Source organism: Bufo bufo, chromosome 6 (genome assembly GCF_905171765.1).
Source record: "Bufo bufo chromosome 6, aBufBuf1.1, whole genome shotgun sequence".
NCBI lineage: Eukaryota > Metazoa > Chordata > Amphibia > Anura > Bufonidae > Bufo > Bufo bufo.
In genome coordinates, this window is record NC_053394.1 from 352471412 (window position 1) to 352759769 (window position 288358).

At 44.7% G+C, this 288358-nt stretch overlaps 1 protein-coding gene, 1 long non-coding RNA gene and 1 other non-coding gene across 7 annotated transcripts; 2 read left to right on the forward strand and 1 right to left on the reverse strand.

The window, feature by feature from the left end:
- The first annotated feature begins 28023 nt into the window (after positions 1-28023).
- On the forward strand, positions 28024-233326 carry SEPTIN9 (septin 9). Of its 5 annotated transcripts, XM_040438735.1 has the most exons (12): positions 28024-28163; positions 77170-77229; positions 136945-137553; positions 208414-208611; positions 214037-214165; positions 214393-214474; positions 216305-216442; positions 222358-222475; positions 223907-224002; positions 226222-226318; positions 229189-229240; positions 232082-233326. In XM_040438735.1, the coding sequence occupies exons 1-12, from the start codon at positions 28142-28144 to the stop codon at positions 232212-232214; spliced, it is 1734 nt and encodes a 577-aa protein (XP_040294669.1). In that variant the 5' UTR covers positions 28024-28141; the 3' UTR covers positions 232215-233326. The 5 variants fall into 5 exon arrangements, with proteins under 5 accessions (XP_040294669.1, XP_040294671.1, XP_040294670.1 ...); XM_040438737.1 differs by lacking the exons at positions 28024-28163; positions 77170-77229 and adding an exon at positions 94450-94743; XM_040438736.1 differs by lacking the exons at positions 28024-28163; positions 77170-77229 and adding an exon at positions 120011-120334.
- Positions 95579-107034, reverse strand: LOC121005908. Its single transcript, XR_005779978.1, has 2 exons — positions 106818-107034; positions 95579-96011 (listed from the first exon to the last, which is right to left on the reverse strand). It is a non-coding gene; the product is annotated as an uncharacterized LOC121005908 (long non-coding RNA).
- On the forward strand, positions 226763-226868 carry LOC121006684. Its single transcript, XR_005780367.1, has one exon. It is a non-coding gene; the product is annotated as a small nucleolar RNA SNORA64/SNORA10 family (small nucleolar RNA).
- Positions 233327-288358: the final 55032 nt, after the last annotated feature.

The window sequence follows — 288358 nt, forward strand, 5'->3', positions numbered from 1 at the left end:
TGGCACATGATTGGGGGGGTCTGTTATTACTGGCACATGATTGGGGGGGTCTGTTATTACTGGCACATGATTGGGGGGGTCTGTTATTACTGGCACATGATTGGGGGGGTCTGTTATTACTGTCACATGATGGGGGGGTCTGTTATTACTGGCACATGATTGGGGGGGGTCTGTTATTACTGGCACATGATTGGGGGGGTCTGTTATTACTGGCACATGATTGGGGGGGGTCTGTTATTACTGGCTGATGAGAGGCGCCCCGGGGGGCTGATGAGAGGCACTGGGGGCTGCTATGAGGCATGGGGCTCTTATCTGAGGTCTGATTGGGGGTCATTCATATTGGGGTCTGAGCTGAGGTGTGATCTGAGGTGTTATTAATATTGGGGATCTTATTGGGGCTGTTAGCTGAGGTCTGATTAACATTGGGGGTCTGATTGGTGGTCTGACCTGAGGTGTAATGAAAAATATTTTTTTCTTATTGTGCCCACTTCCAGCCCGGAGCCCAGCTGCCCAGAGCACTGATCCGGAGCAGCTTGGAGAAAAAGGCCTCACAGTCTCCCACACTCCTTCTGCCCGGCCAAGCCAGCCAGCACCCCTGAGTCTTCAGAACTGTAAATGTGTGTGGGGGGGGGGGGGGGGTTCACACACACACACACACACACACACACTTAAAATTTAACGATATAAACAACTCGCAGTTTACTGAATAAGAATATACCCGGCGAGCAAAGCTGTCCCCCCCAGATTTTTGGCGGTTCCTACACCCATGGCTCTGCCAGCAGCACAAACAGTAAGTCAGCATTGGGAGGGAGGTAAAGCAGGAGCAGCAGCAGGTACAGTCCTTGGGGGAAGGCCAGGTAATCACTTGCCATCAAATTTTGGTATTCTGTTCCAGCCACCAGCAGAATTCCAGAATCGCCAGATCCAGCATATGCCAAACACTGCTGTCACCTGCCAGATCCCATTTACAATGATGGGGTCATTCAAGATTGTTTTGCCCTTTGTTTTACCAGAATCTGCAACGGAGGCTTCTGCTCTCTGCAGTAGATGTGCACGTACCCTAAGGGGTGCTATGGGTCACTCAGAAGGGGGCCCAATTTAGATTCTTGCCATGGGGCCCAGTGATTTCTATGTACGCCCCTGGCCGACACTAAGCCTCCGCGCACACCTGTTGCAGCCCCCCCTACCCCCGGGGGACCACCAAACCCCCTGCATATCCCCCATGCTGGCAATGGTGACCCCCCCTGCTGCCCACCCAGCAAGCAAACCCACCAAACCACCCAATAACTGCCCCAAGCCCCTACCTAAATCCGCCGGGGGGCCCCCAACCCCCCCTCCAGGACATGACAGAAAAGGTAACAAAGTTCCCCAATTCATCTCACCTGGCTGCCTTGGTGTTGTGACCCCATCAGCCGCAGATCCAGACTCCAGCCGATCCATCCTATGAGCCGTCCCAGAAGATCCTGGCGAAGAACCATCAGTTGTCAGTCCCCCAGCATCCACCATGCCAGAGACGTTGAAAAAGTTGCTCCCAGAAGCCTGCATAGGAGGGGAGGTGGAGCCAGCTCCCTGCTGCTCCGAGGGGGGTAAGAGCCTGCTGCCTCCTGACACATGGCCCACAGCAGCCCTGTTCTGGCTGCCATCTTGAGACTGCAGAGGGGCCTCCTCCCCACCTACACGATGAGGGGAGCCTGCCATCGCTGGTCCTGCCCCAATGCTGCGCACTGTAGAAGGTAGGGGTGACTGGGCCCGGCCACTCCGTGAGTCCCGCCTGCCTGGTGGATTCCTTCCACGCCGAGGCGCATGGGAAGGAGCCTGGCCCGCCGCCTTCTGGTGAGAAGGATCCCATGAGGGGCTCCTGATATGGAGCTGAACTCTGGGGGGATGATCGGGACTAAGGCTCGCTGCGGATGGGCCCGCCGTGGATGGCGTGAACATGGCTGGTGAGGCTGGGGACTCAGCCGCCCACCGCAAGAGTCCTTGAAGTTGCTCCTGCACCCACCCTGCGCCGCTGACATCTGCAGCTGCCCACAGCTCACTCAGGAGAGCCTCCAGCTGAGTCATGGATCCTGGTGAATGGAAGCTTCTCTGAGGTACCTAAAATGGCCCCATCCGCTTCCTGCTCTCGCCTTTTAACCTCACATGACCCGCCCCCCTAACTTAAACTAGCCAACCCCGGGTCTGGGTCTCCCTGAACAAAACACCCGTCATGCTGGCATCCCCTAAGGCCCTGTCCCCGGTCCGGCCTCTTCTTTTGAAGTATAATTCAACTGAATTGCTGCCAGATTCGATTCGATCTGAATACATTTGGGAAACCTTTCAAGCTCTTTAACACCAAGATAGTATTAGTAATGACAAAGTGACAGCAACATATATAACTACAGGAAAATAGATGGTAGCCGGTGGTGACATTGCACAGTAGGATTTTATTCTTAATTGGTAAATTGTCTAAAAATTATTCATTTCCGGTGGCAAATAATTTATTCTATGTCTTCTGATCTGTAAAACGGTGGCTCCCATTTTCAGCAATTTGTGTGGGATGATTTTATAAAAGTTTCGGATTTGCTGAATGTTGGATTTTTTGGGAGAAATTTGTAACGAATTCCATTCATGTAGAGACGATTTGTTCATGTCTAGTGGGTTTGCCAAATTCGATTCCTTCATCAAATTATGTTAAATAAAGTAAGAATACCTAAAGACTAGGATGAGGAACTCAAAAAATGAGACAGCCATCAAGCTAAGCTGCTGACAGAAAGATGATTCGAGGGCCTATATTCAACCTGTTCTGTGTCCACACCCCTGAAATTGTAAAGATACAATGACAATAATTATCATGTTTAAGTGTTTGCTTCAGGGTGACTTCTCTTCTAGAAGGAAGATTTATGTGACAGAGGAATCCTACCTAGAATTAGTTGTACCAGAAGATCAAAAACAGAAACATACCGTATGCAATGTATTCTACTAAAAAAAAGTACAATGCATACTTCCTCCAGGTAAATGATTTTCTCTGAGCTGTGTCAATGGCCCAGGAAGGAAAAGTCTATCCTTTCCTGGGCTATGTATGTATGGTGGTAGAGCACTGGTGATGCAAAGGATTTAAAAGCAAGAAGTCAAGACTAGCAGCAGGTAGCAGGGGGTGATTTGTCCACTCTTAGATGCCAATCAGAAGAGTGCAAAAATTTCTGCAAGCAGTCAGCTGGGAGACTGCTAATTGCTGTGGATAAAGTTTGTATTTCGCTAAATGCATTGGCTCATCAAAGTTGGAGGTGTGATTTATTTCTTGTATAGGAGTTCTGTCCATATAGATCACTTGCAATGCAGGCACATCATATAACCTTTAAAGAGCATCTATCAGCAGAATCAGCCCTAGTAAACCGGGCATTTCGCACGATAGGGTTGATCCGGCTGAGTAAAAGGACACCTTTTTTATGTTTTGCAGAAGCACTGTTGCCAAGTGATATTATTTTTCTTTTTATCAAAATGAGCTTATTGGAGCACCAAGGGGCAGACTGAACCCCTCAGAGCACCAGATCTTCAATGCTCTGCTCCTTCTGCCACTCCCCCTTTCCCGTTGATTGACAAGGCAAGGTATCTGGTCTGGGCCTGTAAATTAGCATCTGCACAGCTGCTTGCAGGATCAGCGCACACATGCAAAATATCGGCTTCGGCTGCCTAAGCAGCACCGATGCCTACTGCGCATGTATAAATGACTTCATCAGCCACCTAAATGTGGAAACATCAGCTTCACAAGAAGAGGGTCATCTGGAGCTGTGGGTAGTATGACGTAAGTATTTCCCACATTATAATCTTCTACGCAGCTCCGGACGTCATCAGCGATTCAGTGAAGCATACGAAGGGTGTAATTTTACTTGGCGTCATGCCTGGTTTAATAGGTTTGCTGAAAGAGCCAGCCTACATGAATTTGAAATGAGTTTCCCCAGGACACATTAGACCTTTCTTTTGTGATATTAGATGATAATATAATATTAAAAATATATATATCTCAAAGAAAAAACTGTAAAAATGATAGAATAAATATATATTTTTCCTTTATCAATTTTTTTCCCAACTGTTACAAAAGAATTCAAAACAAAAGATTTCTAAAAGCCTTACAGTATGTTTGTAAAATAAAAAAAAATGAATACTACTTGTGTCATTAGTATAATGGTTCAGCTCACGGCAAGACCTAAAATGAGTGCAGCACATTATAGATTTTGACAGGCAATTTTTTTATTGATGGTTTTATGGCACCGTCCTGCCAGTACAAATGTTCAGTGCCAAAACATTATAAACTCCTTCAAAGTAACTAGTTTTTTTTTCTTTTTTATGTTGGCCCACTTCCTTAGGTATTTGGGGAGATATGTGTACATATGTATATACAGTATGTATATTTTAGGTACACAAAGTCTGCTGTACTACTGCTAAAACGAATAACTATATGTAACGCCTGTATGTAAAGACAGACACAGATAGTGAGCCCATAACCTAGAATGCAGCCTGCGTTCCCAATCTACTTTCAGTACAAGCCCTAAGTAGCAAGGCCACAACTGGTCAACAGCTCCCGCTCTACTTACGCACAGAGGCCTAGAAACACCAAGAGACAAAACAAGACAAAAACAGGGTCGTACGTAAATGGGACAGAAAGAGACAGGCTATGCAGTTCCAAATGAGCGAGAGAGAGAGTGGTCAGAAGGCAAGCTAGGGTCAGAGGCACAAGCAATCCAAAAAGCACACACAGGAACCAGGAACACAGCTAGTGAGTCAGAGACTATCTCTGGCACTGTTGTATGGCCAGTAAGGGGTTTAAATAGAGCACTGAGTCCCAGGATCAGAACCCGATACGTTCATGACTCGGCGCTCCATAATAGTGAATAAAATAAACGTAGGCACTCCTTGAGATTTGTTTGAAGAATTGTACAGATTTTTATTTGGTTTTCATATGCAAGGCAACTTTATCGTGTACATGTGAAATTTCGGTCCTACTTGGACCTTTTTCAAACATTAGTTGCCATGGGAAGAAAGAAGAGTATAGTGATTTGAGAAAGGTGAATTCTCACCATGTGGTCTCAATTCTTTAAACAATTCTCAAGGAGTGCCTACGTTTTTTTTTTATTCACTGTCTTCTACGGGGTTGGGACTCGACAACTAGAGCACCAGATTAACGAGTGCCACATTCTACTAAAAGTATTTCGGTGCTCCATTAGTCAGAAACACTAGCACACAGGAATAGAGCAGCTGAGCAATCAGCCCCCTACTAATCTCCTCCTGCCCAAGCCCAATGTGGGGAGAAACCAAGCATTGCATCCTGTTGCTAAGGAGGTTGTTGCATCACTGGGGGGGCGTGACTTAGCAGCGCATCTCTCTCGGCACTGCCGCACCAAAGCCGGGGAGATCAAGCCCCTGGAGCCCGGACAGGTGAGTTTGTGACACTATAGCCATATCTTTTTATTTTATTTTCACTTTTGAAATAAAAAATAGGGGAATTAACCCCTTTCTGTCACAGTTAGGACATAAAGGAGTAAATTCTCAATGACACAAGGATCACATTTATAGCCAGCACAGTTTCTCTCACACCAAGACGATCTTAGCAGAGAGAGGCTGTGCTGGCTATAAACTTATCATATTTGTTACTCTTCATGTTATCTGGAGAATCACAAGGATTAGCAAGTTTTCCAAACTGAATTTGTTTTGCATTTCTAGAAAAGATGGCCGGACCACTGTACTAAATAAGAACTTTTATCTTGTGTCCACGGCCATAGACCCTAAAGTGAAATTTCCCAGTGGGCCAATGTCCAGGGGCCACCAGGGCCTTTCTCACAGACGCCACACAGGTACATAATGATCCGATGCACTCAACATTAATTCATGTAGCATCAGGTTCTTATTGACCTGGCCAGCAACTGAAGGTTCTCTACTGAATTCAACTGTATCGCCATCCTCAGGATGTTGATACACTTGAATACTGCAGCGAGAGTGGTGGAACTTTGTGCTGCACTGTGGTATTTGGCTCTGCAGGGGTGGTGTTTTGTGCTGCATACAGTATTGCTGGCCCGGCCTACTTGTGTTGCGCGGACTGCAGTCAATTTGGACTCGTCTACAACATAGGGTCCCTTTTAGGTTTCCACTTTAAGTTCCTAGTCTGTCCCTGCTTGTGTCACTCCTATTTCTTCATAGATTGTAAGCTCTTGTGAGTAGGGCCCTCACTCCTCTTGTTTGCATTGCTGAATGTCTGTTTTTCATTCTATGTACATGTCCCTTTCCGAATCAAAGTGGTATTCCCATCTGAGACAATAGGGGTATATCGCTAGGATATGCCCCCATTATCTGATAGGTGCAGGTCCCACCACTGGGACTCGCACCTATATCGAGAACGGAGCGGGCAAAGTGATGGTTGGAGGACTGTGGTCCGGCCACCAACAAGCGCTTTTCCCATAGAAGTGAATGGGAGAGTATTACCGGCCACGACTCCCATTCACTTCTATGGGCCTGACAGAAATAGCCCAGCCAGCGCTCGGCTATTTTCGGCGGCCCCATAGAAATTAATGAAGGGTGGCTGCACATGCGCAGTGCGCCCTCCACCACTTTCGCGGCTCCATTTAGGGGATAGGTGCGGGTGCCAGCAGTGGAACCCGCACCTATCAGACAATGGGGGCATATCCTAGCGATATGTCCCCATTGTCTCAGATGAGACAACCCCTTTAAGAGCTGCAGAATCTGTTGGTGCTATATATATAATACATTTAATAATAAGATTATTATTACAAACCGGATTCCAAAAAAGTTGGGACACTAAACAAATTGTGAATAAAAACTGAATGCAATGATGTGAAGATGGCAAATGTCAATATTTTATTTGTAATAGAACGTAGATGACAGATCAAACGTTTAATCCGAGTAAATGTATAATTTTAAAGGAAAAATACGTTGATTCCAATTTTCACGGTGTCAACAAATCCCCAAAAAGTTGGGACAAGTAGCAATAAGAGGCTGGAAAAAGTAAATTTGAGCATAACGAAGAGCTGGAAGACAAATTAACACTAATTAGGTCAATTGGCAACTGTCACGGAACCATGAACCAGACGTACAACAAGAGATAAGTGAAAATAGGAAGGCTTTATTGAAAATAAAGCTGTAAAGCAAAAGTCCAAACGAATGGTGAAACCGAAGCAGAGTCTTTGAGAGGCCAGAGATCAGGAACCAGAAGGGTAGTCAGACGAAGCCAGGATCAGGAACCAGCAGGGTAGTCAGACGAAGCCAGGATCAGGAACCAGCAGGGTAGTCAGACGAAACCAGGATCAGGAACCAGAAGCAGCAGCAGTCTAAGAAGCATGTGAACACAGGAGGACCAAGCAAGGAACTGAAGCCACAGACCTCCTATGTATATGAGCTAGGCATCCAGCTCCTCCCAGTGGGAAGGAGGAGCCGCAGGGTGGAAGGCTACAAGAAACCCAGAAACCAAGATGGCCGCCAGCACATGTCAAACGAAGGAGAACAGCAAGAAGGTAAGACCATGACAGTACCTCCCCCTCAAGGGCCCCTCCTCCGCGGAGCAAAAAACGGTTTCTGAGGGAAGCGTGCGTGGAAGGCTCGGAGCAAGGCAGGAGCATGGACATCTGCGGAGGGAACCCAGGAACGCTCCTCTTGACCATAACCACGCCAATGGACCAAAAACTGCACCCGACCGCGGACCAGGCGTGAGTCCAGGATATTGCTCACCTCATACTCCTCATGATTGCCCACTCGGACCGGACGAGGCCGAGGAAGTGAAACGATTACACACCAGTGGCTTCAACAGGGAGACATGAAACACGTTAGAGATCCGCATGCCAGAAGGAAGCGCAAGGGCATAGGCTACCGGGTTTACCCTGCGAAGCACTCGGAAGGGACCAACAAAGCGAGGCGCCAGCTTGGGAGTGGGCACTCGAAGGTTGAGGTTGCGGGTGGACAACCATACACGGTCTCCGACCTGGTAGGAAGGAGCAGGCGCTTGTCTGCGATCAGCCTGGAGTCTCTGGCGCTGCGCAGAGACCTCAAGGGACTTCTGGATCTGTACCCAAGAAGCACGTAGGACGGAAGGTGATCCTCCACCGCCGGAATATCCTGGGGAGAGAATACCTCCGGTAACACGGCAGGTTGGAACCCATAATTGGCCATGAAGGGAGACGTCCCAGAGAACACCGCCGTGTTCCTGGCAAACTCAGCCCAAGGCAGGAGGTAAACCCAATTGTCTTGGTGATCGGAGACATAGCAACGAAGAAATTGCTCCAAGGCCTGATTGGATCGTTCTGCGGCCCCATTGGACTGAGGGTGGTAGGCCGAGGAGAAGGAGAGATGAATCCCCAACTGGGAGCAAAAGGCGCGCCAGAACCTGGACACAAACTGACTCCCCCGATCCGACACAATCTCCTTGGGCAAACCGTGCAACCGGAAGACCTCCCTGGCAAAAATCGTGGCCAACTCTTGTGCAGAGGGTAACTTCTTGAGAGGAACACAGTGGCACATTTTGGAAAACCGATCCACAATCATGAGAATGACCGTATGGCCTCGGGATGCAGGGAGGTCCACAATGAAATCCATCCCCAGGTGTGACCATGGGCGCTCCCCGGTGGCTATGGGTTGCAGAAGGCCCAACGGAAGGTGCCGAGGGGACTTACTCTGGGCACAAACGGAGCATGCCGCTACATATGCGGCAATGTCGGAACGTAGGGAAGGCCACCAGAACAGACGTGAAACAGCCCAGGACAGCTGATTCTTTCCAGGATGCCCCGCGGTCTTGGAGTTATGGTAGGTTCGCAACAACCGAGTGCGCAACTCCTCAGGCACAAAACATCTGCCGTTGGGTCTCCCAGAGGGAGCACCAGATTGAGCCGCCAAAATCTGCTCACCCAGGGGAGAGGTCAGGCTGGTGCGAATGGCGGCCAGGATCTGATTCGGAGGTATGACCGAAGTCGGAATCGACTCCTCCCTGGACAGCTCGGAGTACTGCCGTGATAGGGCATCCGCCCTGATGTTCTTGGAACCGGGTAGGTAGGAGACCACGTAATTAAAACGTGACAAGAACAGAGCCCATCTGGCCTGACGTGGTGTCAATCTCTTGGCCTCAGAAAGGTAGGTCAGATTCTTATGGTCCGTCAGGATGAGAACCGGAACCACCGAACCCTCGAGCAAGTGCCTCCATTCTTTAAGGGCCTGCACGATGGCCAATAACTCCCTGTCACCAATCTGATAGTTGCACTCCGCGGAAGACAGTTTCCGGGAGTAAAACCCACAAGGAAGCAGAGGACCCTCTGGTGTTCTACGCTGAGACAGAAGGGCGCCTACTCCCGTCTCAGACGCGTCCACCTCGAGGACAAAGGGCAACCCAGGGTTGGGATGCGACAGAATCGGAGCCGACACAAAAGCGGACTTTAGGGCCTCAAAAGCTCGGATGGCCTCGAGCGGCCAGATCTGGGAATTACTGCCCTTCCTGGTCAGATCCGTGAGAGGCTTGGCTAGCATGGAAAAGTCCCTGATGAACTTCCGATAATAATTGGCGAAGCCCAAAAAGCGCTGCAGGGAACGAAGACCACTGGGCTGGGGCCACTGTAAGACAGCCGAAACCTTCTCAGGATCCATGGAGAACCCCTCAGCGGAAATGATGTAACCTAAGAAGGTTACCTGGGATCGGTGAAATTCGCATTTCTCAAGCTTACCGAACAGCTTGTTCTCTCGTAACCGTTGCAACACTCGTCTGACATCCAGAATGTGGGCCTCCATGGATTCAGAATATACCAAGATGTCATCCAAATAGACCACCACACACTGCTGCAACAGGTCACGGAAAACATCGTTGATGAATTCCTGAAAGACTGCGGGCGCATTGCACAACCCAAAGGGCATAACCAAGGATTCATAATGACCGGTCCTGGTGTTAAACGCGGTCTTCCACTCATCGCCCGCCTTGATCCTTACCAGGTTATATGCCGCCCTCAGGTCGAGTTTGGTAAAGACCGTGGCCCCTTTAAGGCGATCGAACAGCTCGGAAATCAAGGGTATCGGGTAAGCGTTCTTGATCGTGATGCGATTGAGACCCCTGTAATCGATGCAAGGCCTCAACTCACCGCCCTTCTTTTTCACAAAGAAAAATCCAGCCCCTGCCGGGGACGAGGATTTGCGAATGTGTCCGCGTGAAAGCGCCTCCCTCACGTACTCCTCCATGGCCTCATTCTCCGCTACCGACAGTGGATAGACTTTGCCACGAGGAGGAACGGCACCAGGTTGTAACTCTATGGCACAATCGTGTGGGCGGTGCGGAGGTAGGGCAACCGCGCGCACCTTATCGAATACATCCCGGTACTCCTCGTATTCAGGAGGCAACAGAGAGTCCGAGGAAGTACACAGCAACTTGACAGACCCATGGATGCAACTAGCCCCACACTGCGGTGACCACGAGAGGATCTCGGCCGATCTCCAATCGAAAGTCGGATTATGCTTCTGGAGCCAGGGGTACCCCAAGACCACCGAGTAGTGTGGAGACGAAATAACCTGGAGACAGACCGACTCTCTGTGAACGGCACCAATGGCTATCCCCACTGGAAGGGTCTCATGAGTCACGTGTGACGACAGAAGGGGTCTGCCGTCTATCGCCTCGAGAGCCAGTGGGGAACCTCGAGCCTGCAGAGGAATGGAATTGGCGGCAGCGAACACACTATCAATGAACAAACCACCAGCACCAGAGTCCACCAACGCCTGGGTCGTCACCGAGCCCCCGACCCAGGAAAGGACAACAGTGATCAGTGGTTTGTCAACACGGGAAACCGGGGACGAGGAGACTCCACCCAAGATCTGCCCCCGACAGGATCTCAGGTACGAGCGTTTCCCGGACGGTTCGGACATGTCAACCGAAAATGCCCACCGAGACCACAGTACATGCATCGACCCTCGCGTCTCCGGAGTACCCTCTCCCCCTCGGACAGGCGAGCAAACCCCAGCTGCATGGGTTCACCCCCAGACAAGTCATCCCCAGGAGGCGTGGGAGGAGAGGGAGGCACGGGTGGGACAGCAAACGTAGGCGCCAATCTGTTAGAAGACCTCCGCAGGCTCTCCTTAAAGGAAGGTCTCTCCCTGAGTCTGGTGTCAATCAAAATCATGAAAGAAATAAGAGACTCGAGCTCCACTGGTAGGTCCTTAGCTGCAACCTCATCCTTCAAGGCATCCGAGAGACCATGAGAGAAAGCAGCGACCAGAGCCTCATTATTCCAGCCCACCTCTGCTGCCAGGGTACGAAACTCAATGGCGTATTCAGCTACGGATCGTGGACCCTGTCTGATGGACATAAGGAGCTTCGCAGCAGAGGCAGCACGAGCCGGCACATCGAATACCTTCCAAAGAGAAGCAACAAAACCGGAAAACTCGGCAACCACCGGATTGTTGTTCTCCCATAAAGGGCTGGCCCAGGCCAAGGCCTTGTCCGAGAGCAGCGAGATCAAGAAGCCCACCTTTGATCTCTCAGTAGGAAAGGCATGTGGCAGCAACTCGAAATAAATGCCCACCTGGTTCAGGAAACCTCGGCACTGAGTTGGCTCTCCCCCAAAGCGCTGTGGAAGAGGGGCAGAACCGGTCATACCCCGAAGCACCGCAGGCGCAACAACAGGTGTCGGGGTAGACTCTGGCGCAACAACCGGAGCGGCAGTAGGAGCGACAACCGACCCATCGGCAACGGGAGCGAAATGAGCCGTGCGTTCAAGCAGGGTTTGCAACGCCACAGCGAACCGACCCAACAGGTGATCCTGCTGATCAAGTCTGGCAACCAGCATGGGTAGCGAGGATGGCCCTGTACCGTCAGAACTCATGGCTTGGTCCTAATGTCACGGAACCATGAACCAGACGTACAACAAGAGATAAGTGAAAATAAGAAGGCTTTATTGAAAATAAAGCTGTAAAGCAAAAGTCCAAACGAATGGTGAAACCGAAGCAGAGTCTTTGAGAGGCCAGAGATCAGGAACCAGAAGGGTAGTCAGACGAAGCCAGGATCAGGAACCAGCAGGGTAGTCAGACGAAGCCAGGATCAGGAACCAGCAGGGTAGTCAGACGAAACCAGGATCAGGAACCAGAAGCAGCAGCAGTCTAAGAAGCATGTGAACACAGGAGGACCAAGCAAGGAACTGAAGCCACAGACCTCCTATGTATATGAGCTAGGCATCCAGCTCCTCCCAGTGGGAAGGAGGAGCCGCAGGGTGGAAGGCTACAAGAAACCCAGAAACCAAGATGGCCGCCAGCACATGTCAAACGAAGGAGAACAGCAAGAAGGTAAGACCATGACAGCAACATGATTGGGTATAAAAAGAGCTTCTCAGAGTGGCAGTGTCTCTCAGAAGCCAAGATGGGTAGAGGATCACCAATTCCCACAATGTTGCGCAGAAAGATAGTGGAGCAATATCAGAAAGGTGTTACCCAGCGAAAAATTGCAAAGACTTTGCATCTATCATCATCAACTGTGCATAATATCATCCGAAGATTCAGAGAATCTGGAACAATCTCTGTGCGTAAGGGTCAAGGCCGTAAAACCATACTGGATGCCCGGGCCCTTAAACGACACTGCACCACAAACAGGAATGCTACTGTAAAGGAAATCACAGAATGGGCTCAGGAATACTTCCAGAAACCATTGTCAGTGAACACAATCCACCGTGCCATCCGCCGTTGCCAGCTGAAACTCTACAGTGCAAAGAAGAAGCCATTTCTAAGCAAGATCCACAAGCTCAGGCATTTTCACTGGGCCAGGGATCATTTAAAATGGAGTGTGGCAAAATGGAAGACTGTTCTGTGGTCAGACGAGTCACGATTCAAAGTTCTTTTTGGAAATCTGGGACGCCATGTCATCCGGACCAAAGAGGACAAGGACAACCCAAGTTGTTATCAACGCTCATTTCAGAAGCCTGCATCTCTGATGGTATGTGGTTGCATGAGTGCGTGTGGCATGGGCAGCTTGCATGTCTGGAAAGGCACCATCAATGCAGAAAAATATATTCAGGTTCTAGAACAACATATGCTCCCATCCAGACGTCATCTCTTTCAGGGAAGACCCTGCATTTTTCAACAAGATAATGCCAGACCACATTCTGCATCAATCACAACATCATGGCTGCGTAGGAGAAGGATCCGGGTACTGAAATGGCCAGTCTGCAGTCCAGATCTTTCACCTATAGAGAACATTTGGCGCATCATAAAGAGGAAGGTGCAACAAAGAAGGCCCAAGACGATTGAACAGTTAGAGGCCTGTATTAGACAAGAATGGGAGAGCATTCCTATTTCTAAACTTGAGAAACTGGTCCCCTCGGTCCCCAGACGTCTGTTGAGTGTTGTAAGAAGAAGGGGAGATGCCACACAGCGGTGAAAATGGCCTTGTCCCAACTTTTTGGGGATTTGTTGACACCATGAAATTCTGATTCAACATATTTTTCCCTTAAAATGGTACATTTTCTCAGTTTAAACTTTTGTTCCGTGATTTATGTTCTATTCTGAATAAAATATTAGAAGTTGGCACCTCCACATTATTGCATTCAGTTTTTATTCACGATTTGTATAGTGTCCCAACTTTTTGGGAATCCGGTTTGTATTATTATTATTATTAACTATTACTTATAGCAAACCCTGTGCTATAAGTTTTACATCTATTACTATGAAAGCAGAAGGACACATGCTTTGTTTTGTTTTTTTATGGGGGTCATGCTACTCAGAGGGGATTTCATATATTCCTACACTATATATGATGTATCATTACCTAGAATGGTGCACTAATCCTTAACCATGCATGTTTCTGGAATAAATCATTTTGCGTTACGGGACATGTCGGTAATATCATTTCATCACGAAGCACTGTGACATTTGTGTACATATCAGGGATGGAAGCAGGATTTAAGAGGTCAAGGTCAACATTAAGAAGTAGTGATCCAGACAAGATGCCTCCTTCAAGGAGTTGGACAGCATTTTGGACATTTTTAACTGGTGGCAGCACTATAGTGTACCCAGACTCTCTGTTCTGGATCCATGGCTTCCTTCAATAATTTTCCAGACAGATGGGGTTACGTGTGTTGCTGAGGCCAATGACTAGGTGGCACATGATGCAGCAGTGAAGTGTCACTTGGGCCACATCACCATTAAGGCCAGTCATAGACCACAGCAGAGCATGTCCTGAAGTTTACAGGCCAGGGAGCGAGAACAGAGCAGATGGAAGCAAGTGAATAGGATTTTTTGCAACAGGTATAATGCTGTGCTGTTAACAGTTAAGAACGTCCACAGGGCCGAAAACCCCTTTAATTAGTGTCGGACTGGGGTACTTAGGGCCCACCAGTGTTACTGATTCTAGGGGCCCACCTTAGGGCTCCTGCACACAAACTAATTTGTTTTCCATGTCTGTACCGTTCACTTCACTTCAATGGGGCCGGGGAAAAAAAATGACTCTGTGTGCATTCCGTGTCTGTATGTCCGCATGGCCGTTCTGCAAAATGATAGAACATGTCCTATTGTCCACATTACAGACAAGAATACTGTGATTACAGACAAGAATAGGACTACAGACAAGAATAGGACTGTTCTATTAGAGGCCGGCTGTTCTATTCCGCATAATGTGGAATGCACATAGCCGGTATCCATGTTTTGCGGATCCGCAATTTGTAGACTGCAAAACATCCAACGTGTTCATGAGCAATTACAGTGATATTAAAGATGAAGTATGATGGCAGACATTCACAGCAAAATGCAGAAACATACATGTGGCAGAATTTACACATATATGGATGTCCTGCACTTAAGTCAGTCAGAAACAAGACACATGCAGCGCACAGCAATCACTCACTGGACAGATGTGGGACACAAGAGCTTATACATGGGTCACATGCCACCCAGGCATATATCACATACTGCACATACACCACTGATACATAGAACATATATAGCACACACCAATCACACATAAACACGCAATGCACACACCAAGACATTTATGCCTAACCCTTTTAAGTGTAGCACACTTAAAGGGGTTGTCCGGGATTGGGGACATTGTCGTAATAGTACTAGAGTGACATACATATTTCACACATGCATATCCTACCTGCGCCACATATTTCTGAAGCCCCGTTTTGATACTGCAAATTATTGGCCGGAAATTACTATTTTTGTAAAATCAGTGACATACCAGGTCCCTTGCAGGTGAGCGAAGCCTCTTCTTCCGATTCGCAGGGAGCCCGGTGATGTCAGCGTCAGTCTAAGTAATTATGCATAGCGCACGGGGGGGAAGGGGCGGTAACTAAGCTTGCAGACATTGTGCTAAGCCACGCCCCTCCAGTCTGGTGACATCACTGGGCATGGATCTTTCTAATGGGGGAGGAATATGTGCGGCAGGAGGATGAATATGTATGAGGGGGGCGGATAGATGGAGGAGTGGACGATGTGCGTCAGGAGGCAGAATATGTATGAGGGGGGCGGATAGATGGAGAAGTGGACGATGTGCGGCAGGAGGCAGAATATGTATGAGGGGGGCGGGTGCAGGGACGAGTTGAAAGACAGTAGAAACCAGGATATGCCGCGCTGCGCTGTGACCCACAGTGCAGTACGGCAGGAAGTCATCGCACAAATAAACATCAATGTCAACAATCTGTGGGGGACCGTACGAGCCATGCAGCAGTGTAAAAAATACCGAAAAACATTGTGGGATCCTTGACTCGGCTAGTAATAGTGAGTAAACTATTTTTGAAAAAATAATTTTGATCCCGGACAACCCCTTTAAAAAGGGTTAAAGGGATTGTCTCACTTCAGCAATTGGCATTTATCATGTAGAGAAAGTTAATACAAGGCACTTACTAATGTATTATGATTGTCCATATTGATTATTTTCCATCACATTATACACAGCATGTATCCGTGGTTATTACCACCGTGTAATCCAGTAGCGGTGGCCGTGCTTGCACATTATAGATAAAGGTGTTGGCCTATGAGCATTTCCAGCCTTTCCCTATAGTGTGTAAGCATGGCCACCACTGCTGGATTACACGGTGGTAATAACCACGGATACGTGCTGTGTATAATGTGATGGAAAGGAGGCAATATGGACAATTACAATACATTAGTAAGTGGCTTGTATTAACTGCATGATAAATGCCATTGAGTGAGACAAACCCTTTAAGCATAAATGTCTAGCAAGAAATTTACCAAATTATAACCTCCTCATATTGTACATAATCTACAGTATATTTAAAAGGGTTGTCCTACCATAATGACCTATTGCCTATCTACAGGATAGGTGATAAATATCAGATTGCTGGGGTCTGACTGCTGGAACACCCACTGATCATGAAAAAAGGGGTCCTGAGACAATCAATTACATTACGACCAATCTATGTACACAAGGGTCGTAAGACCACGTTCCCTTGATCATGGAGGTCTCAGCAGTCAGACCCCCATTAATCAGACACTTATGACCTGTCGTGTCATAGCTGTTGGACCTTTTCACATTCCCTATCCTTAAAGGTTTTCTATGGGTGTTAAAAAAAAAAAAATTTACATTTCAAAATCTGGCCCAAAATATGTGTCAAACTAAAAAAGAAATGCTCGCCTGTTAAAGGACCTGTGTCCACTTTTCTAGTTATCCTGTATCCACAGTATCGGGGATAACTAAGTGATCCATGAGGGTCTGAAAGCTGGACCCCCACTGATCCACCTTCTTGATTGAGTGGCAGGTTGAGTATATGCCCTGCCTCTCCATCCATTCTCTATGGGGTCACTGGAGATGGCAGAGAACAGCGCTGGCTATTTCCAGTGGTCCCAAAGAGAATAAATGAAGCAGCAGGGCGTATGTGTGGCCTTCCACACCATCAATAAGGGGGAACAGGAACCATTCCTGGGATCAGTGGGGGTCGCAGAATCGGACCCCACAAATCATATAGTTATGTCCTATGGTGTGGAGAGGATAACTTGAAAACCTAGACAACCCCTTTAAATCCTCCACCACTCCACCACCAGTATCTCTTTACATGGCAGCAGTGATGCCTGTTAATACGGAATATCATCACTACCGCCATGTAAACCATACGTGTCAATACTGGAGAATGTGACGCACTGTGCAGAATTTTTCAGTCATAAGTCCAACCCCCTTTGGAGGTCATAATATTTAATAAAGCCCAAGAAAAGGTGCTAGAGGAGCAACGTGAGCAAAGGGCACAAACGGAGGGTCATAACTGAAACAGAGGCATTAGGGTCAAGTGATGTAGGGAAGTAGTGGGGATCCTGGAGCAGGGGTAACTGGAGAAGAGGCAATATTAGCAGTGAATTTCGGGCATCTGGAGCTGGGGCAATTATGGGGGTGTACCTAAAGGAGAGGCATTGGGGAGACCTAGGACAGAGTCCCCCCAATGCTACTCTGGACTCTGCAGATCCCCTATTTCCCCATTACAGTCTCCTACAGCTCACTACTGTCACACACCTGAGAAATCAGCCCAGCACCACAGAGGAGTCCTTCTCTTCAGCAGCCACAATTTTCTGACAGCAGGGAGGGCAGGAGGATGGCCAGACATGTTCACTCCTCCTTCACTGCCAGCAGCCCGGGAAGTTTAGAAGATACTGCAGGGCCTCCTGTACAATTTACACCAGTAGGAGGCTGCATCACTATGCGATACTGCCACCTAGTGGTTACAATAATTATCTCTCCTGAGAAACAAGATAAATAATTACTCCTCCGTCTTATCTCCGGGCGCAGGAGACTGGGAGCTTACCGAGTAATCCCCTGCCTCCCCGGTGGGCCAGTCCGAGCCTGCCTTTAATGATTCTTAGAGAATAACCAGGCTCCTCATGTATCCAATCTTCTTTATCCAGTCTATATGGTGTGTCCAAAATATTGTAGTTGGCACAAAATGCTGGGGTCAAGTAATTTATCTGACCTCTTAAACTGGTGGGGTCTATGTTTTGAACTAAAACAATGGTATTCCTATTGACGTGCATTTCTGTAAATGCAAGAGTTAAGGGTCAGTAGGCCATGTCTTTACTAAACATTAACCTGGCCTTCAAGATATAAGGAAGTGTGTGCAAAGCAAATAATTCACAGTCACTTATATGACCATCACTGGTTGATATATCAGGTCACAAAACAGGAACAAAACTGATGGAAGAGATAGATTTAGGATGAATGAAAGAAAGAAAGAAAATAGATAGAAGAGGCATAAATATCTAGATGGTTAGATAGTGTGGGGTTTTGCTCTGGTAGATAGGGTAAGCGGGCGCAGTACAAAGGCAAAATACAAGTTCTTAACTCAAAACGTCAGTGTTTATTCACAGTTGAGGCAATTGCCCAAAACAGCACATAACTTTGCAGTCTTGGTGTTAATTCACACACAGTGGAAAGTTCATATCACACAAGTCACCTTGCTGGCAGTTCTGCCTTCAGTAGTCCACAGCAGGCTTTAGGGGGCCTGTTTCACAAGCGTGCGGCTCTCAGCCCTCCAGCACGGCACAAAGCCTTAGATCCCAAAAACAGAGACATCTCTGCTGAGCCCAGCTGCCTATTTAAGGACAGCCAGGTGCTGCCAAAACCCGAATAGGCACTTAAACTCCGGTCCAGTATTTGACCTCACCTGGCTGGAAGCCAGCCCAGCCACACATGCTGGGAGGAAAATACCTGCCTTGCCAGACACAACCCCTCACTGTGTCACAATAGATAAAAAGATATGAAGTACATAGAGAGATATATAGATAGATAGATATGACATACATAAAAATATAGATAGATAGATAGATAGATAGATAGATAGTGTTGATCGAGCACCATAGTGCTCGGGTCGAACACATCGGGATGCTCGGGTGCTCTACCGAGCATCCGAGTATAATGGAAGTCAATGGGAGAACCTGAGCATTAAAGCAGGCACCCCCTGCTCTGAAGAGGGGAGGGTGCCTGGTTCATAGGAAAAGGTCAGAAATTGATGGAAACACAAAATTATCTCTGCAAGCAAAAAAAGCACAATAACTAGTGTGGCAAGCGCCCGACTGTATAGGGAGGGTGCTCAGGGACTGATGGTCCTCCCCCTTTTCCCCTTAGGGGTGTTTAGGGAGCTGGCCCCGTCTCAGTAATGGTTAAGTAGGTTGCAGATTAGGGTCATTAAGGGTTAATTCACTGGGGATCCTCCTTAGACAGGATGGGGGTGGTGCAGGAAATCCTGAAGGTCACATATACCTCCTCTCTGTTCTGGCCACTTCCTCTTGCAAGTGGAAGCAGATTGGCCCTCCCTCCCTTTGTGGTTATTCTTGGGAGGCGGATCAAGGTGCACGGTTATGATCAGTTATGGATACTTGGTTATTCTGTTTTGTTTTTTCTATTCTTAAGAGCCCCCACTGGGAGTCCAGCGGTTTTGGATATCGCTCCAATGATTACGGCTTTTGAGGGCTGTGAATTCTGGTCGAGTTTATGAAGTCACAGCTGGCGGCATTTGAGTACAACGGAGATATGGTGGTAGCAGATGGCGTAACTGCCCGCTGGGAGTCCAGCGGTTGGCAGACCGCTCTGATGATTACGGTTTAACTTGCCCGCTGGGAGTCCAGCCTTTGGCATACCGCTCCGATATTATGGTTTATTAAGGTTTGCCGCTTTAATAAAGAAGCTGTGGCCGGTCACCACCCAGCAATAAAATGATACAGTTGTCGGTGTCTTTTGTTATGGGTCAAGATTGGGTAAAGGGGCCAAGGGTGAGTTAAAGGTGGTACCCCCTCCCCTGTTTCCTTGGATACCAGTAGTCTTGATCGAGCACCAAAGTGCTCGGGTGCTTGAGTAGAACGCCTCGGGTCAATGGGAAAACCCAAGCATTAAACCTGGCACCCCCTGCTCTGAAAGAGGGGAGGGTGTCTGGTTCACATGAAAAGGTCAGAAATTGATGGAAATACTACTGAAATGGTTTGAGAACAGCATGGGGAGGATGTCTGGATGCATCTTGGACTCCTAGGTCGCTGCTGGGAATGATGTTGTCCGAGTAGTACGCCACTTTTACAGACTGACAATAATACGCACAAATTGTTCGGAAACATTCTTTCCTGTATATCTACTTGTATATAAAGTGCAAGTGCTGCCAAAAAGTACAAGGAAGAGACACTCCAATACAACCTGTACACTCACCTAAAGAATTTTTAGGAACACCTGTTCTATTTCTCATTAATGCAATTATCTAGTCAACCAATCACATGGATGGCAGTTGCTTCAATGCATTTAGGGGGGTGGTCCTGGTCAAGACAATCTCCTGAACTCCAAACTGAATGTCAGAATGGGAAAGAAAGGTGATTTAAGCAATTTTGAGCGTGGCATGGTTGTTGGTGCCAGACGGGCCGGTCTGAGTATTTCACAATCTGCTTAGTTACTGGGATTTTCACGCACAACCATTTCTAGGGTTTACAAAGAATGGTGTGAAAAGGGAAAAACATCTAGTATGCGGCAGTCCTGTGGGCAAAAATGCCTTGTGAATGGTAGAGGTCAGAGGAGAATGGGCCGACTGATTCAAGCTGATAGAAGAGCAACGTTGACTGAAATAACCACTCGTTACAACCGAGGTATGCAGCAAAGCATTTGTGAAGCCACAACACGCACAACCTTGAGGCGGATGGGCTACAACAGCAGAAGACCCCACCGGGTACCACTCATCTCCACTACAAATAGGAAAAAGAGGCTACAATTTGCACGAGCTCACCAAAATTAGACTGTTGAAGACTGGAAAAATGTTGCCTGGTCTGATGAGTCTCGATTTCTGTTGAGACATTCAAATGGTAGAGTCCGAATTTGGCGTAAACAGAATGAGAACATGTATCCATCCTCTGATGGCTACTTCCAGCAGGATAATGCACCATGTCACAAAGCTCGAATCATTTCAAATTGGTTTCTTGAACATGACAATGAGTTCACTGTGCTAAAATGGTCCCCACAGTCACCAGATCTCAACCCAATAGAGCATCTTTGGGATGTGGTGGAACGGGAGCTTCGTGCCCTGGATGTGCATCCCTCAAATCTCCATCAACTGCAAGATGCTATCCTATCAATATGGACCAATATTTCTAAAGAATGCTATCAGCACCTTGTTGAATCAATGCCACGTAGAATTAAGGCAGTTCTGAAGGCAAAAGGGGGTCCAACACCGTATTAGTATGGTGTTCCTAATAATTCTTTAGGTGAGTGTATATCACATAAAGAAGGGCCTCATTCACATTATGGTACAATTGTTCAGGTAGTGGGACTCCTACACTCATAAAGCCTATGCATTAAGTGAAAGTGCTGCCAAAAATTACAAGGAATCGGCACTACAATACACCCTTTGTTGCACATAAAGGAGGGCATCATACACAGCCTTGGAAAATTATGATTGATGGCCTGCTGGTGACCCTCAAAAACATTTGGAGCAAGGACCTACTGATCTGACCATCTAAAACATTATGGGAGAGGGCCTGCTGCCTCTTTGGTGACAAGAGATAACCTTGGCCCAATCGCACGTTCCCGTGACTGCGACGATCCATTCGGATGTCTGCCCTATCAACTTTCAATGTTATTTTCAGCGCCAACCACGATGACCACGGGTAACGGGGAATCAGAATTTAATTCTGTAGAGGGAGAGGGAGCCTGAGAAAGAGGCTACAGCTAACACTTCCAAGCAAGGCAGCATGCGCACAAATTACCTATTAGGTATAATTAGGTGAGGGCCTGCAGATAGGCTGACCCTCTAAAAGATTGTAGGTGAGGGCCTGCAGGTGAGCTGACCCTGTAAAAGATTGTAGGTGAGGGCCAGCTGGTGAGCTGACCCTCTAAAAAATTATATGCGAGGGCCTGCAGGTGATCTGACCCTCTAAAAAATTATATGCGAGGGCCTGCTACTGAGCTGATCTTCTGAAACATTATGGTTAAGGGCCTGCTGCTGAACTGACCATTTAAAAAATTATGGGAGAGTGCCTGCTGCTTAGGTGACCATTGAAAAAATTTACAGTGTTCAAGGCAGGCCGGGTCGACTGAATACTTCAGCTAGGAATAATGGAATAGGACTCTGGTTCTATTTTGTAGGTTTTCGGAACTGGGGCCATGATTAAGAGGGACGGCCGGGGGCATCCGTATTGAGCTTCTAGAGGTGAAATTCTTGGACCGGCGCAAGACGAACCAAAACTAAAGTATTTGCCAAGAATGTTTTCATTAATCAAAAACGAAAGTCGGAAGGTTCGAAGACGATCAAATACTGTCATAGTTCCGACCATAAACGATGACACCGTCTACGGAAAATGTACACTGTATGTCACAGATAAATTTTGGAAGCGCACACATTGCACTGCAGATGTGGGGCTGGTAATGTCACTGTCCGCAGCAGACACCGTCTACGGAAAAAGTACACTGGATGTCAGATAATTTTTGGATGCGCACACTTTACACTAGAGATGTGACGCAGCTAAAGTCACTGTCCGTAGCGGACACCGTATACGGAAAAAGTACACTGGATGTCAGATATTTTTTGGATGCGCACACTTTACACAGGAGATGTGGAGCGGGTAATTTAACTGTCCACAGCGGGCACCATCTATGGAAAAAGTACACTAGATGTCACTGATATTTTAGGGATGCGCTAGGAGATGTGGCGCGGATATTTTAACTGTCCGCAGCGGCCTATTAGATGCTATTTAGCCATGATGTGCTAAAAATATATATTGCTGCTGTCACACACAATAGACCTTAAAAGGAATTCTGGGTCTCTGAAAAGTTTTTCTAATGAAAATCTTCCAATAACCCTCCCTACACTGTCTATCTCTTCCTATGCACAGCTCTCCCTAGAGCTGAGCATAGGAAGGGAAAGACAGTGTAGGGAGGGTTATTGGAAGATTTTTATTACAAAAACTTTTCAGAGACCCAAAAGTCCTTTTAAGGACTATTGTGTGTGATAGCAGCAATATATGTTTGTAGCGCAACCTGCGATAAATTGCTCAGTCTTTAAGACTGAGCCGAACACGCGTCATCGGGTGCTTCATAGCACCCGATGACGCGTTCCGGCCAGCCAATCCTGTAATGCCAGTAGCCAACATGGCTACGGCATTACAGTGCGTGCCAGTACCTCCCTGCACGTTTATTGGCTGTGTAGCATTGCGCTGAGTACCGCCATGTGCCGAGCATCGAGATGCTCGAGCCGAACAGGTGTTCAGCCGAGCATCCTCGATCATTACTAATAGATAGATAGATAGATATACACTCACCTAAAGAATTATTAGGAACACCATACTAATACGGTGTTGGACCCCCTTTTGCCTTCAGAACTGCCTTAATTCTACGTGGCATTGATTCAACAAGGTGCTGATAGCATTCTTTAGAAATGTTGGCCCATATTGATAGGATAGCATCTTGCAGTTGATGGAGATTTGAGGGATGCACATCCAGGGCACGAAGCTCCCGTTCCACCACATCCCAATGATGCTCTATTGGGTTGAGATCTGGTGACTGTGGGGGCCATTTTAGTACAGTGAACTCATTGTCATGTTCAAGAAACCAATTTGAAATGATTCGAGCTTTGTGACATGGTGCATTATCCTGCTGGAAGTAGCCATCAGAGGATGGATACATGTTCTCATTCTGTTTACGCTAAATTCGGACTCTACCATTTGAATGTCTCAACAGAAATCGAGACTCATCAGACCAGGCAACATTTTTCCAGTCTTCAACAGTCCAATTTTGGTGAGCTTGTGCAAATTGTAGCCTCTTTTTACTATTTTTAGTGGAGATGAGTGGTACCCAGTGGGGTCTTCTGCTGTTGTAGCCCATCCGCCTCAAGGTTGTGCGTGTTGTGGCTTCACAAATGCTTTGCTGCATACCTCGGTTGTAACGAGTGGTTATTTCAGTCAACGTTGCTCTTCTATCAGCTTGAATCAGTCGGCCCATTCTCCTCTGACCTCTAGCATCCACAAGGCATTTTTGCCCACAGGACTGCCGCATACTGGATGTTTTTCCCTTTTCACACCATTCTTTGTAAACCCTAGAAATGGTTGTGCGTGAAAATCCCAGTAACTGAGCAGATTGTGAAATACTCAGACCGGCCCGTCTGGCACCAACAACCATGCCACGCTCAAAATTGCTTAAATCACCTTTCTTTCCCATTCTGACATTCAGTTTGGAGTTCAGGAGATTGTCTTGACCAGGACCACCCCCCTAAATGCATTGAAGCAATTGCCATGTGATTGGTTGACTAGATAATTGCATTAATAAGAAATAGAACAGGTGTTCCTAATAATTCTTTAGGTGAGTGTAGATGTGACATAGATTGATCGATGGATAGATAAGATAGATAGATAGATAGATAGATAGATAGATAGATAGATAGATAGATAGATAGATAGATAGATAGATAGATAGATAGATAGATAGATGAGATAGATATTAGAGCCACAGCCTGGCAGTCAGTGCCCACAAATAAATCATTCGGGGGTCCTATGGGGCTAATGAATAATTACAATGGGAACTTTGCAGCTTCCCTGTGATCTGCCTTGTGTATGAAAAGTGTAATCTCTTCTCAGGTGATAAATCACAGTAAACCAGGTGGGTTAAGGTTTTCTTGTAGAACATTCCTGGCTCTATCCCCTGTCAGAATAAAGGGAAGGTATTGATGTTATATGTCTGCGGAGTTAATGGCAAGGGATTTCTCTTCATCTTACATGACTGGCGGTCCTGAATGTGCATGTTTAGCTGATGTCACCCCCTCCCCTTTACTCTGCTGAAATTGGATATGTTTACCCTCACAAATGCCTGGAAAGGAAAAAAAAAGTTCCCTTTTTGACAGAGAGCAGCACTTTGTACTGATAGAGATTACCTAGCTTGGACTATCCCCAGCCAGCCGTACCATTGCTGGTAACGTGGGGGTGTCATGGGGTAGCTGTTATGCCCAAAGAAATATCTATGACATATGGAAAGAAGAGACCATGCTGACTCTACAGCAACAATGATAACGTAATAGCCGCTACCAGTGTATAAACTCATAATAGTGACTCATGAAGGGCTGGGCCAAGAGGAGAATAACAAGGACGTTTTATATAAAAGCTAGTGGGGGAGATACATCAAACTGGTGTAAAGTAGAACTAGGTTAGTTGCCCATAGCAACCAATCAGGTTCCAGCTTTTATTTTTCACAGCCCCTTTGTAAAATGAAAGGTGGAATTTGATTGGTTGCTATGGGCAACTAAACCAGTTCTACTTTACACCAGATTTATAAATCTCCCCCAGTGACTTAGAAGATATTCCAAAACTGAGACCCCTAAAGTCTAGTGAGTTCATATTTCTATAAATCGGTTTATAAGTGATTGGAAAAAACTGGGTGAAAGAGTTAAAAAAAACATTATTTAACTAAGAATCAGAACCAGAACCAGAATTTGGCGCTATTAGGATTGTTTTGTTCTCTCTCCTGAAGTGGGTTTGGGTGGCTTTTGGGGCGGGATCAATTTTTTATTTTTTGTCATGTCTATGGTTATTTGAATTGTAAATGTCCTAATAAAGATTTATTAAAAAAAGATAATAATAATAAATCGGCTTATCTATGATGATTAGTAGGGACAGGTTCATAGGGACAATATGTGGCACAATACCCGCACCATTCCAAACTGTGCCCACACCGTGGGCGCCTTCAGCATCTTATTTACCTGCGCAATTATGTTTTGAGACTTGTCGTTTTAGTTATTGCACTGGAAGCTAGGACGTGTGCAGTGGAATGGGTAATGGCGGATAAATAGACAATGTATGAGCAGGCAGGGTTGTCATTCAGGAGCTGAGTGGCTTTAGTAAATATGAGGCGTTTTTCTGCCCTTTTGCGTTTTTAGAGGCGTTGTTTGCATTAAAAAACGCCAGCTCCAGATGGAAGCTGAAGGTCTACTGGAAATATGAAACACAGGATACATAAGCGCAATTGCTTCGCTCCTGGTGTTTTTGTTCATTAGGGTACTTCTACACTAGTGGCAGGACGGATCCGACAGGCTGTTCACCCTGTCAGATCCATCCTGCCGCTATTTTGCCATGCCGCCGGACCGCTGCTCTGTCCCCATTATAATGGGGATGGGGGCAGAGCTCCGGTGCAGCACGGCAGTTTGCGGTGAGAGGCCGCCGGACTAAAAAGTCGGACATGCAGTACTTTTAGTCCGGCGGCCTTTCGCCGTGCACTGCCATGCTGCGCCGAAGCTCCGCCCCGCCCCCATTATAGTCAATGGGGACAGAGCAGCGGTCCGGCGGCACGGCGAAATAGCGGCAGGACGGATCCGACAGGGTGAACAGCCTGTCGGATCCGTCCTGCCGCTAGTGTAAAAGTAGCCTTAGGTGGCGTTTTCTGTCTTTCTGCCTTTTTTTTTTTTTTAAACGCAGCATGCTGGAGCTCTTGGTATTTTTTGCAGCCATCTCTATAGGAGAAAAACACCATAAAGAAAGCACTTGTGGTAAGACACACTGGCCCTGAGTTATCAAACTGGTGCAAAGTAAAACTGGCTTAGTTGCCGGTTGCAACCAATTAGATTCTTCCTTTCATTTTCCAAAGGAGCTGTGAAAAATGAAAGGAGGAATCTGATTAGTTGCTATCGGCAACTAGGCCAATTTTCCTCTGCACCAGTTTTGATTAAAAACCCGCCAAAAAAATATGTGGCAAAAACTGTGGATGGCAGTAAAAACAACAAACACTTGCGCTTATCTGCCGTTTACCAATATAAATGCCAGGGACCAATCCGTGTGTGTAGGGACTAGAGATGAGCGAAGTTTTAAAAAAATTTGATTCGGCTGGTTCGTCAAATTTTACAGAAAAATTTGCTTGGTGAGGAATGACTTTGTCACGAAGTGCATTTATTTCTCAGTAGTGGGTGCAATGACAGGGCACGGCGATTGCGCCGCTCCCCCAGTCATTGTACCCCTCAGATGCCGCGTTGATACATGATGATCGGGTGTAAAATAATAAATAAATAAAAATTAATCATACTAACCTCCATTTGCTCGCAACGGGCCGGCTGTCGCCATCTTGATTGAAGATCTAGCACAAAATCTTGCGCGGCCCATGATGACGTCATCACATCAGCTGGCATGGTAAAGCTATACGTCACCTCGCACAGGATTTCGTGTGAGATCTTCGATCAAGATGGCGGCAGCCAACCTGTCGCGAGCAAATGGATGAAGCAAGTATGATTTTTTTACATTTTTTACTAGGGAAATAAATCCGCTACCATGAAGCACGAGGAAATTTGGCTTTGCGGCGAATCGAATTTTCACTAGTGGAGACCCTAAAGACAGCTAAATTTGTTGCCACTGAGTCATCCTGGCGAGTCATTATTTCCGCTGTAAAATCTGCCTATATGGCGTGGATTTTCTACGGATTTTCCATGATATTCACAGCCTAAAAAAATCCTCACCACAGTTCATGCTGCGTTTTGTTTTGTTTTTGCAGATTATATTTTTTTTTGTATAATTTCATCAGCTTTGCTGTGGATTCACTAAGAGCTGCTGCCTCTCCATTGAAATGAATGGTTTTGGGGGCGGGTGGTTCAATAACAACCAAGCGTTGGAAAGGGGGCTGAATTTTTTTTTAAGGGGTAAAGGAGCTGAAAGATTAAAAAGTGGAATCCTAAGCTGACAAACAAATGTACACGAAGCTCATGACGTGACCTACAATCCTTGGTATTCCTGATATTTTGTGAATGTCACAGCAATGTCCTTGACCCCCGTAAACGTAATATCGTATTATATGAATGTTCGGAGGATGTGAACAGCAGCTGCCAATGACAAGACAAACACTCTCACAATAAGAGAACATAGGAGCCATTGTTTGCAAATCCTCATTCTGACTCAGGTTTTTCAGTCTCTCAGGGGTTAACGCTGTGAACACTTGCAAGTTGGCGGGGAAAGGGTTAAAAAAAAGTGAGGTCAGGCTGGAGGTGCCAGCAGTACCCTGCGTCTCTGAGCGCATTGGTGCATTCCATAACTGTGCACAAGTTCACTAAAAGGTGTGTTCCTCTGGAAGAAATGGGAGTGTACTGATTGTGTATCCGTGTAAGTGTGTGCTCCCCTTCTCTGCCCTCCCCAGTCTGCATTTGTCTCTCCTGGGAGGTCAGAATTCCCTGAGGATCTTAGCCTGGGAAGCTGCGAAGGAAGCCTTGGGGTTACCATGAGGAAGTCCTCTACCACCGGTAAGGGAACCCCCATTTTTTCTGCTTGTTTACTGCCCCCTTCCTCCTTCAAAAATGTAAAAGTTCCATTGGGACATGTATTAGAAGAGGGACATAGAGTCTACCAGAGAAGAAGGAGAAGCAGATGCCAACCCTCGCGTGAAACGCCTGGCACGAAAAGCCGCAGGATGAGGTGGAAGAAAGAGAATCCAGGGAAAACACATACTGTCCCAGCACTGCCATTTATACTGGTGTGACAGCTCTGAGGGTTGTAAATATGGGTCATAATGGAAGCAGAAGGGAACTTTGACCCACAGTAAGACATTTCAGCAGCGCCAGTTGTCAGACATACACTAGAGAGAGAAAAAGAAGGGAATCGGGGGCATCAGCTGTCAGACAGACTCTAGAGAGAGAAAAAGAAGGGAATCGGGGGTGTCAGTTGTCAGACATACACTAGAGAGAGAAAAAGAAGGGAATCGGGGGCATCAGCTGTCAGACAGACTCTAGAGAGAGAAAAAGAAGGGAATCGGGGGTGTCAGTTGTCAGACATACACTAGAGAGAGAAAAAGAGGGGAATCGGGGGTGTCAGTTGTCAGACATACACTAGAGAGAGAAAAAGAGGGGAATCAGGGGCATCAGTTGTCAGACAGACACTAGAGAGAGAAAAAGAATGGAATCGGGGGTGTCAGTTGTCAGACATACACTAGAGAGAGAAAAAGAGGGGAATCGGGGGTGTCAGTTGTCAGACATGCTGTAGAGAGAGAAAAAGAGGGGAATCAGGGGCATCAGTTGTCAGACAGACTCTAGAGAGAGAAAAAGAAGGGAATCGGGGGTGTCAGTTGTCAGACATACACTAGAGAGAGAAAAAGAGGGGAATCGGGGGTGTCAGTTGTCAGACATGCTGTAGAGAGAGAAAAAGAGGGGAATCAGGGGCATCAGTTGTCAGACAGACTCTAGAGAGAGAAAAAGAGGGGAACCGGCGGCGTCAGTTGTCAGACATACACTAGAGAGAAAAGAGGGGAATCGGGGGTGTCAGTTGTCAGACATGCTATAGAGAGAGAAAAAGAGGGGAATTGGTAGTGTCAGTTGTCAGACATGCTCTAGAGAGAGAAAAAGAGGGGAATCGGGGGTGTCAGTTGTCAGACATGCTGTAGAGAGAGAAAAAGAGGGGAATTGGTAGTGTCCGTTGTCAGACATGCTGTAGAGAGAGAAAAAGAGGGGAATCGGGGGTGTCAGTTGTCAAACATGCTCTAGAGAGAGAAAAAGAGGGGAATCGGGGGTGTCAGTTGTCAGACATGCTCTAGAGAGCAAAAAAGAGGAGAATCGGGGGTGTTAGTTGTCAGACATGCTCTAGAGAGAGAAAAAGAGGGGAATAGGGGGTGTCAGTAGTCAGACATGCTGTAGAAAGAGAAAAGAGGGGAATCAGTGGTGTCAGTTGTCAGACAGGCTCTAGAGAGAGAAAAAGAGGGAAATTGAGGGTATCAGTTGTCAGACAGGCTCTAGAGAGAGAAATAGAGGAGAACTAGCGGCATCAGTAGTCAGATATGCTATAGAGAGAGAAAAAGAGGGGAATCAGTGGTATCAGTTGACAGACATGCTCTCGACAGAGAAGGAAGAGGAATTGGTGGCATCAGTTATCAGGCATGCGCCAAAGAAAAGAAGAGGGGAATTAGGGTGTCAGTTGTCAGACATGCTCTAGAGAGGGAAGAAGAGGGGAATCGGGGTCTCAGGTGTCAGACATGCTCTAAAGAGGGAAGAAAGGAGGAATCAGGGTCTCAGGTGTCAGACATGCTCTAGAGAGAGAAAAAGATGGGAATATCAGCTGAGTCTGTAGGATGAAGAAGACATCTCAATGTCCTACATATACATGCAATCGTCTTTGACGCCTGCAGACAACTTTAACATTTTCTGGCATTACAAAGTGGTTATAAGTTCATGATATAACGCGTTTAGCGCCATTATTTCTTTATGCTCTAGTCTGTCAATGGACTTATGCATCCAGCAAAGCTCTTGTATGTGTTCTTACAGGCCCCATATGGTGCCATAAGGTCTGTACTATGGAGACAGACATATCGAGGGGGGGCTATTAGGTGACTTGCACCAGTTTTATGGCGTAAAAAAGGTTCTTAATATAGGTAGTTGAGAGGGTTACGGACAGAAATGGAGTAACGTATAGCGCCAATCTGCGCCAGCTTATAACTGTGGCATAGCTTTGTATTCCTGGCACATGGATCCCAGATGATGCGAGTATGCACGCTGCTGCAATATTCATTTCTATGGGACTGCTGGAAATAGACAAGCGCCATAGAGAATGAATCAAGCAGCACTGCACATGCTCGAACAGCAGCGCTATTCATTTTAGGGGGCACCACTGGGTATGGGCCCCCATTCTCATGATTGGTGAGGGGTTCCAGCAGTCAGACCCCCACTGATCTATTAGTTATTTCCTATCTTGTATATGGGGGATTCCCTTTAAAGTGCACATTGAAACCCCAATGAAACTATATAATAGTCAATGGACTTATCCTGAGTTATGACCTGCACTAGAAATGTGTTCACAGTTCTGCAGGCTTCAGAGCAGAACTCTCCAAGCATTCTTGGCTAGTTTAATGCCTGCACAGAGCTTGCTGTGGGATGTATCATCTGTAAATCAGACAATATACTGTACACTCACATGATGTAGGACAAGCTAACTGCTATACTTCATTATAGATGTTCAGCTTAAATGTTATTGGTATGTTGGATACCATTCCTGTTGACTGTTTCCAATAATTAAAAAAAACTGCAGAATTGTGAATGCAGCTCTGGGTAATAATACATTCAATAACTTGGAATCAGTACAAGGAAGGTAATGTAATGTATTTACAAAGTTTCACAATTATTTAATAAAATGTAAATGTGGGGTACCATGGTATACATTCACTTTTAGGAGAAGCTCCATCTTTCCATAATAATGGCTTCCTAATTGCTATAATAATTACCCTTTTAATTGTATTTTTTTTATTAAAGGGGTTATTCAGCCTCTTGTAATCGATGACCTACCCTCAGAATAGGCCATTACTAGCTGATCAGCTGAGATCCAACACCCCGCACCCCCGCTGATGAGCTGTTCTGCATAGCTTTGACACTGTAAGTCGGCACCAGAGCTACAGAGCACAACACTGTAGTGGACAGCGCTCGTCACTGCAGTGCTGCTCCTATTCATTTCAATTACTCTGCTCAACACGCTGCTGTCCCCTTAAGGGACTTGAACATGTGATCGTTAGATTGCTTCTCCCACAGACTGTAATGAATTACTATTGCAGTCTATGGGAGATTGAATTTGTTAGCCTCGAACCTTCCTAAGGATCGAGGCTACCACTGTAAACAAATGACCTCCTCGATCTTGGCACAGGGGAGACATTTGGATCTTGGGAGCGAAGCGCTCCCAGGTAAAAGCCTCTCAGATGCCATGGGCACAATTTACCAGGGCATCTGAAGGGTTAAATGTCTGTGATCGGCATTATCATTAACATTCGCTTATGGTGTCTGCTGTGTAAAGCAGGAGGCATCCGGTGGCTATCTTTAAAGACCCGACATGCACAGTGCATGTCAGGAAAGGGTTAAAAGATTAAAAAGACAAGAATGAGTTTTTTTCTAGAAGTGTTGCCTGAGTGGAACTGAAATTCCACAGTCCATCGACAAGAGAGGCACTACTGCTGGAAAAAACTGCAGCTGATGGAAAAAACAGACCAAGACTCCTGTCTACCTGTTCTGTCAGTGCTGGTGGACCCAGTCTGTCCATGTATTAGGCTACTTTCACACCTGCGTTCGGTGCGGATCCGTCTTGTATCTGCACAGACGGATCCGCACCGATAATGCAAACGCTTGTTCAGAACGGATCCGTTTGCATTATTCATAAAAAAAAAGTCTAAGTCAAAACGTTTTCAATTGCACCATATTGTGTCAGTGAAAACAGATCCGTCCCCATTGACTTAGGCTACTTTCACACTAGCGTTCGGGGCTCCGCTTGTGAGCTCCGTTTGAAGGGGCTCACAAGCGGCCCCGAACGCATCCGTACTGCCCCAATGCATTCTGAGTGGATGCGGATCCGCTCAGAATGCATCAGTCTGGCAGCGTTCAGCCTCCGCTCCGCTCAGCAGACGGACACCCGAACCGGTGTCCGCCTGGCCATGCGGAGGCAAACGGATCCGTCCAGACTTACAATGTAAGTCAATGGGGACGGATCCGTTTGAAGATGACACAATATGGCTCAATTTTCAAACGGATCCGTCCCCATTGACTTTCAATGTAAAGTCTGGACGGATCCGTCTGAACTACTTTCACACTTGGAATTTTTTCTAAACTATAATGCAGACGGATCCGTTCTGAACAGATCCAAACGTCTGCATTATAGGAGAGGATCTGTCTGTGCAGACACCAGACGGACCCGCTCGGAACGCAAGTGTGAAAGTAGCCTTAGATTGTAAGTCAGGACGGATTTGTTTGGCTCTGCATCGTCAGGCGGACACCAAAACGCTGCAAGCAGCATTTTGGTGTCCACCTCAAAAGCGGAACGGAGACCAAACACAGCCAAACTGATGCATTCTAAACGGATCCTTATCCATTCAAAATGAACTGATCCGTTTTGGGCCGCTGGTGAGAGCCCTGAAACGGATCTCACAAGTGGACCCAGAAACGCCAGTGTGAAAGTAGCCTTACAAGGGCAACCAGGAGCACACCTAGCCTTTCCGCTGCCTGAGGTGAAAACTGAAACAGCACCCCCCACCACCACCACCAATGCCAATTTCTTAACCTAACCTGTTCCCCTCTTGCACCTACCTGGTGCTGCCTGAGGCCATTGCTTCACCTGGCCTCATTGGTGGTGCACCCCTGAGGGTAACATGTGGCCAACCCTGACCCAGTTGCCAAAAATTGTTTAGAAGCCAACTACCCCGCCAATCCTTCTCGGCACACAGGGAATGCCCGCTTATTGCTGTGGCCAGTGACTGACGACTGACTGAGCAGGCATTTCTTGCATGTCAAAAAGCACCAGGACGCAGAAAGTAGCCAGGGACCCAGGAAGCATCAGAATGAGGTGAGGGGTTTTGTACATCATTTTGTGCTGGTTTAAAAAAAAAATTTATCAGCTGGACAATCCCATATTACTGCTCTTATTACTGCTTCCAGGCCAACTTGTTCATGACTTTCATCTCTACAAAGACACTCACTGCTATTGAGTACTCAACATTAATTTCAATGGGAACTGCGTAATGTGTTATTTCCCCTGTGGTGGAATCCTACACTGTCTGCTAGGTTCCCCCATAAATTACACCTGAGTGGTGGGACTCCCTGTAATCAGCTTATTTTCAGGAATGCTTTAAAAAGCATAAATTGTCCAAAATGGACAACTCTTTTAAACTATTGACCTTACTCCCCATTCTTCAGCAGTCCTCAGGACTACAGGCAACATCGGAGTTGCCAACCTAATTGTTTTGGTTGGTGTTCAAAATTGACTGATGTTGATCTAATTGTATAATATTAATACACATTGTAAAGGATTCTTTAGAAGAGGAGTGACTCCAAAAATGATGGTTTATTTATGGTCTCTGCACAGAACAAATTTGGATCGGATAAAGCAGGGCTGATCTCATGAGAACTAAAAATACATTTTCACAGGTTCCACAGTTACTGGGAGAAATATCTAAATTTAAACTTTCTGGAAGATATGACTGATCTAGAATCTTGGTGATTTCAGGGCCTTCAAGCTAGATAGTGATCCACAGATTGGACTGATAGAATGAAAGCTTTTGGGCTATGTGTATTGTGTATGAAGATTTTTTCTTTGAGTCCATAGATACTATAATTGAACATTTTAAAGCTGAACCTGGACATCCCTCCATTTTCACCCCGGCAGCCCCCCTGACTTGAGCACCGGAGCAGTTCATGCTCCGATGCTCTCCTTTGCCCTGCGCTAAATCGCGCAGGGCAAAGGCATTTTTTTGGAGATCCGGTGACGTATTGGGGCTCTCCATGGGGCTGGCAGGAAGCCCGGTGACGTCACTGGCACTGATGGGTGGGATTTAGTGCTGCCCTAGCCAGTAAAACGGCTAGGGCAGCGCTAAAGCCTGCCCATCAGAGCCGGTGACGTCACCGAACACACTGCCGGGCGGAAGTTTCCACCCGGCAGTGTGTTATTCTAACTAAAAGAGCCCGTGCCCTGCGTGATTTAGCGCAGGGGGAGGGAGCGCATCGGAGCATGAGATGCTCCGATGCTAGCCTCAGGGGGGCTGCCTGGGTGAAAATAAGGGTATGTACGGGTTCAGCTCTGAACCCGGACAACCCCTTTAAAAAACTTACAGAATAAAGTTCTCCTACAGTCAGAATAGTTGGCTTGTTGGGTGGAAGCATGTTCTGCTGCTTAAATGAAATATAGCCAAGTTTCTTAAGAACTCATGTATACCCATACATCTCCAAAGCCATCCCCCAAGCTGTGCAATCATCGCCGTTATCCTTCCACTAAGATGTCAGGCAAGAGCCAGCACGCTGCGATGACACAATGTAGAAGAAGAAAGGCTTTTCTTGCACACCCTGAAGCGACTCCACCTCTGTGTCAGGAACGTGCCAGACCTGACAAAACTCAGTGACCCTAAGAACAATGAGGAAGCTGAACCAGTTCTTATGGACTCCCCTCACAACTCATGGGTGGTGGTGTACAGTGTTCATTTTAGGAAGTAGCGGTGGGATCAGAAGATAAATCACTGCACAAAGTCATCTCAGTTATGCTGTTTTTCTGCGCTCGGTTTGGTATCAAGGCTAATGTTAACCTATTCCCACATGTGTACTTTCCCGTATCATGGTGCAGTCATTGCAGCTATTCTTCCTGTAGCTCATCTTTCATGAAGGCTAGGTAATATGGGTGATTTTTTAGGTAGGACTGAAAATATGTGCTTATCTGGTTTGGCACTGTACATAACACGTCAGAAGTGCAGCTATTGCCATGACTGGAAACAAGTGTTATAAACTAAGGGCAAGGTCTATGGGATCAATGTGAAGATAAGAAAAAAACTTCAGGACATTGGACCTGTTGGAAAATTTGAAGGATTGATTGATCCACTGTTCCATCTAACCTTGTATGGGTGGCCATATACTAATGTGTGAGGGTTTCACCTCAGGTTTATGTTCTGATGAACCTTGACGTAGTTCCTGCTGCCATAGCCTACACAAGCGCAATAAAAATTGGAAACACATTATTTTGTAATCGACGTCCCACGCCTAAAATATGTTTCGAAATGAAGTCTGTGTTGTAAGCTTCTAAATCTACTTTTACTAATAAGTGGTAAGGAAAATGAGGAAAGCTTGTGTACCTCATGTTGCTTAGCGGGCCACACTTGAAAGGATCTGTATTAGGCTACTTTCACATCTGCAGCATGGATTCCGGAAGGCTGTTCCGGAAGAGAAAAGCCCGCCTGAATGCCCTATTAACTAAAATGGGGTCTGGTGGAGATCCAGCCGCAATCCGGCAAATATGCCAAGAATTGGCCAGACAGAAACTGCTGTACACCGGTCTGTGTCCGGCCGATTCCCTACATTCTCTGCTGGAACTGGTGGTCGGATCACAGTGCCGCAAATATGAAAGTAGCCTAACAGAGGTATTTCCACTCGAAGAATTGATTCTCACGGAGGCACTAATGCAACAACCAAGACGGGAGGAGTAGAGGATAAAAGTAGAAGTGAAGATGGGAGTTGTAGTAGTCAAACAGGCTGCTCTCCCCACGCTCCCTAAAGACGTGGAATCAGATGATGATGCAAATGGTATTGCAGTGCGGTACAATGATGACATCAGGTCTTACTGCTACAAGTCCACTGTACTTTACTGGGGTGATTCAATGGATGGTTCACACAGGCAATGTACACATTGAACTTTCAAGTACATTTTATTAAAACTTTATAGGAAATGGTCAAGATTTTTTATTTTTAATGTACTTTTTAAAAAACTTTTTCATGTAAAGTAGGCTCCTGACTTTCAGGTGGCTATTCACGCTATAGAATCCCTATACCCATACAGCGCTGTGTATGGGATTAAGGACTCTCTCCCTGCAGCCCTACTGTCAGCGTTGTAAAGATAGGAGCTCCATAGCACAGGGCTGCTCCTGTCTGTACCAGCACTGCTTGCTTAAAGAGGACCTTTTAACCAGCTTTTTCATGATATGCTGCTCTGTTGCTCCGCTGTGCCCATCGTTCTGTTTAGGCGCCCTGTATGCTAATTAATAGCATCGGAACAGGGAGAAGGAGACATCAGCTTTTCTCAGTGGGCGTCTCTTCTTCCTTGCTGTGGCGCTGTCCAATCACAGCACGGCAATTGAGAAAAAACAACTCACCTTCTCCCCGGCTGTGACGCGCTCCGCTGTGATTGGACAGCTCACAGCCAGATAGAAGAGATGCCCACTGAGAAAAGCTGATGTCTCCTCCTCCCTGTTCCGATGCTATTAATTAGCATACAGGGCGCCTAAACAGAACAAGGGGCAGAGCGGCGCTACGGAGGAGCACATCATGAAATAAAATAGCGATATGACATCTAGGGAACATGGGCTACAGTGTGAGGTATCGCTTTTATAAAGTAAAAACTGGTGAAAGTGCTATGTGAGTCTTTAGCAGAGCAGCCAAGCAGCAGGAGTGATGCCTTTATATCAGCTCCTGCTCTGCGCTTGCTTCATTCTGAAGGTAAAGCAGAAGAAAATGAATTCTTAGCCAGGGAGACACCATCCCTGTGAGATTTCAACTAACCTCTGAAGGAGAGAAGAACAGACATTTTACAAAAGTTTGAGATCCAATTAAAAGAGACAGTGCTTGGACTACGTCAGTAAAGTTAACGCATGCATACTGCAGAAGACTTTACTGCATGTGGTTTGGGTTGTATTGCTTCTGGCACCCGTCATACAACTGAGACGAACTGGCCATCCATTCAAGAACTGCAGCCCGCAGTTGGACATTGGAGAAAGGTTTGGAAAGATTGCTTGTATCTATAGAGGGAGACTCAGGGAGAACCATCATAGTAGCCATCCCCTATACAAGGTCCTTGGGAAGTCCACCCTGTGAGATATCTAAGAACTGTGCCTACTACCAGTGTTTGTACTGTGCCACTCATCATCTGTTGTTATCTGTTATAACTATGCCAGCCTGGTCATTGGTTCCCTGCAACCACTGGCACCTACTCTGACCTCCTCTGACCCCCAGCCACCATAAGGCAGGAGACCACAAAATCCAGGGAATGTCCCAAGGAGAAGGGTTGTGCTCCTCCATGCTCGCATGCCCAGGCTTGGAGAGCTCTAGAACAGGGAATAGCCACTGTGAGGACTGTGACTGCCAACGCCTCCCCTGCAGGCCAGTGAACCACTCAATGAGAGGCATAGCAGGCCATAGCAGATATCAGACATTTTTGTATGACTTTACATAAGAAGATAAGACGAACTATATTCAGGGTAGTACAGTCTTGCACATGATAGGTGAAGGATTAGGCTTATAAACAGTAATGGGTGTTGCAGGACCCTAGATGCGTGTCCCAACACTATTAGTTACTTCACTTTCACTCTTACCTTTAAAGATCTTTTCTCATACTCCACCTCTGTCCTTGCTTTCTTAAGATACAGTACTCCAACCATTTTGCCAGAAGTAGGTGATGAGTGACGGAAAGGGGGTGACACATGGGTCACATTCCACAATTGTCAGCACGCAAGGATGCCGCTACAGTCCAGACAGGGTGACCTTATCACCTATGTGTGACCTGTACATTGCATTCACCTGACTGTGAATTTTCTCCTACATGGTCTGATATTTGGGTTGGAAACGGAGCAAAAGATGACAATGACATTTCTCTTATTCAACAGAGATTACCGGGGAATGCATCGACCTCACCTTGTGTGGGAAGACACATGCAAAACTATGTCTTTTAACAAAACGATTATAAGCCATAATAAGGTTCTTAAGCCCTATTAGCAGGTGGTGTGAGAGCAGGAAAATATCACTGCAATTTACAACATGTGAATTCATCACAGAAGGAAAGCCTTGAGTACCCAGTAATAGGGCACCACAATGCAACCTGAACATCCAAGTAAAGACATTTATGTCTCCTGCCTGCAACTTTTGGGCAATTTTGGACCTTCATCAGTTTGTGTCTTATTTCTAATTCATTTATGATTGCTTAAAGGGGTTGTGCAAGAATGGGACCTCACCTGCAAATGAAAGATGACTACCTGCTTCCTGTCACCGTCTTCCCGCTCCTTCTCCCACAGGCCATCGATTTCAAAATCTGGTTTGACATTGCCGCTTCCAATTACTGGATGCGGCAATGTCCGGCCAGTGTCCTTCATGACAAATGGTCACATGATGCAAGGGGAGCCGGACACCGGCGCGGCCTGCGATTGGCTGCGATGATGTCAAACTGGATGTTGACATCAATAGAGCCCCGCAGAGAAGTCCAGGCCTGCAGAAAAAGGAGCGGGGAGCCAGCAACAGAAAGCAGGTGAGTCATCATCTGCCCTCCCCTGCCCCCCCTCCATTCTTGCACAACCCCTTTAAATGAAAATTTAATAATACATTGTTAAAAGCATTTCCTTTGGGCCTCCTGCACGTGACATTACTGATCTATGTCAAACAGATAAGCCTACAATGAACCTTAGTATGGACCTCATCTAACATTATACAGGGTCAATGATGCACTTCGCAATGATGAGCGTACAGACCCTTTAGGCAGTTGTTGCCTGTTTAGATAACCCATTTTCATACACCCTATTAGGGAGTTCAGAGTCAATAGAGGGGTTCTATGTTGGACAGAGTAAAAAGCAGTTACAAAAACATCTCTCGCTCTGGAAGACCTTTCCTGTGCTGCAGCACAGAAAATCCATTCATTTGAATCAGCACCACCAATGAGGCCAGGGGAGGCGATCGCCTCTGGCAGCACCAGGTAGAGGCAAGAAAGGGACAGACGAAGGGCCATGGGCTTAGGTTAAGAAATTGGGGAGGGGGGGGCGTCGTTTCAGTTTTCGCCTCAGGCAGCAGAAAGGCTAGGTGCACCCCTGGTGGCGCTGCAGGAAAACTGAACGCTAAGGTTTTTCCATAAATTAGATCTGATCACTGGAGGTCCAAGGAGAGGGACATATGATCAGCTGATTGTCAAGGGACCCTTCTAAGAAGTAGGGATTGTCCAAAGCGGAGAACCACTTTAAGAGCAGGAGTGCAGCCCTGCAAATCTGTATCTACCCTGCAAACCTGTATTGAGGTTTGGGATTCTACAGTCTGTGATTGGGACATGAACAATGTGATATAGTCTACAGGTGAGGTGACAGAGAAGTTGCAGGGAATTCACTTTGCTGCTCTGCTGTATGATTAGATAATTCACATATCTCAAAGAATAGACTGCAATCATATTAATATTAACAATAAAGAGGACCTGTCACCTCTCCTGACATGTCTGTTTAAGTAATCATTTGAATCCCCCATATAATAACCATTTTTAAGAATTGTGCAATAAAGTCCAACTAGGTATTTCAAATTGGGGGGGTGACCCTGACCAGTCTGACACTATCCAACCAGTGCTGCAGTGTGCATGGAAACACCCCCAACTGGTAACACCCATCAGGACCTTCATCACGAACTGCTGGCAATCCATTCAGAACTTCTAGCAGGAATAATAAAGGAATGGCACAATATAGAGTCATGATCCAGAATTGTCATTTCATGGGGAATGAAGTCGGATGTCCGAATCCAAACGTCCGTTCCATGCTTTCCGCAAAATTATGTCTTATTCTTTTCTGCATTACGGACCAGGATAGGAGTGTTCTATTAGGGGCAGAATTCACACGGCCGGTATCAATGTTTTGTGGATCCGCAATTTGCAGGCCGCAAAACAGCCAACGGTCGTGTGCATGATCCCTTAAAGGGGTTGTCCGGGTTCAGAGCTGAACCCGGACATACCCATAAATTCACCCAGGCAGCCCTCCTGATGTTAGCATTGGAGCATATCATGCTCCGATGCTCTCCTTTGCCCTGCGCTGGCTCGCACAGGGAAAGGGCTCTTTTATTTACAACAACACACTGCTGGGCGGACGCTTCCGCCCAGCAGTGTGTTCGGTGACATCACCGACTCTAATGGGTGGGCTTTAGTGCTGCCCTAGCCGTTTTACAGGATTGGGCAGCACTAAAGCCTGCCCATCAGTGCTGGTGATGTCACCGGGCTCACTGCTGGGCGGAAGCCTCCACCTGGCAGCCCCATGGAGAGCCTGGTACATCACCGGAACTCCAAAAAATGCCTCTGTCTTGCACGATTTAGCGCAGGGCAAAGGAGAGCATCGGAACATGAACTGCTCTGATGCTTAAGTCGGGGGGCTGCGTGGGTGAAAATGGGGATATGTCCAGGTTCAGAGCTTTAACCCCCTTAAACGTATACCTAGCCTGTCTTTTAGTTTATATGTTATAATATGTGAAGGTCCTTTAGGGTACTAGCTTTGTACTTGATCTACATAATAAAGGCTCATGCACGCGAACGTATTTTCTTTCCATGTCTGTTCTGTTTTTTTTGCGGACTGTATGCGGAACCATTCATTTCAATGGGTCCCCAAAAAAAGCGGAAATTACTCTGTGTGCATTCCGTTTCCGTATGTCTGTATGTCCGTTCGTATTATTGTCTGCATTACGTACAAGCATAGCACAGTTCTTTAGAGGCTAACTGTTCCGTTCCGCAAAATACGGAATGCACATGAACGGCATCCATATTTTTTGCGGATCTGTTTTTTGAGGACCCCAAAATACATACGGTCGTGTGCATAAGCCCTAACTTGCCTTTATTATTTGAGACTGCGGTTAGTTTTCTCCAGCCCCTGTGGACAGCCATGACATATATCTAGATGGGGATTGTTACATGTCATGTGCATATTTACAAGCTTATTGTGTGGTAAATGACTGCTGTAGCTTGCATATACTGTACATGTTAGATTTAATGGTTTGCTGCTTACCAGGGCTATATATTGTGCCCATATTTGGCTATTATATTGGAGAAGGTGTCTATCGGCTGGGGTCTGTTTTGAATGCCCCCTCGTGCCTGGGCGTCTTTGTTTAGCACAGATCAGCTGTTGTACCTGGTTCTGGTTGAGATCTGTTTAATGGTTAAACTGTTGTCTGTCAGATCAATGTACTATGCTGCCCTCTGACAGCAAAAGTTTTACGATCGTCCTATGAGTAACACATTAGTTCAAACTTTCACTCACATTCATTTCTTTTTTGCTGCTTTATGTGAGAAATGTAAAGTTTCTATTCATTTTAATAAAACGATTATTAGAATAAAAAAAAAGTTTAATATTTTCGGCAAAAAGTTAAAACGAAGGGGCACATTTATTAAGATCGGCGTTTTACAAGCCGGTCTTAATAAAACCCCATAGCTGGCGGAGGATCCACCGATAGTATGAAGAGGCGCCGGCCTCTCTATAACTTCGGCGCACCCAGTGCCAGTTGTAAATGTATGACAGCTTCCGAGCTGTCTTAAATTTAGACCATTTTCTACGCCCCGTCCCCTTACCCACCCATGCCATGCCCACAATTTTAGACCTGACGTGAGCGGGGAAAAGTCGGAGATAGGATAGTTGTGCCACCATCTGCGCCTGGAATACGCCTAATATACGCGTTTTTCAGTTTAATAAATGACCCCCTAAATGACAATAACTAGGCTGAACATGTTCACACACTGGATCACTCCACCTGATGTCTCCTTCCTGTAATATATAAGGGAAGGCCACATGGATCAGCCTCGTGCAGCCGAGAATCATGTAGCTCCATGTGGCCTTATCCTAACTACATTTTCAAATATACCATTATATAATAATGTGTACAGTCAATCCCGGACTGGTAATCTGCCTTACTAGGCAGATTCCGGGTGGGCCAGTCTGTCATTAGGCTGCCTGAAAATGCACTGATAATGCAAGTCCTGCAGTATCAATACAGTTCAGAGGTTAGAAGGGCCCAAGGACCTGTCTGTGACATCATCATAGGTCCATCACCCCCTGAGAGTACAGAGCTGAATTCTCCCTCCACCTCCTGTGTCACTGATCTTTCCAGTCTGCCAGAGAAGTAAGGAACTGTATTGGGGACAATGTTACTGCCAGTGGGGGAGAAGTAGTTAGGGGGACAATGTAAATGCCAGTAAAGGGAGTGGTTATGGGGAGAATGGTACTGCCAGTGGGGAAGGGCTAGTAAGGGGGACAATGTTCCAGTGGAGGGAGGGTTGGTCAGGAGGACAATACTGCTGCCAGTAGGTGGGGGGGGTCAGGGGACAATGCTGCTTTGTAATCCCAATTCACCCTGCATAAGGTGCTCACGCTGTACACAGAAACTATTACATCTGTTCCTATAGAGCTAAAAGACTCCATGGGGACAGGGACAGATTAGACAAGGTTCTGAGAAGTCAGTTGACCTATTAGTATGTTTTTGGAATGTGGCATGCCATGGGTAAAGCCATATAAGTTCACTGCAGCATTAGTTTACATGAGCTGACAGGGGCGTAAACAGCTCCATAGGGACTGACACATTAAAGAGGTTGCCCAGCCATAGTATTTTTTTAATAATTGCAATGCTATAAAATAACTATAGAAGTAATACCTTACTAACTCCTGCTGCTCCCATGTCAGCCCTTCCCAGGTCCCCCATCACCCTCTGTTCTTGCAGCTCAGGCAATAATGTGTTGACTGAACATGTGACTGTTGTAGCCAATGACTGGCCACAGCACTGACCTCAATGGTGATTGAGTGTGATTGGCTACAGCGGTTATGTCTTGTCAACACATCACCAACGGAGCTGGATGAACAGAGATAGTGGGGAGATGATTTTGTTGGGAATTTACGTTTTTGAGAAATTCAACTTTTTTTTGTTTAGAGTTGATTTGTTCATCACCTCTAGTATCATATGCACAGACATATTCCATTTGCAGGTTTTTATTTTTATTTCTATGGGTACATATGTAGGTAATACCAATTACCTTCTTTTTTTAAAAATCATAGAATACACAAGGGACAGCTCTGAAGATAGTCATTACCACCTTAACAATGAGATTGGCAAGCTTACTGTACACAGTGGTAGGACAAGTTATTTCACCACCCAAGGCAAAGTTGGCAGAATGTTCTTGCCATCAGTATGTGAGTCAACTTGCCATTGAAAATATTAAATTTCACTTTATATATAAAGGGAATTTGTCACCAGTCTTATTTTGCCCTATCTAATGGCGACATAAACTGGTGACAGAGACCCTGATTTAAGCACAGTGCAAAACTGCTGTATTTTGCGGTATAATGCATACAGGTTTTGCTTTGCGTACAGACTGTCGGAAACCTCTATAATAAATGAGGTTAGACTGAAAAATCCATAGATATTCAATGCCACAAATGTAACAAATGGCATGCAAAATTTAGTAAATTTGTTGTAAAAAACAATTGCAGCCCATAACACACTCCAAAAATGAGAGCAAAAGGCCTTAGATAGTCTATCTATACCATACCTGCAGATTTATCACAGTGGCTCTGGATGGGGAACAGGGATAAACACTTTTGTCTAACACTATGCCAAAGTAAGGTTGGCTTACTTTGAGACAAAAGTTCATGCCAGAATTGTGGTGCAATTTTGGAGCAAAATATCACATTTTAGGCCATTCCCCCTTTCTCAACAAGCCATGCCTCTCTACTTTCTTTTTCAGACTCTCTACGTTCAAACTTATGCTCCAAACTGTGCCAAATGTTGCCAGTTTTTGGAGCAATTTATGCCAAAGTCTAGGTGCACTCACATTAATTACTACATGTGAGCCATTGTTGCATCTTAAACCACGCCTCCCTCCTTCTACATCTGTAACACCCCAGAGGTGCATTACCACTTCTGCACCCCGCTACTGTCTCCTATGGGTAATCTAATGTAATCTATGTATTTATTTCCAGGTTCTATACACTGTGCATTTATTATAATGTTATGTAACTGTTCACATGTAATGTGCTTGGTTCACCAATAGGTGTCAGCAAGCATGGCAGAGCTACATTTACAGAGAATGGAGCTTTCTATTCCATTCTAACACCACCACAACCCCCCTGTGGTGTGGTGGGCGTGTCCAACTTGCTGCAGGAAGGGTGGAGTTCTAGTTAGGAGAGAGTGTAAGTTAGGGGAAGGCAGCAGGGGCACGTCCCTGTTGGATGAGCCCTGTCCAGGCCAGCTGGAGCATCTTCAGCTCCACTGGATGTGGAGGCAGAAGCTTGAAGCCTCAGTAAACAGGAGTAAAGTTTTTCCTGGACAAATCTAGAGACAGACCAGATTACAAAGCAAAGTACAGCATAAAGAAGAGCCAGAGCCAGAGCCAGAGAGCAACAGACATAGCAAAGAGGAGTTTGCCTGCCACAGCTTATGCCAAAGCCTGCTGGAAACCAAGACAAAGCCTGTAAATCGTTTGGAGGAACGTTTATGCAAAGTAAAGCTGTTATCAACTTTGTCACAAGGTCTGGACTCAATTTATTTCATCATCCCCTTCAGCAACTACCCCCCTTTGTCTGCTTCAGAGCCAACGCCTGGGGTTCCAGCATATCCAGGTAGAAGCACGGTGACTCGTGGAAAACACTTAAAGGGACATTTAGGCCACCCTGCACCACTCTGGCATTCCTACACCTGGATACCATCCACAGTATCACTAAAAGGGGCCCTGTGCCCTTGTTGCTTCACTGCAACTGGTGTAATGAAAAATAAGTAAACATCTCTTTCCTTAAAGGGACCCCAGCGCGTCCCCGGCCTCTATTGCATTTGGCGTCACAAACAGGATAAAAACAAGATAAATTTGTGTGCCCATGGATCATAATGCCTACAGAATTGACCAAATACCTTTGAAAACGACTTTCATACATTTGTGCGCCGGCATCCAAAGCGTTAATCCGCCATTTTTACCAGTAATGGCGCATCAACTCATTGCCCAAGTAGAGCGGGAAAGGAAAGGAACGCCCCTATCAAAAGTGGGAAAGTCTAGCCCTGCCCACAGGGAGTGATATCACAGTGAAGAGAGAGAAAGTGGAGACTCCTTCTCAAAAGCTCCTCCCCCTTCACAGTTGGTGTTAGTGAGAGAGAAGGCAAGATGGCGGTGCCGAAACCTAACTGGCACGAGATGAGCTGTGGCGACGACCTACCTGAACTGCGAGAAGTGGTGGAGGAGATATGGTATCGCAGCTCGTGAGGAGACCCGAGAAGGGGTCCGCAGCATTCCCCGTGCCGGTTGGCGCGGCAGAGGTGGCAGGAGCAACCACTCAGTCGCCCAGGAAGCGAGGTACGTTTGAATGCCTCAATCCCATAGTGCCTAAGGAGGTGATGGTCCACGCTAGAAACATGTGGGAATATAAGCGGGCAATAGAGGACTGGGCCATCCGAGTATGGGATAGACCGCAGCCTCGAGATCCTATTCTGGAGTGGAGAACGGGCTCTGTCATATGGTTCTCGATCCAGCAAGGCAGTGGTTTCCTCATGGAGGATAGAACTGGCCGGGAGTTCTTTATGGGGCGGCGCTCCGTCAAACGCCACTACCTTCCTCAGGCAAGGCACAGTCTCTACCAAGGGTATAGAGTGGAATACATTCCCATGGAGTCCCTCCAGGGGCACTTTGCGACCGGAGGTGATCCTGCTGGAAAAGACACTGGTGCCCCTAAATAAGCTGGAGACGTGGCCAGAGGACCCAAATGCTGCCATGAGGATACACTGTCTGCAAGAGTCGGCAGATGGTGTGCTCCGCTTCCGAGAACGACCTCAGCCACAGCCGGAGCCGCTCATTCCAGGGTTGCCTGCACCACCAGTATCTCAAATGGGCTGTGTGTCCACATCCATCGGTTCTTTTAAACCAAAAGTGGTTTATCAACTTCCCTGGAAGATGGCCACGGCCCAGGATTCGCCACCACACGAGGAGGACTATCTTCTAGCGCCCATGTAGCCGGAGGTGCTGGATCCTTTTGGGATAACGGGAGCATCCGCTCCTGTGCGACGGAAGTTGTGGCCCAGATGAGGAGTGTGACCACCCAGTTAGTACCGTGTTCCACCAAAAGGAGGCAGTGGCGCTCCACTACACAAGCCAGAATGGATTACCAAAGGCAGGACAAACCTTTGATTAGTTTCAGCAGCAGCTCTAGAAGCGAGGAGGATTTGAGGTCCTTCCTCTACAGAGCCTTACCCTCTTCATTTAAAAGAACAAGGACTTATGGGAGCCACTTCGTGGACTGGACCTGAAGGGTGAGGAAATGTTGGCGTTTTATTTGTTTTCATGTTCTTGTTTGCCTTCATGCTAGTAAGGATTCCCCCCAGCTACCAAAAATGTCACCAAGTTGCGCACATTTGCCCCAAAATCCCTTTTTTCCCCCTTTTTAGGTTATTTGGGAGCCCCCTTTTACCAAAAAGGTTCTCATTACCTGTGCTGCTATTCTTATACCCATGTGGATTACAAATGACTTTGCTATCTCATGTGGATTACAAATATTATCTTATTTGGATTACAAATAATGACATTACTTTATTTTCTCTGGATTACAAACGACTCTTTTGCACTTTTGTTCCCGTTCGGTGCACTTTACCTACAAGCATTGAAGAAATTGACTCAAATGCGATTTTATTGCAATGTGATTTTATTCCACCATTTAAATGCCTTATCTATTTTGCACTGTGATTTGCACTAATCTTTTTGTTTCAGTAATGTTTTAAGTATTTTGACAATTGTCTGGACTATCTTATACATGTACAACAATGTGATTATTTGCACTTTTTGTATGGACTTTGGACTTTATACCATTAGCCAGCTAGTCAGCACCTTACTTCATTTCTTACATGGACTGCCTCTGAGGACGTTCGGTACGTCACAAGCAAGTCTTACATCGTTATTGCTCATATGGACTGCCTCTGAGGACATTAAATACTAATGGTTCTTACTTTGCCTCTGTTAGCTAGCTAGGTATTGTACCGTATTGTATTGCTACACAGGGGGCACCAAGTGGTGAATTACAAGCAGATCGTCAAGGGTAACTCGCTACTATCATGTGTCCAGAGAGATTGGAGAGCACCGCCTCATCCTCCTAGTGTATATGTTTTAAGGCCTTGTGCTTGGCCAAGGTTATGTATTTTTAGGTCTTGTGTGTCGCCAAGCCAAGAAATATGTGTGTAGCTACCTGGTCAGTCATCAAGGTGACGAAGCGTAAAGCATAACTAAGCCTTGGTGCTAGTAAGGGAATACAGGATGAAGCCACCCTTCTGTTTGCGGGCCTATCATGACATGTGGAGGGATTAGAGTATATGACACCCCCACGCTCCATATACGACTATGGCCACGTCGTGGAGAATTGAGCGCTTAGTGCAGTATATTTAATTGGTTGGTTCACTGTGAGAGGGAAAACCGTGGATATACACCCTACTCAGGCAAAAACCCATACGTAGCCATCTTATATGTCAGTCTATGTACAGGGAGTGCAGAATTATTAGGCAAGTTGTAATTTGAGGATTAATTTTATTATTGAACAACAACCATGTTCTCAATGAACCCAAAAAACTCATTAATATCAAAGCTGAATATTTTTGGAAGTAGTTTTTAGTTTGTTTTTAGTTTTAGCTATTTTAGGGGGATATCTGTGTGTGCAGGTGACTATTACTGTGCATAATTATTAGGCAACTTAACAAAAAACAAATATATACCCATTTCAATTATTTATTTTTACCAGTGAAACCAATATAACATCTCAACATTCACAAATATACATTTCTGACATTCAAAAACAAAACAAAAACAAATCAGTGACCAATATAGCCACCTTTCTTTGCAAGGACACTCAAAAGCCGGCCATCCATGGATTCTGTCAGTGTTTTGATCTGTTCACCATCAACATTGCGTGCAGCAGCAACCACAGCCTCCCAGACACTGTTCAGAGATGTGTACTGTTTTCCCTCCTTTAAATCTCACATTTGATGATGGACCACAGGTTCTCAATGGGGTTCAGATCAGGTGAACAAGGAGGCCATGTCATTAGATTTTCTTCTTTTATACCCTTTCTTGCCAGCCACGCTGTGGAGTACTTGGACGCGTGTGATGGAGCATTGTCCTACATGAAAATCATGTTTTTCTTGAAGGATGCAGACTTCTTCCTGTACCACTGCTTGAAGAAGGTGTCTTCCAGAAACTGGCAGTAGGACTGGGAGTTGAGCTTGACTCCATCCTCAACCCGAAAAGGCCCCACAAGCTCATCTTTGATGATACCAGCCCAAACCAGTACTCCACCTCCACCTTGCTGGCGTCTGAGTCGGACTGGAGCTCTCTGCCCTTTACCAATCCAGCCACGGGCCCATCCATCTGGCCCATCATGACTCACTCTCATTTCATCAGTCCATAAAACCTTAGAAAAATCAGTCTTGAGATATTTCTTGGCCCAGTCTTGACGTTTCAGCTTGTGTGTCTTGTTCAGTGGTGGTCGTCTTTCAGCCTTTCTTACCTTGGCCATGTCTCTGAGTATTGCACACCTTGTGCTTTTGGGCACTCCAGTGATGTTGCAGCTCTGAAATATGGCCAAACTGGTGGCAAGTGGCATCTTGGCAGCTGCACGCTTGACTTTTCTCAGTTCATGGGCAGTTATTTTGTGCCTTGGTTTTTCCACACGCTTCTTGCGACCCTGTTGACTATTTTGAATGAAACGCTTGATTGTTCGATGATCACGCTTCAGAAGCTTTTCAATTTTAAGAGTGCTGCATCCCTCTGCAAGATATCTCACTATTTTTGACTTTTCTGAGCCTGTCAAGTCCTTCTTTTGACCCATTTTGCCAAAGGAAAGGAAGTTGCCTAATAATTATGCACACCTAATATAGGGTGTTGATGTCATTAGACCACACCCCTTCTCATTACAGAGATGCACATCACCTAATATGCTTAATTGGTAGTAGGCTTTCGAGCCTATACAGCTTGGAGTAAGACAACATGCATAAAGAGGATGATGTGGTCAAAATACTCATTTGCCTAATAATTCTGCACGCAGTGTATGTATTCTCATGCAGCACTTAAAATTTTCCCTGGGAACCTTAGAGCACATATATATATATATATATATATATATATACACACCCTAAGCACAAGCCAAGGGCGGCTTGACTTTTAAGTAAGTAAGGGTGTATGTATGCATTACCACTTCTGCACCCTGCTACTGTCTCTTATGGTTAACCTAATGTCATCTATTTATTTATTTCCAGGTTCTATACACTGTGCATTTATTATAATGTTATGTAACTGTTCACATGTAATGTGCCTGGTTCACCAGTAGGTGTCAGCAAGCATGGCAGAGCTACATTTACAGAGAATGGAGCTTTCTATTCCATTCTAACACCACCACAACCCCCTGTGGTGTGGTGGGCGTGTTCCACTTGCTGCAGGAAGGGTGGAGTTCTAGTTAGGAGAGAGTCTAGCTTACCCCCTGTTATGGGAAGGCAGCAGGGGCATGTCCCTGTTGGACGAGCTCTGTCCAGCCCAGCTGGAGCACCTTTAGCTCCGGTGGACGTGAAGGCAGAAGCTTGAAGCCTCAGAAACCAGGAGTAAAGTTTTTCCTGGACAAATCTAGAGACAGACCAGATTACAGAGCAAAGTACAGCATAAAGAAGAAGCTGAGTTCTATAGCCAGCCTGTTAGCACAGCAGAGCCAGAGAGCAACAGACATAGCAGAGAGGAGTTTGCCTGCCACAGTTAATGCCAAAGCCTGCTGGAAACCAAGACAAAGCCCGTTTGGAGGAATGTTTATGCAAAGTAAAGCTGTTATCAACTTTGTCACAAGGTCTGGACTCAATTTATTTCATCATCCCCTTCATCAACTATCCCCCTTGGTCTGCTTCAGAGCCAACACCTAGGGTTACAGCGTATCCATGTAGGAGCACCGTGACACTTGCACAACACTTAAAGGGACATTTAGGCCACCCTACACCACTCTGGCATTCCTACACCTGGGTACCATCCACAGTATCACTAAAAGGGGCCCTGTGCCCTTGTTGCTTCACTGCAACTGGCTTAATGAAAAACAAGAAAACATCTCTTTCCTTAAAGGGACCCCAGCGTGTTCCCCGGCCTCTGTTGCATATCCTGCCCCTTTTTCACAAAGAAACAAGCTATTGCCACATTTGATCTGTTAGCCCAGCGGTTCTTGCCGACGCTGCTGCCCCTACCCGCGAGCACGGGACCCGGGCTCCCTCTTTCCCTCCTGCTGCCATGCGCCGTGCTGACAAGCGCGGGCAGCAGGTAGCTTAAATGTTGTATCTGTGCTCCGTGCTAGAGCTTACTTCCTGCTTGAGTCCTGTACTGCTTCTTAGGGCTTGCATGGGCGTGTCTCTCCTCCCTTGTGAGGCAGCACGTACACGCCCTCTGTCTCCCCAGCCTATGGCTGGATTGCAGGAAGTATTTAAAGGTGCCTCCTGCCCCACGAATGCGCCTGAGCAACTCTTGGTCACTTAGCTTGTCTAGTTCCTAGTGTGAAGGTATTTTTGGAGTTTCTGCTTTTCTGTGTACCGGACCCTGCTTGTGGGTTTATCAGATTTTGCTTGTTTGCCGTCTGCTTCTGACCTTGGATTTCGTTTACGGACTTGCTTGATCGCTACCTGCCCTGACTTTGGACTTCCTGACCATGTACTTTCCCTGTGTGCTTGCACCAGTATTGCTGACAACCTGGTCAGCTTCCACTGACTTAGGGACTGCTCTGGAGTGGCACCTGGCAAATACCCTAACAGCCCAAACCTATTCTCACCATCAGAGGCTCTAGTGAAGACCAGGTAGTTGCTTAGTCATGCCCCTCCATAATATAGCCAGTCAGTGGCGCAGTGTGTCCACACCCGTTTGCATAACATGATTCATAAATCAGTCTAGAATCAAATGGAGCCAACCAAATTGTTCCAAGTGTTAAGACAAAATTTAGGTGCCATCCCATTAGTATATGTGGGCCAAGGTGTCTACAAGGGTGCTGACACATGTTGAAGCTTTTTAATGTAGTTTTTTAAGCCAAAATCTAGGGGATCATAGAACTAGAGAAAGTATTACGGACAGATTTGACCTTGAAAAAACTGAACACGTGGCCATAACCTAACAAGCATTTAAAGGGCTTCTGTCACCCCACTAAACTGTTTTTTTTTTTTTTGTTACTTATAATCCCTATACTGCGATTTATGCATACATACTGTAATTAATTATTTTGGTTCAGCAGATTCTGTAAAAACGTACTTTTAAAATATTCAAATTACCTTGCTACCAGCAAGTAGGGTGGCTACTTGCTGGTAGCAGCCGCATCCTCCTATCCTAAAGACGCCCCCTCCGCATGTTGATTGACAGGGCCAGCGGACGGGATCTTTCTCTGCTGGCCCTGTTTGCATTCAAAATCTGGCGCCTGCGCCGTACCTGTCTTCAGTCGGCGCAGGCACACTGAGAGGAGGACGCTCGCTCGGCCGCTCCTTCCTCAATGCGCCTGCGCCGGGTGTAGATGTGACGTCATCGGCGCAGGCGCATTGAGGATGGAGCGGCCGAAGGAGCGTCCGCCTCTCAGTGCGCCTGCGCCGACTGAATACCGTTACGGCGCGAGATATTGATAGCAGACAGGACCAGCCAGAGGACGATCCCGTCCACTGGCCCTGTCAATCAACATGCGAGGGGGCGTCTTTAGGATAGGAGGATGCGGCTGCTACCAGCAAGTAGCCGCCCTACTTGCTGGTAGCAAGGTAATTTGCATATTTTAAAAGTACGTTTTTAACAGAATCTGCTGAACCAAAATGATTAATTACAGTATGCATGCATAAATCGCAGTATAGGGATTATAAGTAACCAACAAAAAAAAAAAAACAGTTTAGTGGGGTGACAGAAGCCCTTTAAACAACTGAAAAGATTATGTAAATGAAAGAATCATTATAAAGATATATATTGCAGTTTGGCAGTGGTCCCCTCTAATACTCTGGGATAATGCCCAAATGTGCAAACATACTCTATTTATATCTGTAAAGAATAAATCAAGGCAACTGGACTTACTGTAGATTTCTTGAAAACGTTTCACTCGTTCTTCCAATGAGCTTTCTCAATTCTGAGAATTCCCAGAGAATTCTTATACAGTCACTCAGAATTGAGAAAGCTCGTTGGAAGAACGAGTGAAACGTTTTAAAGAAATCTACAGTAAGTCCAGTTGCCTTGATTTATTCTTTACAGATATACCATGACCTGGATAAATGAGAACCTTCACAGACATACTCTATTTATAGCTTTTTTTTGCTGAAATGATAGGTTTTCTCCATTGTGCTTGGGAAAACTTACTATTAATTTGTTAAAGGTCAGTTATAGATTGGCTAGGCTCATTATGGTCAGGTACTATGGCGTAAATTTATTAAGATCAGCACTTTGTGAAGTGCCCCAGAGGATCACTGCAAGTATTAGTGTAATGCTAAAGAGTTAAATGTTGTGATTTGCTGTTAAAGCACTTATTCCATTATGCACTGTGTATTCCACATAGTTATGGAGACAGAGCTCGTTAAGAGCTCATTTGCATCCCTTCCCTCCCAGAACTCCAGAGGAGCATGTATGGCCTATAAGTCTCCTCACACTGATTAAGGTGCTCTCTCCCTAAGGAGAGTTAGTTCCCCCCTGTTCCACATAGTTATGTATGGGCAACACACAGTTAAGAGGCAGCTTTTAGGGCAGTTGCCTGGGTGATGAGCTAGTCCTTTCCCCTGGTTAGTAAGTATGTAGAGAAAGGAGGTATAGTGTGTCTGAGCATGTCTGTAGTGTGTCTGAGCGTGAGTAGTGTGTCTGTGCTCCTGTACGCTAGGCCTAGTCTAAGGAACATTAATCCTTGAGACTGAAAGCTGCCAGGAAAATCAACTGAACTTAGAGAATACTGCTAAGAGTTAAAGCATGAAATCCATACAGGTTGTAGATAATCAAGATAATGCCTGTTACAGACAGTAAGGTACTGTACGTTTCTGGCACTAAAGCTTTGCTGTTTGTATAGAGAGTTAATCGCCTCCTGCACCCAACACACTGGACTGGATATCCAGATCTAAGACCTCCACCAGATTGGGAATTGCAGAAAGAGCTGATGAGAGTTGATTTTTTCATGTCTGTTGTTGCTTGAGAAAATTGCAAAGGGTATCTAGAGAGGCTCAGGAAGGATTACTGCCATAATTACCATTACCAGGGGCGTAGCAATAGGGGGTGCAGAGGTAGCAGTCGCTACCAGGCCCAGGAGCCTGAGGTGGCCCAAAGACCCTTGTGCCTCATAAAAAGATACCAGTATTATAGAAAGTGCATGCTGGTCAAGTTTAACCTCTGGCTGGAGGGAAGGGGTTAGGTCAAGAAATTGCCATGGGGGGGGGAGCTGCCCCGGGAAGGATGAAGGCTATGTGCTTCCCTGCCCCTGGCCACAAAGCATTCAGGGCCCATGAGCCTTTAGCTACGCCCCTGACCATTACCCATACATAATTATTGGGAAAAGCCTACTATGTAAAATAGCCCAGAACTCTGCCTATTGCTGCTATGTGTAGAATTGACTCCACCATCTATTCATCCGCTCTTACATCTGCCCTCCTGCCTTGCACCTATCTACTTATTATTAAGGGTACCCCATCCAACACCAGGCGAGAGCCCCTAAGAGTCCAAAGAGCATTAGAGTTAGGACTACTACTATCAGTGCCACAATTACCATTCCATTCCTCCCAGCTCTCCCCCTGCAGCAGGGCCGGTTTTAGACAAAGTGTGGCCCTGGGCAAAATTTTAAGTGGGGCCCCAAAAGAAATATTGCACAAACAACACATTCACACATAGCCTGCCTGCACTGATTGCAGATTACACATGGTTTTTCCACACAGATTCTCGGGCAGAGAAATACAGTACCAGCAAGGTGTATGAGATTATCTTTAGGATAGGTCATCAATATCAGATCGTATGGCGTCCTTCTCCCGGGACACCTGACGATCAACTGTTGGGAGGCCAGTGATGTCACTGTATATCAGTCACATGGCCTAGTTGCAGTTCAGTCCCATTCAAGTGAAAAGAGATGAGCTGCAATGCCAAGCATCGCTGCTGTCTAATGTACTGCGCTGTGCTTGGTAAACTATAAAGAGACCGCAGTGCTCACCGGAGCTCTTGTGAGCGCAGTGGCCTCTTCAAACAGCTGATCAGCAGGGGTGTCAGGAGTCGGATCCCCACTGATCTGATACTGATGACCTATCCTGAGGATAGACAATCCATATCAAATTCCCAGGTAAACCTTTTTACTGAAAAAAAACAAGAAGCAGGTTGGAAAGACAAACAATCATAGCCTTTAAAGTGAAACTCTCCTTTAAAAACACTTTCTACATGTCATAGTGACCACATATCTCTTATATCCAGGGACATCTCCTGTCATGTGGGTAGACCTTCTCTTTCCTCTTCTCCTCCGTTTGACCAAGACCGCCATGACAAATTCTTTCAGCCACATCTCGTCTCTACAGAGTTAGGCCCCTTTCACACGGGCGAGATTTCCGCGCGGATGCGATGCGTGAGGTGAACGCATTGCACCCGCACTGAATCTGGACCCATTCATTTCTATGGGGCTGTGCACATGAGCGGTGATTTTCACGCATCACTTGTGCGTTGCGCGAAAATCGCAACATGCTCCTCTTTGTGCAATTTTCACGTAACGCAGGCCTCATAGAAATGAATGGGGTTGCGTGAAAATCGCAAGCATCCGCAAGCAAGTGCGGATGCGGTGAGATTTTCACGCACGGTTGCTAGGTGACGATCGGGATGGGGACCCGATCATTATTATTTTCCCTTAGACAATGGTTATAAGGGAAAATAATAGCATTCTGAATACAGAATGCATAGTACAATAGGGCTGGAGGGGTTAAAAAAAAAATAAAAAAAATTTAACTCACCTTAATCCACTTGTTCGCGCAGCCGGCATCTCTCCTGTCTTCTTTTGTGAGGAATAGGACCTTTGATGACGTCACTACGTTCATCACATGGTCCGTCACATGATCCATCATGATCCAGGGTTCTCTCAACTCGGGCCTAGTTGTGACAACCTCCTTCCACCCACACCCCACCGACTTTTTGGAAAAATTGGGACTTGCGTCCAAAATTTGCATATTTTCTATGCCAGAAAACAAGTGTATCAGCTTGATAAATCTCCTCCCATGGTTTCTCACTATAGTGTCATCTTAAATTTCTAAGTATTTCAGGATTTAAAATTAACCTGTTCTTAGTGCTGTTGTGTCTCTCCAGCAGGAATGCATTGCAGACCTATTGATCATAGAGGTCTCAAGGGTCAAACTCCCACATTGGATAAACCACCAAATTATAACCTAGAAAAACCCTTTGATTACCCTATCTTTTTTTTTCTTCTCTGTTTCTATGTATATGCAGTGTATTGTCCAAAAAAATTAATCAGATTCCCACCAGAAAATATGTAGCCTACACTAACAGATATGCATATTGTATGGGCTGTTCTTCCTTGTATTGAGAAAGAAGATGATTAGGAAAAGGTTTACAAGAAAGAAAATATGACATGAGTCATGCGAACAAGGAAGACAACGAGCAATATTAACAAAATGAAATCACACTCGGAGTAGCTGTGCTAAGGCTACTTTCACACTTGCATTTTTAATTCCGGTATTCAGATCCAGCAGAGGATCACAATAAGGGAATAAAACGGATCTGTTTTTATTTTGCACATCAGGATGCATCCGTTCCGTTAGGATTCGGTTGTGTGAAATCAAAACCGAAAACACACATACATTGGCTCCTGAAAAACGGATCCGTCACCATTGACTTACATTGTTTTCAGTGACAGATCCGTTTTTTGTTTTTTTTCAGTTTTTATGACTGGACACAAAACCGCAGCTTACAGCAGTTTTGTGTCCAATCACAAAATGGAATGCTGACGGAACGGAAGACATCCTGAACTGATCTTCAGGACTAAGCGGAACGTTTTTTTCCGGTATTGAGATCCTCTGCCTGACCTCAATACCGGAAAACAACGGCACAAGTGTGAAAATAGCCTAACATTAGCCCTCAAAGACTTTCATGTACACATTTTTGCTATTCTGGGTTCAGATACAAGGGAAGAAAGTCATAACTTCTAGGCTCCAATGCCAAAATCTGGAACAGGGCCCCTACCTGGGGTATTTATAATACTGGTGGTTTCATTGGTGGCAGAGGAATCTGCTCATGAGCCCAATGCAAAATCTGTAGGGTCACCACCTACCATATACATTTATAACACTGGTATCTTCTTATGTGACAAAACGATCTTTGGGCCTTTTCAGGCATCAAGGTCCGAAGCCACTGTTACACCCCTGCATAAGGGAAGAAAAGTGAAGAAAACATGTTTAGAAAGGAAACAGTTGCACGTCACCCACATTGCATTTTGATCCACTGACAAACCTTAAAAAAAGGGAGACAACAGAACTGCTACAAGGCCCAGGGGGGAGGGGGGCTCAAGCGAACGCCATGTAACTGCCACTAGGGTGAGCTCAATACAAAGAGATAATTTCAGCTTCCATTCCAGGAAATGGTAATTGTATAAACTCCTGTGCACTGAGATTTCCCTAGTGGTGGCTTCGGCCAGCCAGCTTTGTAATAGTTGGGAAGCAGGAGATTTATCAATGTATTTTTACCATTGACTGGTATAAATACGTTGAGAAATATGGTGTTAAAAAGGAGCGTAATATATTTATGAAGCACCTACTCCACTTTTGCTAATATAGAAGCTTGATAAAGTGGGTGAAGTGGAGAATGACTTTTTTATTACAATTTTTGTAAATAAAAAAAATTTCCCATAAAAAAAAAGAATAAAAATTTGTCAGAAATCTGGGGAATTTCGTATTGGGAAACTGGATGAGGCTTGAGGCCAATACTAAGACTTGCTATGGGATCCTATGAGGTCTGTATTTTCAACAGAGATTTACTAGAATTTAGGCTTTATGCTTGGAATTACTTCTCCTGATAAAATATACTGGATCTGGGACAGTTGGGAGCTTGAATAATGTGACCTGCGGCTGGTGGGTCCGGTCCTGGTGCCTGGTATTATAAGTCAGTCCCTTTCACTTAGATTACCGGGGTCTCTCTCATCATACAGCTGACCAACAGGAGTGCTGAGACTTAAACCTCCGCCAATACACAATTGATAGACAATAGCTATGACTCTGGAGAGAAGTCACCATATAAATGTTTTACATTCTTCCAGGGATAAAAGTGTTCAGTGTATTTATCCTTCGTGTATTATTAACTACATGTACTGTAGGTAAGTGTCTGTGTGGATTGTCTTGGTGCTTACACAGAAGCTATGTATCCACAGTGCTTGTATACTGTAAAGAACATATTTAATATTTAACTGTAGTGATGGACGAACATCAGCCGGGACGTTTCGCAAACGCGTTATTAAATGTTCGCGAACCGCGTGTTCGCGGCGGGCCCCATTCACTTTAATGGTAGGCGAACCTGAAAAACCTTCAGGTCATATTTGCAACCACCAAATACTTACTAGAAGTGCACAAATAGTCCCACAACATGGACAGTGACATACAAGAGGGGGATCCATGGCAAAAATTCCCACAAAAAATATGTATTTTAATCAGGGGCCATTTTTATGCGTCTTAAAGGGAAATTCTCAAAAATTTGCCCTGCTGGAGCCTAGAAATTTTTTATTTTAGGCCACAGGAGTACGGGCCCCAAAAATTATGCATTCACCTGACAGAAAAGAACAAGTGATTATGTGGCTGGAGGTATATTAGGCGGTCAGTGGATAACAATTTTACTGTAGGCCAGTACAGGCCCCAAAAATTAGGCACTCACCTGACAGAAAAGAACAAGTGATTATGTGGCTGGAGGTATATTAGGCGGTCAGTGGATAACAATTTTACTGCAGGTCAGTGGAGTACAGGCCCCAAACATTAGGCACTCACCGGACAGAAAAGAACAAGTGATTGTGTGGCTGGAGGTATATTAGGTGGTCAGTGGATAACAATTTTACTGCAGGCTAATGGAGTACAGGCCCCAAAAATTATGCATTCACTAGACAGAAAAGAACAAGTGATTATGTGGCTGGAGGTAAATTTGACGGTCAGTGGATAACAATTTTACTGCAAGCCGTGGACTACAGGCCCCAAACATTAGGCATTCACCGGACAGAAAAGAACAAGTGATTATGTGGCTGGAGGTATATTAGGCGGTCAGTGGATAACAATATTCCTGCAGGCCAGTGGAGTACAGGCCCCAAACATTATGCATTCACCTGATAGAAAAGAACAAGTGAATATGTGGCTGGAGGTATATTAGACGGTCAGTGGATAACAATTTTACTGTAGGCCACTGGAGTACAGGCCCCAAACATTAGGCATTCACCTGACAGAAAAGAACTTGTGATGATGTGGCTGGAGGTACAATAGGCGTTCACTGGATAAAATTTTTACTGTAGGCCACTGGAGTAGAGGCCCCAAAAATTAGGCATTCACCTGACGGAAAAGGCCTTTTATGCTGCTGTATATACATAAGACAAGGACCATTCTTTGTTCTGGGTTGTGGCAGATATGTGTGGGTTGGCATGAGGAAATTCAATTACACGTGGTCATCACAGGTGTTGAATTCCTCCGAGATCCATGCCTCGTTCATTTTTAGAAATGTGAGGTAGTCCACACTGTCGTGAGCTAGGCGAGTGCGCTTATCGGTCATGATTACCCCTGCTGCGCTGAACGTCCTTTCGGACAGGACACTCGATGAGGGGCAAGCCAGGAGTTCCATGGAAAATTGTGCCAGCTCTGGCCACAGATCAAGCCTGCACACCCAGTAGTCTAGGGGTTCCTCGCTTCTTAGAGCGTCCACATCGGCCGTTAAACCGATGTAGTTGGACACCTGTCAGTCTAGACGTTCCCTGAGGCTGGATCCAGAGGGCGGCTCTCGATGGGTTGGTTGCAAGAATGATCTCATATCCGAAGTGACCAACACATCTTCAAACCGCCCTCTTCTTGCAGGCGCGGTAGGATTGGTACCCAAACCTGTTTCGCTGTGGGTGGAAATTCCTCTGCCAGCGCCCGCAATAGCAAAATGCAGCATCTCTCGCAGCAAGGCCTGGAAATGCTGCATTCTGCCAACCCTCTGTGATGCTGGTAACATGTCCGCCATTTTGTGTTTGTACCAAGGGTCTAAGTACGTTGCCACCCAGCACTGGTCTTTGCCCTTTATGCTTTATATACGGGGGTCTCTCTTCAAACACTGGAGCATTAAGGCCCCCATTTGCACTAAATTGGAAGCGGTGGAGCGCCCTGGTTCCTGCTCATGTAGTCCTCGGTCTCCTCCCCCCAGCCACGGACAACACCAGGGATTCCCGAAAAGTTTAAAGTCCCCCTCAAAGCCTGCTCTTCTTGCTCCTCCTCCACCCAGGAACCATCCTCCTCTGACTCCTCTTCAAACTCCTGCTGACTTGTCTCAGATTGAGTAGCCCCCCCATGGTATTCATTCAGCATTGCAACTTCCTCATCTTCCGAGCTGCTCCTCGACGGCTTGATCAACGACACGACGCAATGCACGCTTCAGAAAGAAGGCGTAAGGTATGATGTCACTGGCTGTGACTGATCAGTTTGGTGATTTCATCAAATGGCCGCAGAAGTCTGCATGTGTCGCGCATGAGCAGCCACTGGCTCGGCGAAAAGAAACCAAGCTCCCCAGAACCTGTCCTGCTTCATAGTTTGTACAGGTAGTCGTTAACGGCACGTTGCTGCTGGAGTAGCCTATCAAGCATATACAAGGTGGAGTTCTAGCGTGTCGGGCTATTACAAATCAGACGTCTGACGGGCAGGTGGTGTCGCTGCTGAACGTCAGCAAGGCGAGCCATGCCCGTGTAAGATCTTCTAAAATGACCAGAGATTTTCCTGGCCTTCCGAAAGATGTCCTGGACCCCTGGGTATTTGGCAACGAATCGCTGCACGACTAAGTTCAGGATGTGTGATATGCACGGCAAGTGTGTAATTTTGCCCTGTTTCAGCGCTCTCAGCAGATTGGCACCGTTGTCACACACCACTTTACCAACTGTCAAATTGAGAGGGGTTAGCCACTGATCAGCCTGTGACTGTAGAGCTGAAAGCAGTGCAGGATCGGTGTGGCTCTTGGCTTCCAGGCACAACAGCCGCAGCACAGCATGGCAACGTCTCATCTGGCATGTCGAATAGGTTCTGAGGAACTTGGGGGGTGCAGCGGAAGAGGCAGTAGCAGTGGAAAAGGAGGAATCAGCCGAGGAGGAGACGGAGGATGGAGTAGTAGAAGAAGAGGCAGGCCTGCATGTAATCCTTGGCGGTAACATCAAATCCACATGGTTGCCACGGGTTACATGCTTGACGGCCGTCAGAAGGTTCACCCAGTGGGCAGTAAAAGTTATGTACCTACCCTCCCAGTGTTTGCTAGACCACGTGTCTGTGGTCAGATGTATCTTGGCACCGACACTATGTGCCAGAGATATATTCAATTGCCGCTGAACGCGGCCATATAGCTCTGGTATGCCCTTCTGGAGAAATATTTCCTTCCGGGGACCTTCCATTGTGGTGTGCCAATGGCCACAGATTTTCTAAAGGCCGTTGGGCAAGAGGGTTAGCCAGCGTCATCAACTTTTTCCACTCAAACATTTGGGCCACGGAAGCCTGCCTTCTGCCAGATGAACGTGATGACGGCATGGTGGAAGGTGGAGTGGAGGACAAATGGGAGGATAGAGGAGAAGGAGAAGAGGCAGGACGTGGAGCAGCGGGAGTGTGGCTTTGTGGGTTCTGACGGCGTTGCTCCCACTGGACTCGGTGATAGGAGGCCAGGTGCCTTCTTAAGGTGGTCGTCCCTAGATGAGTGTTGGGCTTACCGTGACTTATGCGTTGACAGCACAGGCTGCAGATTGCAATACTATTGTCAGCAGCTTGTTAAAAAAAAGCCCACACTGCGGAGCCATGTGCCGTCGTCCTGGAAGTGCAAGATGTGATCGTGCATGCTGGATGGCTCGCTCCAGATACATTTGCAGTCTGCTTTTTTGCCTCCTGTGCACTGCGAGTTCTGCCTGCTTCTCCTCCTTCTCCTCCCTATCTGCTGCTTTGTCTCTCCCACTGAACTCCCCTCCTCTTCCGCTCTTGTGGGCGCCCACGTGACGTCCATCTACACGTCATCATCGTCAGCTTCACTACCACTGACATTAGAGATCTCGGAGTAGGCAGCAACAGCGGGGACCACCCTCCTTGGGCTGATCTGGGTACTGTCGTCAGACCGCTGGGTGGCAGCCGTTGCTACCTCTTCTTCCTCATCCGATGACAAGAATGGCTGCGCATTGGTAATGTCTGGAAATGGATGGGAAAATAATTCCTCTGACTCGAGTGGAGGGGCTATGGTGGTGGTGGTGGTAATGTCTTTGGCGATGCACACAGCAGAGAGTGAGGAGGGTGCAGATATACAGAGGATGAGGAGGGTGAAGAAGCGGAAGGCTGAGTGAGCCACTCAACCAACTCTGGTGACGTAATCGCACGCACCTTCTCCAACTTCCCACTTAGGCTCCGGCCTGGTTCACCTGCCCGACCCCTATCACCCCTGTGGAACGGCCTGCCTCTTCCTTTGCCTGTCATTTTTTAAATAACCCTGTGCCAAAGTCCCTAGAGAAGAGCAGTATTTGTGGAAGCAGGTATATCGCAGGCCTCAATCAGTATTTTGTGGAAGTAGGTATATCAAACCCCTTAATCAGTATTTTGTGGAAGCAGGTATATCGCACCCCTCAATCAGTATTTTGTGGAAGCAGGTACATAGAACCCCTTAATCAGTATTTTGTGGAAGCAGGTATATCGCACCCCTCAATCAGTATTTTGTGGAAGCAGGTACATAGAACCCCTTAATCAGTATTTTGTGGAAGCAGGTATATCGCACCCCTCAATCAGTATTTTGTGGAAGCAGGTACATAGAACCCCTTAATCAGTATTTTGTGGAAGCAGGTATATCGCACCCCTCAATCAGTATTTTGAGGAAGCAGGTATATCGCACACCTCAATCACATTTTTTGTGGAAGCACGTATATAGAACCCCTTAATCAGTATTTTGAAGAAGCAGGTATATCCCACTACTTAATAAGTATTTTGTGGAAACAGGTATATAGAACCCCGGAATCAATATTTGGTGGAAGCAGATATATCACACCCCTCAATTAGTATTTTGTGGAAGCTGGTGTATCGCAGGCCTCAATCAATATTTGGCGGAAGCAGGAATATCACACCCCTCAATTAGTATTTTGTGGAAGCAGGTATATCGCACACCTCAATCAGTATTTTGTGGAAGTCGGTGTATCGCAGGCCTCAATCAATATTTGGTGGAAGCAGGTATATCACACCCTTTAATCAGTATTTTGTGTAAGCCGGTGTATTGCAGGCCTCAATAAATATTAGGTGGAAGCAGGTATATCGCACCTTTCAATCAGTTTTTTGTGGAAGTAGGTATATCGCACCCCTCTATCAGTATTTTGTGGAAACAGGTACATAGAACCCCTGAATCAATATTTGGTGGAAGCAGGTATATCGCACCCCTCAATCAGTATTTTGTGGAAGCCAATTTATTGCAGGCCTCAATCAATATTTGGTGGAAGCAGGTATATCGCACCCCTCAATCAGTATTTTGTGGAAACCGGTATATAGAACCCCTGAATCAATATTTGGTGGAAGCAGGTATATCGCGCCCCTCAATCAGTATTTTGTGAAAGCCGGTGTATCGCAGGCCTCAATCATTATTTGGTGGAAGCAGATGTATCGCACCCCTCAATCAGTATTTTGTGGAAGCAGGTATATTGCACCCCTCAATCAGTATTTTGTGGAAGCAGGTATATGGAACCCTTTAATCAGTATTTTGTAGAAGCAGGAATATTGCACCCCTCAATCAGTATTTTGTGGAAGCAGGTATATCAAACCCCTTAATCAGTATTTTGTGGAAGCAGGTATATCGCACCCCTCAAGCAGTTTTTTTGGGGCAACAGGTATATCACACCCGTTGCAAATAGTTGTTCCAATAACGCTTGTCCCTCTATATACCTGCGGTATCGCGGCAGAACGCACACAACTGCTGCACAATACAAATGCACTATAATATACTTTCTATGTTAGAAAGTATATTATAAAAATATCACACCCCTCAGTATATCACTCCTGTTGATAGCACACCTATACCAGTCCTTAAAAGGACTTTTGTGGCCCTATTAGCTAGCGTTTGGTGTCCCTAACAGTCTCACTACACTGGCAAAACACAGAATGTAAAATGGCTGCCAGATCGGGTTCTGTTATAGGGTGGGGGTGTGTCCATGTGCTGAAATGTCTCAATTGGCTGTCCTGTCCCACCTGATAGATTCGTCATGGGTCAAAGTTCAATATATGGCGCATGCGAACATCGCCATATGTTTGCATGTTCGGCGAGTCGCGAACCAGCAAAGTTCGCCGTGAAACGACCGCCGGGAAAACCGCAAGGCCATCTCTATTTAACAGGCTGCACCATCAACTGGCCATTCGTTCTCAGGGGCAGTCATTTAGGGTGCCGCACTTGCAGCTGTAATGTGCCAGGTGGCTCAGCATGCAGCTTTATCTGTTTTGAGCAATTTTTGGCTGCTCAGTTTTTACAGTTGATACATATGGCTCACCAATCTTTTATCATTTTAACACTTTAAAATGGGCTTTGAGGACACTTTGCTAAAATTTGGAAAACTCCTTTAAGGGGTTGTCCATCTTTGAAACACTTTTTGGTAGCCGTTACTCCTCAACGGACTGTGGAAGAAAGCATATTTACCTGCTCCCAGGAGCTCATTTCCAACACCTTCGGTCCCCTCTTGTCTACTTCTGGATTAGGCGTAAGGTCACATGTGCTGCTGTAGCCAAGGAGTCCCTCAAGTGGCGCATGACCCAGGGATTAACCAATTGGGGTGTAAATCATTACTGCAGAAAGTGATTTGCTGGAGCGGCACACGTGACCCCTGTCCACCCCAGAGGTGGACAAGCGGGGACTGAAGTGCAGTGAACCAAAGGTGTTAGAAGTAAGAGATGGGGGGCAGGTAAGTATGCTTCTTCCAAAAAATTTGGACAACCGATGTAAGTGACGACAAGAGTGTCCGAAAGCGCAATCTCATGGGTGTTTAGACAACTCTACAAAAGATGCCTCTCCTTTAAGACACTGAAGAGGAACTAACTCCATGTATGTGATGTTCAAGTGTTTACATACTTTTAACCATATATCTGTGACCACCAGGTAACTGTACCTACCTGTAAGAGCTTCACATGTCTCCGTACAGTGTATGCTTCTACCTTTTACGTTAACTTGAGACTAGAAAGAGTAAGCATTTCTATTTGTGTTGTACTGCCTACTTATTCGCAGGTCTCAGCCTGCAGCTGATGTTAAAATCAATATTTGAGGCATATACTGGGCTTACATTCCAAAAATGTATGAATAAACACAGTTTTTTTTTAAAGAGGGTGTGTGAGAGGTGCCAGTGTAATAATAACACACTAATATCAAGGGTTTCTCCGCAATCAGTAAATATGCAGAGTTATAGCCTTTAGGGATGTTTCAAATAAATTACATTACTAAGTAACTATTACAACACGATTCAACAAAAGTATCCTAATAGTAAAAAATCTTCTGCTTTTCAGTGTTTTTAGCTGTAGATGGGTCATCTATTGCAACGTAGGCATTCCCCTTAACAATGACCATACCTCTTGGGTTGGGCAAAGGATGGATAAAGTCTTAGGGCCCCTTTACATGGCCAATGGTTGGGTGGACGCGTTTGTTCCGGGCAACTGGTCCAAGTCGATTGATCTCATCTCACATGTGGACATTAAAATCATCAGCATTGGTTGTCAGCAGCACATCGCCTCTGTGTTAAAGGGGTTCTCCGGGATTTTTACACTGATGGCCTATTTTCAGAATAGGTCATCAATATGAGATCAGTGGAGGTCCGAATCCCAGCACACGGGCTAGTCAGCTCACAAGTGAGTGAGTGAGTGCCGTAGTCTCCTCGCAGCTCAGGACAGCGCCGTACTGTGTATAGTGGTTTTTGGTATCGCAGTTCAGCCCCATTCACTTGAATGGGACTGAGCTGTGTCTAGTTTAAATGACCGATGAATGTGATGTCACTGGCCTAGGAAGAGGCCTAGAGCAGCGCTAAAGGCCGCCCATTAGTGCAGGTGACATCACCGGGCTCACTGCTAGGCGGAAACCTCTGCCTAGCTTTACCAATGGAGAGCCCAATACTTCACCGAATCTCCAAAAAAAAGCCTTTGCCCTGTGCAATTTAGCACAGGGCAAAGGACAGCATCGGAGCACGAAATTCTCCGATGCTCATCTCTGAGGGTCTGACTGGGTGAAAACGGGGATACGTCTGGGTTCAGCTCTGAACCCGAACAACCCCTTTCAGTTCTGGGAAATACATTTTTACACATTCCAGTAAACACGGAGGCAAATAGATATTCCTGCCCTGTATGATGCTACATACAAGAGGACTAAACTAGTGCTGACATATAGTTATCCTAGTGGAAGATATGACCCCTCACAGCCTGGTCTAATTAACTAGTCTGCATAGTTGGGCCTCCAGGTGGCAGTGTGTGTGTCACTGGAACCTCTCAAGTAAGAGTATATATTATTATTATTATTATTAACAGTAGTAGTAGTTTTATTACCACCACATACTGCTGAGGTTTGTATATTTTATATAGATGTGAAAGAAATACTACTAGTATTGGATTCTGTATACTGCCTGATGAAGGAGCCTCTGTGCTCTGAAAGCTTGTAAACATCCTTTTTTTCCCTTATAACATGGTTATAAGGGAAAATAATAGCATTCTGAATACAGAATGCATAGTAGGTGATCAATTGAGGGTTAAAAAAAAATAAAAAAATTAACTCACCTTCTCTTGTTCGCGTAGCTCCCGGTCTATTCTTTACTTCTCAAAAGATGAACTATCGGCTAGGACCTGTGGTGACGTCAGATCACATGCTCCAATCACATGGTCCATCACCACGGTGATGTACCATGTGATTGGAGCATGTGATCTGACGTCACCAAAGGTCCTTTAGCCGATAGTTCATCTTTTGAGAAGTAAAGAATAGACCGGGAGCTACGCGAACAAGAGGAGAAGGTGAGTTAATTTTTTAATTTTTTTTTAACCCTCAATTGATCCCCTACTATGCATTCTGTATTCAGAATGCTATTATTTTCCCTTATAACCATGTTATAAGGGAAAATAATACAGTGAATAGACTGTCACCTAGCAACCATGCGTGAAAATCGCACCGCATCCGCACTTGCTTGCGGATGCTTGCGATTTTCACGCAAACCCATTCACTTCTATGGGGCCTGCGTTGCGTGAAAAACGCACAAAGAGGAGCATGCTGCGATTTTCACGCAACGCACAAGTGATGCGTGAAAATCACCGCTCGTGTGCACAGCCCCATAGAAATGAATGGGTCAGTATTTAGTGCGGGTGCAATGCGTTCACCTCCCGCATCGCATCCGCGCGGAATACTCGCTCGTGTGAAAGGGGCCTTAGGCTATTTGAACTGAAGCATCATTAATTAGGAGCAGGTGCACCATCATAAAACTTGGTCAGAGCCTTGCCTCACACAGTGCTTTTCCTTCACAGACAGGGGGCAGCACTTTGACAAATATACACTCCTTTCCTACATTGTCCCATTTGCAATGTAGGAAAGTGGGTATTACTCCGGCAGCAAAAAAGGTGAAAGCGCTTACACCACAAATTTAGAACTATTTTTACTCACTTTTTTGGAGGACTTTCTTTCCTTTCTGTGGGTGGGTAGAAGTACATAAAGCACTTATGCAATGTGCCGCCACCCAGGGCTGATCGCGTCCCAGATTTTTAGGAATGCTTAGTGGTGTGGTGCAGCCTTAAAGAGGACCTTTCACCAGAATAATACATCTAAACTAACTATACACCCATGTAGAGCGGCGCCCAGGGATTCCCCTGCACTTACTGTTATCCCCGGGCGCCGCTCCGTTCTCCTGGTATAGCCTCCGGTATCTTCATAGTTAGGCTCCACCCAGGGGAACCTCCAGGCGTCTCTTTCTCCTATGCTGTAGCGCTGGCCAATCGCAGTGCTCAGCTCATAGCCTGAGAGTTTTTTTTTTCTCTCAGGCTATGACCTGAGCGCTGCGATTGGCCAGAAATACTGCGGTCGCTAATCCTGTCTACCAGAGGTAAACCCCACAGCTGCCACCTGCTGGTGAACCAGCCATATAACATGTACATAACTGTTTCATAGCAATATTATGAATACACAGTGCAAAAGGAACTTCCTAGAAAATAGCCCCTCACTTATAGTCCCAGAGGTACGGATAGTATATAGTGCTATTGTCTAGAAAGAGATATAGCTATATGTTTCTATAAATTGACAATGAATGAATGGTGTCTGGAGTACTTCACTGTGAGATCACTACACCCTGGCACTGAAGGGAGCAGGGAAGCTATGGAGCATGTTAGTCCATCACTGAATGCAGGAGAAGGTGGACCAGAAGGAGAATCAGCAGGGGGTGCTACCAGAGAAGAAAAAATGTAATGTACATAGAAAACTGAACAATATTTTTATTGCATATACATTGCAGTAACATTTCATTTGAAATACACTATTCAATGTGGTGCAGACGTTGTCTATGGGAAATGATTTGCCCTGCAACGTGTGCAGCTTCAAGAGGTCACCACATGCTAACATAGTTGGGTGTCATATAGAGAACCAAACCTATGATCGGGACCACCTACTGCCATAGGATCAGCCGTTGTCCTTAAAAACCACCGCTCATCAGAGCTCGGTGGATACACTAAGTCATTTCTATCACTGCTCCCATAACAGTATGTGAATAGCTTGCAGAAAGAGTGACTCAAACTCATTTCACAATTTTCCAGCCAATGTCTCGCTGTTGACTTTGTACAAAGCCGAGCATAGACCACGATCACAGGAGCAATGTAGTATAGCGGTGTTTATTATTATTCTTTACCTGGAGCCCGGAAAGTCCCGACTGACTGCCTACAAATTGCATATGTATTATGTGTGATTTTTTATTTTACTTTTTCATTACACTGATTGTGTGGATACCATAGCGGGCAGGCAGACTAAACAGTAAGCAGATTGAATTATTTGGGTACAGCTCACAATTTGTGCAGTTGGGAAGAGGTCTAAACACCTTACACAGGGAGGGGAAGGGGCACCCGCAAGCCTGTCTTTGCCAGGTTATCTAAATATAGGGCTAGGGCAGTAAAACTAGACCCGGGTGCAGGGAAGCCTTGGGCCCCTTGCAGACGAGCGTGTGTGTGTGGATTAGATCCGGATGCATTGCGAATGCGCTCAGTGAAAAATGCGCAATTTCGCAAAGTCATTCAGTTTTGTCTACGATCGCGTTTAGTTGTTCAGTTTTCATAGCGCGTGTGCAATGCGACTTAATGCTTTTTCCACGCGCGTGATAAAAAACTGAATGCTTACAAACAACATCCCTTAGCAACCATCAGTGAAAAACGGATCGCATACGCACTTTCTTGCGGATGCGATGCGATTTTCACGCTGCCCCATTCACTTTTATGGGGCCAGCGTTGCGTGAAAATCGCAGAATATAGAACATGCTGCGATTTTCATGCAACGCACAAGTGATGCGTGAAAACCAACGCTCGTGTACACAGCCCCATTGAAATGAATGGCTCCGGATTCCGTGCGGGCGCTATGCGTTCGCATCACGCATTGCACCCGATCGAAAAACTGGCTCGTGTAAAAGGGGCCTTGCTCCAACTCTGGCTTATATAACCAGTTCTTAATATATTATCAATACATTGGTCCCTAAAAGGGGTATTCTGAGCAGTGGCATTTATGACACTGTGTGCTGTCTGCATCCGTAAGTCCGCTCCGCAAAAATAAATAGAACGTGTCCTATTCTTGTCCGTTTTGCTGACTAGAATGGGCATTTTCAACAGAGAGCGGGACATGAGGACCTAATGGGGTTGCCTGATTTTAAAAAAAACTATGCGTTTAGAATCAGCTCCAGATCTAAACTTGCAGGACTTTTACAGCTCTAAAAAGGAGCCTGTCCAGTTGTCTGCGCCCGATGCCTTTACTATGGAGGTGAACTTCAAGATGTTGGCTGACTTCTTATTGCCAACTAGCAGAACTATTATTCTTTATTCCCAACTCGGCAAGTGCTCCTGCTTTCCTGCATACGCGCTGCTCCACGCCATCTTGTTGGTCCTGAATGACATTCCCATTCATTTCTATGTCACTGTATCTGGCCACAATCTCCTGCACATTTGCTGTGTGTTCCCGCACCAACATATGTGCCGTACATCAGTGAAGACATTGTCCACTGCTGGCAGACTGCTGCCCAGGCGCTCATGAACAGACTGCTGCCCAGGCGCTCATTATAGCTAAATTCTTATCAGTTTGATAAGGATTTAACTTCGATGCGTGTTTATGAGCTGTCGGGATTTGATAGATAAGGGATACAGATCCAGCGATCGGCTCCCTGACAGATTCACACGACCATATAATTTTATTCGCGTCCGTTACGCATCCGTTACGCATTTTGCAGAATAGATGCGGATCCATTCATTCCTATGGGTGAATAAAATGTGCGGACAACATTCAGCATCCGTGTTTTTCCGCATTTCTCGTCCGCAAAAATATGAAGCTTGTACTACTATTGTCCGCACAGGTCGGTCCGCAGCCCCATTCAAGTCAATGGGTACAACAGTGGGACCCGCACCTGTCAGACACCTAGCAATATGCCCCCATTGTCTCAGATGAGAATACCCCTTTAACTAGGCAGATTTGCCTTCCATGAGTTTGGAATAGCTGGATGGATCACAACCCCTTAGTAAACTGCTTGTGTGGCCATGTTGTGGCCAGAGATGAAACGAAAAAATGGTGGCATACTGAACACTTTTAACAATGTGACAGAAGAAGCCGGCTTTATGGCTTGTACTAGGGATGTTTGCTTTTCGGCATGGTCACAAGAGAAAGACCATGTACAATTTGTTTGTTTTTTTCTTTTGTGCTTTTCATTTTCTCAAACCTCTATCACATTCCTGTATTACACGGCATCTTGAAACAGTAATGAAATATATTTATTGCAGATATTCTACCATGTAAGAAACTTACACTTCCAGTTGGGATGTTATAAATAAAATGGTCAGCAGAGGGCATCAGAGCACCATCTCTATAGTTGTTTCCAGTTGGTCCAGTTGGTAGCTGAGGCATGGAAAACTACTGCTGAAAGGGCTTTTTCTATAACATAGTGCATGTAATAAGCAGATCTTGTTAGGAGAACATTATATTTTATTTGACGTATACTTTAGATAAAGGTAATCTTGGTTCAGGACTTGAGTGTTAGCTTTCTCCTTGCTAACATTCTCCTACTTGTAACACAACGTAAATTGTATTCCCTGCAGGAGAGCAGAATTCTGCATTGTACTGTTTCTCTGTTATTCCTCCTAAAAATGTATGAATTAATGGACAGCTGGGTGTTACTAGTTGGGAATGGGTCCCTGCTCACCCTGATGCTGTCCAATTCCAGTTGACAGTATCAGACAGTGTAGGCAGAAGGAACAGTAACACATGTTACCCCCCCCCCCCCCCCATAAATTTCTAGGAGTATTAACAGAGGAACGTCACAATGCAGAAAAAGAAAAGATGCTCCAGAATTCTTGCTTCATGGGGAATTCAGACACATTGGTAGGTCTTCCTGTATGAGCTGTTGTATGACTGTTTCAGGCTCTGTTGGTCAGGACTAGCATTGAGCAAATCAAAGTTTGATCCGAATTTCAGGATAAATTAGATTCGCCACAAAGTAGGATTTCCTTGTGCTTCGTGGTAGCGAATCAACTTCACCTGAAATCAAAAAACAAAAAAAATCATACTGCTCCATTTGCTCGCGACGGGCCGGCCGCTGTCATCTTGCTTGAAGATCTCAGCCGAAATCCCGTGAATGGTGACATATGACGTCACCACGCCATCGTGATGATGTTATCTTGGTCCGCTCGAAATCAAGCAAGATGACAGTGGTCTCGGCCCATAGCGAGCAAATGGAGCAGTATGATTTTTTTTATCTTTTTTTTACACCGTGTTATGTATATCAGATGCCGCCATCATAAATGATCGCGGCATCTGAGGGGTACAATGACGGGGAGGAGCAAAACGCTGCTCCCTGTCATTGCAATCACTACTTACAAAGATATGTGCTTCGTGGCATAGTAATTCGTCACAAAGCAATTTTTTGGGTAAAATTAGGCGAAGACGGAGAGCCTTTAATATAACTGCCTATTCTTGTCCGCAAAGCGCGGACAAGAATAGGACAGGTTATTTTTTTTTGCGGGGCCACGGAACGGAGCAATGGATGCGGACAGCACACGGAGTGCTGTTCACAGCTTTTGCGGCCCCATTGATGTGAATGGGTCCGCATGCACTGTATTATTTTCCCTTATAACATGGTTATAAGGGAAAATAATAGCATTCCTAATACAGAATGCTTAGTAAAATGTTGATTAAGGGGTTAAAAAATAAAAAAAAATAACTCACCTTATCCACTTGATCGCGCAGCCGGCATCGCCTTCTTTTTTCTTCTTTCAGGACCTACAAAAGGACCTTTGATGACATAATCATCAAAGGTCCTTTTGCAGGTCCTGAAAGAAGAAGAAAGAAGACGATGCCAGCTGCGTGATCAAGTGGATAAGGTGAGTTGTTTTTTTTAACCCCTCAATTTTACTATGCATTCTGTATTAAGAATGCTATTATTTTGCCTTATAACCATGTTATAAGGGAAAATAATACAGTGAATTTACTTGAATGGGGTCTGGGGTTGCTGATCACTATCATCTCCTAGCAACCATGCGTGAAATCGCACCGAATCCGCATCTATGGGGCCTGCATTGCGTGAAAAACGCACAATATAGAGCATGCTGCAATTTTCACACAACGCACAGGTGATGCGTGAAAATCACCGCTCATCTGCTCAGCCCCATTGAAGTGAATAGGTCCGGATTCAGTGCGGGTGCAATGAGTTCATCTCACGCATTGCACCCGCGCGGGAAAACTCGCCCATGTGAAAGGGGCCTTAACACTTTTATTTTTCTATCAACTGAGCTCCATGAAGCCTTGTGTTTGGACGAGTTGGAGTTTCCAGTGGTACCAATTTTTTGGTACCTATACAGGTTTTTGATGTTTTTTTTATTCATTTTGAGGGAAAGATTGATGAAAAAAACAGCACTTCTGGCAATTTTCAGATTTCTTTTAATTTTCATTTTTTCACTGTGCTGTTTATATACCATAATAACTTTATTTTCTGGGTCCATACAATTGCTGCATTTTTAAAGGGTCACTAAACTGTCAAAAAACTTTTGATATGTCATAGAGAAATATCAAAAGTTTCGATCAGTGGGGGTCTGTGCGCTGAGACCCCCACCGATCTCTACATCGAGGGGACAGAAGCTTGAGCCTATTGCGATGCACGAGCCCGGCTGCATAGAATATAGGGCCGTCTCAATTCTGCCCTCTGCAGTGAGGAGAGCGCGATATGCTCTTGATTCTCTCCCCTCATTCTAGAGATCGTGGGGTCTCCATGCCTAGACCCCCACTGATCTAAACTTTTTATATGCCTCTGTAACATATCAAAATTTTTTTGAAAAGTCAGTAACCGTTTTTTGTAAAAAAAAAAATATGCTTTTGTGTTGTCGCATTGATGGTGACTAAGGAGTTAAATAACAATTCCTTGATATCATCTTATTCTTGGATTAGACCCTAGTAGCTGCGGTAGCTTTCAGATAATAAAAAACAGGGTTGTGGGGAATTCTGAATAGACTAGACTTCCTTGCAGCCCTGTTAATAGACTATAAGGTGAAGCCTAGGACAGCTTGTAGTATATTATCCGACTGTAGACTACAGACTGCCATAAAACAGCCCTAGATTTCTGATAGCTTCATATGGAAAATTGTCCTCCATCGCCTGTTATGAACTATTCTTACAATGACAGGAGATTGTATAGGAGCATCATAAATTGCCAGCATGTGGTACTCTACCTACATATCGGCTGGGAAGATTACTATGTCATTATCACAATTTTTATAATGCTTATTTAAAGGGCATCTGTCAGCTCTTGTGGGTGGTCCTCCTTTATGCACTAAGGAGGGAATTTATCATTTGCCGTCTTTTCAATGTCATTTTTAAGGGGCATCTGTCAGCAGATTTGTACCTAGGACACTGGCTGACCTGTTACATGTACACTTGGCAGCTGAAGACATCTGTGTTGGTCCCATGTTCATATGTGCCCGCATTGCTGAGAAAAATTTTGTTTTTATATGCAAATGAACACCTAGAGGCTCTGATCTCTCTGCAACTGCTGCTCCCTCTCCACTTTTATTGACAGGACCAGGCGTGATGGCGTTTTCACTGCCTGACCCTGTCAATCAAGGAGCTGTAGTTGCAGAGAGAGCAGAGCCTCTAGGTGTAACGGTAGCCTAGAGGCTCATTTGCATATATTAAAAGTTAATTTTTCTCAGCAGTGCAGCACATATGAACATGAGACCAACACAGATGCCTTCAGCTGCCAAGTGCACATGTAACGGGTCAGCCAGTTTCTTAGGTACAAATCTGCCAACAGATGCCATTTAAGACCTAAGGGCCCCTTTACACTGGGAATCAATGTTCATAGGAACACTGAATCCCAATAATTGCTGAGTGTAAAGTTGTCACCATTCACCTGACAAGTGAGCTTATTTGTCAGTGATCACATCCTTCATGCGTCACCTAAAATCACTGTTTGTCAGCAACTGCCGACAATGCAACAGCCAAGTAAAAGAGCAATTTTGCAATTTGGCAGGGCAACTGTTATACGTATGAGTGGTGTGACAAAGTGAGAGGTTTTGTCTGGGAAAACAGGTATTTTCCTCCCAGCATGTGCTGCTGGGCTGATTTACAGCCAGGTGAGGTCAAATACCGGATCGGATTTTAAGTGCCGTTCCGGGTTTAACAGCACCTGGCTGTCCTTAAATAGGCAGCTGGACTCAGAAGTGAGGTCTCTGTGTTGGGATCTGGGAGCCTTGTGTCTGGATGAAGGCTTGCTACCTGTTTGGCGTGAAAACAGGTTGGTGCTGCTATGGTTATGAACTCTTTGAGGCAGAATTGCCACGTGGTGTGAACTACCACCAACACCGCAAGGTGACTTTTTGCTTGTTTATGACTGCTTGTTTTGTCACTTGCCTAAAGTGTGAATAAAACACTGAACTGTTTGATCCAAAGAACTTGTTGTTGCCTCTATACTGCATCCGCTAATCCTGTCTACCAGAGCGAATCCCCACAGTGGTGAAATGTGAAGTGTTGGTAGGTTATCAGTTTTTAAGTGCAGCCTCAAGTAGGTTACAATAGCTGTGTAACAATGTTACTATTATATGAAAAGGCCATTGTGTAATCTCAATTGATGGCTCTCAAATACAATACATGTAGTCACAGATTGTCCTTCCATAAAAGCTACGACTCCTAAAATGTATCTGTCGATAGGAAGCTTTTAGTGGAAACAAAGAATCCAGTCCATAGTACATGCTCTACAACAGGGATCAGCAACCTCCGGCACTGTGCTGAAACTACAACTCCCAGAATCCTCCATTCATTACAAGACCAGCCGAGTAGGTGTGCATGCTGAGAGTTGTAGTTTCACAGCAGCTGGACTGCCGAAGGTTGCTGATCTCTGCTCTACACTATAAATTCCACAGACTGGATAACAATGAAGTGAATCTTCACCTTATCATCATGTACAGATTATAGGTTTATAATACTCGGGGCTGATGCACAGCTCCAAATCCACTGCATAGACATAGGGGGGATTTGTTAAAGGTGATACACCATACGGTATATAGAAAAGTCACACATTTTTGCAGAAGCCCCGGTTTGCACAAAAACGTGTCACTAATTGCCTCTTTACAACCCACTGGCTACCTGAAAGGAAAGGGGTGTTATGCAGCCTGGCAGATTTAAGAAGACGTAATCTAGATGCTGGTGTACATTTAAGTTTCTAGCATGCGGACCTGCCAAGAGGCACCAAAATGACGTGTGCCTCTTAATAACTTTGGTGTATGTCACATCAACGCAAATTAGATCAAAAATGGCATTAGAAATACCACTCATGATAAATTCCAACCATGGTTTTAAAAATACAACACTGTAGCTACCTGCAGCCACCACAAGAGGGAGCTCGGAAGCTTACTGCATACTGGTTTATTATTATTAAGGTCCCTGTATAACAGTATGCATTAAGCCCCCAATGCTCTAGTGGCAGCTGCAGGCAGACAGAACACTGTATTTTAAAACCTATGTCTATGAGGCAGATTTGGAGCCTCGCCAGGTGTTTCTCCACTTATTGAAATGAGTAGAGATTTACTGTAAGAACATAATGAAAGCTCTCAGTATTTTCAAAACTCCCATTCATTAAAATGGATAGAGAACACATCCGGCACGTCCTGATCTCCTACGTCAGCTAGGACTAAAATCTTATTTTTGGGGTTGGTCGGGGAGCAGGGGTGAAACACTGAGGTCCTCCTTGTCCACACAATTAATTTGTTAGGATTTTTTTTTAAATTCTATTTATGAAGGGATTTCATTCTATTTATAAGGGATTTTCCAGTCTATTTATATTAATGGCCTATCCTCAGGTTAAGTGACCCGTATCTGAACGGCGGGCATCTGACACCCCGCAGCCCCATCGAGCTCCTGCACCAGAATTGTACAGCTCCGTCCACTACGTAGTGGACAAAGCTGGCTACTGTAGAGTTGCTCTTCATTGGGAACAGCGCTGAATTAAAGGGGCTGTCCGGACTTTTACTATTGATGACCTATCCTCAGATCATCAATAGACCGCACGTGCTGTCTCCCTTCTCTCTTCCTGTCCACTGTCTTTGCCATAGACAGCAGCGGTGAACAGGAAGAGATAAGGGAGACGGCACATGCGCAATGCACTCGCTATCTCCTCATACAGCTGTTCGTGGGGGTGTTGGGTGTCGGACCGCCGCCAATCTGATATTGATGCCCTATCCTGAGGATAGGTCATCAATAGTAAAAGCCCGGACAACCCCTTTAACCAGTTCAATCCACTATTCACAATGGACGGAACTATATAGTTCCAGCAGCAACTTCAGGCAGCAGAGCTACTGCAGAACAACTGACTGGCGGGGATTTTAGGGTGTCGGAACCCCTACTGATTAAATATAGATGGCCTATCCTGATGGTAGGTCATCAGTATAAAAGGACCAGAAAACCACTTTAAGGGAAAGTGGTGTTACAATAAAATATTTTTGTCAAATCGATTGTGACTCAGATTTTTCAGGCTTCTGTAAGTCTAATGAAAGCTTGGTGACAATATCTTCAGGAGCCGTAAGGGTGGCCTTTGCCGATAACCATCTTTTCATAAGCAATTGACTTCAAATTTGTAGACATCTTTCCAGTGTATGGAGGGTGAGTATGGTCTTACACATACATATGCTGATGGACTTCTGTGGGGCACAAGTGCACGTTCTCCAGAAATAGTGCTACGCTCGTCACTGCGTTGTGTCTAGTACTGTAGCCCATCCTCATTCAAGTGAATGGAGATAAGCTACAATACCAGGGGCAGCCTATGGGCAAGAGTGGTTCTGTTTCTGAAGGGGGGGGGGGAAGCAGAATTGTTTTCTAATCCCAGACATCCCCTTTAATTTTCATGATATATAAATACCATATTTTTATATAAGTAGGCTAATCTAGAAATCACATTTATAGAATTGTAATTTCTGCCAAAATATTTTCTGCTTTCAGTTGTGAACTCTTCCAGCATTTAAAAATAAAACAGTCACCATTTCTGAAAGCAGCGTCGGCCAAGTTTTCGCATGAAGACATTCACATGTGTTGGCGTCACATGCCAATAGTTCAAACGTTATTAAAAATTATGTTTTATTAATATTTTATAACCCGTTCAACCTCACTGTATTCTAGGTGTCACAAGGACGACCAGTGGGCGACTACGGAAACTCAGCAGTGATGTGATCAGCCCAAGTAAGTGTCTGCTTGGTTTTTGCATTTAAAATCACAGTAGAAGCTGTAGAACAGGAGGTTCTTAGAGTTCTTGTTAGAGTGACCAAATTATAAATGTAGTCCTGCTGAAAAGCAAACGTGCCAATCAAGGGTACTTCTACTTGTGTTTTTGTCTCCTTTTATGTTCCTAAGATGGCCATGAACATCCGAAGTCGATTCACATAAAACTTTGTTCTAATACTGTACGGAGCAGGAGCTCCATACAGTATTAGAATGTATTGTCTACGATGAGCCGAAGTTATTGCTTCGCGAAGTCTTGCGAGACTTCGTGCAATAACTTCATAAATTAATTTGTACTAAAAAAACATTTCCCGAACTCGGGTTTGATGTGCTTAGGCACCAGAGGCAACTCCTGAATATGGACAAGTTAGACAAGTTATCTCTACTGAACTTTCTCTACACCTCTCTGGCCCTGTCCAGTCCAGATCCTTCTCCAGGACGAGCTTGAGTGACAGCTCCATACATGAGCTTCCTCTCCCGAGCCCTAGCTAGGCTAGACTACATTGGAATGTTCTAAACCTTCTCCCTTATGGGGAGGGGAAACAGCTCCACATGGTGGTGGATGCTACAGCCTACTAAACACCATGTGCACACTCCAGCAACTCTAGAGAATGACTCTGCACATACAGCTGAGGGGGTAATTGACTGTCCTGCAGTTATCATCTCTGATTTCCACATACTGTATGCTTAGATTGGTGAAATGTTCATGTTTTATACCATAAGAACATGTCTACTCCGGGTGAACCTGGCATGGGGCATGTTAAAAACCCAGTCAACCTAGTGCTTTTTCCCAAAAGTAGCTACGAGGTGACAGCTACACTTGCTGCCTCTGACAGCAAAACATGCTACTCTGTCTGGTTAAAAACAATAAAGGAAGCTTGAAAGACTCCTGACAAACCCATTATAAGTTAACAGGTTCCAAAAAGGATTCTGTCAAAATGGAGGCCATCGAACCAGTGTGAACATAGCTTAAAACAAAGTCCCTTACCTAAAGTTATTTAACTGGGATCTCCAGGTAATGAAAAAAATACATAAAAAAGTCTAAATAAATAAATTCAGAAATGATGTTTAATTAGCTACGTATGATCATTTTACTTAGGGGTTAATCACTGCTGCAAATTAAAATTTCTGTCCTCTCTACTGACCATCAGAAACCTGTCCTAGTTCCATTCCTATTCAGGCTGACACCAGACCTGAGCATGTTTGATGTGCCCATTCAGGATTTTGGAAATATGAACTGCGGCTGCGGCATCAGCCACTGATTGTGGAACAGTAGAAGATGATGCCACAGCGTGCACAAACATCCTGTCAGACTGACTGTGCACAATATGCATGCTCAGCTTTGGTGCCATTCAGCCTGAATAAGAATGATGTGCAGCATTACTGCAGTGCGCCAGCCCGAAGAGGAGGCATGAGTGGCGCAGAGGGTGGTGGTGGTAGTGCTCATGGGCCCTAAGGTCCTCCCCAGCACTCGTCGGCCGAGCACACAGTGGAGGGAGAGGAGCACTCCTTCCTCTCTTCGGGGCACACCCTAGTTATGGTGGTGGTTCAGGGTGCCTTTAGTGCTGGTGATGAGTTGTGGGGTGCAAGGCAGGAGATTGGGGTGAGTGGCAGAGGAGGCTATGACCAGGCTGGCTTGTCGAACAAGCAAACATAGCTTTACTGAAGAAACTCATCAGCTGATATGCTCACGTGTTGGCAAGAGTAAGTACAGCCTGTACATGTTGCAGAAAACAGCTTCCCAAGTCTGTATGTAGGATAAGTAGAAGAGGTGGAATTAAGGGCCCTCTGAGTCCCTTTCCAGATAAACAATGCAATCTTTCCAATCTGGCAAAAGGAGTGAAAATTCCCTCTCTCTTTTTATCGATAATTCTGCAATGCCCAACTGCGCGGTGCAGTCCTTTAACAGATGGCTCTTGGCTATGGAAGGATGTCTGAAGCCACTAACCCAATCCAAATTGCAGTAAAGTCTATAGCCTGACATGTGCGTTACCTCTAGTGCCTTCTTATCCACACTCTTCCTTGAAATAGCCACTCTACCTTCCATTAGATTCCGTTCTCCTCTCCCCTTCGAGGCTGGCTCTTATTACGGTCCCTTTTCCTGGCTGTTCTTGGCTCACAGGGCTGGTGTATCTGTCTGCTGCTTCTTCTCTCTCACACACACACACACACACACACACACACACACTGCACAAAGCCCCCAGATAAGAAAATAGGGTTGAACTAGCCCACACCTAGCAACCAAACCTAGGGCTGGAAAATTAACCCCTTATCCCCATATACAGCCTTTGGGAGTTACAGTGCACCATAGTGAGATGATACCACTTTAGCAGTGAACTACTGGCTCACTGCCTTATGCCCCACTCCCCCATTTATAGGTGTTGAGCAGCACAGTTACATTGTAGGACAGACTTAAATACGGATGGCTGCCATTTTCATTTACAGCCGTGATTAGTGAAAATGAGCATCAGTCATTCATAGAAGGTATTTATGAATTTCTTTATATTGACATATATTTTTTTAATTTTCTAGAAAACCCCTTTAAGATACATATACCAATCTTAGGCCTCAAGCAGACACCCATGATATAGGGCTGTACTACTTCCAAGTTGTATATGTGGTTCATACTTGTGAACTGACCCTTACTGTACCGCCATATGCTTCCAATTTAATACCGAGACGTGTATAGATGTTTCTTATTGAATTTGCCAGAAATAAGGGGCATGCTCTATCGGATGCCCTATGTACATCTCATCACTGTTACAGGAGAGGGACCTTTGGTCACCTTTTCAGAGAAAGCATGACTGATCTTCCATGTCTTATGTCTGCAATGCTTTCTTTACCTCCTGATACAGCTCACGTTTTAGGGGATGTGTAAACTGTGGATCCTTCAATTGAACATCATCACATGATATTTTTTAAACAATCTTTGTATTTTCATCAGGATCGAAAGATTGATTTTACAAGCCAGTTTCACTTCACGCTCATCATGTCCATGTCCCCATAGACCCACTTTGCCTGACCGAAGTACAATATTACTATTGATGGCTTAACGGAAAAACAGTCTATTCATGACGAAAGTTCATTTACCATTGTAAGACACTGCAAGCATGTCCATAGGAGAACTTCATTTATGGAGCCAGACCTATGGCATGTACAGTAGGGGGCTTGTGGCAGAATTTCACATTTCACGCCAATAGTGATTATACAATACAAATTGGTTCTTGTTGCAACCAGCAATGCTGCCAAATGTAGTGGTATCTGCACATTGTCTACAGCTGGGAAGACTTATGAGAGGTCTACCCTACCATGTGCCTTAAGTGACAACTTAAATATGGTTGTTGCAGTTGACATCATTGCCCTTGCCTCCATTTATTTTGGGATCCCCCCCTACTCCTAATACAGTATGTGCTACAGTAACATAGCAGCATATTTAATTAATACCATGTGAATGGCAAATGTGGTGGACGAAAGTAGGAGAGCGCCTCCCCTCCCCCTGCAGTTCTACAATATGTTGGCTACACAAATGGTAGAGCAGTCATTCAGATCAATCGTCACATGATCAGGTTCTCTGCCAACTGGACGGCAGAGTTTTCCTCGCTTGCATCCTGTTTGGCTGAAGATAATAATCATTCGCCAACAGGATCATTCAGCTGTCCAGATTTTCTGTTTCTCCTGATTAAATGGAAATTGATAGAATTGAGACGTTGCTAAGAAGGACTATGATATTGTCCAGCAAAGATTCATTTGTGCAAAAAGATGAAAGCTCCGAATCAAAATTAACAAGATTTTCCGTGAGCATATGCAGCGAGCCTCTGAGGAGTTGGTGGAGAGGATGGGAGTGATTGTGGCCCTGATGAGAGGTTGTGTCACGATGTACTTGCTCAGGCCGTCCCTCCCTGGGATTAGGAGCAGTGAAAAGGTGATGTGAAGGAATCAGGCAGACATAGGTGTACATCAAACCTCTTTCTTTGCTAAGTGCAAAGGATAACCTGTACATACAGCAATAGTAGGTACAAGGTGCAGATGATGGAAGTACGGTGGCTAGTTAGATGGCAATTGATGGCACTCCAGAGTATGCTAGCTGACGAAGTCTCTCTCTTCTGATTCCTCTTCACTACATCTATAGATTGGCACCTGTGGCTGTAGGAATCCACTATGTAATGCAGACTTTCAGGTCTGCCTGAATTGAGCTCTGGTGACGGGTGTCTTAACTCGTTGTCCCTCACCTTTCCAGTGAGGTAGAGGTAGAATGAACCTAAGAAGGGGATGGAAAGGTGCAACCAGCATAACTTGGAATTTTCTGGATGAAAGGCGAAGACCTGTATTTAACTTAAGGAAGTGAGGTGGACTAAATATGGCCAGCAATACCAAACACGCAACAGGGCTAAAGTTTTTACCCTCAAACCATGACATAGAAAAATATAACAGTAGTATTACAACCCAAACAATTTGCAGTTACCATGTCTGGGGTATTGCACATAATATTGATGGCCTATCCTCAGGAAAGGTTATTACTCTCAGATCAATGGTGGTCTGGCACCCGGCTGATCAGCTGGTTGGAAGGACCTGAAGCTTCCACACAGCATACTAAACACAGATGGGGATTAGATGGGGATGCCAAGAGTCGAATCCTCAGCGATCAGATATTGATGACCTATCCTGAGGATAGATCATCAATATTAAACTTTTGGGAAACCCCTTAAACATTAAGCCAAAACACACGCAGCTCTATAATCCTTCCCCCCATGCCAACTTGGGGGCGGGGGGGGTTAGTCATGTGACGTAATACTGGATTGGAATGAGGAACTAAATTAAGTTATTCCACAATTAATGTAAAAAATCACAATCAAACATCATATAATACATGCCAATCTCTTTTTAACATAGCTAGAACCAATCCTGCACCTCACATGGATCCAGAGCTCCCACATTCATTGCTCCAATTATTCTTTTAGATTTATTTCAAGTTGGCACCTCAGGGGGCATATCCTTTCTTCTACTGCTTTTTCCCTTTAACTGTCACTCTAAGATACAGCTGTTGGCCACTGAAGAATGGAACTGAGCATGTGCGTCCACCTTAGGGTGGGTTCACACTAGCGTTATGGAGTCCGTTATGGCTTTCCGTTATACCAGGGTTATAACGGAACATAACGGAATCCATAAGACGGAAGGGCGGATCCGTTTTGCTGCCCATAGACTTGCATTATGACGGAATGCAAAATGGACGCCTTTAAAAGGCATTCCGTTTGCTCTCCATCCTAATAGAAGTCTATGGGAATCAAAACGGATCCGTCTGGGTCCCGTTATGCAAGACGGAAAACAAAGTCCTGTCGACAGGACTTTGTTTTCCGTCTTGCATAACGGGACCCAGACGGATCCGTTATGTTTTCCCATAGACTTCTACTAGGACGGAGCAAAACGGAATGCCTCTTAAAGGCTTCCGTTTTGCATTCCATCCTATGGATTCCGTTATGTTCCGTTATAACCCTGTTATAACGGAAAGCCATAACGGACTCCATAACGCTAGTGTGAACCCACCCTTAGTAAGGTGGACAGAGAAATAAGGAAAAGAACAAACAGCAGGCAGATCTGTTCAGATACATTTTATTGACTAACTCAGAGGCAATGCTAACTTTTTAGTTGTGCCCCCTTTTAGGCCTACCCGCGTACCTGGCTCCAGGCACAAGTCAGCCAGTGTAGGGTCCGGGGTTAGGCATGCTTCCCCGATTCGTTCTCAGGTAGCCACGACCACAATTACAAAAATATCTAGATTCAAATGCTGGTTTGAAAAATGTAGATGATTATTCATAGGACAACCCCTTTAAATCATCACTATATTGACTAGTAAGAGAATTATCTATACCACCAAATGGAGGGGTACAGACAATGAAATTGGGTCTGTAAAACACACACAAAATAACTTTCTTTCATGGTTTTTGTAGCCAAGTAACATAGGAGACAGCTGCGCAGGGCAACAGCTGTCTCCTGCAAAAGGTGCAGGACGAAGAAATGGTTCATATTCTCTGTAGACCAAGCTAGAAATTCACTGCAATGTAAATGATTCCATGAGCATGTATCTCAGAGAAATACTATTTGTGGAGTTTGGACAGTGGATCCAATAATCAAGAATCCGCAGGTGAGAGTGTGATGCTGGATTAACAGACCTGCTAAATGGTTATAACTCCACCCCTGAGGTACCATGTAGTGCAGCTACCAGACTCAGAGTGGACATGCTGTTGCTGTAGCGTCCATGGATCGGTCTGATTCATAGTGCTTATAGAAGTGATGGGTCAGTGCTGAGATCAGGCCTGTATTTTGTTTTGCCTACTGTGTCCATGCTGCCCTACCAAAGTGGTTCGTATGGGGTCAGAGGTTGGGAATAATTACTAGGCCCTTATCTTCACATTATTTTGCTGCCCCTCTAGTTTTATGTATGGACGCTACGCCTGCGCTTTTTCTGTTGCTTATTCAGTACTGAAAGTAAAAAAAAAAAAAAACTCAGGACTTTTGGGGATTATTTGTCACAAATCTGGGATTATTAGTTATCAACAGAAATTTTACTAAACAGATTTCTTCCCTCATAACATTTTTTTAATTGTTACAAGGGTTTTTTGTTACTTAGATATTCTCAGGATAATTCATCAATATCATATTGGAGGGGGGTCAGCACCCAGCATTTCCACCATTCATCTATTTTGGCAGCCGACAGCCACCGGAGCTGAAAGCAGAAGATATTGACACTCGATAAGAAACTGTATCCGTAGCATGTCAATTTAGGCTAGGGTAGGCATGTTGCATGGCCAGAGGTCGCAATGTGGCACTGCCTGCATCACAACGGATGTGTAGTTTCTGGTTCTGAAGCTCAGCGCCAAGTCACTTGAATGGGAGCTGAGCTGCAGTACCTGGCACAGCCACTAAACAATATACAGCGCTGTCTTCTTCCAGTTCAGTAGACTGTATTGTTTTCCGCTACCACGAGCAGCTGATCAGTGGGGGAACCAGGGGTCGGCCTCCCCCTAATCTGATATTGATAAGTTATTTTGAGGTTAGGTCATCAATATCTAATTCCCAGAAAACCCCTGGGTTTCCAGGATTTTGAAAAAAAAATTACAAACTAAATTCAGGGAATGTGGTAAAATTCTAATAGAACATATATAAACATGGAAAATCTCATCGCTGGTCAGTGGGAATGAACTAGGAGAATCCAGCCTCCCTGCGTCCACCACCCCAACAACCCTTATCGTAATCCTAATTTCATCAGAACAAGATTGATGAGATTTACCATGCTGAGTATACGTTATTTTCGTATTTTACATTTTTTTATTTTACTTGTATGTTTTGCTTTTTTTTTTGTTAAATCCTGGACAACCCTTTAAATATGGGTTGTGTGGAGGTCAACGTTAATATCTGTGCAGCTATCCTCAGCAATGTCTGGCTCCTACAAGAAAAGGCTGATCTTCAGATCTCTTGCACTAAACACATGGCAGAAGACGATTTTTGGAAAAGGAGACAGACACTCTTCTAAATATAGATTACAGTGACTCCTATTTTAAACCGATATGGCCGCAGATCCGGGATAATTCTCTGCAGGTGTCACAACAAAGGGCGATTGCAAGACTTTTATTTTTTTCTCTCTTGCATTTGTCAGGCAGCGTCGAATGGTTTCCACCGCACTTGACCCCTGCTGCTGCAAAGTTCCTGCAGCACAATCCAAAAATAATGTGCTGCATTCGAGGGGTTAAATAGCAAGCACCCAATGTAATCCCTGCATTCTGGCCAAGGATTTAGCAATGGAACAGTATAATTGCTAACAGGTACAGCAGGATCCCTCACTGTAACAATGTATTACACATTGGCAGACTGCAGTGATTTGGGCTGGGGGTGGGGGGGGGGTGTCATGTGGATCTCCATACATGCACAAATACACGCTACACGTATGTGTGATCAGGCTTCAGAAGGAGCTAAGGCGATATTCGGATGATAGTGTGCTGGGGTTTTAAATAATTCTTGGATGATGCAGCGGTCATGGCTTTGCTGAGCTGGCGACAGGACTGAAAGAGTGAAAGAGAAGAGGGAGAGATGGGGAGGGGTGAGCGGAGCGATATTAACATTGAAAGGAATGAGGACTGGAGAGTTGGGAGAGAAACAATAAGGAGAGAAAGGGAGAAAGTTTGATGGAAAGACTGAAAAAGGGACTGCTAATAATACATTGGAAAGTAAAGTAAAAATGGAAATTAAAGGGGTTGTCAAGGGTTTTTCAAGTGATGGCCGACCCTCACTATCTGGTCAGATTGGGTCCGACAAGTCGGTATCACATTTGGTAAGGCGTGCGACGCAGAGGAAGGGAGACGGGGTGCCCTAACACAAGGGAGAGGAAGGAGTGGGGACCCCTAACTCACCTAGCACTGGCACCTGGCTACCCTGACGTCCCTAGACGGGTTGCTCACCCGTATGCTGATCACGTGCCTCGTCCCTGGCTTACCCTGAAAGAAGCCCCAGGTAGTAGGAAGGGCGGTGGGAGCACTAGTCCTCACCACTGACACCTAGGGTAACAACAGGGAGTGGAAAAACAACACAAACACCACATATAATCCCCGAAGGGATACCACAAACAGTAGGAAACAGACTGGAGAGAACCGAAGATCCAACCGCACTGGTTCCAACAGCTCCAGCAGGCTCCACAGCAACACCACCTGAGGTCAGAATAGATAACCTGGAAGGAAGGTCTATATCTGGCAACAAGGGAAGTAGGAAGAGAGAATATATAGTGGCTGGGCGTGGCAGACAAAAAACATCTGAAACCAAAACTACCGATACCTAAATAGGACAAAAAGGATCACAAACCAAACCTGGACCGGAATGCATTCCCACAACTAGGTCATAGAGCGACCCCTAGAAATCGGGCGAGTAGCCACCCGCTACGACCTTCTGACCCCAAGCACCACAGGGTCAGTGATAGGTCGTGACAGTCGGTGTAGGAACTAAACAGCGCCGTCCACTGTGTAGTGGATGGAGCTGGTTACTGCAGCATTCACTACACTGGGAGCAGCTCTGCAATAGGCAGCTCCATCCATAGCGGGTGGAGCTGTATCGTTCCACAACTGACTTCTGGCGCTTCTGCAGAACAGCTGATCAGCCAATCAGATAGCAAGTATAGGCCATTAGTGATGAGCGAAGTTCATGTTTTGATGTTCGAGGTAGCCGTTTGGGTTTTCTGGCAATTCCAATTCATAAAGGAATTGCCAGAAAACCAAAACGCCAAACTCAAACTTCAGTTTGGGTGGAAAATCCCCAGCGTATTATAGCAGCAGCAAAGTGATATTTCTCGAAGAAATTTGCAGCAGATATTGACGTGACAATTTAGGCTAGGGTTAGGCATGTTGCATGGCCAAAGATCGCAATGTGGCGCTGCCTGCATCGCAACGAATGAAGGTGAGTAGGGGTGCATTGCAAACCTCAAGTTGAGGTGTCTGCAACAGGACAGTCTCAAGGAATCCAGCAACTTGCACATCGCTATGTGACCCCATCCGCTTTCATTAGTTGCGATGCAGGCACTACTACACTGCGATCTTTGGCCGTGAGACATCGGCTAAACTCATTGTGTTGCCTTAGCTTTAAAGGGGTTATCCTATAAATAATGTAAAAAATTTAAATCATACATAATCTAGTAATGCGTAATGTGGACAATAATAGGACAGGTTCTATATTTTTTGGCGGAACAGACATACGGAGTAACTTCCGTTTTTTTATTTTTTTATAGACCCATTGAAATAAATGGTTCTGATTCTGAATGTGGTCCGCAAAAAACGGAACGGACACGGAAATAAAATACGTTTGTGTGCATGAGCCTTTAGGGTCCATTCACACGTCCGTAGTGTATTGTGGATCCGACACCGGGCCAGGACCCCCATAGAACTGCAATTGCGGACACGAATAGGACATGTTCTATTTTTTTCGGGAGCTGCGGACCGGAAGATCGGGGCCGCGCTCCGGAAATGCGGAGAGCACATAGTGTGCTCTCCGCATCCATTCCGTCCCCATAGAGAATGAATAGGTCCGCACCCGTTCCACACAATTGCGGAACGGATGTGGACCACACTTGCGGACGTGTGAATGGAGCCTTATACTGTATTCCCTATGAACCGTGAAGTCTATGCACACAGGAAGCCATAAAAGATGCCATTTGTCAGCATGTAGTCACAGCGCCAGAAATCTCACCCCATAGCACCAATGGAGATCCCCTTTAAATACAATAGAACAGATGTCATGCAGTAACAAATATAGAGTAAAAAAAACATACATTATGGTTGGAGAAAAGTAGAAAGGGAGATAAATGCAAGCCAGGCATAGCATTAAGATATTCCAGGCATCTTTAGGGTGACAGGGTAACAGCTGGGCGCAGGCATACATCCAGTCACAGGTAAACCGGCAGCTGGAGGGCGAGGAGGAGGGGGCACAGTTTAATCTGAGGAGAGAGGGGTGATGAAAAGGTAATACATTCTGTACCATGAATATTAAATTGAGAAGAAATAAGAGAGGGGCGAGGTGATGAAAGAGGGTAACTCCGGTCTTGACCTTGATGTGGAATGCATGGGGTGAAGCTGAGACGTGCCAGGAAGAAACAAATATTCTAAATCTATAGGTTTTAACCCCTTGGTTTGAAACAGTCCACTAGGAAAAAAAAGCTGCGTTTTTGTGTGCGGCACGGGAAACTGAACAAGCCGGATCAGGCACCAAAATCATGTAAGTCAATGGGGTCGGATGCGGTTTCTTCAGTTTCAATATACTTCAACGGGATCCTTTCTGAATGGATGCAGCCGGTTGTATTAGGGCTCATGCAGCGGTCCGTGTGTATTTTGCGGTCCGCTAAACACGGATCTGCAAAAAAAAAAACAGATGACGTTCGTGTGCATTCCGTATTTTGTGGAACAGAACAGCTGGCCCCTAATAGAACAGTCCATTTCTTGTCCGTAATGCGGACAATAATAGGACATGTTCTATTTTTATTTTTATTTTTTTTGCGGAACGGACATACGGAAACGGAATGCACATGGAGTAACTTCTGGTTGTTTGTTTTTTGCGGACCCATTGAAATGAATGGTTGCGCATAAGGCCCGCAAAAGTAAAAAACTGAATGGGCACGAAAAGAAAATACGTTGGTTTGCATGAGCCCTTATTCAAACAAAGGCGTTTGGCTGTGGCATGAGATCCCATGCCGGATCTAAAAAAAACGGACAGCAAAAACCATGCCGGAACCACAGCACCATTCTCTTTGTAGTGGCCGTGTTGGGTTACTGCAGCTTAGCCTATTCCCTTGAATGTTCTAGCCTTGATGCTAAACATAAAAACTTGGCCACGTCTTACCAGAGTCTTACCTTGGCTTGTTCCTGGGTTCAATCAGCATGAAAGAAAATAGTCTAAATCGGCCTGTTCTGCCATCTACAGTCTCTAGTGTATGGCAAATTGAAATTGTTTTCCATATCCATGGTTATTCACAGGAAATTGTCCATCCAGCCCAACAGCTTGCAGGAAATGTCTGCTGGTCCAGTGACTCACATCTACGCGGCGTTCTTCAAGAAACGGTTGACAGCAGTTTTCTTGGCATTTGAAGCAGATTTCATTTTGGATAATGCTCTACATAGAATTTATCTTCTTTTGTGGCCTTCCAGCCGTCTATTTATAACTAAACGAAACTGACTTCTCAATGTTTTTTTTTTTTATCGATTGAGATACCGCACTTCTAGGGAAATTCACAATTAGTACATACACTAAAATCTGCAACGTTTTCTAAGGCTTTTGGGACCCTGACTTAGAACAGATGCACTTTAAAAAAGATTCTTTTGTATTGTCCACCACTTTTTTCCACTGATTTTTCATATGTAGTTTTTGGATTTAAAGGGGATGGCCCTTCTCAGACATTGATCGCAAAGATCAATCAATGTCAAAGGGGTTATCCCATGAGTAATGTTAAAAATAAAAATCAGACATCATATAGGACATGATCTTCCAATTCAGTGCTCCAACTGCTCTACTAGATTTATTTTAAGCTTTCAGCTCAGGGGGCATGCACTTTCTCAGAAGGCATGTCCTTTCTGCTGCAGCTGGTGGCAGTTGAAGGACAGAACTGAGCATGTGTGTCAACCTCAGTGAGCTGGACAGAGAATTTAGAAAAAGGGCAAACAGCAGGTGGCGCTATACAGATAGATTTCAGTGAATAACTGAGTGGCTATACAAAATTTTTATTTACATGCAATTTCAAAAGTATTCAGATCCAGGTGCTGGTTGAAAAAAATTTAGAATGTTTTTTAGGACAACCCCTTTAATAATTATTTAAAGGTTAAAAAAGTCAGTTTATTTTTAGTTACATGGAGTAAGAGATGAAAAGCGCAGCCTCCCCTTTCACCCCCTTGCTGATTGCCCAAGTCATTGGTGTTTTTCATAGCACAATGAAGGGTATTTATAAAAATTCTGCTGCTGAACATCAGTCAGCAAAAAAAAAAAAGTTATGCAAAATTTGTCAAGCGAAGCTATTGAACGATGACTAAAAAGTTAATTTTCACAAAGAGGATGTCACCAGGCATCTGACAGGCACATGTCTATAGACTGCTGAGGGCAAGGGTGGAAAAGGGACTAGTATACAAGGAATTAGTCAGCAAGGCAATAACTGAGGAGTAAACATGGATCAAACCTCAACTATACGTAATGATGGCTCGTTGGATAGTACTGCTACATGGAAGTCTCTGAAGGATCTCCACCCTTAGAGATAAGGTTTATATTCTTTCCATGAACATTAAATTATCTAGAGCAGTCTTTCTGAACCTTTTCATGCCAACACCCCCTAGTGACAAGAAGTTCCAACTGGGTACCCCCAAGTACGCTATCAGTGATGAATGGTAACAAAATAAGACTGTTCTCACACTGCTGTGTTCCAAGCCTCTGCCATTCTTCAGATTCGACGGAAAGAATAGCTCAAAATGACATCCATTGATATTGGGTCCAAATGTGATGTCTATTTTTTTTATTACATTCCACACTACCAAACATGCAGGAGAAAACACCATGACATACCTATTACATGCAGTGGCATTTCTTCTTATGAAGATGTTCACTTTCTTCTTCTCCATTTGGCCCAGACCAACATGATGACTTTTTCCAGTCATGTCTCATTTCAACAGAATATGCCACACAGACATCTTAGGTTCCTTATTTTTTTGTCATCCACCCCACCTTTACAACACAAGCTCCCCACACTGGTGCCCCCATACTGTCATCCTGTTGCCACTCCCAATATTGTGAAAACCCCAATGTTACCAAATGCCATACTGCAGAAACAGTCCTCTTGTGTCACATACATGATGCCCCCTTCAAAACTTATTGCTACACAGTGCCTTCAAAAAAAACTCTGCCCAGCATATAGTGCCACAAACATAGTGACCCCCAAAATGTAATTGTGCCAAGCTGATAGTATGCCAGGTAATAGTGATAATAATACAGTGACAGTAATAGGGCTGCCAAAAGTCCCACCAATAGTAATAATTCTCTCCCAGAGACCTCTCACTAGTAACAGTGCTCCCTAAAATGACCAATCATGCCCCCAGGGTTCCTCAGCACTGATAATTCCCTCTATAGTGCCACATTAGTAAACGTGGCCATACGCATTAGATATAAAATGGTTGATGGTTGAATATCAGGTGAACTTTCCTTTCACAGACGCAGCCATACACACCTTAGTCCATATTGGCCGTTACAGTTGTCTAAACTGCCCATACACATTCAATGCAAGCGGGCGATGAACAAAAGTTCTTTTTGGGAACGTCCTTTGAAAGAAAGATCTTTCGTCCGACTATTGGATGAAAATAATAAACACAGCCAGCTTCCTTTCAAACGATAATGGCCTATAATCGGTCAGCTAAAACTATTGTTCTTTGTTGAATTTCAACCAAAGAAGTTTCATTTTAGTTGAAATCACCCACAACCGTAGACTAATGTGTATGGTCACCTAAATAAAGCCCACCATAATGCCCCCCCAGTAGTAATTATTTCCCAATATAGCGTCTTCAGTAGTAGTAAAGCCCATCATGATGCCCTAGTAATAAACCACCCTAGTGCTCCCTAGTAGCAATAATGCCCACCATAATGCCCCCCTCCCGGTAGTAATAATTCCCCCATGTAGTGCCTTCAGTAAATGGGGTGAAATTGGGAAAGAAACCCGCAATTCCGCAACAGTTTTATGGATTTTGATTTTACGGTGTTTCCTATACAGTAAAACTGACCAGTTATTTTCATTCTCCAGGTCAGTACGATTATGGTGATACCACATATGTATAGTTTTTCTTGTGTTTTTATACTGAAACAAAAAAATGAAAACCTTGAAAAAAATAAAAATTTCTTTCTGACCCCTGTCACTTTTTTGTACGTATGTGTATGGAGCTGTGTGAGGGCTCATTTTCTGCAGGGTGATCTGGACCTTTCACTGATACCATATTGGGATATGTACAACTTTTGATCACTTTTTATTTCATATGCCCATGATGTGTATTTTTATTTTATTTTTTATGTTTTTTTTATTTTCATTTTGGGGAAAGGGGGTGATTTGAACTACACCGTAGTCCTATGGATCCCTGCCACACGAGCGGGCGCCATCTTTAAAGTCACGGCCAGCAACGTACATGTACAACAGCACTGGTCGGGAAGGAGATAAAGCTGGCTGGTGTAAAGAAAAAATGGCTTAGTTGCCCATAGCAACCAATCACATTCCACCTTTAAGTTTTCAGAGCTCCTTCGAAAAAATGAAAGGTTAAATCTGATTGGTTGCTATGGGCAACTAAGCCAGTTTTCCTTTACACCAGTTTGATAACTGACCTCAAGATGTTTATCAGCAAAACGTGGCAATTTGGGCAGGAGCAGTTTATCATCTGAAGTGTATGGAGGCCTCCCAACTCTCCCCCCATGGCAAATGTTGGGGGACATACTGTAAGGATCAAGTTGTTGGATTTCAATATGTGGGTTCCTTTATTTCAGCCTCTGTCTCCCCTGTTCCCATTTAGAACACATGCATGCTCAGCCGATCTGAGCATGCACGTATGTTGGAGGGTTAAGGGTAGACAACCCTCAGTAAAGGAGTGCAAAAATAAAATGTTACCTCTTAGGCCCCTTGCAGACGAGCGATACGGATGACGATGCGATTTCGCAAGCAAGTTCATTCAGTTTTGCCTGCGATTGCGTTCAGTTGTTCAGTTTTTATCGCACGGGTGCAATGCGCAATGATGTCTTTTTCACGCGCGTGATAAAAAAACGGAAGGTTTACAAACAACATCTCTTAGCAACCATCCGTGAAAAACACATCACATCCACACCTGCTTGCAGATGCGATTTTCATGCAGCCCTATTCACTACTATGGGTCCAGTGTTGCGTAAAAAACGCAGAATATAGAACCTGCTGCGATTTTCACGCGACGCACAAGTGATGCGTGAAACAAAAAGGCTCATGTACACAGACCCGTTGAAATGAATGGGTCAGGATTCAGTGCAGGCGCAATGCGTTCACGTCATGCATTGCATCAGCGCTGAATACTCGCTCGTGTGAAAGGGGCCTTGGGTAGATCAATAGATAGATACTAGATTAGATAGACAGAAAGACAGACAGATGATGTAAAAGAAAAAAAGGACTACAAGTCAGCGGGCTGCTACATGCTTGCCTTTTTTCTAGACAACTTATCCCAAAATCACAGACGGCCAACAGACAGGACAGATTGGAAAACCATAATAAATATTATAAGTAATACCTGTCTATAGCTTAAAGGGAACCTGTCACCGGGATTTTGTGTATAGAGCTGAGGACATGGGCTGCTAGATGGCCACTAGCACATCCGCAATACCCAGTCCCCATAGCTCTGTGTGCTTTTATTGTGTAAAAAAACCGATTTGCTACATATGCAAATTAACCTGAGATGAGTCAGAGCTTGAAAATATGACTCTTCTCTGGTCTCACTAGTAAGATATGACTCTTTTATGTTAATTTGCATATGTATCACATCGATTTTTTTACACAATAAAAGCACACAGAGCTATGGGGACTGGGTATTGCTGATGTGCTAGCGGCCATCTAGCAACCCATGTCCTCAGCTCTATACCCAAAATCCCGGTGACAGGTTCCCTTTAATAAACTGATAAACCTCACAACCAGCATTTACTGTGAGCTGTAAAATGATGATAATTACCACCAAAATAATCTAGTCGGGAACCAACAGCCTCAAAAAAAATCACAAACACGTCTAGTTTTTTTTCACAAACACAGGAAAAAATTCACCTAATTGACAACACAGATAGATAGATAGATAGATAGATAGATAGATAATATATAGATAGATAATAGATAGATAATACAGAGCTAGATAGATAGATAGATAGATAGATAGATAGATAGATAGATAGATAGATAGATAGATAGATAGATAGATAGATAGATAGATAGATAGATAGATAATAGATAGATAATAGATAGATAGATAGATAGATAGATAGATAGATAGATAGATAGAAAGATAATAGATAGATAATACAGAGATAGATAGATAATACAGAGATAGATAGATAGATAGATAGATAGATAGATAGATAGATAGATAGATAGATAGATAGATAGATGATAGATAGATAGATAGATAGATAGATAGATAGATAGAAAGATAATAGATAGATAATACAGAGATAGATAGATAATACAGAGATAGATAGATAGATAGATAGATAGATAGATAGATAGATAGATAGATAGATAGATAGATAGATAGATATATAGATAGATAGATAGATAGATAGATAGATAGATAGATAGATAGACAGACAGATGATAGATATTACATAGATAGATAGATAGATAGATAGATAGATAGATAGATAGATAATACAGAGCTAGATAGATAATACAGATATATATATAGATAGATAGATAGACAGACAGACAGATGATAGATATTAGATAGATAGATAGATAGATAGATAGATAGATAGATAGATAGATAGATAGATAGATCTAGAAGGCAGAGCTTAAAATAGAAAAAAAGAGAAGTGAGGAAATGAATGGTTAAAGATAAAGTAGGAAGGAGGAGGCTGGAAATAGAGAAGTGGCAGAAAGTGCAGCTCTGACAGAATGAAAACGTAGAAAGAAACCAGACAGAAAAAAAGTGTGAGAGGAAGACAAAGGAAAAGCTGGAAAGAAGACGGACAAGGAGGGAGGAGATAACCGGAGACATCAGTGTAACCGCTGAAGAGAGAGCATTAGAGGGTGAATGGCAAAAGTAGAAGGAGGGAGAGAAAGAGGAGAAAAGTGAGAGGCAGGGAGCAGTACAGGAGGCTGGAGGAGTGGAAAAGGGAGGACGGAGAGAAACACCGCCTCCCAAACAGGGGCAGAGAGGCCGGGCCGCAGAAGGACTGATGCTGGGGGAGTGATGGACAAGGAGCGCATTTCAGGTAGGGAATATTACTCCAAACTTTATTCTGCATTTATGTTTTACTAGTTGAACCCCAGTTCTGTGTGTAACCCAACAAGACCTGATGGGAAGGACAGTCTCCTTAGGACACAATGAAAGGACAATGTCCTCAGTCAGTTTAACCCTTTTGGTGCCAGTAGAGATTTGGAGTAATCTAAACTTTCCAATGTGAAAACAGAGAAATTGAAGTATATATATTTATCTTCAGAATCTGTATCTGCTGTTAGATTGTGGGCTTTCTCTTTGATGTCTCAGAGTTTGAATGGACACCAGGGCAAAAGCATATCTCCCCACTTTTCGGCTTTCTTCTAGTCACTGTCAAACTACTGTTATTCATCTCAAGGAAACAGAAAATTCCTTATCAATGGTAAAGACGTTGTCTGGAGTGGTGATCAGCCCTCCCTCCTCGTTCTTCATTTTCTACAAAGTTTCTTCCTCTTCTTGCGGCACCTCCTAACTTCCTCATGGCTTCTGGTAATTGGGATACGAGGGAGGAGTGACTTTAAGACCCTAGGTGAACCCACTCACTATTCCTTCACGTTTTTCTTTAGGGCTTCATTTTCATTGAGTGACCACCCGATAAAGAAACGTTGGAAATCTGCTTGCTTTGCCAGCCACAACTTGGCATTGCAACTGAACATGCTACAGAGTATAGGCGTGCTGAGTAGGACTTAGACTTTGTGTCCTACAAAGCTTCTTCTGTTCCAAAGCTGACCAGCTAACCTACTCCCGACTGCAGCAACAAGGCTTTTTTTTTTCCTCCACAACCAAGTGTGTTCCTTTTTTACTTGTTGATGTGGGTTCAGGGCGTTCAATTTTGTTCTGTACACACAGGCACTGTCACAAGTAACTTTCCAGTGGTTAAAGGTTTTTTTTTTTTGGAAGGGGAGGTCCAGATTGTGTCTGCCACGTGAGCAGATAATACCGAGAATCTTAAACGGTGTGGAAGGATGGACCCTGTCACGATCTGCATCATCTCTGTGTCATCGTCTGGACGTTTGTTCTCGTGCGGGACTTTGTCATTTTTTGGGGTTAGTCACTTGTCGAGGTAAAGATCAATGAGGAAAGTTGAGAGCAGGAAGGAAGGAGATGTCATTGAATGGGCCTCAAAAGAACAATGCAGGAAGGCTGGACAGCACTGAGGAACATTTGTATTGATACGTATGGTAGTCGTCGCCATCGAGGTGTTAAACAGTTAATTCTATAGCGCGTAGAACTTATTCAGTTCCATACGACAAGAAGGAAGGTCTGGGGGGAAAAAAAGAAAATCAGAAATCAGCATGTGCAGAGCAAGCCATCACCAGGAGGATGTGGTCACCGAGGATTGCTGTCAGCACATTACTCATAGACAGGCAGAAGGCGGGGGCTCACCACGTACAGCTCAGCTATGTCACCGGCCTAGTGTCTGACATTCCCAGACCAGCCAACAGGGAACTCATTTCTGTAGTAGTTAGTATGAGGAGAGGCCACCATGACGTGTCAGTGACCTATGGCAATGTTTGCACCCTGCTAAATTACTTAAGCTCCCTTATGTCCATTACACCGAGACACGTGCCTCATCCACATCTTTTAACCTAGCAGAATCCATCTTGCTGAAGCCACAGGTGGTTCCCATGGTTAGACCAGCATACGTTGTACTACAGATAGCAAGGCATTCGAGTGGGCTGTCAGCCAGTCCCTTCCCACAACGAAGGGCCATGGTTTTGAAGTACGGTACCCCGTCAATTTTTTCAGAGCTGGAAAGTAAAAAAAAAAAGCTTTGACTGACCCTTTACTTTGTCATATGTTTACTTCCTTGCTCGTTTCTGGTAGCGTTATATTGCTTATTTCATTGGTATGTCAAGAAACCATGGGACCACCAATGCTTATGGTTTTCGAGATAAGCATTGGTGATCCCTCAAATTGTCTAATGTGCCTGCGGGTTACCTCCAGTGATTGTCCGCATTGATATATGAAGGCACTGATAACAGATGGAGTAGCAGCCTGTACAGTTGAACTGGGACCTAGTATGTGAGGGTGGCCACTAGCGTCTTTAAAGGAACCAACAGCTTTTAGACTGAAGGTATCAGACGGACCTCAAGGCAGGCTGTAGGCCCGTTGCGCAGGGCAGGCCTTAGATGATTGGTGCATTTGCAGTACTCCAGACCTGAGGGTATCTGCAAATGCTTTTATAGTAAATAGTTTGTATTATTATGCTATGTATTGTATTTGGCCGTATCTTCCAGTAAGTAGTGGATGGCAATGGTTGGCAAGGAACAGGCTAACCACCCTGTTCCTGGTAGGAGTAGGCTGGTCCTGCATCCTGCCAGGAGAGGGAGTTCCTGTAGAGACAGAGAGAGGAGAGGAAGCACACTGCAGAGCTCTGCGATTCTCCAGAGAACAACCAAAACTCACACTCAAGTAAATCCTTGAGAGGAATCAGACAGCAGAGGGATCAGCTGACACCTGCTGGAAGGCGAGGGACTACAGCTAAAAACCCATCACCAAAACCACCACTAGGCCAGTTAAAGCTAACGTCTGGACCTGGCAGTGTAGATCTATACTTAAAAGCGTTACATATCAGCCATCTAACCTGCCTCCATAGTCCTTATTGGTGCCAGAAACTACACTCGGGATCCACTGCTATTGAATGCACCTGAAGTTATTCTCTGCACTTCATAAAGCAGACAGTTATCTGTTCACTTCTAGCCTCATTCTTCAAACTACATTTCCACTGTCCGGATCCTGAGGGAGGAACGGCCTGAGGGAGTGCACTGTGACACAACACTTCATCAGGGCCACTACCACTCCTGTCCTGTACTGCCGCACCTGCAGAGCTTGCTGCACATTCATTACTTATCACATATGACGTCCAAATAAAGGACGTCTGTCAGCAGATTTGTACCTATGACACTGGCTGACCTGTTGCATGTGCCCTTGACAGCTGAAGACATCTGTGTTGGTCCCATGTTCATATGTGCCCGCATTGCTGAGAAAAATGAACTTTTAATATATGCAAATGAGCCCCTAGGAGCAACGGGGGTGTTGCCGTTACACCTAGAGGCTCTGCTCTCTCTGCAACTACCGCGCTCTCTGTACTTTGATTGACAGGGCCAGGAATGATGACATTTACACTGCCTGGTGCCGCCAATCAAAGCGCAGAGGGCGCAGCAGTTGCAGAGAGGGCAGAGCCTCTAGGTGTAATAACAACACCCCCCTTGCTCCTAGAGGCTCATTTGCATATAATAAAACATCATTTTTCTCAGCAATGCGGGCACATATGAACATGGGATGAACCTGCATTGTGTGGTCACCAATTATGGGCTCAGGAACAGTAGTGCCCCATTCCGCGATGACAGGTTTGGTGTCCTATGCAGCTGCACAGTTTGCACACCCCTAAGGTTGACCGACCTGTTAGATGTCATACTTGTGGATTTTGTGAGAGACATAAGATATACTTTTGGAGAGCAAAAGTCCCATCTTCTGTTTTGCGCTTGTTTGTGCTCCCCCTGTACAGGTTCCATGGTTTAATATGAACTACATGGGGTTTTGGTCAAGTCATTTCATATGACTTAATAAACTAAAAAAGTATAACTTACAGAAAGCTGGGGGTGCACTTTTAGGAAATTTTAGATTGTCTGCATGGTAATGATTATAAGTCGTATTGACAAGATTACTTGAAGAATAGGAGGCGACCGTGGCCCTCAATGAAGGCTGAATGAAGTCTATGTGCTCTTGTGTATGAATGGGTCTTTGTCACCACCGAAATACAGACTTTCTCACCTGGATGTCACTAACTAACGCTAGAAATTCTGGCAGAGAACAAGCGAGATGTCTGCACGTGTGGCTGTAGTGCAAGTCTACATGTGATGAGTCCATGGACTGTGTCTAGTTACTGCTCAGGCCCATGCAGAAATGATACTACAAATATAGGCCCTTGAGTTATAAACCTAAAGTATGAGTTCTCGGTTATCGCCTTTTCCTTCTTAAAGCAGTGTTCCATGAGTTTAATATAAATATCTGATTAGTAGGGGTCAAACATGGAGCAACCTTGTCAATCAGCTGCTTGAAGAGGTTGCGGTGCTCTGGTGAGCTCTGCGACCTACTTACAGGAACCAAGCAGAGTGACCTACATTGCATAGTCATAGTGGTGGTACTAGGTCTAATTATCCATTCACATAGGCATATAACCAATGAACGTGACGTCAGATGATCAGAGGGGGTGCCAGGAGTTGGACCCCAACCTATCCTATATTGATGACCTATCCTGTGGAAACGCCATCAATATTAAACTCCTGGAAAAGCCCTTTAATTGACACCAAGAGTTGTAAGTGTGTCAGTACACGGTGTGGCCACGGTATACATATGTGATGTACCACTAATTGCCAACCACAACTGTGTTATTCTTCCAAATAGTCCACACCGTGCACGGCCACCCTTAGACTACTGATTGGAAAATTTACCTAGTTAAAAGGGTTGTCTCACTTCAGAAAATGGCATTTATCATGTAGAGGAAGTTAATACAAGGGACTTACTAATGTATTGTGATTGTCCATATTGCTTCTTTTGCTGGCTGGATTCATTTTTCCATCACATTATACACTTCTCGTTTCCATGGTAATGACCACCCTGAAATCCAGCATCGGTGGCCGTACTTGCGCACTATAGGAAAAAGAGCCGGCCTATGTGTGCTCCTATGGTTCTGGCCATCAGAGAGTCCAGCACTTTTTTCTATAATGTGCAACCACGACCACCACTGCTGAATAGTAGAAGTGTATAATGTGATGGAAAAATGGATCAAGCTAGCAAAGGAAGCAATATGGACAATCACAATACATTAGTAAGTGCCTTGTATTAACTTTCTCTACATAATAAATGCCATTTGCTGAAGTGAGACAATCCCTTTAAAGGGTTTGTCCGGGCTTTTACTATTGATGACCTATCCTCAGGATAGGTCATCAATATCAGACCGCTGCTGTCTATGGTCTTTGCCATAAACAGCAGCAGCGGTGAACAGGAAGATAGAAGGGAGACGGCACGTGCACAGCTGATCGGCAGGGGTGATGGGTGTCGGACCCCCACTCAGGGGCGGACTGGGAACTTAAAGTGGCCCTGGAAAAAATACTAAAAGTGACCCTGTTTTGTAGTTGGGTCCAAATTGATGGAAGGCAAGGCCAGCAATACTATATTGTGGCACATTATACCACCCCAACAGAGCCAAATACCACAGTCCATCACAAAATACATCCCCAAAAACTTCCCCTGTAAGGTCTATGGCCAATCCGCCCCTGACCCCTCTGATCTGATATTGATGACTAGGGAAGTTGATTCGCATAAAACTTCATTTCAATACTGTACAGAGCGAGCGCTCCGTACTATATTAGAATGTATTGGCTCCGATGATCTGAAGTTATTACTTTGCGAAGTCTCGCGAGATTTCGCATAATAACTTCAGAAATAGATTTATACTGTGAAAAACCATTTCCCGAACTCAGGTTCAGTTCCAAGTGGTACCTTGGAACCAAACCCGAGTTCGGGAAATGTTTTTTTACAGTATAAATCTATTTCTGAAGTTATTTCTGAAGTAATAACTTCGTCTCATCGGAGCCAATGCATTCTAATACTGTACGGAGTGCTCGCTCCGTACAGTATTAAAACAAAGTTTTATACGAATCGACTTCGGATGTTTCATTCGATTCGATTCGCTCATCCCTATTGATGACCTACCCTGAGGATAGTTCATCAATAGTAAAAGCCCGGGAAACCCCTTTAAGCAGCAGTATGTAGCAGGAAATGTTTCCTTGCATGATTAGGACATAAGATATCACTAAGAAACTGCCAAATAGAAATTTTAGCAATGTTACCAAGAACAGCAATTTAGGAGTATTTCAGTTTTGGGTATTTTTGGATTAGTTAGTGATTATACGCAGAGGAACTTAAAAAATGCAACACAGCAAAGACAAAAGCTTCTTGTACTTCATCTACATGTACATTTCCATTAAACATGACTGGCCAACATAAATTATATCAACTTTCAGAATAAAATGTATCAGGATTGTATCTGATCAGTCTGCAGCCGAAGACAACAATTAGGGTGGTCCCCTCTGTATTTCTCATTCAAAAGACAAAAAAAAGGTGTTTGTGTAAAGGCCCTTTTACAGTATGTCGGCCCTAATGCTCATTCCTGATAACTGCCCAGTGTAAATGTGCCAAACGAGCTCCTTCATCAGGTGTTCGGCACATAAAATCGTCATTTGTTGTGACCATATCGCTCTGTTTAAATAGGGATCTGCTGCTGCAAACAATCAGTCTGTATGGGAATAAATGATCACACTAACGATCATTTATCCCCCATAGCCCTAAATGATCAGGCAGTGACTGAGAGTGAATGGTTCCTTTCCGATAACTGTTTGTAAAAGAGCCTTAAAAGGGTTGCGTACCTTTAGGGGTACCCCCCCCAAGGGTACACAAAGAGAGAAGCCTACTTATCTGTTCCCGGTGCTGGTTCCCCGCTCCTTCTCTCCCTGGCCTCAGCTCCTCCATTGAGCTCCCAGGATGTAAACTTCTGTTTTTACACCTCTGCAGCCAATTGCTGGCACCAGCAGGAACCTCCTCCCTTGCATCACGTGACCCTTCACTTGTCCCTGCCAACCCCTCCTTCCCCACATGTAAGGTGCACAACTGCTTTAACGAGTCACTGAATTTTTATAAAACCTTTTAGATGTCATAGAAACTTAAAAAAAGTTTTGATTGGTGGGGGTCTGAGCGCTGAGGCAGATAACGAGAGCGAGGAGAGAGAAGTGCTCACATGGTGCGCTCTCTCTCCTCGTTGCAGGGGACGGAATAGAGGCAGGCTCATAGACTTTCTATTGAGTCCATCATGCTTCCTCCTCTGTAGTGAGGACAGTGTGCTACATGACCGCTTCTCCCTCCTCGCTCTAACAATTGTTCTTTTTTAGCCTTCATATAGTATATGTTGGCATTTAGGATACTTTGATCTGCGTATTTGTGGCATATTTGATGGGGCACTGTTACTCAAAAGCAATATGTAAAAAATCTGCCATGTGCAGTATATATATATTATGGTTGACTAAGTGGATGTGGTTGTTCCTATATTTGATTTAGGGCTCTTTCACACTTGCGTTGTTGTGTTCCGGCATAGAGTTCCGTCGTCGGGGCTCTATGCCGGAAGAATCCTGATCAGGATTATCCCCATGCATTCTGAATGGAGAGAAATCCGTTCAGGATGCATCAGGATGTCTTCAGTTCCGGAACGTTTTTTGGCCGGAGAAAATACCGCAGCATGCTGCGCTTTTTGCTCCGGTCAAAAATCCTGAACACTTGCCGCAAGGCCGGATCCGAAATTAATGCCCATTGAAAGGCATTTATCCGGATCCGGCCTTAAGCTAAACGTCGTTTTGGCGCATTACCGGATCCGATGTTTAGCTTTTTCTGAATGGTTACCATGGCTGCCAGGACGCTAAAGTCCTGTTTGCCATGGTAAAGTGTAGTGGGGAGCGGGGGAGCAGTATACTTACCGTCCGTGCGGCTCCCGGGGCGCTTCAGAGTGACGTCAGGGCGGCCCACGCGCATGGATGACGTGATCGCATGGACGGTAAGTATACTGCTCCCCCGCTCCCCACTACTACTATGGCAACCAGGACTTTAATAGCGTCCTGGCTGCCATAGTAACACTGAACGCATTTTGAAGACGGATCCGTCTTCAAATGCTTTCAGTTCACTTGCGGTGTTACGGATCCGGCGGGCACTTCCGGCAAATGGAGTACACGACGGATCCGGACAACGCAAGTGTGAAAGAGGCCTTAGCATGTTGGTGAGTATGTACCTCATGGCTTTATGCAGTAGTTTGTAACTATTTGTATTGATACTATCATTCATGAGCTGTTGTCACACCTGATGCTGTTTATGCGCTTTTTTATTGTTGTCATTGAACATCCAACTACATCCCAGGACTGTAGTACTGATGGGCTAGCCTTAGGACAGCCAGTTGATATCAGATCCATGGTGTTTGGGGTCCCCTTTAAATGTGTACTTACCCTTAGTTTAAAGTATTTAATACTTTTTGGTATTCACAGTATAATTCTATATATTTTTATATAGCTACACATTTTTCTATTGATCCAAATTTTTATTTTAAAAAAGCTACTATACAAATAGGCTTAATTTGAAATATGGGGCTGTTTTGTATTTACAGCCCTTACGCAGACTTATGTATCTCCATGGTTACTCCATGACTGCATGAACCCGGTGTATCCTGCTGCCATACACCTTTCTATCTTGATAACCTACTGAATATAGATAAACAAGAATTAGCGGACAGAGAGAAGGGAGTGATTGCAGGGTCAGACTACACATTGTTTGTTTGTAGTATGTAACCATAGAAACCATATGTATGGACCCAGAGTGCCATTACACCCCGCTACTGTCTTCTATGGGCTAACACAGTGTCATCTTATGCATTTATTTCAGTCCACTACAATGTGCATTGCTATTTCTATGGAACTGTTAATGTCCATGTAATGTACCTGGTTCACCAGAAGGTGGCAGCAAGCATGGCAGAGCTACATTTGCAGACAATGGAACCTTCTATCCATTCTAATTTTCCCCCTAAGGAGGGGAGGGTTCTAATTAGAGGTCAGTGTAGAGTACCCTCTGCTAGGGGAAGGAAGCAGGTCCACGTCCCTGCTGGACGTGTTCTGCCTAAGCCAGCTAGAGCACCTTCAGCTCTGCTGGATATTGAGCCTGTGAAGCCAGGAGGAGAAAGTTTTCCCTGGACAAATCTAGAGTCAGACTAAAGAGAGAAGTTGCAGCGGACAGCTAACGCAAAGTTATTCAGTCAGCCTGCCAGCACAGCAGAGCCAGAGAGCAACAGATGTAGCAGTTTGTTTGCCTGCCAGAGTTAATACTAACGCCTGCTGGGAACCAAGACAAAGCCTAAAACTGTTAGAGAAATGTTTATTTAAGTAAAGCTGTTATTGAACTTCATCACAAGGTCTGGACTCAATTTATTTCTTCAAATCCCTCGATTATTCTCCCTATTTGCTCTGCTTCGGACGACAACGCCTGGGTTCCAGCATATCCAGGTAGGAGCACCGTGACATGTGCACCAACATTAAGGGACATTTAGGCCCCCAACACCACTCTGGCATACCTGGGTACCACAACGTCACTAAAAGGGGCCCCGTGACCTTATTGCTTTACTGCAACTGGCGTCACAAAAAACATTTGCTTTAAGGGACCCATGGCCGTTGTCGTGCGTCGCACATAGATCTGTATGACAGCTGTAGACAGAAAATGACACTGTTTTTGTTGTTCATTTTGCGTTTAGATGCAAAAAATTGGTTGCACTGGTGACATAGCCTAAGAGCGTTTCTCCGCTTTATTTTCCATGGATATTCAGAAAGATCTGCGATTAGATTTATTACCGTAATTGCTCCCACAAGGAAACCAGAGCAAGGCAGACAGACAGCAAGCACGGGGGCACTGAGCTCTCCAATTAGATCAGTTGCCTATCATTTGCTTCTTCACTTCCTGGTGGAATGACGCAGAACAAATCATTCAAATGTTTTTCAATTATACTTGATCATATCTGGTTTACTCTACTTTATTAGATAACGCTAAACTGGAAGGAGAATTAAAGAGAGCTCCAGCTCGCTGCCTAACACACAAACCCATCTAATGCTGCTTATTCACCAACCGATCTGTACAGCAGCTGAATGAGAACTGGCTGCAATACCAGACACAGCCCCTGAATCAAAGTGGCGCTGTTGCTGAAGAAAATAGACATTTCGAGGGACATTTATCAAATCAGTTATGTCATTTTTGTGGCTTAAAAAAATTGCAAGTCATGGCAACTACACTGTTTTCTGTGACATTTCGTAGAATTTTTGGTGCTTTTCGACACTTTTCAAAGTGGTCTGTATTTAAAGGGGTCGTCAGGGTTCAGAGCTGAACCCGGACATATCCCCTTCTTCCCCCACGCTGTCCCTCTGGCATTTCATGCTTCAATACTCTCCCTTGCGCTGGATCGCGCAGGGCAATGTTTTTTTGTTTACATTTTTACACTGCTAGGTGGAGGCTTCTGCCTAGCAGTGATCCCGGTGACGACACAGGCACTGATGGGCGGGTTTTAGTGCTGCCCTATCCGTTTTACAGGCTAGAGCAGCACTAAAGCCCACCTATTAGTGGCGGTGACATCACCGAGCTCACTGCTAGACGGAAGCCTCCACCTAGCTTACCCATGGAGAGCCCGGTATGTCACCGGTTCTCCAGAAAATGCTCCGATGCTCATGTCAGGTGGGTTGAGTGGGGGAAGAAGGGGATCTGTCCAGGTTCATTTTCTATGTGTGACTTTTTCTAAAGTCGTAAAAAAAAGTCGCAGGCTACACCAGGCAACTGCCTTGGTGTACTTTTACTCATATAGGTGTAAACCACATTACACTCACTCACTATGGGGTTCAGGGTAAGAGGGGGCCCAGTCTTAATTAGGATTATCTCCTCTTCTACTGGGGGTGAAAACTTGGTCAGGACTCTACCCTCTAAAGGAACAACTTTTAGCAAATGAGGCAGTGGGAAAATGGCCCAAGGGTCACTGAAAAGGGTTTTGGCAGAGACCCTTCTGTCCTGTGTGGGGACCTGGTTTGATCCTTACTTATCTATGTACGCCACTACGGGTGCACCAGTTCAGAAATTTGGTGCAGGCACACAAACCAAAGGCAGGCATAAAACTCATACAAAAAAAACTGCAAATGATAAATGTTCTCATGCATTACATCCTTTAAACCAATTTGATTTGCCACCCACCCAGGGCAACCAGTAATGCAGGAGGGTTACTGTTTTTTTTAGGAGAAGGGAGGGATGCACTGCACTGGGAAGTTGTTGAGTACTTTATACTCTATGACCTCTCTGATACTTTCCCATAATAGTACATGTGCAGCGTGTCCTACAGTGCTGTAAGTCTCTCTCTCTCCTGCTTGCCTCTGGCCCACCAGAGGTTGGCAGGCCTCCACGTCCGCCATCAGCACAGTATAAGCTTATTAATTTCAGAAAATAATGGCTGGAGAACAAGCTTCAACTATTTTACGTCCAATGAAAAAATAGTCTTAAAGAGGTATTCCCATCTTCTAATCTTAAAGGGGTTGTCTCCCTTCAGCAAGTGGCATTTATCATGTCGAGAAAGTGAATACCAGGCATTTAGTGTCTAGATTCATTTTTTCCATTACATTATACACTGCTTGTTTCCATGGTTACGACCACCCTGTGGTGGTCGTGCTTGCACACTATAGGAAAAAAGCGCCAGCTTGTCTGGTGGCTGGAGCCGTGGGAGCGCACATAGACTGGTGTTTTTTCCTATAGTGTGCAAGCACGACCACCGCTGATGGATTGCAGGGTGGTCATAACCATGGTAGCGCAGCACTACCATGCGGTCCCTGAGAGATTTGCCAACTCTTCCGGGAGTTTTTTTTCTGGAGCCTTTTAGACTTTCTGGGAGAGCTGACAAATATGACCTCATGTCCCTACTTCAGTTGCCAGAAGAATAAGCATCAGAGGTTGGGAGATGTAGTGTTAGATTTATAGGCCTATTATTGAGTGTGATAGATCTCTGTATTTACTCAGCACTAGTAATATATGTCCATGGAAACACGGACTGCAATATATTAAACAACCAGCAGGTGGGAGTGTTGTACTCATCCCTGCAGTGAGGATGAGGTAATTGTTGGAGTAAATAGAATTTAGGTCATTTTAATGACAATTTGTCTTTAATGTCCAGCGTTCAATCACCATAAATGAAGAGCCATTTCTGCCACATGATCCTTAGTATTATCATGAATTTTTAATAGGAGGAGAGTGGTCCAGTTCATACTTACCCAGTGTTATTTCTCCTTTGAGGCTATATAAAGCAGTAAAGGCGTGATTCACATTTAGAATATTTCTGCAGGTCATTGTTCTGCAAACTGCATTCATTTTTACATTCCATTCAGGAGACATCAGAGCTGTGATCGGCATACACAAGTCCGCAGCCTCTTAATTGGAGAAATCAAGTTACGTCTTTACCTGAATGGATTTTCATTGGTGTCATTCAGATTAGAGGTGCGCAGACTTGTCAGGTTGGATTTATGATATTGTAGATTATTTAGCTGCGCAGATCATAACCTGTAACGTCACCAGTCACATTCCGAAATCCCGTGCGCCCAGAGGTGTCCTTGAACAGCGTACAATGCAGGGCATCCGCATCGGCTCCCATAATACGAAGAAAAGATGTGCATTTTCCAGAGACATAGAGACGGAAATACCTTAGCCAGCAGCTGGTAAAATCTTCAGTGTCTTCCTGAATGCAGAGACAGCCTGCTTACAGTTATGTCGTATCCTCCTAGCCCCCAATAAGCAGCCGGAGGGGATCTATTATTTGTTCATTTTCGGAATCCCTGTGCCAGTAATTTGTAGACATAATCACTTTTTTTCACATTATCGCCTATTTGTTAGGGAGAGATGGGATCACCACGATCATGAAAACATGGGTCCTGTTTGACCAGAGCAGCAGTCGAGCATGCCCACTACTGCTTGAATCATATTCTGAGAGACTGCCGGATATAGTCGAGTGCTGTCCTCTAGAACAGTGGTCCCCAACCTTTTTTGCACCAAGCACCAGTTTCATGCAAGACCATTTTCCCAGGGATCGGGTGGGGGGGGGGGGGGGGGGGGGGGGCTTTAGGGGGTGGGCCGGGCTTAGTTTTTTTTTTTCTGTTACGGGCTGACCACATAGGAAATTTTATTAATTAATAGTTTGGACTTTTCAGACGTGGTGATATGTAATATGTTTATTTATTTATTGTTTATATATTTTATATGTAAAATTGGAAAATGGGGTGATTTATACTTAATATTTTGGTGGGTTTTTTTGCTTTATTTTTTATTTTTATTTAATAACCATTTCCCCCCTTAGGGGCTAGAACCTGGGATCTTTTCTTCCCTTGTCCTATTCACCCTAATAGAGCTAGAATAGGATTTCGCACTCTCCCTACTGCCCTGTGCATAGTACACACAGCAGCAGGGAGATTACCATGGCAGCCAGGGCTTCAGTAGCATCCTGGCTGCCATGGTAACCGATCGGAGCCCTGGGATTACACTGCTGGGGCTCCGATCAGAAGCTGCCACTGCCACCAATGAGGAGGAGGGGAGAGGGGACCCTGTGGCCACTGCCACCAATGTTTTTAATACTGGGGGGGGGGGGGGCGCACTGCGCCACCAATGATAATTAACCTTTAATACAGATACAGGAGGCGGGTGCGGCAGAATCACATAGCCGTCACCCGACCTCTGACAGGGAGCTGCGATCAGCGGCAGTTAACCCCTCAGGTGCCGCACCCGCCTCCTGTATCTGTAAGAGGACCTTTCATGGGTCCGGACTTTATTAACTAAGTAGCAGGACATGTAAAGCGGCGCCCAGGGATCTCCCTGCACTTACAATTATTCCTGGGCGCAGCTCCGTTCGCCCGCTGTGGCCCCTGTTACCGTCTCCCCCGCTGTATGCTAATTACTACTATGGGAACACCAGGGAAGAGACATCAGCTTCTCTCCCAACCGCCGTTTTGAAGCGCCGCCCAGCTCATCAATATTCACTTCGCTGGGCGGCTTCTGCTGTCCCCGACGTTCCGAGATCCAGGCGCATGCCCAATAGAAAGCTATGGGCATCGGACTCACTTTCAGCTTCTGCGCATGCGCCCGGCACCCATAGCTTTCTATTGGGCATGCGCCGACTCTCGGAACGTCGGGGACAGCAGAAGCCGCCCAGCGAAGTGAATATTGATGAGCTGGGCGGCGTTTCAAAACGGCGGTTGGGGGGAGGCTGGCTGGGCAGAAATGAAGCTGAAACGCCGCCCCTTGGGCAGAAAGACGAGCGATTACATCAGGTTATAAAACATCAGTTTGCAGTATTCATAAGGTGGACAGGGGTTAGACTTATATGTTTTTAATACTCATTGGAAGACCTGTGCATTCATATATACAGCTAATTATGCTTAGTGGGCCTGTCAGTGTCCCTTTAAGGCCTTGTGCTATGTAGAGTAAGAATATAAGAACAACCTCTCACTTTTTCTGCAAACTCAAGATCCCGCCTAACTAAACTGACCTAAGTGTGGAGCTAAACATTCCCCACATCAACCTCCTCTAGGGGCTGTATTAGGGACCCATAGAAGAACCATACTGAGTATTAAATAACACGGCAAACATTACAGAACAAAACCTAAAACCCCCACCGATCTGATGTTTATGACCTGATGATAGGTCATCAATATTGGAAACCCCATTTAAAGGGAGCAGCTCTGCAGTAACCAGCTCCAGCCATTACACACAGAGCTGTGGAGTTCTGGCACCTATTTTCAGAACCTCAGCTACTCCCAAACAGCTGATCAGTAGAGGTGCAGGGTGTTGGACCCCGCCGATCTGATGTTAATAAAGATAGGCCATCAATATTAAAAACCTAATAATTGGTCATGATTTCCTGTTCTGTACAGGTAACTTTCAGTAGCTATTATCTTTATCACTACAGGGAGAATTACAATTACTTGTAACACCTCTGTATAGATAACACAGGATCTAACTTTCTCAATAGGTGATATCACAGCTTATCTGCTCCCTCCTGACCTCTGCACAAGTCACAGAACATGCCTTTAAAACTCTCCTATAGAAGTCAATGGGGTCCCATCCTGGCCATTGTGTCTGTTGCCCCTGTAGTTTTCTCAAAGGACAGGAAGTCTTAACATATTTTAAGCCTAGTGGCCAGCGTGAAAACTGCAGGAGTTTATTTATTTTTTCTATATAGATAGTGACATGGAAAAAGAAAAAAATTCTTAAAAATGTCTTTAACATAAAACATGGTTAGGCAATAGATCATTTTATGATGTCACATTCCCTTTAAATGGGTCTAAAGTTATATTTCCTGCCAGCCACCACAGCATAAAGCCAACAACCACAAGGTGCACAGTTTGTATATAAAAAAACAAAACTGACAACCATAGCTACAGGAAAATATCTGCAGTCACCAAGACAATTCTACAGTCTCTGACACCCACTAAAAACTGTGGAGCAGATATATGATTGTTCTTGCACCTAACGTATTCATAAACATGGCACAAAAAAAATATGGCAGCTAAATATTTGGGCACAAAAAACAACACTATTAACCGCTTCTGGCATCGCAGCATAACTGTACTTCTAAGGTGCGTGAGGGGTGTGGGGTGCATGGCGTATGCTCATGAGCAGAGGTGCTGGCTACAGCTGGCTGGTACCCATTTGCAATGACTGGGATTGGAGGTATTGACCGCGGCCTCTGAGAGGATATACAGTATGAGCAGGCTCCTTCTGTCCTCCAACCGGAGCTTCCGCAGAAAAATTGTGAGGTTCCAATTGGTTGCTATGGCAGCCTGGGGCCTTGTGAAGGCTCCCAGACCTGTCATAGGAAACTGCCTATTAAGCCCTGCCTGCAGCAGAGCTTAAAGGGGTTCTGCACTTTGTTTAAACTGATGATCTATCCTCTGGATAGATCATCAGCATCTGATCGGCGGGGGTCCGACACCTGGGACCCCCGCCGATCAGCTGTTTGAGAAGGCAGCGGCACTCTAGCAGTGCCGCGGCCTTCTCACTGTTTATCGCCGGCCCAGTGATGTCACGACTAGTATCAACTTGCCTGGGCGGGGCTAAGCTCTGTTCACTTGAATGGAGCTTAGCCCCACCTAGGCCAGTTGATACTAGTCGTGACGTCAGTGGGCCGGCGGTAAACAGTGAGAAGAACGTGGCGCTGCTTGAACGCCGCTGCCTTCTCAAACAGCTGATCGGCAGGGGTCCCGGGTGTCGGACCAAATCAGATACTGATGATCTATCCAGAGGATTGATCAGCAGTTTAAACAAAGTGCAGAACCCCTTTAATAGGCAGCCAGTAAAGATCCCATTGACTGCAAGCGCAGCCACCGTTCCATATACTTCAATGGGGATTTAAAAACAGCCGAGCCAGCGCTCGGATATTTTTGGCAGTGCCATAGAAATGAATGGAGGGTGGCTGCGCATGTGCGGTGAAGCCTGCAGCACTTTGCGGGCTCCGTTCTAAATATAGGTGCGGGTCCCAGAGGTGGGACTCCCACCTATCAGGCATTGGGGCATATCCTAGTGATATGCCCCGAATGTCCAAGATGGGAATACCACTTTAAAGAAAAATGTAAAAAACTGCAAAGATATGAAAAATTTATATCACCCGCATTTCCCAATTTTACATATACAGTAAATATAAACAATAAAAATAAACATTATTGCTACCAATGTTTGCATGATTAAAAGTATAAAAAATTATCATAAACGGCAAACACCGTAAGAGAAAAAGTAAAAATGGATGATTTGCTATTTTTTGGTCACCAATGTGTGTCCCCGGATCTGATGTTCTGTAACTCACAGTGCAGAGTCTCAGTGTATCCTATGTGATGTGGCTTCAGCCTGTCTCCCCTTCCTCCTGCTTATAATAGGTTTGTCCCTGCCAGCTCCTATAAGCAAGAGGCAGGGAGAGCAGTGTGAAGCTTCATCTCATAGGATACACTGGAGATTCTGTACACAGCACACAGATAGTTTGGGCAGGTAGTTTGTGTCAGGGGAGTTTAATATTCCTACAGTTAATCATTCTAATGCCTCAGCTACTATATCACTGCTCTCTTGCTCCCTTAGAAAAGGCAGAAAATATATCTTCAGCAGCACCCTCTATGTGGAGGACATACCAAGAAAAAAGGAGGGTGGAGCTTAAGGAGCGGTCTGAGAGCTGCCAGGAGAGATTTGATAGGTGGTTATGTCTTCCTGTAGGTAGGGTGACCACATTTCCAAACTGCCATTCAGGGACACCCGCCCCGGCCCCCCCGCACCCATGTCCACTCCCCAAAAAATATGATTTTTGATACTTTTTTTAAAAAATTAAGTCACTTAGTGATCAGTTGATGCTACTGTGCCCCATCAGATGCTGCCAGTGTGCCAATCAGTTGATGCTACTGTGCCCCATCAGATGCTGCCAGTGTGCCGATCAATTGATGCTAGGCACAGTAGCAACAATTCATGGGCACACTGGCATTTGATGGGGCACAGTAGTGACAATTTACGTGCACACTGGCATTTGATGGGGCACAGTAGCGACAATTCATGGGAACACTGGCAGCATCTGATGGGGGCACAGTAGCGACAATTCATTAGCACACTGGCAGCATCTGATGGGGGGCACAGTAGCGACAATTCATGGGCACACTGGCATTTGATGGGGCACAGTAGTGACAATTTACGTGCACACTGGCATTTGATGGGGCACAGTAGCGACAATTCATGGGAACACTGGCAGCATCTGATGGGGGCACAGTAGCGACAATTCATTAGCACACTGGCAGCATTTGATGGGGCACAGTAGTGACAATTAATTGACACACTGGCAGCATCTGATCTGATGGGCACAGTAGCGGCAATTGATAGGCACACTGGCAGCATCTGATGAGGCACAGTTTGCGACAATTCATGGGCACACTGGCAGCATCTGATGGGGGCACAGTAGCGACAATTCATGGGCACACTGGCATTTGATGGGGCACAGTCCATCAAATGCCAGTGTGCCCATGAATTGTCGCTACTGTGCCCCCATCAGATGCTGCCAGTGTGCCCATGAATTGTCGCTATTGTGCCCCATCAAATGCCAGTGTGCCCATAAATTGTCGCTACTGTGCGCCATCAAATGCCAGTGTGCCCAATACAGCCCGCATCCTGCTGGGGGTTGTAGTTCCACAACAGCTGGAGTCCATGTATCATTGCTGGCACTGCACATGGAGTCTATAGATAGAAGTTTCTCTCCGGTAGTATTAGGACACTGGAGCAGCACTGTCTTCTCGGTGGGCTCAGTATCAGAACACAAGGTCCTTACCTCGGGGCCGCAGCGTCTTTCTGCCGTGCAGTGTGGATGACAGAGTCGGGTGACAGAACCGGGCTGCTTGTAACGTCAGTGTGGAGAGTGGCGGCACTGCGCATGCACATTCCATTCAAACTCCAGAGGCGGCGAATAGTAAAAGTTCTTTTCGAAAGTAATCACCCGGGGCCGCCAGTGAGAGCAGCCCGGCCTGGTAACCGCTGCCTGACGCTGGGCCGGGAGCAGACAGCCTGTAAACGCCTCATGTAGTCTGTGGACTGCTGAAATACCTCTCCGGCCTGGGTGAGGAGGGAACGGCTCACATGGCAATTCCCCCGTTATACTGCAACTCCCTATCTGCACAGCTACCTGCATCTGTAGGGGCTGCACTGGGAGGTGGGTGTGGAGTCGGAACCGCAGAGAGAGCGGGACATGGTGACGTCACTGGTTGCTACACGCCAAGCGGGGCAGCCGTAGCAACCAGTGATTTAGGATGAATTAATTACAACAGCACTGCGGCAGCAGCGGCAGTGAATGTTGCAGACTGGCAGGCAGTTGATTCCGGGACTCTCTATTGTCCCGGTTTGAAGGCTCCCGGGACACGGGACAAAAACGTAAATTACGGGACGATCCCGGGCAAACCGGGACACGTGGTCACCCTACGTAGGTCATAGGAAGTCAGCCACACAGGAGAGGCTAACTTCCTGTCTACAAAGGATCAAACACTGGACTGGTGGTCAGACTGTAGATCACATGACACAGCTGACCATAATAAAAGGGTTCAAAATGTATGAATGTAACTGAGCTGGGAATAAACAAAGTACACTGCTAGAATATTGCTGGTGAATTGCCATTATACAGTGTAACGACTATTTCGTCCATGAAGATGTCTTTGAGGAATCCGTGTTTAGTCCATGTGTCCGTTTTTTTGTTTTTGTGTCATCCGTATTCCATGGACACTGCCCAGCTGAAAATTCATTTCCAGGCCATCTCCTAACAATGGTCCGTGAACAACCACTGACAGATGCAATCTGTGTTCTGTCAGTGTTTTTTTATGGACCTATAGACTTCAATGGATGTGTTTGGCCCACACCATTTCACAGAACAAAACAGTGCATGCTCCTGTGATTTTTCCACTGACACAAGGTCAGTGGAAAACCTCTGATGCATGAACAAACACATAAAAAATTTATGGAGGAGATGGACAGCACACATCCATTATTTACTGAAGTGTGAACGAGGCCTTACAGTGAGAAGTCTTGGGAAATTAAAAAAACACTAACAGAGAAAAAGTCTCAAACACAGTGTTTGCCACTTTTTTAATGCCATTTGCGTACAGATTTTTGCTCCAATTACCATTTCTCCTCCATCCCCACCACTTTCCTAAAAAGGCTTGTAGTGAGGGCAGGAAGAAGGTGGGGCCAGTGGGCCTGGCACATTTATCTTCTTTTACGCTAGTAATGGACGAACATCGGCCAGGACGATTCGCAAACGGGCATTCGCGTTAAAATGTTTACGAGCCGCGCGTTCGCGGCGGGCCCTATTCACTTTAATGGCAGGCGAACCTGAAAAACCTTCAGGTCATATTTGCAGCCAGCAAACACTTACTAGAAGTACACAAATAGTCCCACAACATGGACAGTGATATACCAGAGGGGGATCATTGGCAAAAATTCTCCAAAAAAGATGTATTTTAATCAGGGGCCATTTTTATGCGTCTTAAAGGGAAACTTTCAAAAATGTGCCCTGCTGGAGCCTAGAAAATTTTTATTTTAGGCCACGGCAGACTGCCGTCGGCAGTACAGGCCCGAAAAATTAAGCATTCACCTGACAGAAAAGAACTTGTGATAATGTGGCTGGAGGTACATTAGCAGGGATCTCAACTCTCCCGGAGGTTCAGGGAGTCTCCCGCTATTAGATAACAGCTCCCTGACACCCGCATGTAAAACAATATCTCCTTATCTCAGTCAGATAGCAGAGCAGAGAGATAAGAGAAGTGACAGGACAGAGTTTAGATTACAGGTTGAATTAACCCTTTAGGGTCAAATTGGCTTCTCAAGGAGATATATATGTTAAAGGCATCCCTTCTTCTGTCTCATTCAGTAGCTATAGAACTATTGAGAGAGATGTATTTTTTTAAAATACATTTACACATTTAACCCTCCATTTTAATTATATAATTTACCCCAGTGTTAAATTCACCCCCCCTGGATGCTTTAATCATATACATAAATATGATAATTTGGGGCAGGGTAATGAGCCCAGTCCTCCACACCATAGAGCAAAGTGTGCAGATACTGCATATGTTTGGAAAATGTAATAAAAAGTTTGTAAAAAAAAAAAAAAAAAGAAAACCTCCCTGAAATGGGTTTTTGCAGGTTGGGATGTCTGCATTAGGCGGCCACTGGATAAAAATAGAACTGTCGGCCAGTACAGGCCCCAAAAATTAGGCATTCACCTGACACAAAAGAACTTGTGATTCTGTGGTTGGAGGTACATTAGGCGGTCACTGGATAAAATTTTACTGTAGGCCAATGGAGTACAAGCCCCAAAAATTTGGCATTCACCGAACAGAAAAGAACTTTGGCTGATGTGGTTGGAAGTAAATTAGGCGTTCACTGGATAAAATTTTTACTGTAGGCCACTGGAGTACAGGCCCCAAAAATTTAGCATTCACCTGACAGAAAAGAACTTTGGCTGATTTGGCTGGAGGTAAATTAGGCATTCACTGGATAAAATTTTTACTGTAGGCCACTGGAGTACAGGCGCCAAAAATTTGGCATTCACCTGACACAAAAGAACTTGTAAATCTGTTGCTGGAGGTACATTAGGTGGTCACTGGATAAAAATGTTACAGTAGGCCACTGGAGTAGAGGCCCCAAAAATTGGGCATTCACCTGACACAAAAGAACTTGCGTGTCTGGAGGTACATTAGGCGGTCACTGGATAAAAATAGAACTGTAGGCCACTGGAGTATAGGCCCCAAACATTAGGCATTCACCTGACACAAAACTTGTGATTTTGTGGCTGGAGGTACATTAGGCGGTCACTGGATAAAAATTTTACTGTAGGCCACTGGAGTAGAGGCCCCAAAAATTTGGCATTCACCTTACAGAAAATAACTTGTGATTCTGTGGCTGGAGGTACATTAGGCGGTCACTTGATAAAAATTTTACTGTAGGCCACTGGAGTAGAGGCCCCCAAAATTTGGCATTCACCTGACACAAAAGACCTTTTATGCCGCTGTATATACATAAGACAAGGACTATTCTTTGTTCTGTGGTGGCAGATATGTGTGGGCTGGCATGAGGAAATTCAATTGCACGTGGTCGTCACAGGTGTTGAATTCCTCCGAGAGCCATTTTTAGAAATGTGAGGTAGTCCACACTGTTGTGAGCTAGGCGAGTGTGCTTATCAGTCACGATCCCCCTTGCTGCGCTGAATGTCCTTTCGGACAGGACACTCGACGAGGGGCAAGCCAAGAGTTCCATGGCAAATTGTGCCAACTCTGGCCACAGGTCAAGCCTGCACACCCAGTAGTCCAGGGGTTCCTTGCTTCTCAGAGCGTCCACATCGGCCGTTAACCTGATGTAGTTGGACACCTGTCAGTCTAGGCGTTCCCTGAGGCTGGATCCGGAGGGTGGCTCTTGATGGGTTGGCTGCAAGAATGATCTCATATCCGTAGTGACCAACACATCATCAAACCGCCCTCTTCTTGCAGGCACGGTAGAATTGGTAACTGCACCTGTTTTGCTGTGGGTGGAAATTCCTATGTTGACAGCACAGACTGCAGAGGGTAAAACTATTGTCAGCAGCTGACACGTTAAAAAAAGCCCACACTGCGGAGCCATGTGCCAGCGTCCTGGAAGCACCAGAAGTGACCGTACATGGTGGATGGCTAGCTCCAGATACATTTGCAGTCTGCTTTTTGCCTCCTGTGCCCTGCGAGCTTTGCCTGCTTCTCCTCCTTCTCCTCCCTCTCTGCTGCTCCGTCTCTCCCTCTGAACTCCCCTCCTCTTCCTCTCTTGTGGGCACCCATCATCCTCACCTTTACAACCACTGACATTTGAGATCTCGGAGTAGGCAACAACAGCGGGGACGTCACTTCTTGGGCTGATCGGGGTACTATCGTCAGACCGCTGGGTGGCGGACGTTGCTACCTCCTCTTCCTCATCCAATGTCAAATATGGCTGTGCATTGGTAAGGTCTGGAAATGGATGGGAAAATAATTCCTCTGACTCGTGTGGAGGGGCTATGATGATGGTGGTGGATTTGGGGGTGCACACAGCTAAGAGTGAGGAGGGTGCAGATACAGAGGATGAGGAGGGTGCAGAAGTGGAAGGGTGAGTGAGCCACTCAACCAACTCTGGTGCATCCTTTGAAGTAATCGCACGTGCCTTCTCCAACTTCCCACTTAGGCTCCGACCTGGTGCACCTGCTCGACCCCTTCCACCACTGCGGAACAGCCTGCCTCTTCCTCTGCCTGTCATTTTCGAAATAAATGACCCTGTGCCTAAGTCCCTAGAGAAGAGCAGTATTTGTGGAAGCAGGTATATTGCAGGCCTCAATCAATATTTGGTGCTGCACAGTTCAAATGCACTATATAGAAAGTATATTATTGGTATATCACACCCCTGTCTCAATCAGTTTTTTTGGGGGGCAACTGTTATATCACATCCGTTGCAATTAGTTGTTCCAATAGCGTTTGTCCCTCTATATAGCTGCGGTATCGCAGCAGAACCGCACACAACTGCTGCACAGTTCAAATGCACTATATTGAAAGTATATTATAGGTATATTACACCCCTGCCTCAGTCAGTCTTTTTTGGGGGCAACTGGTATATCACACACTTTGCAATTAGTTGTTCCAATAGCTTTTGTCCCTCTATATAGCTGCGGTATCGCAGCAGAACCGCACACATCTGCTGCACAGTACAAATGCATTATAATATACTTTCTATGTTAGAAAGTATATTATAAGTATATCACACCCCTCTGTATGTCACACCTATCAATAGCACACCTATACCAGTTCTTAAAAGGACTTTTGTGGTCCTATTAGCTAGCGTTTGGTGTCACTAACAGCCTGTCCCTACTTCACAAAGCAACCTCTCCCTACACTGACAAAATACAGAATGTAAAATGGCAGCCAGATCGGGTTCTGTTATAGGGTGGGGGTGTGTCCATGTGCTGAAACATCTCAATTGGCTGTCCTGTCCCACCTGATGGATGTGTCATGGGTCAAAGTTCAGCGCAATGCAAAAGAATATGCCGCGCGCAAACATCGCCATATGTTCGCATGTTCAGCGGATCGCGAACGCTCAAAGTTCACCGCAAACCGACCGCCGGGAAAACCACAAGGCCATTACTATTTTACGCCAGCTCTCTGGTGTATTGAAATATACGCCAGCCTGGGGCTTGCGTAGATTTCTGTTTAGGTGCACTGACTGCCAGAAATGGGCCTGGGCATCTGTTATAAGGTTTGTACCTATGACACTGGCTGACCTGTAGCATGTGCACTTGGCAGCTGAAGACATCTGTGTTGGTCCCGTGTTCATATGTGCCCACATTTCTGAGAAAAATTATGTTTTTAAATAAAATGCAAATGAGCCTCTAGGAGCAATGTGGACGTTGCTGTTACACCTAGAGTCCCTGCTCTCTCTGCAACTGCCACGCCCCCTGCACTTTGATTCACAGTGCCAGACAGTGAACACATCATCACACCTGACCCTGTCAATCACAGTGCAGAGGGTCCGGCAGTTGCAGAGAGAGCAGAGCCTCTAGGTGTAATGGAAACGCCCCGTTGCTCCTAGATGCTCATTTGTATATATTTAAACCTCATTTTTCTCATCAATGCAGGCACATAGGAACATGGGATCAACAAAGATGCCTTCAGCTGCCAAGCACACATGTAACAGGTCAGCCAGTGTCATAGGTACAAATCCGCTGATAGAAGTCTTTAAATTAGGAGCATCTTCCAGCTGTATAGGGGAAATCATAGACAGGACAAGAGGTGTCTTCTGCTCCACCAGAAGTCTGTAGTTAGATTCACAAAACTACCAATGTGAATTCTCTGCTACGTCTACTGTGTCAACCTGCTAGGTTGACTGCTCAGCCACGTTAGACCAAGCACTCCATGTAACCTGACTTTGGGCCTTATACAAGCAAGAACCTAACGGGCATTAATACCCACAACATATGCCCTAACTGTCTGATAGAGGGTTCTTTTGGCCATTCAGATGTTTTTGAGGGTGCGTCAACATGGGGATTCTTGACTAATAGCCACAGAGCATTAGTCCTTCCTACCATTTACTACACAGTTATTTTTTGCAAATTTCCCTCTTACTTAACACTGAGGGTTTGGACTGCAAACAAATAGTCTGCCCGCTGCTGATAATCAACTCCCTATGAAACTCTGCCAGTGTGGTGTTAGCCACCATCAGCACTGGAGCATGTAAGCAGATAGTAGCAAGAATGTCATGGACAAGGAGACAATGGGGAGGTATTTGAGCTGCTGTCACAATACGAGCATGGCACATCTACTGCCCACAAAACTGGCCGAGTGAACATATGTCCAAGCCGGTACCCCCCTGTGTGTGACTGGCTTCCTGTTGACAGCTGGCCTTTCCTCTTGCTTGATATTTCGGGAGTTCCTGCTGCCTATCAATCCAGCTCCAGGATATGGTGACGCCATCAGTTTAACCCCTCCACTGCCGAACGGACCGCTTTTCAATGAAAGCAAAAAAGAGATACTGGGAAGGTTCCGACTTGCGGAATTGGGGAAGGAAATGGAATTTAGGAAAAGCTTCAATGACAGCAGTGGAAATGTCGTCAGAGGGAAAATGAACTAATCGTGGGGAGCGACAGACAACAAAAAAAAATCTGTATATTCACATATGAACAATACTGCAGCTTAGTATCAACTATTGATTAAGCAAGAGGAGGAGACGGAGTTATATACAGATGTAGGACATTTATTCTGTTTTATTATCTATAGTTTTACAGGACTAGCGAATTTCCTTAGCCTAAAGCGCCAAATGACAAACTTAGCTCTAATCCATCTGCAACTATAAAACATCTTGTTTTTTTAGTTTTTTTTTTATTAGTCATAATCTAAATACAAAAGCTGCAGAAAGTCTCAAGCATTGAATCTGAAATTTGTGGCTTGCAAAGGGTTACAGGCGGTTGCCACAAGCCACCTCAGTGCAGCTGGGAAGCCTAGGGAATGTGAGATGTGCGAGCAGTGCGAGCAGTGCGAGAGTGAGTGTGTGTGTGTGACAGGGGTGGAGTTTAAGGCTGCCTTTGCACCATTGATTCAAATCAGCCTTTAGGGGCTGTTTTCTGTCCTCCGCTTCAAGTTAGGGAGAGAGTGAGAGACAAAACCCCACACGCATTAAAGGGAAAAAGTTTAGAATCGCAGTCATAACAGGAGAATCCTCCCCCCCCTCCCTCTCCTCCATCCCCCTTTTCTTGGCGGCAGCTTCTTATGTGAGCCCATTTTTTTTTCCAAATTTGGGATTTGTTTTTTAGAAGTGGGGGGGGGGGAGAAACAAATCACTGCAAGGATCCAGGCAGATTCTGGAATTGTGGACGATCCCAAAAATGTCGGATCCGACAGTCAATGCGCACCTGGAAGGCATTATATCGGATTTTGAAGGTAGGTAAAGAGCAGATTTCTATATTTTTTTTTACGGGTTCCAGAGGTCTGGTTGTCCTTTTACCATTGTACGTGTGCTTGTGAGGGGAGAGAAGACAGATGCTTGATGTAAGACATGAGATGGATGGTGAAATGTAGATATAGGCTGATGGAAAAAACGGAGCGCAGAACGTATAGGGGTTTCTAGATACACATCTCAAAAATGCGAAATGAGATGCATGGACAGGAAATAGTGGCTGTAAGAATAGACAGGTAATGAGCGAGAAAGAGAGAGAGACATGGTGGATTGAGGGTAGGGGAAAGCAGGCTGAAAATTACTCAGAATGAGCAGTAAAAAATAGCGGTGAGTCACAGAGAGGGGGAGGAAGTGTAAGACATAGATTCGATTTTACTGCAGCACATCTGTATGAAAGGCTAAAATATGGACAGAGCAGACAGGAGCGAGAAATGAAGAGTGCTCCTACCTTAATCTATGACATCTCCAATACAAGCTTTATTGTCTAAAGAGATATTGTATCCATGAGGCAAGTACTCCAACTCCCAGCAGAGCGTCAGTGAATCACTGACAGATGGAGTCGATTCACAAATCTGTCTTTGTTCACTATGAGTCTTGCAGATCAGGATGGATTCTGCAAGAGGACAGCCTAAAAGTTGTGGTTCTTGTTGTTGTAGACACACTTGTGCCCACCCACCGTCATAGCCCCTATAGAATGACTAGCGATGGTCTGATGCCCCCATATGTCCCTTGGGTTACGTTCCAGATGGCACCCGAGGATTTCATGTGATCTCTTTTTTTTTTTTTTCTGAGGGGCGTTCTTCATCCTTATATTTTCCTGGTCCTTTGTAGTAGTCAAGTGGTATTTTGTCACATCTCAGCCCAGCTGAAAGAAAGCCCATGCCTATCAGGTTTCATTCTGTATGTTGGACGGGGTCAGCAGCTGAGCATGTCGCTTCCAAAAAGTGACAAGTCTAAAAGGTGGGGCAACTACTCAAGTCTTTTCTCCATTTCCATAGACTGATTCATTTGAATGGCGTTACTTCATTTAAAGGGAACCTGTCATCAACTTTATGCTGACCTCACTGATTGTGTCACTCATGAGCTAAAATTAAGTGGTTGCCGAGAACCAGCATCATAATCATTGCAGCACAGGTCTTGAAAAGAGTCAAATCTACCTGAGAAGAGTCATGGTTATTCATAATCTCCTTCACGCTCACCCATCTGCTGATGATTGGCAGTTCTCTCCTAGAGAGAAAGAGAGAAAACTAGGTAGAAGACTGTCAGTCATCAGGAGGTGGGCAGGGAGAGCAGGAATTCTTGAATAACCATGACTCTTCTCAGGTGGCCGTGACTCTTTTCCAGGCTCAGTCTGCAATTATTGTGATGTTGGTTCTCGGCAATCACTTACTTTTAACTTTTAAATGACAGACCGCTGAAATCAACTCACCTATCTCTACTTTATTCTGCCGTTAGTATGGGCAGCATAAAGTTGATGACAGGTTCCTTTTAAGGGAATTGTTATGACTTCTTGCATGATGGTAGGAGGTGGAGAGTTGGGATCTGCTGCTGTCAATAATACAGCTGTCCCTATTCCTATATATAGGACTATACATGTAGATATCCGCCTTAACCTAGAAATGTTCTTGGCTGATTCACTAGTTAATATAATTAAGAGTTCTTGATTGTATGAAGATGTCAAAGAGTAAAAAGGGATGTCAATTTGAAGACTAAAGCAGGCTGTACACTAGAGATTTTGGTCAGCCGATTTAGACCATTTTCCACCAATCATCATTTCCTTTTCATGACACATGTGAGCATTACAGATACTGACCAATAGCAGATACTGTATCTGTCAAAAAGTTCTGCCTTGTTGGGCTAACTTATTCCAGTCGTTGTCAGGTGCTCAGGTTAAAATGTCATTGAACGACAGATCTGCTTCTTATCAGTGGAAGTCCGACTAGGCCACGGATCACGATAAGGTCTATTGTCTTGTCAACAATGTAATTTCACAGACCAGCCATGAAGAACATCCAAAAAGAAAACCATCTGTAAACGCTAATGTATTTCAAACTTGACTCAACTTAGAACCTTACAAATTCAGCTATGACGACAAAACCCCACACATCCCACATGTGAAATGAAAGGTGAAAAATGAAAGGTGGAATCTGATTGGTTGCTATGGACAACTAAGCCAGTTCTACTTTACACCACACTATTTTGTCAGGTAAAATAAATTAATGGTGACCACAGTGTTTCCTCCAGTGAAATTTAGCAGGCGATTGTCGGGAAGCATTGCTTCCCAGCAAGTGCTTGCTCGTCAGTGAAGGAGACCACTGCATCTAAATGTAGAAATCTCCTCCACAGTATGGGGAGGAACGTTCACTAATACCATCGCTCTTCCCCAAACATATTCATTGTTTGCTGGCAGCAGAGCATGTTTAGACGGCATGATCTGTTGCTGGCAAACCATGATTTTGGTGACCACACAAACGATCATGTTACCCGATAAACAAACATTTTGCTTGTAATCGGTGGCACTTTACACCGGCAGATTATTGCTAACGAGCGTTCGTATGAACGCTTGCTAGCGATTATCTGGCTGATGGTGGGCCAGTGTAAAGAGACCTAAGGATTCCACCAAACAACACCTTATAGCTCCACTTCCAGGACTCCCATTAATGACACATGGTGGGATAATGGGGTTACCTTCACTCACACCTAAGTGTGCTCATTTTAAGTGGAGTAAAGGTGCCCATACATGACTGTATGACTACATCTGTGAAACGTTCCGTCACTAAACAATCCTTCTTTCAATGCTTGTTCAACCATCAACTTTTGTCTAGTGTGGCGACTTTAGGCTAGCGGTATTTCATGGTCAGGGATTTTGAATTGTGTCTTGTTAGAGAGTTATGGAGAAGTGAAAGTCATACATCAATTGATAGGACATTCTTTCATGATTAATATGTTATTGCTTTTACAGTGATTCCTGATGGGGTCCTGATGGGGTTGTACCATATCAAATTCTCAGTTTCATACAAAAGCTACCCAACTGTACTGGTATGGTGACAGAAGCTTTAGAAAAGTCCCACGTGACCATTTCCTAAAGGAATTACTATAATCAGTAGGTCTCCAACCAGAGAGAGTATATCATGTTGCAAGTCCACCATGTGTGAATTCACCCCAACTGGAAGCTCATTGGCCAAGATCCCCCAATTATCATGTGTCATTTACAGTAGTGGTGCTATCTCATATATGACAAAGAGGCCATAAGGTGCCATGGCTACTTCTGCACCCCCAACAGTTTTGCTTTAGCTTCCAACTACAGACTTATGGTGGGTTTAGACGCTCTGATGTACAGCCACAGTTAAGGAAGAGTTCCTTCCGACAGTCAACTGCTCGTTCAGTGAAGGAGACCACTGCATTTATATGCAGTGATCTCCTTCACAGTATGAGGAAGAGGGATTGCTATTTTGATCGCTCGTCCCCATACATTGTTTCTGGGCAGCAGATTGCGATAATTGGTGTGCATGGACGAACAACAGGAACACCCGATGAACAAGCATTTTGCTCAATCATTGGGTGATCGTTGGCACATTTAGACAGGCAGATCTTTGGGAATGAGCATTCACAGGAACGTTCGTTCTTGATCATATGCCCGATTATCAGGCAGTGTAAATCCACCTTTAATTTTGCCGTCTCTGTGGTAGCAAAAGGCTTTTATTTTGAAACCGGACATCGAAGTACATTAGGAGATGCCTGTGTATCGATATCTTTAGCATTGGTGGAGGTAGAACTTTGGCAGAATTGTGCTCTAGGGAGGCGTTGGCATGCTCAGAAGTCTTTTGATTACCGAAATATGCCCCAAGCATTTAGTTCCGTATGGGCCATCAATGCCACGATGTTCAATGATGACTCCATCTTGAAGATATAGTCATACGTGCCAGAGAAAAAAACATCCACATTTGAGTCTATGCAATACCCTAGTCCATCGTAGAAAGGTCTCTGCAGGTGTATTGCAACAGTTCTTATGCAGCAGGTGTTGTCCTACCACAGTGGATAGTAATGTACTCTTTGGTGCTAGTGGTTTGGTCTCTAAGTTGTTTAACAACTTAATGACCCCTGACAGATATATCCTGCTCCATATGTGGCGGGTCCCCTGGTCATTTAATCCCTCAGATGCCATGATCAACAGCAACCATGGCATCTGTGGGGTTGGACAGAAGGAGGGGGCTCACTCAGTCCTCCGATCGGAGCCCCGGGGTGAAATTATGAGGCTCCGATCAGTTGCCATGACAGCCTTGGGCCTTGTGAAGGTTTCCAGTACTGTCAATGTGAGCTGCCTGCATAGCTGGCAGATGAATATGACTCTAGCTAAAGGACTAATCATGGAGTCCTTCAATGAGCATAACACACTATAACACCTCACAGGTAAAAGTTTGTCCAAAAAGTTTACTACTCACTCTGCTCGTTTATTAGGATGCATATCATCTTATGTTCAGTGAATATATTGCTCTATAAGTTACTACTCCAATGTGTGATCTTCACAATAGTCTATGGAGACTGAGCTCAGTTTCATGGTCACACAGCCTTGTTCCGTACATCAGATTTATTGCCTCCACAATGCATTTAGCATAGCTATCTAATTAATTGGCTTTGAAAATGTGAGTAGGACGATACACACACTCATAGCTTACCGTGCTCTGCTCAGGTTATCCAAAGGCTTTTGATCCGGTGCCATACATGCGGTAACTACATTAATTAAGAGCTAGAAACCTTTGCGAATAGACTTGCACTTGAAGCACAACTCACAAGATCTGGGTCCACCATTGGGTGTGACTCCTATTTGGCATTTCTCAAATACAGGAGTCACGTTCTTTATATAGTCGATCTATGTTAAATTAAAAAAGTTACTAATATTTTAAGAGTCACATCGCCGGCACTTAATAGAAAATGCCTATACTTGCCCGCAATTGCGGACAAGAATAGGACATGTTCTATATTTTTCGGGATCGGAATTGCGGACCCGGAAGTGCGGATCCGCAATTCCGGATCCGGGCAGCACATCGTGCTGCCCCATAGAAATGAATGGGTCCGCAATTCCGTTCCGCAAAATATGCGGAACGAAATTGCGGACGTGTGAATGGACCCTTATAACTCCCTGCCTGCTGCCATTCTCTTAAAATAAAGACTTTTAAAATATGCGAATGAGCCTCTAGGTGCTATTAGGGCGTTGCTGCAGCACCTAGAGACTCCGTCTTCTCAACCTTTGTCATGCCCATGTACAGTTGATTGACGTCCGAGTTCTCCTCAGTGTCCCGTAAATCCCGCGCCTGCGCCGTCCCGTTTAGTATTCGGCGCAGGTGCAGTGAGGAAGCCGGCAGCAACAGCGCGTCCTTCACTCACTGCGTGGAATACTAAACGCAGGCCCGGGATTTACGGGACACTGAGGAGAACTCGGACGTCAATCAACTGTACATGGGCGTGCCAAAGGATGAGAAGACGGAGTCTCTAGGTGCTGCAGCAACGCCCCACTAGCACCTAGAGGCTCATTAGCATATTATAAAAGTCTTTATTTTGAGGGAACGGCGGCAGGCAGGGAGTTATAAAGCATACAGTTATGTTCTGCTGACATTAGCACATCGCTAATGTCAGCCAGATACATAACTATTTTTCTCATGACAGAAACCCTTTAAAAGGGTATTCCCATCTTAGGCCCTACCGGCACCACGATTGGTTTGATGTGGAAAAAATCTGCTTTTAACATACTTACCTATTATACTATTAAAGGGATGATCTTATGACATTATTGAAGTGTTTCAATTGGATATGATTCACAGTGGATCTTGTAATATACTGAGACTACTGTCAACCATCTGCAAACCAATAACCAAATGGATAGGCTGAAATGATATATATTCCTGAGCTCAGTAGAAGACCTATGTATGTGATCTCCAGAGCCATCAGCATACACAGAACTTGTGTCCTTACCTTAATATGCATGGCCAGTCTATAATTGCCTCAAGCATCTCATTCTTTGTGGCCAGGATGCTCAACCGTGACAACACCTCCTTTGAATGAATACTTCCTTGGCCTCGGAGGAGTACTTTCCTTCACTGAAACTTGTGACACACTTGTAATAAATCATTTAGTGTTTAGTTAAACATTTCTTCATGACTTTGTATTATTTGTCATGGGGTTCTGCCGCTCCATCCATCAGATGAAATATTGCCTGTTCCTCTTAGGCTAACATGACCCCCCTCAGGATGCTGCACTTAGTAGTACAGTGCTGTGGTGTCTGGAATGTCTTCTGTGTATAGCAGAGCTAGTTATGCCCAGGTGTTCAGGACACAGCCTGAGGGTTATGGCATTTTATTCCACCAGGTGAGTTCACTGGACAGAATGGAAGTTACTGATCAGTGAATTCCTTTTCTGACCCATCCAACATTACCCTCTAACACAATCATCTCCAACTTGTGCCTTTCCAGCTGTTGCGAAACTGCAACTCTGTTGGAGCATGCTGGGGGTTTTAGTTTTGCAACAACTGGAGAACCGCAGATTGGTGACCAGTGAAAAACATCTGATGTTTGCCTGCCTGTCTTCCTGAAAGCCAGAACCATTCTTATTCTGACCAGTGAATCAGTAATCAGTATTCGTCTTCAAAGTCAATCAGTTTCATTCTTTATTTCCAAACCTGCCCTAAAAAGAGAAGCTTAGAATCCGATTGGTTGGTATAGGGACCACTAAGATGCAGACCCTATCTGTGCCCCTATCTAGGGTAGCACTGAAAAAGAAAATATAAGTAGCACGGTGCTACTCCAGGTCCTTTTGTCTTCTCGGAAACCATGTAATTGGACAATGATAGTCAGTGGCTTACCATGCAGCCTCTATAAGAAGCCAAATAGCTGATCAAAGCAGATGTGGAGGTTTACTAGCACCACTGCCACTTTATTCTAGCAATTGGCATGAATCATAGCAGTCATACCACATTCATCGATGCCATCAATGTCTTTAGTGAAATGACTGCCTTTCAAGAAAATGTCTGAGATTTGGAGGACAAGGCTAGGTTGACATTGTGGCCAAATTCCAGCATTCTTTTCTAGCCTAGGAATACCAGAATTGCCAGATCCATCATATGCCAGACACCACAGGCGTCCATCAGAATTCCGGCATCAATACAGGCATTCTGCTGGACAAAATACTGCTGCATACAGCAGTATTTTATCCTTTTTTCCCCCCAAATCTGTAAACTTAGCCTAAGAGTTATCCAAATGTGGAAACCTTGCTTGCTACTAGCATTTCACGTACATGGAGTAGCTATCGTAACAGGCAATATAAACAGCTTTTGCCTTCAAGGGATTATCCAAAAAATTTTAACATGTAAATCCCCAGTCCAGCACGGCTGCTCTGGTGGTCACTGCTGGTCTGGCTTTATTTGTCCTGCAGTGATCTAATTTTGTTCATGCTGAAAGAGGTGGTCCCAGTTCTAGATATGATGACCTCTCCTAAAGGGGGGAGTCAAGTGCATGGAAGATGAACTGCAGTAACTCGGCTATTACACCGTGGATGAAGCCCATCCACTTTGTTATTTCCGGTGCAGTCCAGTGAGAACAGCTGGTCATGGGAGTTCCGGGTTTTAGACCCCCCGCCAATTTGATATTGAAGACGTAGTCTAAAGGTAGCTCATCAATTTTTAGAACTCAGAACACCCATTTAATATCTAAGACCTACAGATACAGTATACAATGCCCACTAGAGGAGAAGTTCATATCACCCTCTCTTTGTTTTAAGTATCTCATGATCTTAACCATAACCATAAATGGCCTTCACAAAGGTCGCTTTCACAAACTAAAATGTGCTTTGAACCCTCTTGTGAATGTGATATAACTAGAACATCCTTATATTACAGATGTGTCTATCCTTACCTTTCCTCTTGGTTCGGAATATCTTGACATAAGTGGTGCGAGATGACCAGCTTTAAAAAATGTAATTTCGTTACTCATAACGCCCAACATAGTAATTTTTTTTAAACTGGTCATCTCGTGATATATGGAGCCAAGAGGAAAGGTGAGGATGTACAGCACTCCGGCCCACTGAGGGAGATTGTGCTGGGCTAGAGAGGATGGGAGTGGTCCTTACAGTGTCTAATCCCTGCTCCAGCACTCCCCAAGGCGTCACATGCAGTGATGGGAGGGGCACAGCTCTTCTTTCCCTCGGGGCACACCCTGGACTTTTGGAGTCTCCTGCTTGGTGGTGGTTGGTGTGCCCTTACTATTAGGTGAGCAGCAGGGTGCAAGGCAGGAGAACAGGTTCCCAGGTTGGTTATGGAGACAACTGGCCAGGCCATCTTGGTTAAAGCAAAATATAGTCTCTCTTTCACAGAGTGGATGATGGGTGTCACAGAGCAAATACAGTTCTTGAGTATATCACAGAGTAGACTTTTCCTAAAGGCTGCATATAGGGGATAGCTACTATATAGCCTTCTCTGAGTCTTTTTCTATAAGTAAAGGCAATTGACCAAAGGTATGCAATTTCTCCTAATATTTATTTGCAATGCCCAACTGTGGGGTGTGCACTATAACATTAACTTTTTATCAGCGAACCGTATTACAGTATGGCATTAACCCTTTTAGCAGTGAAACACCATGTCACTGCAGATGGACGTATGTGTAGCTATTAAACATTACTTTTGTTTCTTCTGGTGGTAGTGAAGCAGCGAAATATGGAACCAGTAAGGAAATTACAAAATATAGTCAAGTATACAATGCAATTTTTTGGACATGTAACATTCAGTCCTTTACTCAGTATTCTGGTGTCTAACTTGCAGGACAGTAGGGAATATGAGTACTTGGTTGCTGCCCTCTGCCTCTTGTAAAGGGTGTCATTCCAATAGGTATATTACTGTTGCAATGCTATAATATAATATGGAGGTCAACCAAAGAAGAATATAGCTTTGTTATGTAGCTAATCCAGTAACTTTTACAAGGTCAATTAAATCTTGCTTATTCAGTGACTGAAATTTCCCTAGAACCTGGGATTGGCACTTTATGGACAAGCAGAGACTTGGTAAGGTGTAGCAAACACTTTTTGTGTCCTATTTATACACTAAGAAAAATTCTGCTTTGAAAGAGAGGTCACATTGTATCAAATAACCCCCACCCCATCCTCATGCCCTCACTTTTATGTGTCCATCATCATCCTAACCTCATCACCCTTCATGACAGTATGGGATTTCCACCAGCAGCGCAGGAAGCGACAGTAGGAGTTCTCATTCATTGTTTTTTCCATCCTGCATGATCTGTTGGAGCACGGTGTCCAGGGCCATTATGAAAAGTTAGGAACCATTTGTCAGACCAATGTCTGCTTTTTAAGGCAAGTTTGTTTGTTTTTAAGCCCAGATATAAAACACTACTGCAAACAAAAACTCTGAGTGACGTTGACAAGTCAATTTCATACGTAATGTACAAATAGGAGTAATATCAAGGCTTTCAGTACTGGTAGTTTGTCCAGCCCATTCACAGCAACTCAATCTATGGTCCCAATTAGGACTCCTCAAATATTCTGAAAAAAGTTCAACCCAGCTGTGCTGCAGAACTTGTGAAGGTCAATGTCATAATGTTTTTGACCGGAACCTTCTCACAATATAATGCCATTAAGAGAAGAGGAGGTGCATATGTACTGTCAAGGGGGGAGAAATTTTTCCTGAAGTTTACACTCTTGAAATGGACCAAGAGTAGGTCTAACAGAAATATCAACTACTTGCTGCAGCTGTATCTGGGCACAGCACATGCTACAGTGAAGAAGATTTGGGGCACGCGTAGTGCATTGATGAAGATGAGGCAAGTACAACTTGCTTCACACCGGGAGATATGGATTCAGCCCAGAAGAGGTGACAGGAACGGCAGTTCCCAGATGACTGTTGGGGGAGAAATTAGCATGCGGATGATTATAACTTTGTTTTCTACCCAATACAATGCAATACAGTTTATCTAAAAGCATAATGATAAAAAGCTATTACAGATCAGATTCAGAACAATGTAGTGGTTGCGGTTAAAAGGTTGTTCAGGATTTTACCATTGATGGCCCATCCTCCACATAGGCCATCAGTATCTGATTGGTGTGGGTCCAACACCCTGCACCTCTGCCAAACAGCTGTTTAGCTGTAGCATCCGAAGTCAGTGCTAGAATTGTACAGCTCCATCCATTGTATAGTAGACGGATCTGGAAAGTGCAGTGCTGCTCTCATCGAAGTGAGCTGCAGTTACAAGATTGACATGGGTGCAGGGTGTCAGACCCTCATCAATCAGATATTGATGGCCTATCCTGATGATAGGCTATAGTAAAATCCTTGACAACCCCTTTAAAGAGGTGTAAAATAACTGGCAGGTTCCCTTTAAGAAAGGTTTAGGTATCGTTCTTGTAAAACAGAATTTAGAAGGTTACTAGTATTAAAGAATTTTCCTACTAACAAAACTTCTTGTGAATAGGAGATAAGGGTCTCATCGCTGGGGGTCTTATCACTGGGACCACCAGCAACCATGAAAATAGAGGACCCGGAGACCTTTAAGATACTGGAGCAGTGGTGTGAATGAGTGACCAATGCTCCATTTACTTCCATGGGACTGCCAGTGATAGTGTCGAGCAGTAAAGTTATTCTTGCCCTCAAAGTATGTTACCGGTAATCATTTTTTTAAAATTTCACAGACGTTGGAGAACCGCTTTGGGGGCCACCAGCAGGCCGTGAGTGTAGCAGGGTCCTGATAATCACAGCATCATGTCCTCAGGTCAACTATTTGTACAAGCTTTTAGGCTCCAAATTTTCCAAGCTTGATTTATAACCTGAGATATAAAGTTCTTTATACATAAAAGCAAGAACATAAACATAATATAAAAGCAGTAACCAAGACTTGGTGAGAAAGACAGGCTTTTAGGGTGTGATCGCTCTGCTGCAAGTTACATATTCAAGCACAATTGGCTCTCTGTGTTTATCCTATCCATTGAAAGGTTGGAAGGGGGAAGTGACAGGATACTTCCCTAGTCCCCACCCTTATTGTACAGTTATCATAGGAAGACCGAGCAGCATCTGGTCACTGATAAGGGATTTTATTATTGTGGGATTGACACGAAGGCCAAAACTTCCCTATCTATAGACATTTACAGCTGCATAGCAAACAGACGAAGGGATTCTGAGCGCACAGCTCTAACAGATGTGTTTTGGGTTTGCATATCAAATAGGTACTAAAGCCAAGAAAAAAAAGCACAGGCCTAGCTATATGGGGTACAAATGTCCCTGTGCCGCATAGGAAGACACCAGTCTTACAAATGGCAAATAATAGATGGGAAGTCATTAAGCCAAGAACTTTCAAATAACTCTTTTGAAGGATTACAGATAAGAGAATTGTCATAAGGGCGTGGATGTAAAGAATCCTGAATGTTTTGTAATGAAAAAAATTAAAATGGAAAAACTTTTTGGGTTCACAACACATCATACAGTTCTACTTCATCTCATGTAAATAAGAGAAACACATGACCAGACATCAATAAACGCCAAGGAACACATTTGTACTTTTAGATCCCAATACATTTCATTTGAGCATTTGTTTTATTCCTGCAGCTGTCGCTACAACCCATGTGTACATACGTGCTCAACAGAGATATATGAGGGAAACTGTATTTTTGACCCTTGGGCTACTGCACATAGTATACTCATAGATTTTTCTAGAGCTTGAAAAGTTCATAAAAGGTGGTCAAACACTTCAGATCGCTCAAACAGCTGACAGCTATTTCTCCTGACTACACCATAAACCACCATGTCTTTTGCATGGGGAGAGGGGAATATACCAATGCTGGACCGCTGTGGCAGAAGCTTATCTCCCAAGGGAACAAAGGATTGGTCCTGTTCCAATCCAGCACATAATGCCATCCTCCGGTTGGCCCAGGCTCTGATACCATAGTGGGCACCAAAGGTACAAAAAATAAAAAAAAACAGTTGAAGCTACCTTTGGAGACCATAATTTGCCACTATGGTCTATTTCTTTAAATCAAAATCTATTAGACTTTATTGATAATATGGAGTTTGGACCCCAAGAATAATTTCCTCTTGTGGGCGCCAGGAACCCCAGTCCAACCCTGTCTACTGTGTATGGTCATCACTACCTACCTTTTGATTTCTCTCATTTGTGTATTGTGCTTATCAAAGGTTTTTTTTCTGAGACTTAGGTATTAATCATCTATCCTTCATTAATATATGTTGTCCAAATCAGACTGGTGGGGAATCGACACTCAGCACCCCCACCTATCAGCTCAGCTTCCATTCATGTGAATGAGAAGCATACCGCAGCACGACAAGTACACTTGGAAGGAACCTTGTGCTTCTGGCTCCGTTGGCTGTACAGGTTCAGGCGCCGGCAGCTGCCAGGAACAGTTGATCGGTGGGGTGGCAGGTGTCAGACCCCCACCAATCTGAAAAAGATGACCTATCCTCCTGGGGAAAAAAACCTTTAACAAGATCTGCAATATCTTATACCTCCTATGCAAATGTTCATCAAGCCCAAAGTACAATAGATATTTTGATAACCCATCTGAGCCAGCAATTACTACTAACCCTATTCTGTGTTATTATGGCTCTTCTCTGGCATTTGGTATGTCAAACTGTAAGCCAAAAAACTGGGCAGAACAATTAGTGTTCTCAAGAAGATGTTTCTGAAAGAACAGGAACCATTGTGCAATGTCAGGCGCCTGCAGCTGAGGAGCGGTAAAAAAATTGATTGCCTCTTGTAGACCATGAGACATCGTTATAAGATTATTATGGATTTTCTACATAGTTTCCAAATCATGTACTTCTAATAGAGCATGCACTGTTCATTCTGCTGCAGTTTTGATGCTTGCTTGCTCGCAAATGGTACATTTAGATTTTCAGTGCAGCATGAGTATTTCAGTTGGCTGACATATCAATCACCGTACAGTCTCTGAAGTATAAATTGATTAAAGATGTCCAGATAGAAAGATCTGATGGGGCGATCATTAAAAATGTTGTGTTATTTATCAGGTCTTTCTATTTATGTTCCTCATTATAATGATTTATCTACAGAATCTACATATAAAAGGTTGGGCTCTTACTATATGGGCCACCTGTCACGATAGGGAGTGGGAGGAAATTCCCCACTGAACACTGATGGGAAGCAGGAACACAAACTAGGCCTGGACTCCACGGAAAGGGAGCAGGGCACCTCCTAATGCCACCCTCATCCTAGCCCTGACTCCTATCCATATGAGCGTACCTAGATGGTAGGAAGGCTCATACACCGGAACCTCTGACCCTGAATTGCCCTGATAATCCCTAGAAATAATGTCAGGAAGTAGAGACAACCTGTTCTTCCACTGGAATAGATGTAAGGAAAGGGTAAGACAGTGAAAAGCAACTGGATCAGCAGGTAAGAACCCAGAACAACTAGCACTTGCCTGCCGCAGCAACAGGAAGGAAAACCAACACATCAGTAACTGCCTGGACCCCCATGCAGACAGGGTGCATGGCGGCCCTAGGCAGAGCTGCTCACGGACTTGTTGTTCCCCCTCCGGGGAATCCTGGAGCCCTCTCACCGAAGGCACAGACAGACAGGGGAATGTTTAGCATCCATGCAGGATCGTACACACCAAAACAGACCAGACATGGAACAACAACTAGACATAGAACACAAACCCTGAACGTAAACCACACCATACATAGAAACCGGTAAGGTAGGAAGACATGGTAAAAACAGGGTGTCTCACTAGGTGGCCCTCAATAACTGGGCAGATGGAATACCCAGGACAGGAGCATAGCTCCAGCACCAACAGAAGCTGGAGGACAACTAAACTCCAGGCTACCAGCCACAGGCAATATAAGCACCTTGTGACCACAAACAGACAGGCAGTTAACCCCACAAACACCAGACAGGGAAGGGAAACAAACCTTAAAGGAGAAGTGTACACACATGCTGCCTAAGCTACACGTTGCCCCAGGCAACCAGCATGCACAGCAAACGTGTCCCGGCAAGCAACACAGAGACCGAGACACAGCCATGACACCACCATAACTATAAGGACATCCTTTAGATGCCAAGAAACCAAAGAAATGGGAGATAGGCCTTCAAGAAATGTTGTCTGCTAAAGTGCCATATACAATGCATTCGGAAAGTCTTCAGACCCTTTCACTTTTTTCACATTTTGTTATGTGCAGCCTTGTGCTAAAATAGTTTTCCCCGTTATTCTGCACTCAATGCCCCAAATGAAATCTGTGCTAATTTATTAAAATGGAAAAACTAAATAAAATCTTGCATTGACATAAGTCTTCAGACCCTTTACTCAGGATTCAGTTGAAGCATCTTCGGCAGCAATTACAGCCTCCAGTCTTCTTGGGTATTATGCCACACCAGATTTGCATAACCTGATTTGGGGATTTTCTACCATTTTTCTCAGCAGATCCTCTCAAGATCTGTCAGGTTGTACAGTATGAGGACTTTCAGTGGACAGACATTTTCAGGTCCCTCCAGAGATGTTTAATTGGGTTCAATTCAGGATCTGATCTCTCTGCAACTGCTACATCCTTTCCACTTAAATTGACAGGGCCAGCCAGTGAAAACATCATCACGTCTGGTGCTTTCATTCAAAGTGCAGAGGGTGTAGCAGTTGCAGAGAGAGCAGAGCCTTTAGGTGTAACAGCAACGCCTCTGTTGCTCCTAGATCCACATTTGTATATCTTAAAACCTCATTATTCTCAGTTTTATAGGTACAAATCTGCTGACAGATGCCCTTTAAAAACATTGACACACTAGTAGTGGGGGATTTAAAAGCCAAGGTTTGATATTTTTATCCATACATACGAACAGGACCTATGTCCGTTCCACATTCCCAATATAAATTTTAATCTAGACCCAAGCACCAGTTGGATGTGCCTTGAAGACACGTTCATCTTACCTCTCTGTTCCGGCAATTAACAACATTAATCAGTTTGCAATTACATTGATCAATAGGTATACCTATGTGTTCAGCATATGGATCTCATTTACTTCATGACTGACCTGGCAATGCGACCCAAAGATGTGTTCTCTACGTTTCATAATACGTTTTCCAACAACTCACCATGCTGCCCCCAAAATTTGCTCCGTCCTTAACTTAACAGATTTTTTTATTGCATTTGGCCTTGTGTCCCTTTTTTTTTTGTCCTGGATATAGATTTGCTGATGTTGGATTTTTCTTTAACTGTTTCCTGACCGCTTTGGTGAATGAATAGGAGTATAGATCAGAGTGTTACATCTGGGCGTAGGATGTGGTTAGTCTTTGTCAGCAGAAGAGAAGCAAAATGAAAATGCTAATTCTTCTACTGCTTGGTGGAGACTGCGAACTTCAGGCCAACCAGTAGAAAAGTAGTTAAGTCACATTTCCTCTGATCCATAATCTCTTGGTAATTAACAGAAATGGACTTGCTTACAGTATGTATGACTAGTTAACACAAGGTGAGTACCCTGCTGTTTCTCATAGTTCTGGTGGAGAGACATTTTCTGTTAAAGAGGTGATAATTCTTGAGGTAAACCATGACATAGCCTTACAGGTCTATCCAGCAATACAGTTCTTCTTCTAGGCATATACATCACCGGGGTTGTCTAACTGGGACAGCACCTTTTTAGTGTGAAGTGGGTCCCTATTCATCAAGGGCCTGGATTCTGAAACCCCAGCAATCAACCAGATAAGTTGTAGACAGCCATACATTGCCCTTGTAGTGGTGGTAAATGATTGACCATCGAAGAAATACATGGACTCGAAGGTCCGCCAGAGTTAGACCTGCAAATACTTGAGGGTCTACAGTATGTGTATGTATGGGTGTAGAATAAGAAGTAATCCAAAGTGCATATTTAGTAATGTTAGTAATGTTAAGTCTATTAACACCACGTGCATAAAAACTATGGGAATACCTTAACCGCATAAAAAGTGCATTTTTGAACCCCTTTGCAGTTTATTGCTGCATTGCAGTGGGACACTGCAATAGTAAGCTCAATTTAAGCATGAGAGTTTGATAAAAAGTTTTAAAAACTTCTTCATAAATACAGCTTGGAAGAAATAATGCTCTATGTAGACTGTCTTTCTGTGTTGGGTATTTACAAGCTGAATTTCATGCTAGATCCTGGGGTAGAGTCATCAAAACTGGTGTAAAGGAAAACTGCCCCTAGCAACCAATCAGAATCCACCTTTCATTTTTCAGAGCTCATTTGGAAAAATTAAAGGTAGAATCTGGTTGCTATGGTCAACTAAGCCAGTTTTCCTTTACACCAGTTTTGATAAATATACCTCCTTGTTTGTAGACCACTAACCCAGCTGGAAGGGATTATTCCACAAAACAAGTGACTTTTGGAAGTATATGAGCCAATGTGGAGTGTGCTTTGTATAAATGGATAGAGATGAGTTATTAATCTAAAAGCTGGGCTAATGGTGAAGTTGGCGCGAATCTTGCCGATGTATCCTGCAGCATGATTCTTCTGTTCCTAATTATGAGTCAGTCTCTATGTTTGTATATTACCAGATGTTATTTATTAACGGAAATTTCATATAAATTGAACATTGATTTTTCTATTATTCTTAGCACTGAAGAGGTCTTTTGAGGTTGAGGAGGTCGACCAATCTCCGAACCCCTCTGTCCAACCACGTAGAACCCCAAACCCACTGCTAAGAGGTGCAGCCGCACAGAAATTTCAGGACCAAAGCGCTAGGAATGAGCCACACTTGAGACATGCAGAAATTGGTGGTCAGAGGTCCCCTAAATCGTCACTAAGACGTTTTGAGTTGTCTGGATCCCGGCACCCAGAACCTATGTCAAGGCGAACAGAGATTTCCATTGACATCTCATCAAAGCAGGTGGAAAATTCTGCCCCAGCAATGTCAAGGTTTGGTTTGAAGAGGGCTGAACTGTCTGGACATAAACCACCAGAACCCATACCAAGAAGAGCAGAGATCTCTCTGGGAAAGCCTCATGATCTCCGTGGAGAGTCCCCAAATTCGAAAATACCTGAATTGAACCAAAGAAAAGTAGAAGAATCCAATGCTAAACGAATTGAGATCCAGGTGCCTAAATCTCCAGAAGTCCCTCCAGTCAAGCAGATTGAAAACTCCATTCCAACATCCACTGTGCTTCACCATCAAGAACCGAAACCACAACCTGTCCAGGTAGAGGTTCAGCAAAGAACCCCTGAGGGTAAGTGATCTCTGCTTCAACCCAAGGTTATTGATTTAGATCTTCCATCTTTATTTTTGTTGTAATTTATGGTGCAAGATGTTTTAAGAATAACATAGGTGCAATGTGTATGAAAAGAGGCAATACAGGTGTGATACAAGAAGTATCTGAAGGTAAAGCAGGATCATTAGAGGACTACTGGAAGGAGTGTCCTGTAGCATTTATTCAAGGGCTAGTTGTTGATATCATTTGACTTTAGACCCATTGGCACTTTTGTTGGCGCAGTATAAGCAGCATGTGATTCTTCCATAGAGGTTCCATCATTTTACTTGATCTTTCTACGATACCTTAGGACATCAAAGCAAGGCTCATTGTGTTGCAGCTACATTGCACCTCATCGGTGGATATAACGCATTTTCTGGCTCAGGAACGGACATGCAAGAACAGTATAAGATCCCTTGTTCTTGATTAACTTAGCATAAAGTTATGCCTCTGTAATAATCCAGAAGTAACTGCAAGCTATGAAATCCATTAGCTCTATTCCTTACATGGAATCAAGAAGGAAGTAGGTCCTCTAACCTACTAGACCAGAGGCCAGGAACCTTTGGCACTCCAGCTGTTGTGAAACTACAGTTCCCAACAGACTCCATTCACTTCTTTAGGAGCTCTAGGAAGAGCAGAGCAAGTGTGCATTCTGCAAGTAGTAGTTTCCCAACAGCTGGAGTGTGGGAGGTTGCCTAGCCCTGTACTACAGCCTTGTATAACTCCAAAGGTTGCATTTGTTCCAGAATGTGATGGTTCTGAATTTCTTACTTTTGGCCATCCACAAAAGATAAAGATCTGGCTTGAATTGGTTTCGCCACATGGCTTATTCCCTTTCTTCCCATTGAAATGAGCATGCATGCTCGTTTATGGTGGAATTGGGAGAAATACCTCTTTGGGGAATTAGCTGACATTTAAGCCATGTTTATGGCCAGTGGCGGTATTTACCACCATGCAAACCAGGCAATTGTGTGGTGACCCACTTTTCAGTGGGCCCCCGAGGTGAGGACACAGATACAGTTGTGGACATGCAGGGAACTGCCTCTATGAACAAAAAATGCTGGCGCAGTACATGACGTCACTTCGTCACTGACAGAGAGAAGTTATGTATACACCCCAGGCGCAGAAGTCTGGGAGTGTCTGAGAGCATTGAACTGTCGCGGCCCACCAATTAAAATACAGTTGGGTGCAGAAGGAGAAGGGTCCGGCAGCAGTTGGGTGCAGAGGGTCATGCGCTGTGAGTGACTGTGTCTGTAGGAAAAGACTACGCAGCAGAAAGAAGCACAATGTGGACTCCGAATGTGAATAATGCAACACAATAGTGACTGCGCAGACAGGGATGTAATCTACTAAAGGCTAGAGCTATGATGTCACATGGCCTCTCTAACAAAATATTTAACTGAAAATACATGAAATAATGCTGATAAAAGTGTGTCTGTGGGTTAATAATATGATACATTACTAAGACACCAGTGACCTCCCTATAAAACTGTTTGCATAGACACATAGCTGTGGTTCACCTGATTAAAACGCCGGTCCAAGGCTCTATTCTAGTGTTGAGCGAATCGAAGTGACTTCAATCAAAATTTCATGATAAATTTGATTCGCCGCAAAGCCGAATTTCCTCGTGCTTCATGTTAGCGAATCGATTTTACCTGAAATAGCGTAAAAAATCTAATAAAAAAATCATACTTCATCCATGTGGTCGCGACGGGCCGGGCACCACAATCTTGCTTGAAGATCTTGCACGAAATTCCGTGTGCGGTGATGTATAACGTCACCATGCCGGCCGCGCAAGATTTTGCACCAAATATTGATGGCCCATCGCGAGCAAATAGATGTTAAGTATGTTTTTTTTGTTTTTTACGCTATTTCAGCTAATAACTCTGTTATTATGAACTCGGCATCTCAGGGGTACAATGACGGAGGGCGGCGCAATCGCCGCTCCCTACCATTGCACCCACTACTTACAAAGAAATGCGCTTTGTGACAAAGTAATTTGTCAAGAAGCTAATTTTTTTGTAAAATTTGGAAAAGCAGCTGAATGGAATTTTGAAATACTTGGCTCATCTCTACTCCATTCCAATATGCAGTTCAGGAGTTTAGTGCAATGAGGGCGTTAATATTGCTCTTGTTGCACACAACCTCCGTTCCTTTCTGCAGCCAGCCCTTCACTCGCTGTTTTGCCCCTGCTTGGTCTTGTCAATCCAAGCAGCCAGGAAAGGGATGGCCACAGAAAGGAAAAGAGCTTGGGTGAAACATGAGCAACAGCGACTCCCTCATTGCACTAAAGGCCTAATTTGCATGTTAAGAAAAAGCATTTTAGCTTGGGAACTGCACCTTGGATCAACAAAGGCAAATGCGCTTTTAATCACATGAACCACAGCTATGCAAACAGTTTGATAGGGAGGTCGCTGGTGACAGATTCTCTGTAAGTATAGTATATTATGCTATTACTTCACAGACCTGGTTTTATTGGCATGATATCATGTATTATTATTGGATATAATGCTATAGAAAAAATGTTTTTGATTAGGACCCCCAGATAAAACATTGCTTGGGGCCCCAGTATATGGCTAGCATTAGAGTATCATAATCTGGCAATGTGGGCTTTGAACCACAAAGGTTGTCTCCCCAAGGTTTAGGGTAATGCAGCAGCATGATAGTACTACCGGATATATTATAGCAAAAAAAGAAAAAAAAATCTTTTGTACTGTTTGCATTATGGTGATAGATGTAAAATTTAACGTGACCCTCCTGAAGCTCTAACATTTGATGCATTTATTTTCTTTCTATGTAAAACTTGACACCAGGTTTTTGCTGTTTTTGTTTTTTTTGTGCATGTGGCGCCAGACTGATTAATGCTACAGCCTCCCATCTGCCATCCTTTGACTCCATGGCCAGTTGAAGCCGTACTTGCTCTACAATATTGATGATATCATAATGTCATTGTGGCCTTTCCCCTTTTTTATTAAATGCTTGCATTGATTTCGGAGAGACGAGGTTAGACTCCAGTCTCCCGTGTGGCGCATGAATTTCATTTTCCATATGATATGAACGATGTCGAGTTGATTTTCTGCCGAGCTAAAGTTTTAAAATCTCATTTCTGTTCAGTACAGCAAAGTGGGTTCAAGTCCTGGACGGATATTTTACATTTTAGTCGCTCTTTGCACATATTGCATCATATGATTAATGAATAACCTTTAAAGAATGCCCTGTGTCCAGGCTTCCAAAATGGTCTCATTGTTCCGATGACTTGTCACATGACTCTTACTGGTTTCCAGTAACATATAGAGCTCATGATCCCAAAGAAATGGGTCACTGATAGACAGAAAGTGTTTTTTTTTTTACTTTTCTACGTTACTTAAGTACTTCTTCCTCTATAGTTTTCTAGAGTTTATAAAACAGCTGAAGGTTTCAAAGGTGTGGACTAAAAATGGAAAATAACAGTGTTTTTATAAGGGAGGGGACAAAACTAAGATTTTTCGAGGTGGTAGCACAATCAATATATTACCCATGCCGTATGAGGGGTTATACTTCGTACAGGACGTCAATGTTTCATCACTAAAGGTCTAATCTGGGGAACCCCCCTCACAAAAAACAAATGTGCCAAGGAGCCTACAGTGTACATCATGTACAACTGCACATATGAGACATTGCATGCAGGGACGGGTTGCCGCCTGCTGTTGCTTCTATTCTCTGGTTTTTGGGGCAAAATGCCCTCTAGTCAAAAGTTAATAGATTATCCTATGAGATAACAATCTGAAATTGTTGTAAAGGGGTTATCCCATCTGGGACATTTATGGCATATTGCTAGGATATGACACAAATGTCAAATAGTGGTGGCTCTGGGACCTGTTCCTATCTCAAGAACGAGGCCCTGGAGTGAATGGAGAGCAGATCGCACATGTACTGTACAGCATCTTCTTCATTCACTGCTATGGACAGGGGTGAACTGGCCATGGACCCTACAGGGAAGTTTCCCGATGGACCAATCCCCAGGAGGCCACCAAAGCTCTCCTCATGGCCCCCGGCTGGGTACATAATGATCTAATGCTCTCTCAGCATTAATTAATGCTGATTAATGTTGATGGTTCCTTTGCCCCTCGCCGGCATCCACAATTGCCCTCCTGAATTCAACTACATCTTCGTCCTCAGGACAGTAATACAGCTGTGTACTGTGATGCGGGTGTCAATACTTTATCCTGCACTGTGGTATTTGGTTCTGATGGGGCGGTATCTTGTGCCCTGCCTACTTTTGTTGCCCTGTCTTCTGTCAATCCGGATATGCCTACGACATGGGGTCACTTTTAGTTTTTTTTGCAGGACCACTTTAAGTTCCCAATCCGCCCCTGGCTATGGGACTTAAATAAATTGCGCTTAGCTATTTTCTGACACACGGCAGTCTCACCGGTCAACTGTTATCGGCAGGCGCCAGCATCAGACACTAAACAGTAGATGTAGTTGGAGGCAGAAGACCATTTTCAGCTCCCATTCAAGTGAAGGTATCCATTGAAAGGCAGCAAGCGTAGATCTTAAAAACCATAAAGGACTTCTACACAAGGTATGTTAGAAAATTACATAGCTTTTCATTCGACAATGAGAAACCAGAATACCCCATAATAAGGGTAAAGTTTTGTGTCAAGTGTTCAGTGGATGAATAGCGCTCATTACTGCCTACAGGTATAATCAGGCATCAGAGTCGGGTTACGTAGGCTTTTTTTTGTAGTAAAGGGGTTGTTACATCTCGCCACTTCCATGGGAAGTTGGGACTAAGCACTGACCAAAGTTGGCTGGGCTTCAGAAAAAGCGCAAAACAAGACGCTACACTGCTTCCATAACTGGAAGTTACAGAAGCCGCGTAGCTTGTTGTGCTATGCTCTATGCAGAGCTCCCATTCACTACAATGGGAGTTACGGAAAGAGCAAAGAGCTGGGCATTTCCATAAACTCGATCTCAATCTGTGCTACAAAATGACTAAAAGTCATGTACAATGAAAATTAAAAAACGATGCAAAACAAGCTCATACTTTACTTATTCAAAGATTTGTTAGGAAATATCATCATCATTTTGGGGGGTTGCAGAATTTGATTTCCAATTCATTGTCCAGACACAGTCATTTCCCTTATTTCTTTTCTACTGAACTCCAACTAAACAGTAAAACGCATGCACAGCTAGGAAAAAGTTTGTTGAAGAATATTGGCTTTGATTGCCAAATGAGCTACGACTAAGGGACTAAGGGGGAGGGGGTGCGCAGGGACGTCTGACCTAGTGAGTCATGAAACATACCCAGTGATCTGGGAATTCTGTTGTCCTGGGAGGAGATTGGAAACTGGCTTTATTCTACAAATGAAAACCCTTTCCTGGCCAACTCTGGCCTCAGCGCATCTTGTCACACGACTTTTTATTGTCTGATTTAGCAGATTTTAGTGGAGTGGAAACGTTATCGGGTAATAACAGCTTTACCGTCCTTGTTTTGATAACTTTGAAATCAGCAGTAGGAATATTAGATATTGGAGACGTGGCTGGATGCTTCTCTGTACCTCACCGAGCCAACCTGCCCTCGCCCGGTTACATTTTGGCAATTAATTTTCATACTGCAATCTATCTCTTACTTCTTTCGAACATACATTTGGTATATCAGTAAGACATGGAGGAGACACGGGTAGAAGGTGGTATAACTGCAGGAGCAGACCAACCAGGAAAATAACCAGCTCTGCATAATGATCAGATATTATAATCAAGACTATTTGTAAAAGGTGCGTAAAGGGCAGATTTTTACCTATGAACCAGGCTGACCTGCTGCATCCTCTCCACTTTGATTGACAGGACCATGCGGTGTAATCATCACACCTGGCCCTGTTAATCAAAGTAAAGAGGGCGTGGGAGTTGCAGAGAGGGCAGAGCCTCTAGGTGCAACGGCAACACCCCCATTGCTCCTAGAGGCTAATTTGCATATATTAAAACATTATTTTTCTCAGCAGTGCGGGCACATATGAACATGGAACCAACACAGATTCAGCTGCCAAGCGCACATGTAACAGGTCAACCAGTTTCTTAGGTACAAATCTGCTGACAGATGTCCTTTAACTTTTTTAGATTGATAGGAGCAAGTAAAAATGGCTGTGAAGATGGACCTCCAAGGATAACATTTCTCTGTTCAACCGACACATTTCACTGTAGTCCTACACAAACATGCTTCATATACCATGCATGTTTAATTCACTCTGGTGGCCTATCTCCAATGGAAAGAGTTCAGACATGCTGAAATCCAACATGTCAGATCCTTCTTTTCCCAGCACATGCCACTGGTAGAGAGTCAGGAGGCCCCCCCTTACACATAAGATCTTCAACCAATGCTACCAAAACTATGGGGGTCATTTGTTAAGACCGGTGTTTTAGACGCCGGTCTTAATAACTCCTATATCTGGCAGTGGATCCGCTGAAGTTATGAAGAAGTCTCTTAGCTGTCTTACATTTAGGGTCCATTCACACGTCCGTAAGTCTTCTGCGGATCCGCAAAACACGGACACTGCCAATGTGCAATCCGCAATTTGCGGACCGCACATTGCCGGCACTATAATAGAAAACGCCTAATCTTGTCCACAAGTGCGGAGAAGAATAGGACATGTTCTATTTTTTTGCGGAAACAGAACCACGGATGCCGAAGTGCGGATCCGCAAATGCGAATGCGGACAGCACATTCCGGCCCCATTGAAAATGAATAGGTCTGCACCCGTTCCACTAAATTGCGGAACGGATGCGGAACCATTTTGCGGACGTGTGAATGGACCCTTAGACCAATTTATTGGCCTAAAACAGGCATAGAAAATGATGAGTGAGATGGGCATGTCAGCCCGTCCCCTTCACTGCCCACTTTTTTAGACCTGGCGTGAGCGGGGAAAAGTCGCAGATTGTGGCGCAAATAACCTTTGTCCATGATAGCACAATACCTTTAAGTAATGTTATTTTCTGTAACAAAGTTTGACAATCATAGAAAACTAGGGAGAATGGTACATTTCGGAGAATGGTACTCACTGGTCAACATCATCAAAGTCGGCCATAGGCTACATGCACACGACGTTCCGTTTTTTGCAGTCCGCAAACTGCGGATTCGCAAAAAACGAAAGCCATCCGTGCGCCTTCCGCAATTTGCGGAATGGAATGGGTGGCCCATTGAAGAAATGCCTATTCTTCTTCTAAGAATAGGACATGCTATATTTTTTTTGCGGGGCCACGGAACACGGAGTGCTGTCCGCATCTTTTGCGGCCCCATTGAAGTGAATGGGTCCGCACCCGAGCCGCAAAAAATGCAGCTCGGAGGCGGACCACAACAACGGTCGTGTGCATGAGGCCATACACATATGAGAAGCATCAGCTAGAATGCGACCAGTCGTTCATGGGATCGTTGATCCCACCAGCAATGTGACAGACAAAACCGGCCAATCAGGAAGCCAGGTAAAAAAAAAGAAACAATGGGCTTGCGCAAAGTAGCCAATGAATATCTAGATTCGGCAGATCAGGCATAACACGTAGATTCAGCCGACCATGCAGATTATATTTTTGATCTGTCATTGTCCATAAACTTTTAAACAATGGCGGACCAAAATGGCCTAAAACGGCCATTATGGCCGCCTGTTATGTTATGTATGGGCAGCTTTAGTCTTCTGTTTTCGCTCGTATTTTCTGTAAATGATTTCCTACTTACGCTAATGGGATCTTAAATGTTGTGTGATGCACAAGTGCTCAAGTGGTTAAGTCCTGATCTCCGAGCCTGGCCAGCTGTCTATGAACGTGGTGCTCACTGACAGCAGAAGGACTTGTCCCACTCTCTCCATTAGTAAGAGCCAGTGGGAAAGGAAGGATCTAATCTCTGGCGTCTCGTGGGGGCCTGCTGATCCTGCAGACGTTTGTTTAGGATTTGGGGGGAATGATCCTTAAGCTCAGGATGCAGCCCGGCAGCTGCTTGGATGGCAAGGATGAGGAGGTGAAGTTGTGATATAACGGGGGGCAGGACAGCTGCTTTGGATAGGGCTAATTAAATGCCAACAGCTGCCCCAGACGTTGATTTATATTCAGCATTAAACATGATTAAACTGTGAAATATCCTCGGTGCACAAGCCATCATTCTTCACTGTTCTCAGAACTACATCTTGGCCCAAAGATATTTTTGGAACGTTTTTTCCATGGGCACATACAGTATTATTCTATCTGTAGTGGAATTCATCTCTACAGTAGGATCAGGATAAGAACCAGAACTCTGTCTTCAATGTTTGACGTGACAGCAGAAAGCAGATGTGTATAATGGAGTCGTTTCGTAACTCCCCCCACTGCAGAAATCAATCTTCTGTGCAATTCTCTTAGGCCTCAAAAAAAATAAAAAATATCTGGGCATGGGAAAATGATCCTTATCCCCCCCAAAAATCTACTATTGCGGAAGGAACAGGAGGTTCCATAGTAGAGGTGAGCAAATCAATTCTAACAATTTAAAATCAGCTTTCTGGGGCATCGTGGGGCCTGGCGTCTCTGCTCAAAAGGCACCACTGCTCCCCTTTGTAGGACAGGGACAGACATCTTTCCTGGCCCTGTCAATCTGGCTCTGGCACCGTTGCTCCCAGTATTGGCAAAAGTGCAGAAGATCTGCTTCTGCTACCAACTGCTCATGTGTCGCTTAAAGGGAACCTGTCACCAGTTTTATGGTGTCCTAACTAAGGCCAACATAAATAAGTGACTGATTCTCTTAGCAAAATGCTGGGTCACTTTCTTTAATTGACCCAGGAAATCTGCCAACATCTTGTATTGAAAAGCTCCAGCTGATAATGATGAGTCCTGAATATTCATGAGCTCCTGACTCTCCCCGCCTACCGGCTGCTGATTGACAGTTATTTTCCATATGAATCAGCAGCAGGTAGGCAGGGGAGTGGCTATAGCTCTGAATTAAAAAAACGCTGGACTCACTGACATCACGCTGGACTCAAATCAGCTCATTAGCATGAGGCATGTGGCATCTTTGTGTGTATATTATGAGGTAACCATCTGTCACACCAGTAAGTGAATACATCTAAGGTACTTTTTAGTAGTTAATGATTGTATATAATTAGTTAGATTATATTCAAATATCCACATGACAGGTTCCCTTTAAGTCTGGGCGCACCCAGAAGTGGAGCCGTTAGTGGTCCATGCACAGTCGGTATCTGCGCTACTCATATAGCAGCAGCAATTCCTTTGCGTTTGCGCCAATACTCGGAGCAACGGACCTAGTGTGAGATTGACAGGGACGAGCAAGATTTCTGGGCCTGTTCATCAAGTGGAAGGGGGCAGTCTTTTAAGCAGAGGGGTAGCCCCTCAGTATTCCAAAAGGCTGATTTTGAACAAATTTGTTTTGTGACAGTGTGAGTTATCGACAAATTATGTGATATGACATCACTACTGGAGAGGGGATCCCCATCATTTTTGCCAAGAGGCCTCCACCAACCTCATGAGCAAGACAATAGTATTTTAGCTGGACAACATTTTAAGTAAAGTTATATTTATAAGAATATTGTAAAGAAATAGAAGAATCAATACTCACCCCTACCAAATGATCGCTGCTGCCATTCCAATCCTTACTGGGTCTCCGCTGGTCTCCAAATGTCATGAGATGTCTGCTCAGCCAATCAGTGGCCCAGGAAGGTCATTCTGTGGCCAGTGTACATATATATATTTTTATAAGCTGTATTAAAAATGTTAAGTTTCGATAGTTAGGCCCCTTGCAGATAAGCGTGTCCAGAATAGGTCCGGATGCGTTGCGAATGTGTTCAGTGAAAAATGTGCGATTTCGCAGGCAAAGTCATTCGGTTTTGCCTGCGATTGCGTTCAGTTGTTCAATTTTTATCGCGCAGGTGCAATGCGATTTAATGCGTTTTGCACACGCGTACATCTCTTTAGAAACCATTCGTAAAAAAAACGCATTGCATCCGCATTTGCTTGCGTATGCTTGCGATTTTCACGCAGCCCCATTCACTTCTATGAGGCCAGCGTTGTGTTAAAAATCGCTGAATATAGAACATGCTGCGATTTTCACGCAGCCCCATTCACTTCTATGAGGTCAGCGTTGCGTGAAAATCTCCGGATATAGAACATGCTGCGATTTTCACGCAACGCACAAGTGATGTGTGAAAACCAACGCACATGTACATAGCCCCATAGAAAATGAACGGGGCCAGATTCCGTGCGGGCGCGATGCGTTCGCATCACGCATTGCACCCGCGCGGAATACTCGCTCGTATGCAAGAGGCCTTAGGGGACATGTAGCGGAGGAGGTAGCTCCATGCCACTTTTATGGCCATCAGGACACCAGTGGGCAGTTTTGCAAATTTTCCAAAAAGGGTCACTATCAGAGAACACATGAATACATGATCATATATTAAAAGACAACTAAACCATTTCTACATTTGTAGATGTTTGCATCACAGCAAGACCACAAAAATCAAGAGGCATTTACTTTACAATATTCGTAAGCCACTGAGGCTCTATCAGACTTTGGTAATGTTGGTTTGGTTGTAGTTAACGGGGTTCTCCAGGAATGATTTAAAATGGTCTCCAGCAACTTATCCTAAATATGAACAGGACTCTGCTTAGAGGGGTGAGGAGGGAGTGAGAGCTTCACTATGCCCCACACACTGCTCTACAATAGATAGTTATGATGTAATGCTGCCTGTGGTATGTCTTCATGGCTGAGCAGCCTGACAGGAACACTCACCAATATGTAGTATATGCATGGGTTAAAGCAGGCATGCTCAACCTGCGGCCCCCCAGTTGTTGCAAAACTACAACTCCCAGCATGCCCGAACAGCCTACAGCAGGGCATTGTGGGAGTTGTAGTTTTACAACAGCTGGAGGGCCGCAGGTTGAGCATGCCTGGGTTAGAGCATTCTGTGTAGGTTGCCTGCAGCCATTTTAAATCTTTCCTAGAGAACCCCTTTTTCACTGGATAATCAGAACTGGAAAAGTGAGTTGAGTTTTCCATCTATTCCAGTAAAGACTAGGACATGCAACTACTGCAATCATTTGACACATGATATCCTATCTATAGGGATATGGTAATTAGCAGACTCGACTAGATTTGCTAAATTGCTATGACATCATCAGCTCCTTGCATTATTGCGGGAGACATTAAACAACTCACCCTTCTTTTTGGCCCGGGGAAATTTGAGATTAGATTTTTATTATTTCCTGTTTCTTATAGAGAGCCAACATATACTGCATCACTGTATTCAGATTAAAGTCATTCACACACCGATCCCGGTTTCAAGGGAATCTGAGATCAGCAACTCCTGATGTTGCAAAACTACAACTCCCAGCCTGCTCCATTCACTTCTATGGGAGTCCCAGGACCAGCCAAGCAAGTGTGCATGCCGGGAGTGTAATTTCACCACAGCCGGAGTGCCAGAGGTTGTTGATCCCTGGCCTAGATACATGTTGTAACCCAGTAGTCCCACTCATGATGCTGTCATGTATTCACGTTTACCAGACAGGATCCCATAAAAACATGAAATCTGGACGCAGCACCAAGACAGTTTTCCTAAACCGCGTTGGATTTAAGTTCAGTTTTCCTTGACAGATAACTTTATAACAGAAGGTACGAGCTTTTGCAGCATCTCTTAATGAGTCACTAACCACAGTAGACTTTGGAAGCCGGATGTCATTTTTTTTTGGTACAGCTTCAATTAGTTAACCCATTATGTTGGGTCTTTTCTCAAATTTGAGAAACACCCAACAAGGGGTTGAAGCGTTGCTCTTCATATTCATGTGAATAAACCCGAGAAGTCGTTCTTGAAACCTAGAGTGTTATGGTTTCTCCATTACTACCATAAGGCAGACCATGCATCTGCAGAGGCCCCCAAAAGAGCCCATCCAAGGTTTGTCTCAATCCTGTTTTAATGGGTGGTGAGAACCGACATAGTTTTACTTCCAGCTGAGGTACGGACAGGGTCACATGTGCCGCTGCAGCCAATGATTGGCCCCAGCAGTGACCTGTCCCCAAGAAGCATGTGGCCCAGCAGTGACATGCTGCATGGTGACATGTCACCACTGAGGCTAGTCATTGGCTGGAGCAGTAATAAGTGACCTCGGCTGTACCTCAGCTGGAAGTAAACAAGTCGGGGACTGGAAGAATGCCAAGCAGAGCCAGGGTGCTGGACGGAATGATAAGGAGCAGGTGAGTATGATGCTTTCCATAAGGGACGACATGCTAGGGGGGCATAAATAAAAAGAGGCCAAATCCTGAAAAAAAACTTTAAATGTGGCATTACCATAGAATGCCATCTTTGCCACAAATCAGTGGAAACATCTAAAAGTAACATTAACTCAGCCCCCCAGGCAGTAAACCATGCAAATTCACAGTGCGGGACTGCAAAGTACAGTATGTAAAAATCGGCTATAATTGGTGCACCAATGACTACAGTTCCAAACTGGTGGATGCCCAGAGAACTGTATTTTGGCTGGATGGCACTCACACATTTCAAGAAACACAATCCAAAAGTGTGAAGAGTGGTGGTGGTTATAACTACAAAAAGGACCTAAATCCATATGAACACTCATGGTTTTGGAAAGGGATGCCCAACAAGCTCATATAGGTGTCATGGTCAGGTTTCTACGTACCTTCAATCATATAGTCTACATATAGGTTGTTTTATTATGCATATGATATGTGCTTTATACTAAACATACAGTATATTGACATTTTACCTACATCATTTTACATGGTCCAGTCCAGGATGTCCATATGGCCATTGGGCAAGAGTTGGGCTTCCATGAGGAGGATTCTATGTAGATAATTTACTTAATTATAGATAAGTTACCTGTTTTTGGACCTGGGGAGGAGGGGGTTGTTCTTCTTTTTTGGTAAGATCAATAGTTTTACTAAGCAAGCTTTTAAAATGGGAAGATATCCTATCAATCAATGACCGGTTTATGGTCAGATTCATGTCTGCTGCAACAATGGTCAAACAGTGACTATGTTGTTATGCAATTACTGAGTTCTCCTGTAGGGCAGGGAGTATACAGAATTGGGCTCCTGGTGTGGCTCTCGCCCCCTCTGAGAAGACGTGATCCCTTCTTCAGCATGCTGTATACAAAGTTGCAAACTGTTTATATTCCGCAGACCTGGCCAAGTTAGGATAAGATGATGAAGGAAGGGAGGGAGATCCCATGCTACAATGAAACAGCAACCTCTTATAAATCTATCTCCAGTTTCTGGTAAATCTTCTATAAAATTACGTGGCGGTGGTTGCCAGCTTTCCTTCCATTTACCTACTTCTTTATTTACCGCTTTTCATCTCTGCCATTCACGCGCCCCCTGTCCGTTATGGCTCCCCTCCTTTGCTCTTTTTTTTTTTGGCAGTACACTTGTTTTCTCCTGATCACATCTGTTCCAAGTGTGTGTGAGGGTTGTACAGAGAAGTGTTACCCCGGGGAATTCTGGAACTATTTCTGCCTTTTAGAGCAGAGAACGCTCTTGGGGAGGAGGGTATGTTGGAAAACATTGCTCGCTAAGTATCCAAAAAGTCATGCTGTTTCTTTCTTCTGCTCAACTCATTCCTATGCCAGGAGCTCATAGAAATCCTGTATTTATTGTCAAGGATACAGCACGATGAATTTCACACATTACATTATGCTAAAAACAACCAGAAGATGCAAACAAACATTCATCAGAAATAAACACCGTGCACCGAAGGGAACCGGTCACCACCATAACGGCCCCCCATCCACCTGGACTACCCTACAGCTCTGTTCGTCAAGTCCCAATGGATGCTTTTGGTTACATCATCTGGTGGCTAACTTTGCAGACAAACATCTTTATAATAGACGCTTTGAAGTTAAGGGGAGCAGTGGACTTCCCGCTCAAAGTCAAGGTTGCCACGTCCCAATTCTACTTCTCTCAGCTTGTTTAAATCAGATGTGTTGCAGCTGAAATACCATGCATGCGCCATCATCTAGTGTTTTTGGCACCTGTACAGTAAACTTAAACTCACTGCGCAGGTGCCAAGTCTTGGGAACAAGTCGCCAAGATTCTGCACCTGCGCGGTGAGCCTCTGACTCCAAGTACACGGCAGCGGGACTCACTGTGCAGGTGTCAAAACACTAGATGACTGCACATTCTCTGGATGTCAGGCGTATTCCAGAGCATTTTTTATTTTATTTTTTTAAGTCGGAGTGAGGAACAAATAATAATCAGTAGTAACTTGCCGATCCCTGACCACTGCTGTTTGGCTGCTGCTCCAGGCGTCACTCCTATCCACTTCGTGTTCTTGGCCTCCATACCCTGGAAACGGTTTGGACTGCTTGTTTTGCCAATCACTGGTCAGAGAAGTGACCCGCCTCAACCAGCGATTGGCTGAACGGGTGGTCCAAGCCATTTTCGGACTCTATCATAAGTCAGTAGGTGGTGTCCATCACATGGTAGGTCCAGTCTCCAGTGGTCTTCAGTCCAAAATAGGACATAGTCTGAGTTTCTCAGCATGGGCCCTTGGTTCTTGGACACTTGGCATGGACACTTACTTCTGTGGGTCCATTTGTTATCCATGTGCAGCCCATTGTGCACACGCTAAGTACACAAACAAAAAAAATATGGTCATGTGAATAGACGAAGACAAATAATACATAAGAAACGCGATAGAAATTAAAGGACTCATTAAATGGGTTTTCCAAGTTTTAGCCAAAAAAGGTTATTATTTGTATAATGAAAAGTTATACAATTTTTCCAATACATATTTTCTGTGAACTCCTCCTAGTTTTCAAGATCTCTGCTTGCTGTTCTTCATCAGGAGACTTCATTGTTTACTGTCAGTGGATACAAATCTGTCCTGCACACAGATGCACGGCCCTGTTAGGGTACTTTCACACTAGCGTTTTTCTTATCCGGCATACAGTTCCGTCACAGGGGCTCTATACCGGAAAAGAACTGATCAGGCATATCCCTATGCATTCTGAATGGAGAGTAATCCGTTCAGGATGCATCAGGATGTCTTCAGTTCAGTCATTTTGACTGATCAGGCAAAAGATAAAACCGTAGCATGCTACAGTTTTATCTCCGGCGGAAAAAAACTGAAGACGTGCCTGAATGCCGGATCCGGCATTTTTCCCCATAGGAATGTATTAGTGCCGGATCCAGCATTCAAAATACCGGAATGCCGGATCCGTTCTTCTGGTCTGCGCATGCGCAGACCGGTAAAAATGTGAAAAAAAGATACAAGACGCATCCGTCTGTCTGCATGACAAGCGGAGAGACGCATCTGTCCTTGTAATGCATTTGTGAGACGGATCCACATCCGGATGCGTCTCACAAATGCTTTCAGTCACATCCAGATTGGCGGATCCGGCGGGCAGTTTCAACGACGGAACTGCCTGCCGGATCACACTGCCGCAGCCCGCAAGTGTAAGAATAGCCTTACAGTACAGCTACTGTATCAGAGCTGCCACCTGTGTGCACATCACATGACCAGGACAGATTTGTGTCCAGTGACTGTAAACTATGGAGGCTCCTGATGAAGGTCAGCAAGCATGGATTGATGGACAAATTTTTTTTAAAAACTGGATACTTTTCATTACATGATGAATATATTTTACTTGCTGACACCATAATGTACTTTAGTGTCCATGTACAGTACTGTCTTCATAGAGAAAAAGTCAAAAGAACGAGTTTAGTGTGAACAAGCCCTAAAAAACACCAGCTCTCGTCTCAGGTCTTTTTGAAACTACTGCATATGGCATGATCCCCACATAGCACCCCCTGGTGTTACATTCAGTTTTTACAGTGGCTCGGATGCAGCAGTTCTGTAGATATACTTAGGCTACTTTCACACTTGCGTTGTTGTTTTTCGGTTTTGAGATCAGGCAGAGGATCTCAGTACCGGAAAAAAGCGATTCTGTTTTGTCCCCATGCATTCTGAATGGAAAGAGATCCGTTCAGGATGCATCAGGATGTCCGGCAGCATTGCGTTTTGTGACCAGACAAAAAAAACGCTGCAGGCTGTGGTTTTGTGTCCTGTCAGAAAAACGGAAAAAAAACTGATCCAGCACTAAAGACAATGTAAGTCAATAGTGACGGATCCGTTTTTTTAGGAACCTAAAAAAACAGATCCGTCACTCATTGACTTTCAATGTATTTTTTTCCCATTTTTACTTCACACAACCGCATCCTAACGGAACGGATGCACCCTGATGTGCAAAATCAAAACAGATCCGTTTAATGCCGGATCTCAATACCGGAATTACAAACGCAAGTGTGAAAGTAGCTAAGGCTAGTTTCACATCTGCGGTGTGTATTCCGGCAGGCTGTTCCGGCAGAGAACAGCTGCTGGAATTTTCCAGATCCAGCACTGCCGGATGCAAACAGAATGCATGCTGGCCCCAATATGTATAAAAGGGTATTGATCCGGCAAAAATGCGGAGAATCAGCCGGACACAAACCGCTGCAAAAAAAATGGAAATGACTCTGTGTGCATTCCGTTTCCGCGTGTCCGCATGGCCGTTCCGCAAGAAAGATAGAACAGCTATACAGTGTACACAGTGGAAGCAGAAGGCTCAGTACACCATGTCGTTTCTGCAGTTGGCATACTAAAACTCAGCTTCCGTCCACTTGAATAGGAGCTGAGCTGCAGTACCCCTTCTACTTTCAGCTCCGGCGGCTGCCTGATCAGTGAATCTAATATTGATTACCTATCCTGAGGACAGATTATGAATATCTAGGTCCCCTTTAACTCTCCCCTTCGTTCAGAACACATGCATGCTTGACCGAGCACGTAGGTGCCAAACAAGCGTTGTCTCGTGACTACGGCCAGCCTAAGTCACCGTATACTACATGTTATATAATAGTCTTGTTACACCTCATTATAAGCTTGTCAATGGGGACAGTAAGTGGAGTGGAGTATTATTAACTAGCGATTTTCTCCACTCTTGAGTAATAGAAAAAAAAAATACTCTGAGCTCCTACCATTGTGCCCTTCCCGATCCAGGATGATTCACACACAGCATGTGAACAGTGATGCTGGCTGTTTTTCTTGGTGATGGTCCTAAATAGAAAGATTCCGTCATTTTGTGAGTGCATCTAGTAATCTTCTCCTACCCAGATGTTCCAAAACCATATGCAAGTGCAGAGAGCCAGCTGTGGAGGTCCACTGAGCCCCTCCTGTTTTATACCCCAAACAGCAGGACTGCACTCTCTCCAACTACACCCCCTGCCCCCAACTTCATTACCTTCACATCCAACATTTCAGAGACATCTGTATCTACTGGTCATCTAAGGCTGACCACACAAAATAGATCTACGTTGGCGGCCCCTGCCAATGTCGGCCGACCTTCTCCCCATGTCTGCAGCGGGTGTCGGGGGAGATAGCTGTCCGAGTAGTTTATGGATGACTATATTATGTTTGCAAATCCATCCAAAGCTGACCGGATCTAATGTGTATGGTGACACTTAAAGGCATATCTCTGATTTCTGGAGACAACCTACTGTATACAAACTGCAAACTCATTTTATTAAAATCTTATTTGACTGTAAAGGTGGTCGTACACATGGGTACTACGAATGGGTGAACCCACTGATTTTGGTGGGAGCAGCCAAATATTGTTTGTATTTGCTGTTCGGCCTATGTCAGAGGAAAAATGGACTGGGCATGTTGATTTCAACATGCCTAATCCTTTGCTCTCTAGGGAGTGCCACAAGCCCCAGGGGAGCGGAGCAGAGGATGGGAGTGGTAGTGGCAATCCTTACACAGATGCTCCCTAAAGCCAGGTCAGTGACAGGAGGACACATCCTTTCTTACCTCTGGGCACATCCTAATGTTGGAGCTCCTGCGTGATGGTAGTTGAGGTGCCCTTGGTTTTATGACTGTTGTACGGGTGCAAGGTGTAGGCGCTGCAAAGTCTTTAGCCATAACAAGCAAATACCTTGTTATCACGCACGCCCTTGTGATCCTAGATAGTGTTTGGATATCTGTTCCTCCTTCCCTCAGGAATTCTCTGCTTCACAGGAATGATATTACTCCTGGAGAAATACTCTCCTTTGTTGCCTCTAGCTTCACACAGGCTCAACGGCCTTTACTTATGTCACAAGCAAAGAGCAAAATGAACTAGTATCTGTCTTAAATGGCAGGCAGAGCCAAACTGAAATGGCTGCTGCATTACTAACTAGAAAGTTCTTCTCTGAGGGGGAAGCTAGTTCCCTCTGCTGAGTTAGGGCATAATTAACTAAACATTGCCACCTATAGACAGCTTTTGTGAATACATAGAAAACATAATACAAAGCATTATTAACATAATACAAAGCATTATTAATCATTTAAGTAATGTACCAAATTAACACTTTGCAGGGCCCCTTTTCTGGGGTACTGTAGGAGATAAGTCACCACCAGGAGGTCTGGCAATACCTTACTCCCCTCTCACTATTCAGAACCCATGCATGTTTAAATCAAACTAAATGTTCATGTGTAGGGAGGATGGGAGGAATTGTTTTGGACAAAGACTCATTATTAAATGAGTAGGGGCCACCTTAAATGGGTTTGCCGGCATTTTAATACTGATGGCTTATTCTCAGCATAGGCCAAATGAGTAGGGGCCACCTTAAATGGGTTTTCTTGCATTTTAATATTGATGGCTTATCCTCAGGATAGGATATCAATATCTAAACGTCATGTCTCCGCCACAAACACGCTCTAATCAGCTGTCTTGGGGTGGCTTCGGTGCCAAAGGTTGTCGATCCGTTGTGCAGTGGACAGAACTGGTACCTGCAGCGCTGCTTCTATTCACTTCAGTGGAGCGGTGCAGTAACCAGCTCTGTCCACTGCGCAACAGATGGAGCTGTGTAGCCCAGAGCTGACTTCCAGAACCAAAACAGCTGATTAGCGGGGTACGGGGTGTCGGACACCGATCAGATATTGATGGCCTATCCTGAGGATATTAAAATATTAAAATCCCGGAAAACCCCTTTAAAGCACTGATTCTGCAGCTTGTACAGCACTAGCCTATACAGACTTTAGGACATTCTTTTTTATGGACGTTCATGAATAATTGTGACATAAGATTGACTGCAGGGCTCTGCTTGACACATGAAAACAAATGGTGTATGTCACTTTAAGAGGAGTAGAGTTGATCTATGGAGGTCAGCTCGGTCTCTCCCATTTTGCTCTTAGTAACCTGAGAGGGAAGCAGATGATGCCTGTGATAGAAACTGGGCTGGGGGACTCAGGCACTCCTCTCTCAGACAAAAGGACTTTTCACAGCGTCCAGCCCTACCCCAAACATTTGTGAGTAGCCCCATAAAAATATTAGTAATCCATTCTCTGCCAGGGAAAATCTTTGGACTATGTCAAAATTCAGGGTTTTCTGGAAGTTATGGGTTTTGTAGACTTTGGATAACATCTGGTGCCTTTTCAACGGCGGAATAGTTGTAAGAGTGATTTCTAGTTTTGTACTTTTATGAAGCACATTGCATTGTATGCTTTATTACACTTTGCTGTTTTTGGTCAGGTTGATATAAGTGTATTACAGGCACATTTTTTTTGTCTATATTACAGATGAGTGTCCCGGTCCAACTGCAGATCTACTGACCCAAACTCATAGCGCCATAGGTATCTATGATGCTGTGAGTCCAGGTCAGTAGACCCGTGGTCCATAATTCAGAAGCAGAAGTGTTCCTGTAATATGCTTATGTGAAGCTGCCTGTAATTTATACTCTTATTTTGATCATAATATAAATTAGTTTAGCATTCAGGACCTTCATCAGGACCATTGGAGAGCGACTAGAAGATCTCTCTCTTAGGCGGAACCGACACCTTCATGCATGAAATGAACAGCCCGATTATTTAAGTAGGAACTGTGTAATGCATCAGTTTTCCAGTGAGGGCGCTGTTGGGGTACGATCCATCTGTTCTATGGATTATAGCTGATCACAGTAGTACAAAATGTTTTTTTGTAGCTGAATTTTAAAAATCCAATTATCTCTGCAAGCAAAAAAAAGTACAATAACTAGTGTTGATTGAGCACCAAAGTGCTCGGGTGCTTGAGTAGAACACCTCAGGAGCACCCGAGCACAATGGAAGTCAATGGGAGAACCCGAGAATTAAACCAGGCACCCCCTGCTCTGAAGAGGGGAGGGTCTCTGGTTCACATGAAAAGGTCAGAAATTGATGGAAACACCACTGAAATGGTTCGGGAACAGCATGGGGAGGATGTCTGGATGCATCTTGGACTCCCAGGTCGCTGCTGGGAATGATGTTGTCCGAGTAGTACGCCACTTTTACAGACTGACAATAATTCGCACAAAACCGAAGATAAAATTGATTTTAGAGGAAAAAATGTTAGGAAACATTCTTTCCTGTATATTTACTTGTATATAAAGTGCAAGTGCTGCCAAAAATTACAAGGAAGAGGCACTCCAATACAACCTGTATATCACATAACGGAGGGCCTCATTCACATTGTGGTACAATTGTTCAGGTTGTGGGACTCCTACACTCATAAAGCCTATGCACTAAGTGAAAGGACTGCCAAACATTACAAGGAACCGGCACTCCAATACACCCTTTATTACACGTAAAGGAGGGCATCATACACACCCTTGAAAAATTATGATTGATGGCCTGCTGGTGACCCTCAAAAACATTAGGAGCAAGGGCCTACTGGTGACCCTCAAAAACATTAGGGGCGAGGGCCTGTTGCTGATCCTACCATCTAAAACATTAGGGGTGAGGGTCTGCTGCTGAGCTGACCATCTAAAAAATTAGGGGTGAGAGCCTGCTGCTGAGCTGACTCTAAACCATTAGGGGCAAGTGCCTGCTGCTGATGTGACCATCTAAAACATCATGGGCGAGGGCCTGCTGCTAAGCTGACCCTCTAAAACAGGGGCAAAGGCCTGCTGCTGAGCTGACCATGGAAAAAATTATGGGCGAGGGCCTGCTGCCGAGCTGACTATCTAAAACATTATGGGCGAGGGCCTGCTGCTGAGCTGACCATCTAAAACATTATGGGTGAGGGCCTGCTGCCGAGCTGACCATCTAAAACATTATGGGCGAGGCCCTGCTGCTGAGCTGACCATGGAAAAAATTATGGTTGAGGGTCTGCTGGTGATCTGACCCTCTAAAACATTAGGAGCAAGGGCAGCCTAATAAGCATGTTTATATGATGGAGGAGGAGGACGAGAAAAGGAAGATTTAACCATATACCCTTTTTTGTGGTAGAAGGGGTGCATGGGAATACAGTGTATTCAATATAGCATAAAAGCCACATTTAAAGAGGACCTTTCATCGGTCCAAACATTGTAAGATAATAATCAGGCTACATAGAGCAGCGCCCAGGGATCTCACTGCACTTACTATTTTCCCTGGGCGCCGCTCCGTTCGCCTGCTGTGTCCTCCGGTATCTTGACTAAATTGGTTCTACTAGGCGGAGTCTGCCCTGTTTCACCCTGAGTTTTTTTTCTCCTAGGCTGTGAGCTCTGCACTGCGATTGACAGAGCTACAGCCTGGGAGAAGGAACGCCCAGGGTGAAACAGAGCAGACTCCGTCTAGTAGAACTAATTCAGTCAAGATACCGAAGGACACAGTGGGGGAACGGAGCGGCGCCCAGGGATAATAGTAAGTGCAGGGAGATCCCTGGGCGTCGATCTATGTAGCCTGATAATTATCTTACAATGTTTGGACCGATGAAAGGTCATCTTTAAAGTGCCTTTATGGTCAGTCGCTTTCCTCTGGTGGAGTAGAGAAGTCAGGGGCAATCCAGGCCTTGTTCATTTTGAAAAGAGTCAACCTGTCAGCATTTTCAGTTGACAATCGGATGCGCTTATCAGTTATTATGCCCCAGCAGCACTAAATACCCGCTCTGACAAAACGCTGGCGGCAGGGCAGGCCAGGCCAGCACCTCCAAGGCATAGAGTGCCAGCTCGTGCCACGTGTCCAGCTTGGACACCCAATAGTTGTAAGGCACAGAGGGATCATTGAGGACGCTGACTCGGTCTGCTACGTACTCCTTCACCATCTTCCAAAACTTTTCTCTCCTTGTGACACTAGGCCACGCATCAGGGTGAGGTTGTAGTTGTATACTTCGTTGCTGGCGGGGTGTCATGAAACTGTCCAGGCCTTGGAGAGTGTTGCCTTGCCTCTGTTGGAACTGCTGTGTTTTCCCCTCGTCTCCCCTCTTCGGTTGCCCAAGGAACTACGTACTCTGCTGCCAGCGTTGTCAGCTGGAAATATTTGGAGCAATTTTTCCACAAGGACCTTCTAATATTGCACCATTTTGCTAGTCCTCTCCACCACAGTAATGAGAGATAAGTTCTCTTTGTAGCGGGGGTAAAGAAGGGTGAACAACCAGAAATCGGTGTTGGCCACCGAAAGGTAGCATAAAATAAAGTCAGCCATGTGTGCCAAAGTTCCAACAGACAAGACTTTGCTGTCCTCATCAGGAGGATGACTCTCAATCTCCTCATCCTCTTCCTCCTCTTCAGCCCATCCACGCTGAACAGATGGAATAAACCTGCTGTCAGTACTACCCTCTGTAGCGGAGGCAACCGTCTCCTACTCCTCATCATCATCCAATTCGCGCTGAGAAGACGAACGGAGGGTGGTCTGGCTATCACCCTGTGTACTGTCTTCCCCCATTTCCACCTCTTCCACATGAAAAGCATCCGCCTTCATTGTGAGCAGCGAGCATTTCAGTAGACACAGAAGTGGGACGGTTACGCTGATAATAGCGGCATCGCCGCTCACAATCTGTGTTGATTCCTCAAAGTTGCGTAAAACCTCACGGAGGTCAGACATCCAAGCCCACTCGTCGCTTGTGAAGAGCGGAAGCTGACTGGAAAGGCGACGACCATGTTGTAGCTGGTATTCCACTACTGCCCTCTGCTGTTCACAAAGCCTGGCCAACATGTGGAACGCGGAGTTCCAGCACGTGCTCACGTCGCACAACAGTCGGTGAGCTGGCAATTGCAAGCCCTGCTGCAGCGTTGCCAGACCGGCGGCAGCTGTAGATGACTTTCGGAAATGGGCACACACGCGGCACACCTTCACCAGTAGCGCAGGCAAATTGGGGTAGGTTTTGAGAAACCACTTTATAGCACCCGATGACGCGTTCCGGTCAGCCAATCACTGTAATGCCAGTAACCAACATGGCTACGGCATTACAATGAGTGGCAGTACTTACAGGAAGGAGACTCGAGCATCGCGCTCGAGCAAACACACGGTATTCGGCCGAACACCGCGATGTGCCGAGCGTGCTCGATCAACACTAACAATAATCAAATGTCTGAAAAATAAAATTGGACATTTTTCATTATTGAGGGCAATCTACTTTAAAGGTTCTTGTTAAAGGTCCTGAATGATAAACTCTAAAGGTTCTTGTTATCTACCTCTATAAGGATGGGTTTCCACATGGTCGCTATGGGGCAGAAGTACTTAAAGGGGTTGTCCACTCAATATAGACCATAAATATCTGATCAGTGGTGGTCTGACATCCCCCTCCCTTCACCTGGTCGGAGTAGCTCTGGCGCTGGAACGGATATTGATGGCCTATCCTGATCATAGGCCATCAATAGTTAAGGACTGGACAGCCCCTTTGACCTGCACTGGCCAGGGAACAGTGGCCATTCATGGTAAACTGCTCTGCTGCAGCGCAGTTCTCGGCCGTGGGGCATACTACCACCTGTACCTGCCAGGTAAAAACGCAATATAAGACAAAGTTCTCAGTCCAATGCTGGGACAGATAGACACCAGCCAGTGTCAAATGATCCAGCAGTATGACAAGGCAGTAGCTAAAGAGGTGTGCAGGTTGCATCTGGACCTAACCCCTGCTGCTTTAGGTCCTGCTGTTCTGTATTAGGAGACCAGATCTATAAATCCTGATTCATAGTTGAGGACCCCGTTGTAGATTTTTCATCAGGGTTCTGAAGCTTTATGTCACCTCCTTGGACACAGATGAAGAATTGTTATCACAATTCGGTAGCAGTGGTAATCTTGGACAATCATAAAAGTTTCGTTACCAATCTGAACAGGGGATGTATTCTAAATTGGCTTAAAAGGGTCGTTCATAAAAACTCGGGCAGCCCCTGTACATGTGCTAACATAACAAAAGTAGTGATACTCACCTCTTTTCTCCCCTGCTTCTTCCAGTACTGAGCTCCAGGGCTATCCTCCTCTAACATCTTCTTCATGCAGTGAGGTTCCAGGTACACAGGTCACCGTGCAGCCAATCACTGACCTCAGCAATACATGGGATGTCACTACTGCAGCCAGGAAGTCAGCAGAGAACCTAAGCAGAGTGCTGAAAGAAGCACGGAAGAAAAAGGGTAAGTATTTCTTCTTTTGTTATTTTATGACATGTACAGAGGCTGCACGAGTTTTGATTTAACTCAGACAACCTAAAACTTTTTGTCCTGCAAAAATCCCTAGACCATAAAACAAGTTTTACTTTTCATCTGCTGTAATTGCAAACATCTTGACAACCGAGCCAAGTTTACAAAAATGTTTGACGATACTGGGCAAATATTTGCAATCCAGGGTCTCTAGTTCATATACTGCTATTCTTTTCAATCTTTTGAGAGTAAAAGCCATAGACATCAGATAGCTGTCGGCCGAACGCTTGTGAGCTTGGCTCGGCTGAGCATGCATGTGTCCAGAATGGGGAGAGGGGAGAAAGCTGCAGCCAGACTCCTCTGGCAGCAGCTTGATTCCCCAGAACAATGGAATTAGGCAGTTGAGATCTGCCTGAAACCATCTGTCCTGACATATGCTGCATATGTGCATGGCCAGCTTACATAGCACCAACATATTCGGCAGTACTGTACAGAGATTGTACTCATGCACATATGTCCCTGTCCCCAGTGGGGACAGCAAATGTAATTTTCGTATCTCAGATACACACTAGAGCCCATTCAACATGCAGTGTATTTTCGGGAGAAAACAGACATTCTTTGCAGATTTAAACCCAAGATCCCTAGCGGTGGCTGCAGCCTTACAGGCAGAAGTACTGTAGATAAGGGAGGGCGGTGGTGGCTGTAGCCTTACAGGCAAAAGTAATGTACTGTAGATAAAGGAGTGCAGTGGTGGCTGTAGCCTTACAGGCAGAGGTACTGTACATACAGTAGGTCAGTGCGGTGGTGGCTCAGAGGTACTGTGTATAGTAGGTCAGTGCAGTAGTGGCTGTAGATGTACAGGCAGAAGTACTGTAGATAGGGGAGTGCGGTGGTGGCTGTAGCCTTACAGGTAGAAGTATTGTACATAGGGGAGTGTGGTGGTAGCTGTAGCCGTTCAAGCACAAGTACTGTAGATAGGGGAGTGCAGTGGTGGATGTAGCCTGACAGGTAGAAGTACTGTACATATGTAATGACCGGCGTCACGCACAGGGAAGAAGAAGGGAAAGCCCTGCCCAAGGGAGAGGGAAAGGTGGTGACCCCTAACTCACCTTGCGGCTGGCACCTGACTGCCCTGACGTCCCTAGACGGGTTCCTCACCCGTGCGGCGATCACGTGCCTAAACCCTGGCTTTCCCTAAAATGAGCCCTAGATAGTGAACGGGCCGGTGGGATCGCTAGTCCGCACCACTGTCACTAAGAGGGAAACACCAGGGAGAGGACAGACAAAACAGACAAACACATACACCCAGGTGGGCGACCACAATAGACCACAAAGGTCCAACAGGGATCCGGAGGGTAGCGTTCTGGACCAACTACCAGAGAACGCAGCAACACAGCTCCAGAGGGTCAGAATAGATGTCCAGGCAAGAAGCTCTATATCTGGCAACCAGAGAAGTGTGAGAGGGGAATATAAGGAGGTTTGGGAGTGCTGGACAAGGAACAGCTGAGGAGAAAGGGCTACGGATCCCTGAGTGAGCCAAAAGGGTTTGCAAAGCAAACGCAGAAAGCTACCATAAGGAAACAACCCTATCTTACATAGAGCGTGCAGCCAACCGCTGCGACTTCCTGACCCCGGGTATAACGGAGTCAGGCGTGGTTCTTGACACCCTCGTGACAACATAGGGGAGTGTGGTGGTAGCTGTAGCCGTTCAGGCACAAGTACTGTAGATAGGGGAGTGCAGTGGTGGATGTAGCCTGACAGGTAGAAGTACTGTACATAGGGGAGTGTGGTGGTAGCTGTAGCCGTTCAGGCACAAGTACTGTAGATAGGGGAGTGCAGTGGTGGATGCAGCCTTACAGGTAGAAGTACTGTACATAGGGGAGTGTGGTGGTAGCTGTAGCCATTCAGGCACAAGTACTGTAGATAGGGGAGTGCAGTGGTGGATGCAGCCTTACAGGTAGAAGTACTGTACATGGGGGAGTGTGGTGGTAGCTCTAGCCGTTCAGGCACAAGTACTGTAGATAGGGGAGTGCAGTGGTGGATGTAGCCTTACAGGTAGAAGTACTGTACATAGGGGAGTGTGGTGGTAGCTGTAGCCGTTCAGGCACAAGTACTGTACATAGGGGAGTGCGGTGGTGGATGCAGCCTTACAGGTAGAAGTACTGTACATAGGGGAGTGTGGTGGTAGCTGTAGCCGTTCAGGCACAAGTACTGTACATAGGGGAGTGCGGTGGTGGATGCAGCCTTACAGGTAGAAGTACTGTACATAGGGGAGTGTGGTGGTAGCTGTAGCCGTTCAGGCACAAGCACTGTAGATAGGGGAGTGCAGTGGTGGATGTAGCCTTACAGGTAGAAGTACTGTACATAGGGGAGTGTGGTGGTAGCTGTAGCCGTTCAGGCACAAGCACTGTAGATAGGGGAGTGCAGTGGTGGATGTAGCCTTACAGGTAGAAGTACTGTACATAGGGGAGTGTGGTGGTAGCTGTAGCCGTTCAGGCACAAGCACTGTAGATAGGGGAGTGCAGTGGTGGATGTAGCCTTACAGGTAGAAGTACTGTACATAGGGGAGTGTGGTGGTAGCTGTAGCCGTTCAGGCACAAGTACTGTAGATAGGGGAGTGTTTGCACAAACTTTGGCTGAACTCACTTCCTCTACTGGGAGAGTAGCAGATACAGGAACTTGGGAAATGACTTCACAAGTGTCAGAGGTCTATCCTGAGCATCATCGGTGTGTGTCTAATGTTCAGTGGCCTCACCCAGCCTCCCACTGCCTTCTATCAGGTCTACAAGCCCCCTTTTCTTCATTTACAGTGCATATGTTATGATATAGACCTCCAAGATGGAAAAAGAAGGGGATGCTCACGTTATAATAATGAATCATGTGTGCACAAGTAGGGCGATCCTCCGGTTCTAGAAAAAAGACACATTAACTGGGGAACGAGCAGAACAAATACCTGGTGACCTCCTTTTCATGTTTTCAGCTGCAGATCCACCAGTTCCTGGGCGCTTCCGAGATAGCCGCCACGCTTCCCAGACTATTTGATGCACATCAGGGGAGGGCTGGGAACTTAAAGTGGCCCTGGAAAAAAATATAAAGTGGACCCATTTTGTCGGCGGGTCCAAATTGACAGAAGGTGGGTCAACACAAGTAGGAAGGGCCAACAGAAGTAGGTAGGGCAACAGTACAGTATTGCAGAAGAAAATTGAGCCCCAGCAGAACCTAATACTGCAGTGCAGCACAAAATACTTCCTCAGCAGAACCAAATACCACAGTGCAGCACAAAATACCGCTGCCCGCATCGCCCTGAGGACGGCAATACAGTTGAATTCAGGAGGGCACCTGCGGCCGCTGGCCAGGTTCATAAATGCCTGATGCTCCTACATAAATGAATGCTGAGAGCATCAGAGCTTTATGTATCTGGCTGTCGTCTATGTGGAGGGCTTGGGTGGCCCCCTGCGTATCGGCCCACCGGAAAATTTCCCTGTAAGGTCTATAGTAAGTCTGGGACTCCCATCGATCCTGAGGATGAATCAGTGGTGTGGCCCCTTTATTCTCAAGATTGGTTCCAGAAGTTGAGTAATAACGTGATGGTATATCCTAGTGATATGCCATCACCTTTAAGGTGGGGCTTTTGTTCATCCCCTTCTCTATAGAGAAAATAACACCATTCAAACACAGGTCACCGCTAGTAGTGATAGGAGGGACACTGACAGCTCAGCGATATGTGCAGGACATCCTGCCACCACATGTGTTCTCTCATGGCAGGGCTTCCACCTGGTATGTTTCAGCAGGATTATGCTCACCTGCCAGGGTTTCCTAGGAGTGTCTCTGCCAGATTGCAACACTTTCTTGGCCTGCCCAGTCGCCAGATTTATCGCCAATTGAGCATTTATGGGACCAGCTGGGACACCAGCTTCAGCAACCTACGATGTGAAGGATCTTCAGGCCCAGCTGTAACATCTGTGGAGAAATGTACTGCATGATACCATACAGAACCATTGTTGTCAATGAGTGTATGTATGACTGTAAATAACTGCATTGGAATTACATTCAGCTGTTCAGTATGTAGTGATTTAAACTAATAATGGGCCTAGAATAGTCCAGAACATGTGAGCAGCATTGCAAAAACGTGAAGTCGGGTGCCAGCGGCCATAGGAGCGATAGCCACTCCAAAAATATAAATACCAAAAATGTCCACGACACTTCCTTAAGTAAAAATGCGTAGATTTATTCACCAATAGCAACGTCTCGGTTCCACTGTGTGGACTGAAACGTTGCTATTGGTGAATAAATCGACACATTTTTACTTAAGGAAGTGCCGTGGACATTTTTGGTAATAATGGCCCTGGTGATCACTGATGGCCAGTTCGCCGTGTTCGCCCGCGAACACATGCGGGCTGCCATCTTAAATCACAAATCCGGCGAGGCACAGTTAAGTCCTTACCTGTGCCTGCGCCGCGAGCCGGTCTGAAACAAATGCGGTCACCGGGAGCAGGCAGTTTCGAGAACAGCCCGATGAAGGCCCCCCGGTGGCTGTTCTTGGAACTGCCTGCTCCTGGTGACCGCATTTGTTTCAGACCGGCTCGCGGCGCAGGCACAGGTAAGGACTTACCTGTGCCTCGCCGGATTTGTGATTTAAGATGGCAGCCCGCATGTGTTCGCGGACGAACACGGCGAACTGGCCATCACTGCTGGTGATGTCCTTGTCAGATACCTATCATATAGTCTATACTGGGATGGCTGTTGTTATCATCACATTTACATGAACATTGTATTCTATACTCAAAATTTCCAGATCCCTGTAAGGAGATGCCAGCTAGATCCAATACCGTCTAACAATCAGCTCCCTGTATTAGTCTGTATGTCGGTCATATGAATCGTCAGTGTGATGATCAGATGATACCGCAGAATGTGGATTTGTAGTAGTTCATCTGCACAGATGCATGCTTTTTCATTTCTTGATACCTATATAGAGTGTCGTCCCTTTAGCTAGTGTCCCTTGGAAATCATCCTTAGGCTACTTTCACACTCACGTTTTGGGCGGATCCGTCATGGATCTGCAAAAGCAATAATACAACCGCATGCATCCGTCATGAACGGATCCGGTTGTATTATGTCTTCTATAGCCAAGACGGATCCGTCATGAACACCACTGAAAGTCAATAGGGGACGGATCCGTTTTCTATTGTGCCAGATTGTGTCAGAGAAAACGGATCCGTCCCCATTGACTTACATTGTGTGCCAGGACTGATCCATTTGGCTCAGTTTCGTCAAGCGGACAGCAAAACGCTGCAGACAGGGTTTTAGTGTCCACCTCCAGAGCGGAATGGAGACTGAACGGAGCCAAACTGATGCATTCTGAGCGGATCCTTTTCCATTCAGAATGCATTACAATGCAAACTGATCCGTTTTGGACCGCTTCTGAGAGCCCATGACGGATCTCACAAACGGAAAGCCAAAACGCTAGTGTGAAAGTATCCTAAACCAGTGAAGTGTCTCATACTATAGTCGCTCCGATCTATGCTCATATCCTCGCAGAAGATTGTAAAACCTCTCTGGTAGTCCTGCCCCGGCCACTGGACCCTGTAATATGCAAATATAAGAGCTGCCTCACCTTCTAGAGGACTCCCATAATAGACTACTGCTCTGAAAGAACAATTTGTGGTGGCCAGAACATGTCAGAGGTTTTGATCAGAGGGGGTCCGGGTGCTGAGACCCCATCCCAATCAATGGTGGCTAAAACAAAAGGGTTTAGCTGAGTGCTGTGGCCCTGGAGGGGTTAAAAAAATAAATAAATTAACTCACCTTAGTCCAGTTGATCGCGCAGCCCGGCTTCTCGTCTGTCTCCTTTGCTGAACAGGACCTGTGGTGAGCATTCATTGCAGGAACAGGACCTGTGGTGACGTCACTCCAGTCATCAAATGGTCCATCACATGATCTTTTACCATGGTGATGGATCATGTGATGGATCATGTGATGACCGGAGTGACTATTTTACTATGCATTCAGTATTCAGAATGCTATTATTTTCCCTTATAACTATGTTATAAGGGAAAATAATACAATCTACAGAACACCGATCCCAAGCCCGAACTTCTGTGAAGAAGTTCGGGTTTGGGTACCAAACACGTGCGATTTTTCTCACGCGAGTGCAAAACGCATTACAATGTTTTGCACTCGCGCGGAAAAATCGCGCATGTTCCCGCAACGCACCCGCACATTTTCCCGCAACGCCTGTGTGAAAGAGGCCTTTAACAACCACTCCTTCTAGGTGGAAGAACAGAGGAATCACACAATGCAGAGTTCTATGAAAAGGTACTCCAGAATCGTTATATTTTAGAGACTAAAAAGAGTAGCCAAAAAGCCCACTTTAACCATTTAAGGACCCTTGCCGTACATGTACGTCACAGCTGGAGGGGTCCGGCAGGGGTCCGGCAGTCAGCGGCAGGGGTCCGGCAGTCACTGACAGCCGACCCCTGCTGCATACGTCGGCAACGGTGAAAACACTGATGCCGGCGTATTAACATCTTGTATGCTGTGGTCAAAGATGACCGCAGAATGCATGGGGTTTGCGGAGAGTATGCATGCCCTTGCCCTCCACTTCCCCATCAGGTCCCCGCGCTGCAGTGACGGGGACCCGATGGCAGAGAAGGCAGCCCGATGCCTTCCATAGGCATAGGGGCTTGCCTACTACGGAAGCCTGTGAGATTCAGCCCTTAGGCTGGGTCTCACAGGCAGGCTGTCAGCATACAAGCTGACATGCAATGCATTACAATACACGATGTATTGCAATGCATTGCAGAGGGGATCAGACCCCTAGAAGTTGAAGTCCCAAAGTGGGACAAAAATAAAAAGTAAAAAAAAAACGGTGTTTTCCGTAAACAAAAAATAAAGTTTCTAGAAAAAAAAACGCCCCTTTCCCAAAATAAAACACATAAAATTGTAAAAAAAAATAGAAAAACAGACATATTAGGTATCGCCGCGTCCGTAACAACCTGCTCTATAAAAATACCACATGACCTAACCCCTCAGATGAACACCGTAAAAAAAAAAAGCCATTTTTTGTCACCTTACATCACTAAAAGTGTAATACTAAGCGATCAAAAAGTCATATGCACCCCAAAAAAAAACAATCAAACCGTCATCTCATTCCGCAAAAAATGAGCCCCTACATAAGACAGTCTCCAAAAAAATAAAAATAAAACTATGGCTTTGAGAATATGGAGACTCTAAAAAAACATTTTTTTCAAAAATGCTTTATTATGTAAAGCTGAAACAAACAACAACAAAAAAGTAGTCATACTTGGTATTGTCGCGTCCGTAACAACCGGCTCTATAAAAATATCACATTATCTAACCTGTCAAATAAACATTGTAAATAGCAAAAAATAAAAACAGTTCCAAAACAGCTATTTTTTGTTACCTTGCCTCATAAAAAAGTGTAATATAGAGCAACCAAAAATCATATGTACCCTAAAATAGTACCAACAAAACTGCCACCTTATCCCGTAGTTTCCAAAATGGGGTCACTTTTTTGGAGTTTCTACTCTAGGGGTGCATCAGGGGGTCTTCAAATGTGACATGGCAACTTAAAATTATCCCAGTGAAATCTGCCCTCCAAAAACCACATGGCGCTCCTTTGATTCTGCGCAATGTCGTGTGCCCATACAGCAGTTTACGATCTCAAATGGGGTGTTTCTGTAAACTACAGAATCAGGGTAATAAATATTGAGTTTTGTTTGGCTGTTAACCCTTGCTTTGTCACTGGAAAAAAATGGAAAATCTGCCAAAAAAGCGAAATTCTGAAATTTCATCTACATTTTGCTTTAATTCTTGTGAAACACCTAAAGGGTTAACAAAGTTTGTAAAATCAGTTTTGAGTAACTTGAGGGGTGTAGTTTCTACAATGGGGTCATTTATGGGGGGTTTCCACTATGTAAGCCCCACAAAGTGACTTCAGACCTGAACTGGTCCATAAAAAGTGGGTTTTGGAATTTATTTATTTTTTAATTTTAAGAATTGCTCCTAAACTTCTAAGCCTTCTAACGTCCTAAAAAAAATTAAATGACATTTACAAAATGATGCCAACATAAAGTAGACATATGGGGAATGTTAAGTAATAAATATTTTATGAGGTATCACTGTCGGTTTTAAAAGCAGAGAAATCGAAATTAATAAAATTGCTAATTTTTTAAAAATTTGGATAAATTTGGGATTTTTTCCATAAATAAAGGTGAAATATATTGACTCAAATTTATGACTGGATAAGTAAAAGCGTTCCAAAGTCATTACCACATAAAGTGACACATGTCAGATTTGCAAAAAATGGCCTGGTCCTGAAGGGGTTAATAATAATAAGCTTTATTTATGTAGTGCCACCATATTCCGCAGAGTAGACGTTGTGTATAAGCCTGTCATTCTGCAATTGAAACACTAGAAGTGAGGGCCCTGCTCTCAAGAGCTTACAATCTATGAGGCAATGCCAACATAGCAACACTGAGATATCATCAAGGGCATAAAAAATATAATAACGTAAAAAAAACACATTAAAGCGCACCCGAAATCCCGGTGGACCGATCATTGGAAGACGTTTGTATGTAAGAAAGTGTAGTCTGAATGCGGACAGCGTCACCCGTCCTGTCAGTCTCTGGTTAAATTGGCATCACATAGTTTGGGTAAGGAATTCACCAGGACTTTGAGGAATGCATTGAAAGCTCACACTTGAACCCTCCTCCCACCTCCAGCCACTCACCCAGAGACATAATTCTCATTCCTGCACAGGGGCAGACACAGCTGGACATATGCTTTGACTCCTGGACTTCCATTCACAGCCTCTAGTGGGGGCTGTTGTCCATCCAGGCTGCTCTGTTCAGTTGGCAGAGTGGTACAAGCCGCTGAGCTACAATGAACAGCCTGTCCTGACCCCGTCCTCCCAGCGCTTCCCAGTCTTTGATCTCAGCATCCAGCACAAGCTCATGTTTGTCCCTGGGAAGATTTTCTCATAGCTCTTCCTCCTGCTTGTAGCGGGCGCTGACATTGTGCCATTGGGCACATCTTATAGGCGATCTGACTGCTGGGACCCGACCATAGCGTCTGAAATGTCACACCCCTGTTCTGCCTGGTAACAAGCAGCGATGGAGGATATTTATCTTTAGTGTGATCACAAACGATGCCCAATATGATCGTTCGTCCCCATACAGTTGACTATTGTCGGCAGCACATCCCCTTTAAATCAAGGTGACAGACTGCCGACAAATGATGATTTTTAGCGCCGCGATCACCCGACAAGCCAGTGTTTGCTCACTTGCCAGGTGATCAGTGGTATATTTACATGGGGCAGTGATCAGGAACATGGGGGAAAAAAAGCCCTAAGGGCGGATTATGCACAGTGTTTCCGCATAGATTTTCATGCAGAAAATCCCCAGAGGCTTACTGCGTTCCGTGGCCGCATTGCGGACCGCAATACACGGGAACCGATCCGTGTGCATTCCGCATCACGGATGCAGACCCATTCACTTCAACGGGTCCGTAAATCCGGAGATGCGGAATGGAGCGGAACGGAACCCTACGGAAAAACTACGTAGTGCTTCCGTGGGGTTTCGTCCCGTACTTCAGTTCCGCAAAAAGATAGAACATGTTCTATCTTTTTGCGGAACAGCCGGATCGCGGACCCATTAAAGTGAATATGTCCGCAATCCGCTGCGGCTGCCCCAACAGTGGGTGTTTGTGCATTGCTGCCCGGCAATTTGCGGGCCGCAGCACGGCCATGGGGCGCACGCACACGGCCGTTGGCCGGCCGTGGCCGTATTGCGGCTCACATACAGAGATTCCGCAATACACGGGCACCGGCTGTGTGCACCCCACATCACGGATGCGGACCCATTCACTTGAATGGGTCCGCAATCCGGGAGATGCGGTGCGATGTGGAACAGAAGCACGGATCGAAAGCCCAACGGAGTGCTTCCGTGGTGTTTCTGTCTGTGCCTCCGCACCGCAAAAAAATAGAACATATTCTATTTTTTTACTGTGCGGACGGATCACGGACCCATTTAAGTTAAATGGGTCTCGATCCGTCCTGGCTGCCGCACGGATGTTGCCCGTGCATTGAGGACCGCAAATTGCAGTCCCCAATGCTCGGAACGGCCGTGTGCATGAGCCCTAATACAGAACCAGTAAAATGAATGAGATTTGACACATTTTTACATGCGGAAATTGACCTGTCGTGCGGATTCTGAAGTCTGCAACATGTCAATTGTTTGATTCCGCATCTTAGATATAGTGGTTTTCCCCATAGACATCAATAGGTTTCTAAAATAAACAAAAAAATCCAGATAAAAATCTGCAACAAAAACCACATAAAAATAAAGCACCAAAACCGTGATAAATAGTGCCGAGCTTTGTGCAGTTTTTTTATGTTACACCATTTTGATGATGAAATCCGCATGCTTGTAGGATTAGGTTCATGAGGATTTTGGTACATTTTGTGGTATGGATTTTATTTTGGATTTTGATTCAGATTTCCCATTGAAATCTATCGAAAAAATGGCTTCACAAAACCCACAACACATCGGCCCTGATTTATCAAAGTCGGTGTGTGCTATGTCGGCCTTGATGAAGTCTGGGCTTCCAATGGAGGCAGCATCTCCAGAAATGACCTGCCTCCTTCGGCTCTTCGTGTGCCAGGGCTGCTGTAGATTCTGGCGGAAACAACGATGAATTAGTCGGGGACGATGGCCCTGCTCTCACAAGGCCTTCACTGCGCCTTTTTCGTAGACTTGGTGAGGGCAATGTGAAATGCAGTTGGTGACTAGAAAAGTCGCGAATGCGTTGAAAAGTCACAAATCTGCGCCGCAACTGCAACATGACCACGCCGTGTTGTCATATCCTTCGGGTGCCTTTCAGGAACTGCAACATAAGGCCTCATGGACACGGCCGAGAGCGATCCGTGGTAACCCGGCCGGGATTCCTGCTGACAGCAGGAGCGCACGGTGTCATTGGTTGCTATGACGCCGTGCGCTTTATGCCACCGCTGCACTACAGTAATACACTCATATGATCTATACGAGTGTATTACTGTAGTGCAGCGGCGGCATGAAGCGCACGGCGTCATAGCAACCAATGACGCTGTGCGCTCCTGCTGTCAGCAGGAATCCCGGCCGGGTTACCACGGACCGCTCTCGGCCGTAGAATACGGCCGTGTGCATGAGGCCTAACCCTATTCAAAAGTCCACTATATAAAAGGATCACGATAAAATACATTTTAGAATATAGCAATAAAATATAATACTTTGGCTTGCAATCAAATGTCATGTCGACAACATGTGACCACTGCAACCAATCACTGGGCTCAGCGACGTATCGTAGAGCGGGGTCAGACCCCCAGGATCAGATATCTTTCCCTGACCTGTGGATAAATTAATGTTGTGGGACAAACCCCTTCCTAATGCTGAACCTATGTAAGTTTCATTAAAGGGAGACTCATGTGCACGACCGTTCGATGTTACGTGGACCACAAATTGTGAATCCGCAAAACACCACTACCGGCCATGTGCATTCCACATTTAACGGAACGGCTGACCCCTAGTAGAACAGTCCTATCCTTATCCGTAATGCGGACAATAATAGGACATGTTCTATTTTTTTATTTATTTTGCGAAACGTCCATGCGGACATACGGACACGGAGTCGTTTCCGTTCTTTTTGGGGGCCCATTGAAGTGAAAGGTTCCACGTACGGGCTGTAAAAAAAGGAACGGACGCAGAAAAAAAATAAGTTTGTGTGCACTAGCCCTAATTCTGATGACCTATCCTGTGGATAGGAAATCAGTATCCGATCAGTGGGGGTCTGACACCGGGGTCCCCCGCCAATCAGCTGTTTGAGAAGGCAGCAGCGCTCGCAGTAGGCCTTCTCTCAGCTTTTCTTAGGCCAGTCATGTCGCGTTTATCGGTCACATGGTTTAGGCGCAGCTCAGTCCCATAGAAGTGAATAAGGCTGAGCGCAATAACAAGAACAACCGCTATACAATGTACCGCACTGGGAAGGCCACGGAGCTCACAGGAATGTCGGTGCCTTCTCACACAGCTGATCGGCGGGGGTCCACGGTGTCGATCAGATACTGATGACCTGTCCAGGAAATGTAGGAAGACGTAATAAATGTGGTGACTATGTGTGTGATACATATGGCTCCTGCTGTAGCCCCATATTATTTGCACCATACCATTTTTGCATTACAGTAGGGCTACATGGGGATCTTGGTTGTGCGACAGGTGTCACAGTGTATAAGGGCAGCCACAGAAATGAATGGGGTTGCAAAGCGATTCAAACATTTGATGCGAATGCGACCCCAAAATCACCAAAAAAAAAATCATCAGGATTAGATTTTTTTTGCAATTCTGGCGTTGCGATCGCTGCAAACATGCTGTAACCTCATTCATTTCTATGGCTGCCGTGCTACTCTGCGACACTTGGGCGTGACACCTGTCGCAGAACCAAGATCGCCATCTGAAGGTATGGTTCAGTGGCAGGAAAAGATAGCTCATCTGCAGCGTTATACATCCAGTTTGTTACAATGTATCAGTGTCATTAAAATGTATCAGTCTGGATAGAATTGTAGCAAACTTTCCACTGTCAGCAGAACTGGCATAAGTTTTGCAGGATTGGATATAAGCAGTCAAGTTCCCATTCACCGACAGCAAGCAGAGATAATCATAACAGTGAGGAATTTGCACACAAAGAGGATAATTTATGAAAGGTGGGGCACCGGTCTCACGCCATACAAATGTCTGCGCATGCAGCAGCATGTGCAAAACATGGGACCTTTTAAAGTACTGCTGTTAGATGTGCCAAATTTACGAAGAGGCCTGCACCTCTTAATGGATTTGGCACTTCTCCTTAATAAAAATAATATTTGAAAGATTTGGCACTTCTTACCCCTGCACATTTCATATGAAAGGGGGTGTCCAGTTTCCTATATTGATGACCTATTCTCAGGATAGGTCATTAGTATCAGATCTACGGGGCCCAGGAGCACTGCCTATCAGCTGCTAGAAGAGGCCTTAAAGGGGTTCTCCGGGCTCTCCTATATTGATGACCCATCCTCAGTATAGGTATCAATATCACATTGGCGGGGGTCCCGCCAATCAGCTGTTTGAAATGTAACTGATGCTTCCCATTGAAATGAATGTGATGGAGGATCTGCAGAACTGGTCACCACTGCGATGTCGACGGAAAGCAGGTATACAGTGAAGAGAAGGTAGCGCTTGTAGTTCTCTCCAAACTGATGATCTGATCTTGATGACCTATATCAGCAGAGGTCATCAGTATAGAAAGCTGGACAAACCCTTTAAGACTTCTGTTTGAAATCAATAAATCTGTGTAATTCCATGTGTATTGAAAATACAATCATTACATAATATCAGGAAATTCCTTATTCCTACTTTGTAAAGTGATGACATATTGCTTTATGACCGGTGAGGGGCTGTGCTGCAGTGCTCAGTGCTATATGAATATACACATACATGTACATATATATATATATATATATATATATATATACAGTATATAGAACATAAAAGCTAGATGATAGACAGATAACTGATAGATAAAGAGGTAGATAGATAGATAGATAGATACATAGGTTGGTAGATAGATATCTATAGGTATATTATACTTACAATGCATTAACTGCATGGAAATATTTCCGCTGTTAGAGCAGCGCTCTATGGCTTCTCACCAGCCACTTCCTTGATACGGTCAGTCTGCTAAAAAGGAAGTCATAAACGGTCCTTTCTGTTCTGTTTAGCATTTATCTCTCCATCAGTTGTGGTTGGCGCTTGCACTTGGACAGTGGCGTAGCTAGAAATAACTGGGCCCCACAGCAAATTTTTTAATGGGGCCCCACTCCCCCAGTAATTTTTTCGCAACCCCTTCCTTTCATGCCGCCCCATTCCTGTGGCTAGTAAAGATGGCTCTCTCAGACCAGGCCCAGCAGCTGTTCCATCCATTTTATACGCTGTCTATACTGTCACTGTATATCATTTCATTGTGTAATACTGTTGAGGGGGCCCTGACAAAATCTTTTAGGCCTCTTTCACACGGGCGTTGCGTGTGAGGACCAGATAGGATGCGGGTGCGATTTTGCCTGCGAGTGGGGTGGGTTTTGTATGTGATTGCGTTGCGTTCTTCAGTTTTTTCCGCGCAAGTGTAATACGTTTTGCACGCGCGTGAGAAACTGAATGTGGTACCCAGACCCGAACCTGGACTTCTTCACTGAAGTTCGGGTTTGGGTTAGGTATTCTGTAGATTTTAATACTTTCCCTTATAATATGGTTATAAGGGGAAATAATAGCATTGTTATTGCAGAATGCTTATTAAGGCTACTTTCACACCTGCGTTCGAGTGTCCGCTTGTGAGCTCCGTTTGAAGGGTCTCACAAGCGGCCCCGAACGCATCCGTACTGCCCTAATGCATTCTGAGTGGACGCGGATCCGCTCAGAATGCCTCAGTCTGGCAGCGTTCAGCCTCCGCTCCGCTCAGCAAGCGGACACCTGAACGCTGCTTGCAGCGTTCGGGTGTCCGCCTGGCCGTGCGGAGGCAAACGGATCCGTCCAGACTTACATTGTAAGTCAATGGGGACGGATCCGTTTGAAGATGACACAATATGGCTCAATTTTCAAACGGATCCGTCCCCCATTGACTTTCAATGTAAAGTCTGGACGGATCCGTCTGAATTACTTTCACACTTAGAATTTTTTCTAAGTTATAATGCAGACGGATCCGTTCTGAACGGATCCAAACGTGTGCATTATAGGAGCGGATCCGTCTGTGCAGACAGCAGACGGATCCGCTCTGAACGCTAGTGTGAAAGTAGCCTAAAATGTAGATTGAGGTGTTCAAAAATAAAAAAAATTAACTTACTTGTTCCAATTGATCGTGCAGTTGGCATCGTCTTCTTGCTTCTTCTTTCAGGACCTGCAAAAGGACCTTTGGTGACATAATCACGCTCACCACGTGGTGAGTGCAGTGACGTCAGCGCAGGTCCTGCTGAATGAAGATAGAAGATTTCTATCTTCATTCAGCAGGACATGCGCTGACGTCACCGCGCTCACCAAGTGGTGAGCGCAATTACGTCACCAAAGGTTCTTTTGCAGGTCCTGAAAGAAGAAGCAAGAAGACGATGCCAACTGCGCGATCAATTGGAACAGGTAAGTTAATTTTTTTTATTTTTGAACACCTCAATCTACATTTTAATAAGCATTCTGCATTAAGAATGCTATTATTTTCCCTTATAACCATATTATAAGGGAAAATAATACAGTGAATAGACTTGGGTCCGGGGTTGCTTTCAACCCTATTATTTCCTAGCAACCATGCGTGAAAATCGCACCGGATCCGCACTTGCTTGCGGATGCTTGCGATTTTCACGCATACCCATTCATTTCTATGGGGCCTGCATTGCGTGAAAAATGCAGACTATAGAGCAAGAGCTTGCTGCGATTTTCACGCAATGCACAAGTGATGCGTGAAAATCAGCGCTCATCTGAACAGCCCCATAGAAATGAATGGTTCTGGATTCAGTGCGGGTGCAATGCGTTCACCTCACGCATTGCACCCACACTGAAAACTCGCCCGTGTGAAAGGGGCCTTAGTCCTTCTCCTCCTGAAAGGGCCCCTTCTGGGTCAGAGCCCCAAAGCAGTCTCTTCCCCTGCTTCCCCTATAGCTAGGCCCCTGCACTTGGGTAGTACTAGCTATGAGTATTCACCATGAAATAACTTGCCTACAATTACAATAAAAGGGCCTGCTTTTTTTTTATCCAGAACAGCGCCACTCTTCTTCTAGGGATATGTCTGGTATTGCAGCTCTACTCCATTGATGCTAAAACTTTCCAACCATGCAAGTATGCTTGGTCTAAACAAGGACCAAGCAAGTACTTTGTATAAATATCATGATGTGAAACTGTCATTTCACAAGAGTGGCCATATCGAGCAGTCATCGGGATCTGCACTGTAGATTAGGGTATAAGTAAAATAGGGACCTCTATCTTCAGTTCTCGTCATGCATGATTATTAATGAGATTCTGAATGATTATACTGTAAGTGAGTAACGGTGTAATAAATCCCAAAACTCTGCAATATGGCTATAGACAGGCATGAAATCATAGTATTACCATGTGTATACATGGTCACATGTGAAAAGGTAGAATAATGCGGTAATGCATGGAAAATATACAACCCGCTCTATCATAGTTTTCTGCTATGTTGACAGCAAGTAAAATGTACGATACAAGCACGTGGTAGAAACTGGTGAGGGCAGCTTATGCAGGAAAGTCGTCTGAGACCCATGTTCTGGGAACTGAACACATAACGCCACATCTGGCAGCCATCTGTCCTGTAGTAATACATAACAGCCTCCTGAAATCTCAGCCAGAGAGCAATGACCAGGATCATGTCACATTCCGCCTTGGAGTGAGACCCCCTCTGGGACAGGAAGACCGATCCCCAGTGTAGACCTATTGGAGGAACTCCCAGCCACCAACCTGTGTGATGTTTCTCATACACCATCATTCACATTCTGTCGTACTACTGAATAACTTTGATAGAAAAGAGAAATTTTAAGCCTTCTCATAATAAAAGTGATGGCCTTAAAAAAGGATGAAATCTAATTTCCAGGTTACTTCGCATAAAATATTATAGGTCAGATAAACCCTATAAAATAGTGGCCTCAGTCCATAAAGGGCCCTCTTTTCTCACACGTGTTCTTATTTTGTGCCTCTACTTAGTACTCTAAATGCACAAGGGTGAACAGACAGTTTTTATAACTTAGTCTGGGTTTACATGTTAATGTTTTTCTATGCAAGTTTTGAAGCCAACAGTGGATTGAAAAAGAGGAGAAGACCTAGACTTAGTGTTGATTTTCAAACCTGCATAAAAAACTAATGTGTAAAGCTAGTGTCAAAGCCACCATAACCACATGAGCCCACTTTTGCTGCTATTAACTGATTTTTTTTTGTTGTTAAAGGGATTCTGTCAGCTAAACATATGCTGATGTTCAGGGCGTCTTCACAAATAAGGTGCCCAAGGGGATGTTAATGGGTGCAAGATGCCGGCCGCACCCACCGCCGTTCGTGCCCAGCGCCGCCTTTCCGGACATCTGCGCCGCCTCCTAATCCTCTGTGCCGCCTCTCGCTCTCCCTCCCTCCCCCCTCCTCCTGCTGTAAGATCTCGCGCTTGCGCACAGGGCTCTGTCTGGTGCGGACTTCTCCATTTGGCTTCTTACAGCGAAGTGCGCATGCGCCGGCACTTCGCTCAACCCCTGTATGTGCGAGATCTTACAGCAGGAGGAGGGGGGGAGGGAGGGAGAGCACAGAGGATTAGGAGGCGGCGCAGAAGTCTGGAAAGGCGGCGCTGGGCACGAACGGCGGTGGGTGCGGCGGGCATCTTGCACCCATTAACATCCCCTTGGGCACCTTATTTGTTTGACTGACAGGTTAGTAAAAGCTGTTTTTTAGCTAAATAAGCCCACAGATGACATTTATAAGCCCACATTAGGAATCGTGAAGACGCCCTGAACATCAGCATATGTTTAGCTGACAGGGGTGAAACCTGGTGACAGAATCCCTTTAAAGGATTGTAAATGTGGTCGTTTTAAAATCCAGCAGGTTTGGTTTTATAAAGACTATCAAGTAACGGTCACATTAATTTACGCAACTCCTTGGAATGAGACCCACTCTGGGACATTAAATTTTCAGCTTGCTCATGATGAAACTGATGGCCTTATAGAAGGATGAAGTCTTCAATTTTTTATTTGATTTTCCAGGGTACCTCATATAAAAAAATCATAGGTCAAATAAGACCTATAAAATAGGGGTCATGGTCCGTAAAAGACTCTCTTTTCTCACAAATGTATTTACTGTTCTTATTTTGTGTCTCTACTTAGTACTCTAAATGCACAAGGGTGAACAGTCTGTGTTAGGTTTTAAGTTTTTATAATTTAAGCTGGGTTACATGTTCAGTTTTTATGCAGTTTTTGAAGGCAAAGTCGACAGTGGATTCATAAAGAGGAAAGCCCCAGACTTACAGTAGGGTTGGCTTCAAAAACTGCATTAAAAACTGATGTGTAAACCTAGCCTCATATGTTAGCTGCTGTTAACAGATATTTTGCTATTAACAGATAGTAAATGTGGTCGTGTTGAAATCCAGCAGGTTTGGTTTTATGGGGACTGGTCATGTAACTGTCGCATCAACTTACGCAACACAAAGTGACCACATTCGCTATCATTATGTTCAATTTAGCATTGCAATATTGCTATCATAATGTAACCCGAGTAATAAGGTCTCTTATAGAGGTTGTGCTATGACAAAGACTTATGCCCTATCCACAGGATAGGAGGTAAGTGTCTGATCAGCATGGGTCCATAGACTGGGGCCTCCACTGATCATGAGAACAGGGGGTCCCATGTGCCACCTGTTTGAAGTAGCAGTCACAACTGCACATTGTCACCCCATTCAACTCTATGGAATCGGTGGAGAAAGTCGAGTACTAACACTTGGTTATCCCCATTCTTGTGATCAGCAGGGACCCCAGAAGACCAAATCCCACAGATCAGACTCTTATCCTCTATAGTGTGGATATGAGATGTGCTTGCCATGGGACAACAACTGTAGCATGTTGATGGCTTACTGGAAGCTATAATGTACAGTAAATCTTGAAATGATCTTCGAGTGAATAACCTGCATTGACTTTGTGACCTCCTTTGGACAAATCCATGATGACAGTGGTTGTCACTGGAGGGAGAAGTGATGTGGCCACAAACCAACATGTGACCATATTTCCTGTAGAATCCCAGGCCTACTTTTTTTTCTAGTGCTCTCACTCATTGGATAGAAGCAGGAAGCTTACACGTAAAACCATGAAAGATGTAGTTCAGTAGGTCATGTCTATTACTTGCTGACTTGACCTGGTTCTCAGGCAAAGACAAATAAAGGCCTTGAAAAATCCAACAGAAACTAGAATAATCTCAACCAGATGCCCATTAGAAAGTGGCTAATATATGTTTTAGACTGGTTGACATTAATTGCTTAAAATTCAGAGGAACACTTCAAGAATGGTGACCATTGTGGTATGGGTATGCTGGTGATCACCAGTGCTATGGCTCTTCTTATGTTCAAAGGGACTTATTTCATGGACTAATTGGAGATTGTGCGAAATCCATCTTGTACTGAGCCACACATAATATACATATTTTCCAAAAATTAGATTCCACCAGAAGAAAGGAGAACCTTTCACAACAGAAAGGAAATAATGTCCTAACAGTATGAAGCTGGACATATGCTTTGATTAGCTGTTGGCCGAATGCTTCTTTGGCCAACAACTATTCCAACAACTATTCCTTTCTATCCCTCATACATATCAAGCTTCCGTTGGCTGAGCATACATGCAATATTAACAAGGGCTAAGCACCAGGAGGTACCACTTCTATGTGGCCTAGTTGGACACATCTCTGTTTTAGAAGGTTCTCTGGAGCTTGTGCTTTTGATCCGTTAAGACGTTTCAGATTTTGAATACCCTTTTTTTAGATATTTGCTGACATGGAGATTATTGTGCTTGGAATGTGCTGTTTGAGTTTACTGTAAGCAGCACATATTGTGAAAAGATGTGTCTGCATCATCTGCGCTCCAGAGACATCTCAGAGGGCTCACACAACTTTCTATAAGACCTTGGACACAACTTTCACCTGGCTAACAAGGAAAGTGGCTCCTCGTTCTCAAGGTTACTGCAACTTTACTGGTAGTGGAATGGCTGCTGTACCAAATGCCAAATATTCTGCAGGACAGATATCAGATTACTGGAGAGGCAGTTCCCTGAAGTAATCAAGATCAGCCATAATGCTATGACCTATCATTGCACAACATTACCACACATTTTATTCTGTCCTGACTGATGGGGCTTTTCTACAGTATGAACACACATAGTGCAATAATATTCCTTTACTCACAAATTAATGAGACTCAGTATGGACCAGATGAGCAGATACCTTATTCTAGATCCTAGGTTCTGAACTTGTAGTACATGGTAGAACATGTACCCTAAGGTTATACATTTCTACAGGGGGTACTCACACTTTCCTCATACTGTGCTTTGAAGTACGGGGTAACTCAATGCAATTTCTTTACATAGGGGGTTCAATAATGGAGGACTACTTGTCTACAGCCCGGATTCTCAAATCTTTTACATGTACACCGAGGAGTACACACCATATCTGTAAGCGGGTAGTGTCCTAATGGCACTTTAAATGTCAGACTAGGGTTCCTTGGGCCCACCAGAGGAAATTATTCTCGGGCCGAAACCCTTGTATCATCAATAAAGTCTAATATTTTTTAAGTGATTCCAAAGGGAGCTGCAAATTCAATTTTTTTCTCCTGGACCTTTAGGGCCCACAATGGTATCAGAGTCTAGGCCCACCAGAGGGTCCTCTGGTACTCTGGTGGGCCAGTCCAACTCTATACCTTGACATATTTTTTTTTGAGAAGGAGGTACTTGGCTTAAGAACTGTTCTAGATAATCAGTCTTCAAAACGCATATAAAACTGGACACTGGATGACGACCTTCAGAACGAAAGTCTGCATAAGATAAGATACACAAAATCTAGAAAAATCTCGTAGATACACAAAATCTACTAAAGTTTGTTCTTGATATCACGTTGAGCAGCACTGCAGTAACCAGCAATTGCCGCTACACAGTGGATGGAGCTATCTAGTTCTGACACTAGAAAATACCTTTAGGCCCCATGCACACAACTGTATTTTTTGGTCCACATCCGAACCACATGTTTTGGGGATCGGATGTGGACCCTTTCCTTTCAATGGGACCCCCACCGATCTCATAATGTTGACGTATCCCGAGCACATCTAATTACCGGAAAGCCCTTTTAATCACTAGATTTAGGACATATTCAAAATAAAATCTGCCCTATCCTACAGATGGATTAAGCAGCTGCCTGTTGCTATGTAAAATCGTATTCAGCTCCTTAGACACTGAGGGGGAGATTTATCAAACTGGTGTAAAGGGAAACTGGCTTAGTGGCCCAATAGCAACCAATCAGATTGATCCTTTCATTTTCAAAAGGAGCTCTGAAAAATGAAAGGCGGAATCTGATTGGTTGCTGTGGGTAACTAAGTAAATTTTCCTTTACACCAGTTTTGATAAATCTCCCCCTGAATGTTACTTGCTAAGGGGCGGGGGGTCTTTTTCTCAGTGTGCCCGTTAAGGCAGATACTCAAAAATTTTAAAGAAATCATCCCAGGAAATCCAGCAGCCATCTTCCCTTCCCCATGGGAGAAGACATGCTGACGGTACACGTTCAATACTACCTACCTTACAGAATAGAGAGGGACACCACCTGCCTCCAACAGTGCCATCCGCTGAGGTGTCTGTTGCCTAGCAACGACCCCTCTACGGTCTGCTGGTTACCTAGCAACCAGAAGACACAAAAATGATTCACGAAGGATCTCCTAATGAATCCTCTGAACTGGAAGTCACCTGAACCTTAAAGGGGTATTCCAGTTTCATCAAATAAAAGTCATTCAGGAATCATTGTAAAATAAAAAGCGATACCATTTTACAGCACACTTTTCTGTGCTTTTCAATAACTCTGCTTGGTTTCATTAAGGCTCCATTCACACGTCCGCAAATGGGTCCGCATCCGCAAGGCAATTTTTGCGGAACAGGTGCGGACCCATTCATTCTCTATGGGGACAGAAAAGATGCGGACAGCAAACAGTGTGCTGTCCGCGTCCGCATTTCCGTGCCACGGCCGCGAACTTCCGGGCTTCGGCCCCAAACTTCTGGGCCGCAGCTCTGCAAAAATTAGAACATGTCCTATTCTTGTCGGCAATTGCGGACAAGAATAGGCAGTTTCTATGGGGGGTGCCGGCGGGGGGTATTGCGGATCCGCAATACACTATGGACGTGTGAATGGACCCTTAGAAAGGGCCTTCACTGCTTACTTCCAGTAGAAGCCTGTCCGGGACACACGGCTCTGATGACAGTCCTGTAACGAGCCGCGCAGCATCGTGTCCATCCCGTGACCAGGGCAGATTTGTATCTGGGAGTAAAGAATAAGCACTCATTCAGACAAGCCATGGAAACTCATCCCTGTTCCGGATAGGAAAAAGGACCAATTGTTTAGAAGACCGCATGTCTTACACGAAAATCTGACCCAAGGGTATATGCACAAGGTGGGGATTCATATGTGGAAAATCCCACGAAAAATGCAAAGAAAAAACCTCAATAAAAACTGCACATATATCCAGGCTATCACGGTTTTTGGTGCGGTCAACCGCAGAAACACATGAAAATCTTTACCAAATTTCCTATATGTGGATTTTCTGTGGATTTTAACAACTTAAAGAGGTTATCCAATTTCTCAAACAGCCCCCCTCCCCATGTACCAGGCTCCTCACAAGTAATATACTTACCCCGCTCCCTGTGCCGCTCCTGGTCCCCGCACTGCCGCTGCTGCTTCTCCCTGTAAACATCCGGTGTCGGGGGGGGGGGAGCAGCCAATGGCAGGCGGGGACCGGCCTCCCTAGCATCACCTCAGTGAAGTGAACGTGTCCGTTTCCTACCCGCAAAAAATGCAGATCGGATGCGGACTAAAACAATGATTGTGTGCATGAGGCCTTTTTGTCTATTGTCTATGGAGAAAAAAAAACGCAATACACCAGCCGCGGAGCCGCTCAGCAATTAGCAGGCTGGGGCTACACAGCGACATGTAACCAAAGAAACACTCGCAGTAAAAACCACTTGTGTGACTTGCCTGCAGCTCGCAATGCGCAACTATTCTAGCGCTGCAATTTGGCCGTAAAAATACAGCCAAGTCACAGATACACGTGAGTCGCAGTTGCGCACGACGTACATTGTGGTCTATGAGAGCAAAGTTGTGTGCAGCCTGTAACCTGCGACCAAAAATATGTGTCGCGTCGCAGTCATGGCACGTTGTTTGTCGCACTTACGATCTCTAAATGCAGTTTTCACGTTGCAGAAGGTCGCCATGTAGTCCCAGACTACAAACTGCACCGCAAGTCAATTTCCCTGCGTACGGAATACACACCGTGTCCATCAGATTTGGAAAATCGCATTCACTTTGCTGGTGCTGTATGATGTTGCAGATTTATATGTTGTGTGCCTATACCCAATGGTGCCTGCTGTGAACTGGCCCACTGAGTAGAATGGGTCGGGGTTCGGCTCCTACACTCGGACAGCACACGGATGGGAACGCTGCTCATGTGAATGGGTCCTAAGGGTATATTCACACTGTGTGTTTTGTAGCATGAATTTTGATGCATTTTCGCGCCGAGATCTGTAGTAGAAAACGCCTAATCTAATTGTCAACCAACTCAAACGGGAATCCCTGATATATCACCTTCCGCACGAGGATTTGAGCCCCCCATCAGAAACATGCGTTGTACAATACGCCGCGGTGTGAAAAAAAGCCTCAAGGTGGGGGCGCATATTCTGCCTCGGATTCCACTGTCGCATTTCAAAGGGTAAATTCTGTGACCGACCTTTCGCAACATGATGGACAAAATGCGCAGGATGTGCTCACCTACGTGTGGACGGGGTTATAAAAACCCACGTAATGTTAGGCCACATGCACACTGTGCCTATTAAGCACGGATTTGCCATACAGATTTATGCGTGGAAGATCCGCAGAGCAAGGGAATGTTAGGCCTCATGCACACGGCCGTGCCGTTTTTTGCGGATACGCAAACCGAGGATCTGCAAAAAACGGAAGCCGCCCGTGTTGCCTTCCGCAATTTGCGGAACGGAACCGGCGCCGGCAATATAAATGCCTATTCTTGTTCGCAAAGCGCGGACAATAATAGGACATGTTATATATTTTTAGCGGGGCCACGGAACGGAGCCACGGATGCGGACAGCACACGGAGTGCTGTCCGCATCTTTTGCGGCCCCATTGAAGTAAATGGGTCCGCATCCGAGCCTTACAGTGACTTTTTTCTATGTGGATTTTGGCGAGGATTGGATTTCAATGCAAAAATGAAACGCATGGTCATTTACACAGAGTGTTTTATTTTTTTCCACTCGTGGTTTTGAAAACCGTAGAGTGTAAAATACAAGTGACATGTTCATTCTTGGCTCCGATTCCACGTCTGATCTCCTCTACACATCCCATTGAAATGGGCAGGATCAAAACCACGTAAAAAAACAAGTCAACAACTGCGGCAAAAAACGCACCAAAAGGTATGTCCACCCAGCTGACTTTTGGCAAGGGTTTCAGTGTGGATTTAGTGCAGAAAATGGCGCTAAATCGTCGCTGAAAACACCTCCCTTTGTTTTCAATAGGAGGCCACACCACAGCTCATGCACCCGAGGATTTTTCACGTGCGGTTTTCGAGACGGCGCCAGGAACGTACACGTCCGGTCTTGTTATGGTTATTGCACAGACACCTTGGAAAGCTGCAGTGGGAGCCTGCTTGCTGGCCGCAGTGGTTTCCGCGGTGGGATATGTGGCAGATTTTGACACGGTCATATTCTAAATATCTGTGTGAATTGAGCCTAATTAGTCACAGGACTTAACCCTTTCAAGACCGGGTGATTTTTTTCGGTTTTTTTTACTCCCAGAGCCATAACTTTTTTATCCTTACATTCATGTAGCCGTTTTAGGGCTTGTTTTTTGCGGGAAGTACTTTCTAATAGCACCATTTATGGTTGCATACAATGTGGTGGGTAGTGGGAAAAAAATTCCAAATGGGGTGGAATTGTAAAAAAAAACCACACCATTCGGCCACTGTTTTATGGGGATTTTTACACCGTTTCCTATGCAGTAAAACAGTTTTCTCCGGGTAAGTATGATTACAACTATACCACATATGTATCGTTTTTCTTCCATTTTAATAATGAAAAAAAATTTAAAACCTTGGAAAAACGTTTCTTCTGCATTGCCATATTCTGAACCCAATAACTGTGAGGGCTCATTTTTTGCAGGGTGACCTGTACTTTTCATTGATTCCATTCTGGCCTGTGTATTACTTTTTGAACACTTTTTATTCCATTTTTTGTGGGAGGTGAAGCGACCAAAAATTGGCGAATAGGCCATTTTGACTTTTTTCAGTTTGTCGTATGGGATACATATTTTTATGTTTTAATACTACGGGCGTTTTCGCTTGCGACTATGCCCATGATGTTCATTTTTAAAATAATATATTTTAATTTTAATTTTGAGGAAAGGGGGGTGATTTGAATTTTTATATTTTTTTATATTTATTTTAAAACTTTCTTCTTACACTTTTTAATAGTTCCCTATAGGGAACTATAACAAGCAATCATCAGATTGCTATTCTCATAGACTCGAATGCAGTACACTGTGTTCCTATGGAGCCCTGCCACAGACAGACTTTCCCTAGGAACTAACGTGCGGAAGCCTCGTATCACTCAGGGGTTGCCGCACACTACATCCAGCTTCCCCAATCCTCCTCAGGGGAGCCAGTGTTCTGCCAAATCTCTATACCTTGCCAAAAGTCTATACCGGAAGTGACGAGGCCGCCAAGGAATCAGCTGGAGGAGGGTGTGCGCTGCGCAAGCGCACATCCACCGGCTTAGCAAAGAATTATTGCAGCGCTGCGATAGAAGTACTTCGTACACCGCGCATGTGCACTTAGGGGTATAGAGATTTTGCAGCGCAAAATGTTTCATCAGATCACCCTACCCCTGAGTGTGCAGGTGCCCACAAATCAGTTGCAGTTCAGCTCTACTATGTGGTGAGCTCGGTATCCAGCACTCAGCTCTGCGGTAAGGATGAACTGCGACTGATGATTTGTGGGCGCCTGCGCACTCAGGGGTAGGGTGATCTGATTAAACATTTTGCGCTGCAAAATCTCTATACCCCTAAGTGCGCGGTGTACGAAGTACTTCTATCGCGGCGCTGCAATAATTCTTTGCAAAGCCGGTGGATGTGCGCTTACGCAGGGCCGCGCACACCCTCCTCCAGCTGATTACTTGGCGGCCTCGTCACTTCCGGTGCGGCCGCGTCACTTCCGGTATAGACTTTTGGCAAGGTATAGAGATTTGGCAGAACACCGGTACATGGCACCCACTGGTGCTCCCGGTCTTTGACCTCCCAGATGACGTAGTCACATTTGACCACAGCAATTTGAAGGGTTAAATGTATGCCATCTACGATATCTTTTATCGCATACATGAGTCCCGGGTGCCCGCTCTCCGCTCTCGAACGGTGGGTACGGGGCCTGATCCGCTCTCGAACGGGCTCCATTTTTAAATGCCCAACCGCCACCAGCATAAATTCACGTGGGGCAGTCGGGAAGAGGTTAAAGGGGTTGTCTCGTTTCAGCAGATGGCATTTATCATGTGGTGAAAGTTACTACAAGGCACTTAGGCTACTTTCACACTAGCTGGATCCGGCAGGGTTCAGCAAAAACGCTTCCGTTACTGATAATACAACCATCTGCATCCGTTATAAACGGATCCGGTTGCATTATCTGTAACATAGCCATGACGGATCCGTCAGGAACTCCACTGAAAGTCAATGGGGGACGGATCTGTTTTCTATTGTGGCAGAGAAAACAAATCCGTCCCCATTGACTTGTATTGGGGGTCATGACGGATCCGTCTTGCTCCGCATCCCAGGACGGAAAGCAAACTTCAGCCTGCTGCGGTTTGCTCTCCGGTATGAGAACAGAACGGAATGTATTTTGGAGAATTCCGTTCTGTTCAGTTACATTTTGTCCCCCTTGACAATGAATGGGGACAAAACGGAAGCGTTTTTTCTGGTATTGAGACCCTATGACGGATCTCAATACCGGAAAATATTAACGCTAGTGTGAAAATAGCCTTACTAATGTATTGTGATTGTCCATATTGCCTCCTTTGCTGGCTGGATTCATTTTTCCATCACATTATACACTGCTCGTTTCCATGGTTACGACCATTAGCGGTGGTCGTGCTTGTACACTATAGAAAAAAAACGTGTGCGGCAGTCACTTCACATTTGCGCTGCAGCTGTGGCGGTGAACAAACCATATTATAATGTATAATGTGATGGAAAACTGAATCCAGCCAGCAAAGGAAGCAATACGGACAATCACAATACATTAGTAGTAACTTTCTCTACATGATAAATGCCATTTGCTGAAGGGGGAGAATTGGCAGCATCTGAAGGTTCCTACAGCAAGCAGAGATCTTAAAAACAACAACATGTGGAACTGATACAGAATGTGTATTAGAAAACTGTGCAACTTTTCAAGAGGCAAAGGCTGGGAGTAGGTGACAGCAGGGGTGAGGTCCTGGACAGCAGCGGAAGGGTTAACGCTGCAGGACTACAGACCGTCCACCGTCAGTGACCACCCTGAGGCCACCGCAGCTCCGTAACCCGTTCCGCGCCGAGGCCCCGCCCCGCGCCCCCACGTGACAGGGGGTGTGGCCGCGTGTCTGCCAGGCGCTCAGCTTCAGATCGTAGTCAGAGCTCGCCGCCTGCTCCGGGTGTTGTGTGCTGCTGCCCGGGGGTGATTGTTCTCTGCAGGTAGGTGGGCACAGGAGGGGGTGAGGGTGAGCTGGGCAGGAAGCGCGGTCCGGTGAACGTGGTAAATACCCCTGCAGTGGCCATACCATATGCATGTGCTTAAAGGGGGGAGGAGGGATCCGCTACATGCTCTGCAAGTTAGGGGGGGATCTACAGGGACTCTCTGCAGGGCTTGCATGTGGCTTGGTCTTAACCCATTCATCCCCAGTGCTCTAACAAAGGACACTAGTCTGCTGTCATGGGATTTGAGGGGGGGTGCATGACATATGCTGATTGCACAATGATCTGGTGGCAGTCATATCATAGACATCCTTTACCTGGTGATGTCATCAGTCCAGTTGCACTTGGCATCATTGGTGGCACAGCGTCTGCACCGAGGCCCAGGAGCTTCCAGTGCAGCCACCGTTCCTCTAGAATGACTTTTATAGAATGCTTGCGCCTAATACCCGAGGGGGAACATCAGTCCGCCGCTGCAGCATGCCCGCCATACCCAGGATAGGCCCGCTCCAGCAGCTGTCAGCCACGATGAGGTTAAATGCCCGTAGACGCTATTCCAACTTCTACCTAAACCTGTGCATAAATCCTCCAGGGGGTCGGCAGAAGGGCTGCGTGTTCCTCCTAACTGGTTTTGGGTTGCAAAATGTAAGTTTGTCATAATCAGGGCTTCGGGGTAAGGAATTTTAGCACCTGCCATTAAACTGTCTACACACGGCGGTGCGAGAAGGTAAGGACAGAGCGAGGAATTTTGTCAAAAGCAAAAAAAAATAAAAAATGGCAAAATAAGGGGTCAGGCTCCTTAGCACCTGGCCTATAGGGTCAATGGAAGTGACAATAAATGGGGCTTGATGAATGTGTAATGAGGCGGCTGCCGATAAGCCGGGTACAATCTAGAGGCAGGTGGCTTCTATCATTTATAGCTTGGGAAAAGATCTCCGTCTGAATCTGTTAAATGATTTTAATTTTATTTTTTTGTGCAATTTGCATGAAATCCAATCTGTCAAAAATCTCAGTACCCATGGCTCTGGGTGTTACTGGGTCCACTCTTTATAGTCTGGGCTGGTAATGGAGATAATCCACCCTCGGACTATTGTACTGGAGGATTGACATGAAACGTATGGATAGATTGTGTCCCTTTAATCCCCCCCCCCCCCATGGTGCCGCATCCCCATTCAGTAATATGGCTGTCAGCGCTATTGTGAGAAGCCTCACACCTCCATGGCACCTACACCGCAGTGCATGGGAAGCTTCCCTGCAAGCTAATTAGCAATGGGGGTCCTAGCGGCCTTAATTGCTGCTGCTTTGGTGGAGATGGGGCCTGCGATCGATGGGAACGGTAAATAGTATTGCATCGGCTTCCTCCTGACTGCTGATGGTGTACTCTACATCTGAGATCTCTGTCGGTTTCCTGTTCAGCGAGAGAAGACACAGAAACATCACCCTCCTCGCCCCCTCCCCTTCTTCTCCCCACCGTTCTCAGATTCTCTCCTGGTTAATCTCTCTAAATCCGCCAAAGACACACACATCCTTCTCCAGATCTGCTCTCTAACCCCTTCCAGGTCATGCCGTCCTGCTCTGGCTTCTAGTCGCTGCTGTATTTGTATATATATAATATTATATTTTTATGTGCTGTTTTTCTTCGTTTGAAATATTGTATTTTTATAATTTTTTAGATACACTGTATACATGCATTATATCCATGTAGGGGGTCATTTACAAACTGATATGCTCCACTTTTGTGGCATATAATTATGTTGCGGCAAAATCTGCGACTTCTTCCCCGCTCACGCCAGGTCTAAAAAAAAAAAAGGGGGGAGTGGTGTGGGGGCGGGGAAGCCGCCCCAGTCTCATTCATCATCTTCTAGGCCTGGTTTAGGCCTAGAAAATGGTCTAAATGTAAGACGGCAGGGAAGCTGTCTGAAATTTAGAATCTGCGGTGGTTGCGCCGAAGTTGTGTGGAGGTCGGCGCCTCTACATAACTTAAGCTATCCACCGCCAGCTATAGGGCTTATTAAGTAGTGCCCCTTCTGCAGGGCTGTGCAGAGGATGCTCACTTTCTCTAAAGGAAGAAAGTTGTGGGTCTGACTTTTGGGAAAGAATTGGGGCATGGGAGGGGGGGACGCAGCCACACATTTACCTTGTTGGGAATTGTAGTATTACATGGCAAGCATGTAAAACATGGTTACTTCAAGTCCTCCAGAGTAAGATTTGTATTTTCTAGTGGCTCTCTGCCCTTAATGAATATGATATCCATATTCATTAATTGGGCTTGTCCAGCTCAGTCAACTTTCTTAAAGGGGTTCTCCAGGTGTTCAGTATTGACCTATCCTTAGAATAGGTCATTAATATCAGATCGGCGGTAGTCCAACATCTTGCACCTCCGATGATCAGCTTTGTGAGGAGGCCTCAGCACTCTGGTGAGCGCTGATGCCTTCTCGCAGCTCACCAAGCACAGCGCCATCCATTAGATAGTGGCTGTGCTTGGTATTCCAGCTCAGCATCATATTCTCGAATAGGACTGAGCTGTACCTAGGCCATGTTCTGATGAATGGGATGTTACAGGCCTAGGAAGAAGCTGCGGCGCTCACCGGATCGCCACGGTCTTTTCAAACAGCTGATCGGTGGCAGTGTTGGGAGTTGGACCCTCACCGATTTGAAACTGATGACCAATCTTGAGGGTAGGCCATCAAAGGCAAAATTTTAGACATCCCCTTTAAAGGGTTTGTCTTACAAGATAGGTGATGTGTCTGATCGCCAAGGATCCCATATCGAGGTCCCTGCTGATCGTGAGAACGAGGGTCTATCGTTTTCAATCCCATAGAGATTGATTGGAGTTCACCGCTCCTGTGCGCCCATTTGCTTCATTAACGGAGATACACGAGATCCCTGTTCTTGTGATCAGTGGGGGTCCCGGCAATGAGACAATTCCGTGGATAGTTGATGGTTTATTATTGTGGCACAGCCCCGTTAAGCTGCCAGTGGTCATGTCCTACTGGTGGAAAGCTGGAAAGGTATGAGCTCTGATGACCCTCATTGCCATGTTCTCTCTTATGAGGCTGGAAGGAGGAGTTGGTATCTGACCACTAATCAGGTGGTCAGTCAGGGGACAACAGAAGATCGGCAGGAAAAATCCAACATGGCATATCCTGCTGGTTTTTGCAGCAAAAAAAAAGCATCTCTTTAAAAAACCACAGCTTGTCTATGAACTGCTTAAGAAGCGAGAATGATGTTAATTATTTAAAGCTGGAAAGTTTTCTGGTAGTATCAGAACATTTCTAATCGAAGACGTGAAAGGAGAAAACCTTGACTTTGTTCTATCAGGGAAATGAGGATAAGTTCTGTGGTCAGAAGGTAACAATGCAGGCAGTTGTAGAACATCCTCAAGGGCATGTCGAGGCAACTTGGCGATGACTACTTACTTTCATCATTTCTTGGCCCAGTACATTAAGGTTATATTCCCACGGCCACAAACGCAGTGTATTTGGTGAAACGCATTCAGAATGCTTCCAGCAGTTTCCCTTTGATTTCTATGGAAAGTATATGCCCTAGTGCACATGGGCTTGTATTTTTATGCAGCTGTTTTGGGGTTAGGAAGTGGCTTAAAGTGTTTCTGAGGGTGCTTTCCTCATTGAAGTCAATGGGAAGTGTTAAAATGCATTGAGTAGGAGGTATCTGGAGTGTACATGCAGCATTTATGCCACCAAAAAAGACCTATTTTCAGCTGCTCATCACGGCACAGATTTTTCTGCTTCCTGACGGTTGTGTACAGTTAGTGTTTGTCGGTGCATGAAACCAACAAGAGGTTTCCTCTAGGTCGGTTGTTAGGACTTCAGACATGTTTTTTCCACTAGCGAAAATTATCGGCAAATTGTAGCTTAGTAATGAAACCTATTTCTCCATGTTCCTGGAATGTCTGTCAAAAGGAGTTTCAAGATCTACCAAATCACCATGAACGCTTGATATACTGCTCTTGTAGAGCAGGCCTAGGCACCTTACAATTTCTTGAAGTCTTGACTTACAATCCTAGCATGTCTTCTCCACACACTGAAAGTTCAGGTAGAAAAGTAATTTCACCATGACTTCAGTCAGTAGATGTTGCAGCAACACATGTGGTGTGTGTGTGTGTGTGAACATCTATGGAGGATTGAAAAGCCTTCAAAGAACGTTCCTACTGCTAGGACCTGGTCATGTTTTGTTGAGATGCACCACAGTTAATAAGAGGTGCATGCCTCTTAATAATTGTGATGAGTATCTGCCGATCCAAGCACCAGAGCTGAAACCAACGCCTTCAAGGGAGCTTCTGTCGAGTTCCGGTATGATATATGGCAGCTTCCTGGAGTAGAGTATAACAAATGCACTGGGATGGCTATGCCTAGCACCGTTCACTTTTTGGGAAAGTGGCAAGCAGGGTGCAAAACCCCCAAAAAGTTGCAAAATGTTTCTGAAATCGAAGCACGCACCAAACTGCGACTTTTTAAAGCCAGCGTTTGGGGATGCAGGAGTTTATAAATCCACCCTCGTGGTTTTCAAGTACTGATATAAACAACCCCCAAAGCTGGATATGCACCCAAGATAATTGTCTTCGGTGCTTATCCATATAATTGTTGAAAATTGGTTTGACCAGCATTTATACACAGTAGCTCATCAGTGAGTATTAGCAAAATTGTGGGATGATCTAACATAGTTATGGCAGGCTTCAGGGCCCAATTATGGATCTTTAAAGTTAAAAGAAACGGTATAATTTTCCTGAAGAAGACCCTGGGGCTGTACCGTACCCCCGTAGCCTCTGATTTCATATGGAGGTATGCAAAGGTTTATTCCATTTCCAACAACTTCATAGGGGAGAATATCTTGGGGTAACATGGATACACGTGGTGAACCTACAGCTTTGTTGAAGTTTTTGGGCACGTGTAGATACTGGCACAATAAGGCAGATAAACTGATGTAAAGGTGCAATAAGAGTTGCTGGGTCTAAAAATGGAAAATGATATAGGTCAGGATAAGATTGAATCTGATGGATCCTATCTCAGCGATAAAATCCATACTCTCTAGACTTGCCTCCAGATCTCAGGAGAAGGATGTAGAATAAGGGCGCTTTCACACCAGCGGATGCTGTGCGCGGAATCCGCTGAATGAAAGAGAGCCAAGCCCCGCTCTGGACAGCGGAGACACGGAGCATTACCATGATTGATAATGCTCTGTGCCTCTCTGTGATCTTTTTACTACAAAATCACACTGAGATAAAGTTGTCACCGTGATTTTGTAGTAAAAAGATCACAGAGAGGCATGGAGTATTATCAATCATGGTAATGCTCTGTGTCTCTGCTGTCCGGAACGGGGCTTGGCTCTCTTTCACGCAGCGGATTACCCGCACGGCATCCGCTTGTGTGAAAGAGTCCTAACTTTTCCTTTAGTAAATCTTTCCTTAACCCCTTAAAGTCCTGTTTCTGGTTGAATATCTATAGAGAAAACATTGACCAAAAATAGTGCTGTGTATACAAGCCCTAACAAGAAGCGTATGTTCTAGTTTATGTTATACCTGTGCATTATGCTGAGACCATCAGGATCTCTTCATTGCCTTTGGTCACCCCACATTGTTCTACAGCATTTTTTTTTTCTGTGTATGTATGTGTATATATATATATATATATATATATATATATATATTACACACACGCATATACAAATAGCATGGGTACATCTGAACACATGTTTGCATTTACGTCTATAAAGTTTTGCAGGCCTGTATAAGGAAGTGATAAACCTCCCTGGTGTGTGTTCCCTCTCCGCCTACATGTTCTCCCCCCCTAAGGACCTTTTTATTCTTCCTTCCCTAGGGCAAGCCTCTCCTTCCCTTCCTCCCCCAGCACAGCCTCACATCCTCTCCTGGTCCAGCTGTTGTAGGATAACGAAAGGTCACCATTGTTGGTCTTTTAAAGGGAGCTGCTCCCGGCCTGGTACTTGGGTGCCTAAAGAGTCATTTATATCAAACTGCCTTTCCTAAATAGGCCTCCATTGTCAGGATTCAATCCTTTTCCTGTCGACATCTCCTATAACCAGCCCTTAACACGTCCAAGTGAATTGATGATAAAAGGACCATCCTTGTGGCCCCACAGGGTTACAAAAAATACGTGTGTATCTGGCAGTTTGAAGATGTCCCTAACCCTCTTCATGAAGGCTATAAATCCCACATTACTGGAAACTACTACTATGTAAAGACACGTGGGACATCCTCTTGCCCTCATGGTGGTCTCATCCTTTGATATGTCACTGGAAATATTCTTGTGCCATATCAAAAAGCAGCCAGTACCTCCACATCTCCAAATCTCGTGTGTCCTCCACATTCAGTCTTCTTTCCAGAGGTTAAAATAGTCCAGCAGTATATTTAAAATTTGCAGCACTTAAAAGGGTTTTCTGAGATTTTTATACTGATGACCTGTCCTCAGGATAGGCATCAGTATCTGATCGATGGAGATCCCACACCTGGGTCTCCCGCCAATCAGCTGTTTTTTGAGAAGGCACTGGCTCTCTTGAGCGCCGCTGCCTTCACTCAGCTTACCAAGCACAGGGCTTAGCGGCTGGTAAGCCACGTGACTGATGAACGTGTCGTCACTGGCCTAGGAAAAGCAGCGAGAGGGCCACGGTGCTCACAGGAGTGCCAGTGCCTTTTCAAACAGCTGATCGGTGGGTGTCCCTGGTGTCGGACCCCCACCAATCAGATACTGATGATCTATCCAGAGGATAGGTCATCAGTATAAAAATCTCGGAAAACCCCCTTTAACATTTGGTCCTACCTCTGTGTTGTCCTCCCTGCGTCCATGAATGAAAGTTGTCTCCTCACTTATTTGCCACCTATTAAGGTATTGGCCTGAGGAGTCAGAAACTTGATGTCACTGCAGTATCTCTGTCCTGTGGGCTTCGATGGGTTTGTAGGAGAACAAGAAAGGTTCTAGCTGGGCTGGAAAGAAGGTCACAGGGGTTAATCCCTTTCCTATGCTAATGCCCTGAAGAGCTGGGTTGTCAATAATTAATACTTGCTTACCAAGGTTTTGTTGGGAGTGGAGGTCTACCGGGGATCATCCTGAGGACTGATACTGGCATGGAAGCAGCTACTTTGAGGGCTGTACTATATTTACCATTGTTAAGTCTGTTCTCTTGACACTACACGAGTAAATAAACTGAACGCTTTGTTCCTGCAAACATCGTTACTGTAACTCGGCCAGGCCAGATTATCTGGTCATGGGAAATGAAAAAGTTACCACTGGAGACCGCCCAAAGGCAAAGGTCTATTACATGGAGCACCTCATGTAACATATCTGCCCATCAGCAGAACTGCTTTTTGCAGTAGCTCCATGTTATCCGTGTTTTGATGTTGACTTTTTAAACTATTTATTACGATTTTTTTTAAGGAATATATGATATAACACAGTCTGTGGTATGTAAAGCAACTGCAACATAATCTAGCCTATAATTTGCCTTATTGTACCACTTAAAGAAGTGCTGGATCGGTAGGTCGCCATTTTCTGCCTATCCATGACCCTTTCTAATAAGCCAAAGAATGTCACAGATTTTAGTAAATCTCCCATGGCACGTATGGACCCTGTACAGTGACACAGGCAGTCTCTACGTGAAAGTATTTTGAACTGTAGGTACTCCATGTACCCTTGTGTGGTGCTATTATGAGGCACCTTATACGTTCCCTGAAGCTTCTAAAGGAGGAAACCTATGTGATATAGGATGCTGTCTACATACCATCATCTTTTGCACCGAATCCCAAAGTAAAACAACTTTTTGGGCCACCGTGTAAAATCCCGATGTCACAGTAGGGATCAGTGAGGTCCTGAGCTTTAGTAGTACCAATGTCCCTACCTACTTGCACGACGTCCCCTAGATGACGGCCTACAACTGGACAGCGGTCCCTTCCTCACTAGGTGTAGGGACCTACATGAGATAGTACATAGGACCAAAATAGTAAATGTAATGACAGGTGTACAGAGCGGATAACGGACTGGTTGTGTCGGGGTACCAGAACCTTATAAGCCACGTTCAATACCAGGAGAATCCCACCTAAGCCAAATCAAAAACGTACCAAGCCAAAAGGTCAAACCAGGAAGTCTTGTCAAATCCAAAATGTCAGGCAGAGGGGTAAGAGACAGATACAAGCCTAGGTCCAAAAATCCAGGGGTTAGTGGAAAAATAGGTTATAAGTAGATAAGAAACCTTAATCATTTAATTAAATGGTGTCCCATAGATCACATGGGATGTCCAAATTACAGCCTGACCTCCTGGTGTCCCTCCTAATAGATTGGCGCTCCAGCTAGCAACGAGATGTTGACGGTGCTGCCTGCTGTGGAGCGCAATCGCCGGCAGCTAGAAGCGAAGGTAGGGACAAAACAGTTATGCCAGCAGTGGGACCTGACACCTGAGGTCCCGTATGGTCCCGTTTACATGTCATGTCTTTGTCACGTCATTTTTGTACTCATGTACAACATGCTTTTACGCACGCTGTATCATATCACATTGTCTAAAAATGAAGTTATAATTTCCCATGCACTCTAGTCATCTGCTTGGCACCATTCCCGTGGATTGTCACACAGTTTGGGCATGTACGGTGAAGGGAGATGGGCTTGCCCCTGCTTTGTCTGCGCATGCGCCGTGACTCGGACTGCAGCAGATCCAGTGCGGCAGAAGCCAAGGCCAATGCACCTCGCCATATTGTGCCTGCTCAAGAGACATTGCTTCAGCCCAAACTATAGTGACTTTCTGGCTGGATCTGTCACCCCCTTGTAATAACCATTCCGGAGCATTTATTCTTATGACTCTGTTGTTCCATTCCTCTTTTATTCCTAGTAGAAGTGTGTGAATCGATACTATCCGTTTGCAATAAAGGTCCAGATGGGTGTTACTAGTTTAGGGTGTGTCCCTGCACAGTCTGATACTGGCAGCACTGACTGGACAGTGTCAGGCCGTGAAGGGACGCACCCTCAACTGATAACTCCCAGATGGACTTTTAATGCAATCTGCTAGTAATTCATTCATAAACTTCTACTAGGAATAAAAGAGGAATGGAACATGATAGTCATAAGAATAGATGCTCCAGCCAGAATGGTTATTACAAGGGGGTGCGAGTAGTTACCAAAACAGACATGTCAGGAGAGGGGGCAGGTCCTCTGCAAGTAAGTCATTCATTCTAGTAGGAATAATAGAGGGATGGACACAAATTGGTCATAAGAGTAGATGCTCCACAATTATTACATGGGAAGTGCAGGTAGATAGTAACACGGACATGTCAGGAGCGGTGACGGGGTCTCTTTAAGGTATTTTTTATTATTATGAATGTATATAATATAGGAAATTGCTATGTATGCATTTTGTAACCTTGCACTTCTGGGTTCTGTGGATATACAGGACCTTTCAATCGTATGTAGGCACATCTACAAATAATTTTTGTTGGGTAAGTGACAGCTCCATCTTAACGTGGTTATTATGTTATACAGCACGGGGCATTGTATGCTTAAGAAAGAGAGCAGTGTCCGGCCAGTAAGAGGGGCATCGCTCCTCCTCTGCCCCCCCTGTGGGGAGATAACATGCGCTGGCTCCCCTCTCTCTGTAGTCTCAACATAAACAGGAAGCTCTTAACATCTCATCTGTCTGTCAGGCAGAGAGCAGGGAGATGGCAGATGGGGCGTGCACCCGCCCTCCTGAGCCCGCACAGGGTGCACCGCTCCTTCAGCCATAGAAAATGACTTTTTATTCAGTTCACATTGGCCTTCACACCGAAATGTCAGACGCATTAGTATCAAGTGCGTAGCGCCGTCTAACAGTGTCATTTTACTACCGGGCTCTTAGGCTTTGCCCACAGCTCTGCCATGCTGGGTACTTCTCGTTAATTAAGTTCTTTGAGGGGGGATCCAAAGTGCGGATTTATTCTGGTCTTGTGTTTAACAATCCCTAAATAGTCTATATATCTGGTCATGGCATTTTTGCTTATGTTGTGAAGATAGAAAGGACACATGGGGCTAATTTCTTCAACATGGTTTCTGAAGAATGGAGTCCTTGTTGCCCATAGCAACCAATGTGGTTTAGAAAATGAAAGCTGGATTCTAATTGGTTGCTAAGGGCGACCCCAGCCATGTTAGAAAGGCAGGGTTCTTATGAATTTTGTGCCTGGTGTAAAGTAGACTTGGCTTAGTTGCCCATAGCAACCAATCAGATTCCACCTTTCATTTTCCAAAGGAGCTGTCCAAAATAAAAGGTGGAATCTGATTGGTTGCTATGGGCAACTAAGCCAGTTCTACTTTACACCAGTTTGATAACTGACCCCAAAAGTGTCTTATGGTAACCCGCTGAAATACTACAAGCAAACATGACTTGACTAGAAATTACCCTTGAACACTATCATCCAGAAAAGGTGAATGACAGTCATCAAGGCCTCCAATATGGCTGCCAGGTTTGTCATACAGAACCATTTTCTGACTGAAGCAGCAGCCATATTGTCTTGTCATTCGGTTTTCCTAAAACCAGATTTACAGAAAAAGACAATTCGGATACTTGTATTCACTGCTAATATTTTATGGGACGGTCGCAGCTGGTGGACATTTTCCTGTAGTCTTTAGGAGACAGATAAGTATGTGCCCATCAACCATAGGAAACAATCCCAAAATGTTTGTGCCAGCCTCGAGTTTCTAGTCCCGTTGGCTACCTGACACAAGGGATCACACTCCAGACATAAAGCAGCCTGCCCACTAAGGCTGCTTTCACTGAGCTTGATCACCAAGGTGTGAGGTCTTTTTCTCTGTTGAATGCTTGTGTGACAAAATGGCTGCCTCATATACGTGTACTTATAGGTGTATTGAGAAGTAGATCTACTATGACCTTTCTCTTGCCACAGAGCTCAACATGGGTCATCTATTAAGAATCATTGATACAAAATAGTGTATGTTGCAGCTCTGCTGAAGATGGTGATGTCTGCGGGGCAGTCTTCATATATTGCCTGGTTTAGAACGCTTATGGACTCCTTTTTGTGCTACAGATGAGATGACGCTTCATACTTTTGTCCTAAATCATGGAGCATTTGAAAGCTTCACCCCAATCCACAAGAAAATTCCAGAAACATCCTCTTAAAGTGGTTCTCCAGTTTCAGGAGGTAACCAGGCAACACAGGGGATCCGCCACCAATAAGGAAGTGATCATAATGACCAGGCAGATCCTGTGTTGCCAATCTGATTTTCCTGGCTGGGATCTGTTTAATCCGCTGCAGCAGTGATTTCCTGTTGGCAATGCGTGACTGTTGCAGCCGATTACTGGTCTCAGCAGTGCGCCGAAGAAGCTACTGATTGGCTGCAGTGGTCACACGTTGTTGTCATGATGTTACCGCTACAAACAAGAGAACAGGAGTGGCAGCGCAGTGGCAGCCAGGTAAGTAATGGTCTCTTTACTGTAGGCAGATGCCCTGTGTTGTCTGATTTCCTCTTGAAACTGGACAACGCCTTTAAGAGCCTGTTCACACAACCATATACATTCAGGTCCATAAATATTGGGACATCGACACAATTCTAACATTTTTGGCTCTATACACCACCACAATGGATTTGAAATGAAACGAACAAGATGTGCTTTACCTGCAGACTGTCAGCTTTAATTTGAGTATATTTACATCCAAATCAGGTGAACGGTGTAGGAATTACAACAGTTTGCATATGTGCCTCCCACTTGTTAAGGGACCAAAAGTAGTGGGACAGAATAATAATCTGAAATCAAACTTTCACTTTTTAATACTTGGTTGCAAATCCATTGCAGCCAATTACAGCCTGAAGTCTGGAACGCATAGACATCACCAGACGCTGGGTTTCATCCCTGGTGATGCTCTGCCAGGCCTCTACTGCAACTGTCTTCAGTTCCTGCTTGTTCTTGGGGCAGTTTCCCTTCAGTTTTGTCTTCAGCAAGTGAAATGCATGCTCAATCGGATTCAGGTCTGGTGATTGACTTGGCCATTGCATAACATTCCACTTCTTTCCCTTAAAAAACTCTTTGGTTGCTTTTGCAGTATGCTTTGGGTCATTGTCCATCTGCACTGTGAAGCGCCGTCTAATGAGTTCTGAAGCATTTGGCTGAATATGAGCAGATAATATTGCCCGAAACACTTCAGAATTCATCCTGCTGCTTTTGTCAGCAGTCACATCATCAATAAATACAAGAGAACCAGTTCCATTGGCAGCCATACATGCCCACGCCATGACACTACCACCACCATGCTTCACTGATGAGGTGGCATGCTTAGGATCATGAGCAGTTCCTTTCCTTCTCCATACACTTCTCTTTCCATCACTCTGGTACAAGTTGATCTTTGTCTCATCTGTCCATAGGATGTTGTACCAGAACTGTGAAGTCTATTTTTAGATGTCGTTTGGCAAACTCTAATCTGGCCTTCCTGTTTTTGAGGCTCACCAATGGTTTACATCTTGTGGTGAACCCTCTGTATTCACTCTGGTGAGGTCTTCTCTTGATTGTTCACTTTGACACACATACACCTACCTCCTGGAGAGTGTTCTTGATCTGGCCAACTGTTGTGAAGGGTGTTTTCTTCACCAGGGAAAGAATTCTTCAGTCATCCACCACAGTTGTTTTCTTTGGTCTTCCGGGTCTTTTGGTGTTGCTGAGCTCACCGGTGCGTTCCTTCTTTTTAAGAATGTTGGTAACAGTTGTTTTGGCCACACCTAATGTTTTTGCTATCTCTCTGATGGGTTTGATTTGTTTTTTCAGCCTAATGATGGCTTGCTTCACTGATAGTGACAGCTCTTTGGATATCATCTTGAGAGTTGACAGCAACAGATTCCAAATGCAAATAGCAGACTTGAAATTAACTCTGGACCTTTTATCTGCTCATTGTAATTGGGATAATGTGAGAATTAGGCTACTTTCACACCTGCGTTAGGTGCGGATCCGTCTGGTATCTGCACAGACGGATCCGCACCTATAATGCAAACGCTTAGATCCGTTCAGAACGGATCCGTTTGCATTACCATAAACAAAAATTTGTTCATGATAATGCAAACGGATCCGTTTTGACTTTACATTGAAAGTCAATGGGGGACGGATCCGTTTGAAAATTGAGCCATATTGTGTCAACTTCAAACGGATCCGTCCCCATTGACTTACATAGTAAGTCTGGACGGATCCGTTTGCCTCCGCATGGCCAGGCGGACACCCGAACGCTGCAAGCTGCGTTCAGGGGTCCGCCTGCTGAGCGGAGCGGAAGACAAACGGTGCCAAACTGATGCATTCTGAGCGGATCCGCATCCACTCAGAATGCATTAGGGCTGGACGGAACCGTTCGGGGCCGCTTGTGAGAGCCTTCAAACGGAACTCACAAGCGGAGCCCCGAACGCTAGTGTGAAAGTAGCCTAACACACACCTGGCCATGGAACTGCTAAGAAGACAATTGTCCCATTACTTTTGGTCCCTTAACAAGTTGGAGGCACATATGCAAACTGTTGTGATTCCTACACCGTTCACCTGATTTGGATGTAAATACCCTCAAATTAAAGCTGACAGTCTGCAGTTATAGCACATCTTGTTAGTTTCATTTCAAATCCATTGTGGTGGTGTATAGAGCCAAAAAATTTAGAATTGTGTCATTGTCCCGATATTTATGGACCTGGCTGTAGGTCAGTGGAAGTATTCACACAATTTTTTTCTTTTTTTTTCTGATCCATGTGCCCAATCGGAGGAACTCGCTGCATGTCCTATTGTGCCCATTTCTCGGATGGGAGTGGAGAAAAACAGAATGCACGTGGAAGTTAACCATTTTTCAAGGACGGAAAATCAGACCTGGTCGTCTGAATAAATTATAGTGTACAATTTACCTACTGCACTATTTGTAAGCTGGTTTACAGGACAGTGCGGTAAAAGAATAACCAGTGCTGTTGGCAAATTTGGCTACATACAGCGTAACATTGCGCCTAGCTAAACCGATATCTTGCTGGCATTTTCCGTGGTGCAGTACACTGATAAATATACCCCATATTCTGCCATATAGGCACTATTATAGGCAGCTTGATACTTGAACCTCAGTATACGGTATACCAGGGATCAGCAACCTCCGGCACTCCAGCTGTTTTGAAACTACAACTCCCTGAATCCTCCTTTCACTTCTATGTACTTTTTCATACTGGGAGTTGTAGTTTCACAGCAGCTGGAGTGCCGAAGGTTGCTTACCCATGGTATATACTGTATGTGCGTACTGGCTGCAGTGTGCTGTACAATGATTATATCGTAAAGTAATGGCGGGAAGATGTCTATTAGGAGCCAAGCGCCGACACAAGGTCACGTGTATCCTCTGCAGGAGATGTGATCACAGAACAATCTGCTTGCGGTTCTCAAAAACAGGTAGTGGTCAGAGCTCGAAGTCTCTTTTTATTTTAAAAAAATTTTTCCTGCTCTTTAAAGAGCAGTTGGCTGCCCTTGGCCTAACAATGTCTTCTAATTTAAGGTCTTCTTCAGGGATTTTAGTGGTCTGATGGTTGGGCCATCTACCAGGATCTGTACATCAGCATTGCTCTCTGTCTCGCACATTCCTTGTCCCCTGCCCCCCCTTCTTCAGATCTCTGTGGTCTTCCTTCCTCTGCTGTGGTGTCTTGTCATTCAGACACCGTTATATACAGAACTTTAAGGAGGCCCAGCTTAATGGTTCCTTGCAGGATCTCCTTTAGACACAGCATCTTCTTGACATTAGCCAGGAAAGCTCTCGTTCCTTACAGTGAAGGGGAATGGTTGTCTTGCCTTTTCTGATAAACGTCTGGAGGAAATGCATGTCATTCTTGTAGGCCTGTGGCTTGCTATAATGACTATATATACAGTACAGACCAAAAGTTTGGACACACCTTCTCATTCAAAGTGTTTTCTTTATTTTCATGACTATGAAGGCATCAAAACTATGACTTAACACATGTGGAATTATATACATAACAAACAAGTGTGAAACAACTGAAAATATGTCATATTCTAGGTTCTTCAAAGTAGTCACCTTTTGCTTTGATTACTGCTTTGCACACTTGGCATTCTCTTGATGAGCTTCAAGAGGTAGTCCCCTGAAATGGTTTTCACTTCACAGGTGTGCCCTGTCAGGTTTAATAAGTGGGATTTCTTGCCTTATAAATGGGGTTGGGACCATCAGTTGCGTTGAGGAGAAGTCAGGTGGATACACAGCTGATAGTCCTACTGAATAGACTGTTAGAATTTGTATTATGGCAAGAAAAAAGCAGCTAAGTAAAGAAAAACGAGTGGCCATCATTACTTTAAGAAATGAAGGTCAGTCAGTCAGCCGAAAAATTGGGAAAACTTTGAAAGTAAGGGCTATTTGACCATGAAGGAGAGTGATGGGGTGCTGCGCCAGATGACCTGGCCTCCACAGTCACCGGACCTGAACCCAATCGAGATGGTTTGGGGTGAGCTGGACCGCAGAGTGAAGACAAAAGGGCCAACAAGTGCTAAGCATCTCTGGGAACTCCTTCAAGACTGTTGGAAGACCATTTCAGGGGACTACCTCTTGAAGCTCATCAAGAGAATGCCAAGAGTGTGCAAAGCAGTAATCAAAGCAAAAGGTGGCTACTTTGAAGAACCTAGAATATGACATATTTTCAGTTGTTTTACACTCGTTTGTTATGTATATAATTCCACATGTGTTAATTCATAGTTTTGATGCCTTCATAGTCATGAAAATAAAGAAAACTCTTTGAATGAGAAGGTGTGTCCAAACTTTTGGTCTGTACTGTGTGTGTATATGTGTATGTGTGTATGTGTGTATATATATATATATATATATATATATATATGTATATGTATATGTTGTTTTAGGTCTCATTTATCCATTTTATGTTTAAGTAGCTCACCATTCTGTTTTAGAAATGGCAATTCTTGGTCAGGAACCTCCTTTATGTTGAGATTTGCTGTATCCTTTCCCAAATTCTGCAACTTTCTCAGCATGGGGTGCGTCAGAGGCTGGGGAGGAACTATCAGGATAGAAAATGGCACAAGGCAAATCGTAACAGAGGTGGACTTGCACTTGAACGTTACAGCTTCGCCCGTCATTGAAATAGTTAAGCTATTCTGGGGCAGTTGTCACGCAGCCATGAGCGAAGCTTCCTGTGATTTTGGGCAGATCGTTAGCTCCTGAAAGAACTTTGGCACAATTAATGTGCATCCCAAGGAGATCCGAATCCTCACTGTTAACTGTGGCTGAGGATAGATTACACTGAGTTGTCTCGTTTGTTGAAAGGTGGGAAACAGATGGGCAATTCATATTTAGAACCATATTAGAGGATAATAAGGGATTTACTCCTGTGAGTGCTGCTGGTTCACAATGTCACTAGCTTAATGGGAAAATACAGTCCAAAAGATCATGCGAAGTGTCATAGATGCATGTGAGAAGATCGCCGGCCACCATGGATCACCAGGATTGCAAGGTTCTTTAGAAAGTTCTCACCTGTTTGGCACTGTTAAAATTCTATTCCAGAATGAAGGACCTCTTTAGTTCATGTTTTGGTCCTACGTGTTGTATATTGTCTGTGAAAGCTTAAATGAATCCATACTCCCCCCATTCACCAATCATGTGGCGCTTGTCAGGCCTGTAGGTGTTGTCATACCACTTTTTTGTAAGCACTTTGCAGAGCTTGTTTGTTCTGGAAATTTGTGGTGGTCTGACATCAGATCTTTTTGACTGTTTCTTCCCTTTTTAAAAGGGGTTGTCCAGGTTCAGGACCTGTGACTTCGTCCTCTGTCGATCAGTTCCAGTTCTCTGACTTTCTTCGTTGGTCTTCCGGTCCCCATCTGTCAACGTCCTGCCCGGACAGGGTCACATGAACCCGGGCAGCCAATGACTTCAGTGATGATTTGTCCTAGAACGGCACATGACCCAGCAGAGATGTGGCAGAAGTTGACTTGCAGGGACCGGAGATTAAGGGAAGACAGTCCTAGAGCTGGAAGCGAGCGGCGGGGCCAGGTGAGTATGGATTACTTCACAGGTCTGGGGGTTACATAAAAAAAAAAAAAGACCTGGACAACCCCTTTTAAAGAAATTGGGTCAAACATTATGGCTTATAATTTTGAGCCTTATGTGGTATGAATTAGAAGTCTCGGTGATCCTTTCCCTGATATTTAGCTTGTGTTGGAATACCCTGTACCAAGAACAACCAAAATTTCAGCTCTATGTTATAAACCATAAAATCAAACGCTTGCTTATGAGACCTGACAGACGTTACCAAACTGCCTAAATATTGTGTGCCCTTGCTAGATGGCTCCCACACGTCACAAGTACTGGGTGCACTTTGAGGTGTGGGTGCGTGTAGCTCTGCATCCATTTTTTGTGTGTTGTAAATGTATCTGATGTCAGATCATGTACAGATTTGAAGTGCTGTTTCCTGTCCCCATGACCCCCCCCCCCCCCCCCCATTTGCACTTCAGCTGTTCTAAACCACAAGCCCTTCTACGTAAAAAAAAAAATCAGTAAGTATAGGAAGTGGGGAGGGGGCCTGCAAGTCTATGTGCTCGCCGAACTAGAGAAATTTGTGTGAAGTATGTTAATGCCTTGTGATTCCTGTTGGATCCTTTGTTATTGATATGTAGATGGTAGGCTACTTTCACATTTAGTTTTCTTTTGCGGATCCGTCTTCCGTTACAATAATACAACCGCATGCATCCGTCATGAACAGATCCGGTTGTATTATGTCTTCTATAGCCATGACTGATCCGTCATGAACACCATTGAAAGTCAATGGGGGACGGATCAGTTTTCTATTGTGTCAGAGAAAACGGATCCGTCCCTATTGACTTACATGGTGTGTCAGGACAGATCCGTTTGGCTCCGCTTTGTCAGGCTGACAACAAAACGCTGGACGGATCCGTTTGGCTCAATTTCGTCAAGCAAGCAGTGTTTTGGTGTCCGCCTCCAGAGCGGAAAGGTGACTAAACGGGAGCAAACTGATGCATTCAGAATGCATTAGGGCAAAACTGATCCGTTTTGGACCGCTTGTGAGAGCCCATGACTGATCTCAGAAACGGAAAGCCAAAACGCCAGTCTGAAAGTAGCCTTACTTTACATTATATGTGGCCAGCCTAATAAAAAGCTGGATCGGATTGTTTGAGATTTTGAGAACTATGTTAACGGTGTAGGACTCAAGTGTCAAGCTTGCACCAAGTAATGACTGTTTCTTTGTTTGCAGTTGCACTTATCTCTGCTTCTTGGCAGAACTACAATAGCTTGCCACCATCTTCTGTTAGTAATGAGTTAGGTCCGTTGTATAAATTGTAACTTTTGGAAGGAAGATCTCTTGTATCTGTTTTTACAATGCACTTGTAGTCAAATATTCCTAATGAACATTGTTTACAAGAAGGTGCAGGTTTTGATTTGATTTTCCTCTGGTGTGAAGGTCAAGTATGACCCAGGCTACCGACCCCTCCATAAGGCCTCATGCACATGACCATATTTTGCGGGCCTATTCATTTCTTTGGGGCTGCAGAAGATGCGTGTGCATGAGGCCTAAAAAGTATTTTGCTTCAGGTCCCTGATTGCTCAGATTGTGCTCCTGGTCTGGTTCCTTCTTACGAAAGAACCTTCAGGATCTGCACAAGTTCTACACTACACGATCCTACCCTATCTCATCCTCTTCTAGATCCTGCAATACTCTGACAATTAGGACAGGAAAGGTATGGAGGGTGACTGTACCAAAAGCAAGCTAGCAAGGGGATCTTCTGAGATTGTGTGCCAGGATGTGTATTCTATCCTTTGTATTGCCACCACGCTGTTTGTGCACAATATAACCTTCATCCACCTCCCTTGGTTACCTAAACATTGGGCAGCAGGAGACTAATGTACTAGTGATAAGGAACTGGCAGAGATGTCATTGAGAAATACCCACTGCTTCTACATTTAACATTCATATATTCTTTTTCTTTATTCTGCAGTTATTGAGGACACCCAACCGTACGCCGTCACCATGACCGATCTGATCAGGGACGCGGGGGTGAAGCAGCCCCTTCCTACCAGGGGAGTGGGCGATAAGCCAGCTTCAGATTTTGGATACGTGGGAATAGATGCCATTTTGGAACAGATGAGAAAAAAGGCCATGAAGCAAGGTTTTGAGCTGAACATCATGGTGGTCGGTATGTACCTAGAAATGCTGGTTAGTCACCTTGTTCCCCAATGCCTGTTCTCCACCCCTGGTTCAATGCCAAACTGCAGAACATGGCTGAATTATGCTGCCCTCGCACATTTACGAATAAGAATTTTATTACTGTGGTAATTTTGCTAATTTGAGCCTCATTTCCCATTCTGAGTCCCGTACTTCAGTTGTGCACATCAGTCACATTTTGTATGATGCTGACCCTGGGCTTTCAAAGCTGGTCTAAAAGTGGGCACTAAAGTGTCTTTTGATTCTGATTGGACTTTAATAACTTAAAAGGTTTGTCTGGTATAGAAAACATTTTCGGATCAATCCATCAGTTAGCCGAAGTGAAGAACACTACAAAAATATCAGTGGTGGAGGACCCAGCCGTGCATTATAAGGTCAATTACTTTTAATAGGCTGCAGCATTTTACCAGTGGTGGCGCTGTAGGGAAATTGATTACTTTTTGCCCGTTTCTGCCACAGATTGCAGTTGGTTTGCAGGTATACTCTTATGATCAACTTATTTTTATCGGACTGTTGTTTAAAGGGAACCTGTCACCAGAACGGCCCTATTGAGCTAATCACTGGCACACTGTTCACGCTGCTATGGTTCCCAAGCTGGTTTTCTTGAAGTTCATAATCAGTGTTTGTGCGGGGGAAAAAATTTTAATTTACCCGAATTTATGAATATTGTCTTAGTGGAGTCGCTGGGGCGTGTCCATTGCTGAGCTGTCACTGAATACTGCTAGTAGTCCCGCCCACCTCACTGCTATAGCCCTCCTCTTTTATCCTGCACATCACCGCCTGGCCAGAAGCACTCCTTCCATGGCGGGATCCAGGCATGTGCAGTAAGTGTTTGAAGCAGAAGGGTATACACTTCGGCATTAGGCACTCACTGCGCATGCCTTGATGACTCCCTGCGAATGCCTGGATCCCAATCTGTGTACACTTCGGCTTCAGGTCATCACTGCGCATGCCTTGATGCCTACTTGCGCATGCCTGGATCCCAATCTGTGTACACTTCAGCTTCAGGCACTCACAGCGCATGCTTGCATCCCAAGTTGTATACACCTCGGCTTCAAGCGCTCACTGCGCATGTCTGGATGCCTCCCTGCGCATGCTTGTATCCCAAGTTGTGTACACCTTGGCTGATGCCTCCCTGCGAATGCCTGGATCCCAAGATGTGTACACTTCAGCTTCAGGCACTCACTGCGCATGCCTTGATGCCTCCCTGCGCATGCCTGGATCCCAAGGTGTGTACACGTCAGCTTCAGGCACTCACTGCGCATGCCTTGATGCCTCCCTGCGCATACTTGGATCCCAATCTGTGTACACTTCAGCTTCAGGTGCTCCCTGCGCATGCCTGGATCCTGGCCACGGAAGGACTGCTTCTGACCAGCCGCTGAGGTGCAGGATAGAATGGACATGCCCCAGTGACCCCACTAAGACAATATTCATGAAGTCGCGTACATTTTTTAATATATATATATTTTTTTCCAACTCACATACACTGATAATGAACTTCAAGAAAACCAGCTTAGGAACCATGGCAGCGTGATCAGTGTGCACGTGATAAGCTCAATGGGGCCGTTCTGCTGACAGGTTCCCTTTAACAAAAAAAAGAGGACTTCTTCTGACTATATATACTGATTTATAGCCGCTACTTGTCCCCTTTCTGTATCCTTCTCCCCAACACCATTCTCTTTTTATTTGCTGAAACCAGACCCTTCCTGACATGCATGTTTTAGCCTGTCATAGAAAATTTGCATTGATCTATTGCTTTGTTATTCCTCCTGGAAATATATGAATTGGGGTGTGTCCCTACATTAGTGAGTAGTGAAAATCTGTCCATTTTACATGCAGAGTTATTGGCTTTTTTCTTCAGTTGTGGAAAGTGGCAACAGGAAGGGCAGCCATATTGGTTATTACATTACATTATTAAAACTTAGCCATTAATTGGCAATCTATTATTAATGGGCAGAAGGTTATGAAAGTTTATCAGAAAACCACAAAGCCATTTACAGTCAGTTTTGAAAACACACCTACTTGCACATTGGCATCGCTTTTGGCTGCCAGTTTCCTCAGAAGCGAATACGATGACCAATCGGACATCTGCAAAAGAACGGACAAAAGCCAAAATAGTCACCACAAATTAATAGTATTTTTTTCTATGTCCATAAATAAAACAAACCTAATTAACAAACGTTGGCTGCAGTTTACATTCAGAGTTGCTAACATGTTTTTTTGTGTGTGTTTTGGAAGCACCGCCATCCATTACTTTTCTTTAATGCATCTCTAGGGAATTGTAAGCATATTGCAGATTATTTCCTACACTTGCTTAATATGTGAGGCAATGACTAGAACTGAGAAGGTTCTTGAATGTCAAAGATATAGAGCTTTGTTGATTTAGTTACATCCAGTCAGCAGCAGGTTTGTTTTTTAATAATGCTGGAACTTCCTGCTTGGAGAGAGGGGGAGAGAGCTGCCTCATTCACCTTTAGGACTTAAAGCTGTGGAGTAGAAAGAAATACTAAAAGCATACTTGAGTTTGCATAATGTCTGTGCTGCTTTGTACAATTATAACTGTGAATGAATTATTTCTTTTTTGGGCTTCCCTAATGTCTATTTCACCCATTGTATTCCCTGTTTCAGATGCACAGCTGGATGCATTTCATTCAGGAGCAGGGGGTGTCTCCTTTCTATGAAATTTGCCAGCAATTTAGTGCTGTGACGTTCATTCCCTTACTTCGCCCAATATTTGTTTTCAGTTCTGTAGCTCAAAGAACAGATGAGCTGATGTTGACATATGCGGCAAGCTGATCCAGCACAATTGCCGGCTGTCGGCCGGACCGGAAAACATTGCAAGCAACAGTTTTTGCCCTGCCGAAACCTGCTGTTTATGCTGGAAAGCGACTGGATCACCACCTGACCTTATTACAGTCAATGGGGATCCGGCAGGGAAGTGTAGAATCCGACAGATCCAGCAAAATCCATCAGGCGGCTCTCTGCCGGAACAGCTTGCTAGATCTGCAGCCGTAGATGTGAACATGGCCTCACAAGGGAAAAATCACACTTGCAGACGCACAGGAGGCTGCTACAATCTTCACAATCTGTGTAGCAGCAGTTCTTTTATCAGGCTCAGGATCTCAGCTAGCTCTGTTACGCCCCCATATCCTGTGAACTGTCTTCTGTGTCTCTGTTACTAGGGACGGATCTTGCCTGACAATAGATAGTGTTCTGCAAATTAGGTGGAAGTGAGACCCCTAGTGGCCCTGACTTTATAGCTTTTTTTTTCAGGTGGATGCAGGCAGATTTTTTTAAATGAAGTGATTTAGATTTTAATGAAATTGTGTGAAAGAGCTGTGACCCTTTAAACACTTAAAGGGGTTATCCCATGATTGATGTAAAAAATGAAAAATCAGACATCATATACTAGATGACAATATCTTTCTAACAAAGCTAGGACCAGCCCTGTACCTCACATGGATCTAGAGATCTCCCCATTCATTGCTCTGCTAGATTTATATCAAGCTGACAGCTCAAGGGGAGTGTCCTTTCTGCTGGAGCTAAGGGGGGCGTGTCTCAGCTCAACCTATCACAGCTCAGGAGGCAGTTGAAGGATTAATCTGAGCATGTGCGGCCTTCTTAGTGAGCATGACAAAGAAATAAGTATAAAAACAAACAGCAGGTGGCGCTATACAGATATATTATACTGAATAACTCAGTGACTATGCTAAATTTTTAATTACATGCAAATGCAAAAGTATTCAGATCCAGGTGCTGGTTTGAAAACTGTAGAATATTTTTTGTGGGACAATCCCTTTTAAAGGGCTTCTGTCACCCCACTAAACAGTTGTTGTTTTTTTGGTTACTTATAATGCGATTTATGCATACATACTGTAATTAATCATTTTCGTTCAGCAGATTCTGTTAAAAATTTACTTTTAAAATATGCAAATTACCTTGCTACCAGCAAGTAGGGCGGCTACTTGCTGGTAGCAGCCGCATCCTCCTATCCTAAAGACGCCCCCTCCGCATGCTGATTGACAGGGCCAGCATCTTTCTCTGCTGGCCCTGTTTGCATTCAAAATCTGGCGCCTGCGCCGATGACGTCACATCTACACCCGGCGCAGGCGCATTGAGGATGGAGCGACTGAGCGAGCGTCCGCCTCTCAGTGCGCCGACTGAAGACAGGTACGGCGCAGGCGCCAGATTTTGAATGCAAACAGGGCCAGCAGAGAAAGATGCTGGCCCTGTCAATCAGCATGCGGAGGGGGCGTCTTTAGGATAGGAGGATGCGGCTGCTACCAGCAAGTAGCCGCCCTACTTGCTGGTAGCAAGGTAATTTGCATATTTTAAAAGTAAGTTTTTAACAGAATCTGCTGAACGAAAATGATTAATTACAGTATGTATGCATAAATCGCATTATAGGCATTATAAGTAACCAAAAAAAAACAAAAAACTGTTTAGTGGGGTGACAGAAGCCCTTTAAGTGGGGCTGAAAATAGTTCCCACAAATGTCATACCTTTTGCAGATGTGTAGTTTGCTTCTACTAAGGGCCCTTTCACACTTGCGTTGTCCGGATCCGGCGTGTACTCCATTTGCCGGAATTACACGCCGGATCCGGAAAAACGCAAGTGAACTAAAAGCATTTGAAGACGGATTCGTCTTCAAAATGCTTTCAGTGTTACTATGGCACCCAGGACGCTATTAAAGTCCTGGCTGCCATAGTAGTAGTGGGGAGCGGGGGAGCAGTATACTTAGTCTGTGCGGCTCCCGGGGCGCTCCAGAATGACGTCAGAGCGCCCCATGCGCATGGGTGACGTGATCCATGCGACACGTCATCCATGAGCGTGGGGCGCCCTGACGTCACTCTGGAGCGCCCGGGGAGCCGCACGGACGGCAAGTATACTGCTCCCCCGCTCCCCACTACACTTTACCATGGCTGCCAGGACTTTAGCGTCCTTGCAGCCATGGTAACCATTCAGAAAAAGCTAAACGTCGGATCCGGCAATACGCCGAAACGACGTTTAGCTTAAGGCCGGATCCGGATTAATGCCTTTCAATGGGCATTAATTCCGGATCCGGCCTTGCGGCAAGTGTTCCGGATTTTTGGCCGGAGCAAAAAGCGCAGCATGCTGCGGTATTTTCTCCGGCCAAAAAACGTTCCGTTACGGAACTGAAGACATCCTTATGCATCCTGAATGGATTTCTCTCCATTTAGAATGCATTAGGATAATCCTGATCAGGATTCTTCCGGCATAGAGCCCCGACGACGGAACTCTATGCCGGAAGAAAAGAGCGCAAGTGTGAAAGGGCCCTAAAACACGCAGAAAGGTGAAGATGCCTTTTTTTTTTTTTTTTGTGTGGTTTGATATTACGAATGAAATACATTTTTGGTCTTTTTTTTTTTTATTAGGTCAGAGCGGTCTTGGAAAATCCACATTAATAAACACCCTCTTCAAATCCAAGGTCAGCAGGAAATCTGTGCAACCTGCAGCTGAGGAACGAATCCCCAAAACTATAGAAATTAAAACTATCACTCACGGTAAGATTTGGGTGGGATTGAAGGTGCGGAAAGAATAATGTAGTATGGAATAGGTTTTTATCTTTTACCGATTTTATATAACATGTATATCGTCTTGTATGTAGTCATGATTTGGGCTAGTCAGTTCCTCTGAAACATCATCATCATCATCATCGTCCTCATTCCTGCACAGCCTTTTCTCCAACGATTTACTGATCCTAAACTTGTATCCTGGGATTTTCTTCCAGACGTTGAAGAGAAAGGAGTGCGGATGAAACTGACAGTTATTGACACTCCCGGATTTGGAGACCACATAAATAACGAGAACTGGTAATGCAATGAATGTTCCTTTTGTTGTAAATGCCATATATCAGTGGGTGCAGAAGAGTTCATAAAAAGTTGGATAAAGTTGCCTGCACTTTGCTGTATCTTAGGCTTCTTTCACACTGACGTTAGGATTGTCCGGCAGGCTGCGTTTTTGTTTTTTTTGTCCGGCCGCCTTTCAACATGTTTGCCTTGCTGCAGCCGCATCTCTCGCCCGTCCCCATTATAGTGAATGGGGCCAGGGCGGACTACCGGCAGCACATATGCGGAAACATTAATACGGCCTGCTGGACAGTCCTAACGCCATTGTGAAAGAAGCCTTATGGTGATTGTGGCTTATAGCATTCTGCTAGTTGCTTGACAGACACATCCTCTTAGTTCCTGTAATGCAGTCTTCTCTGTATCTTAGAACCGTGACTCACGGAAAGTGAAGACTTCTCCGAGTACAAATCTTGAGCCAGCAGAGGATGCTGGGTGATCTCAGCTCAGAACCGAACAATTGACTAGTCTATGATACAGGCTTTAACTCGGGAACAGTACCAGGGTTATCCCTATTTTCATCTCTGGCCTTGCACCAGTCAGGCATTTATGCCATATCCTCTTGCGCCATAGATGCTTAAAGGGGTATTCCCACTAAAGTAACGGCCTATCGCTATGGTCGGCGTGAATCTGAACTCCTGGACCCCTGTAATGCTGAGACTGTACAATGCTGCACCCTGTTAATCGATGCCCCTGCTGCCTGCTGTGCACAGGAACTGCAGCACAACTCCATGGAGTGCATTGGGCTCAGGATTGGTGGGGGGGTCCCAGATATCAGGCTTCCACAAGTTCTGGCACATTCTAGCAATATGGAATTGGGATACCCATTTAAAGGGAATGTGTCCACAGATATTGACTTACTCTTTAAGTAAAGATTTATGTAAAAAAAAAATGTTTTTTGAATTTTAGTTTTTTATATTTACATGTCCCTATCGAAAAAAACTAACATCCGGCAGTTTTCATACTGGCCGCTAAGCCTAATAATACTGTATGTGCTACTTCCTGCTCTGAGCAATTCTCAGAGGTCTTCTCTTCATGGTGACAGGCAGGATAACAATGAAATCTAACATCTTTATATAGATAACACAGAATCCATCATTTACAGTAGGCGACCGTTCCAACTTATCTACTCCCCCTCCCTGCACAATATCTTCTGCACAAGTCACAGATAATGCTTATGAGACTCCCATCGAGGCTGTAATAGACTAGCATAGGTATCAGTCCAGTGGTCAGACGGCTGGTTGGATGATCCTGCAGCTCTGAGAATAATTTTAATATGCAGAATAAAGAGCAGGGAGTAGCACATACAGTATTATTAGGCTTAGCGGCCAGTATCGGGTCATTTAATGTACTACCCTAACCGTTATCGATGTCACACATGGGGGGCCTTGTAAGGAAAAAAATCCTGAGTGCTTACAAGGTATAGAGCACAAAGTATGGTCCCTTTTGTCTATATGTATCCCTGTATTTATGCCTTTTTATTCGGGTTTTTTTGTAATTCTATAATGGGAAATGGATAGTTATGCAATTTATCTTATTCTTTAAGAGGCACGAAAGTTGGAACTCTGCTTTACATCTTGAAATAAGGAATTTTTGTTTCATTATTTGACAAGTTTTGACAGTCAAGTTGGTCTTCCATGAAGTGAGTTTACATAGCAGGGGACTTGACCTGGCAGGTAGTTGCCGATCAGGTTTTCCTGCCTACCTTCGAAGTAAAAACACTAGAGGTCATTGAAGTGATATATTCTGTGTGCAATCTGCATGATAATTATATTGTTCCCTTAATTATCTTATTAGCTGGCTGCCCATTATGAAGTTCATCAATGACCAGTACGAGAAGTATCTACAGGAGGAGCTTAACATCAATCGCAAGAAGCGGATTCCTGACTCCCGGGTCCATTGCTGTATATACTTCATCCCAGCCACAGGACACTCGTAAGTGGCTGAGGCGCTTTCAGTTCTAAGCTGAGAAAAAGTTTGCTCGGTATCGTTATTCATAGTCAGTGACTAGTTTAATTTCCTTTCCCACTACATATCACAATGAAAGAGAATATCAACTGACCCTCCGCAGTAGAATATAAGCTGGTGATCATAATCAAAAGGAGTATTGACGAGGTCATCCCATGACTAATGTAAAAAATGATAATCAGACAACCTCTTTATAACAAAGCTAGAACCAGCCCTGTACCTCACATGGATCCAGAGATCTCCCCATTCATTGCTCTGCTAGATTTATATCAAGCTGACAGCTCAAGGGGAGTGTCTATTCTGCTGCAGATAGGGAGAGCTGAGACACGCCCCCTTATCACAGCTCAGGGGGCGTGTCTCAGCTCTCCCTATCACAGCTCAGGAGGCAGTTGAAGGATGAAACTGAGCATGTGCGGCCATCTCAGTGAGCAGGACAAAGAAATAAGAAAAAAAACAGCAGAGGGTCTATAAAGACACACTTTATTGAATAACTCAGTACCTATACATTATTTTTTTTTTTTTTTTTATAATATGCAATTACAAAAGCATTCAGATCCAGGTGCTGGTTTGAAAACTGTAGAATACTTTTTTGTGGGACAACCCCTTTAAAAAAAAAAAAAAAATATTAATGCTGGAGTCAAAAAGTACAAAAGTTTAAAGAGAATCATCTGCAGGAGGAGGCTATAAGCACCCTTTGGAGGCTTTTATTTTTTTTTATTTTTTTTTTATAATATGCAATTACAAAAGCATTCAGATCCAGGTGCTGGTTTGAAAACTGTAGAATACTTTTTTGTGGGACAACCCCTTTAAAAAAAAAAAAAAAAATATTAATGCTGGAGTCAAAAAGTACAAAAGTTTAAAGAGAATTATCTGCAGGAGGAGGCTATAAGCACCCTTTGGAGGCTTTTTTTTTTTTTTTTTTACATATTTGGTTTTGAGCTTATTTGGGGCTAGAAAATAATTTTACCATTTTGTCTTTCTTAAAACTTTTCCAACCATTGTTCCTTTGCAGCCTATTGGTTTTCATAGTCTGCAGACTGTTCTGCTTGATTCTTGCTGAAATGTGTCAGAGCTGCTATGATGACTTTATCTGTAGCTTTGTTCTCGGCTTGAACATAATTCTGCTTAAATAAGTGTTTAGAAGCGGTCAGGAAATTAGAGGTTAGGGCTACAGACTGAACCGTCAGAGCAGCTCTCTGACAGAGTGCATTAAAAAGTAGAAAGAACAGTCTGCAGAGTCCGTGAAAACCTGAGGATTGTAGAAGACAAGCGGGCATCTGTCAGCAGATTTGTACCATTTGTGCCCGCATTGCTGAGAAAAATTATGTTTTATTATATGCAACTGAGTCTCTAGGAGCAATGGGGGCGTTGCCATTACTCTTAGAGACTCTGCTGTCTCTGCAACTGGCACGCCCTCTCCACTTTGAGTGATCGGACCAAGCAGTGTAAACGTGGTCACGCCTGGCCCTGACTTCTCCTAAAGTCAATCACAGTGGAAAGCGTGCCGCAGTTGCAGAAAGAGCAGAGCCTCTAGGTGTAATGGTAACGCCCCCGTTGCTCCTAGAGGCTCATTTGTATATAATAAAGCTTAATTTTTCTCAGCAAGCCACATATGAGCATGGTACTGTCCAGAGCTGCGCTAACAATTCTTCAACTGCAGAGCTGAAATCTCCAAAGAGAAATGTCATTTTTTCAGAATATTTTGTAGGGAAAACTACTCTCTGCATTAGTGGCTCTCATATCAGCTGTTAGCCCCTGCAGAAAGCAGAATTGTGAATGCAGCTCTGGATTGCATAGGCTGCCATGTTGTAATAAAGCTGTAGATGTAGATTATGTTGTAGCATAGTGTAGATTAGCAGAGTAGGATATGTGGACATACATTTTATGCGTGATTAATACATCCATACTGTAGATAGGTTAGGCTTTAGTGACATTTTGTAGGACAGGCCTGAATTTTTAAGCTTTCAGAAAAGTGTTAAAAAATAACTTCTGAGATCCTTTGGCCTAACAGATATTGGGTTTCTAAAGCCCTAAGGGGCTGTCACTGAGCCCTCCACATACCCCGAATAGCGATTCCATTCCCTTTTCCCTCTCTCCCCCTCTGCCTATGTTAGTCTGATCTGTAGCCGCAGCGAGTTATTCATGAACCCTGCCATTGGTCCCACCCAGATAGGAATTACTGCAGTACATGGAAATGTGGCAGTGAAAACCGTGCTGCGTTCTATGGGGGGCACCTGGTACAGCTCTCTATCTGACCTTTTTATAAATTCCTGTGATTTTCTGGTTTTTGTAGAATAGGACGCGTTTTGTCATCACATAAACTGTGCATTGCTGTCTGCGGGATTACGTTGGACATATTGTGATTTGTGGGCCGTGTGTCGAGCCTGCCACATATTTCCATTCTACATAGCTGGCATTCTGCTAATGTCCGCCTCTACCATGTGTTCTTCCATCCACCATTCCCTCTGAATAGCATTCATACTGCAGCTCTATAGAGCTGGCTAATGCGACATTTAAATGGAGGCTCCTATCAAAAATGCAGGAATCTGTCCTCTAGAGACTCTTACCTCTTACCCGTCAAGGAGGTATCCTCGTGTCTCTAACAACCCAAGCTATAAAGCGGTCCTGATATTTATCCCGTGCGGTGAACGCTTTAAGTCAAACATGAAGCCATAATGCCAGAATAGCTTTTTTTGTTCATCTTGCTTCTCAAAAAACTTATATATCCCAATGAAAACTCATCCTGCAAAAATTCCATCTGTGTGGATGTAAAAATTAAAAATGTTCTGGCGTTTAAATGCATCTGTCAGCAGATTTGTACCTATGACACTGGCTGACCTGTTGCCTGTGCACTTGGCAGCTGAAGGCATCTGTGTTGGTCCCATGTTCATACGTGCCCGCATTGCTGAGAAAAATATATTTAATATATGCAAATGAGTCTTTAGGAGCAACGGGGGCGTTGCCGTTACACCTAGCTCTCTGCAACTGCCGCCCCCCTCTCCACTTTGACTGACAGGGTCAGGCATGAAGATGTTTTCACTGGCTGGCCTTGTCAAAGTGCAGAAGGCGTGGCAGTTGCAGAGAGAGCTGAGCCTCTAGGTGTAATGGCAACGCCCCCGTTGCTCCTAAAGACTCATTTGCATATATTACAACATCATTTTTCTCAGCAATGCGGGCACATATGAACATGGGACCAACACAGATGCTTTCAGCTGCCAATCGCACATGGTACAGGACATCCAGTGTCATTGGTACAAATCTGCAGATTTGACAGAGGCCTTTTAAGTGTTTTGTGTGCAAAAGTAGAAAACAGAAAAAAATATGACCTTGATATCACGGAAAAATGAAAAATTTTTCGAAAAATCTATAGATGAGAAAAGCAAAACAAAAATGCTATGGCAATAATGCGTAACTGTTTGAAAAAATACTTCTGATATGTCATTGTGAAAGTTTTGGTCAGGGAGGTCTGAGGGCCGAGACCCCCGCCAATCACTAAAACAAGGGGACAGAAGCGCTCAGCAGCATACTGTCACTCCTCACAGCTGATGACAGTCTCACTAAAAAGCGTATCCCCTGTCAGCTGCCACTGAAGAGGGACAGCGCTCAGCTGAGCGTTTCTGTTTCATTTTAGCGGTCACTGGGCATCTCTGTGCTGCGATCTCCACCAATCACTGACAAGTTTTTTAAACAACCGTTGCACTTTAAATACCAAACTAGGCCATGTTTAGGGTTAAGAAGGTTTTTATTTTGCAATAATTAAGCTTTATAGTGTCAAGTGATTGCAGTCAGTGAATGGGATTGCTCATTTTTAAATCCAGAAAATCAGTACGAACTAGAGATGTTCAATGAGTGCTTTTTAATCATAAGTTTTTCCCCTGGCGGTAGCCTCAAACTGTTCAATCAGTGCTTTTTCATATAAGATTTTTTTTTAATCTTTTTGCTGTGCTTGTGTCCCCACATAATGCTTCTCTGGAAAAGAGACATGCAATCTATTCTCCTTTCCAAAAGCATAAGAGTTCTCCTACCAGGAATCCAGCTCTTTCTGGGTAACCACCCTTTAGCAATGTGTGATCTGGTTGCCTGAGAGGCCTTGGTTGGGGTTCTGTTTCTCTTTATGTAGGGCGCTGAATATGCTTGAGGAGTATTGTAAGTCACTCAATGCTCCTGTGGGTTTCTGGGAAAAATATATTAAAATTAGCACATCTTACATCAGATAGGCTTAGAAAAGCTAATTTAAATATCTTTCTTAGAAACTCACAGGGGTGTTGCCTGAATTGCAGTATTCCGCAGATACTCTCTCTCCCTCGGTCTCTCTCTCATTCACCCGAAATTAATCACAAAAAACTTGGGTTCATTAGAATCCAAACTTTTTGGGGAAATTCAAGACAAATTCCAAACCGGTAGAATCGATTCGCTCATCCTTACTACTTCTTTGAAGTTAATGGTTTACATGGTCTCCAGGCTGATACATTTCATACGTTGTAGCCAGCTATCTGGATGGGAGCGATTTGTGCTGCTGATGTATTTAGCTCACAATGGACTGGATGTAACGGTGGTAACCTCTCGGCTGTGAGCTCTCTTTGGGTGGTTCCGCCTCTGGATGTAAAGATCTTGAAAATGGTGGGATTGGTTTGTTCTTATCGTTTCACTCACCGGACAGTCAGCACAGAGGAGACTAGTTTTCTCAGTGACTTTTCCAAAGTTTGAATCACACATGCAGTTTTTGGTGCAGTTTTTTTTTTGCCAAAACCAAGAGTTAAATCAAAAGAAATGGGAAATATGAAGAACGGACTTTGGCTCACAAAACTGCATTAGAATATACACCAAAAACTGATGTCGGGCTGGTGGTTTCTGCAGCATTTTTTCCATTTGTATGTGGTGGACCTGCTCGTGGTTTAGCCCCATCGAATGGAGTTAAACCTCCAGTGGACACTTAAAGGGGTTAACTGAAAATATATTGATAACCTGTCATCAATATCAGATTGGCAGGGGTCCCGGGTGTTGGACCCAAGCCAATCATTTGTTAGAAGAGGCCCGACCGCTGTAGCCTTTTCCTAGACCAGGTCACGTCACCATACATTGGGCACAGTGCTGTACTATGTACGACACTGTGCTTGATGAACTGAGAGAAGGCCGCAGTGCTACTGCGAGCTCCCGTGCTTTCGCAAACAGCTGATCAGCAGAGGTCCCAGGTGTCGGACTCCCACCGATCAGATACAAGTAAAAAAATCTCGGAAAACCCTTTTAAAATGGTTCCCAGCAGCATCCATGCGGACATGTCCTTTCTTGATAAGGATACACGCAAAGTGTGCATCGGGTGGCCTAGACACAGCTGAAAACCCAAATAAACAGGAACACATTTTTTGGCCAAATGGCACCAGGACTCTGCCGTCCAGGGCATACTGCGTGTGTCCATTCTCTGTGCACCAAATTTGAACTAATTGGGGTGGAGAGGTGTATGCGCAAAGTCCTCCACCCTCTAGAGGTCCTTGTGTCTGGCTGACCATGAAGTACTTGGGGAGTTCACTATTTTGACACAGTCTAGCTTTTATCCAACCAGCGTATGATGAGTTAAATAGGATGTGGTTTCTGAAGCCATCTTCTGCCATGCAGTTTGGCTTCTTTTCACTGTATATAAATTGTCTAACCCAATATCATTGTCGTTATGTCTTGATCTTCCCCGAGATGTAAAACCACGGTATTTGGCTCAGTGGTTCTGCTACAACAAGAGTTAACATTTGGCTCATTGTCAGTTAGATGAATCAACCCCTAAGGGGAAATTTAGGAAGAAGCTAGTTTTATAGAGCAGCACGGATAGGTTTTCTCTCCAGAAGACTCCAGAGAGGAGCTTTATTAATCTCGATTCAACTCTCCTTTCACAGACTCCGGCCTTTGGACATCGAGTTCATGCGACGCCTGAGTAAGGTGGTCAATATCGTGCCAGTCATTGCCAAAGCGGACACCTTAACCCTAGAAGAGAGGGATTATTTCAAGCAGAGAGTAAGTTTCCATCCTTGATGGGGTGATGGTTGCTGACGGAGGAAGAAAAGGTGCATGTTACCAAGCACAGCTCCATACATTGTTTAGTGGCTGTGCCTGGTATTGCAGTCCCTGCCCTTGAATAGCGCTAAGTTGCGCATAGGCCATGTGACCAATGAACGCAACGCCACTGGCCTAGGAAGAGGCTGCAGTGCTCACCGGAGCACTGCGCCCTCTTCAAAACAGCTGGTCAGCAGGGGTACCGATCGGATATCCTGAGAATAGGCCATTCGTATTAAACTATTCGAAACCCTTTTAATTGTCTGTGTTAGGGCTCATGCACACAAACGTATTTTCTTTCCATGTCCGTTTTTTTTATTTTATTTTTGCGGACCGTTCATTTAAAAAAAATATATAAAATGCATTCCATTTCCATATGTCCGTATATCCGTTCTGAAAAAAAATAGAACATGTCATATTATCGTCCGCATTACAGACAAAGATAAGACTATTCTATTAGGGGCCATCTGTTCCATTCCACAAAATACAGAATACACACGGACGTCATCCATATTTTTTGCGGACCACAAAATAAATACGGTCGTGTACATGAGCCCTTATAAAAATGCAATGAAGTACATTTCTACAAATGCTTTTGAAGAAAGACCAGGAACAGCGCCACTTGTGTCCATGGGCTGTGTCTGGTATTGCAATTTATCACCATGCAAGTGAAGGAGGCTAAGCTGTAATACCAGACACATACCGTGGACAAAGTGAATCAGTTTTTTCTTAGTCCGCCCTTTTAAGGGCATTCATTTTTTTTAGGTAGTGATTGCGCTTCCATTTTCATTGTCCATGAAGAGATGGCGACCTATTCGCCGCCAGCTTTGTCACATCCATTCCTATCCATTTCATCACACGTTATCCAAAAGCAGGAATGGAGCCTGAATGGTAGAAGTGAAAGATTTCTACATTTCATAGTTTTTTGGATCCAATTCCAGTTTTGGCCTGAGGATTACGAAAACAGTGCCCCGCCTTTCTGTAGGTTGCACTTGGTATTGCAAGCTCCCGGCTCCATTGAAGACACAACCCATGAGCAGCTGTGGATTATTATTATTTTTTTTTTTGTGGAACAAAGCAGCCATGTTTTTCTAGTCCAGGGCGACCTCTATAAGCTAGCTAGCCTAACCCACCAAATTAAGTGAGCCTAGCCAAAAATCGAATATAGACAGGGCTACCAGAAAGAGGGATAGGCATGTTGAAAGACAGCAGTCGCCATAAGCTAGCTGGCCGGTCGTGTGAAATCAGTGGGTTTGGCCAACTTTGCCGTTATGTGAATGGGCACCTTTCGTCATTTCTGTCCCCTCTGTGCAGTAAGCTATAATTCTGTACAATTCAGGATAAGCATTTTCCCTTCCCACCCCTCAAATCACTTATTTTCTTGACCCGTAGATCCGTGCTGATCTCCAGAACAATGGGATAGATATTTATCCACAGAAGGAGTTTGATGAGGATGCAGAAGACAGACTGGTGAACGAGAAGATCAGAGTAAGTTGCGTCCAGTGGCCTGGGTAATAGAATGGTCTCTCAGGTTGGAAGTGGAACTTTGTGAGACAAAATACATTAACCCTGGGCACCCAGTGGCTCAGGGGTTTAGCACCGGGGTCTTGGGTTCATATCTGACCATGGGTAACATCTGCATGGAGTATATTTTTGTGTTTCAGTATCCTCCAATGCTCCAAAAACACACTGTCCTAGTAAGTAATTCCCTAGTACAGTGATGGCGAACCTTTTACAGACCGAGTGCCCAAACTGTAACCCAAAACCCACATATTTATCGCAAAGTGCCAACAAGGCAATTTAAAGAGGACCTTTTCATTACAATAAAAAATCTAAACTAACTATACAGACATGGAGAGCGGCGCCCAGGGATCTCCCTGCACTTACTATTATCCCTGGGCGCCGCTCCGTTCTCCCGGTATAGGCTCCGGTATCTTCAGATTTTTGGCTCAACTGGGAGGAGCCTGCCGGCGTCGTCTTCTCCCAGGCTGAAGTGCTGGCCAATCGCAGCGCTCAGCTCATAGCCTGGGAGAAAAAAAACTCTCAGGCTATGAGCTGAGCGCTGCGATTGGCCAGCGCTACAGCCTGGGAGAAGGAGACGCCGGCAGGCTCTTCCCAGTTGAGCCGAAAATCTGAAGATACCGGGAGAACGGAGCGACGCCCAGGCATAATAGTAAGTGCAGGGAGATCCCTCGGCGCCGCTCTCAATGTCTGTATGCTTAGTTTAGATTTTTGATTGTAATGAAAGGTCCTCTTTAACCTGAATACCATTATAGTATATCTTTCATGTACTTGATCAATTAGCTATAATATCCTGCCTACATTCAATGCGCTGCCTGTGCCGTTCATAGTACGCCCTCCGCTGATGAATGGCGGGAAAGGTCTAAGGCATATTGGTACGCCTTAGATGTTTCCAGGGCGCGGGTGCCCACAGAGAGAGCTCTGAGTGCCGCCTCTGGCACCCATGCCATAGGTTCGCCACCACTGCCCTAGTATGACTGCTGTAACTGTAAGGCCGCTTTCACGCGAGCGAGTTTTCCCGCACGGGTGCAATGCGTGACGTGAATGCATAGCACCCACACTGAATCCTGACCCATTCATTTCAATGGGTCTGTGTTTTTTTTCACGCATCAGTTCTGCGTTGCGCGAAAACGCAGCATTTTCTATATTATGCATTTTTCACGCAGCCCTGGCCCCATAGAAGTAAATGGGGCTTCAGTGAAAAATGCATGGCATCCGGAAGCAAGTCCAGATGCAATGTGTTTTTCACTGATGGTTGCTAGGAGATGTTGTTTGTAAACCTTCCGTTTTTTTATCAAGTGCGTGAAAAACACATAAAATGCATTGCACCCGCGCAGAAATAAACTGAACACAATCACAGACAAAAACGGACTGAACTTGCTCTCAAAATGGTGCGAGTTTCCCTAAACGCATCCGGACTTCATCCGTCACGCTTGTGTGAAAGAGGCCTAAAGAACCTTTTCCTATAGAGTGAAAATTAGTATTTTTGATTGAGTACTATGAAAGCTTACCTCCCCAGAGTCCTTGTTCATTAGTGGTTGTGATTTTACTTTTTATGAAAGTCAGTTCTGCTTCGATGTAAGGGTGCTGGTTCTCACCCCCGTGACATCAGTAGGACCGGGCAGCTGCTTGGTCCCATGACCCCTATGGCCAGTCCAGGTCTCAGCGGTCACATCTGCTTGAACAACAAGTCACAACAGTGACATGTTGTTCAAGCAGGTGTGATCGCCATGTCCAAGCCGCTTCTTGGCCCTTCGAGGCACCAGAAGCAGCTGGGAACGGGACGGAGGCGCTTGCACGGCAGCCCCACGAACAAGTGTTTTTTAGTTTTTTTAGATATTTTTTTCATTAATGAGGCCCATAATAAGAGCATTGGTGTGTTCTGCTCCTAGACCAGACAACCCCTTTAATACTAGTTAGTGCCATAGAAAGCTCCATGACACACTCCCTTCCTAAATTCAGGAGGCATGCAGTTAGGGCGTGTTCACATGGAAGTGTTCCACGGCAATATCAGCACAAACGTCAAATGTCACTTCTTGGTGCTGTTTCTGCAGTGGCTAACCAAATGTGGATAGGTTTCTAGCACAGATTCCACCCTGGATTCTTCCACATAACTTAATAGTCATGTGAACTCGCTCTTATTCTATCACTTTAACAATTTTTTTCAATTATTATTATTATTTTAGGAAATGATTCCATTTGCCGTGGTAGGCAGTGACCAAGAATACCAGATCAATGGCAGGAGGATACTGGGCCGAAAAACAAAGTGGGGGACCATTGAAGGTGAGGAAGAATGAAAAGGGTCTAATGCCGTGGCGCTGTCTGTTAGACATTTTTACTATATCTTTGCTAAGAGGTTCCCTTTCTCCTGTATCGTTCCTCAGGGGCGTTATTTGGGGTGATATCCATTTAATTAAACAAACTCTCAGTAAAAACGAATCATTCAGGTTTTTTTTTCAGGATTAGTAGTCATCTTCGGTGCTATACCCCCAATGTTTTTGAACCAGAGGAGAGGCAAGAAGAGTCTTTTTGTGGGTTAATGGAAGCCTGTTATGTGGAACATGCAGCCTGATCTGAGGGCATCACGTAGAGCAGGAGGAGCAGAGCAGATGGATATATAGGTTAGCGTAGAAAAGATTCATTATAACTTGTATTAATTGAATCCCTGCAAAACAGTAGGGGGGGGGGGGGGGGGCCATACGTTTTAGATTGTTCAACCAGCAGCTATCTCTCCCAACTGTCCTATATACGCTTGGCCGAGCATGCATGTATTCTGAAATGGTAGAGGGGGAGAAAGGTTGCCACCAGAAAATGTCTGGCGGCAGCAATCTCTAAAATTGAAAGGATTGGGCATGTTGAAATCCACCTGTCCGATCCTTATCACCCAACATCTGGCGTCAGGGGAGAGTTAGAAGGGCACCACACACGTTGGGTGGTCTGCTGGTCCTTACTAGGATTTTGGGTTCAGTCAACATGCATCTAGCGGATCCGTCTGGTGTCTGCACAGACGGATCCGCTCCTATAATGCAAACGATGGTATCCGTTCAGAACGGATCTGTCTGCATTATATTTCAGAAAAAAATCTAAGTCTAAAAGTTGGTCAGACGGATCTGTCCTGACTTTGCATTGAAAGTCAATGGGGGATGGATCTGTTTGAAATTGCACCATATTGTGTCAACGTCGTTCGGGTGTCCACCTGTTGAGCGGAACGGACGCGAAACGGAGCCATACTGATGCATTCTGAGCGGATCCTTATTCACTCAGAATGCATTGGGGCTGTACGGATCCGTTCGGGGCCGCTTGTGAGAGCCTTCAAACAGAGCTCACAAGCGGACACCCGAACGCAAGTGAAAGTAGCCTAAGACGTGTGACTTTTGTCTTTGTATGAGCGTCATGGAAATTCTAGGACTTTGCTTCAAACCTTCTAGTTTCCCCTCATATACATAGTAAGGCATTTTGGACAACAAAAGGGATTGTTATAAGATTACAAAGAAGACTCACTTGTCCGCTCCAACTCTATTCCAGCGCCGCCACTCCGGTGCTCCATGCCAGCCCAGACTATCCCACGTGATACATTTAAGGGTGAATGAGCACACTAAAGACCTTTTCATATAAGTGAATGGAAGAAAAAAGTGAAAACTGGGAAGGTCCATATTGGATTTGTGGCTAGTTTCATACTAGCGTTCGTCAGATCCGGTTGGTGGTATTTGTCCGGCCGATTCTCGGCATATTTGCCAGGGTGCGGCTGGATCTCCGCCGGTCCCCATTATAGTTAATGTGGCCGGACGGCATCTACGTAGCTTCCGGCAATGCCGGATACAGAGAGATCCGGCAGGCTGCTGTTCTCTAAGCCACAGTTATGGGACGTGGCAAAATAGATGGCGTGTTGCTGTCTTAATGACGGGTGTAATGTGGAGACATAACTTCACGCCGATCCAGGTCTACTCCATTTTTATAAATCCATTCATGCTGCCCATTTTCTACCTATACCCAAACTCTGTTATTAAAACGGGGTCTATAGGGAAGACATTGTGCTTTCCTGGCAAGGAGCACCCAGGCCCCCCCCCCCCCCCCCCCCCCCCCCCCCCCCCCCCCCCCTCCCTCAAATAAAGCTTATTTTTGGTATAATGAAAAGTAACTTTTTTTTTCTAATTTGCATTCTGTAACACTTCTTTGAGGCTTTCAGTAGCTCTGCTTGCAGCCATTGAGTAAGAATCTTAATTATTTAGCACCTGTCCTGATGAATGTACAGAGCGGTGCACCTGTGTGATCATCATATGACCAGGCCTGAGACAGTACCTTTTGAATGGCAGCAAGCAGAGATCTTGAAAACCGTTCAAATTATTACAAATTGGGAGAATTGTGTTTTTTTTTTTTTTTTTTTTTTTTTTTTTTACTGGAACAGTAGTACCATCTTATGGAGGAAAGCTGCAGAGTCCGACCAGACGCCCATGAATGTAATACCATGCGGGCATGTACGAGTTTCATGTGTCCCGATTGTGTCTCTGCCCCCATACCTTTTATAATACTGCAGGTCTTATGGTATCGGCATTGTGCTTTTCTATGTAACCAGCCTAACACATGATCTGTGGCTCACATCTCCTGCCACGTCTGTACTTTTCTATTCAGATCGAGGTTACTTACGCACCCCTCTCCTCCCACCACCCCCTCTTTCCACCCTACAGGCTCACGTTGTTCTTTGGCCTCAGACAAGCTGCGTGTCCGAAACTGAGGATGTTTTAACTCTGGATAGTCCTATATGTAATGCACTAGGACCGGAGTCCGTATAGTTTTTTGTTTTTTTTCCTGAACACCTCGCAGTCTTCTGCTGTGGTAGCCTCTCACCACATGTTTTTGTTGGTTAAGAATCCCCCATGCTGCAGGCTTTCATAGGTTTTATGACTTTTTTTGGTTTTAATTTCCGTGTGGTTCATCACTGCCACCTGGTGGTCACAGCCATGCGTTTTTTTTGTTCATCATATATTAAAAATGGATTACAAAGAAAAATCTACTGACATTCCACCCTGTCAGCAGGGTTTTATTGTGAAACCTTGTCCCAATGATGCCAGATTTTTGGAAGTTTACACCATTACCTTATATGCTGCACCTGCTCATAGTGACTAATTTTTATTTTAATTTTTTTATCCTTCTAGTTGAAAACATAGCTCATTGTGAATTTGCCTGCCTGAGAGATCTTCTGATCAGGTGAGTGTTTCCAAGAACCATGGTTAGATTTGTTTCTAGGGTGAACACTTTGACCACGTTTCATCTGCAGTGAGCCCCTGAGGAGCGGGTTCAGAGGATGGGAGTGGTAGTGGCCCTGATGAGATGTTGTGTCACTGTGTACCACCTCAGGCTGTCGCTCCTTGGGGTTCAGTGCAGGTAAAAGGTGGAGTGAAGGAATCAGGCAGACATAGATGAACAACAACATTTTTCTTTACTGAATGCAAAGGGTGAGTTACAGTACATCCAGCGATCGTCTGTACAAGGTGCAGTGTCACTATCCAGTAGCACTCTAGGGTAGTTCTCTCTCTCGTCATTTCCCTTTGCTATCACTATAAGCTGGCACCTGTGGCTGTACGTGTTAAACTTGATAAACACAGGCTTTTGGGCTTGCCTTTGCTGGGATATGGTGATGGGTGTCTTAATGTGTTATCCCTCGCCTGCAGCAGGATCTGTGAAGCAATAATTGCTGTTCACCCCGCTGTACTTTAGCGCCATAGCTCTGAAGAGTATCCAGAGTCTTAGACCTTACGTTTTCCTCGAGCAGTGTTCCTCTCCATTCAGCCGATTCTGTGGTCCTAAAGACCTTTGTGGCAGGAACACGTTTGATCTTCCTCACTCTTCACTAGTCTAGTTACCCCTGCCCTATCTTGGCAGAAAATTGAACCAGCCCACTGCTACCAAGAAGGAGAGGAATGGGATGGTTAGTCCCATTTCCTGATGCCAACCATACTTTATCATTGCTGGTGTACTAAGATAACATAGCAATTATAGATACCTCCAGGGCTGGGGTACTGCACATGCTATTCTGGGTATGCAGTGTGGGGTCTCCTATGATTTTGAGGGCTTCCAGCCCTCGGTCAAAGTGAACTGTCGGTGGGAACATAGATTAATTCCATTACCCCAACTCGTTTGTGTCCTCGGAGATCACTGATGTCAGAGGTGGTTAGTAGCTGCTCAGTGCTTCAAAATCTCTGCTTGCTGTCATTGAATGGAAAAAAATCCAGTTTACATACCAGATGCTCAGCTCATGTGATTATGATTGTACATCAAGAGGCCAAAAACATGTCCTGACCATGTGCAACAGGCACAGGGCTCTGATACAAGTAACCAGCCATGTACCTTGTGTCAATTGGACAAAAATAAAAAAGTCGACTTGATAGTTATCTCCTATGCTGTGGATGGGGGACAACTTGTTATAACCGGAATACCCCTTTTAAGGAGGCAGCAAGGTAGCCCAGGCCTAATAGACACAGAAGGTTTAGGGTCCATTCACACATCCGTAGTGTATTGCGAATCTGCAAAACACCCGGCCAGCACCCCATAGAACTGCCTATTCTTCGCAAATTGCAAACAAGAATAGAACATGTTCTATTTTTTTCCGGAGCCGCGCTCTGGAAATGCGGATGCGGACAGCACAGTGTGTGCTGTCCGCATCCATTCCTGCCCTAAAGAGAATAAATGGGTCCGCACCCGTACCGGATAATTGCAGAACGGGTGCGGACACATTCTAGGGACGTGTGAATGGACCCTAAAAGAGAGTCTGTGGCTTCATTTTCACCAATATAACTAACAGCAGTGTCCCACAGAAGATTGCAAGCGCATTCCAAACATACCTGTGTGTACTTTGGGGGTCATTTATTTAGACCAGCGTTTTAGACGCCTGTCTTAATAACCACTATATGTGGCGATGGATCTGCCGAAGTTATGAAGAGGCGCAGGCCTCTACATAACTTCAGCGCATCAAGCGCTAGTCTAAATGCAAGCACAGGCCTAAAGGAGGGCAGCAAGTGTCAGGGTAGAATAGGCCTAAAGGAGGGCAGCAAGTGTCGAGGTATAATAGGCCTAAAGGAGGGCAGCAAGTGTCGGGGTATAATAGGCCTAAAGGAGGGCAGCAAGTGTCGGGGTAGAATAGGCCTAAAGGAGGGCAGCAAGTGTCGGGGTAGAATAGGCCTAAAGGAGGGCAGCAAGTGTCGGGGTAGAATAGGCCTAAAGGAGGGCAGCAAGTGTCGGGGTAGAATAGGCCTAAAGGAGGGCAGCAAGTGTCGGGGTAGAATAGGCCTAAAGGAGGGCAGCAAGTGTCAGGGTAGAATAGGCCTAAAGGAGGGCAGCAAGTGTCGGGGTAGAATAGGCCTAAAGGAGGGCAGCAAGTGTCGGGGTAGAATAGGCCTAAAGGAGGGCAGCAAGTGTCGGGGTAGAATAGGCCTAAAGGAGGGCAGCAAGTGTCAGGGTAGAATAGGCCTAAATGAGGTAACAAGTGTCAGGGTAGCACAGGCCTAAAGGAGGCAGAAAGTTTCTGGGCAGCACAGGCCTATACTCTGGCATTATATTGATTACCACAAATCATTCAGTTTTCATGCCTGTTGAGCGCTGGTTTTCCCCGTTTTTGCTCCCTGCTATAAATCATCCATGCTTCTTTATAGTTGTAGCTGTCTATGTGTAACAATGTGGTCATTCCGTCTCTTAATCAGTTTCCCCATCTTGTTTCCTGTGACATAATTTCAGCATGGAGAAGTGCTGGATATTGCAGTTGAATTGCTGCTTCCTTCCATATCTTTATTAGACCAACCATCACGAATCGCACCTTCTTAATTCACTAGTAACAATAGTCCTGCCCCGCATAGAGCTCATTTACACCCACGGCTTCCTTCCTCCCTTCCTATGATGATGTCACTAATGCCATTTGCCTGCACTGCTCATTAACCCGCTATAGCTGTGAGCCATTTGCTTCCCCCACCATTGATGGTCTGAAGAATACACGCAGTATCTTTATTGCTTATAGTAGTTGCATTGAGTAATAGCACTGTATCTGATTCCTTGCAGGACGCACATGCAGAATATCAAAGACATAACCAGCAATATTCACTTTGAGGCATACCGTGTCAAGCGACTCCAAGAAGGAAACATCCTCTCCAACGGCACAGCAGAAAAAGACTACTCCTCCAATGAGATGTAATTCCAAGGCCTAGCACTCCCTCCATTGATCCATCCTGTCTTTCAGTTTTCCTTTCATGTGTCTTCTGCTCCCGTGACATTGAGCGGGAGAAATATTGGGAAGAAAGATCAGGAAAGCTTAGCCCATTAATTTTCAGAGACACCCCCCCCCCCTTCCCTTTCTGCCTGGTCTTTGATCTGCAAGGATGTGCCATAGATGTGAGAGGGTATTGATGCAGTTAAAGAAGGTGGGGGACTGGGAAATAGTGATGCCGCAGGGTGGGGATTGTCAAGCCATTCATTGCTCTGTGGCATGGGGTATGAAATGAACCCATAGCGGTGCCTTTTCCGACAATGGGACTGCGTAACCTTAAGAGAAGGTGCCAGGTATTTCCCAGTTACCTTCCATATAAATTGCCAAATTCTTACATGCCGAAGGTTAGACATGAATGTGAAAGTGTTGTATCCCACTGCTGAAGTATAGGTTAAATACAGTATTTATTACACCTGTAAGGATGAATCGGGGGGTAGAGGACAAAGATGGAAACCAGAATGTTCATTAAATGGTGTATAAAGCCTTAGCCTGTTAGATGTTTTTTATGTGTTGCTCAGTTCCTTGCAGTTCTTTCCTTACCAGGTTATTAATCGCCTAGTAACGCTCTTTTCTGTGGGGGTATTTGCCCCCTACCATAATTTTCCACTTCAATTATTTATCGCCATTTGCTTCTTTTTTTTTTCTTTTTCTTACATTCCACTTTCTCACCTTTTTCAGTTTTAACTTATGTTCCTTTTGATTTCACTTGTGGGCCCCTGTGATCTCTTTACATTATAATCCCCTCCCTGGTCTATTTTCACTACTTTATTAGTGGAAGTATTGGATACACAGAGTGGAAAACTAATGCGATCCCTTCCAAATGAGAGGAAATAAATGGTGTCTTTTTGTGTATTCAACTTTTTCTCTCCTCTGCCATTTGTGGACTGTCATTTACTGTAATGATCTCCAGTTTATCCCTTTCTTTAAAAAAAAAAAAAAAGGCTTCTACTTGCTAAGCTGCATTCGATTAAACAAAAAAGTATAAAAAAATTAAATAAAAAATACTCGAGTTGCTATATTTTAGCAAATTAAAAAAAAAACTATATCAACTGAAAGATATATATTTCACATACTAAGGATTTAAGGTATGAAGAGGCAGGATGCTTAATGCACTTGAAAAGATGCCACCCTGTCTGTGATGTTATTGTATTGTCCTTTGTTAAGAGGAAACTAAACGTGTTTTTATTTTTTGTTTTTTTTGTTTTTGTTTTTTGCTTGTTATATTTTTTTATTTTTATTTAGGGCTAAAAAGATCCGAGATTTCCTAAAGTGGCCTTTTATTTGATTTATATGCATTATGATAAACTAGTCTTTTTTTTGTATAAATAATAAAGATGTGTTTTAAAATGTATTTCCTAAAATAAATGTTACAAATGCAGATGTGTGGTGGCCTGTGTACGATTCTAATGCCAGTTTAGTCCGGCAGGTCCACTTCCTGCCTGTGCTCGACATAGGACTTGTGCTGCGTGTGAAGGGGGCTGGCTTTTTTGCGCAACTTTTTATGTGGCTTGATTTTGCACAGCCAAAGTCGCCATGTCACTGTAGCCTAATGGGCACTGGAATTCCTAAATCGCGTGTGCCTAACTTAGTCATGTGACTTCAAGGTAACTGCAATCATTTTTTGGTTAACTTTTATGCGACTCTATTTTGCCATGTAGTCCTAAGCCTAAAATAGCTAGGTAACGCCAGTATACGAAGTCGCACACATTTTTTAGTCGCCGACTTTGTTGCTGTGTGAGGCTACATTCATACGAAAAAAACTGCCATTAAAATCAGAGACTGTCAGGTTTTTCATGGCCAGTGTGCATCCATTTTCTGTCCGTTTGTCTGTTTTTTTAAGGGCCGTTTTGCATCTTTTTTTCATGGCTGTTAAAAACGACCATGAAAAACGGATGAATTTCATTGGTTTATTTTTGTTAAGCATTCCTACCCCTGCAGTGCCCCCAGTATCTATAATGCCCAACATAGTAGCCCCAGTATATATAATGCCACCCTGTATATAAAATCTCCCCTCCAATAGTGTTCCTCTAGTATAAAAGGACCCCCAATAATTCCCCCATTATTAATTAACCCCCACACTAAACAAAGCAGCACTAATTATGCTGGATAAAAAAAAAAAATATATGGTTTTTAAAAACCATTAGGTGCATCCCTGTCTACATGGCTGTTAAAAAATGGCCCATTGATTTCAACGGAGTCCATCCGGCTGTGAAAATGGCCAAAAATAGGACGTTTCCTATTTTTTTTTTTTATTATTATTATTATTTTTTTTTTTTTTACAGCAGCTGTTCACTGGCCATACAAAAAATAAATAAAAAATGCCATGTGAATGTCCCCATCGACTTTGGTTCTGAAAACAGTTGTAACAAGCCCGTTTTTCACTGTGTGGTGATCCATCACGATTGACTTACATTGTTTTCATTGCTGGATCATTTTTTGTTTACCTGACACAAAACCGCAGCGGTCACAAAACGGAACGCATGAATGCATGAGAACTAAAGGGAAACTTTTTTTTTTCCCCCGGCATTGAGCTCCTCTGCTGGATCTCAATACCGGAAAACAACAACGCAAGTGTGAAAGTTTTCTGTCCTGTTGTGAATGCACAGCATCCGGACTGAATCCTGACCCATTCATATCAGTGGGCCTGTGTACATGAGCGTTGTTTATCATTTCTGCGTTCAGGAAAAATTGCAGCATCTTCTATATTGTGCATTTTTCACACAGAACTGACCCCATAGAAATGAATGGGGCTTGTGTGAAAAACGGAAGCAATGCGTTTTTCACTTACGGTTGCTGGGAGACGTTGCGTTTTAGGCTACTTTCACACTAGCGTTTTTACTGGATCCGGCAGGATTCAGCAAAAATGCTTCCGTTACTGATAATACAATGTTATGTTACGGATCCGATTGTATTATCTTTAACATTGCCAAGACGGATCCGGCATTACCTCCATTGAAAGTCAATGGGGGACGGATCCGTTTTCTATTGTGGCAGATTTTGTTAGAGAAAAACGGAGCCGTCCCCATTGACTTGCATTGGGGGTCGTTCCGAATCCGTCTTGCTCCGCATCCCAGGACAGAAAGCAAACTACAACATGTTGCGGTTTGCTCTCTGGTATCGGAACGCAACTAAACGGAACGGAATGAATTTTGGAGCGTTCAGTTTTGTCCCCATTGACAATGTAGGGGAACAAAACTGAAGCGTTTTTTTCCGCTCTTGAGCCCCTATGACGGATCTCAATACCGAAAAACTGAAACAGTAGTGTGAAAGTAACAGTCGAAGTTTCTGTTCAAACTGATTGCATCCGTGCTGATACTGATTGAACAGACCCTAGCTCATTACTTATCTCTTGTGTGAAATAAGCCCATGGTGCGGCCATACTGCGGTGGGAATGTATCCAGTTTGTATGCCAGTTTTATGACGTACAAAAGTTGCGAACTTTGCACCAAAATTGACAGCTGTTTTGTAAACGTGGGCATGATTTAGTATGTTAATTGGTTTAGTGGCAGATTTGGGGGGGGGAGGTGGTCTGGAGTATTTTAAAGACAGATTTAAGATGCACCAAATTTAACAAAGGTGAGAGTTTTGATGAATGTGGTGCACCTTAGACCAATTCTAAGTCAAAGCAAAGTGACAAAAAAGGTTACATACATGATACTATGGTTTTTAGGGCATTTTTTGGCTTGTAAAAAAAAATGTTTTTTCAAACATTTTTTTGAGGATTAACTGCAAATTTGGGGTCCACAAATATCCGCCATGCGATTTGTGAATTCACCATTGATGGGATTTTGCAAACCACAAACTTTAAACGGGATTATCCGATCCTGAAAATGCCCAGGTCCCTCATACAGACAGAACATACTTACCTGGTCCCCGAAGCCTGTGTCCCTCTGGACCCCTGCATGGCCGCCACTGCATCTCCTTGTCGTGCAGATCACAACATCCAGCAATGGGGTGTGCAGCCAATAGCATGCCGCAATGGTGACCTGCCCCTTGCATCATGTGTGATGTTCCCCGTGACGCTAGGGGAGTAAGTCCCTGTCGCCGCCTGCTATTGGCTCCCCCCACCCCCCGGAAAGAATCCTTCTGCGGCTCCTGGTGACTGTTTTATTCCAATACAAGGAGGGAGATAAGTGGTACTATTGTATAGAAAATCACTGAAAATGGTGGACTACAATGCAATTGACAATATATGGCTAAACCCTCACACTGATATTAAAATGAGACGTTCGCCAATATATTCTTCTATCAAGAACATACCGGAGCCCGCGCACCCCGTCAAGGTCTCTCAGTGTGGCACGGGACCTAACGCTAACCTACCAATCCCGTATGGGTAGTTATTGATAGGAGCATAAGGTCCGACACACAGCCAGCAGCTCCCAGTTACCTCCAGCGTGAAATCACACAGACAATGGGAGGAGGCTGTGAGTCCCACCTATAACAGGCTCATGTGACGCAGGCTGCCCAGGTGCACCTGAATGTTACCCATAGATCAAAATCAAGGCACATTCAAACCTGAGGTTGCCCACCTCTAGGCATACATTTACAAGCAAAATCACAGAATAAGCGCTCATGCACACGACCGTAGTTGTTTTTCCTTTCCGTTATTCCACAAAACATATCCGTATGCGATCTGTTTTTTGCGGATCGGAAACTAACTTATTAATCACCAAATACATGAGCAATATGGGCTGGGCATAGCATTTCTACAGTATGGATCGCAAAAAATACGGATGTGTTCCGTGTGCGTTCTGTATTTTTTGTGGACCCATTGAGTTGAATGGGGCCTCGGACCATGATTTGCGGACAATAATAGGACGTGCACTACTTTTTTGCGGACCAATTAAAGTGAATGGTTCCTTATACGCAAAAAAAAACAGAAAAAACAGAACGGAAGCGGAAAGAAGATACGTTCTTGTGCATGATCTCTAAAGTGGTCTTAAATGGCAGAAAATGTTCAAGACCCCAAATGCTGTTGTGCATTTATAATCGGGGGAGCAAATTCTGCCCATGTGATACGTTGCGAACAGCAATCCCCAGCAAAATTGCATACAATGGAGGATGCCGGCAGCGGACCACATGTACCACAAAAACATCCTACCCAGGATAGCCCAATGTGCAGATGAAGCTATAACATCCTGTGTAGGATATTTTTGTGGTACATGTGGTCCACTGCCGGCATCCTCCATTGTATGCAATTTTGGGGATTGCTGTTAGCAACGTATCAGATGGGCAGAATTTGCTCCCCCGGTTATAAATGCGCAACAGCATTTGGGGTCTTGAGCATTTTCTGCCATCCTGTGCACACCCTCTTATAACTGGGGATGTAGCTGTAACCATATTATTTTATTTTTATATTTTTTCTTCCCTCTACCTAAAAGATTTCAGTTTGTTTTTAAATTGAGTTGTACAGTTCATAGGTCACATTAAAGGTGGAAAAAGTTCTGAAATGATTTTATCTTTGTCTCATTTTTATACATCACAGAAACCTGACATTTTAACAGGGGTGTGTAGACTTTTTATATCCACTGTATATTGTCAATTGCATTTACCATTGTAGTGCACCATTTTCAGTGATTTTGTATTTCTTATAGCTTAATCTGCACATTGGGCTATCCTGTGTAGGATGTTTTTGTGGTACATGTGGTCCGCTGGCGGCATCCTCCATTCTATGCAATTTTGCTGGGGATTGCTGTTCGCAACGTATCAGATGTCCTGGATTTGCTCCCCCGATTATCAATGCGCAACAGCATTTCTGTGATTTTGTACTATTGTATAGGCAATATTCTATAGTCTTATGGGCATTGTGATTAGTGCCATGTCTGGTGCTGTATTTTATGGGCACTATTCTAGTTAAGACTTGTTCCTGTTATGTACAAATGTTGGCAACCCTGGAATTAAACTCTGCAGGAGGGAGATACTGCAAGCAGGGGTGTAACTAGAATTCCGACAGGTAACAGTTTTCCCATTGTGTACAGTATATGGCACCAACATGTTCCACAGCATTGTATGGAGATTGTGACCACACACAACACTCCCTGTCCCAATGGGGAACACACATTGATTTTCTGTTAGGGCCAATTAACCTATCAGTATGTTAATTAGCCACAGTAGCATAATAGGGTAAGTTCACACCTCCGGAGTTTACTGCCGCCAGACCTCATTGACTATAATGGCATCCGGCTGCTTTCCAGTATAATTTCAGCCGGACAAAAAACATTGCATTCATGCAGTTGAAGACTACGGCGGATACAAGAGCCGTACAATTCACTCTCACAGACTTCAGTCCTTGTATAGGCCTGAAGACTATGTGGCAGTAGAATGGTGCAGGGATGAAGGGGCGTTCGATGATGTCAATGAGTGTCGTCATCGTCATCACTATGGGGGCACTAAATGTGAGATGGTAACTACTGGCAGCACTACAGCGGGCATTTATAAATACTGAGGGCATTTTAGGAAAGCTTGATTACTGGGGGCAGTATAGGAACATTATAACTCCTGGGGACACTATAGGAGGCATTATAATTACTGGTGGCACAATCGCAGGAATTATAGCTACTGGCCACTTTAAAGGGGGCATTATACCGTGGGATGCGAAAGTTTGGGCAACCTTGTTAATCGTCATGATTTTCCTGTATAAATCGTTGGTTGTTACGATAAAAAATGTCAGTTAAATATATCATATAGGAGACACACACAGTGATATTTGAGAAGTGAAATGAAGTTTATTGGATTTACAGAAAGTGTGCTATAATTGTTTAAACAAAATTAGGCAGGTGCATACATTTGGGCACCACAAAAAATAAATGAAATCAATATTTAGTAGATCCTCTAAACGCTTCCTGTAGGTTCCAATGAGAGTCTGGACTCTGGTTGAAGGTATTTTGGACCATTCCTCTTTACAAAACATCTTTAGTTCATTCAGGTTTGATGGCTTCTGAGCATGGACAGCTCTCTTTAAGTCACACCACTAATTTTCAATTATATTCAGGTCTGGGGACTGAGATGGCCATTCCAGAACGTTGTACTTGTTCCTCTGCATAAATGCCTTAGTGGATTTTGAGCAGTGTTTAGGGTCGTTGTCTTGTTGAAAGATCCAGCCCCCGCGCAGCTTCAGCTTTGTCACTGATTCCTGGACATTGGTCTCCAGAATCTGCCGATACTGAGTGGAATCCATGCGTCCCTCAACTTTGACAAGATTCCCAGTCCCTGCACTGGTCACACAGCCCCACAGCATGATGGAACCACCACCATATTTTACTGTAGGTAGCAGGTGTTTTTCTTGGAATGCTGTGTTCTTTTTCCTCCATGCATAACGCCCCTTGTTATGGCCAAATGATAGGGGTGCACCGAAATTCCGGCAGCCGAAAATATCGGCCGAAAATGTACCTAATCCATTTCGGCCGATATTGTTACATATCGGCCGAAAATATGGGCTGTGGGATTTGTCACCCACCAAGTAGCTCACCATCTGCGGGCGGGCGGTTTACTTTAAGTCACTGCATCTTTATTTTACCTTACAATCGTGACGCTCCAGTAACAACTCTGCAGGCAGAGCGGAGGGCGGCGTAACGTCACTTACTCACGTGACGCGCCTGCTCCGCCTCCTTCATTCATAAAGTGGGCGGAGCAGGTGCGTCACGTGAGTAAGTGACGTTACGTCGCCCTCCGCTCTGCCTGCAGAGTTGTTACTGGAGCGTCACGATTGTAAGGTAAAATAAAGATGCAGTAAGTGATTAGTCTGCTGTGAGCAGCAGGGCCTGGGCTGTTATGGGTAGGGGGATCAGTCTATGGCACTGCTATGGGGAGGGGGGATCTGTGCACTGTTATGCCCATAACAGTGCACATATCCCCCCCTCCATAACAGCGCCACCCACAGATCCCCCTCTCCATAACAGCGCCACCCACAGATCCCCCTCTCCATAACAGCGCCACCCACAGATCCCCCTCTCCATAACAGAGCCACCCACAGATCCCCCTCTCCATAACAGAGCCACCCACAGATCCCCCTCTCCATAACAGAGCCACCCACAGATCCCCCTCTCCATAACAGAGCCACCCACAGATCCCCCCCTCCATAACAGCGCCACCCACAGATCCCCCTCTCCATAACAGAGCCACCCACAGATCCCCCTCTCCATAACAGAGCCACCCACAGATCCCCCTCTCCATAACAGAGCCACCCACAGATCCCCCCCTCCATAACAGCGCCACCCACAGATCCCCCTCTCCATAACAGAGCCACCCACAGATCCCCCTCTCCATAACAGCGCCACCCACAGATCCCCCTCTCCATAACAGCGCCACCCACAGATCCCCCTCTCCATATATAATATGATTTATTAAATTCATGAAAAAGAATTATTAATAAAATCATTTAAAAAAAAGTATTTTAAAAGTATTTGGGCAAAAAGGCAGTTTCGGTCAAGGGCATCCTGAATTTTCGGTTTCGGACCAGAATTTTCATTTCGGTGCACCCCTACCAAATAACTCAATTTTAGTTTCATCAGTCCACAGCACCTTATTCCAAAATGAAGCTGGCTTGTCCAAATGTGCTTTAGCCCACCTCAAGCGGCACTTTTTGTGCTGTGGGCGGAGGAAAGGCTTCCTCTGCATCACTCTCGCATACAGCATCTCCTTGTGTAAAGTGCGCCGAATGGTTGAACGATGCACAGTGACTCCATCTGCAGCAAGATGATGTTGTAGGTCTTTGGTGCTGGTCTGTGGGTTGACTCTGACTGTTCTCACCATTCGTCGCTTCTGTCTATCCGAGATTTTCCTTGGTCTGCCACTTCGAGCCTTAACTTGAACTGAGCCTGTGGTCTTCCATTTCCTCAATATGTTCCTAACTGTGGAAACAGACAGCTGAAATCTCTGAGACAGCTTTCTGTATCCTTCCCCTAAACCATGATGGTCTTTGTCTTCAGGTCATTTGAGAGTTGTTTTGAGACCCCCATGTTGCTACTCTTCAGAGAAAATTAAAAGAGGAGGGAAACTTACAATTGACCCCCTTAAATACTCTCTCATAATTGGATTCACCTGTGTATGTAGGTCAGGGGTCACTGAGCTTACCAAGCCAATTTGAGTTCCAATAATTAGTTCTAAAGGTTTTGGAATCAATAAAATGACAACAGTGCCCAAATTTATGCACCTGCCTAATTTTGTTTAAACAATTATAGCACACTTTCTGTAAATCCAATAAACTTAATTTCACTTCTCAAATATCACTGTGTGTGTCTCCTATATGATATATTTAACTGACATTTTTTATCGTAACAACCAACGATTTATACAGGAAAATCATGACGATTAACAAGGTTGCCCAAACTTTCGCATCCCACTGTAATTACTGGAAGCACTATAGAGTAAATTATAACTACTGGGGGCACTTTGAGGAAAAAAAATTCTACTATGTGGGCATTATTATTACCGTGGCTACTAAGGTAGGAATTATTATTGGGCACTATATGGAGAGCACCACTACTAGCTGAACCGCTAGCTCCGCCTTTGCATAGAATACAATACAAATGTTTTCTAGACATTTCTCCCTTTTAGGCTAGGGCTACACGGCGACATGTGTCACGCAACAAAAAGGGTACAACTACACTGTGCCATATGTCACACCAATGTTGCGCAACATTTTTTGTAATGATAGTCAATTCTGTCGCACTGTGACATTCAACATCCTGTGACTGCAAAACAACTTGGATTTTTTGCTACTGTCGTGTTGCAGTATGTCGCATGTTGCAGTGCGACACCACTATCATTATAAAAAATGTGCAACTTTTCTGCAACAAGAAGCCACACAACACATTTCGCCGTGTAGCCCTAGCCTTAATCCTTCATTGCAGAAAAATGTTTATTTCCTGATCTGTCCACAGGGAGGCAGTAACGCCTCACCTTCTTTGCAAAAAGAAGCGTAATTCATGATCTGTCCAGGGGGAGGCAGCAACATCTCCAATTTCTGAACACTGAATTTACCACGTAATAAGTAGAACAGATAAAATGCTGGTTGCTCGAAAAGCGAACGGTTTTATAGAAAGATAAAACATATAAAGCAGTGTGAAGAGTGCAGAAACCATTTCTGCTTTTTCCTAAAAAGGCTAGCTCAGCAATAACATCACCTCAAAATCTGCACATTCCGTATCTACCAAATTTAAAGGGACACTTCCGTCAAAAAGTGGTATTTTATTAAATCTCAGTATCCAATGAAAACTTAAATAATTTTTAAGTTAAATACTAGTGTTGAGCGAGCATGCTCGGCCGAATACCTCGTGTGCTTGAGTCAGTGTATTTAAATCCAATTTAATCTCTATTTCTGAAAAGTTTCTGCTGGGATTTGAACTCACAATCTTCTACATTAAAGGCAAGGACTTTAACCACTCAGCTATAAAGATGAATGATAAACTGTGTCAGAAAAAAAATTCATAGTAGTTTGTCATGTAGTAAGTATTCCTATACAGCAGAAGTATCATTTCATATTTCACTGCAGGTTAACATGTAGATGTATAGTGTAGTGGTTAAAGTTCTTGGCTCTAATGTAGAAGTTTGGGAGTTGAAATCCCGGCAGAAACTTTTCAGAAATAGGGGCTAAATTAAATTTAAACATATATATATATATATATATATATATATATATATTATATGTTTTTAGCCATAATATATTTACATATATTATTATATATTTAGAATATATTATATATTATAATATATGTAAACATATTATGCATTCATATACAGTATATCAGAAATATGATTTTATATATATATATATATATATTTATTTATTTTAGTAATTACACATTTATTTTGTTCCATACTTCTGCACCTTAGTGGGACCCGGCACCCTCCCCTCTTCAGAGCAGGGGGTGCCTGGTTTAATGCTCGGTGACTTCCATTGTGCTTGGGTGCTCTGTATTGCACCCGAGCATCACAAAGTGTTCTACTTGAGCACCTGAGCACTTGTGCTCGATCAACACTATTAAATACCAATGAAAAGTAAATACAAAATACTGTCCTTCTGTAGCAGTTGGTACAGAGAGATAAAGCTTCTATAGAAATAGGGATCCAATTGTTATTTTACTGCTGCTGTGAGAGAGTGACGCTATCTGTTATAATAGATGTACGACCTCTCCATTGTTCTCTTAAAAGGCCGAGGTACAGAGTGGTGATCTAATTGAGTCGCTCATCCCTTTCTCTCAGGTCACAGTGAATGGTTGGTCTGACTGAGAAGGTCAAGCAAGGCTGTCTGCCATGCTGCAAGTCCCAACCAAGGAGGGAATTAAAGAACCATGAGTAACTTCAAAAATATTATGTCCACAAAACCATCCACCCGTTTTTTGTAAAAATAAATTGAAAAATAGAATAATTATAGATAATTTGTTAATACATGAGTAAAAAAAATTATGAAAGTGTGCCTTTAACGCAGCCTAATATCAATGGCTATGTCATATTCTGTGCACCTGATTGCTAGTTGTATGAAAGGAATGGCGAGTAGTCTGAGGTATCATAGCCCTGCCCTCAGATAATGGGCAGATTTACTAAAATGTAGACAGTGTAAACTTAGGCCAACAGTCTTAAAGAGGTTTTCCAGTATTAATACATTTTTATCAAGTGCCCGCAGAGCGCCCCCTGAAATAGAAGATTCATACTTACCTGCCCCATGCCGTTTGGTCCTCCGCGTGGCCCCTGTTTTCTCCATCTGACCCCGCACTGTTTACATCTGGTCGGCCATGGGCATGGTCAAATGCAACGCTCCAGGCTAATGACTGGTTTCAGCAGTGATGTGGCCACTGCAGGGTAAATTGTCCTAAAGTGTCAGTAGCGCTCTCTGGATGAAAGTCCTCCCTCCGATATTTAATATATAGGACACATTGACACGAGGCCCCGGGCGGCCTGTTCATAGAGTTATCCTTTCACATCCATCTTTTGTTGTATTAATAATTGTTCTCAGTGCAATGGACTATTCTAGTCATCCGCCATGACAACCTACATGCTCATAAGCTTCAAGCAATTCATTTTGTCTACGGAGTTTAATGGGATGAGCGATTAATCGCTGATCCCAGGAGAAACTAATTAATTGTGGGCTGGAGATGAGGGGGAAGCTCATTTAGAGAAAAATGCTTTTTTTTTGGGCAGGGGTGCAATAATCTCTGTGATTAATCTCATACAATTGTACTTAATTATGGTATTTTTTTCTGATGACTCTCTTGAGATTTAGGAGCAGGGTTAAGCTCTGTTGTCTGAAGGCCTCTTTCACAAGTCCATGTATGTGATGACATCGGTGACAAGATGGTCAGGGGTTCCTCTGTGAAGATATCCGTGTTTGGTCCGTGTGTCCAGGTGCGTACACAGATCTCACAAGGGCCCATAGCAAAACTTACTATGGGCTCCACCAAGTTTCCCAATGTGTGTCAATCACTTCCAGGCAACACAGAATGCAGGCCGCATTGCTTTAGGGGGAGATCAGTGCGTAGGAATGTATATACTTACCATTAATCTCCACCTAGTGGCCACTACATGGAAATACATTGTTTTCTTGGCTGGAGAAGAGAAAGGTCAGCATCGGGACCCTCCCCTTCCCTCTGGTCCCCGTAGCGGTCACGTGGTATGCCTACATTGAATGTACGCCATTGCGTGCGTTATCTGTATTGCATGTACACTGCTAGGCTGAATATTAATTTCCAGAGCATCTCCTACCAATGGTCTGTGAAAATCAATGGACGAACACGGATGTCATTCGTGTTTTATCACACATTAAAATCAATGGTTACGTGTGCTGTCTGTAGAGAACACTCACTGACGTGTGAAAGCGGCCTAAGTGTGTGTCACCATGGATGTGATAATAATCTTACCAAAATCAACCTGATTCTGACATAAAGATTTGCGGGATTTCTGTTTGCCCTCTGTATCTCTGTGTGTCTTCCCTATTCCACAGACACTGCCCTGCAAAAAATTTATTTCCGGAACAGCTCCTACCAGGGGTCAGTGAAAAGCGGACAATACATGACATCCGTGTTGTGTCAGTGATTTTTTACGGACCCATACAATTCAATGGGTGTGTTTGGCCCGCATCATGGACCAAAGTAGTGCATGTCTTTGTGATTTTTTTGCTGACCCACAGTCAGTGAAAAACTACTGATGTGCGAACAAACACATTAAAATCAATGGGTACGTGTGCTGTCTGTGTCACCACCAGACATCTGAGAAGCTCTGACAGAAGTCCTTCAGAACCTCCTCCTTGATGTTCCTTTTGTTTTGCTTTCATTTTCTCATCTCGTTAGCCTCTCTCAGCTGTCATGTAGTTGCACTGATTGCATCCCTTTAAATCCCTTCCAATACTGCATCACTTTGCGGTTTATACAACTTCCTGGAGTATATGCATGCTGGATGCTACTACTTAGTCTTCTACAGATAAGTTTTGTTTATTTATTTGTATTTTCCTGTTTGCTGGATCCCAGGAGACCCTGACTCCCTCCGTATCAAGTGTAGGGAGCCGGTGGTCGTGTCCCCTCACTATTATAGGGTGTTCAGGGGTTATTCAGTCGAGGTACGAGGATATGCGATCTTCTACCATTGAGAATTTTGCATAGGCTGAGCAGTTTAGGGAGAGAGCCAGGTCTGTTGCAGGGCTATCCCTTTGGTTCCTTAGTTTTGGATCCAGTCAGCCGGATCTTCCTGTTGTGTCTTCTAGTTTGCTGTACACCTTCCGTGACAGTCTGTGGGAAATGTGGATAGCACACGTCAGTGAAAAACGGAAATGTGAATGAGGCCACAGGGTGAAATCAGCGGCAAAACTGTGTCAAACTCTACAAGTAAGGCCTCATGCACACAACCGTTTTTCGGCTCTGCATCCGAGCCGCAGTTTTTACTGCTCGGGTGCGGACCCATTCACTTCATTGGGGCCGCAAAAGATGCGGACAGCCCTCCGTGTGCTGTCCGCATCCGTTGCTCCGTTCCGAGGCCCCGCAAAAAAAATATAGCATGTCCTATTCTTGTCCGTTTTGCGGACAAGAATAGGCATGTCTGCAATGGGCCGCCAGTTCCGTTCCGCAAATTGTGGAATGCACACGGACGACTTCCTTTTTTTGCGGATCCGCGGTTTGCGTACCGCAAAAAACGGAACGGTCGTGTGCATAACACACGTGGATTTTGCAGTGGATTAGTTGCGGATCTGGCACAAATTTCCAGCCAAATCCACAGTGGAATTTTTTTTTGCCACATATGAAATTACCCTAAGGGCTCATAGACACAACCGTATGCGTTTTGCTGTCTAAAAAACACGGATATGCAAAAAATACGGATGACGTCCATGTGCATTCCGTATTTTTCGGAACGGAACAGCTGGCCCCTGATAGAACAGTCCTATCCTTGTCCTTGATGCGGACAATAATAGGACATGTTCTATTTTTTTGTGGAATGGACACGCGGACAAACGGACATGGAGTAACTTCCATTTTTTTTCGGACCCATTGAAATGCATGGTTCCGCATACGGTCCACAAAAAAATAAACGGAACGGACGCGGAAAGAAAATACGTTCAAGTGCATGAGCCCTAAAGGTACATAGAAAATCCTCAGCGTAAAAGACCTCATGCACACGACCGTTGTTCGGGTCCGCAGTTTTTGCGGCTCGGGTGCGGACCCATTCACTTCAATGTCCTATCCTTGTCCGTTTTGCGGACAAGAACAGGCATGTCTACAATGGGCCGCCCGTTTCGTTCCGAAAAATTGCAGAAGGCTTCCGTTTTTTGCGGATCCGCGGTTTTTGCGGACCCATTGAAATGAATGGGTGCTTATCCAATCTGCAAAACAAATGGAACTGACACGGAAACAAAATACGTTTGTGTGCATATAGCCCAATACAGTACTAGCTCAGTAGATAAGATTTTCAAAATCTTGTGTACGTGTAGAATTTTTCGTGCAGAAATCGACCTGCGACGTGGATTTTGTAATCTGCACAGGGCCGTCTTAAATATTGATAGGACCCTGGGCAAGAATTTACTTGGGCCCCCTGGATCCCGCCTTCCCACACCGTACCATGCAATGCGCTGAGACGTGAAACGGCCGTCGCTATGATCCTTGTTGCCTGCGCTATGCCAAGTCCGCTCCATGTCTGCAACAATCATGTTTGATAGTCCAGCTCAGCTCGGGTGAAAAGTTTTGCTATTTATTCCAGCGGTTATAAAATTTCCATACAACAAGATGTATACAGTGACGCGTTTCAGACCTCTAAGACATATGGGTCCTTCTTCATGGTGTTTGTCATGAAGAAGGACCCATATGTCTTAGAGGTCTGAAACGCGTCACTGTATACATCTTGTTGTATGGAAATTTTATAACCGCTGGAATAAATAGCAAAACTTTTCACCCGAGCTGAGCTGGACTATCTTTCTTGTTGGACTACATATATTTCTGCATCCAGGTGCGGCTTCCGTGCCCAGAGGGTGTTTTCAACAGGTGAGAGCTGCCTTACATTTGTTTCAAAAATGTTTGATGTCTGCAATAATGATGTCTGAATAAAGAACCTACTTTTTTTGGCGAGTGCCGCCCACATTTGTTTTCTCCTTTGTGACATAAGTTGTTGTGATTTGGAGGCAGAGCACCATCTGTAGTGAGGAAAACCCGGCATCGGAGGTTTTTTATGTCTTGGGAGAAAGTTTTGGGCAGTGCCACCCCGTTGTGCTCTTTAGAAAATTTGACTTTCTGAATTCAGACATTAGTGCCTGCCGCCGCACTTACAAAAAGCACTTGCAGGGCTGCGGGCCCTCCCCCCACTGCGCGACCGGTGGGGCTCAAGAGGCAGCTGCCTTGGGCTCCCCAGGAGCAACTGGGCCCGGGGCAGCTGCCCCTTTTGCCTCGCGTTAAAGACAGCCCTGAATCTGCAGCATGTCAATTTTTTGTGTAGTTTTTCAGTGGTGCAGATTTTACAGTTTGAAATGCAGAGGGTCAGATCTTGGGAAAATCTGCGTCAAAATCCTCAACAAAAGCTGTAAGTAACACATGCAGATTTTGGTGTGGATTTGGTGCGGAAACCCAGCGAAAACTGCACAAAAATCCACAAAAACTATACTGCCACGTGTATGTATCCTTAGAGTATAAATCAGCCATAACATAAAGCCTATGACAGCTAAAGTGAAAACCATGGATTATCTTGTGACAATGGCACCTTCAGGGGGTGGGATAGGCAGTATGTGAAGGGTCAGTTCTTGATATGTTGAAAGCAGGAAAATGGACAAGCATAAAGATCTGAGCGAATGTGAAGAGGGTGGTATAGTGATGACTGGGTCTGAGTATCTCCAAAAACACCAGAACTTGGTAGATATTTCTACCAATAGAAGAACAACCAGTGAACCAGCAACAGGGTGCCCAAGGCTCAATGATGTGAAGGCTAGCCCACCAAGACCTATCCCACAGACGAGCTTCTGTAACACAAATTGCTGAAAAACTTCAAGCTGACTATAACAGGAAGTTGTCAGAACACACAGTAGATCACAACTAGATGCATGGCCCCAGACCAGTCAGAGTGCCCAGGCTGAACCCATTCTACTGCCAAAACCACCTACGATGTGAGCATCAGAGCTGGTCCATGGAGCAATGGAAGAAGTTGGCCTGGTCTTATAAATTACATTTTCTTTAACATCATGTGGATTTTCATGGTTTCTTTATGTGACCAGCCACTTATAAAATTCTGAAATATTGCATTTTCACACTGACTACTGACATATACACAATTGGCAGCCATTAGTTTTCTGCAGCTCCTGTCACAAACATACCTGTCCAGGCTCCAGCGATGCGGTCTCTGGTTTTGGCGCAACCACATTGGGTGAGACGCGCTTATTGGCCACACCACCCCCCTGTGACCTGCTGCATGGCCACACGCCCCAGTGTTGCAACAGTGTCCTTAGTAACAGGATGCAATGATCTTCCTCCCCACAGCACGTGTTCTGGAGGAGACTAGCAGGGGGCTGATTGCTCAGCTGATCTATTCCTACGTGCTAGTGTTCTGACCAATGGAGCGCCGAGTCATGGACCTATCAGATTCTGATCCTAAGACTCAATGCTCTATTTAAACCCTTTCCTGGCCATTCACCAGTTCCAGTTCTGTCTGCATTTGGATTACTCAAATTATTGACCTCAGCTTGCTTTTGACCACTCTCTGCCTCGTCTTTTTGGTACTGTGTAGTGTACGGGGACTGTAATGCCCGTCACTACAAAAGGGTCACTTGGTGTGCTGTCGTCCCTCCTTAATTATGGGGAAGTTGGTATATGTCATTTTTATAAATTGTCATGTAATGTAATGCTATGTATTTCCCTGTTACTGTGACACTTGCATGTACAGGCCTGCTAGGGGTGTCATTCCAGCTTCTAGTCACTAGAGGGAGCTAAAGAGCCCTAGTTTATATAAGGCCCAGGCAGGGAAGCAAAAGTCAGTCTAGTCTAAGTGTCTGTCTAAAGCTGCAGCCTGCAGTCTGAAGCTGGAGCTTAGACTATGTCAGAGACAAGTCCAGGCCTGAAGCCTGCGGACCAGGAGAGGGTATTGCAGTCCCTGTAACCGGGTTCTAGATGCAAAGAGAAGGTTCCCCTCCTGAACATATATATATGCAGAAGCAGGAAGACCACTGTTCAGAAACTTCTAGAGCCTGAGGAAGCTGAGAGGGAGACAGAGGCAAAGCGCAGAGAAGCAAGAGGTACTCAAGATAACAGAGGAGGTACTTTATAAAGCTAAAACCAAGGATATAAGCCAGAGTGAAGGTATTGGGCCTTGGAGAAGATTTGCTATGTTCCAGGATCAGTCAGAGATAGAGTGCAAGCTCCTGTACTGCAAGTCCTGTGTGTTTAACACTCTGTAGTCACCTTGCTCAATCTGTATTGCCTGCATCGACCGTATTGAAAAATCAACTGTATGCAAAGGAACTGTGCTTCCGTTAATGTCTCTATGAAAACTACTAAAGTTGGAGTTCTGTTTTAACATCACGGTGTTCCTCATTTATTCCTGCTATCAGCAAACGGCGTGCCACCGTTTAATTGGCACTGGCGTCACGAACATTTTCTACCATCACCTGCCCTTGCAGAGAGTCAGCCGTCTCAGGTTAGTGTCATTGCACTACTACACCCAGAAACTCTATTACACACAACTTGAGTACGCTGCACCTCTCTTTTGGCGTCACGAACAGGATACGCACGCTTTATAGTGCAAGAAGCGTGAACTTTGTGCCTTATACAGTTGCCCTGTGACCAAAGTGACATATTGCCTGTTTTATTAAAGTGGACTTTGTGGACTGAAAAACATACCCAAAGTGTGTCAAAAACCTCCAAAAAGCGCTGTGCAGTGTTGCGCTATCAAGAGGAAGAAAATCGCCACATTGGAGTGTGGTTTTGTGGACTTTTTACAATCTTGCTTGCTGTCAGTGAATAGACAGCGTTTCTTGCTAAAGATGGCCGCTGAGCTTGCTGAATTTACTGCTGCGTCATCTTCGTCCCGAAAAGGCGGGAAAAATTGGCGCCTTTCTGAGGAAATAGCGGGAAGGAGTTCAAGGTCAGGCGCCACTGCTTATCTGGACATTTGCATGTCTGCCAGCATGGACACCGCCTTCCATATACTGGAATACCTGGGGGGCGGCCTCCCAGTGCGAGGGGAGGAGCTGGCTGAGTTAATTGACGCGACCCTATCGCTCTCCAGAGAAGGATCGAGCATGTTGGAAAGTGAACAGAGCGTTGCTGCAACGTCCGCACCTGAGATTTCAAAGATGTCTGATATTGGTGTAGAGCCAGAGGAGGCTCCACCGGCCTACTCTCCGGGACCGGAGAAACCCGCCTGCCGCCCAAGGGAGAAAGAACCAGAGCCCTGCTATGGCTCGTGGAGAGACTTTTTTCAGCCCTCTTTCAAATGGTCCTCACTAATGGCGGAGATCCGGGAGGCCGCTATAAAGCGGAATACCAAGACCAAGATCTACTACGAAGAGTTGACTAAGACTATCCATGAAAGACACACCAACACCCAACCCCGCCTGGAAAGGAGAAAGGGAGTGGTGGTGTCCTTTGACAAAACCCGTGGCTACGGGTTCATCCAAGACTATCTGACTGGCAGAGACCTATATGTGAATAGAAGGTCTGTCAAGAGAGACTACCTCCCTTCCTATCAACACAGCCTCCGCGAGGGAGAGGAAGTGGAGTTCACCCCTGCCGAGAGCCTGAGAGGCCCTTATGCAACTGCCGTGACCCGTCCCAAGCGAGCACCTGAGGACTGGGAGGCAGAAGAAGAAGACTACTCTGGCTGCGAGCGAGAACCGGAACGCTCTCCAGAGCCGGCCCATCACGCCTTCCAGGAGCGGAGCTCCTTCATTGGCCCTAACGTCTTCTGGCAGCCAACCGTGTTGGAGAAATGGGTGAGCCCCTATCCTTCCCCCGAGCTGCCTCGTCGGGAGAAGACCATACAAGATATGGAAAACTTGCAAGGACTTCATGCTACCTTGGAGAACATCCGGAAGGGTCGGAGACCCGATGCATCACCAGAACCTGCAGAGGCAGAGTCCGTGCCATCGGCGACAGTACCTGCGCCGGCGGCGCCAGCAGATGACCGCGACTCTGACACAGAGAGCATCGGTGAGCAGATTGTCCGACTGGAGGAGAAGTTGCGGGAGCTGCGCAAGATCGCGACCGCCAGGATCCAGACGCCGCCAAAGAAGGACGAGGTAAGGGTGCCTGTCACCACCCGTAGACTACCTTCTGCTGCCACCGCTCCGCCAGTGCCCCAAAGAAGACCCCCTGTTGCTGTGAATTGCTGCACAGAGCCCACCGGACCGCTTGAGGCGGCGGTAACCGCTCCAATCCATCCCACCATCATCGTGCCGGGACCGGTACGGTCCACCCAAGGGTTTACCCCTAGGCCCATGGGGCCAATACCTATTAGGGGGCCCTTTACTCTGCAGCTGCCCCCTAACACCGTTATGTGGGCCCATCCTCCTGTAGAGGACTACTACAGGCCGTACTTGCCAGCAGAGCCAAGTGGTTATGATATGCCACTGTGAATCAGCCTGCTAGGCCTTTGATTTATTTCACCTATGAAAAATGCTGTTAACCCTTTCAGGACAGGAGTCCTATGTTCCCTGGTCCTTTGTTGCGGCTGCCAGTTCATCCACGGCTCAGTGGTAGGTGTTGGCCACTGAAGTAATAAAGCCAACAAAGCCACGTTTGTTTCCAGGACCTCCTGCCTGCTTTTGCTACCCACGCCAAGTTGTGCCTGTTCCTGAGTTGCACCTTTTACCCTTAACCCCCTTTTCAGGTTGATCAGGGGTATGACAGCACTTGTCTTTGCTGTCAGTTTATTGTGCAACTTGATACTAAGGAACCGTGCCCGGAGACAGACTCAAAAGAACCTGAGCCTCTGAGATTTTTGCTCTTTTAAAAGGAAATGTGCCCAGAGATGGACTCCACCGCATGAGAGCCTCTGTGATTTATTAGGAAAATAACCTGGGTACGGACTCATGTTTGTTCTTTGAGCCTCCAAGAACTTTTATACTGTTTTATCTATTTTGCTGTTCTATTATGGACTTATTCATTGTCATGGACTATCCTGGTTATAATGTTACGCTGTGCCAGGTCAGCGCCCCAGTTCCATTCACTTTCCTGAAGAGAAGAGAACGACGCCCCTTGTCACTACCCTTCACCTTTGCCAATTGGACCTGATATGAATGTAAATGCAGATGAATTACATGTATGTATGCCTGCATGTCTCTTTTTCTGTTTCAGGTAGAGATTCCAGTTGGGCGAGCCCTGATGGAGTACGAGGTCGTACTCAGCTTAAAGCAGTGGGGTATGTAGTGTATGGGGACTGTAATGCCCGTCACTACAAAAGGGTCACTTGGTGTGCTGTCGTCCCTCCTTAATTATGGGGAAGTTGGTATATGTCATTTTTATAAATTGTCATGTAATGTAATGCTATGTATTTCCCTGTTACTGTGACACTTGCATGTACAGGCCTGCTAGGGGTGTCATTCCAGCTTCTAGTCACTAGAGGGAGCTAGAGAGCTCTAGTTTATATAAGGCCCAGGCAGGGAAGCAAAAGTCAGTCTAGTCTAAGTGTCTGTCTAAAGCTGCAGCCTGCAGTCTGAAGCTGGAGCTTAGACTATGTCAGAGACAAGTCCAGGCCTGAAGCCTGCGGACCAGGAGAGGGTATTGCAGTCCCTGTAACCGGGTTCCAGATGCAAAGAGAAGGTTCCCCTCCTGAACATATATATATGCAGAAGCAGGAAGACCACTGTTCAGAAACTTCTAGAGCCTGAGGAAGCTGAGAGGGAGACAGAGGCAAAGCGCAGAGAAGCAAGAGGTACTCAAGATAACAGAGGAGGTACTTTATAAAGCTAAAACCAAGGATATAAGCCAGAGTGAAGGTATTGGGCCTTGGAGAAGATTTGCTATGTTCCAGGATCAGTCAGAGATAGAGTGCAAGCTCCTGTACTGCAAGTCCTGTGTGTTTAACACTCTGTAGTCACCTTGCTCAATCTGTATTGCCTGCATCGACCGTATTGAAAAATCAACTGTATGCAAAGGAACTGTGCTTCCGTTAATGTCTCTATGAAAACTACTAAAGTTGGAGTTCTGTTTTAACATCACGGTGTTCCTCATTTATTCCTGCTATCAGCAAACGGCGTGCCACCGTTTAATTGGCACTGGCGTCACGAACATTTTCTACCATCACCTGCCCTTGCAGAGAGTCAGCCGTCTCAGGTTAGTGTCATTGCACTACTACACCCAGAAACTCTATTACACACAACTTGAGTACGCTGCAACTGTGTCTCCGGATCTTGGCTTGGCTATTGGACTACCCTCTGTCTCTCGATTTGGTACTATATCATCCTCCTGGTTTTGACACATTCCTGTATGACTCTACTTTTGTGTGGTTTTGTCTCTGTGTTTCGTCTCTCTTGCACCTTAGTAGGATAGGGAACGTCGACCAGTTGCGGACTTTCTGCCTAGGGTTTGCACTGCAAGTAGGCAGGTAAAGGAGACGGGGTTCCAGTTAGGGTTCACTGTCTGTGTCTTCCCTACCGACTGCCATAACATCTCCACTTTGCTGTATAGATTGGGACATTATGAGCATAGTAATCTCATCATTAGAGAGTAAAAATGTAAAGCGTCACTATAATTTCAGAAAACCTCTCATATGTTATAAGGACATATCAAAAGTCTTGATCTGAGTGCTGAGACCCCCACAATCTCCAGAACGAGGGGACAGAATCGCTCGCTTAGCGCCCTCTCTCTCCTCGCTACACAACATAGGCCCATAGACTTTCTTTTGAGCCTGTCTCACTTCCTATCCTGCAGGGAGAAGAGAGAACGTGTTAAGAGAGTGCTTCTCTCTCTCATTCTTGAGATCGGTGAAGGTCTCAGCACTCCGACCCCCACCGATCAAAACTTTTGATTATATGAAAAGTTTACTGAAAGCACAGTGACCCTTTAAGGGTACTTTCACACTTGCGGCAGAGTGATACGGCAAGCAGTTCCGTCCGGCAATCTGCATGCAAATGGAAAGCATTTGTAGACGGATCCTGATGCGGATCCGTCTTACAAATGAATTGCAAGAACGGATCCGTCTCTCCGTTTGTCATCTGGAGAAACGGATCAGTTATATATTTTTTTTTCCACATTTTTACCGGTCTGCGAAGGACGGATCCAGCATTGCGGTATTTTGAATGCACTAATACATTCCTATGGAAATAAATTGCATTCAGGCAAGTGTTCAGTTTTTTTGGCCGGAGATAAAACTGAAGCATGCTGCGGTATTACCTCTGTCCTGAACAGTCAAAAAGACTGAACTGAAGACATCCTGATGCATCCTGAACGGATTACTCTCCATTCAGAATGCATGGGAATAAAACTGATCAGTTCTTTTCCAGTATTGAGCCCCTAGGACGGAACTCAGCGCCGGAATAGAAAAACGCTAGTATGAAAGTACCCTAATACCAGTTATATTGTACTGCTGGAAGTCTAGGTAATGCAAAATAATATGACTTCTGTCCATTAACTCACATTCATTTAAACTGTCACACCCTGCTGTTCTGTTTAATACAGACAATACAGGAAGGATGTGTCTCCAATATGGCCGCCCTAAGGAAATAACAATTAAATAAAACATAAAGAACTAAAAAGAGAACAAACATTAAAGTAAACATACATCAGACATTCCCTCTTTCTTGAGCGAAAAAACAGAGTAAACAGAAACAGACTGGTTGCTCGGAGCTTGCTGCAATATATAAACTAACAATCTAAGCGTTCTTCTGGGAGCTGTAATTGCGCTTTGCAGACTGTAGAGAAGGGGACTAGAAGCTTGTCAGCAGTCATGCCATGCTAGTCCTGTATTATTAATCAGATTTTTCTAAAATATTAGAATAAAAATAGTGCATTGAATTGAATATGCAATAAATAGGTCGTTCTCATTGAAAACCTTGGAGGTCGACTCTTATGCATAAACATAATGTGATATATTATTGTGGCTGCGTCCACTGAAAATGTGTATAATTTATATGTTAATGAAAAAAACTTCAATAAAAAGATTTAAATTAAAAGTATTATTTCAAAATACATGCAATAAAAATATTGTTTCCCAAGAGCATCACACTGCTTTTTCCAGCTTGTTGCCATCTCTTCTCCAGGTGACTCAGCCAGTTATCCACATGCAGCACACGGGGGTTAACGTCCATGGGATCCCTTTAAGAAGGTGTAAGTGTTTGTCGTGACGCCAGTTGCATTGCAGCAACGAGGGCACAGGGCTCCCTTTTAGTGATATGGTGGTACCCAGGGTAGGAATGCCAGAGTGGCCTAATGTCCCTTAGAGGTGTTGCACTTGTCACGGTGCTCCTACCTGGATACACTGGAACCCCAGGTGTGGCCGTCCGCTGCAGCAAAAGGGGAGGTTGGTTAAGAGGATGATGAAATAAATTGAGTCCAGACGTTGTGATGAACTTGATAACAGCTATGGGCAGCACGGTGGCTCAGTGGTTAGCACTGGTGCCTAGCAGCACTGGGGTCCTAGGTTCAAATCTGACCACGGGCAACATCTGCCTGGAGTTTGTATGTTCTCCCTGTATTTGTGTGGGTTTCCTCCCACACTCCAAATACATACTGATAGAGACTGTGAGCCCAATTGGGGACAGTTGGATGCTAATGTCTGTAAAGTGCTGAAGAATATATAAGTGCATAAAATAAATAAATAAACAGCCTGTTTGAATAATTGTCAGGCAACAATCTTCCAATTTTATCTTGGTCACCAGGCTTTGGCATAAATTCTGGCAGGCAAACAATCTCGGCTCTGTTACTCTTTGGCTCTGCTGTGCTGACAGGATTAAATAGGAACTTTTCCTTTGCTGTATGCTGCAACTTAACTTTGTCATCTGGTCTGTCTCTAGCTTTCTGTATCCAGAGGAGCTTTCTCTCCCTGGCTCTTGAGGCTTGTAGCGTGGGCCTCCAGGTCCAGCAGAGCTGATGGTGCTCTAGCTGGCTTAGTCAGGGCTCGCCTAGCCGGGACGAGCTCCCTGCTGCACAACCTCTCTTGGCAGGGGGTACTCCACACTCTAACCTTCACTAACTAAACTCCTCCCTCTCTAGAGAGGGCTAGAATGGAAAGATGGGTTTCATTCTAAGTAAACTAGCTCTGCCAAGCTTGCCACCATATAGTATAGAAAAGAATACACAAATTTTTCAGGATCTGGTAATAAGTGCAAAGAATGACATTATATTAACCATATGAGATAGTGAGGAGGTGTAAAAAATGGTAATGCACCTATGGGGCGTTACACACATGATATAAAAGAAAATTTGATTCATCAACCAGGCTACCTTCCTCCATTGCTTCATGGTCCAGTTCTGTTGCTCACTTGCAATTGTAGGCACATTTGTCAATAAGCATGGTCTGAGGCCATGTAGCTGTCACGGCTGAGGATGGGGGAAATCCTCAGCCGTGCGGTGAAGGAAGATGTCCAGTCGCTACTCGCCAGGAACACAGAATCAGGGAGCAGGTCACCTCCTGTTGCGTCCCTAATGCTGACCCTGTCTCCTACCTGCATGGGCCGACCTTGATGGTAGGAGGACCCATGTGCAGGAACCTCAGATCCCTGACTTACCCTCCGACCGGTCCCTGGGCTAAGGAGCAGGGTAAGACAACCCACTCCTCCTAGGCACGGAGGAGCAGGAGTCTCACTGGCCTATCAGCATGAAGAAGGGGATACATAAACAGGACTATGGATAAGACAGATGAACACTAACAGTTCCACACAAACATGTCTCAGCCTTGCTGACTGGAACCCGTGCTTAGGAAAGGCTGTCCACACAGACAAAGGTAAACAGCACACACATGAAGACACACAGGGACCAGGACATCCATAGCTGCACAAAAACCAAAGACACAAGACATCAACAACACATCACGGTATTAGAACTTATGACCGGAAGGGTGGCCCTTACAAGAAGATGGAAATCACAGGAGGCTGCTACAGCAAAGCATGACTGAAGCAACCTACTGAGCCATTACAAAGTGAGAGGCTTTATAGGCCTAAGAGGCCATACACCCAACGGTCAGACACACCCAGTGACATCTCACACACTGGGAAGGGAGTTAACCCTTCCAGCACCACAGGAAAGGGAAAACACCAACTTAAAAGGAAAGTGTCCAACACAACAAACACACTGTGGTTGTTGCCGCAGGCAACGACATGGGTGGCAACGGTGTCCTGGGAGTCAGCCCCAAGGCCGAGACACTGCCACCACATGTACACAACGACAAACGTTGCCACGGGCAACCACAGTGCAGGAAAGGTGTCCGTGCACACCACACACAACACAGAGTGTACACAGACAAACGACAGTGCATACATACACGCACACAAACTCCAAAGGGACCGCACACATACATGTTGTCCGCGGCAACCGCACTTGAGGCAAACAACATCAAGCCTCAAGCTGCGGTTGAAACAACAACCCAAACCGCGGGCAACTGTATGCGGCTCCCAAGGAGTCACGGCCAAAACCGTGGCCGTGACAGTAGCCCTATAGGTAATGTCCTGTGTGTTCTGATACATTTCATACATCAGACATTTGCAGTGATTGTCCTACAGTAGCTCTTCTATGGATCGGACTAGCCAACCCAGCCTTCCCTCCCCATGTGCATCTATGAGCCTTGGGTGTCCAAGACCCTGTCACCAGTGGCCCTTCTTTGGACCAATTTTGGGAACACCCCACATGACTTGCTATTTTGGAGATGCTCTGATATGGTCATCTATTCATCAAAATTTGGCTTTTGCTAAAGTCACTTAGATCTTTATGCTTACCTATTTTCAGGAGTGGACCGGCCATAGACCCTACAGGGAAACTTCCTGGTGGGCTGGTGCCCAGAGGGCCGCCTATTCGCCTAAGCCCTTCTCACAACTGCTAGCCATGATAAGTAATAATCTGATCCTCCTCTCCTGACTCTTGAATTTAACTGTATTGCCATCCTAAGGCAACTGGAGCAGGAGGACAGAACGTGGCAGCTGGCGCTGGCCACCACAGAGGGGCAGCTTCTGGGGAGGTATTTTGGGGTGCTGGGGTGATATTATGTGCCACAATATGGTATTGCTGGCCCTGCCTACAGTACTTGTGTTGAGAATGCCTTCTATCAATTTGGGCCCCACTACTAAATAGGGCCACTTTTAGTTTTTTTTCCAAGGCCACTTTAAGTTCCCAGTCCAACCCTGCCTATTTTTCTTTCCAACACATTAACTTCGAGCATTGACTCTTCACTTGCTGCGTAATATGTCTCACTCCATTGGCAGGAGCCATTGTCACAAGGTAGTCAATGTTATTCACCTCATCTCATTTAAATGGGTTCTCCAGGAATGGCCATCAGCAACCTGTCCTAAAATGTGAGCAATACTGGTTGCCACCACTTGCAAAGCTGGCTAGGGGGTGAGGTGGCGGGATCTCACTACACACTACGCTCTGGCACTTCCCTACCCTAAAAATTGAGGAGATTCCTGTGAGACTGCTCAGCAATGATGGCATATCATAGGCAGGATCACATCATTAGCATCTATTTCAGAGCAATGTAGTGTGTAGTCAAGCCCTGGCCCCTTACCCTCTGGCAACCAGTCCGCATTCACACACATTCTAGGACATGTTGCTGGTGGCCATTTTAAATAATTCTCGGAGAACTCTTTTAATGTTATTTACTCTTCATATGCTGGGTCATAGGAGAAGTGTTAAAAAATGGGTGTAAATTTCTACTTTTTTATGCTCTTTCTTTGTGTTTTTATGCCCTAGAAACATGTTCAGCTTAGCCGTAACATGGAAATGGTGAATTTGTGTTTTTTACGTGCTTATAAACCATCTGCAGAAGGATTTCAAGAGACCCACTACCTCACTTTTTCCTTCTCATCTGGCAATGAAAATGTTAACCAGCGTTTGCAGCATTGGGATATGTCACTGTTAGCGATACCTGCCTCAGACAGAGCCCAGACGCCGCACGTGTCACAGGCATGAATCCATTATCTGCCTCCGGGCTCCGGCTCATTGCAATGGGTGGATAGTCATTGCGTGTTATGCACATAGTAATAGGCGCCATTAGACACATCGGTATAATTTAGCAATTATAGAAATCCACACTGGTAATTCAGGGATCTCTGCTTATCGTACGCCAGCTTGTGCTTTGCCAACTGCAAAGGGAATGTCGCTCTTTAGTCCTTTAGCTGTGTAGTCCGTGTTACTTACCTCTTAAAATGTCGCTATCTGCAGACTATACAGGGATTAGTAATGGACTATTTGGTATTTGGGAAGAGGGGAGCAAAGGTTACTACCATATGTTGATGTCTGGAATCTTTTCTGATGCCATGGTGCCGTTTTCCTAGAGCAGGATTGATACGAGAAACCCGTTTTTGCTTTGGTTGAATGGCTCAGGGTGTTAGATTCTGCAGATTGAGCTTCTTCGCCTGATGGTTTCATTTATTAATATCAGCAAAGGATTGCAAAACTGCTGTGGAGGCGAATGGTCAGAGAAGACTATCACACCACTTGCTATCATCTATCATAGTAACATAGTAAAATAGTACATAAGGCCGAAAAAAGACATTTGTCCATCCAGTTCGGCCTGTCATCCTGCATCATGGGCAACAGATTGCTTCTTCAACCATTTATCAGACTATATGGCAGCGTCAGCGTGCGGTGCCACCTGGCAATAACCTGAAAGCACATCATATCTGAACCTTGACCTACGTATAACACTTTTATATTAAAACTCCTTTGTGTGACAGGAAGAAAGTCTATTATTTTTGATGATATTTGTGTCAAAGTCAAGCTGTGTCCCATCTCCTAGTGCTGCATTATAAACTGAGACCCCATCAAAAGAGTGTCTCCACAAGGCAAGAGTCTGGCTCAGAGGCACCTGCTCCCGCCTTATGGGGTCATCTTAGCATAAGCACTAAGGAAGTCTGGCTTTGCTTGATTTTCTTCCAAGACCGCATGGACAGCCAAAAAGTTGGGCATTGCCAAAAAGAGATGAAGTGGCACAGAACTTACCTAATGCGTATGTAACCACTAAGTTCTAACTCAGTAGTGGTTACAGTATTCAGACCCCTATGGATAGGACATTGGTGGACTATCCAAACCATATGCAACCAATGTCTATTCTGAGACAGTCCATCCCCTGCCCTAGAAGTTTCATTTAGAATAGGGCTTTTGGCACAGTCCCTCTTCTCCCAATAGCAGTGGCTTAACCTGTGGCTGTGCATATGGTCAATCAATTCACTAAGCCCTAGTATCATGAATGTGTACCTCATTTCACAGTTTTATATGCAGCATGCAGTGGCAAATTACAATAGGGACGTTCGGGTCAGCAGCACCGGGGGGCCCAACGTCGACCCGAATGCCCTTATACTACGGCGGGGCACGGGAGCGTATAGTTCCCTGCCCCGCCGCCGATCACCGCCATAGGCCTGAGGCCTATGCGGTAGTGAAATCCCAGCGCAGGCGTGCTGATGACGTCATCGCGCGCCTGTGCCGGAACTCAGCACAGTGAAGTGTGCGCGCCTGCCATCGCATGCCTGGACATAGGTGAGTATATAGCTTTTATTTTTTTTATGTGCCAACTTTGGGGGACATGGGGGTGGACACACAGGAGGACATGTGAAGAGACAGTACATCGGGGGGAATTGCAGTATGGAGGAAAATTACTATGTGGGGGAAAAATATTATGGTGGGATTACTATGTGGGGGCAAATTATTTATTATGGGAGGGATTACTATGTGGGGGCAAATTACTATATGGGGCAATTTGGGGGAAACTACTGTGTGGGGGAAACTACTGTGTGGGGGCAGTGTGGGGGAAACTACTATGTGGGGGCAGTGTGGGGGAAACTACTGTGTGGGGGGAAATTACTGTGTGGGGGAAACTACTTTGTGCGGGCAATGTGGGGGAAACTACTGTGTGGGGGAAACTACTGTGTGGCGGCAGTGGAGGGGAAAATACTGTGTGGGGGCAGTGTGGGGGAAACTACTGTGTGGGGGAAACTACTGTGTTGTGGCAGTGGATGGGAAATTACTGTGTGGGGCAGTGTGGGAGAAACTACTGTGTGGGGGCAATGTGGGGGAAACTACTGTGTGGCGGCAGTGTGGGGGAAATTACTATGTGGGGGAAACTACTGTGTGGAGCAGTGTCAGGGAAACTACTGTGTGGGGCAGTGTCGGGGAAACTACTGTGTGGGGCAGTGTGGGGGAAATTACTATGTGGGGAAATTACTGTGTGGAGGGAAAATTACTTAGGGGGGATTACTATGGGGGGCAGTGTGGGGGAAATTACTATATGGGGCAGTGTGGGGGGGCTTGCTATTGGGGAGGCACTGTAGGGGCCATTCTATTATTTTTGGGTACACTATACAGGGATTATTACCTGGAGCACAATATAGGGTGTTATTACTGGGGGCACTCTAGGGGACATTATAGCTGGATACTATAGGGACATTTGGAGTAATTTATCAAACTGGTGGAAAGTAGAACTGGCTTAGTTGCCCATAGCAACCAATCAGATCTCACCTTTAGGTACACCAGTATAGTACCTGGGGCATTGGGGAACACAACGGGCACAGTATTAGGAGTTGCAGCAGGATGACACTGTGGGGACACCAGGATGGGCAGGTTGATGGAAAAATTGAGAAAACTAATGTGTCTGTGTTACAAACTCTGTAGAGACGAGATGCGGCTGAAAGAATTTGTCATGGAGGTCTGGGTCAAACGGAGGAGAAAAGGAAAGAGAAGGTCTACATGACAGGAGATGTCCCTGGATGTAAGAGTTATGTGGTGCTGTATTCTCCTCCAAGTCTTTTGTATTATAATTATATGTATTTTAAATTTTGCGACCAAATTTTTCAGTTTAGGAGCCAATTTGGGGTATTTTTTTTTAGTCTGGAGATGTCATGTGACCTAGGAAGAGACTGTGGTGCTCACGAAGCACCGCAGCCTCTTCCATACAAAAAAAAAAAATCTAAACTAAAATGGAGGGAGGGATCCAAGTTGGGTAGACAGCCCCGGGCCTATGATGCAGTTAATCCGCCCCTGCGTATGTCTCAGTAGTGTGGCGGGCGCCAGAGGCAATATAACCCAAACAGCGTGCAGTAAAGTCTACGGCGATATGCGTGTGTTACATTTATTGTCTCCATCCAAACACTGTCCCCTGAAGGTCCTCAACCTTCTGCAATACTGTAATTCAATGCTTCTTTCCCTCAGAGCTTGGTTCTTAACAAAGTTGCTTTTCTGGCAGCTTTTATTCCCAGGGATGGTGTCTGCCTGGACAAGGCCTCTGTCTTGGTCTATTTGGCAGAAGCATATGCAAAACAGTTCTATCTGGCTTGCTTACCAGAAGGCTCCCTAAGCACAAGGTAGGAGGGGGGATCTGTCCACTACTCACAAACTAACAATAAGAACTGACCATTTTCATGACAGTTTTCTTACCCATATACATAGCCTTTTGGAATACAAAATAGTTAGCATCACAGTAAACATTTTAACAGCTTTAACAGTAATCCATAGCATTAACCCTTTAACTGTGGAACAGTGGGTCACTGCACATAGAGGTACAGTTTCCTGTCTGCTATAATCTTTCTCTAAGTCTTGATTTCAAGGACTATTACTTTGGGGTTCCAGGGCTTTGGGAGAAGATGGGTGAATCTTTGGTTCATGGATCAGGTTTATGGATAAGGAATATGACCATAAGGCTTCGTGCACGCGACTGCATCTATATTTTGGTCTGTAAACAATGGATCTGCAAAATACTGCATCAGCATTCTACATTTTTCTCTCTCCCATCAATAGAAATGGCTATTTGTTCTGCAATGTGGACATGAATAGGACATGTTATATAATTTGTGGATATGTGCATGGGCCCATAGAAATTAATGGGTATGTGTGCTATCTGTGAAAATTGTGAATAGCGCATGGATGAAAAATATGGTGGGGGGCATGAGGCCTAAAGCTGAGGGTGGTTTCTACGTGAGTATTACTATAGCCACCACTCCCATCCTCTCCGCCCACCACTTCCACCTGTATACCTCTGTGGAGTCATAGCAAGGCTTTCATTTGCCTAGAGCAAAGATTCAGATTGCTACCTTAGCCTTGTGGCAGAATGGCTTATCACTGCCCTTCTGGTACCTAGCACATGGGTCTCATGCACCACAAGTCACCCCTAGCTATGCTCCTGAACTCTTTCAACTATGACCTTAAAATGGACTTGTAACTTCTCCTTACATGTGTGTGTGTTAATACCTACTTGCATCCCCCGTGTAATAACAATTCTGGAGTATCTAATCTTATGACTGTATGTTGTGGCATTCATTTAATATTCCTTGTAGAAGTTATGAATGAATAAGGCTACTTTCACACCTGCGTTCGGTGCGGATCCGTCTGGTATCTGCACAGACGGATCCGCACCTATAATGCAAACGCTTGTATCCATTCAGAACGGATCCGTTTGCATTATTCTGTAAAATAAAAGTCTAAGTCAAAACGGATCCGTCCTGACTTACATTGAAAGTCAATGGGGGACGGATCCGTTTTCAATTGCACCATATTGTGTCAGTGAAAACGGATTCGTCCCCATTGACTTACATTGTAAGTCAGGACGGATCCGTTTGGCTCTGCATCGCCAAGCAGCGTTTTGGTGTCCGCATCCAGAGCGGAATGGAAGCGGAACGGAACCAAACTGATGCATTCTGAACGGATCCTTATCCATTCAGAATGCATTGGGGCTGAACTGATCTGTTTTGAACCGTTTGTGAGATCCCTGAAACGGATCTCACAAACAGAATTCAAAACGCCAGTGTGAAAGTAGCCTTACTAGCAGTTTGCAATGAACATCCTGCTGAATGTTACCAGTTGGGGGGGGGTTCCCTACACAGTCTGACATTATCCAATCAGTGCTGCCAGTGTTAGACAATGCAGGGAAACACCCCAAACTGGTAACACCCATCTGGACCTTCATGCCAATCTGCTAGTAATTAATTCATAACTTCTAACAGAAATAATAAAGGGATGGCACAACATAGAGAATTCTGCTCCAGAATTGTTATTCCAAGGGGGGTGCAAGTAGTTACTAAAACAGATATGTCAGGAGTGGTGACAGGTCCCATTTGAACATTTATGACATATGAAATAGATGTCTGAAAAGTCTGGGGGCCACCTCTGGGACATGCGTCTATCTCAAGAACAAAGCCCCGCCATGAATGGAGAGCATGCTGTGAGTGTTTCCCAAACTTCTTAAACTTTTTACAAAATTTTTAGGAAAACCTATAGCAGTGAATGGAGAAAGCCACACGTGCTCTCCGTTCACAATGAGGCCCCGTTCTTGACATAGTAGCTGGTCCCGGAGGTGGGACCCACACATTAATCATTTATGGCATGTCCTCTCGATATGCGATAACTGTTCACATGGGACAACCCCTTTTTGAACTAGAGCGTCTTCATTTCAGTAGACGGTATTTTGTGTCATGTGTTCTACTATTACATATTATATGATTGCACATTATACCATCTGATCTAGCTCCTCACATCTTATCTCTATTTTATAAATGTTTTCCTAACTGCACATCCAATTCCCAGACCCAGGAGCCAGATGGCAGGATGCCCTCAGGGCACCATTCATAGCTTGACGAGGACAAAGGCATAGTATGATGCACATTTTGCCAGATGACACGTTTTACAGATTCTGTATAGGTTTACAGTGTTCATATGCCAATATTATTAGGTAGAGCAATCATATTTTGGGATTGTTGTGCCTCATAATCTGGCTGCCTTCCCAAACCTGGACAGACATATTATGACAGGTAATTTTCTCGCTCATTCACAGCTCTACATTATATTGCCTTCAAATTCTCTAAAAGGTTTTCTACATTTATCTCACACGTTATAGACAGTATTACTGGAGGGCTCTCAAAATTGGATTATCACATTTAATTTTTATAAAACTTCTTTCCAAAGGTGTCCATATGTTTCAGCTTACATTACACACTCCTCAACATTGAAATTGCAACACCAAGAAAGAGGTGTCACTAAGATCTATAGATTAACAAATTTCCACGCACCTAGCTTCAATCTGTGGCATGTAGGAGGGGCACAAAAAACAGAAAAGCTAAAATTTTTAGCCATATGAAACTTCAAAAATTAGATAAAGTTGTGTGGGATGATTGTGCTATGCATCCTGTCGCAAACTGAGAAGGACAGAATCCTTGAACTGAGAGACCTTGTTTTGTCACTCCGGCAGAATGCTATGTGCCTAGGCCAAGATGTCAGCACTGTTTAGTGTTGCATGTTTCGGTGGTTGGGAGAATAAAAATTAACTAGAGTGATAGCAAGAGGTGCACAGAGGCGAACCTCTGCATGAACGGATTGTCTGGTTAGAAGAATGGGGTGTAGTGGTCCATTCTGATTTGCATGTGAAAATGGACATCACATCCCAAGCCTAGGGCACAAACAGTGTCTACACAAATCATCAGAAGGCATTTGTACAACATTGGGCCAAGAGCCAGACTTCCATCTAAGATGTTCCATTGACCCCACGCCATAGCTCTCTAAGGTGCACAGCAAAATGGTAGTGGAAGCCTTTCCTGTTCAGTGATGAGTACTGATTTTGGCTCAGGTGCAATGATAGCTAGAGATTGGTCTGGAGACCACGTAGGCAAAGCCATGAAGAGGCCTTCACAAGGGAATGTCACTCTTGTCCTACTCCAAGATATATAGTGTGGGCTGGCATAATGTACGGTAGTCTTCATTTCAGGAAAACTAGCAACACAGCATTACATTGATTTGGTCATGGAACCAGTGGTAAGGCCATTTCTCCAAACTGTCCCAGGAGCTGTTTTTCAACAGGACAATGCCACGCAGCATGTTGCTTATGCTACAGTGAACAGCCTGTGTGGCCTAAATTTGCTAACATGGCCTGCAACATCTTCGGACTTGTCTGCCATCGAGCATGTCATTGGTCGGCAATTGCAAAGGGAGCTTCCAGCACCAGATCTTGATGGTTTGTGTGCCCAAGTGCATTCAATGTGGTAGCACATTCTTCAGACAACCATTAATAACCTCACAGATAGCATGCCGAGGAATGTAAGTGGACGCTCATACTCGAAACTGAATACATTTTGTTTCCATTTATTTATTTATTTATTTTACTATTTCCATATCATTAACATGTCTATTGATCCTGTGATTTCCATAATTCCACGACTTTTCCTTCTTGGTGTTGTAATTTTAATGTTGAGGTCAGTGTATGTATTGAAGAAAAAACTATTGTAAATTGGAGGGGGCAGCCCGTTTGTTCCCTGACTTCTGACATCAGGGGTAAAAGATTGGATATTAATGATGTCAACCTGCCTGATCTTCTTTTCCCTTAGGGACACTGTAAGCTCTGTGGGGTAGATGGGTTGTCAGGAAGAATGGCAGCTTTTTTGTCCAGAATTAGTCAGCTCTGTATATGCTTAAAGGGGTATTCCAATCAAAGACAATAGGGACATATCGCTAAGATATGCCCCCATTGTCTGATAGGTGCGGGTCCCACCTCTGGGACCCGCACCTACACCGAGAACAGAGCGATGCCGCCCTCCATTCGTTTCTATGGGACCGCCGAAAATAGAAGAGCGCTGACTCAGCTATTTCCGTCGGCCCCATAGAAATGAATGGGAGCGGTGGCCACGCAAGAGCGGTGTGCTCCCATTTACTTGAATGGGGAGAGTGCTTGGCGGTGGCCAGACCCCGGGGTCCTCCAGCCACCACTCTTACCGCTCCATTCTCGGCGTACCCGCACCTATAAGAAAATGGGGCATATCCTAGCGATATTCCCCCATTATCTATGGTGGGAATACCCCTTTAAATATGAATGTCAAGCTTTTAAGACTGTGGGAAGAATTGATTATAAGGTTTTGCTTAAAGTCATAACACTTTTGTCTAGAGATGTTACTCCAGTATTCGTGTGATACTCTACTACTGAAGTTATATTGTGACTTTCTAAAAAGTTGCAGTGAAAATTCACAAATATGGCATTTACCAAAGTTTGCTATTTTTTCCTCACAGAATTCTGACACAAATGGAATCATAAATTCCTACTCATGTTATCTAACATTGTGTGCTTATTAACTTCATTATATATCTTCATACCATCGTCTTTTTTTTTTTTTAGAAACACTGAATCCTTTGCGTAGCCAGAAATAAAGTGGTTTCCTGTGATCACCACTAGAGGGAGCTTGGTGCATACTGCTTTATCATTGAGTTCAAAGTATAAACAGTATGCACTAAGCTCTTAAGCTCCCTCTAGTGGTCTCTGATGGCAGCCAGAGTTGTATCATTTACCTCTAAAGAAAAACAGGACATTTACAATGTTGTATCAGTACTGAACCAATTTCGATGTAATGAAACTGTGTTCAATGGTCTTTTTGGTATCTTTAAAAAATAAGCACATGGACTATTTAACCAAATATCACATGCCCATAAGCAGATATTTCTGATTTTTTAAACAGTTGATACAATTCTCAGCTGACCCTAGCGTGCTTGTGTGACCATGGCCAAAAACATTCCCCAGTGTATTTCGAAATGCTCATTAAATGAACAGGATGAAACAATATTTATAGCTATTACTGCCTTGGCTGATTGGTAAAGTAACCTATAAGACGCAACTCCTGTTAAATGGAATCTGTCATCAAGCAAGAAAAGTTTTAACACTTTAATATTCATGTCATTATCTATATTTAAATCATATTATGCTTCATATTATGCCAACACTTCCTGTTCTATAGAGATCACTTCTTATCAGTCATCTCATGATCATCTCAGGCAGGATTACCATGATAGAGAATGATATAGTAGGATTAATTAAACACAATTAAATCTTCGATATACATAAGTTTCAATATCTGGTATAAACTGGATGTACACTCCTCATGTATCTAGACAAAGATTTCTTTGCTTTGGGTTTCCCGCTCTAGAGTATCCAGATGGTATGTTGTGAAGACATATAGATCTGTGTGGCAGAATCCTATTGGCTCAGACTTCGCAAAGCAATAACTTTGGCTCATCGGAGCCAATACATTCTAATACTGTACAGAGCTCCTTTTACTCCAGTATTGGAATAAAGTTTTATGCGAATCGACTTCGAATGTTTCATCCGAAGTCGATTCGCTCATCCCTAATGACCACCATGAGTCATGTTTTCTAATTCTTTTGCCCCCCGGACTAAATTTTAAGATTTAGATCTTTGCAGACAACATGGTTAGATCCCTTGTTTAGGGATCATACAAAATTTTCTACCATGACAAGAAAACCTTTATATAAATAACACAAGGTCCATCATTCACAATAGTTAATGTCACAGCTTATCTACTCCCCCTCACTGCAAAAACATCTCTGTACAGGTCACAGAACATGAGTCAACTCCAGTCTACAGGTTTTTTTTTGTTCCATGTGGCTGCTGTAAAGCATATCTCTAAATGCTGTTAAAGGGGTTGTCCAGGTTCAGAGCTGAACCCTGACATATCCCCATTTCCACCCAGGCAGGCCCCCTGATATTAGCATCGGAGCATTTCATGCTCCAATGCTCTCTCTTGCCTCCCCTGGATCGTGCAGGGCTTTTTTGTTTATGTTTTTTCACTACTATGCAGAGGCTTCCGCCCAGCAGTGTATTTGTGACGTCACCGGCTCTGATGGGCGGGCTTTAGCGCTGCCCTAGCCGTTTTACAGGCTAGGGCAGCATTAAAGCCTGCCCATTAGTGCTGGTGACATCACCGGGCTCACTGGTAGGCGGAAGCCTCCTCCTAGCAGTACCTAAGGAGAGCCCGGTACGTCACTGTATCTCCATAAAATGCCTTTGCCCTGCGCGATCTAGGCAAAGGAGAGAATTGGAGCAGAGTCAGCTCTGAATCCGAACAACCCCTTTAACGACAGCTCAGGCAAGATGATGTACAGAATATAGATTTCCAAAAATCTACAATCAGAAAATAAAAACATATGTACCACTGTCTGGTTTTAATTGTGATAAAACCAGACAGTGGTAAAACGATTGAAAGGAACCTGAAATAATCACAAATCTCGGAGCATATGAAGTTCCTCTTAAACCAGGGTGGGCTTCCTGGTTTCCCTCTTAATATTCCGTCTCCCTCCTCCCTTTCCTAACATGACCCGATTTCCCACGCAACCACATCACTCTTCCAACTCCTGATGCTCTTACCATTTCTCTTCGCACCGGAAGCACAACGCCGCAGCTGCCAATCCTCCCCATCTGTGTCGGGACCCCGGAATTTTTTCCCGGCGATTAAAGGAGGGAAGAAAATCCCCCCCCAATTTTAAAAATCCAAAATGATAATAAAGCTTACGGAACATGGAATAGACGGACACGAATATGAGACGAGACACTTTTAATAACAGACCGATGAAACGGCGAGATTTCCTTCAGCTGCTGACATATCGGAGGGAGGCAATTTCATGCTAATTAATTAGCACTGGTAAGAAGGGATTTATTTTTTTAATTAAGCATGTGGTCTTTTTGTTTCGTCTCTCTGTCTCGTGCAGCTTTAATTTATTCTGACAACTAAAAGCATTTTTGCAGGGGTGGTGGCGGTGAGGGGGAGACTCTCCTGATTAGTCTACAGCCGTGGAGAAACATAGCATGTGACAGAAGATAAGAATAGTTCAGCCCACCCAGTCTGCATATTCCTACGTTACCCGCTATGTTACCTGAGATCTTATCATAGTCATGTATTTCCCTGCCCATACAGAAAAACGTATACAGATATAGCAGAGCTGAACCTGTCATTTCATATATTGGAGTTGCATCGTTTGTACATTGTCCATATAGTAAGTTCTGCTGCCGGAATACATTGTAAAAACCACCTTCTGATATCACCATGAATTGGACCAAGCGAGAAATGAGCTCTGCTGCATCCATTTCTAAGGCTTGGCAACCATTAACTATTTCCAGATATGATTTCTCGAGCCTAGGTCCGTTTTCGCCTCCCTCACCTTCACCCTAGGGCCGTAGAAGTTGGGGGTGTCTTGTAAGAACTCTGGCTGAAGAGTGCCATGTCAAATACTAGAATCTGGTTTTCTCTCTTTAGCGCCCCCAGTTGTGACTCTTGAGTATTGCACAATTCTATTTGGAAAATGTGCATGCGGTCATGACTGTAACACACGGTGGGATGTGTGTTTTGGGGATTTTTTCTGTTATAACCTTGTCTTTCTTGGATATAATGGCCATTAGCCGGTGTGTTGCCCATTGTACCTGCTCCAGCTGTAATTCTGATGGAGTAGCTTCCTGATGACATACACTGTGTTACCGAGCACTGTCTATGGGCAGGCAGACCCCAATGAGCTCTTTGTTTTGTGAGGAGGCTCTCTGCATTTTATCCCTGGCGTCTGTGCTCTGGGCTTGAGAACAATAGTAGAATATCAAGAAATGTCAGTGTGCAGCATGCCAGGGGATCTATGATGTGTGGACTGGGCACCATGCCAGGCTTAGCAGACAATAGGGCAGCCGTCTCATGCGGACCCCGTCGGTTTTATAGGCAGCTGCAGAACAGAAGGTTATAGCTAGGAAAGGATGGGGAAAGAAGAAATATATAGCATCAGGCTATCTATCTATTATCTATCTATCTCTATCTTGCAAGCTATCTATATCTATCTGTCATCTATCTTCTGTTATATGTATCTAAATTGTATCTAAAATATATCTGTCTATCTATCATCTATCTATGAATCTAAATAACTGCAAAAAACTATCTAACAAATCTATGTTGATCATCCATCTAATGTCTATCATCTATTAGCTATATACTATCTCTATCTTAAAAATCTATCTATCGCTGTTATATATCATCTCTCTATTATCTATCATCTATCTATCTATCTATCTATCTATCTATCTATCTATCTATCTATCTATCTATCTATCATCTATCTACCTATCTGTTATCATGTAAAAGACATCAGGGAGAAGATGTGGGGGCTGGTACAATGTGCCAACTTGATCTGTGAGTTAGGTGTAATTGTTACAATGTGTTACCCCAATATTGTGCTATGTAAGGAACTATAAGTTGATGGCACTGTATAAATAAATGCTGGTATTGGTTCTGATTATGTGGTGCAGAAATGGAGCGTGTATGTTTATGTTGGTGACCAAGATAGGCCCAGATGTGCACATGTGACATTTACTACTTCAAATATGGTGTCCATTGTTCAACTGTTTATGTGTCCTAATCAGTGATGGTCAGTTCGCAGTGTTCGCCAGCGAACACATGCGGGCTGCCATCTTTAGTAAGGTAGACTCACCCGTCCGGCGATGCACAGGTAAGCCCTTACCTGTGCCTGTGCCGGGAGCCGGTCTAAAATCAAATGCGGTCACCGGGAGCAGGCAGTTCAGATAACAGCCCGATAAAGGCCCCCGGCGGCTGTTCTTGGCACTGCCTGCTCCCTGTGACTGCATTTGATTTCAGACCGGCTCCCGGCACAGGCACAGGTAAGGGCTTACCTGTGCATTGCCGGACGGGTGAGTCTACCTTACTAAAGATGGCAGCCCGCATGTGTTCGCTGGCCAACACTGCGAACTGGCCATCACTGGTCCTAAGCACTATATAAGATGGCAACCAGGGAAGCTTGTCTAAGTTTGTACATTGATGTGACAGGACATCTGTCAGAGAAAGACAGCTTATCTTTAGACACATATTACAGCTATTTAATGGACAGGACAGGGGTAATTTTAGGCAAGACAACATTTAGATTTAATTAATTGATAGAGAGAGAGGTTTTAACTAGGGACAGGACAGGCTTAGTGTCATGTAATGGGTGTCATTGGGCTGCAGCCATTCAGTAAGTAAGGCTCTGCTTGTACTGCACATCAAAATCTAAAGCTACAGTACTCCATTTATTTTATGTGTATGAGCCAAGCTAATTAGTCCGATTTATATTCAGCTCTGTCTAATTGATGTTTTTTTTTTATATTGCAAAGTTTCTTTAACCCCTTAAGGACCCAGCAATTTTCAGTTTTCATTTTTTACTTCCTGCCGTCCCAGAGCCATAACCTTTTTATTTTTCCATTCGCATAGCCATATGAGGGCTTGTTTTTTGCAGGACAAGTTGTACTTTGTAATGGCGGGAGGTTAATGTCCGTGATAAGCATTATCAATTATTATGGACATTTCTTCCAGGGATCTGCTGTGTAAAACAGCAGGCACCCAGCGGCTATGGCACCCGCTCAGCTTCTGAGGGGGCGCCATTCTTAATGACTTCCATTGTACATGTGTGGCGGAGGACCTTAAGGGGTTAAAAAATTCTATTCATCACAGACTTGACCAGACATATTTGATGTACCTGACAAAATTGTCCTTCACAAGTAAAGAAAACATTACATTTGTGAAAATGAGTCAGGCATTTATCACCTCCCCAATGATGCCACTGATGCTTTTTGCCTGTCCATCATGTTCCATACTATACTACTGCCACTGCGGTTGCCCCTGATACCAGTACTACTACCCCCATGCAGCCACATCTCCTGTCTTGTTCATCAGTTTCCCTACTGCTCTGCTGCAGCTGTAAGTCAAATATCGGGGTGGGCTCCCCATGATACATCGAAGTCACGAACGAGGAAAGCAACTCCAACACCAGCTTTCGACAAAACAGAATTTTACTAAAACGTGGTAATGAACTCAACCAGGAACATAGGATAAATTTACATACACCCAGCCCAAAGACTGAGACCCTTGTGCTGCACAACACGGCGCCCTCCGATGGATGCAGGAGGAAAATGCTGGGTTTACCTTCTGGAGGGCACAACTAATCTGCCAGACCTTACCTGTTATTACCCTAAAAAAACAAGAATCACGGTATGGGTGTGCGGTACGGGCTAGCCTGTGGTGCAGCACAATAACTCACAATCTTACACAGATCTATAGTATTCCCCCTCCCATAACTGGTCCTGTAGCACGTGCCTAAATATTCCTTCTGAGCAAAATGCCAGCCTGGCTTGAGTTTGTGGGGATTTATCAGCTCTCCAAGGTGAAATGTCCCTTTAAGTTATGGAGTCCTTGCAATGAACAGTATAGCACTTGTGGCCTGACACAAACAGAAACCCCAACTAACTAACTACAGGCCAGGTCTCAGTCTCTAGGCGCCAAACTGTAATGAGGTGTGTCACGTACGGGAACCGCCCTGTCACGTGACCCGGGTGCGACTGCCAAGGGTCGATCTATTTCACGCACTTAATCTCTCGCGCCCCTACACACAGGCCTCAGATTGAGCCTCAATTACACCCAGCCACAGCCTCTCATGCACCCAAACACTCTGCCACCATCTATGACATTTAAATCAATACACCGATTATTAAGGGCTCAAAGAAAATCCCACAGCGCCCCCACTCGCAAGCAGGCTCACAGTAGCACAGGCCGCACTCATACACTTAAAAAAATGGAGGTCACTGGGCTCGTTCAGGGCACAAGGCAAAACCATTAAAGATGTGCTTTAATGTACTAAAAAGGTACAGTACTGAGTTACAAGAAATAAGACATACATAAATGTGCACAAAACAGTATAAAAAAAAAAGGATAAAAAGCAGAAAGGTTCTTACTCAACGATATGTGTGATCAGAGTTCCTCCTGGTTTCTGGGGACAGGAGGAAAGTGGAGCACAACCCAATGCTGATCGGATCCCCAAATTGTGTCAAAGATTCCTTTTTATACCCATTCAGCAGAGGGTGGAGCTGAGAAGAGTCTCCCTCCTATTTTGTCCCAGCCTTCTGGGATGACCCTCATTACCTGTGCATTCTCCACCTCTCTTACTCCACTGGCAGATATGAAATATTATTAAAACATGGCTTCCCATTCACACTAATAGATATTCTGGACCCAACATGGTCATTTTGATACCACACATGACCAGTGTAGTTGTCCCAGATGTAGTTGTCCCAGATGATACTGGTTATGTGGGAATGCTGGCTATCAGGGATGGGGTGGCTACGATGCCCACATCACGCGGAATACAATGATCACAATTATTAATACGTGAGTTGTATCAGAGATGAGTTATTGCTTATGAGATATTTTCTTCATCCCCTGGCACTGTATTTGAAGAGCTTCTGGACCCCTGCGGGGTGAGGGTCCAGGCTGTCTGAGTTTCTGCATTTCCAGGAACCACCTTCATTACCACTTGCAAAAGGGCTAGTTTTTTAACATTCAGGTGATAAACTGATTTCCTCAAAGGGCAATGCGTATTGCACCTGCAGACCCAGACAATACGGCACGAACAATCACAGAATGGAAAATATATAGGATTACAAGACAGTTATAAAAACATAGACAGATAATAAAAGTTATGAGAATTGTTCTCGCAAGGTGCGTGCACGATCTTACCGACCCGGGTCTGCTTTGCATCCGCTGGTAACTCTGAACAGAACAAATGTCTGTCCAACAAGCATGCGGTACCGCAGTGTATGTAGCTTTGTTCCTCTGCTCTCATCAGCGTTCCTAGCAGCAATCTTCCGTCCTCTGGACAGGATCAGGGTCTTGGGCACGATCAGCTTCACTTAGCTGCAGCTCTGGTCACTCTCACACATGGATGCCGTCAGATTCACTGCTCACACAGTCTCTCAGTGTCTCTGACAGCCTCCTTCTAAGATCGCTGCTGGCTTTCTCTCCAGACTCATAACTCCACCCCTCTCATGAATATGGAGATATATGTAGCTGTGTTAGGAAACAGCGGCATCTTGTGGCCAAACAGCAGAATGTCAGTCAAAAATATTTAATATAATCACACAGTGTTCAGACAAGGAGAGCTGTTTCCCCATCTCACACCGCTACTAATGCTCCTACTGCCACTACACAACTGCACATCTGCATTGTCCGTCAGGTTCCATAATGTACTGAATGCAGGACTTTTGTCTCCACTTTAAAAATCTTCCTCTGAGCAGAAACCTAACAGACCCCATTATATGTGCCAAATTCATCCTTTCCGTTCCTCTGCTCCTATAACTGATCAGGAGAACGGAATGGCTGAACACTGATGTCAACTCAGCATTAGTGTTAAAGTGCTTAAAAGAGGTTGGATATAGTCCTAGGAGACCTCCAGAGTGTTATGCACAACCCTTTAGGGCAATCTGAGCACTTTCAATTCGGGTTGAATTTATTTGTACCCAAATCGAATCTACTAACTAACTTTAATCAGACCCAAAATGAATTAGTTGATATTTTGATAGGTTTTATTATCAGGAGTAGTGTGATTATGAACCTTTATTCTGCCAGAATCTGATCTTGCAAGTAAAGTGTTCTCTGCTCTCAGCACTGAGCTGCTTCTCAGCCCCTCCAGTCTGCTCTGAGTGATAGCTGTAGCATCCAACCAGAAGACCAATATGCTGTCATTCTGAGCAGATGGGAGGGACTGTAAAGCAGCTTGATGCAGAGAGGGCACTTCACGGTGAAGCTCTACCTCCTGGTCTCTTAAGAAGTAGAATTTGTCAGAATCAAAGTTCATATTCACACTACTCCTTATATTAAAACCTACACAAAAGGTATGTCCTGCTCTCCCCAGCTATTACATAGTGCTATCAGCAGTTTAGCAAAATCAAAACTGCTGACAGAATACAGAAAACAGACAAATAATATAGCATTTCTTGCACTTTTTTGACAGTATATTGGTATACATTTTAAGGGTGTGATTGGGTTTTGTCCTGATCTTTTGTCCTGAAGATGGTATTCAATTTAATGTAGATTGCTTTGAGCACTCAGAGCTGCCCCCTAATGCTGTATTCTGCTTTGCATCTCCCTTACTTCCTGCCTAGGCCACATCCCAGTAGGTTGGCAACCGAAATCTCCCAGCTATTGTCAGCTCTTCATGCAAGATGCCATGTCCTCTCTGCACAGCAACGCTGCCACTGATCATATGAGAGACTGATGCTCCTGGACACGTCCCTTGTTCCTGATTTGCATATGTAATGCAGCCATACTTAATGACAGTGAGTAATTATGCTAATCTCTTCTTGCTGCAGGGTTCCACAAGGGGATAATACAAGGGAATGGGAGGTGAAGGTAGTTAGGGCACACATGTTATTCAGACGTGTCAGAAGCTATATTTCTTCTGACTTCAACCAAATTGTATCCAGAAGTTAATATGTCCAGCCTACCAGATAAAAGGTGTTCTGTGCCCCGTGGGAGTCTGGCTAGTAGTATATAAACTATTAAAATTGTTACATACCATGTATTTTAAAAATTTCTGTTACTTGTACACCATAATTGGCAAATCTTTAGGAACATCCAGGAGGCTCCTGGAAAAAGGGAAGGCCTCCTAGACTCCCAAAAAAGTTGGCAAATTTCCCAGTTGCCTCAGAAGTTGGCTGGTACTTTCTGAAAAGTTGCCCTGCCATGGTGCTGCAGAATCAGATTTAGCCTTGATGTCCAAATGCACATTTAGGGAGTGGCATTGCATCACAAAAAGGGGAATCACCCATAGAAATGGTAGTGGTATGCAAAATAGGTGTTGTCCATGCTCAGGAAAAAAATAAGCTTAAACCATCTGGAAGGCAGTTTTCTAAAGTTGGCAAGTATGTTTTAGACTGATTGTAGAAACTAAAATTGCATTCTGCATTTGCTCCCACAATACTTCAGTTCTGGAATGACAAGTAGCAGGGCTGGTGAAGAGCAGTGGCACAATATGGGCAGTTGCTCCATCTAAAGAGGACAGTATATTAATAAATATCAGAATTAAAGGGGTTATCTATCTTTCGAACCGTAAAGACTATGTACACCTTTAGGGGCAATTTTTTTAATTATTGCACTAGCAGAAGGACCGTGTGGCAGGCGCAGCACTATGAAGTGCCTTTTGCGCTGTGGCATTAGAAGAATTTTGATATCTCTGACTTTTAGTCTAACTAGACTGTCTATTACTCTGTAATTCCTCTAGCGCTGTTCTATGGAAACAGTAGGTTTAAAGAGCACACCAAATGCTTCAAATAACTTCTTTATTAACTTCAACTTTTCTTCATATATAACACTGCCGCCTCCGCAGCAGATAGTCCATGTACAAAACACGTGTTGAAAAGATATCACAAAATGGCGGTATGCATAAGATGGTGGTTCAATTGTTCAATCTTGTCATTCAACATGAAATGGTGGATATATTTCTCTCTTCAGTATCTGTACTCTCACTTTAAATTATTTAAGCACTTTATAATCTCTGAGTGGTATATCTGAGATTTAACAGTTCTACTGGCTAAACTGGGTTTGCAGTTTGCAGTAACTATTTGCAGATTGGTTGAGTATGATCTGGTATGGTTGTATGCAATTTGTATGGAATCTGGTTTGTATGCTTGCAATTTGTAGCTTGCAATTTGTATGGAATCTGATTTGTATGCTTGCAATTTTTAGCTTGCAATCTGGTGTAAGTAAACACATATATAACTGGTTCAGTATACAGTTCTAATCACAATACTAAAAATATGAACATTATATAACTGTTCTAAATACCTATTTTGGCCTCTTGTTCCCATAAATCTGGACTCTGACTGGAACTGTGTGTCTGTTCAGCTCCTCTCTCTGGTGAGTAATGATTCCAGCTAAGGGACTTCCCAGACAGGCTGTGTGTGAGGCTGGCTGTGATTGGTGAAAACTCTTGCTGTGTGAGAAGCTGGCTGTGATTGGTCTAGACTTTTGCCCAGCAACAACAGATTAACACTATGCTTTCTGTTGTTTCTGCTGTGTCACTGAGCTTACCTTACATTACAAAATGAATCTTAAAGGCATATTATCTTTTTCTGCTACAGTTAAATGACATCCAAAACATGATGTCACAGTAAATAACTCTGCTTCACACGGGTATATTTCATCTATTTCATCTACTGTTTGTGTGTGTCGTTAAAAGATATAGACATATCCCCCATAACAGTGACCTCTACAGTACCCCGCCCCTTTTAACAGTGAACTCCACAGTCCCCCACCCCTTAGCACTGACCCCCCACAGTGCCCCGCCACTTTAAAATGGGACCTCCACAGCAGCCCATTCCCTTAACTTTGACCTTCACAGCAGCCCCCCCCCCCTTTAACAGTAAGTTTCACAGCAAACCACTCCCTTGACAGTGACCTCCTCAGGTGCCCTCCCCTTCACAGTGACCTCCACAGTACCCCGCTGCCTTAACAGTTACCTCACAGTACCCTGCTGCCTTAACAGTGACCTCCACAGCAGTTGCCCCTTTAATAGTGACCCCTGCCCCCTTAACAGTAACATCCACAGCAAACACTCTTTAACAGTGACCTCCACATTGCCCGCCTCTTTAACAGTTACCTGCACAGCGCCCTGCCCCTTTAATGCTAGGGCTACACGACGACATGTGACGAAATGTGTCGCGTGACATTTTTTCTCAACAATTTTTATAATGATAGACTATGGTGTCGCACTGCGACATGTGACATGCTGCGACTGCAACACGACAGTTGCAAAAAATTCATCCAAGATGGATTTTTCCTGCAACTGTTGCGTCGCAGTCACAGCATGTCATATGTCGCAGTGCAACACCATAGACTATAATTATAGAAATTGTTGCGCGACACATGTAGCAGTTTAGTTGTGCCCTATGTGTCGTGCGACTTATTGACGCGCAACACATGTCGTCGTGTAGCCCTAGCCTAAAGCTGACTTACAGCAGTGAAGAAAAATGGCTGGGTTGTTATGGAAACTGGAGTAAAACTGTGTGTATGTAGAGACTAAGGGCCTGCGAGCTTCTATTGTCTGATAAGGGACATGTGACCGTGTGTATGGCAGTTGGGATATGAAGAGAAAGACTTGCAGGCTTGTATTGGCTAAGGCAGGTAATTTTTTGGCAATATCTCAGGAACGATACGTCCTAGAGAGCCGGTCTAAACCCTTACCTGTGTGCCAAATTTGGTGAAGATTGGTCCAGTCGTTGGTCGCGCATAAGGAACAGACAGACAGACGTCGGGACAGACAGAAACTCATTGTGTACCGGCATGTTACCTCCACAGTATTCTTTCTCAGATAGTAAGTGATATGTGTACCAAGTTTAGTAGAAATTGATTGATGAGTTTTCGAGTTACAGAGCAATATGTGTGTAGCAAAATCAGTTGGAGCATACAAACTCCATGCAGCTGCTGTGTAGGGGCGTATGACCACCACAAGATTTCTTTCCAGGTAGCAAGGGATGTGTATACCAAGTTTCGTTGAAATCGATGGTTGCGTTGTAGAGTGATCGCAGAACATACATACATACATACATACACACATAGATATGTCCTTCTTTATATATACACTCACCTAAAGAATTATTAGGAGCACCATACTAATACGGTGTTGGACCCACTTTTGCCTTCAAAACTGCCTTAATTCTACGTGGCATTGATTCAACAAGGTGCTGATAGCATTCTTTAGAAATGTTGGCCCATATTGATAGGATAGCATCTTGCAGTTGATGGAGATTTGAGGGATGCACATCCAGGGCACGAAGCTCCCGTTCCACCACATCCCAAAGATGCTCTATTGGGTTGAGATCTGGTGACTGTGGGGGCCATTTTAGTACAGTGAACTCATTGTCATGTTCAAGAAACCAATTTGAAATGATTCGAGCTTTGTGACATGGTGCATTATCCTGCTGGAAGTAGCCATCAGAGGATGGATACATGTTCTCATTCTGTTTACGCCAAATTTGGACTCTACCATTTGAATGTCTCAACAGAAATCGAGACTCAGACCAGGCAACATTTTTCCAGTCTTCAACAGTCCAATTTTGGTGAGCCCGTGCAAATTGTAACCTCTTTTTCCTATTTGTAGTGGAGATGAGTGGTACCCGGTGGGGTCTTCTGCTGTTGTAGCCCATCCGCCTCAAGGTTGTGCGTGTTGTGGCTTCACAAATGCTTTGCTGCATACCTCGGTTGTAACGAGTGGTTATTTCAGTCAACGTTGCTCTTCTATCAGCTTGAATCGGTCGGCCCATTCTCCTCTGACCTCTAGCATCCACAAGGCATTTTTGCCCACAGGACTGCCGCATACTGGATGTTTTTCCCTTTTCACACCATTCTTTGCAAAACCCTAGAAATGGTTGTGCGTGAAAATCCCAGTAACTGAGCAGATTGTGAAATACTCAGACCGGCCCGTCTGGCACCAACAACCATGCCACACTCATAATTGCTTAAATCACTTTTCTTTCCCATTCTGACATTCAGTTTGGAGTTCAGGAGATTGTCTTGACCAGGACCACAACCCTACATGCATTGAAGCAACTGCCATGTGATTGGTTGACTAGATAATCGCATTAATGAGAAATAGAACAGGTGTTCCTAATAATTCTTTAGGTAAGTGTATATAACCTATGTATCAGAATAAATGTGGATTTTATCTAATTCACCGAGCAACAATGATTTTGCTACTGAGAGAATAACATGTGATTTATACTAAAATGAGCGCGCTGATTCCAAATATGAACTCGGAATTTGCCTGACTAGATTTTAACCCCTTAAGGACCATGGGATTTTCCATTTTTGCGTTTTTTTCGTTTTTCACTCCAGCCTTCCCATAGTCCTAACTTTTTTATTTTTCCATTCACATAGCCTTATAAGGGCTTATTTTTTTAAATCAAATGTTTTTTATTAAGATTTTCAAGAAAATAACATTAATGAGAGAAAATAGGAAAAATAATATGGCATATACATTAAAGTGGATGCAGCCACTCAATAAGAACATACATTTAGATATAAGCCGCCACACGCAGGGCGGAATCGATATCCATACCATTGTAGGAAGAAGGAAAACAATTAAGATACAGGAACATACAGTATAAACCAATACTACTGATGTTAAAGAGACTAATATAGTATTCAGCTCCAAATTAGTACAAATTTTTGCACAGATATATTAACTGATGTACAGTGAGGTGCTACCATGGATGACTAACATAGACTCAACAAGAAGTATGTATGCCTCAATGGGGAATAGAGAAAACACAGAGAGACCCATCTAGTCTGTTAATATTGTGAAAGATTCCAGTGTATACTAGATTGGATAAGAGGATGTTGTTGATATTTTAAGGGGATTACATTTCTGGAGATTCTACAGGTGAAGTGTAAACTATCTGGAAAAGTAAGGATGAGAGGTCCAGGGAGACCACTTGTTCCTATATCTCACCTGGGAGATTATCGTAGGTGGGAGTAAACTTTCATATCTGCAGGATGTATTCAACTCATTGATCACTTCTGAGAGTTCAGGAGGGGCTTGACTTTTCCAATGACGGGTCACAATCAATTTGGCACTAAGAAAAATTTGTCCCACTATTGGCCTAAGCATAGGATGGATGTGATGGATACCTACAAATAAAAGAGCAAGCTCTGGGGATGGCAATATGGCTTGATTAGCCAATTCCCCAACCAATGTGAAAATATGTTTCCAGAAAGTGTCAATAATTGGACATGTCCAGAGGATATGAAAGAGTGAACCTTCGCATCCACATCCCCTCCAACATAAAGGGGAGGTAGATGGGTATATAGTGTGTAATCTCTGAGGAGTAAAATACCAATTTAGGAGAGTCTTAACTCCCGCCTCGTAATGAGTGATGCACTTGAAATTAGATGTTAAGAAGCCAATAGCATATGACCATGAGTCATCTGAGAATGAACGGCCTATCGCCTGTTCCCACTGTTTGAAAGGTTTAGTTTTGATAAATTTGGTTTTGTCACCTAGGAAGTTGTAAATACGACCCGTCGCCCCTTTCCTCAATAAGCCTGGGGATTGGAACAATTGAAGGATCCCTTCATGAACCCTGGGTGGTGTCTTAAGAATAGTTGTAAGGAAATGTTTAATTCTAAGATAATAAAATATTTCTCCAGGCGGTAGTTGTAATCTTTGTTGGATAACAGGGAAAGAGTGTATTCCATCTGCAGAGACAAGCTGGGCCACTTTTTCTACCCCACCATCTCTCCATGTAGATAAATTAATGTTTTGTAGAGAGGACTCTAAAGTATGTGTGTCAGAGTGGGAAAATACGAAATCCTTAGAATCTGGGGAAGATTCATGTGTTTGAAGCCATAATTTTCCTACATGTTTTACTGTCAAAAGGGTGAGATCAGGAATCTTCCTATTCCATATAATTCGGATCAGAAGGTCTCTCAGGGACCCTTCACCAATCGAGTGTGACTCAATTTGGTGCCAAGCTTTAGTGCAATCTAGCATCCACCATTCCCTAGCTAGTGAAAGACCTATTGCTTTGTAGTAGTCTTGGATGTAGGGTAGTCCAATTCCCCCAGCACTTTTCTTCAAGAAAAGTTGTCTTTGCGCAATCCTAGGTTTGGATGTCTTCCAAATATATTTGGATAAACATATTTGTGCTTTTTTTTAAAATACTTGAGGGACCGGGATCGGGAGAGCACGTAGGACGTATATCAATTTAGGTAATGTCATCATTTCGAATGCAGCTACTCTTCCTATCCATGAAATTTCTCTCATTGAGAACTGAGTAAAGTCGGAGGACATAGTCGAAAGGAGGGGCTCATAGTTGCGCTTATATAAAAGCGAACAAGGGGACGTGAGTTTTATTCCTAAGTATGGGAGCTCTGTTTCCTGCCAGTCTAGTGAATGCATATTCTTTAGAAGTGCAATTTCATCTTGAGGGATATTGTTCGGTAGGACTTGTGATTTGGAATTATTGATTTTATAATATGATAACAAGCCAAAATGCTTTATAATATCTAGAGCATAGCCCAAGGATGTGAGGGGGTTCGACAGAGTGAGAATAATGTCGTCTGCGTAAAGTGAAATCCTGTGATCTCGCCCACCTATTACTGCACCCTGTATGAGGGGAGAATTTCGTATGTGTTGAGCAAGGGGTTCCAAGGCTAAAATAAATAAAAGGGGTGATAAAGGACACCCCTGGCGTGATCCATTAGTAATATGAAATGGGCTTGATAGTACTCCATTAACCCATACTTTGGCCATAGGAGAATGGTATAGGCTATGAAAGGCATTCATTATTCCTCCACTAAACCCCATCCTCTGGAGGACCGAAAAAGCGAATGACCAGTGCAAGCGGTCAAACGCTTTCTCAGCGTCAAGTGTCACAGCTAATAAAGGAATATTTTTCTGTTCAGCATAGTTAAATAAATTCACCAATCTCCTAGTGTTATCTGATAAAATCCGGCCTTTGACAAAACCTGTTTGGTCATCTTTGACTAGAGATGGCAGTATGGGAGATAATCTACTGGCAATCAATTTGGCGAATATCTTTATGTCCGAATTAAGTAAAGAGATTGGCCTAAAGTTTTTGGGTATATCTGGAGTTTTTCCAGGCTTGGGCAGAGTGGCAATTAAAGCTGTGAGCATTTCTGAAGGGAAAGGAGTTCCCTCTAAGGCTTTATTAAAAATTTCTGAAATATAAGGTGCCAAGGTAGGGAGAAATTTCTTATAATATTCATTTGCCAATCCGTCCGGACCTGGGGATTTATAAGGGCTTATTTTTTGCGGGACAAGTTGTACTTTCTAATGGCACCATTTATGGTTGCATACCATGTAGTAGGAAGCGGAAAAAAAATTCCAAATGGGGTAGAATTGGGAAAAAATGCAATTCTGACAAAGGTTTTACATTTTTTACACTGTACACTATGCGGTAAAATTGACCTGTTATCTTCATTCTCCAGGTCAGTATGGTTACTATGATACCACTCTTGTAAAAAATTTCTTGCGTTTTAATACTGAAAAAAAGAATTAAAACCTTTGAGGAAAATACATTTTTATTATAACCATATTATGACCCCTATAACTTTTTTGTAGTTATGTGTACGGGGCTTTGTGAGGGCTTATTTTTTGCGGGACAATCTGTTCTTTTCAGTGATACCAATTAAGTGTGTGCGACTTTTTGATCACCTTTTATAAAAAAATTATTGGGTAGTTGAAGTGACGCTATTTGCCGTATGCCATTAATATTGTTATATTTTAATAGTATGGGCATTTTTGCACGCGGCGATGCCCATGATGTTTATTTTTTTATTGTTTAAATATTTTTATTTTTATTTTAAGAAAAGGGGGATGATTTGAACTTTTTTTTTTATATTTGCAAAAACTTATTTTTACTTTTTTAAGTCACCTTGGGTGACAATAACTGGCAATCATTACATTGCCTATTGTGTTCATTGATGTCTATACAGGGAGTGCAGAATTATTAGGCAAGTTGTATTTTTGAGGATTAATTTTATTATTGAACAACAACCATGTTCTCAATGAACCCAAAAAACTCATTAATATCAAAGCTGAATATTTTTGGAAGTAGTTTTTAGTTTGTTTTTAGTTTTAGCTATTTTAGGGGGATATCTGTGTGTGCAGGTGACTATTACTGTGCATAATTATTAGGCAACTTAACAAAAAACAAATATATACCCATTTCAATTATTTATTTTTACCAGTGAAACCAATATAACATCTCAACATTCACAAATATACATTTCTGACATTCAAAAACAAAACAAAAACAAATCAGTGACCAATATAGCCACCTTTCTTTGCAAGGACACTCAAAAGCCTGCCATCCATGGATTCTGTCAGTGTTTTGATCTGTTCACCATCAACATTGCGTGCAGCAGCAACCACAGCCTCCCAGACACTGTTCAGAGAGGTGTACTGTTTTCCCTCCTTGTAAATCTCACATTTGATGATGGACCACAGGTTCACAATGGGGTTCAGATCAGGTGAACAAGGAGGCCATGTCATTAGATTTTCTTCTTTTATACCCTTTCTTGCCAGCCACGCTGTGGAGTACTTGGACGCGTGTGATGGAGCATTGTCCTGCATGAAAATCATGTTTTTCTTGAAGGATGCAGACTTCTTCCTGTACCACTGCTTGAAGAAGGTGTCTTCCAGAAACTGGCAGTAGGACTGGGAGTTGAGCTTGACTCCATCCTCAACCCGAAAAGGCCCCACAAGCTCATCTTTGATGATACCAGCCCAAACCAGTACTCCACCTCCACCTTGCTGGCGTCTGAGTCGGACTGGAGCTCTCTGCCCTTTACCAATCCAGCCACGGGCCCATCCATCTGGCCCATCAAGACTCACTCTCATTTCATCAGTCCATAAAACCTTAGAAAAATCAGTCTTGAGATATTTCTTGGCCCAGTCTTGACGTTTCAGCTTGTGTGTCTTGTTCAGTGGTGGTCGTCTTTCAGCCTTTCTTACCTTGGCCATGTCTCTGAGTATTGCACACCTTGTGCTTTTGGGCACTCCAGTGATGTTGCAGCTCTGAAATATGGCCAAACGGGTGGCAAGTGGCATCTTGGCAGCTGCACGCTTGACTTTTCTCAGTTCATGGGCAGTTATTTTGCGCCTTGGTTTTTCCACACGCTTCTTGCGACCCTGTTGACTATTTTGAATGAAACGCTTGATTGTTCGATGATCACGCTTCAGAAGCTTTGCAATTTTAAGAGTGCTGCATCCCTCTGCAAGATATCTCACTATTTTTGACTTTTCTGAGCCTGTCAAGTCCTTCTTTTGACCCATTTTGCCAAAGGAAAGGAAGTTGCCTAATAATTATGCACACCTAATATAGGGTGTTGATGTCATTAGACCACACCCCTTCTCATTACAGAGATGCACATCACCTAATATGCTTAATTGGTAGTAGGCTTTCGAGCCTATACAGCTTGGAGAAAGACAACATGCATAAAGAGGATGATGTGGTCAAAATACTCATTTGCCTAATAATTATGCACGCAGTGTATAGACACCATTGAACACTTCATTTGCACCATACTAATACAATGCTGCCACCGAGTGGCCTGCATTGGTATAGTCATCTAATAGGCACCGAAGACTGCTTGAGGCTTCAGCCTATTAGATCAATGTAACAGATTCCCCTATCTCAGCCGGGGAACGCTGTTACCGGAGCAGAAATGCGCCTCCGGACTGCCCAGATGCCGTGGTCGCATTTGACCACGGCATCTGAAAGGGAAAATGTATGCAATCAGCCTTATGGCTGTTTGCATACATGTGCCGCGGGTCTCTGCTATTTAAAATAGCAGAAACCCAGCGGCTATGGCGTCCGCTGCACGTGCGAGCGGGCACCATGTTTGGGGACCGGACTTCCGCCGTACATGTACGGTGAAGGTCCTTAAAGGGTTAAGTTATACATGCAAAGCCTATTCAGTTATAATATTAATGCATTATATTGGAGATGTCCAGACCTGTTCGGACACACTCAGGCAGTAAGTATATAAGGCAAGCTGGACAGATTTTGATAAAGTGATCTGTTATAGTGCTATCAGTTTTGAAACTTAAGATAGATAAACGCAAATGTGTTAATGATCCAGACAATTTCTGCTACATATCTGGCACATACACCACTTATGATCATTGCAAGAAGCTGACCAAGCGTGTGCGTCTTGCAGCTTTGGATGCATTTGTGCTAGTAGTGCAGAACTTCCTTGGGAAAAGACGAGCTGCAAACTATGCTGAATTAGTAGACAACATGCTTACAGCATATGAACAACTTGGCTGCTGAGTGTCATTGAAAGTGCATTTCTTACATTCCCATCTTGACTTTTTCCCACCCAATTTGGGACACGTAAGTGATGAACATGGAGAGCGGTTCCATAAAGATATTTCTACAATGGAGAACAGGTATCAAGGCCGCTGGAATCCCAACATGATGGGGGACTACTGCTGGTTTTTGCAACGGGAAAATATGACCTTCACAAACGCAAAAGCAGATGACTGAAGCACTTTTAACAGTGCTGGGCCTTGCTCAAGTAAGACTTTTAAACTGAAAAAACAGACTTTTTGAAATGTTATTCCATTACATTTTCATACACTGTTTACTATGCAAACTTTGATGTAGATCAGGTAATTGTTGGAGTAAAACTTGTTCTGTTCAAAATTATTCAATGCTTTCCAAGTGCTGAATTCATTTAGGCATACTTATGCATAGAAAATTTTGTGACGTGTTACAACAATTCTGACTTGTAATCCGCACACTCGATTTAGTATAGGACAAATGGTTTTTGCCCAGTAGCAGACAAAAAGTTATTTTTTTGTTGCGTGTTGTGTTGGACCAGATGTTGAGTGCCTGCCTACTGTACCTATAAAAAATTTTTTTGCGCTTCTAATGTCTGGGTGAGTCACTTCAGTCAGAGCACCAATTCCACGGCAATAAAAAAGGAGAGCCGCTATAAATACATTTTTTCATTATTAATCCTTGTGGTCATTAAGTTTTATTTATTAAAAGGGTTGTCCGGGTTCAGAGCTGAACGCGGACATCCCTCCATTTTCACCCCGGCAGCCCCCCTGACATGAGCATCGTAGCAGTTCATGCTCCGATGCTCTCCTTTGCCCTGCGCTAAATTGAGCAGGGCAAAGGCATTTTTTGGAGATCCGGTGATGTACCGGGGCTCTCCATGGGGCTGCCAGGAACCCCGGTGACGTCACCGGCACTGATGGGCGGGATTTAGCTATGCCCTAGCCAGTAAAACGGCTAGGGCAGAGCTAAAGGCCGCCCCTCAGAGCCGGTGACGTCACCGAACACACTGCCGGGCGGAAGTTTCCGCCCGACAGTGTGTTATTGAA

What these genes read in the sequence shown, in the direction of transcription:
- SEPTIN9 (XM_040438735.1), top strand. Translation starts at nt 28,142, where the DNA reads ATGAGGAAGTCCTCTACCACCG. An exon ending in CACATAAATAACGAGAACTG is followed by an intron (nt 214,475 to 216,304) that starts GTAATGCAATGA and finishes TTATCTTATTAG; the next exon opens with CTGGCTGCCCATTATGAAGT. An exon ending in ATCCCAGCCACAGGACACTC is followed by an intron (nt 216,443 to 222,357) that starts GTAAGTGGCTGA and finishes CTCCTTTCACAG; the next exon opens with ACTCCGGCCTTTGGACATCG.